We start from the raw sequence: 288,358 nt of genomic DNA on the forward strand, positions 1-288,358 counted from the left end.
GCCAGCGTTAGACACTAGTAAATATCAAGAGGTTTTTTGAAAACTGGTACTATACAAGCAAGCACAGGCTGACATGATGGTAAGGTTATAGATAGTGTACATAGGCCTTTCAAATGACTAGTGATGCTTTGCTTCTGATTAAGAGTAGGCAGGAACCTGTAGGTAAATTGCAGATTTACCAAAACTTCACAGGCCCCCATTTTGTCTATGCTTTATTGCCTGATCAGTTTCAGAGTTCTCGCTATGGTTACTGGGCTATCACAACAGTAGAACCTCAGAATTATGAACACCCGAGTGATGAACTGAACTGACCGGTTAACCACACACCTCATTTGGAGCCAGAAGTGCAATCAGGCAGCACCAGAGCCAAAAAAGGCAAATACAGTACAGTGTTGTGTTAAACTATTAAAAAAAAGGAAATTGTTTCTGTGCTCAGTTCATTTAAATTAAGATGGTTAAAAAGCAGCATTTTTCTTCCGCACAGTCAAGTTTCAAAGCTGCATTAAGCCAATGTGCAAAATCCTTAGTAGGACTTTCTGTCTGAAACAATTATCTTACAATACCGTTCCTAGCAACCTTTGTAACTGTAGAAATATATTTCTACAAGGGGGTTGGGGGTGAGTCATGATTTTTTAAAAATCAGATTACATTTGGAAGTTGTAGTTTACTTTCTTCCCATTTTATAAATTGGGAAAGGTAACTTTGGACTTGTTTGTTTCGTTTCCTCATTATTTAAAATCTGTTTCTACTGAACAGATTTTCTGAGAAGTTTCACACTTAAAACACTGACCTATGTCACAGCAGACAAGTCCAGGGCTCCATTAATAGCCTTACTATGAGAATACAAAACTGGTGAGTAAAGAGCCCGTGGTACATTTGCAACAACTATCACTATTCAATACAATGAACTGCCATGAGTCAAGAAAGATGAAATGTTTCCACTAACCTCTTCGCGCCTCCATCAGGGTTTGAAGTCAATCCTCCCAAGGGTAAGATTTTCAAAAGCACCTAACCTTAAGCTCCTGTATACATCTACCAAAATTTTCAAAAAAAGTTCTAATTTACTGTACTGAACATCTAAACCTTTCATGGTTAATGAAACACTTATTTTGCAGTGATCGCTTTTATGATACTAAAAAAGTTTAATACACAATTTTAGCCCCTGATGCTGCAAACACTTTTTGTGCTTAAATGTAAGGATGCACAACAGCCCCATTGAAGTCAATAAGAGCAAAGTTCTGCATCAGTGTTTGCAGGATCAGGGGCTTATAAGCAAAATATTTCTCGAAAGTTATCACTTTTGTAAGGTTCAGGTAAGATACCCTACCAGTAATGGCATTTTAAACTCCCCAGCCCCCACCCAGTATTTATAGTTTAGTTCATTATAAACTAAAGTTACAATCGCACAAATTTTCAGATTAATTTTAGAGCAGCTCAAATTTTTTTTTTTTTTTTTAAACAGAAGGATTCAAATCTATGTAAGTTGCCCCAATTTAAATTCTTCCACTCTGATATCCACCCTCAGTTTATTAGGTTAAATTTATGAAGTTATTACTCTGATTTACACTTATGGAAACTAGGAGAGCTAGATCATGTATATTTCCCTAGCATTGTCCAAACTACAAGGTATTTTAATCACACTTTCCTCCAAATTGGAAAATTCAATAAGAAATGTGGATAATCTAAGATTTGCAATACCAGTTCAGACCATCCATGTTAACCCTATGGTGCAACATTCCACACATGTTCAGAGGTTAAATAAAGATGGTTACTGATCAAAGGAAGATTTGTAAAATTCAAATACAATTGTGTAAGTAGAGATCCATTATCAAAATGTTCAACTGTACATACGATTATTTTAAGTTTAAATATTCGAGCTATTTATGTACAAACCTTTAACAAACACAGAACTGGTAAGTAAGGTCCCATGAGAAGAAAATCTAAGGGAAAAAGGAATTCAGGAGAGCTGGCAGTTCCTCAAGGAGACAATATTAAAAGGCACATCTGCGAACTATTCTCATGCAAAGGAAACAAAGGAAGAATAGTAAGAGGCCAACATGGCTCCACCAGGAGCTCTTTAATAACCTGAAAATCAAAAAGGAAACATAACAAAAAAATGGAAACATGGTTACCCTTAAGTCTGGGAAATTAGTTAAAAACAAACAAAAGGAACGGTTTGGAAAGAGAAACAATATCTGCCACTAGCATTAAGAAATAACAAATTTGATGCAGAATAGCACCTCTCTCTAGGGCTTACAATCCAGTTTCACAAAACACTGGATATTAATATGGTTGGGGATTTTTTATTTATATATATTTTTTAAAGCAAAGAAACACTTATCCTCTTCATTAAGTTCTACTTGATCTTCGCTTCCTCCTGGACAGCTGGAGACTTTAACCTTAAATTTTAGTTGAATAATGGTAGCACCCCTTCTACTGCAAGCTGCTTTACAGGCACTACTGGGCTTACACCCTGAGTCCTGGATCTGAACCCACAATCCTAGTAGTCAAAGGCAACAGAGTCATGACACTTGTGCATTTCTGCCTTTCATTTGATGTTACTATAATAAGAAACAGGCTACAGTTTGTTTCCCCTCTCACCACTACTACCCACACCCAAGCTACTTCCCTTTTCAAAAGGGGATGGGTTAAATGATTGTTTTGTAGACTTCGTAGAAGAAATTAAGGAGACACTTTAACACATCTTAGTAAGCAGCATGGTTTATATGATTAGTAGTAGTTTGTTATCCTAAACTTTCATTTTCAATAATCAGGATTAAAATAATATTTGGCACACAAGCACACTGTAAACAGCCACTTGACAGTTCTCATGGCACAGCCAATCACTGCTATGGTGTGGCAGTTCTTTATACCAGTTTACCAAACACGTGCAATTTTCATCCACAATATGCAATTAGATTTATAAAAATAGATAAAATGTCAAACTGAAGCATTGTAGGTATTCATAATCTATTTAATAGTGGGACACTGACATGAATACTACAGTTTTCTAGAGCACATTAGATTTTGAGTTAAGCAGTTGCAACTGGTGCAGGAATTTCTCAGTCAGTCTTCTATATTCTACAATCTACGATTTACTGTATCAGACTAATAAGCCATATCAAATGTGCAATATTCGGTCTATGCTAGCTGGTCTAATTTTTGTTAAGCGCTTTATTTTATCAACATATTAGCAAAATATCAGCCAAATAAGAATTTACTGTATGATTTACTTTAGACTAAGCTTTGCTGCACCTCAACACAACGTGAACTAATAATTATACACACAGTTTATGAATGATTGCTGCAGCTTAATGCTAAAAATCCTCATGCTGATACAATAAAATATTTTACAATGATCAGTTTTTAATGCTTTATTCATTGATTAAAAGAATATACATTTAACATAAACCATACAACATCAGTCATCAGTTCAAACATTCAGCTGGTTTCCTTACATTTTCTGTCAGGAGTTTTTTAATCTGATCACATTTATAAGATAAAATCTCACCACATCTGGCATATACACACACTGTGCCAGTGGATTCACTCTACTGATGTACATATAAAATCCGCATGGTATGTGCTCACTGGAGACAAAACAGCGCACACCTGTCAAAAGGTCATTTTAATATAAGATGGTAAAACCATTTGTAAAACACATATAAACTTTTTCCATAAATAGAATCATATCTGGACATCTGTTGCATAAATTGTGTTTTCCAAAGCTTACAATATAGCAGCCAGGTCTCAGCACTGCTGGGCACCCACGTTGGCCACTTACTTTAATTATTGCAGACTGTCCTTTAACATTAAATGCACAACATTCGTACCACTTAAAACTGGGGTCAGGTGGAAGTCTCACAGAGACCACGTCTGTACCGCGGTTGCCCTGAAACAGTTAAATCGGCTTTTAAAGCCTCTCAGATATAACAAGATTTTAAAACATACTTCATGGAATGTTCTTCATGCATCATAGCAGCTCATACCTGTGATAGAACAAGCTTTGTATTTATTTCCTTTCCTTCCTTTACATTCACTATTCACAGTGAAACAGGTGCATGTTTGTTTAAGAGTTCTGAGGTTGCTGACTGAGCCACAGCACAGCTGTGTACCACAGGTCGAAATTCGACCTTATATATTACAATCTAGCAGTATCTGGCAGACCAACAGTTGGCCTGCCCCTGCCAGCATGTGGGCACTTCTTCATTTTTAATCTATTCTTTGGCAGCTGACACAGGCGCTGACAGAGAAAGTCCAGTGACTTGGTTGCTAGGGATTTCACGACTAATGTTTGTTTGTAAGCATGTACATTTAAATTTATATCTTCATTGTTATGGTTTTACCCCATTGGAATGTGTAAACTTATATTTCCTTTTAAATCTGGGCCCAAAGCTAACTCATGTGGAGAAACTGATAGATCATGAGAATAAGAAGCTATGATGAATTTACGAAGGATAAGAAATCCTACAATTTATAGTCTAAGAGCTCGCAAATTCAGGTGAGTAACTGAAAAAAGCTACACAGTGCTACAGATTACTGCTTAATAACTGAGAATAAATTTAGAGAGTAGTAGTAATTCATGCTTCAGAAACTGCATGTGAAATTAAAGTGGAAGTTTATAGTGAACTGGCATTGGGTAGTATTCTCTTTCTTCCTTTTTTTAAAGCCTAATAAGTAGCATACTACCAGATTATATGACAATGATTGCATACAAATCCACTGGGCTATGGATATTAAAAAAACTGGCTCCTGAGCACTAAACTCCGACATAATAGTAAAATAATAGAAGATGCAGTTACTCAGTAAAAAAATATAGTTAGCCGGCAACCTCAGACAACCTTCGGCTGTATCTCTATAAGGTTTGGTAGACAAGTCCATTAACCGTGAAAGCCCTAAACGTTGCCACTTTCAGCTTCTAAACCAATACCCGACTACGTTCTTTGATCAAGAAGTAGAATACACATATATAATTCTATATATCTAATACTGATTAAACACAGCACAAAAGGGGTTAATTCACACTACTGAAAAACATAATAGGATCCTACTTGCATATGTAACCACAGGAATTGTAAATAAAAAAAGGAGCTAAATGCCTTCACTGAAGCTTTGCATCTCTCGATAAAAATGACGAGTTGGCTCAGTGAAGACACTGAGTAATTCTATGTCCATGACTGCATGCCAAGGTCGACCCAATCCAAGGGATACCTGCTCAATGAGGTTATGTACTGGATCCACATCCTGATCAGCCAGTTCACCTTGGTCGAAATCAATGCTTTCTTCTGTGACTTCAAGCACTTTCAAATCAGAGCCACGAAGACGAGCGATTGCAATGAGGTTATGGGCCCACACTGTGTAACCTGGGAGGGTGGGGGAGGAAAAAAACTGTCACTTCATTGCAGAACTGCTTTTTAAAAAAGTGGTTAAAACCTGAGACCCCTGACTAGCAGGCCTTTTCCCCAACTGATTTTGTCCCTTTTCCATTTGGCAACCTTTTTTCTGCATTTCTTAAAAGTTACAAGCCATCAGGTTCAAATTTATTCTTATCAAGTGAGGGAAAAAAAAGTAACACTGTAAGTAGAACCCCCTCCCCCGTGGCCAAACTTTGTTGGACCTGTCCCCTCCCCCTATAGAGAATCAATAAATCTATTATTCATACAAATTTTTATTTAGACTCTGGGACATACTAAATATTTTAGACCTACACTACTTGACAGTTTAGAGGTGTTATGTGCAAGGAAGAGTGCATGATTAATCATCTTGAGTGAAAGTATAGGTGTAAGAACTGCATTAAAACTGTGTTTGTAGTACAGAGGAACTCTGAAGAGGTTTGATTTTGATGTGTTACAGTTAGACCTATTTTCTATTACCAGATTCCATTTTTGCAGTGATTGTGACCTTTCCTCACAGATCATGGCACTTTTCATGAAAGCCAAGTCCCTTCAATGCTGAAAACTTTTTCACTCAACTACAAAATTATCTTAACTGAAATTAAATATGATAATTATAAAATGGTCTTTGCTACCTACTAGAAGTTCATATTGTATTTCCCCCGGAAAGTGAAGAAAAAGGCAAATTATATTCCCAATTACTAGTGAACTTGCTTTCCATAGTTGGCTGAGAAAACATGCTGGGTTCCTCCTAGCTCACTGATACTACTAAGCACCATCCAGGATTTTCCTCTTCTTTAGGGTGCCCTCCCCTTCGCTTCTCCAGTTTATTCCTTCCAGCATGAAGTAGTTATAAGCTTACTCTTCTTCCCACCTAACATACAAATTCTCTTGTCAAAGTCTGGACTTGGAAAGCCTAGTAGAACGGATGAGACTGTACAGTCTCATCCAAGCCACAGAAAGTTATCTGGTAAATACATGCAAGGTTTGACTCTCTCTGGAATGGTCTTCAACAATGTAGATAGTGGATTCTGTATAGCAGGAAACCTATGAGAAAACATCTCAGTGGGGAGAGGAGAAGGAGGCTGAATTAAATGAGGGAGTTTGATGAAGAAAGTGGAATGAGAATCTTTCACCTACTGCCCCTGAAGCTTCCCACAGAAGCACTGCTCAAAGCACTCTGCAGTCCAGGGCATCTGCAGATGCTGGCATGATCAGTGGTAATGCCTAATGAAAGAGCAAGGAACTCTAAAAGGCAACTTTGTAATGTTAATTCACTGATGCTTCCCCTGTCTAGTGCAGTGAGCTGGAAGTCTCAATGCACAAGAAAAATCAGGACGCTCAGAAGGCTGTAGGATACCAAACCCAATCAAGAACTCCACTTTTAGGTACTACTTTCCAGAAGAATCTTGAATGAGCTTAGCCAGTCCACTATAGAATTTAGAATTAATAGGTCCTTAGTGAGAGAAAGAACAAGAACATCCACAAGAACAAAGGGGGCAGCTTAACAAGGGCAATACAGATACATAACTACTGCTGCATGTGATGATTTGGAGGAATGTCATTCCCTGGATGAGCCTTCTCAATACTAAGATGGCTATCATGACCCCTTATAGCTTTTCATGTTAACTTCTGGAAGGAATGACTAGACTTCTGGTAAGATTTTAGGAGCCAGAAAGGACCCCAATCCAACCAAACATTTCACAAGGCGGGGGCTTGTAGAGATCCCTTACACCATGAAATCTTGAAGCACCTCTTCCCCAAAGTCTAAGGCTGCCTCAGGGAGAGCCTTTGCCCCACGGGGAAGGTTCTTCCCCCTTTCCATGCAAGCTGGGTGGGCTTGCTTTTCAGCCCCAGAGACTGCCTCAGTACTTCCTTACTCTTATTGCTTCAGGAAGATTCACTCTAAGGTAGGTAGCAGATGTTTCTCTGTGAAAGCAGAAAAAATTCTTGAGGCCCAGTGAGAAAGCACTTTTGCAAGAGGCACTAGTGAGGTAGATTTCTTTTAGCCTTATTTGATCAAGTGACAAACAGTAGCCAGACAGATGCAGATCAAGTAAATCCTAGTTACTGACTAGTCACCATCCTCTGAGCTGTCACAGCTAAGCCACAGAATAGTTCATTCTGGCTTGAAGGCCTTTACAAGCTAACAAATCCAGCATCGAAATCAGATAGAAGGGGATTAAATTGTTAGTGGGTGGCACTAAAACCCAGGGTTTGGTTTTTGTTTTAGAAAAGAACCAGTTGCTGTGTTGATCTTAAAGGGGTCTATTTTATCATTACATGTTCCTGAGACACTTTTTTTTTTTTTTTGTAATTGTTACATATAAGTACTTAGACAAATCGCAAGAGGAGAGGACAGGTATAAATAGATTTAATTAACTTCTTCTGAGAGTACAGGGAATGGATGCAAGAGAAGATTCTCTCCCCCCTTCCCCTTCTCTAGCTGCTACAACATGAAATGTAGTTAACAAGTCAGACTCACTTTAAAATAAATAAATAAATAAAAACACCCAAAGCACTTCTAAAGTTAACATTAAGACAATTTTTACTGCCAATCGGGACCTAACAGGATAGAACTTGTGATTTCTCAATTGTAAAATGTTTAGAAGCTGTCATGTTTATAAGAACAATGCTTCCTTAAAAAGCAGTAGAAATTATGGAGAACAGAACATCCAATATGAATATTTTAGCCTTTTCTGAAGAACCTAAAATTGATTCTTAAGATAAACAGCTGCATTTGGAACCTGTTACAGCAAAAATGTAGTCTTCACTTCCAAGTTCTTAAATATTTTAAACTGACATCGAACTTAGATGTTATTTTTATTCCAGCTGACAAAATAACTTCTAGGCAGTCTGGTAGCAAAGAAGAAAAAGATCATATTTTCCCAATTTAGGCAAGTTACAAGAAGCACAGCTGAGATCTTGAGATCTGATTTCACCTATTGGGCATCTGTCTTTTCCCCCACTTAATAGCCAATAAGAAATTACACCAAGTTACTACCTTTTAAACAGTCTAAAAAGATCTGACAATTATGTAATTTCCAATTCTCTGCTTAATGAAGATTATTAAAATTTTGCTTTTCTATTGCTTTACCTGAATGTTTGCTGGATAGACATGTGACAACACTATACATTTCGATGCTGGATTTGTTAGCTTGTAAATTTACACAGCTGTTTGTTTTTATTTTATATTAGATAGGTCTTGGAGGATGTCTGATTTTTTTCCCCCTGTACTGTAAACAAAGTTTTTGGGATAACAACTGCATCAAATCAATAACAATTTGGATAAATTTTAAAAGTTAGGTGGTTAAAGCAAGGCACCTAAAATCACATTCAGCCACTTACAGCACAGCTATAGTAGAGAGTTTACAGCGGCGCAGCTGCACTGCTGTGAGCTCTCTAATGTCGCCACTCTAAACCGATGGAAAAGAGCTCTCCCATTGGCTTAACTACTCAAGCCCTCGCAAGCAGCAGTAGCTAAACTGGCAGGAGAAGCTCTCCCACCGGCACTTATGTCGGTGTAACTTAAGTCGCTCCTGGGGGTGATTTATTCACACCCCTCAGCGACCTAAACTATGCTGACATAAGCTGTAGAGTAGACAGCCTCAGATGTGTTGGTTATGTAGAGTTAGAATTCACATTTGACTCTAGGAAACTTATAGTGATTATAAAGAAAAGCAAAGAATTTAATTTTCCCTATCTGATTTCCAATGGAAAATAATTAAAGTTTGTCAGCTGAAAACTCTTTCTTGCAAGTATCTGACTCCCCCCACTTTGGGGTAAACAACGGCGTTTGAACCCATGCCCTTTGGTGCTAAAAACATGACCCTCTGCCACTTGAGCTAAACACCCCCATCCTGCAAGCTGTCTGAAGGAGGAGTAGGGCTGCACTCCTATAGAGCAGATCACAGGATTGAGGCCTCAATCCCTTATCAACACCAGCAGACTCACACCTCCTGTGGCTGGTCCACGTAAGATATGAAGAACCACACTACTAGTGTTACATTAGTTACATCCGATGAAGTGAGCTGTGGCTCACGAAAGCTTAGGCTCAAATAAATTGGTTAGTCTCTAAGGTGCCACAAGTACTCCTTTTCTTTTTGCGAATACAGACTAACACGGCTGCTACTCTGAAAGCTGTCATTAGTATTTTGTTTCCCTATATTTTTTAAACGAATATTACCTACTTTTGTCTGCTGTAGGTCACTAGCTGAAGTCAGATAATACACAAGTTCCTCTCTCTTTGAGCCTAAGTTCAGAATGGATTAGAAGTTTACAGTAATAAAATAGCTAGTACGGACAATTTATGACTAGTGGATGGTGGCATTTGGCCAGGCACTCACCTAAAACTATTTCAGGGGAAGAGAAATGCAGTTTATGCTACTCTCCCTCCTGCAAGTAGATCAAACAGAGAATATATTCCAAACTTTGTCAGCCAACACTTCATCTTGTTAGCTGCTGCTAGATTCTCACTAGATTGGTAACACATCTCCTCTCACCCTCGCTTCATTGTGGGCCATACATATTTACAGCCAGGAAGATCACCTAACCCTCACTGCAAAATGAACTAATGCTAAGCAGCAAACATTTCCAATTCTCATATCCATAAGCATAGCTACTCTCTGGATAATTCATAGTTTAATATAATAAAGATCCTCCACACACTCAAAATAAGCTTTCCAGAGCATGGAATATTATATACTACCCTCCGCCCCCCCCCCCCTTTTTTTTTTTTGGAACATAACAAGAAAAATTCTTGCTCATCCTCATTTACACAAGTAACCTAGTAAACTTCAAGTGAGAACAGAGTTGCATAGGAAAATTTGTTAACAATCAGTAACTTACTAGTTATGTGATTTGTTATGAGGAATAACTATAACTATAGTATGTGGAATGACTTTACATTTTCAAGTTTGATGGTATGAGAATGTGTTTTTTTCAGTATCTGTATAAACAGCTTCTACTATTAACATCTCCTGCAAGATTTTTTAGGTCAGTAACTGATGTTATTAATACAAAGTGTATGATTGTGATTTTTAGAAAAAAGACTAAAACATAAAAAAAGTCAAAGTCACTTACTATGTTTGGGAATAGAATTACCTACCATGAACTGCTAGGAGAGAGAGCCTTGTGCACCTCCACGCTAACAAAACCAGTGGATCTTCATTACGGTTGTCACTAAGATCTGGGAAACCAGACATATCTATCACATCATTCATTAATATAAAATGAGTGAGAAACTTGTCATACTGCCTGGATATGAGGTCAACAACAGCCCCTGAAACACAAGTGATGTAGCTGTCAAAGTGAATCCTCTCTAGTGGGATACTGGGCTTAAGAATTCTTAGCATGTCATCACTCTTGATATCAAAAGCCATAATATAGACCCGAAGATTAGTGCTGTTGCGTGTCAGTGCCTTCCAATTCTCATCTTCTGGCATGTTTTCCAAGGACTTGTGCATTATGGAAATTTTGTGGACCAGAAGAGAGAGTCGATGCAAAGGCACATGGTTGCTATCAGCCAGGACTCTTGCCATTTCAGCTGTAAAATCACAGAAATCCAAGGCGAGTGAGCGCAGATTCACAAAGCGCTCCAATTCAACTGCAGTGATAAGAGTGGTATTACCAGGGATGTGGTTGTCCAGCAAACTCAGGTGTTCCATGGTGTTGGCAATGGGGTTTGATAAAGATGACAATGATGTGGGAGTAACTATTTGCAGCATAAACCCACAAGACAGCCACTTCAGTTGCCTGCTATTGCCCAATATTTCTTCAAATAGCTGTTGTATTCTGCAAGAAAAACATAAGCAACAATGACCCCATTAAAATAGGACTTAATGTGGTAATACAACTGCATAGCATTCTATATTTATTCAAGAAAGACTCTACTCTTTCAGTTAGGATGCGATTCTGTAGCTGTGCTACGTGAAGAACTCCTCGAATAGTCAGTGAAAGTTCTGTATGTATGGCACCTACAAAATCAGGCTCTTTAACTTCTACCAAACTCAAATGATGCTGTAATTGTGATTTATCTTAGGAAGGGAATATATGTAATGATTCCTCTTGGGGAAAATGTTGTCCTTTGAAGAGAAGTATCCCATATTTCTCAGCGCCAAACTCTTTTAAAACAAAAGTTTAAGGGAATCCATTCAGCCATTTTGGGGTTATACAAATGTGAGTAAATACAACTTTAAAAAGCCTCTGATGCTTCATGCTCTGATACCTCTAATGCAGTCCTTGCCCAACAGCAAGCTTAGTATGTACAAAATATAGCCCTAAAAGCCCGTCAATGCTTTTTGCCAGATTTGGAGAAATTTGGTTTTGAAATATTTGAAACTGGTGAGCCGACCACACTCATTACAGCTCTCTCAAGTGCAAACAATAGTGGGGTTCTTAAAATATTTTCATGTGTGCATATTGGATCATTCCTACAGTTACCAGCAATTATAAGAGTTTAAGTTGGATGAACATGATTTGGGCCTGACAATATTTGTGTGCCTTTTTTTTTTTTTTGGGGGGGGGGGGGGTGAAGTGACCCACACTCACCACACAGGAGGAGTATCCTGCATCTATCCTGACCACCTGTCCCATCCCTGTAACATTTTATGAACAGATCTTTAAGTTATATATTCATTTCACATACCATACCTGAGAGGAAGGAATTTGATTTGAATGTACAATTGTGAATCACACAGCTTCAGCACTGTAGCTAAATGCTCTGGATTGGTTCTAAAGAAATTCTTTGATCATGTTTCCCCACATCTGCTAAAACCCAGCTGAATTTCTCTCTTCCTCACCACTGATAAATGCTCTTCTGAGCACACAGTCACAGTACCTGTTCTAATATGTATACATGCACATGAAGGTGTACATGCATGCAATCTATAGCACTTGTCACTTAAGGAAAAATATAGTATTTGCAACACGGGAGCTGGGTCAGGTCAAATATGTTCCCGTTTAAAGGCATCAAGGAATGCAATGCAAAGATCTGTAACACAAAATTAAAAAAACATGCCAAGAATCAAGTGGTTCCGAGCTAAATTGCTACATAGTATACACTGGGTATACATACATATATACACACAGACACACACACAGGCAGTAAAGAACATTATGTAAAGGGCATCTAATCTCAGAAGAAAATTAAAAATGAAAAAAATTGCCTGCATGCATGTATATCTTTAATAATGTACTAAAATGTGCTAGAATGGTAAGCTCATCATATCTTGCAATACTGTATATAGTCACTCTTAATACACATCTGATATTTTAAATTCATTTTACAAGTTTTCCTTCTGCAATATTTATGAACAGTAAATCTGAAATGCGTGCATGTTCAACATGGTATGACTGCATATGCCGAAATGTTTTCTTCTACAGTTCTCTCAATTTGATGCCTAATAACTTAAGCTGTGCTTCTCTAATGATGATGTATGTTTAAGCTTAAAACACAGTTTAAAATACTATTTTGCTTTAGATTACTGTAAACTGTATTGGATTAACCACAATTGTAGCTTCTAATACTGTTCTGTACTAGAAGTAAGCTCATCCAATCAAAGCAGGGATGGTGAACATTTAGAACTCAAGTCTACAGCAGTTTTCAGTGATAATAGTACACAAATCCCTGAATTTTAAGCTTAGACTTTGGCCGCAGAACTAGCCATCCATATGTCCACCAAAAAACTATATAGCCACTTCATCTAAAATTTTTCTAGCTATCTAATGCTGAGCCAATCCTTCTAGTCCCACCCACCCCATTTTAACCCAAACTATGTCAAATATTTAAACAACTCAACTGAGGGTACTTTATGTTACGTAATAACTATATATTGGGCTAATAAAAATGAGGCCCAATAGGAAGCACAATGAAGTTATCATCCAACTACACTGCCATTCATTTTAACAATGCACTTCCAGTAAATCCTTTAACTGAATATGGTACCTCTACTCTTGGAGAACACACTAATTTAACCGTTCAAGCCATGTTCTACAAGTTTAACTACATAAGTACCAATTTCTAATAATTTCCTCATCTTATTTTCAGACTGTATGTTTTAATTTCAATTGTCTACACTTTTCTGATGAATAAGCCCTAGTTCTATCTTAATACATAGTCTCAGAACAATAGTAACCAAATGTTTTTGAAAGTTGTTCAATAATCTACACAAGATAGTGAGTTGGCGGTCTCAGTCCAGTTTTCTGTGGCTACCAGTCCATTGACAAGCCACCCACAATTAGCACTAAGTGGCATCCTTGTTGACAGTGTCAGAAGAGAAGTCAAAGACTGAATAGACACAGAGACTGAACTAGTATTTTCACCCCCTCAAAAGTGGTCCTGAGTCAGGACTGAGGCATACTGGTAGGACTACGCAGAAAGCAAGTGCACTACTGCTGTCCATACTATTTCTGTTCATTGGATAATGCAGTCTCAATCCAGCACCATTCATAAGCACTAAATGCACTTATTTAAAATGGCTCAATTGGTATTTTTAGAAAAATGAAGATTAATTAACAACTGTTAGATGACGAAGTAACACCTCAGGCATAAGAGTTTTAAATAGTTACATTTAATTCAATGGTGGAACATATTTTCTCTAACTGCACAATGTACTGCATTTACATGATGTACTGAACTTTCCCATAGCAAAGGTTAAATAAAATGAATTTGTAAAGAGAAAGTAGTATCAAGTTACATTTAAAACAGTAAACTGCAAATATAGAGCATAAAAAAACCTACGCACTATAGAACCATGTGGCATGCAACAAATCATCATAGTAGGAAGAGCACCAAGCATATTATTAAAAAACAACTACCACAACAACCAGAGTAAAAGTTTTTACTTGGATATCTATAAATTGTGGCTTGCTACCGCAATACAGTATGAATGTTGCATAATATCTCCCATTGATCTCAATTTCTGCGTTACATAAGAACAACAGGGTGACAAAGACACAGTAGGAAATGAAGGTCTGAATTTCCACCATGTTGTAAATTTAAATCAGGATCTAAGCACTACAGAGTTCGATATGCATGTACATACTAATCCATCTTTTGATATCTATGATAGTTCCAGAGCTACTTCAGCTACAGGCACATGGAATAGGAAAGAGTACCCATTCCTCTCCTAGAATATTGGGATAAGCAGATTCCCCTCCCCCCCCGGCAATGTAGATTAAAATTATGACACTCAGGGCTTGTCTACATTGGCAAGTTTTACAGTTATACCAGCTTAACCCACTGCGTGGACACTAGTTCCCGAATAAGAATGGCTTTTTCAGTTTATCTTACACACTTCCAAAAGGGCATAAGTAGGCATGGGAGGATTAGATTTTTGAGGATAGACATTGATTTTAGTATACACACAAGCCAATAAAAATATATTTCCATCAATCATAAAAATGTACAGATAGCCATAGAAAGAAAAAATGCTACTTGAGAACACAGGTTGATTTAAGCATATTTACTTTGTAGATTTTGACATGTTACGTTGAAATTTGTATTTTAACGGTTATAAAGTTTTAACTTTTTGAATCTCAACGTCTATGGTCATTAAACAATTATTGTCTGAACCCGCATAGATTAAGATAAAAAAGATTAAAAGTAAACACTGATGTTGTTATCTGGCAACATCGTAAAAAAATTATAAAAAATAAAAAATGAGTTCTGCCAAGCCTAGATATAAGCTATAAAAAAACCACCCCCACTCTGATTCTGCAATAAGAGTGTCCATATTTGGGGGGGGGGGTGGAGGCGGGGTGAAGGTTATACTGATATAATTAACAGTTTAAATTTACACCTTAGATTATACCAATATAGCTTTCCTATATGGACATGCCCTTAGGAATTATTCTGGAAATAAGTAGTTCTCATCTTAAACAGGCATGGAGTATTATGATAAATCCTTACTTGGAGTTCACTTATGACTTTATTCAAAGTCACTTGTTTCCTAATATTCGTTTTTCTTGTATATATTTGTTTAATTCGTCAGGTGACTTCAATTCCTAGTGTAGTTCTCCACTCAGTCTCAGAACAGCAATAGTACATACAGTTCCAATGAAACCCTGCTCCTCTCTCCCTGGCCCCAATACCACCTCATTCTGTTCATCCCTTGCAAGAGTGAAAGTATTGTGTCTTCACGCACTGTCTGCAGAGACCACCACCAGTCTGACAACTGAAGATGGTTTGTGTGACGTAGACGCGAGGAGCTTGACCAAGATCAGCTCTTCTCATATAGGTCACCCAATGACCATCAGATAACACAAAAATGGAAACCAGATGAAATCTCACTACCAAGCTGGAGCTTTTTCAACCTAATATCTTGCATTCTCATTATCAGTTCTTTGAGCCAGTATGATATTTTTGCTAGTGTGTACAGAAGAACTTACTGCTTAATCTTTTTGCCATCTGGGTCCACCTTGCTGAGGTATGTATTCGATATACTTCCATGTTGTTGCAGAATGCTTATATCCCCAAAAAGACTTAACTTCTGGAGGTTCCTACAAAAATAGGTTTTGTTAGTTTGCACATGAAGGTAAGGCAACAGTGGGGAAATGTTAAGGACAATTCTTGAACACAGGTAGCAAGGGCACACTTATGCACAGGAGGTTATCGTCCAGGCTGGAAAGAGTTGCACTGTCTATAAGTTTGGGACAACACACAACTTCCAAATAAACTAAAGCTTAGATGGAGCTTTTCAGGGGGAGCAGCTTAAAACGCCAAAATCAAGAGAAGAAGCAAGAAGTCTGATCAGTTTTGAGTCACCCTACTATAATAGTATGAATACATATCTCGTTGTCTAGCAGAATGTTACCAGGAATACGCCTTGTGACATCCAAGTGCATGTTATCCACTTTCATCCTTACAAGTTTATTTAAAATTCCATCAGTGACACTGTATACATACCTGCTTTTCATTATATGAAAGCTGCACTTCATGCTGAACACCTAGAACTCTAAGGCTATGTCTAAACTATAGCAGCACAGACACAATGCTGCAGCATTGTAGTATAGACATTTGCTACAGCAATGGAAGGGGGTCTTCTGTCACTGTAGTTAATCCATCCCTCTGAGGCAATAGCTAGGTCAAAGGAAGAATTCTGGGGCTTAACTACATCTCTTGGATATGAATTCCCCACCACCACCCACCCACCCAGACACAACGTAACTAGGTCCACGTGAGTTTTAGGCTTAGACCAGGCCAGAGATAGTCTCTAAAGTGCCACAAGTACGCCTAACAAATTTATTTGAGCATAAGCTCTCGTGAGCCACAGCTCACTTAGTTTTTGTAACATGCTTCATCCAGTGGCCCATCATTTACAATATGCTTTTTGAAAGAGACATCCAAGATTATGATGTCTAACTATACTTAGGGCTATCAATAAATCGTAAACTCAATTAACACAAAACAAATTAATTAAAAAAAAGTCACGATTACACAGTTTTAATCTTGCGGTTAAACAATAGAATATCAATGAAAATATATTATATGGTAGAACCTCAGGAGTTATGAATACCTCAGGAATGGAGGTTGTTCATAACTAAGGCTATGATTTAATCATAGGTATTTTTAGTAAAAGTCACGGACAGACCATAGGCAAGAAACAAAAAGTCACAGACCATGACCTATACCATAAACACCACTGATTCAATCTTACTGGAGGTGGGGGGGCGTGGGGGTGGAAAGGGAGCCCCGGGCTTCAGAGCAGTGGCCGATGCGGCTGGTGCCGGCGCCACTCCAGCAGCAGCTGGCTGAGGGGTCACCTAAGTAGCTGGTGTGGCTGTCCCCAGGGCCTCCTGAGCAGCTCACTCCAGGGTCAACTGCTTGGGCAGCTCTGGGGTCAGCCACACTGACCACTGCAGGAAGTCACGGAGGGTGCAGGAAGTCACTATTCATAACGCTGAAATGTTTGTAACTTTGAACAACACATCATGTTTGTTCTTTCAAAAGTTCACAACTGAACATTGACTTAATACAGCTTTGAAACTTTACTAGGCAGAAGAAAAATGCTGTTTTTAACTATCTTAATTTAAATGAAAGAAGCGCAGAAACAGTTTCCTTACTTTACTAAAAAAAGGGAAAGTTTAAAAAAGTTTGACAGTTTATGATTGACACAGTTCTGTACTGTATTTGCTTTTTTGGGGGAGAGGGGCAAGGGCGGGGGAGGTCTCTGCTGCTGCCTGATTGCATACTTCCAGTTCCAAATGAGGTATGTTCGTAACATTGAGGTTTTACTGTAAATATTTTTGGATTTTTTTTTTCATTTTCAAACATATTGACTTTAATTACAACACAGAATACAAAGTGTACAATGCTCACTTTATAACGTTTTTGATTAAAATATCTGCACTGTTGTAGCCTGTACTGCAAGATATTTACGTGCAAGCTATGTTAAACATTCATATGCCTCTTCATGCTTTGACCACCATACCAGAGGAAATGCTTCCATGCTGATGACTCTCTTTAAAAAAAATGCATTAATTAAATTTGTGACTGAACTCCTTGGGGGAGAATTGTATGCCTCCTGCTCCACGGTTTTGCCTGCATTCTGCCATATATTTAACGTTATAGCAGTTTCAGATGACGGCCCAACATATATTGTTAGATTTAAGAACACTTTCACTGAAGATTTGACAAAATGCAAAGAAGGTACCAATATGAGATTTCTCAAAATAGCTACAGAACTAAACCCAAGGCTGAAGAATCTGAAGCGCCTTCCAAAATCTGATAGTGATGAGGTGTAGAACATGATGTCAAAAGTCTTAAAAGAGCAACACGCCGATGTGGAAACTATAGAATCTGAAACACCAAAAAGAAAATCAAGCTTCTCTTGGTGGCATCTGACTCAGATGATGAAAATGAAGGTCCTTCAGTCCAAACTACTTTGGATCATTATCAAGCAGAACCCACCTGTTCTCACTTTCAGATGACACTGTAAATAAGAAGCAGGCAGAATTATCTGTAATATAAACTTGTTTGTCTTAGCGATTGGCTGAACAAGAAGTAGGACTAAGTGGACTTGTAGGCTCTAAAGTTTTACATTGTTTTGTTTCTGAGAGCAGTTATGTAAAATATAATTCTACATTTGTAAGTTGCACTTTCACGATAAAGAGACTGCAGTATAGTACTTGTCTGAGGTGAACTGAAAAATACTGTTTTATCTTTTTACAGTGTAAATATTTGTAATAAAAATATAAAGCACTGTACACTTCATATTCTGTGTAACTGAAATCAATGCATTTCAAAATATAGAAAAACATCCAAAAATATTTATAATAAATTCAAATTGGTATTCTATTTAAAAGTGTGATTAAAACTGCAAATAATCACGACTTTTTTTTAATCTTGCAATTAATTGTGATATTTAAATATATATAAACAGCCCTAATAAAAATATACATAAATATATAAATTCATTCATGATATACATGGGTGAGCACATTGGTCAGTATCACTTTCCCCTATACAGACAATTTCTCCCACTTATGTGCCCCCTGCCCTGCAACAACCAGTGAGGGAAAGACATTAAAAAACATGATAGTAAAACCACAAAAGCAGGTACAGGAGGCTCCAATGCAGGTGTGTCACCTGACATACTTTTAACAAGTATGTCATTTTTCAAAAGTTAACAGGATTCCTTTAAATATTTACATATTCTATAGGTATAATTTATTCCTAGGACTCTAAAACATGTTATTTTTGTTAGTGTAACATTCCATGAATCCTAGTGAAAATCTGGAGGATTGCAAGAGTTCAAACCAGCTGTTTATTTTTGTCACTATAATTTAATCTATAGTTTACAGAGAAGAATGTACAAACTTAACTCCTATTCCTGCTGTTTTATAGGTAACGTTGCTACTTCATCACAGCAATTCCTAGAGGCAGCACGATCAGTGCCAGTGTATACATGAAGAACCATGAGGCTTTTGTACTGTGCTGGTGAATCATCTCCCATATATATTCTGATATATGTATAAAAAATTAGAACAGTTGCGTTGCTCCAGTGTGTGCCGCGAGGAAGAAAGGGCTGACTGCAGAAAGTTGTAAATAATATGGCCATGAACAAGCCTAGACCAAAGCACATTCTCAGATTCTTTTTCAATCATTTAATACTGCTACTGGCACCACAAGAAATGTGATGAGGAGCAGCTTTTGCATGAACTCCCTTATGCATGCTTAAAAAAAAAAAAAGTCACCACGTCTCCAGGACTTAAAACTTTAAAGGTGCTACATCCAAAAATCTGTTCCCAAGTTTACTATGTGAATATTAGCAACACTCAAGCCCATGCTGCAGTGCCAGGGAACCTTCCCTGGACTCTTCACTGCCCTTTACTAGAAGATGACTAAATCTTCATAAGATATTTCACTTGCAGTGGAACCAAGGATATGTAGAGAGGATGTCTCACTTCCCTAATTTTTAGGTCCAATCTATCACCCTTTATAATTGCTGTGAACTAGCACTACTAGAAATCTCTTGTTTAGTTTGCGATCTGTCATCACTTCCTACTCTGATTTTTCTAACAGCTGTCTCCTAGTTGTATCTGCTGTCTATTTCCTCTCCTAGTGAATGAGGGACTTACTAGCAAGTCCTCAAATACTTCACAGCAAGCTACACCTAAATACTTCAACAACGTTCCTGTACATACGTTTGGAAGTTTTAATTAAAATATAAAATGAGCTTTGGAAGTTTTAATTAAAATATAAAAATGAGTATGATCAGTAGAGTAACCCAAGTTATTTGATATTCTATTTAAATATAATTTTATGCTAACTATTCGCATAAAACTATTATAACTATATATATATATATAACTATTCGCTAACCTGCACACTGATACAGATCAGGCAGGTCACTGAGGAGAGAAACAAACAGACGGACATCAACCTCTTCCTACTTTTTCCCAGAACGGCTCTGACAGGGTAAGACTACACTTGTGGATTTCAACACAGCAGAGTAAAAAAGCAAATATTTCTTCCTTCACCCCACTCCAAGAATCTTCCTGAAAAACAACCATCTTAATAAAAGCATAGATATTCTGATGACTCATGGGAAGTTTCCCCATACCTACTACTTACTTAGAATCTTTTGTTTTAAGAGATTATCTGTTCCTGTTGCTCATTCCCCCAACAGAAGTCAATCCTCTTTGACCCTCACAATTTGTTCTGATAGATATTGTTACAAAACAGGATTTTGACTTCTGGTCAAAAATAAGCAGCAGGAGAAGAACGGTTATCAAACACCAAGATCCTTTTTAATGCCCATGTACACAGTAATAAAGAATGAAGAAACTTTTTTTCTAAATACAGTACAAGTTTTGTATTAACAGACTGTCATTCATAACAAATTTGCAATAACTCTGGATCTGTATGCCTGTAATATCAAACACAAGATTTATAAAATGGCCCTCTGGAATGTAAGTGATTTCCAGCAGCAAGACTATCAGTATATTTTATGTAATTCGTTAGCAACTGTTAGTAATAGCAATTCATTAAATCCTTCCAGTCTGTGAGAATTAGCTAAGTTCTACGTAGAATTTTTTCCAAATTTTCACATAATCATCTGCTTTAACATCAGATTAGTTTACATATTCAGCTTTGTTTTGTACAGTGAATGGATAATTTAGCTAGTGGAAAAAGTGTACATCATCATCCAATACCCAACAGAGCATCAAAATTCTTCCCTATTTTTAGTTTTACAGACTAACATTTGTTGTGCCTCAGGTTCTTTGGTATACATCCTCAAAGAACCATATAGTCATCAAAAAGATTTTTTTGCACTTAAAGTTGTTTGAAAGTTATATTGAACAGTACAGTAATGCAAAGAGTAAGTCTGATTTATAAGACCACAATAAGGCATGACAGTTTACTTACCAAAGTTGAGGTAGTTAGCGCTGTATTTTACAAAAACACTTACCCCACGATGGTAAGAAATCAGAGCTGCAGATTCTCTGGTTTCATTGTTGGATCATATTAAAGAAGTTCTGTATTAAAATCATAAATGAGTTTGATTCCCCAGAGTTTAAATTCCAGGGTATTACTAATTAAGAGGTCTCTTGGTTTTTGGTACTGTTTCTCTCCCTCTATGTGTGAAACTTGCAAGCTGCTAATTGTGTTAGTACATTCTAAGACAGAGTTTATTCTCAAAGCAATTCACAGAGAGAGAGACTCAAAGCAATACTCTAACAACAGAAACAGCACCCAGAGACTCCCCACCCTTTTGTTGTATTAACAATTGTGATTAAAATAGAGATAGAGGATGCATGTGGATGGATGCTTGGTGTGGATAATAACTGAATGATCAGGGAGGTGCCAGCCTAAGAATCCAGTGTCCATCGGCTGAAGAAGGCGTCAAGTGGAAATAACCAGAGGACCCCCCCGGAGGGCAGACTGGAATCCACCCAACAGCCTCAAGAATGGGAGAACCAAAGAACAAGATAACATCTTGGAGCCGTCAGGAATGTGCTATCTGCTGATTGATTCAGCAACAGCATGATGAAGCAATTCCCATAGACTGGCATAGGAAGAAATTCCTATAAAAATAGACTCTAAAAAGTGAGAACTTTGGGGTCTGATTCTGCAAACCAACTTCCAGGAGCATCAGATGAGCATCTGACAAGGCCCTGCTCCCTCCTCATGTCCAGGCCACCTGGCCAGTGGCTTGGCATGAGCAACTCTAAGGCTGGTAACTATGATAACAACCTTGCAGAACCTCTGTGTGTGTGTGTGTGAATAAATATGAGATTGAATGGAATGTTATAACTAGAACTAACTGCTTTCTATGATTCTTTCTGTATTCACAATAAATGTGGTATTTTGCCTTTTTCCCTTTAATAAGATCCTGCTGGTTTTTATTTTATTGGTACAACATCATTGCCAGAAGGACATCCCAAGAGGCATGAAAGAACCATCTGATTCTCAATCTTCACTCATTCCCTTTGGTGCGTTTGATATGACTCACACAGAAACTAGAATCTCTGCAACTTATTAGATATATTTGTGGTATAGCAATGAGTAGAGCTGCTTTCCAAACAGTTGACTAGGGTTCAGCTACCCCACCAACGGAGAAATGTGGCTATTGCCTGAAGGCATACTGGGCTGAATAAACCCAATCTCGTCTGATCTCAGAAGCTAAAGAGTGCCGGGTCTGGCTAGTACTTGGATGGCAGACCAAATGGGCAGGACCAAGCATACATAGACCACCCTTGACTGGTGTCTGTCCAACTTGATCTTAAAAATCTCCAATGACAGGAATACCGTAGCCTCCTTTGGAAGCCTATTCCAGTCCTTCCATACTAAGGAAAAACTTTCCAATATAAATCTCCATGCCGCAGATAAAGCTGATTACCTTTTGCCCTACCTTCAGTAGACATAGAGAACAACTGATCAACATCCTCTTTATTACACCCCTTAACATACTTGACGGCCTTTATCAGTTTTCTTTTCTCAAGACTAAACACACTCCATTTTTTTTTAAACCTTTCCTCATGCATCAAGTTTTCTAAACTTTTTGTTGCTCTCTCTCCTCTTGACTCTCTCCTGCTTGTCCACATCTTTCTTAAAGTATGGCACCAAAAGCTGGACACAGTACTCAAGCTGAGGCCTTACTAGTGTCAAGTAACTGTTCCACTCTATCGTCCATGTTTTATATACAACACTCTTATCAATACACTCTAGAATTATATTAGCCTTTTTTGCAACTGCATCACTGTTGACTCACACTCAATTTGTGAGACACTATAATCCGCAGATGCATTTCAGCAGTACTATCAAATAGACAGTTATTCCCCATTTTGTAGCTGTGCACTTGATTTCTCTCCTTTCTAACTGCAATACTTTGCACTTGTCTTTAACAAATTCATCTTGCTGATTTCAGACCAATTCTCCAATTAGTCAGGGTTATTTTGAATTCTAATCCTGTCCTCCAAAGTGCTAGCAACTCCTCTCAGCTTGGTGTTATCTTCAAATTTTATAAACATACTCTCTCTTCCATTATCCAAATCATTAATATATTGACTTGTGCTGGACACAGGACAGACCTCTGAGAGACTCTACTAGATACATGCCTCCAATAGGACAGTGAGCCATTGATAAGTATTCTGAGTACAGTTTTTCAGCCAGTCCTCACCCATCTTATAGTAATTACATTTGGATCACATTTCCCTACCTTGCTTATGAGAATGTCACATGGTGTTGTGTCAAAAGACTTATTAAAAAAAATCAAGATACATCATATCTACAGGCTTTCCCCCATCCACTAGGCCAGTAACCCTGTCAAAGAATGACGTTAGACTGGTTTGGCATGATCATGGGTAAAAGCTAGTGATTTTCTATAGTAAAGTACGAGAAGCAGAATTCATTTCCTTAGCAACTTAGAACAAGAACTTGTTTGAGATTAGTGGTCTTCAGCAAATACAGTTACTCTTAGGTATTTGGGGTTCTCAATTTGAATTTTTAGCGTCCAAATCACTTAAGACAACTCTATGAAGCCGTCCAGATGATCTTTTACATACCATATTATTTCTGATTTATGTTCTAAATAGCTCTCAAGAACTATGCAGTTCAGGAATAGACAAACCCACATGTGCACACAATTTGAGAACTCAAGCATTTTAGCATGAAATTCAAACATGGTCATGGAGATGGAATAAAGGAGGAGTATGTATTATGCTTGGGGTATTTATGGTGGGAAGTATCTATGCATTAGTGAACCTATAGTATAACTGGCTCTACCAGAATAAGTACAATGTTTTTCTATCTCTAATTATCTACATTCATTTAAGACCCATGTAGCTTAAAATGTGCAATTTGGCTAACAGTAAAATTTGCAAGTCCATACACCATGAATTACAATAAGCTTTACTGCACCAGCTCTTATTTGTGACAGGAAATTTCAGATGGAATCTGTTCTAGTTGAATGAATGTTACCAAAGGAAAACTTGCCAATGCTGTGACATAGTTATGACCTGAATCTTAAGTTAGTCATTCACTATACCACTTTTACTGCATGTTTTTATATGTTGTGATCTGTCTGTGTATACTGTATTTTGCATAGTGCATGCCACTGCACACTTCAGAAGCTGAACTAAACTGCTGGAGTTAAATGTAAAAAGGATTCACAGGAGATTCTCCACAACAGGACACCTGATTCCGCCTTAGCAACAAGACAATGATTCTTTTGTCAAGGGACCTTGAAGTGCCAAGGCATTTCTCCACCACAGTTCATTTTAATTAAAAGGAGCTAAATAAAAGGGGGGGGGGATTTTAGCTATATCAACATGTAGCACAGAGAAGCAAACATTTTACTGAAGAAATGTCTAAAGCATCCACCAATTTGAAAAGGATGTATGTAAAAAGTACCTTGGCAAAGTAGTAGGGCAGATTAAGAATAGCAAAAGCTCCCTCCTAATATAAACGCACTTGTTGGGGAATAGGAGATAGCAGCAGAGAGGTAGTGAATTTCAGGAATGATACTATGTATCATTTACAGTATGTGAGAGAACTTTTCACTGGGCCACAGCACACTAGAAATCCACTCACATTTACATTGTTGCCAAGTTAGTATTATAAACAGTGTGTAAGACTAACATTTTGTTGACTAATTTTTAGTGATGCAGAAATAAAGACTGTCTGGCCTTTTTAAAAGAACTCCTGCACTATGGATTATAAATAGGAGCCTACCAAATTCACAGCCATGAAAAACGCATCATGGACTGTGAAATCTGGTCTTTTGTGTGCTTTTACCCTATACTATAGGGATTTTACCCTATACTATACAGGTAAGAGCAGCGTTTCTCAAATTGGGGGTCCTGACACAAAAGAGAGTTGCGGGTGGGGGGGGTGTCACACGGTTATTTTTTGGGGGGAGGGTTCACGGTATTGCCACACTTACTTTGGTTCTGCCCTCAGAGCTGGGTGACCAGAGAGCAGTGGCAGTTGGCCGGGCACCCAGCTATGAAGGCAGTGCCCCACCAGTGGCAGCACAGAAGTAAGGGTGGTAATACCATAACATGCCATCCTTACTTCTGCACTGCTGCTGGCAGTGGCTCTGCTTCAGACCTGTGCCCCTGGCCAGCAGCTGCTGCTCTTGAGCTGCTCAGCTCTGAAGGCAGCGCTGCGGCCAGCAGCAGTGCAGAAGGGTAGCAGTACCACAACCCTCCCTACAATAACCTTGCAACACCCCCCACCCCCCAAAGTCCTCTTTGGGTGAGGACCCCTACAATTACAACACTGTGAAATTTCAGATTTAAATAGCTGAAATCATTAAATTTATTATTTTTAAAATCCTATGACAGTGAAATTGACCAAAATGGACTGTGAATTTGGTAGAGCCCTAATTATAAATACCGACCTTACAAAAAACATCAAGTTCAGACAGAGTCTGCTGAACTCTCACACCTCACACAGTCTGATAGATCAACATTGATACAGAAGTTTTCACTTACTGGCAGATGTATTTTCAAGTCAACCAACAAGAAAGAACTAACGAATTGTAACAAAGCTTGACAACAGAGTTATAGCAGCAGACACAGATGATTGAGACAGACAGCCCTAAACTGTTGACAAGTGGAAGAATAGAGTAAAACATGTACTAAAATATAAACGTTAGGGTCCTCAGTTCAGAGCTGGAGCAGAACTGAGGTTTTCAGAAAGTAAGCTTTGTCAGTGAGATGGCTGAGTGTTATAACATAGGAAGTGTCTCTGAGCTAACTGCAGCAAAGTGGAGGAACGGAAAGAGATATTTGGCAGGTGAAAAGTATGTACTCATCTAAAACCAAGGAGCGATTATATTCATTATTCTCTAGCTACAACTCAGGAGAAAAAAGCACGAAAAAACCCAAACAAAAAAGATTTCTCCCCAAAGCCATAGAAGCATGATGGCCCTAATATGTTCCAATTTTGTACATCACTGTATTCACTTTTCGGGTAGTCTTCCACAAAACAGTAAATCAGCTTAAGATACCCAAGTTAAAAAAAAAAAAGCTGTAAATGTTAATTGTGTAATGGTGGGGAGGTAAAGTTTTTAATTTCTTCTTGATCCCGGGAACCCTTTCCAGCTATATCCTTGCCTAATATTGATGGGGAACCCTGAAGCATCTTAATGGGCCCTTGCTTTTCTGCCTTAGTTGTTTATATGGCTACCATTATCATAGCAAAGTAAGGAAGTACTATCACCACCATTTTACAGAGAGAACTGAGGCACAAGTAGACTCAGGCCTGGTCTACACTGAGGGAGGGAATCAATCTAAGTTACACAATTTCAGCTACATGAATAACATAGCTGAAGTCGACATACTTAGACCTACTCACCGCAGTCTCTTCACTGTGGTGAGTCAACTGCTACCGCTCCCCCCGTCGACTCCACCTGAGCCTCTCCTGGCGGTAGAGCACACAGGGGTCGATTTATCACGTCTAGACTAGATGCGATAATCAACCTCTGCTGGACTGATCGCTGCCCACCCATCCGGCAGGTAGTATAGACATACCCTAAGAGTCCAACATCGTTCAGGACGACTGTGGCAAAGCACAGATTTGAACCAAGGCCTCCCAAATTCCAAGCTAGCACCTTAACCGCTGAACCATCCTCCTCTTTATCATCTCCCAAGGTCAAAGGTCACTCATCTTTAATAGTTTCTCTGACTAAATACAAGATTCCTTCTAATAGAGACTAAACTGTTTCAGAAATTACTGAGTGTCAGGAACCCGAGCTATTATTATAGTTAATATATTTTTCAATACCAAGGTTACATCACAGCTCGGTGGTGGGAGGAACAGTGTAAATTTAAAAAAGTGTTAACGTGTACATTAGTGTTTTCACCACAATGTATCTGTTGGGTCTGTTCATGCATGAATAAAGTATGAAGACACATTTAAAGGATTTTGAAAGAATGGAGTCTAGATACGCACCAGAACTCAAGCTTACAGCTCTGATCCTCCCTACATTTGATTTTGATTTCTTTGTACAGCTCTAATTATCCTTGTATCTATCACAGGGCAGTGTAAATTGTCAGTTAATCTACTTCTATATCTTGTGTTATATTTATATTCCACAGCTGACATGATACAATGCAAAATATGTTTAAGTTACTTTATATATTGTAACCCTAGTGCTATTTGATAAAGAACTACAAAGACACTAATTTAATAAATTATTACTATATGTTTTACTTACTATTTATGAAATACTCCAAAGTTTGCACTAAGAAGTGATAGAAATTACATTTCACAGATACCAGATAAAGCTTTATTTGAGACAATTTCTTACACGCTTAATTCTTACATCTCATCAAAGCACAGTTCCTATGAACATGGAACGTGATGTGTGAATTAGCTATCAGTTTGCAGATGCTTCACAATTTATCTTCATGAAGCATCAGCACACACAGTCCATGACCTATTCCTCATTGTGGCCTCCATTATGCCCTTTATTTTAAAATATGCACAGGTAAATCTAATTGGCTTCCAGGATTTGCTTGAATACACTTTCCGTAAGCAGTTTTACTAAACAAACTCTTACCCCCAACCTTTCCTTCTCTGTTTAGAGCAAGATGTTTCTACTAACATATCCCAGGAAGGAGGCCGAGGCCGGGCGGATGGGCTGGAGAAAGGGGCCCACCCGGAGGGGTCCCCCCCCACCCCCAAGAAAGGCGCAGGGCCGGAGGCTATCCCCCCAGGAGAGGGGCCGGGCTGGGGACAAGGACCGGGCAGGAAGGGATCTCGCACAGGGGAGGGGGTCAGGAGGGCGGGCTAGGAGAAGGGGCCGGGCCGCAGGGGGACCCCCCCCCAGGGAAGGGGGCTGGGTCTAAGGGGGCTGGAAGGAGCTGGGCCTAAGAGGTCTCCCCCCACCCCGGGTGGCTTGCGCCCGGGAGCGGGCGGGGCCAGGCCGGGCCGGAGAGCCCCGCGGTACCTGTTATTGCGGACGCTGCTCAGCACGCACAGCACCAACTCCAGGTAGGTCCTCAGCAGGTCCAGCCAGCGGGGGCAGAGCGGCGTCTCCCCCTCGGCCGCGGCCGCCGCCCCCTCGCAGACCCCGCCGGCGCCGCCGCCGCCGCCGGGGTAGTTGTCGGCGGCGAACTGGACGCGCAGCTCCCGCACGAACCAGCCGCACTTGCGCATGAGGAAGTCGAGGCGCGGCCGCTCGGCGGGGGCGACGCGGAGGCTGAGGCGCAGCCGGGGCCACAGGGCCGGGTAGAAGAGGCACTCCCGCCAGTGCGAGCAGGCGGCCGAGGCCCGCAGCCGGTCCGGGCCCGCCAGGAACGAGAAGATGTGAACCACCAGCTCGCTGGGCAGGGAGCCGGCGCCCACCGCCTCCCCGCACACCGCCATGCCTGGCGCCGGCCCGAGCCCCACTGCTGCAGCCCCAGGCCGCGGCCTCGCCTCCGCCTCCTGCGACAAAAACAACAACATCAATGACTAGGCGGAGGGGGCGGGGGCCGGCCGAGACTCGGCTACTGCCGGGGCAAACCACCGCACCCGGCCGCGGGGGAGGAATGGATCCTACCAATTAACTCGTAGAGGGGGGTGGCACTTCGTCTAGACCCAGCTCTGCGGATTGCGGATGCTACCACTGACCTAGGAGGGGGGAGGAAAGAACCTCGCACCTCACTCATAGAGGGAAATGGAACTTACCTCTGGACTGAGCTGTGGGGGAGGATGGAAGATACCACCAAGCCTTCCTGTGGGGTGTGGGGCAGGCTAACTCCCTCCAGAATCAGGTCTTGAGGGAGAGAGATCATCAGATTTGCACAGTCCACTATGGGTCTGCATGCCAGCGAGAACAACCAGGGCTGATGGCATCACAGCAGGCATCGGATGGTGACATTCCCAGGTCTGGCTCACTCAATCCTGCAAATCTATGAATCTCTGGGGCGGCCCCCACAGGCAATGGCGGGTAGGGTTAAGGTGTGAACCCCTTTGCACATCGAAGGAGAGCATGGTGTTCATCCAGGAGACATGGTGGAAGAGCATGCAACGCTGCTTTTGAATATAGTAAGTGATTGAAGGAAGGCCAGATATCTGTGAGGTTATGGCATTTTGCACAAAATGTAACCACTTTATACCCAATATTTGGTGCTGACAGAGCATATAGAATGCATCTAACTGCTCCAAGTCAACTTGTAAGAGGGTCCAGGTTTCTGACCCATGTAGCAATACAGGTGGAATACAGGTTTGTTTGAACCTAAAGTTTGTCTCAGTGCAGACATTTTTGCTCCCATAAGCAAAACATGGACTTTGTGCAGGAAATGTCAAGACCAATTCATCGGAGGACATCCCGTTTACTGCAACCATTTGTACTCTGCTTGCAACCTAGTTAGGTGCTTGACTGCATGTGCACCAGGGGTTCTAATGGTCCAGCTCCAAAGTTGTGGACCTTAGTCTTCTGCATGAGATGTTCAACCCCATAGTGTGTGGGAAGCATCTTGGAAACCTTGAAAGACAGGGTTGAAATTCTCTTGCTTCACCACAAGCAGGGCAACACCATCGTCATAGTCTTGGTCAGTGAACACTTTGATCAAACTTGATTCTGACGTTTGGTGTGGCAAGTCCGAATGTCCAGTGAAAAGCTTGACAGAACAGTGCCGGGGCGTTGTGAAAATTGTGCACCAGATTTATCTGAACATCTGGGATGCCAACTCTTTTCAGTGTGAGCCAAAGTGCTGACCTGTCAGCCAAATAAAAAGCTACTTTGATGTTGCTATATGTCACAAGAAGTGGGCCAAAAGAAGTCTGGCTCAGTGCAGCTTAGCCAGAAGCTGCAGGGTAAAGACAGCATCCACTGTCAAGTGCCCAGCAGTGAAACCTGATTGCTGTGGATAATGTTGCCTTTTAAGAAGAGGCTGCATCCTACCAAGCAGAATGTTAGCAAAGATCTTTCCAGAGACTGATAGCAATGAGATCAGCCTGTAATTGCAACACTCAGTGCAAGATCCTTTACCTTTGTACAGGGACACTATGATGCCATTTTTCCATTCTGTTGGTAGCCTGCCTGATGCACACACTTTTAAGAACTGATGTGGGGTCAGTGCTCACTTGTTCCAGCTTGGGTGGAATGCCATCAAGTCTAGAAGAGGGAGAAAGGGGATTACAAAGTCATAGGGTGCAGGGAGGTGAGTGGGTAAAGAACCTGTCATCACACTCATATTGGAGGGACAGGAACTACAATAGAACTCATAAAGGGGAATGGAATCTGTCTTCTGCATGAGGAACCTTACCTCTGACATTTTCTAACTTTTAGGTGCTAGACTTTGCAGACTTACCATTATTTTAACATAGGTTTTTGTATGATTTACATATTTATATTAACCAATCACACTCAGTTTTGCGTGTATCAAGTACTACTAGCTCACTGATCCCAGAAACAGAACTCAAAATGTATCTCCTAACCATCTTCTTAATCCACACAATCATCAGTGGCCTGCCAGGAGGGGAGAGGGAACTCTCAGTACTCGGCTGTTTATCCTGAAATGTAGGTTGTGGAGGAGATGTGGCTGAGTCTCTTATTTTGTCTGGATTGTAGGGGGAACCACCAGAGGGACAGATCTTCCTGTAGAAGAAAGATGTCAGATATGGAACTTCCAATATGAATAATTAATGTCTCATTGGGTATTGGAGGTATTCCATGTATTCACAGGAAAGACTTGGAGCCCCATAAACTGCTCAGCAAGGCACCAGCTCTTCCTGCTGCTCACAATTCAGATTCTCCTACCAGATGAGTCCTCAGTTCCCTAGCCAGTGAAGTGGGAGGAGGGTGGACAACTCTGGAGCAGGATAAGAGTGGATTCTCTCTCTGCTTTTACCAGAAGGGAAACTGCTCCCATGCACTCCCGCTTACTTTAATATCTGCTCAACAACTCTAGGTTGCTAAGTTGATATCAAGCCACAGGTCTTTGTAAGATTACTAATTAATTGACCAAAATGTCAATCTTGGTATAATAGTATCTTGATGTAATAGTATCAAAGCAGAATGCTTTATGAACTTGTTGGCTTAGCTCCTTTAGCCTGCTGGGCTGATGTGAAGGCAAAGGTGTGTATGAGGTTACTGAGTGGGATGCTGGTTACAACTGTGTTGGCATAATGTCAAAGGATAGGCTGTGGTGTAGCCACTTAGCAACTCTAGTTTACTAAGATGATGTTAAGACTCAGGCTATTTAACTGAACACCTCCAGCTTGCTGGTCTGATGTAAAGGGGCAGGTCTCTGGGAAGTAAGGTCACTGGCTCAAAAGCTACTGCTTGATGGGCTGATATCAAGGCTAGGATATCTGTGATATCACTGGGTCAGCATCTCTAGCTTCCTCCATGTCTCTTGAGGCACATTCCTTGGTAAGATAACTGTCCCAATCCCTCTAGCTGTCTAGTATATCAAGGCAGAGGACCCTCTAAAGTTACTGATTCAGCATCTGTAACTTGCTGGTCTGATGTTAAAGCACAGCGTTCTGAGAGCTCTCAGTTCTTGACATCAACCAGGAGGGTCACTGCCTCACCTCCACTGATTGACTGGGCTGATTTTGGGGCAGAGGCTTCTAAGAGGGTTACTGATTTAGCAACTACAGATTGGTGGAATGATGACAGGTGAAAAGCTCTGTGAGGCTCTAGCTCAGTATATTCAGCTCACTTGCTTGATGTTAGTGGACATGCCTTTGTGAGGTTACTGATTCATTTCCTATAACTCACTGGTCTGGTGTCAAGATAGATTGTTTTTGCTGAGCCAGTGAATTCACACTTCTAGCATGTTGGTCTGATGTCAAGGCACAGGTCTCTGCAAGATCACTAACTCAGTATGTGAAGCTTGCTGATAAGGCTCAGCCTCTTTGAGATTAAGTATCAAAGGGGTAGCCATGTTAGTCTGGATCTGTAAAAGTGGCAAAGAGTCCTGTAGCACCTTATAGACTAACAGACGTATTGGAGCATAAGCTTTCGTGGGTGAATACCCACTTTGTTGGATGCATGTAGTCAAAATTTCCAGAGGCAGGTATAAATATGCAAGCAAGAATCAGGCTAGGGATAACGAGGTTAGTTCAATCAGGGAGGATGAGGCCCTCTTCTAGCAGTTGAGGTGTGAACATCAAGGGAGGAGAAACTGCTTTTGTAGTTGGCTAGCCATTCACAGTCTTTGTTTAATCCTGAGCTGATGGTGTCAAATTTGCAAAAGAACTGAAGCTCAGCAGTTTCTCTTTGAAGTCTGGTCCTGAAGTTTTTTTGCTGCAGGATGGCTACCTTTAAATCTGCTATTGTGTGTCCAGGGAGGTTGAAGTGTTCTCCTACAGGTTTTTGTATATTACCATTCCTAATATCTGATTTGTGTCCATTTATCCTTTTACATAGGGACTGTCCAGTTTGGCTGATGTACATAGCAGAGGGGCATTGCTGGCACATGATGGCGTATATTACATTGGTGGACGTGCAGGTGAATAACCGGTGATGGTGTGGCTGATCTGGTTAGGTCCTGTGATGGTGTCGCTGGTGTAGATATGTGGGCAGAGTTGGCATCGAAGTTTGTTGCATGGATTGGTTCCTGAGTTAGAGTTACTATGGTGTGGCGTGTAGTTGCTGGTGAGAATATGCTTCAGGTTGGCGGGTTGTCTCTGGGCGAGGACTGGCCTGCCTCCCAAGGCCTGTGAAAGTGAGGGATCGTTTTCCAGAATGGGTTGTAGATCACTGATGATGCGTTGGAGAGGTTTTAGCTGAGGACTGCATGTGATGGCCAATCTTTGAGACTGTTCGTTCTGCAGCTTTAGCATACTGAGCTAGTGTCAAGGCTGCAAGGGTCATTGTTTCATAAACTCTGTATTACTGGCCTAATGGCAATATGCAAATTTCAATGAGCTTTCATATTCAGTCGCTGGGCAAAAGCTAAGTTACGAGCCTTTGCAAGGTTATCTGCTTATCCACTCTAGCTTTGTAGGGCTGTATGAAGATGTGCATTTGTGAGTTCACTGGCTCAATAACCCTAACTTGGTGAGCTGCTGTGAAACCACAGATCTCTGAGATTGCTCACTGTGAGTACTGGCTCAGCACTATTGGTTAAGGCCGATCAAAATAGGAATGGGAGCACAACAATTTGTGGTTTCATGTGTATTAATATATGGTGAAATGACATTCCAACGTAAAAGATGATGTACTGTATGATGAGAGGAAAAATGGTCCAGTGGTTAGTGTACCAGCCTGGGCTTCAGGAGACGAAGTTTCAATTCTCTACCCTGTTGCAGTCTTCCTGTGACACCTTGGGCAGTTTCTCATCTATAAAACAGAGATAATCATACTTCCCTACCTCCCAGCGATGTGGTGAGGATTAATGTATTAAGGGCTGTGGTGCATATCAAGTAGGGTAGGAAAGGAATCAGTACCTGCTAAACACAAAAATGTATCCTACTGGAAAGGAGGGATAGTGGGAAGCAGCAGGCTTTCTTTGTCAAACAGAGGGGGAGTCCTCAACAGGGACAGATCTTCCTTTAGTAGAAAGGAGGCATACAGGAGACTTCCAGCTTGGACAGTTCTCCCATCAGGCACTGGTGCTAGTGGTATTACTATTCATTATTTGTATTACCTTAGTGCCTAGGAGCCCAAGTCATAAACCAGGCCTTTGTGCTACGCGCTGTACAAACACAGAAAAAGACAGCCCCTGCGCCGAGGATCTTGCAATCTAAGTATAAGAGATAGCACATGGATACAAACAGAATGGGGAGTACAAAGAAACAATGAGATAATACTGGTGACAGACAGCAGTCACTGGTACTGACCAGACTGCTTGGAGCAGTATAAACTTATGAAAAAGGCACCAGCACTGTTTTGGATGGCCTGAAGGGGAGCAAGTTGAGTAACAGGGAGAAGATTGCAAGCATAGAAGACAGACTGGGTGTGGGGTGGCAGAAGAGAAGAGACTAGGTTTTGGGTCCTTCAGTGTTTCTAGCACATGAGTTTATCATGAGTCTTGTGATATTGGGTGACTTTCTTAAAGCCTCTGCTTCTGGAGTCATGTGATTATATGAGAATCTAAGCTTTAATTTAAACAAAACAAACCACCCAACCCCATAGCGTCTGGCCCTGCTGGTTACAGAGAAAAACTGGAAGATGGGAGCTCTAAAGAAAATTTAAATAAAAGAACCCCTGTTGTATTATTTGTTAACAGTTCATGATTTGGGGGGCTGGGACTCATGACTGTTGTACACTGGAGCTGGTTGGGACACTGCCTGACAGGCTGGTGAAAGAGCGCTGGGCCAGGATTGGCAGCAGAGCTCCTGCAGAGCAGGCTGGGTCCAGGCAGCCCATTTACCAGGCCATGCGGAGCAGGAGGGATCTGGGCTGGGCTGCCTGAACCAGGCTAAGAAGGTGGCCGCAGAACCCGAGCTGGCCCCAGGTAGGGTTGCCAGGTGTCCGGTTTTCAACCAGAATGCCCAGTTGAAAAGGGTCTCCGGCAGGGCCGTTAAAAGTCTGGACGGTGGTGCAGCGGGGCTAAGGCAGACTCCCTGCCTGCCCTGGCTTTGCGTGGCTCCCAGAAGTGGCCAGCATATCTGAGTCCTAGGCGCAGAGGTGGCCACAGGGGCGCCACATGCTGCCCCCAAACTGAGTGCCGGCTCTGCAGCTTCCCGGCCAATGGGAGCTGTGGGGGCGGGACCTATGGCAGTGAGAAGAGCCCCCCCCCCACCCCTCTAACTCCAATGCCAGCCACTTCCAGGAGCTGCCTGAGGTAAGTGCTGCCTGGAGCCCAAACCCCCTGCCCCATCCCTGAGCCCTCTCCCAGAGTCCACACCCCCTCCCATACTCCAGCCCAGAGCCCCTGCCTGCACCCCCAGCAAGTCCTCACCCCCTTTTGCACCCCGATCCCCTGCTCCCCCCTCCCCGCCTGGTGAAAATGAATGAGCCACAGAGGGAGGGGGGAATGGAATGAGCGGGAGCAGGGCCTGGGTGTTCCGATTTCTGCAATCAGAAAATTGTCCACCCTAGAGTAGAGGGGCAGGGAGCCTGCAGCGGCGGGAGCAGGGTTAAGAGCCCCAGAGACACTGGCATGCTTGGTGCGGGTTCCGGGTCACGGGGGCGATGCGATTCCCCCTGTAGGAGTAGAGAGGCTGACGCAGCGCCAGAGCTACAGCGCTCTAGGGCCTCATCCGCAGACGAGGCTCCTTTTCCCCTGCCCGGCTGGAAACCGGAACCGGATGTGGTGTCCCGGCCCGGGCGGTGCCTGTAACCGCTCGAGCCGCCTGCGTCATGGAGTTGAGGCCTTCGCCAGCCTGGAAAATCGCCCAGACCATAGAGCTGCTGAACGCCTTGGCATTTCCGGCTTGAGCTTACGTCACATCCGTGCGGTTCTGAGATGCCGGTAAGAATTGTGGGGGGAGTCAGAAGGGGGTGGGGGTTCCGAATTGGGGTGCGCGCGGATCAGTCCCGTCCCCGGGGCTCTGCTGCTCCCCCGAACCTGGGGGCTCGAGCGGGGCGGTTCTGGCTCTCCCCTTTCTCGGGGGCTGGAGCCCTCCCCGGAGGGGCTGAAGCTGGGGAGCGGGGCTCAGAAGGGAACACACCCGGCAGGCAACCGCGCTGAGGGGGAGCCTGCCCCGAGGGGGGCGGGGTGGGAGCGCGTGTGTGCCACACACACCCCCCCTTCCCGCCCACACAACTGTGCCTGTGGGTCTTGGGGCCTCCCTCGGTTCCGTCCGGCCCGGTCCCCGGCCTGGCCTCGGGCTCTCCCGGCCCGTCGCGCCCCACTTGTCTGTCTTCACGGCCTTGGCTTATTTCGCCCGCCAGCTGCTCTGGGCAGCGCCCGCAGACACCGTGTGAGGCTGGCTGTGGTGCTGGCGTGTGTAACACTGATGCCAGGAAGGGTCATATTGAAATCTCAGACCGCTTTGGAAGGGCTGCAGAGCCGCACTAGGGACCCGGGCTTCTTCGCTCCTGTAACGTAACCAGTGCAACTTGGTTGGTCCCTGCATCCCTTAGGTAGTAGCTTATTTCACTGGGTGTGATGGCCACTGACCGATGAATGACCCAGCCAAGTCTGCAGTTTGAAAGGCAAAGGGGATCTTAGAACATGAGCAAAGTAACAGGAGTCCCCTTGAAGCTTTAATCCCTGTTTTTATTTTATGATTATTTACTTATTAAGTTCAGTCAGTGGGCTTGTCGCTGTACAGTTAGTACAAGACATGGCTTCTGCCTAGAGCATCCTATATCTGGACAGACAACCCATGGGGAGTCCTACAAGAGGGCTCTATAATAGTTTTTGTGCTGATCTGACCTGGAATGAGAACTTGTGTTTTTTCAGATTATTACATTTTTTAGGACTTGGAAGAAGCTGTGATATTGATGGAGCAGGAGAACTGGATATAATAATTTCTTGCTGATTCTTATCACTCCTATCTGAGGACTTTCCAGAAATGGGAACAAAAATATATCTAGCTTCCTTCCTAATTTGTAGAAAAAATAGCATGGTTAATTTATAGGTGCAGTGTGTATGAGACCTGAGGTGAAATTAAATCAAAAGAGATCTGTGAACATCAGGGACTTTTTGACATTCAGAAAACAGATGACTTTTTGGGAACAGGTTAGCAGAGCTTTCTTGATTATGGATCCTTGGCTATGGAATTTCATTCCACCGACAATCTGAATAAGCCCAGATGTTTGCAACAGCCCCTGAAGAATGGCTTGGCAATGCTTCTCTGTATATAAGCAACAGAAAGTACTGCTTTTTTTACTCTGTGTAGTCTTAAATTAGATAATAGAAGGGAGGCATAGAGACTAGTTTTTTAAAATTGAATTTGTCTTTAGACTGTTTTGTTAGCATTCTGATACCGTTGTGATAGTACTATAAACACCAAGATGAGTGTAAAACAGAACCTCAAGAAATTGGAGAGACCATCCGTATTGACAGGGATTTTGTACTCCTTAACAATACTCATATATTTTTTTTACTTTGATTCGTGAGTGATAGGTCTCAGCTGCTTACACTTCCATTCTTTTATTTGTTTTAGGTTAAATTGAATATCTGCCTAGCACAGCTTCTTGCAGGAAGACTGCACTGCTTAAAGGCTAGGAGACTATGAGAATAATCAGAGGGGACTGTTCACTCTGAATTCTAAACTTGTGCCTTGCCCAGAACAGCTGCAGGAATCGGAAACTTGAATCAATGTTATCGGATGAGTTAGAATCCAAACCAGAGGTAAGCAGCTCAGAACTGGGTTCAGTTCCTGACTTGGTTTCTGTTTCATGGTCCAACTCTTAAGTTCAGCAGAAGAGGCAGTTTGCCATGTAGACGGTAATTCCTCAAAACTACCTAAACATAGCAGATAATGATAGCACTCCCTATATTTAAGATTGCAGAATATTTTCTCTTATAATCAGACATTTTCAGTGGTTTATAATATTGTAAAGTATTGACTTTTTGGATTGTTTTTTTGTTTGAGCAAAGTCTCATCAGCCATTTTTGAATAAAATAACGGTGGCTGAGAAAATATATTTTCCCGTTTTTTTGTTGTTTTTTTTTGTTAATCCTTGTAACAACTTCTTTCCCTCCTGCCAGAGGGACGCTACTAGATTCTGGAAATTCGGGTTATTCCAGAAGTTTCCAAATCTTTGTTCAGACTGCTGGCTGGTCACATGGTGCTTGTGGCTCCCCTTTCATTCCAGCTTCAAAATTGCATTAAAAGAAACTAAAAAGGCATTACATACCTTCTTAATGTGACTTTTCCATGCGATCAATCTCTTTAATTGTCCCAGGGATATCAAGTGATTGTGAATGGGAAGGGAGGTGTCCCTGAGACTATTTCTCTGTTAAGATGTGACAACTTTATGAAAATGTTTGACTGTCCTTGGATTGTTTGTGGTGGAGTTGGGAGGGGGTCAAATTGATAATGTTTGGGAGGAAGGATTTAAAAAAAGCCATTGTGGTGTTTAAGATCATCTCTTTGAGAATGTTTGTAATAAGGGAGATTTGATACTCTTACCTGTGCCTGCTGCTTTTATCCTATTGGTTTTGCATACTGGTTTGGTGTCATTATGCTGGGGAAAACTAAAAGACTCCCTCTGTTAGAAGAGACTTTCTGCTGTTGCTTTTGGCCGCATCTAATAGCCTAACGTTACTACATGTGGATGGATGGTTTCAGCCAAAGCCACCTTGTAGGAGGAAATCTTTTTTTAAAGTATCTCTAGTAATAAGCCAGGCCACATTTCATTATATTAATATATATTTCATGGCATGCAATAGGGGCTATGGATATAATTTAATATTTCATATTTATATCTTAAAAAAACCACCCCAGTAACTTTGAATGACTAAGCTATCAAGATGTGCAACTCTGTTAACCACACCCTGTTGTTGAATCTTGTCTTAAACTAAAAAGTAAGATCTCAGGAGAGGGAATATCTGTTAATATGTGTTTATAGAGCACTTGGCAAAATGGTCCCCAATTTTGATTGAGGCCTCTGGATGTTACTTGTATTATAACTAATAAGAATTGATGATCTTTTAAATTGGGTTTTGGATTCTGGCCCAGTTCATCTTGCATATGGCCCTCTGAGTGCCACACCAATAAATTGGTTAGTCTCTAAGGTGCCACAAGTACTCCTTTTCTTTTTGCGAATACAGACTAACACGGCTGTTCCTCTGACACCAATTTAAATTATCTTCACAATATCTTAGAGAGTTAGGGAGGTGGGGGAGCTGGTAAAGATATAGATAAATTAGGGTCTGAAATTTCAGGGGTCCACTAATTTTGGGTGTAATATAATTCTCAATTTAAGATGCCTAGGACCTAATTTTGCAGAGGTTTAAAAGACTGGCAGCTCCCATTGACTTCATTTGGATTTGTGAGTGCTCAGCACTTCTGAAAATAAAGCTCAGAGTGTGTAATTTTGGGTACACAGAAAATGAGGCACGCACCCTGAAACTGTGACAGTACTCACTATTGTAACTGCACCGGTATTTTCCCCTGCCCCCACTCCAGGAGCAGCTAGACTGGTCTTCATCCATCACCTGTCTCTGGATAGGGACCCATGTCCCATTTCCTTCTGACCAAGGGTTTTAAGGCTACACAGCTCCCTGCCTTACACTGTAATATCCCCAATAAGCCAGTCTGCCTAAAGGCAAGAACCTTGCTTTGCTTTCTCTCTGAGGGCTATGAATATATGTATTGCCAGCAGTTACAAGTTACCACACAGCTCTTTCTAAGCAAGCAATTTTATTCTTAAGGTAAAAGCATTTAAAAGAAAATGTAATAAAAACAATAAGCAGATTTAAACACACTAACCATATCAGGAGTCATCCATCAGTCTCTTGGGGCTTAAATAGGCCAAAGTCATTCCAACCTTTCCGCGTGGGTTGGGGCCCCATTGGACAGAAGGTCGTGTCCATTTGCCGGATCCAAAAGAATTCCACAAGTCAGTTCAAGCTCATTCTTTTATATCAAAAACCCTTTCTTTGCTTCATAATGTCTGGAAAACCCACCCTGAACCAGTATATGCAAACTGCCTTGGGGGTGGAACTTCTCTTGAGTTGTTTAGTCTCAGTTACTCGCCTTAATCATCCCCCACTGTGTTTAGGTACTGTAGGAGCTATGGTAACCCATCCTCATGGAGCAGAACACCATCATATATAAACTATTTATAAGCTTTCAGCAGTATGGTGCCCAAAGATATTACATGGGGTTGCTATATCTGTCACAATTACCTCTGTTAATTAGTCTATATAGTGACGTACTCCCCATCTCATAGTAAGTCTGAGTTAGAGGTAGTGATGGAACCCAGCTCTATTGGTCCCAGATCAGTCCCCTTATCATGCAACCATTATTTCTCTGTCTGCAGCCCTCTGTCTCATTCATTAGTTGCAAAGTTGGAAGGTGTGTAATGAGGGGGAGAACTCCTACAGATAGCCAGCTTTAGTCACTGAGCTGTATGTGAACATATAATTAAAGGCTATATCACAATAAGGGTAAAGTTCTCTTAAGATTTCTTTTGGAATTTTATCTTTTTAATTTAAAAGGACATAGAAATTCCATCATATATTTATTTATTAGACAGCGGTAGAATGCTGGGTGTCTAATGGACAGAGCACGGAACTGAAGGATAAGACTCCTGAGTGGTATATTTTTAATGATTCTCATCCATATGTGGGTTTCAAAGTATTTTGTGAATGCAAGCAGGAGTAGCTCCATTTTACAGACCCCAAGCACATAGATTTGGCATATTCTTTCTGAGGCAGAATGTCTTAAGTCGATAAGATCTGAGTTCTCTTTGTAGATCTGCCAGAAATGACCTTGTGCAGCCTCTCTGTTCCCCAGGAATTTATCCTCATGTTTTCTTAGGTGTGAGGTTTTGATGCCTTGCTTGATAATAAGGGTTGAGTAGTGCTCAGAATTATTGTGAGTCATTGGAAAAGGTTGGCCTGGAATTAATGGTCTCTTGGCTCCTAGCCCACTATTTCTTCTGTAGGTCAAAGGGTGTTTTGATTTGCGGGTGGAATTTGACAATGGTGAGAGGATCAATTTTTTTCTGTCAATGTCCTGGAAGTAAAACTTTGCTTTCACTTTGGAATGACAGAGGTTTAGAGGGGCCCAGGAACATGCCCAGTGTAGTGTGGCAAGAGTTTGAACTTAGAGATTTTGTGATGAAGAGAGAATGAGTAAACAATGTACAAATTCTACAGCTCAGAACTTGGCCAAATCTGGGCAGACTTTCAGAGGGACACTTCTCTGACTTCAGGATTAATTTCTTGTCAAATTTTTGGTTCCTGCTCCAAACCCTTGATATGCTAGGGTTATCCCAAAAATATTTATTATATTGACAGAGCTCCCTACTGTTTTACTCCCTACATTCTTGAAAAGGGCTAATCCATTTTTGATTTAAAAATAATTGTTGTTAAATCAACTTGAGCCAGAGATTAAACATGGAAAATTTTGGATTGAAAGGTTAGAGTTTGACAGTGATAAGGGACAGAAAATGAGGGTTGTAATGGCAAGTAATATGCAGCTTTAATAATAGACATCACTACTACCTATAGTGAGCTAGGCTCTCTTATTGAATTTCTAAAGAAAAATCAAGATTATCAATCTCATGAAATAATTGGGGATGTCATGTATAAATGCTAAATTTTTCAATTATGGACTCAATCCAGTTCCCACTGAAGTAAGTGGGAAGACTTCCATGGACTTCCAAGAATGTTGGGTTGGGTTCTGTGTGTATTACAAGGTAGAGGAAGCCTAAGTCAATGTCTTTTGTTATCTCATTGGAACCTTGTGCTATAAACAGATTTGCTCACTGCTGAATCCTATTTTCAAGATCCTCTCTTTTTCAGCTGCTGGTTCAATTTGTTCAGAACACATCTATTCCACTGGGGCGGGGGCTGGTGGAATCAGAACCTAAAGGCATCACCTGTCTCTCCCTCCTTCCTGTGACTGAGACCTCAGAATGCAACAGACTGATGTTGCCAGGTAAAATCTATGGTACAGGTTTGTGTGGGAGTGCTATTTATATAGCTGTCTCCACTGTGCCACTGCAGCATGTTCTCCCTACTTCTTGCTGAGAAGGGATCCTGGTGGTGGAGGAGGGATAGGTTCAGAAGAGTTATTAGGACTTCTTCATTAATGGTGGAGCTTTGCTACTTAGAGATCTGTGATCTCATTCTCTTCACTAGATGATTCTCCAAGTCACACTAACTCCTCCAAAGATGTTCCTTCATCTGCTGTCTTGAGAAGCCTTCAGGTAAATGTAGGCCCTGACGGCGAGGAGACAAGGGCACAAACAGTACAGAAACCACCTGAGCTCCTGTCAAGTCCAGAGCCTTCCGGTTTATTGCAAGACCTCCAGCCCAGTGACAGCACTTCCTTTATTCTTCTCAATCTAACAAGAGCAGGTAATTCCCCTTCTTGTTGTCATCTGGCTGGATCTGTTTCAGACAGTAGAATGCGGGAGATACAAATGCATCTTTGTCCCAGCTGCTTATGAAGGGGAAATATGAAATTTTCTGGGTATTGGTGGATATTATTCAGGAGCATGTAACCATCAGCAGCTTTCCACAATACAGAGGTCAGTGGAGACTTAATGCAAATATTATGTCTGTACCATGGATATTAGATTCTGAGAAGCAAGAAAGTCCCCTCTCATTGACTATCTTTCTGTCTCATGGAGCTGCCATCTCTTCCAGGCCTGGGCTGTCCAGCAGAGCACCTGGTGTTTGTTCAGGATGAAGCAGAGGATTCTGGGAATGACTTTCTCTCCCATGACAGCACCGACAGTAGTACCCCATGGTTTCTACGAGTGCAGGAATTGGCCCATGACAGTTTGATTGCTGCCACTCGAGCACAGCTCGCAAAGAATGCCAAAGCAAGCAATAATGGTAGGTGATGTCTTGTTACTATCTTAAAGATTTAACCTTCTGTTAAAGGCAACTAGGTGTAGCTTTAGTTGTGTATCCTATCTGATTGCAGGATAGTTTCTAAATAGACAAAATCGTTATAGTGGCATTGTTAGCACCTCTATAGTTAAGGCTTTATTAAGGCTTTCTGTTAAAGCAAGGTTTCAGTATCTCTTAGGACTGAAAACATACAGATTTAATTTTCTAAGAAAATATGTTCAATAGTTTGAGTTCAAAGCAGTTCTTCAACTGTAATACCTACTCCAAAGTTATCTCCCCAAAATTTTCTGTGGGTGAAGACTGATGCAAGACAATCATTTAATTTCTTTGCAATGTCCTTACCTCCTTCATTCCCTGGTAATCCAGTAGACCCACCAATTCTCTTGCAGGCTTCCTGCTTCTGATCTGCTTAAAGAATCTTTTGTTGTTTCTTCTTGTATACAGTTTGTGGTCTTCAAATTACCTTTTAATCCTCATAATGTCCATTTTTCATATTGCCTGCTTTATTTTATGTGCCTTTCTAGTGGCTTAACTAGGTTTGGTATTCAGTTTTCTGAGGGATGCCTGTTTGATCTATTAATTATATTGTGGTCACTTAATGGCTTAACTACAATTATATCTTGAAATAATTAAGTCCTCTTCTGTGCTCTAGAATTAGCTGTTCCAAGAAGTCGTCATTTAAGGTGTTGAGAAATTGCTTATCCTGACTGAATCCAGAGGTGACATTTGACTATTTAATATTTGGATAGTTGAAGTAACCTAATATTACTATTTAGTTGATATTTGTGGCCTCTGATCTCTCAGCATTACACACTCCCTATCATTAATCTGATTTGGAGGCAGCTGATATGATATGGTACCTTGCTGGGAATAGTTTATAGGCTTGGGAAGACAGGTAGACATGTATGTGGTCCCTGCAATGGGCTGGGTAGAAATATCTAGTTTTTAGGACTAGGTAAATGCATGATAACCAGGAACACATCTGGTTTATAGGCCTGGATTATACTCAGGGTTATCCTGTCTCTTTCATACAGTAATCCATCTCCGCTGTGGACTTTGACAGTTCTTTCTGTTCTGTTCTAGGTGAAAGTGTTCATCTTTGCTCAGGAGATGGGCAGCCGAAAGATTCCAGCCCCATCCCTCACCTGTCCCGCGTAGAGAAGAAGCTGAAGTGCACAGTTGAGGGCTGTGATCGGACATTTGTGTGGCCAGCCCACTTCAAATATCATTTAAAAACTCACAGGTAAGTAGAGCAGAGATCTCTGCTATGGTGACCAAGCAAGACCTTACAGAAATTCCCAATCTTTATACAAAACATCATTTATTAATTCCCATTGTGTAAAATCTTTCTTCGAAGCTGAAGGGCAAAGGGAAACTCAAAATTGAGTAAAACCCAGATTTAGCTGCTGAATGGTCTCCCTAACAAGGGTTTATGGTCAACGCCCCTCTTGCGCACACTCAGCCTGGCTGGAAGGGTATCCAGTACAGAAAAATGTTTATTTTGAAAATTCCCTTTATCCTCCATGAAATCCACTGTGGCTTAGGGAAAGCTGACCTCTTTACAGAAAAGCTCCTAGTTCATAGAAAACATTATTAATGTAAACTTGAAAATTAAAAGGAAAAAGTGTTGCTGAATAGGCTGGAACTGGCCCAAGTGTTTCTAGAAAAATATTGACTCACTTGGGTTTTTTTGGTGGAAGGGAGCGCACAAAGAAAATGAGACTGGGCTGCGGTATGGTATTTAAATCCAAAGTCAGGAAAACAGGGTTCTTGAATTTTGAGCCTCCTCACCTTGGCACTGTCTCTTATATTCACACCTGTCCCAAAAAAGAAAAGACTCAAGAGTTCATACTAACTTAACAAAATAGAGAAATTGAAAGGAATGGTAACTGTTGAGCCGATCTCTAAATTTGGCTCTCCCCTCAGAAACTAGAACAGTGTGACTGTATGTGTTAGAGTCATCTCTGTGCCACATACATTGAAAAAAGTAAGCCGGATTTAGGCTCTTCCTGCTGGTCGTTAATGATATTTTAAAGTGGAGCTATCTAAAATATCCTGTGTGACGGACAATGTTAACTCAGCTTCCCCATCTCGTGTACATGTAGCACTCCTATCCCAATCCCAGCTATAGTAAGGGTGTTGCTACGTCGAACTCTGGCATATGAGGGAATGTTATCACATCTGTGCATTATGTTGCCTTGCACAAGGTCATCTGTCCCAAACAAAGTTGAGGTTGCAAAAAACTTGTGATATAAGCCAAAGAGGCTTGGACTTATTTTCTGTTTTCTTTTTCCAACAGATTTTACAACTTCTGACCATGTGGTAGAAGCTCCTTAATGAGTAATCTAGTTAAATACAGATTTAAGCCACTTACCTGGTTAGGTCACTTAATTTCCTTGTGCCTCCATTCATTTCAGTTGAAAAGTGAGTGAAAGGTAGAAACCTTATTTAAAAAACAGATGTTGCAGCAGAGTTGAATATTCCTGAGAAAATTGTTTCGTAACCCATTGCTGCAGTTCTTTTGTTGCCTCTCAGGAATGATCGTTCTTTCACCTGCCCAGCAGAAGGTTGTGGGAAAAGCTTCTATGTCCTGCAAAGGCTGAAGGTACACATGCGAACTCACAATGGTGAGAAACCATTTGTCTGCACTGAGGTGGGCTGTGGGAAGCAGTTCACAACAGCTGGGAATCTGAAGAACCACCTGCGGATTCATACTGGTGCGTTTAAATCCCAGATCTTCTTCATTAAGGAAACACTCCCCAAGAAATGGTCCAGCGAGACCAGTGTCCATATGTACCTTCGCTGGTATCCTCATCTTCCAACTTACGATCACTTATCAATGTGATTAACCACCTGTTTACTCGTGCAGTACCTTACATAATTCCTCTCTTCTTGGAGCTTACACCCTTCAGATGCTGTATACTTTTATCATGTTCCTCTTTTAGTTGTCACTTAGCCAAACTATATAAATTTCTGTTTTCCCTCCTAAATCAGTCCCAGAACCTTTTTAAATTCTCAGAAGACTGTGGTTCTCAGGTGGATGATAACTGAAAATTGGCATTTTAAGGGTTTTTGGAAAAGTCATTTTAAATTCTTATGAGTAAAGAGGCAAAGTAGGTTGAGATACTTGTCCAGAGTGAGTCCTGACCTAGCCCCATGTCCTTGCTGCTGTTGAATTTAGATATACAGTCCTAACTGGACTAGTGACTGATTCAAGTGGTGGCATATATTTGCTTTGGTATAAATTTAAATGAGACCTAAACATGAACTTGTTGATAGAATCTAGATTAACTTGAATTTCGCTCCCTCATTACCTGTGCTACTTGTAAAATAAAAGTTAAATATGTTGAGAAATGTCTACAGAGGCAATGTTTAGAGAGGAAAGGATCAAAAATCATAGCTGAAAGGTCTATTAGGAAGAAGCAATGATAATGCTTAGTACAGCATTCTGATAATGTAAAGTGCTCCACAAATGCTATGCTAATCAAGGTGTACTGCTGTATGCTTGGCCCTCGGCATCCAGCTGGACCTGAATTCTATGACAATTACATTTAAAATAAAAAATGAAGGTTTCTAATAAATATAAAAATGAATAATTCAATTGTACTGTAGCCCCTGTTTGTTGTAGTATACATTAAATTTATTTTTAAGTTTCCACACATTTTCAGTTCTTAATATGCTGCAGATTTTTACATTGACAGTCCAGATCTGCATCATAGAAATTGGGGGACTAGCTGAAGATCTTGGCAGCTAAGTAGTGGGTATTTGGGGCTTTATATTCCTAGAAAAGTATGGGGAGTCAGTGTGTAATTGAGATAAGCACATTATCTGGATGTGTCTGCTAAAACGTTCAATAGTTTAATAGTCCCCAACATTGACATTTAAACTGAAATCTTTAGGTTTCAGTGTTAATAATCGATTGAAATGTACGGGGCAGTCTGTGTGTCTGAGAATATTGTTTGAGACTGGAGACTCAGGAAGAGAACACTGCATCAGTTCTTACTCAGTTAATGTTTTAAAATTACTTTTACAATTGCAAAGGCTGAAAACAACTTTATTAAAATGAAAGCTCAGATTTTGAGTGTAGTTCCACAAACACTTCTGCAGCACAGAACATATGTGCTCCATTCTCATGTTTTGTTTTATATTGCACCAATGTGCTATGTGCTTTGTGGATGTCTATGAAGACAAGATCCTTGCTTTGAAGAGTTTACTGTCTAACTAGAGAACATACAATTGAAGGATGGGAGCTGGGATGTAATGGAAAGTGATATACCAGAATAGTGAAGTTTTGCATGTGTAGTGATAGTGTGTTTGGGGTTGTCTTTGGACTCAGTTTTCTACTTTGTTAATCTTTCTCTGCAGGGAGATCTAAGGTTGGTTAGCCCTGATGTTGTGTATACTGTGACTTCAGAACCCAGCAGAAAGTAGCATATCTAAACTAAAAAATGTCTCGGACCAGTTGTTCCCAAATCGTGGCTAGCAATAAGTGGCAAATATTTGCTTTGGTGTAAATTAAATGAGACTTAAGGAAGTTGGGGGAACTGTCCTCATGTACCAAACATGAAGACAGTTCCAAGTTGTGGTTGTGTTCAAACAAACCCACCATCTATTTCTATAGATAGAACTATATGCTGAGCCACTGATTGGGTGTCATCAGTACTAATTTTTCTTCCTAATATTTATATTGAGCAAGATTGTGGAAGTTACATAAATGGCTGATGAGAATCTTATGCACGCTCTCACTACCACAGTACAAGTCAGAGCATGTTACCTAAATCCCTTTCAGATATATCAAATACCCCAATAACTATTAAGCCAAGCAATAAATTGCATGGGAGAAGAGTTAGAAAGAAGAAGTCACATTAAATATATGAGCACTCTTTTCACTGATTTACAAAATTACTGGATGAAGGGTATGTGATAGATATAATATACATGAATTTTTCTATATCATCTGACACAATGTCTCATTAGTCTTGTGTGAAGTATTTCAAATTGCCTTGGCAGTGACTGATGCATAGCATAAAATTTGTCTGTAGGGCTGTGATTAAGGGGTAATAATAAGCAGCAGTGTACTGAGTTGTGAGCAGTTCTCTAATGGATGCTGCAGGCATCTGTTTGTCCTAATTTTATTTAACATCCTCGTTAGTGACCTTGAAGAGGGTTAAGAACAGGTTAATGAAATTCATAGATGATTCTAAATTGGAAGATGAGAACGCCGATGAGGTTGGAGAAATACAAAGGGATCTATAAAGATTAGACATATGAGAAGGAAATAGCAATGAGATTCCGCCTAGGAATATGAAAACAAATACATCCGGGGAATAATAAGCCCAAACACAGATATTCTGTGGGAGGCAGAAGACTAAGAAGCAGTATTGACTGAAAGAGATCTAAGGGATGATAGTAATCAGAAAATTCAGATATGGATTTGAAATATGGTATGGCAACAAATCAAGCCCATGTGATTTTTGAGCTGCATAGAGATGAGCATGACATCTCAGAGCAGCCAGGGTTGTAGTCAGTTTCTACATAGTTCTTATGGAACCACACCTGGAATATTGTGTTACTTTGTGGGCACCTAATACTGGAAAGATGTTTTAAGAAACAGATGGACAAGCTGAGCCCTGATTGGCTTCTTTTTGTGAGTCATGGGCTGGAAATGCTATGGAAGAGTCACATTCAGACTGGAGGAGAAGGAGTTTCAGCATAGACTCTTGACAGCCAATGAAGAAGTTGCATTAAACAAATTCATAAGGAGTCTGCCTTCTTGGTGAACTTTGGTAGCTGTAATGTAAGGCCAAGGGGGAGGAATGAATGTGGATGAGGGATGTTACAAGAGGTTGGAAGATAAAATGTTGTACAGGTGTTAATGCCTAAGAACTTGTGTTTCATGCAATACAGGAGAAAAGCCCTTCCTGTGTGAGGCACAAGGATGTGGTCGTTCATTTGCTGAATACTCCAGCCTTCGGAAACACCTGGTTGTCCACTCAGGTAGGATAGATGAGGCCTATATGCTAAATGTCTGTGTTGCAGTATTTTGGTCTAGTTTTCAGTAGAAAATCCCCTATTTTCTGTGGAACTGTTCTTTGTGGTGTTGTGGGTTTTTTTTAGTACTTCCTTCATGGACAACGTGTCCTGTACCTGGTATCTGCCCTGTCCTGGATCTTGTGATCTCCACCCTCTGCCAGTCTCTGTCATTATAGGATCATAGAACCGTAGGTCTGGAAGGGACCTTGAGAGGTCATATAGTTCACTCCTGTGTACTAAGGCAGGACCAAGTATACTTAGACCATCCCTGATAGGTGTTTGTCTAATCTGTTCTTAAAAACCTCCAATGACAGGATTCCACAACCTCCCTTAGAAACCTGTTCCAGTGCTTAACTACCCTTATGATTAGAAAGTATTTCTAATATCTAATTTAAATCTCCCTTGCAGCAGATTAAGCTGATTACCGTATATACTCGATCATAAGCCGGTTCGTTTATAAGCAGACTCCCCCACGATGGATAAGTAAAAAGGGAATATTTTTATGACCCATTCATAAGATGACCCTATAATTCAGGGGTTGGCAAACTTTGGCTCCCGGGCCATCAGGATGAGCTGCTGGCGGGCCGAGATGGTTTATTTACCTCGAGCCTCCGCAGGCACGGAGGTAAACCAAAGTAAACAGTGTCCCGGCGTGCCAGCTGCTTACCCTTAGGGGCCGGGACATCAACTGGTGGGGAAATTTTTTGGGGGGAGAAGCTGGGGGTCAGGGGCGTAACGCCTGGGACCCCCACACACTCCCCATCCCATCCCTTCCCACCTTATCTGGCGAGGGCCGGGCGGGGCGTCGCAGCTGCAGCCTGCTCCGGTGGGCCGGGGCCAGAGCTGCAGCTGCTTCGGAGGCTGGGGGGAGCGCAGCGAGGTCAGAAGCGGAGAGACTCTGGCCCTGCCTCTTCCCTTCTGGCTCTGCTGGCTGTGCTGCCTCTCCTTGCTCCCTCTGTTGCGGGGAGGGGCTGTGTCCCACCTCTCCCCTCTCTATACCCATTCATAAGATGACCCCCTTCTCTGATGCTTCCCTTTTTTACTAAAAAAATTTGGTTTATGAACGAGTATATACGGTACTTCTTGCCCTTTAAGTGGACATGGAGAACAGTTGATCGCAGTCTTCTTTATAACTGTCTTGCACGAATTTGAAGATTATCAGGTCCTCCGTTTTCTTTTCTCTAGATTAAACCTATCCATTTTTTTTTTTAACCTCTCATACGTAAGGTTTTCTAAGCCTTTTGTTGTTTTTGTTGCTCTCCTCTGGACTCTCTCCCATTTGTCTATATCTTTCTTAGAGTGTGGTGTCTAAAACTGAACAAAGTACTCCAGCTGAGGCCTTATCGGTAGGACAATAGCCTCCTATATCTCACATTCCTGTTAATATACTCCAGAATATTAGCCTCTTTTGCAGCTGCATCACATTGTTGGCTCATATGCAATTTGTGATCCACTATAACCCCCAGATCCTTTTCACCAGTACTATCACCTAGCCAATTATTCCCCATTTTGTAGTTGTGCATTTGATTTTTTTCCTTCCTGGTATTTTCTTTATGAAATGTTATCTTGTTGATTTCAGACATAAGAACATAAAAATGGCCATATTGGGTCAGACCAGTGATCAGTCTAATCCAGTATCCTGTCTTCTGACAGTGGCCAGTGCCTCTGTCCAGTTCTCCAGTTTGTCAGTGTTTTGGATTTTAACCCCCTCCTCCAAAGTGCTTGCAGCCACTCCCAGGTTGGTGTCATCTGCAGATATTATAAGCATACTCTGCACTCCATTATCCAAGTCATTAATGAAAATATTGAATAGTACCAGACCCAGGACAGACCTCATCAGGCCCCCACTAAATACGTCCTCCCAGTAAGACAGTGAACCATTGATAATTCCTCTTTGAGTACAGTGTTTCAACTAGTTTGCACCTACCTTATACTAATTTAATCTGGACCACATTTCCCTAGTATGCTTATGAGGGTGTTATGTGGGACTGCATCAAAAGACTTACTAAAATCGAGATTACTCCAGGGGAATTTCTGTGCCACTATGAAATGCAGACTTTTGCAGAAATTAATGTGCGCGCAGAATTTCCTTTCTCCTACAGAAATGGGCTGCAACGTTGCTGGCTGCCACTAGGGGCTGTTGGACCTGGCAGAGCCCAGCTTGCACATAGAAGATCCTGCTGGGGGGAGGGGAGGAAGTTAGAGGGTTCCTGGCAGCTGCAGTTCCCAGCATGCCCTGAAAGAAGGAGAGGCTGGCACATGGGGAAACTCCACACAAGCCTGGGACTGAGCAACAAGCTGTTTCTCCCTCTGGATCCCTGGGCTCTGGGGAGGGGGGCAGGTGTCTGGGCTGGGGGGGCATGGCTGGGCTCGGGGCGGGGAGAGTGTGCTTGTATCTGGGCCAGGTGGGCCGTGCGGCTGGGGGCGTGGGGGTTCCGGTGTATTGGCTGGGGGGTGGAGAGCTGTGGATGGGCTCGGGAAGGGGTTTAGGGATATCTGGCCCCCCCAGCTGGGCTCTGGGCTAGGAAGGAGGCAGAGAAACAAGAACTTAGTTGTCATAGGGGTTTCTTTAACTCTCTACTCCTGGGGGAATTTTTGTGTTTGCCTGTATTGTTACAGACATACTTGCTGACAAGTACTTTGAAATAAATTACCAAAATAATTGAAACTGGTGTGATCATGTAGTGTTATTTTGACAAATTTTGCAGAACTTTAAAATATTGTGTGGAGAATTTTTATTTTTTTTGGTGCAGAATGCCCCCAGGAGTAAAAGATTGACTACTTCTGCTTCCTCTCCATCTGCTGGGCCAGTAACCCTGTCAAAGAAGGAAATTAGATTGGTTTGGCATGATTTGTTCCTAACAAACCCACATTGACTGCTACTTATCACCCTATTATTCTCTAGGTATTTGCAAACTGACTGTTTAATAATTTGTTCCAGGATCTTTCCAGGTATTGAAGTTAGACTGACTGGTCTATAATTCTCTGGGTTCTCTTTGTTCCCCTTTTTTAAAGAAAGTACTATGTTTGCCCTTCTCCAGTCCTCTGGCACCTCATCTGTCCTCCATGAATTCTTGAAGATAATCACTAATGGTTCTGAGATTGCTTCAGCTAGTTCCTTAAGTACCCTAGGGTGAATTTCATCTAGCCCTGCTGACTTGAATACATCTGACTTTTTTATATAAATATTCTTTAACCTGTTCTTACCTTATTCTTTTACTTTGTGTTTTTTCCATCTTGTTAATATTAATTGTGTTAAGCATCTGGTCACAGTTAACCTTTTTTGATAAGACTGAAGCAAAATAGACATTAAACACCTCTGCCTTCTTGGTCTCCTCCCTTATTTGCTCTCCTTCCCCACTAAGTAGTGGACCTACACTTTCCTTCATCTTTCTCTCTCTTGTTCCTAATGTATTTATACAACCTCTTTTTATTGTCATTTATGTCCCTTGCTAGGCTAGGTGCAACCCTGTGCTTTAGCCTTTCTGATTTTGTCCCTGCATGCTTGTGCTATTCCGATACTTATTGTGATGCTGACAGCCCAGCAGATCAGAGCCGTAGGCCAATTCACTTCTGTGTGAATATCAAAGAAATGTTAAGTAGTCTAGTGTACATAGATTAACTCACTTATGTGTTAATAGATATTGTTTTAACCTGTCTATATTCTGTTGATTGCTATCGCATTACGTTATGTATATTCCTGTACTTAATTAACCCTAGATCAAAAGGTGAGTTAGTATTAGGATGAGAATTTACTTGATGTGTAAACTTCATGAAAACTAAGGAAGGACTGATGTGTGCTATTACATTACAATTTACATAGTTTATATCCTGGTAATTACTTTTACCAATCAAACACAATTGGAGCCTTGGAAATGTAAATGAAGAGGGCTGCTAACTTTAAAGCCTGGGTCATTATGTTCAACAATGGAAATTTGCAGACTCAGTGTGCATTTAGTCAACCAAGGAGAAGCCCATACTGTGAATGAAAGCACTTCCCAGATTGCTTTCCATGGAAAGGAGCTATAAGAATGGATCCAGGGAATATATCTATGAACTATTTGGACACCTCTCAGGGAAGCATTCCAGATGCAAGACAGAGATCCCCAAAATTGTTTTGGGTAACCCTGAGGGACTTCTAGAAAACTAGCGGATTACTACATCTCTGCTGTCATTTTGGACTTACAGACTTATTGACCTGTTAATGTATTTTACCTGCTTTCAACCTTTCAATAACGTTTCTTTTTCTTAGCTAATAAATCTTTAGTTAGTTTACTAGAGAAATTGGCTGCCAGCATTGTCTTTGGTTGGAGATTGAGAGTATCCATTGACCTAGGGTAAGTGACTGACCCTTTTGGTTGGGAGTTGTCACTGTGCCTCAGTGGGTCATAACTGAGAATACCAAATTCAGGACAAACTGCTGAGAAATAGGGCAGACACCCCCCCCCCCAAAACTGGTGGTTATTCTCCCATAAGATATACCAGACCAGCAACAGAAGTAAACTTCTGTTGCACCACACTGGCTAACAAGAAGTCAGAAAAGCAGTCTCCTTAGGTATTCCAGTCCTTGTATCCCCACCAAAAACACTAGACTTAATGATGAGTGGTTATTTAAAACCAGTTTCATCAACCAAAGGGTTTTTCTGATTCCAAAGGACCTGCCACATACCCAGGTCAATATATACTGCCATATACCCAGGTCTTACCTAATGATCATGCTGTTGCTAGTTTTTAGTATCTAAAGATTTATTTATAAAAAGAAAGAAAGGTGAGAGTTAAAATTGGTTAAAGGAATCAAATACATACAAAAAGCGCAAGGTTCTTGGATCAAACTTGTAGCAATGATGGAATAAACTGCTGGCTTGTTAAGTCTTTGGTTACTTCCAAAACATTGAAAGGTCCTTAGTCCTTTTGTTAGAATGCTCCCATAGTATAAGTTCATAATTCAGAGGTTTGAGCAGGAAAGAGGCAAAATGGAGATGCTTCCAGTGCCTTTTATAGCTTCTGCCATGTGGAGGGAAACCCATTTTTTTCAAACAAAGTCCTCCGCACAGATTGTGGGAAAAATACAAGTAACAAGATGGAGTTTGGAGTCACATGGGCAAGTCACATGTCCATGCATGCTTTGCTGAGTCATAGCAGATGTCTTTACCCATGTCAGGTGTGGATAGGTTTCTTTCATGGTTCATTGTGTTTGTTGATGAGCCATCAACTTGAATACTCCATTCACAGTGTGCTGGCCATGGATGCAAACTACCATGGGGCAGACACATTTGAAGTACAGGTACATAGTCAATATTCATAACTTTAGCTATAAAAATTATACATGTATACAAATAGTGTAATCATATTCAGCAAATCAAAACTTTTCCAAAGACATCTTACATGACATACTTTGTACAAGATTTGTTGCAATTATATAACAGTGGTAGGAACAATGATCTACATGGTCATATTTTAATCCTATAACATCACAGGAGTAACCTACGGTGATGTGATATTTGGCATAATGACTAGTATCACAAAGTCCAGTTGTCTGGATGGTAATATCGGCTGGAGCGCCTAAGGGGGCTATCCGTGACTCCATGGTAAGGCTAATGTAGTGATCCAGGAGTTCACGTTTGTTACTGGCTTAGTGAAATCTAATTATAGAACATACCACCACTTTGAGGTGTCTTCCCTGTTTTCTGACAGTCTGATCGGAGAGTGGCACTCACAGTTGTGAGCCATTCCAGGCAGCATGACACTCATCTTTAGCAATTTTTTCCTTTTTGATTTTCAGGCCATTAAAGAGCTTCTGATGCAGCCATGTTTCCATATTCTAATTCTTCACACCAGGATAGTCTGCTGTTGTGCCTTGAATATAGATACTCTCTTTGATAAACTGCCAGCTCTCCTGAACTTGTTTTTCTCTTAAATTTTCTTCCTATGGAACTTATCTACCAGTTCTCTGAATTTGTTAAAGCCTCCTTTTTGAAGTTCATTGTCCATATTCAGCTGCTCTCATTCGTTTCTTTCCTTAGAATCATTACATCTATCATTTTGTGATTACTTTCCCCCAAATTGCCTTCAGATTTGCAACTAATTCCTTCCTGTTAGACAGAATCAAAGTCTAAAATGACTGTCCCCCTTGTTATTTCCTCCCCATTTTGAAACAAAAAGTTGTTCCCAACATATTCCAAGAATTTATTGGACATTTTGTGTTTTGCTGTATTACTTTTCCAACAGATATCTGTTAAGGTTAAAATCCCCCATTATTACAGGTCTTATGTTTATATTACAGGTATTTCTGTTATTCTAGAATTGCCTCATTCATCTCTCCTTCCCAGTTTGGTGTTGTGTAGTAGACCCCTGTCTGCTTTTTTTTTTTTTTCCTTCTTCCCCATTTTATCTTTACCAAGAGATTTCAACTGGTCTGCCTCTCACCTCCTTCTGAACCTGAGAACAAGTGTATACATTCTTCATGTACAGTGCAACACTTCCTCCCCTTTTTCCCAGCCTGCCCTTCCTGAACAACTTATTCTTCTCTATACCAGTTTTCCAGTCATGATATTTATCCCACCAAGTCTCTGTGATGCCAGTTAGGCCACAAGTACACAAACTAGATTGATTTATCTCCTGCATCTCCTTTCTAGCTTATTCCATTTCTAAATTCAAAGGTACAAATATTTCACTGATTTATATAAAATATTTGTCATTGAGCCAGATAGCTACAACATAGTTAAAGTTTTAACTAGCTTTCTACTATAAGATAGATTTTAACCTTTGCTCCCCATAATCATCAGAATCACTCCATCTGAGCTCTCTCTCATGTGGTGGTTGGCAAGAGCAGGTTTGGGGGAGTGTGTGTTGGTTTTTAATCTCATGGTAATTGGACAAAGAGGGAGACAGGAGTTTGAAATAGTAGAGGTATTTTCACTTTTGTAAAAATGTCTCCATTCTCTTTTGAACATCAAACGTGGTCAGCAAACTCCAAATGTGGTTTGTTCTGGTGTCCTCAATGAGGCTGTGGGGTGCGGCAGGTAGGGGCTGTTTTTTTTATAGTTTCTTTGGGATTAAGTTTAACTCCACCCCTTTTCCTTGAACAGCATCTCCACTGGCCTTCCATTTGTGGGCCATGAACACCATTGTCCGGTGAAAACTCTAAACGCTGGCCTTTAAACAGCGAACCTACGTACTAACTAGAGGCTGGACACCAGACCCTGCCTTGTCCTCATGGCGTGGGCCAGAGACAGCAACATCTTTCAGACTGCACAAGACTCTGCCCTCATCCAGTACCCCTCTTTTGGTTAGAGTACATTCTAGGTACAAACTAGAGATCAAATGTTTCCACATCTCTCCTGAGCACATAGCCAGACACTGCAAATTACTTACACATCCTCACAAAACAGGGCTGAGAACCTGATAGTCCTCCTCAAGACTTGATTCTTTCAGCACTTTGCAACATTGATCTCTGAAGTGCTTCCCTTCTGATAGAATTACTTCTCTCTAGAAAACAGGAATTGATTTTAACCTGAATTTCAGTGCCAATGATGTTATCCTTTTGACTCCATATTCCCATTTATTGATTGGGTCTTTACTCCCAAATTCAGAAGTATCAACTTGGTCTGTTCTTTTTTTTTTTTTTTCCCCCCTCCAGGAGTGAAGCCCCATCAGTGCCATATCTGTGGGAAGACATTTTCCCAGAGTGGTAGCCGGAATGTGCATATGAGAAAGCACCACTCCAGAATTGGAGCTGCTGGAAGCAGAGAGCGAGAGCAACCGGGTAAGGAATGTGCAGGAGAGAAAGGCATCCTCCCTGGGATGGGCATGTGAGGGGGGTACTCCGACACATGAGTGAACAAGCGGGTATATGGGGGGGGGGGGAAGGAGGAGGAGGTGGTGGTGAGAGAGTGTGTTCTTACAGGAATAGGAGAGGACAGGCCAGTGGGGGCAGGCAGGTTGTCCCTCCCTAAGGAGTTTAGGGAAGGATGGAGAAGGGAGTTCTTGTCTGGATCGGAGGAAACACTTCTTGGGAAAGGTGAAGGGAAAGGAGTAGGTGAGAGAGGTTGAGGGGAAAAGATAGGAGGGCATCTCTGGGTGACAGCCAAGGGGCAGGTGGGCCCTTGCTTTGAAAAATCTTGAATCTGGTCCCTTTTGAAGGGAAGCTTATGCTCTTCATACATACCTCTCCTCTGTTTTAGGGTGCAGAACCTATTCTTCCTATATAAGTAATTCACCTAATATATCCACCTCTGCCTGTTTGTATTGCAGGTGTTCTAAGGGCTTAACATTTTAAAACTCTGGGAGTTCCCACCTGGTGGTGTGCTGGAAGCACAGACCCAAGAGTGGGAATTCATGGAAGTGGGTATCTTCGGAAAATAGACATTTTCGCTGGGTCTGTATGAGACAGAGAGGTCCCTTCCTCTGTGGGTGGTGAGCTGCAAAGGCAGAGTCTAGATAGTTCACAGCACGTTGTTTTTGTAACAGAGTCGCTGGTGGGCAGCAGTTTGCTGGAAGAAGCAGCTGTGCATAGTAAGAATCTGATCTCCATGAACTCTCAGCCTCGTCTTGGCGTGGAGTCTCTGCACCTGCCAGATACTGAGTCTATTATTGGAGTAGAGGAGGGTGAGACCAGCTGCTCTTTTTTCCGCCCCCTTATATGTGGTGACTGAAGTAGGGTCATTCCTCCAGTCTCACTATGATGCAGAGGGATAATTGAGTGTTGCTTTTACTGTGCACGTAGTGGATTGAGTAGATGGAGAATGAATTATAAAGCTGGAGATGGAAAAGAGATTAATTCTTTAGCCCGTGTCCTGGGAAGGCATTGCAATACTGTTCCTGCAGCTCGTTCTCCTAAAACCTAAGATGTTTTAAATGTTTCAAGCAACAGGCCTTTCATCCTTTACCTTGAGAGACTATGCTAATACATCTCACTATTAGGGCTGACTCTTAATAGCCTAAATAAATGTACTACTTAATGTAATTAAATTATACCTGCTATGTTCTCTTCATCCTCCTAACTTAGTCATTTTGTTGAAGGCCACAATCAAGTTTGTTTGGTGTGTCACATGAAGAGCTCAGGGTGATTTGATGCACTTAAATTAATCTCCAATTAAATAGGTCTGTTTGCAAATTGCAATCTAAACGTGTGGTGCCACTGTCTGTCAATGTGTTGTGATTCTCAGAGGTTCTTGCTGAAGCGACACCAGGAGCCCTTCAGTCAGCACCTGATGTCGTTTTGCCACAATCTCATCACCTGGTCACCATGTCAACAGGGAGACACTCCTATGGGGTGTCTGCTTTACTACAGTAAATGTACAGGTCAGTTGAGCAGGCCTTTATTCCTTCTTTAAAGTTTAAAAAAAAAAATCTAATGTTGCTGCTAAACTTCAGAATAAAAATGAAGAGTCTGTATTTTCACATTGTTGTTTCTAAGATATTTGTAGACCAAAAGAAAGACAACTTCCTGGCCTGAGAACACAGCACGTTTTGTTAAGATGATCAGAGATGGTTTTTAAGTCGCATATTTTGTTGTTTTTACTGTCACAGCATAACTTGAGTTCATGGTTACAATGCCAAGATGTGGGTAAATTCATAGTACGCTATATAATATTTAAAACTTAGCTGTTTATTTTAGCAATACCATTTTCTCCCTTCTCTCCCCTTCCCACCTCCCCCTTTGTAAGGAGTAGTTTAAACTAAAGGGAGGATCTGTGTTTGAAGTCTCTTTAAATGGCATCAACTGTTCTTATTTGAACTGAATCAAATTTAGTTGGTCGTTCTCAGTTCTTAAATTGTTTAAAAGTCCAATCCTGTTTGTCTTTAGGACAAGCAAAAACATACACAAAGGCAAGAGAATAAAAATAGCAAAAGAGGGTGTGTGTCTGACTTGCAGTTCATTTGCTGGAAGATCACAAGCACAGTACAGGACCCAACTGGAAATCCCAGGGCCTTGGCAAAATTTTACTAAGACAGGCTGCTCAGGAATCGCATTTAGCTTCCCAACCAGATCTCACCAAAATACTGCAACATTAAATCTATTCTGGTTGGTTAAACTGAACTATTACTATATAGAAGGCAAAAAGAGAAAGATATAAAATAGATGGGAGGAAATGTACATGCCAGACAGAGATAGCTGGAACCTTAGCTGTTGCTCAGGACATAGCCATGGGAATAATGATGTCGTCTGGGTGGAATATCTTTGATTCAGTCAAATGATCCTATGTTATTAAGTGTTCCCCAGAACTGCCTAAAAGGAGTAGCAATCTTGTCCAATCAAAACAAGCTTTAGATTTTTCACATAGACACTTCCATCCCTTTTAAGAATTTTTTTCTTTTGGTGGGAGGTCGCTGTAACAAGTCTGAAAACTGACTGTCAGACTCTTTTATCAATAATTTCATTCAGCAAGTTCACTTTGTGCCACTATTTTTACTCCAATCTGGGCTTCTTTTCAGTTGCAATTTTACTTAATAGGTTTATAGATTAAGTCCGATCCTCCTGCCATTCTTTCTTCTCCCTCTCTTCCTTCCAGACACTTTAAAATTTTAATTCAGAGTGGGGTTCAACATAAGTTTTCAGATGGCTGCCTAGGAAAATGAGTTTTCTGAAAACCGGGAGGCAGGTGACCTGGTCCTGGGAGCAGGGATGCTTGCTTTGGCTGCATGTTGTGGCAAGCTTTTTAGAACAGGTTGGGTGTTTGTGGGTAGCAGGACAGTTGTGGGTGATTTGGAAGAATGTAAACTAGTTCTATGTGCAGAATACTGATGATGCTATGTATGCAGATAAATGTTAATCTGAACTATGTGTGTGTTGACTTTACAGTTACAAAAGGAAGAAGAAACCAATGATCTAGTAAGAGAAGACACAGGATGTAAAGTTAAAGAACAGACTTCTGTGTGCAGATCTCTTAAAGGAGAGATGCAGGACCTGAATCCAGAGTACATGCTGTGCAGGCAGTTTACTTTTCATGACTTGCTGCAACAAAAACTAAACTGCAGCCCAGAATGGGATATGAGATGTAGAACATGAGAGTTCCTGGTTGCTGAAGCATATTCCTGAAGCTAAATTCAGGAGCCACTAATCATGTTGGACTGACAGGTGGGACTTTCTAAACCTGCCATCGGGAGGGATGCAGCACTTCCACCACTGCAACATCAAACCACTTTCACCTGAAGCTGAAGTTTGTTCACAAGCTCCAGCACTTACAAGGCATTATTAGTATTGCTTAAGCAACTAATAGGGGCTTTTCTTAGAGGAGAATATTTAGGGTGTTGTGGATTCTAAATCAGAGCATTGCAGTCCCATTCTTCCTTCTGAGTTTTGAAGGTTTATTTCCAGGCTGACCCTAACTAGAATCTGAGGCTCTTCCTTGAGGGGCAGGAGCTTCTCCACCACTCTTCCTTGCTTTATGAAAATATGTTCCCTAGAGTTCCACCTTGCCCCAGAGTCTGAGGCCAGACACAAGTTAGAGGATTACCTCAGAGCCAGCTCTGCTTCTTGCTTTGCCCCATATTTCTTCATTTCTAAAATGCTTATTAGTATGTTTAGTTTTTTTTATTTAAAAATCAGAGGTAGAAGATTAAGTGTTTTACTGTATTGTAAATAAACAGCCTGTTTCGCTCTTTGGCTTCTGATTTGGTTTGGCAGAAAGTGTTTTTATTTAAATTCTGTAAATGTAATAATTTGTATATCTTTCTCCCAAAGTGTGGCACAGACAGTATGTGCAAGGGTCACTGTTGAAAACGTGTCAGCCGTGCTAGATGGTAGCCGGGGTGAGTACAAAGGTAATGGTGCTCTAATCATGTTCCATCGATCCAATTAACTCTGGATCTTTCTGTTATAATGGTCTGTGGTGAAACTGTTAGCTGTGTGGACATTTAAATGATTGTTATTAGACTTCTGAGTTAGCACCCCATTGAGATAAAAGTCGAAGTTTACATCTTTAGGACAATATGCTACTTCCTGCCACCCCACAGGTACACACCTATAAGCCTGAGTATAAATGGGCTTTACACAGAAAATGATTTGGGGTGGGGAAGGAATTCTGTTCTCCCCATCCCATCCAACCTAGTGGCATGGCACACAGCGACAATACAGTCCCTTCACCACCACCACTTTCTTCTGGGCTGTAGTAACAGGAGAGGCCTCTGTGACCCTTCTATGGGACAGGATTTGGCCTATGTAGTGCCCTGGCCACCAGACTGCTCACACCCTGAAACCTCTCTGCACAGCGTACCCCTGCCTAATGGAACAACAGTGGCTCTTTTGTAGGTAGGGACCTTTGCTATAGTGAAGGGACAATATGTGATTCTCAGAGATACTGTTCCATTCTCTGTCTGCAGACTCAGCACTTGCATTGGTTCCACATTTAGAAGGTGCTTCAACCAGAAAGGCTAGAAAACTTAATTTTTTGTTTTAAATGAAAGCTAAGATTCTATTGAGGCTCAGCCAATGAGAAGGACTGCTACCCTGCAGCACTGGTGTGTCAACTCAAGTTGGGGCACTGGCTCAGCTGGTGGAAAGGAAAGTGCCAACTCCTACGCCTACCTTCTTTTTTTCCAAGTTGAAGGGTATGCAGAGAGAACAGAGAGTAAGGATAGGGTGGTACAAAGAAACAGACATCTTTTAATCTCAAAGCACTTTGACATAATGCACAATTTTCAGAAAATATTCTAATTGTCAATGAGACTTACCCCTAAAAACACAGACTATCTCACCCCCGCTGTTATCTGAAGGAAGATCTCTATTTGCTGTCAGGTATAGAAATACCCTTTATATCATTTAAGATGCAGCCAGGCAGTGCAGTGGACATACTCATATATAGTGCCTGGTCCCACTGAAATCCATGTAGAAAAAGCTCCCAGTAATGTTAATGGGGACAGGCTTGGTCCCCTAACAGCCACTGATATCAGTAGTAGAACTGGTCCCAAAACCATCCACAACAAAAAAGCAAACTAGGGAAATGTTGGCTTTGTGAAATTGAAATTGGAAAAAAAATGAAATTATTGTAAGGTGGGTGCAAAACTGGTTGAAAGACTGTACTCAGAGTAGTAATCAGTGGTTGACTGTGAAACTCTGGGGACACACCTGAGGGGAATTCTGTAGGGAGTCCATTCTGGGGCTGGTAAAATTCAGTGTTTTCATTAATAACTTGCATCACGAAGTGGAGAGTATGTTTATAAAAATTTGCAAATGACACAAGTTGGGGGGGTGTAATCGCTTTGGAGGACAGTTAGAATTCAAAACAACTGTGACAAATTGGAGAATTGGTCTGAAATCAACATAATATTCGATAAAGAAAAGTGAAGAGTACTACACTTAGGGGTGCATTTAATTTTTTCTTCCTACAAAAGAGGAAATAACTGCCAGGTGGTAATACTGCTGAGAAGGATCGGGGCAGGGGAGAGTAGAGGTGGATCACAAAGTAAATATGAGCTAACAGTATGATGCAGTTACAAAAAAAGATATCAGTCTGGGTTGCATTAACTGCAATGTCGTATGTAAGAAGGCGGAAGTAACTGTCCTGCTCTATTTGACAGTTCTGGGTGGCACACTTTAAGAAAGATGTGGACAGATTGGAAAGTCCTAAGAAGAGCAACAACAATGATAAAAGGTTTAGAAAATCTGACTTACAAGGAAAGGATAAAAAATTGGATGTATTTAGTTTTGAGAAAAGACGATTTGATACTAGTTTTAAAATATGGGGGGACCTGACAGTGTTTAAAATCTTAAGGGCTGTGATGAAGAGGATGGTGATCAATTGTTCTCCATGTTCTGGGAAAGTAGGACAAGAAGTAATCAGCAAGGGAAATTTGTTAAATATTGGGAAAAACTTTCTAATTATAAGGATAGTTAAAAGAAAAGGAGTACTTGTGGCACCTTAGAGACTAACCAATTTATTTGAGCATGAGCTTTCGTGAGCCACAGCTCACTTCATCAGATGTGTACCGTGGAAACTGTGCCTCTGGGAACAGATACGACGATTAAGCTCACAGCAGGCAGAGGCCCTGTGACAGACCTGGCTCTTAGCCCCTACTAAGTAGCGTGATGCACACACACCAACATCCTAGGTGGGAAAATATTTACCCTGATAAAAGAAATGTCCAGTAGTCGAAACTTATTGTTTCTCTCCCTTGCAAGTGTAAACTACTCTTGCAAAAGCTGGCGTCACCCCGACAGACCAGCCTCAATTTGGCATAAGAAAGGAGAAAGAGAATAAAGGAGTACAGAGGTATAAGTAGGGGACCTACAGCACCATGATTTTTGAGTGCTTTTCACTATCTATCTGCTGGTCAGATAAGTGACAGCCTCCCAAGGCTTCTGCAGCTAAGAGGGTCCCTACGCCTTGTCCCTTATTCGTCTTTCCGCGGAATTGAGTGACCGATCCTGGCTTGGCACCGCTGGAATCGAGAGATGCAAGGAGGGTAAGAAGCACCCACACCTGATCTCCTATCTTTAGTGTACACATATTTTGAAATAGAGCTCTATACTTTGTTTTCTTTCTTTGGGATTGTGGCTTCAGTTTTGTAACTTGTTTGTGTGTGTGTAACATCTCTACATTTAAATAAGTAGGCACTAGCAATTTTGTAACCACATGATTAGAATCTAGCTTAATAAATTTTGGTAACCATTTATGCATAAGCCTGACTTGTTTTCTCTGGTTTACTGTAAAGCAGCCATCACAATTAAAGAACCTCCACGGTACACATCTGATGAAGTGAGCTGTGGCTCACGAAAGCTCATGCTCAAATAAATTGGTTAGTCTCTAAGGTGCCACAAGTACTCCTTTTCTTTTTGCGAATACAGACTAACACGGCTGTTCCTCTGAAACCTGTCATTAAGGATAGTTAAGTGCTGGAATAGGCCCCCAACGTAGGTGGTGGAATCCCTGCCATTGGAGGTTTTTAAGAACAGGTTAGAAAACATCTGTCAGGGATGGTCTAGGTATACTTGGTCCTGTCTCAGCACAAGGAGTTGGATTAGAAGAGCTCTCAAGTTCCCTTCCAGCCCTATATTTCTAGGAACTTTGCTTAATTACAGCATATAGGCAGGACATGACTTCAGGGAGCTTTAAGGGGTTTTAAAAAACTGATTTTGAGCTAGGAGAGAACAACATTGGACAGGAGCCCAAACTTCAGATTTGGATAGCTTTTTAATTACATGGAGCTCAAAATGTGACGAATTTCCTCAAACCTTGCACTGACACCCTTCACAGTAAATCATGCCAAACCCATGATCTGAGCCAAAGTTACAAGGGGCTAAAATAGAGCTTTATAATGGAAAGTGGTTGCAACTTTTATGGCAAGACCGTGTCTCCATAACAATAGGAGAGGAGCAGAGCTGCTGCTCAGCTGGTGCAGAGGCAAGATGCTAGAGAAGAACTTCTTTTCAAATCTTCTCCCCAGGGGAATTCAAATCCATAAACCTATTATTCTGTACAAATATCTTACTTAAAATCCACTTCAACATACATATGCAACATGAAACATCAACAGAAATCAACATCAAAAACAAGGGACAGCTTCAGAGCAAAATTTTAAAATCTACTAAATTTTCCCTTTCCATTCAGAGTCTTTTGAGTACAAAGGAAGTGAACACAAGTGTACATGCCTTCAGGTCTACCTCTCTTTTTTCAGCAATAGTGCCCCAACCCATCACCCTCCTCTCTCCCTGCTTCACGCAGTCTCACTGTTGGTTCTAAACCTGAAAACCAGAATAAGGGACAGGGAAATGAGTCCACTGAGGAACACTTTTGAGGGATTTAGGAGGAGACCAGGGAGAGGGGCAAGAAGTGTTCTAGGCAAGAGTCAATCCTTCTTGCTCCTGTGTATAGTCTTCCTATGTCATCCAAACCACAGCAACTTTCTCTTAAGTCAGACACTTGAAAAGACAATAGAATCTGAGTTAGAAACTGACCAACTGCAAACCTTATTTGGAACCAGAAATACACAATTAGGCAGCATCAGAGATGGGAGGGGAAAGAAAAAAAAAAAAAAAGCAAATACAGTACAGTGCTGTGTTAAAAGCAAACTACTAAAAAAAAGGGAAAGCAGCATTTTTCTTCTGCATAGTAAAGTTTCAAAGCTGTATTAAGTCAATGTTCAGTTGTAAACTTCTGAAAGAACAACCATGTTTTGTTCAGTTACAAATATTTCAGAGTTATAAATAACCTCCATTTCCGAGGTGTTCATAACTCTGAGGTTCTACTGTTGAAACTCTAGAACACTGGTTCCCAAACTATGGATTGTGACCCCAAGTGGGATTGTGCCATCGGCAGATGGGACTGCAGTCATGTCATCAGTGGATGTGTTTACAGTGCTCCTGAGTGTGTGGAGGATGCCACTTTGCTCCACACAGCGTGACCTTGCATGGACAGTGTGTGTGAGATCATGCTTGCTCTACAAAATGGCATCCTCCATGCTGTCAGGTCACAGGAAGCAATAAGTCTGAAAATGGGGTCATGCAAGTGTAAAGTTTAGAACTGCTGCTTTCAAGCATCTTGGACTAAAGGAAATAATTGAAAGTAGGTCCACTGAGTCTTGTGCAGGGTTCTTATGTTGTCATTTTCTTTGTTCTCTGCTCTTCCTAAGATTCTTCTTCCTGTATCGTGCCAATGTCTGTGTCCCTCTGAGACTCCTGCGCTCTGTAGAAACAGTCAGAACCTTTTGTTAACTATTGGAAATGATCTGAGCTACTTTATGCATGAGAAGCAGAAGTCTGGTCATACGGGTCATAAGCACAAAGAGCAATAGGGGAGCCTTATTACTTGATACAGCATAACTGAATTATACTCTTCACCTGTGATGGCACAGATTAGAATTCTTTGGGAACAAGGAGGAAGAATGTTTCTGTCTAGCCAAAGACAGGAGAGTTGGTTCTATATCCTTACTGCTTTGATTACCTGTGAGTTTCAGTCTCTTCCTCCTTTGGTAGGTCAGTAGCATCTCTCCCTTTGTTCCTTACAAATTCCTCATTCAGCCCCACCTGACAAAGGGTGTCCCGGTAGTGTCTCTCTGCCTCTTGCCGGGCATCATGCTATGGAATTGAAACAGAAAAATGAACCAACCTGAACTGGGTCCTTCCCCATAATGGACACCCTAAAATAATTCTATCTAGAAGGTTTCGGTTCCTAGCAGCTACACAGGGGCTGTGATAATAGAGAAAGCTCTGTTCAGAGTCACAACTGTGAGCCACCTCCTTCCACACTCCTGTTCCTTGCCCCTCTCACACCCCCTGCGAACAGCATCCTCGTCCTAGTAGGCCAACAGCTATACCCCAATCCTGATTTAGCTACACCCTTCTTTCTCTGTGCTGGTTTCCAGTTTGAGGGAGAGATCGGGAAGCAGGTAATTTGAGGCACAGGGGAGTAAGGTGGGACTGGTGTGGGAATTAGATCCACTTTGGAGTCCCACCCAATCCACTTGTAAGCAGCCAGAAGTCCTCTCCCCCTCACTAATCCAACATCTTTCATTGACTCCAACTAAACTCTGCAAATTTGCCCATTCCAAGATGTCATCCATCCAGAAATTAGACAGCTCTTCTAAAGGCTAAACCATACTATCAGTGTGGATGGCCTCCTCTTTAGGTGAGTGAATGCCACACCAACCTTGGCTAATTCTTTTTAGCCTGACAAACAGGAGATTGACCTCAGTGGGGTTACTGTACAGAGATGCCTGTGTCTTTCTCTTCCCACACAGATCAAGTGCTCAGCTGAACAGTTTTATCATGAGCTGGGAAGACAGCTCTCTTAAGAGGCTTAGTTTAATGTGCAGCTGGCTTGTCCCTACATCTAATCAGACTATTCCACAGCTCAGAGCTGATGTGTAGAATTTGAAAGAGGAAACCCAGAAGGGAGTTTTTTTACATGGTACAGTGTTTGCAGCCACTGTAAAAGTTTGTGTTTTAAGCTGCTTATTTTTAATATAGTATGATATGTAGAGGATACTGTACAGTGATGAGAGGTACTGAATAAATAGTCCCTGCCCAACAAGCTTGCAGTTGATTGGAGGGACTACATTGTTTCTTTCTAGGACCTGTCTGCCACTTTCCAAACAAAAGTACAGAATAAACACCAAACTGAGTATGGTCTTCAAATGGTTAGTTGTAGATTTTTACATTGTAAACTATGTTATTCAGGGCAGGGACAAGGAGTTCATATAGTGCCTGGTAGAATGAAGCCCTAATCCTGATTACGGCCTTGGGGTGTTACTGCATTATAAATTAGTAAGTAGCTGCAAAGCTTCACAGAGCAGCTGAGCACAGTGGAGTGGTATTCTTCCTGAGGGAGGCAGGGAGTTTGCCAAACATTAAATGGGAAGCTGTTCTAGGTCTGTCCCTTTCTGAATTTAGTCCAGAGACTACATAGCTTTGCACCTTCTTATTCCTGACTGAATTCCACCCAGCTTCCTTACTCATCTCAAAAACTAGCTGACAAAATTTCTTGTGCTCCATACTGGTACTGGAGCTTTGAGTGGTTACCTTTGTGACCTGTTCGAAGAGATATGGTCGGTTCTTGACTCGTATCTGCATTTCTTCCAGTTCTTTTTTGTACTCCTTTGTTCTTTTGCGGTCATTCTGCCTGAAATGGAAAAGTTCCCTGACTAATTGTGGTGCCCTAAGACTGACTTCTTGGTTTCTGATCAAAAGTTGGAAATCCTCATCTCAAATATCCCCAGGACATGCTCTTAATTACTTTGCTTCTGTTTCACATACTGTGTGCATCAGAGAAAATGCACTTATGCTGCTGCAGGGTACACAGTATTAGGTAAGGTTCCACTTAAAGATGAAAAGTGAAACAGTTAATACAAACACAAATATTGAGGTTGCAGTGGTGGAGGCATTCACAGAAAATGTGATACTTGTGGCTTTTTCTATTATTTGGAAAGAGCTGTGTTGAAATGCAAAAAAAAATAAAATAAAAATGACAGTGAAATGAGCATGGCTGCCCGAGGAAGGTAGATTTTGGGTCATAGGTGGCCAGGTTCAATCCCCTTCCAAAGCAATTATCTTTTGTTGTTAAAAACAAGCTACTGCTGCAAAGAGCTATCTATCAATGTGGCCTGGGATACTGACCAGTTTTGTTTCATCTTCTCCTTGTGCGTCTCCTTCAGGCTTTTATGAGGATCCATTGCTTTTGCTCGACTACTCATAGATTTATGCATAGCCTGACATTTTTTTCTCTGTATCTCCATCCAATGAATTCCTTCATTTTCCCTGCTCTTTTTGTCTTCCTGGGAGTATCTACACAGAGAAAAGTGGGTAACGGGGCAACAGGTTCATTTCAAAGTGCAGGAATGTTGGCTGGGAATCTCACTTTGCTAATGCTGAAGTGTGACAACCTGTCTAAAAAGATAATTAATGTGTTACTGCCATGTAATGCCAAAAATACTTGGGAGGAGCATGGTAAGAGAGGGAACAAGCAAGGGAAAGGGATTAGCAAAGGGGAAATATATGGAGGAAGAAGATGAGAGAGGGAGAACAATAGGCACTTGGATACTAAAGTGATGGGACTATTTAAGAAATGAGAGAGAGACAGACATGCAGAAGGAAAAAAACATATCTTACTGAAGGCAGCACCTCTTGTCATTCAATTGGGGAGAAGCTGCTTCCAGAAAAACCAATGTAGGCATTGGTGGGAGTGGCAGGTGTGATGGGGAAGAGCTAAACTATTTCAAATGTCATCTTCTCTACTGTATTATTAGTGGGGCATGGTTCTGTAACCAAGTACTTTTTTTCCTACTCACCTCATCGCTGATTCCCTCTTTCTTGTTGCATCTGTAATGTGCACTGGAAGGGTGTTGCAAGAGAGCGAGGAGAGACCAGTCAGAGAACAACTTCTTTGCACTGGAGCCTTGGAAGGCTGCTGAAAATCCAGATAGAAATGAAATCTAGTTTAGTATAATTGTGAAATGTGCGGAAACTCCTTTGTTGTTCTTTAGGTGGCTACTGAAGAGACTCAAACATGTCTGCAGCAGTCTGTGAGGACTGACCTCCAATTCACGCCTACCAATGAGGTTGGTGGGAGTCCTTAACAAGGCACTGAAGAGAGAGATCGAAAAGATAATCTTGTCCATCTCTTCCCAGTGCAGCATTATCACTTTCCAGGGTTTTGTCAGTCTAATTTTAAAGACCATCTTTCACCACTTTCCTTGGAAGACTATTCCACAGCCTAATGCATGTCGTTGTCCACAAGCTTGTGCAGATATTCTGCATGAATTTTCCCTTTCTTCTTGATTACTTATAAAATATTTAAAAAAATAATGTAAGAATGCATAATGTTTACAAAGAGGTGAGTTTCTAATAAATGGCACAAATTGTTCAATATAGATAAGGAAATAAGGTTGTTGAAAATACATAAGGCAAATTATAATATTTAAAAAAACCACATTGTATGACTTCTTCCTAGCACAGTATAAAGAACGGAACAATGGAAAGGCTATTATTCTCATCATTCTGGAATACACTGTTGGGTTACCATGTCCCAGATACTCCTGGAGGCAGCCCACTGGATCAGTGTTTTGGTGCCCAACTGCTCATATTACACCATGAACCCAGTTTTCTCCCTCTGTCTGGCAGAAGCAGCTCACTGTACTCTGTCTTGTTTTGGGGAAGGTCTTGGACTTTGGTCTTGAACGGAGTCTGTTCCCCTCAGCTCTCCTCTAGCAGGCAGAAGACAGATTGATCTCAGTGGGGAACCTGTCTAGGATTAGGCAGAAGTGGCTGAGCCTTGGCTGCCTTTGCTTCACTCTTCAATGCCCTGTCTCTGGCTGACCAGGGATCTAGGAAGGGGCCATGTTAGACAAGAGCAGACAGGTCTCCCTGTCAGGTAGGTCAGCTTCAGTAAAAATATATATGATTACAAATCAGAAGACAGAGATCCCAGCAATCGGACACCTGGCGCGGTGTGAAGGGTGTAATGCTACAGAAACACATCATCCCCTCACCTTCATTTTCTGCTCATTAGCCTGTCTCTGCCTGCAGTGGAGATTGGAGGTTCTCAGTTTAAATGGTTGATTACGAGTTGGCTCTTTGACTTCTCGTATCCTTATTGCTTCTCTCTGAAACACCCAGTAAAGTCTTTCAAAATCAGGCACCGCTGGGTTAATTCTTGGTTTAAAGCTGAAGTTGTCTTGCAGGAAGCTGAGTTTTTCTTGTTTGGTTTTGGTGGCGATTCGGGCCTGTGGCTCTCTTTGTCTGTTGCTAGGATCAATAGGAGCCAAGGAGTTTTCCAACAAATCCTTGGCTCTCATCTGAATGCGGATTTTCCTGTAGAGTTCAGCTTCTGGGAAACAAAACCAAATCAATGAGAATAAAGACTGGCAGAGGGTGTTGGGAACTGCCAACACAGAAAAGGGAGAGGTTGGGAGCACAGTGAGACCTTGCTCCTACAAATACTTCATCATAATGGGAGAGGCTAACACAAGTAGAGTGTTCAGTATTTGTTTGCTTAGTGCATTTTTCTACCCAAAATGCAAGATTGGTCCTTTATGACTTTTTCCCAACCCCTCACAAGCACCATGGACTGATTTTTCTCCCTTGCTGTGTCATAAATTACTAAGCACACCATCCCTCCGGGGTGCAGTTACTGGACAGGTTGTTTCTCCACCACTACCATAAGGGTGCTGGGGAAGGTAGCTGCACCCTTCTGTCCTGCAGGAATGTGATGGTAAGGGGGCTCTGTGATGATCTGTTGTTTTCTTCTATTGACTAATGTCCCTGCGGCTGATCACATGATCCAGACATTGTAACTTGAGTATACTTTTACTAGGTGATTTTTTTTTTCTATACAGGATCCAGTAACCTTAGTCCATATTAGAAAAGATTCCGGGTAAAAATGCATACAGTGGGGAGCAGAGTTCTGCATCCCTGAAGTCCTCATTTCATGTCATTTCTGGGCCTAATTTTCCATGGGAGGTGGAGAGTGTATGTTGTAGGGATAATATGCAACTTTGACTTCTTTCACGTGTGCCATTTTCGTGGACACTATGTACACAAAATAATTTTTCCACTTTTAGACAGGATGGTGGATAGTGCTGATGGAACAATAAGGTTTTTATAGGGCTTGTGCAGAAATATACAAGGTTTATACAGTTTACAAGGTTATAATGACTTAAGCATGACATTCTATTGAAAATGTTCAATTTTTTCCACTGATTCTTATCTAACACATGAAACCTGCACTTGTGCACATCCAATTGGTCAGTTACCTAATTACAATGGTACAGGGTACCACATGGGCTGCTGGGATATCGACCATAACGGTACAGCATAAAATAGCAAAACAATGATCCACCCAATCAGGCAACACTCTCAGATCACACCAGCTGTCTAACCAACCAAGTGTCTTATATGGCTTCCCTATACATTCAGTCTAACAGTCCATTTAGAATAGTACATTACAAGATAGTATAGCTGCTGAAAAAATTATAACAAACACACTCAATGTAAAGGGATATGGATTACAGCAATTAGCAAATTAGACATTTGCAAAGAAATGCGATATGGCTTTAAAATGGCCAATGCAAATTTGGGTAATATATAGAAACACATCATGTCACAGAGCATGGAGGTGATGAGAGACTGTACATGGCTCTGGTGAGGTCTGCCTGCAACAGTGGTTTGAGTGCCTGGCACCATAGTACCAGAAAAATATTGACAAGGTTGAGGGACTGAGAAGAGCACTAAAAATGATTAGGGGATTGATTTCTCAAGAGCTAAGTATGTGCCATTTGCCTAAACAACAACCACAGTGTAACAAGTCTATAAATATCTGAAGGAAGGAAAATTTATTTAGGGGTCTTCAAGTAGGCTGAATATGAGGAAAAGTTCCCTGACAGAGCTGTACTTAGCAAGGACTTCTTGCTTGAAGGAACTGGTGGAAGCCTCAGTGCTTGGGACATTTAAAAGTGGACTATATAGAGCCCTGGAAACAAGACTGTGGGGAACAATCTTGTATAGACTTTCATAACTTAATAGATGTTCCCCATCTTGAACTTTTAAGATTGATCATGTCCTTTAATCTTCCACTGCCAACTCTGTCACAGACCATCATAGTCCATGTAGCTCAGAATCAACAGTCCGACCCCTGTTGTACTGGAAAATATTGTAAATCTATCTAATCCACCAGTGGCCAATACTAGATGTTTCAGAAGAAGGTGTAAATTTCCCTGAGCTAGTAACCCTCATGAAGGCCTGTACTTCCACATCAACTCAGCAAGCTAGAGGGGGTGAGCCAATGAGCTCAGGGGCACTTGTACCTTGGCATCAGAACAGCATGCTAAAGCTGCTGAGCCCATGAGTTCAAAGATGCCTTGACATCAGTCCGGACAAAAAGAGGCACTGAGTGACCATACAACATCATTCCCTTTAACAACAGACCAGAAATCTAGAGGTTTTAAGTTGGTGACTTCAGAGAGACTTCTAACTTGATATCAGCAAAGTAAGCTAAAGGGGCATGTCACTAACCTAACAAAGTCCTGTGCATTGACATCAGCCAAGCCAGTTAAAGGAGCTGAGCCAGTGCCATCACAGAGCTTGTCCCCTGATATAAGACGAACAAGCTAGAGGTGTCGTGTCAGAACTTCTATGGCTCCTGCTCTTGCTTCTTCATTGGCTGGTGAAATAAAGATTCATCTGGTAGAAGAATCAGGAGTGGGGAAGAAGGAGAAGCAGTGGCTTGGCTGAGCACCTTATATAGGACTCCAAGCCTTATTATCAATATATGTGGAGCAGCAGTGGCACCTGATAGGAGAGAAATGATTGGCCAAATTATAATCTCCCATCTGCCTTCTTGGAAGATCTGTCCCACTGCTGGTTCCCCCCTCCCATCCAGGGGAAAAAGTGAATTACCCCATCAGGTTCCTCTCCTGTTCTGGCATTCCATGGTGGGATGTATGAGAGGAGGGGGTGGTTGGGAGCACAAGGGATGTGCTCCTACAGCCTTTCCCATGCTGTGTATTCATGTGTATTTGTACACGCTCATGATTGGACAGCTATGAGCTTTCTTGGAGACATGGATCTTTTTCAAAGATCAACATTCCCATGCTCTTCTCTGGGCCACGTTCCATCACACAGGTTGATGCAATGTCATGTCACTACGTGACAACATCACTAGAATTGGTGACTCCCCCTCCTATTTTGATCTACTTTAACCATTACTCCCTCATTACAAAGACAAGATGAGTGAGGTAATATCTTGTATTGGACCAAGTTTTGTTGGTGAGAGAGACAAACATGTGAGCTACACAGAGCTCTTTGGTCTGGGAAAGGTATTCTGACTGTCACAGCTAAATACAAGGTTGAACAGATAGTTTACTTATGCAGTTCAACCTTGTATTTAGCTATGACACTGAGTACCTTTCCCAGAACTGAAAAAGAGCTCTGTGTAACTCAAAAGCTTGTCGCACCAACAGAAGTTGGTCCAATAAAAGACATTACCTCGCCCACCTTGTTTCTCTAATATCCTGGGACCAACACTGCTACACCAAAACTGCATTACCTCTTCATGTAATTCATGTAACTATGCAATACTACACGGTGGAGAAAATGCCTTCCCAATTCACATGCTGCAGATGCTGGGAAGTTCTCACTGCCTGCTTCAAGGTGTGAGAGTCCTGCCTCCCTGCTTTACTCTGATAAAATAAATGTTTGTACATGGTGGACGGACAGGCTAACAAGCAGCCCTCTTTCAATCCCTACACCTGGGACAACTACTTCTTTCTTATGGCTCTGAGCAATCTTCTCCTGGAGAGATGTCCCTATCAGGAAGAGCCTGACAGGACAAGAAGCAGAACATGTTATTTCCCAGCATGCATTGTCATGGCAGCCAGACAGCGAGAGACATGACTGGCAAAGTGAGGCAGACATGGAATCCCTCCTACAGGAAGACCACTAAGCACTTTACCTTTGAGTTTATCCCCAAGAACTGGGTTATAGATGGATTTAGGGACTGTCTTGCTGCCTTTTGGTTTGGAGTTCTCAACTGGAGCCAGTGCTGCCAAGACCTTCTGTCTGATGGCCTCCTTTTTCTTGTCCTCCTTCTCCAGGAAGCTGAAGGGTCGCTGAGTGGAAAGGAGCAACTCTTTTCTCTTCTGTGTTGCCACCTCCCTGCGAATCTCATTCTGCTCCATTATTTCCTGGTAGAGTGGCAAGTAGACATGGGCAGGCACTGGCTGTGCCCGGAATTGTTTCTGGCACTCTGCCTCCTCCTGACTTTGTCTTTTGTTCCTTTGTTTCTCCATCTCAAGGGATGCACGTGATTTCATCACCTGGGGCTTTTTATGAGCCTCACGCAAAGTCATCTTGAAGGGCTTGGGGATGGTGATAGTAGAGACCCAGGTAGATGCAGCAGTCTTTGGCCTCAGGTGGGACTGAGGAAGTGAGAGAGGATTTTGCTGATCCCAAGGACTGTCCAAGTTTAGGTCAGTTAAAGAACTGGACTGGCTTATGATACTAGATCTGTGGGTAGGACAAAGACATGATTATTAAAGAGGCAGTAACAAATAAAGTGATAAGAAGTCTCAAAGGGACGTGCAATAGAGAGCTACCTTCTGGCTGGGTAGAAGTGACACTTATGTACATTTGTAAAGTCCTTTGAGAACCTCTGATCAAAAGTGCTACATAAATGCAATATACTAGAGATCTGTATACTTTGTTGCTTATGTAGGCCAAGCTGCACACACAGCTGGGCCCCTCACCCCTTGATGCCTAGAACGTTCCCTGAAATTTTGGCATTGACCCAACACGGTATTCCAAAGTTATCATGTTACAGATAGACAAACAGAAATGCCACTGAGTGGAGGGTTAGGCCTCACTTACTTGGTCAATATCGGTATTCAGCTGGAGGCATTTTCAGGAAGATAATGAGCAGAAGGAAAATAACAGCTTTCCAATGTGTCCTACCTTGAAGCCTCATAGGGCTTGCCCTGCAGAGTCAATCGCCCGTTGTCTTGGAAGAAATCTTCCAGTTCCTCCTTGAAGGGTTTCTGGTCACTCTCCAATTTTACCTGGTAGAGCAAGCCCAGTTCTAACAGATACTGTCTGTTTTTCATCTTGAGTGCCTGCAATGTGTCATAATACCCCTTAGCTGAGCCTGAGGCAGCTGCCATCTCCTTGCCTGCCTGGAGAAAATCCAGCTGCTCATCTGTCCTGGGCTGAGTGATACCACCAACTCTCTCTGTTTCTGGCTCAGAATCTGAAGAATCTTGAGGTGGAAACACCTAGAGAGATCAGACTGGATGTTCAGTAAAGCCATTAATAACTGTCTGACACTAATGTCTTGAGCTCTGAGAGGCATCTCCCACACACAGCCTACTGCTTGTTCTGATGCCAACTCCAGCTTAGCCAGCTGCATTCCCATTGGTGCAGGAAGGCAGAAAATACAACATAAAAGAGCTGACCTAAACTCCACAAAAAACAGAATACCCAGTGCCTCTCTAGCTCTCCCTGTCATGCAAAGGTCTTGCTGGTGGGGCTGTTTCAGTTTACACACTATAATCTATGCAACTCAGTCCTGTATGTTCTCCTCCCCACCTTCAGTTGTGTCCAGCACTTTTTGGACATAGCTGTGAATCAGGCCTATGGTACCCAATCCTGTTCCAACTGCCATTAATAGAAAAAACCTCTCATTTATAGAGACGGGAGCAGGATTGAGCCTCTAACTCTCACTGGAGTCAATGGCAGCAGGAATCAATCCCAAACTATCTACAACAAAATTCATTAACAACTTTGCTTAATTACAATCTGTTTTTCCCCAAATAGTGCCAGGTTGGGAGTTTTAAGGAGATTTAACTATTTGGGAAACGTGGAGAGTTATGAACAAGCATTTCCGAGATAGTGGGTGACAAAGAAACAAACGTCAGGGTAATTTTTCAATGACCTGTAACACAAACACCCCTCTTCGACCTCTGGGGTAAATCTGGCAGTTGTCAGGCCATGTACATTTTCCATGCTATATTTGTAGGGAGGTTAAAATAGGTTTTATAATGGAAGCTGGCTGTAACCTTAGGGGGCAGAGGCTACATCCTCTCCATAAGGCCGACAAAGGGTCCCCCTGTAGCCTTCCAAAATCGGAGCCCAACTATCCCTCCTGACCCTCAGCGATTCATTTCAGGGAGCTGCTGATGTCCAAGGTATCTGGCTAGTAAAGAGGGATGGGGGCCAGGAGGGGACAAAGCACTGACCGGTGGTGCAGGCACGGGGCGACCTGGCTTCTTCAAGTCCCCGCTTCGCCGTGGCTTTCCTGGGTGACTCCGGGCAAATCACGTGGCCTCCCTTGACCTCAGTCCCCCGCGCAATCGGGGTAAGAGCCCCTCAGGGGCCAGGGCAGGGGAGGTGCTCCGTTGCCAGGGTAACGGGACCATGGCGCTGAGGTGACTGCGTCACACAGCCCGTCAATCCCGCACGCGCCCTGAAGCTGTTACTCGGAGAGGGCAAAGAACACGCCGGTTGTTCCCATGGTAACAGCCCCCTGGTGCTCGGCTCCCTCCCTTTTCTCACCTCTCGGGTTCGGGTCCGCGCCCCGGCTCCACCCCCAGGTGACCCCATTTTGGCTCCGCTTTGGGCTCCCAGTTGGCTCTGTAGCTCACGAAAGCTTATGGTCAAATAAATTGGTTAGTCTCTAAGGTGCCACACGTACTCCTTTTCTTTTTACTGTCATCTCTGGTCCTCACGGGCTGTACCTAGCCCCGCCCTCCGGCGGGCCCTACCAGCTCATTGGTCAGTGGATACCTGTAGGCTACTCCAATTAGCGGTGTGGCCAGGCCTCTAAACCCGCCCTCTCTGTCGTCGCTGCTTCAATAGCCAATGATCGCCTTTCCCACTGCTCATCGATTGGGAGGACATTCCCAGGAAGGAGTGGCTGGGCATGCACCTAGGCTGTTGACATACGCGTTGTCATGGCGCTTGTTTTGTCACTTCCGTTTTGGGCGGGTGTTATGGTGCTGGATCCGTCACTTCCGCAGTGATGGCGGTGTGGGTGTCCGCGGGTGGATGTGGTCTCTTGTCGCCGCTTAGAGGAGGGCTCCGGGCCGGGCGGGCCGCGGTCTTGGCGTGGAGGGTCCCGGTGCGGGCTGCAGGCACCGGGCCGGTGTATGATGTGGTGGTGTCGGGCGGGGGGATGGTCGGGAGCGCTATGGCCGCGGCGCTGGGTAAGGCCTTGTCGTGCTCACCTGGGCTGGGGGCGGGTCGGTCCATCCTCTTTGCTGTGGGGTTAGAGCGTGTCCCGATGAGTGGCCCTGTCGGGCCCTGGTTCTGAGTGGTCGTGAATGTGATCGGAAAAGCCTCCGAGTCCAGCAGTGGTTCCCCCTCCTCCGCCTGCGGGAGGGGCTTGGGGCAGAGGGAGGACCCTGGCTAGACTCCATCAAGACCTGGGGCTCGGCAGTGGTTTGTGGTGCCCGGGTTGAGACTCGTCCACACTCCGCTGGTAGCGTTGAAACGGTACAACGCTCCGCTCCACCTCTCAAAGCGGGTGTATGGCTATCTCTGGATACAGATGCTTATTGGGGTGTAACTTGTGTAAAGGGAGAAGGGAAGTAACCTATATGAGGAGTATAAGTGTATCTATTATAAGGATTGTGCTGATTTACTGATGGGGGCGGGGGGAATCACACCCATAACTCTATACTGTGTGTAGACCAGGCCTAAAATGGAGTTGCCCCTAATTTAGTTAGGGCAGTCATTACACTTCCTATGGAAAAAGCTTTCATTGAGAAGTGGCAATTTATTGTGGGTAAGAAAAGGAGAATCTCTGTTTGAAGCTATACAGTAGTAGCCTACACGTTTTTACTTAATTCTTTTTCATTAATTTAAAAAAAGTCCAATATTTTAAGCCAATTCATTCCCTTGCTCTTAATTTTTGCTCTTAAATAAGTGGGTACTTTCCAGCTGGTAGCTGGCTGTTTTCACTGGTCCTGTTTATCTTCCTTTTTTTTGTTAGGGGGTGGGAAGAGATAATTGTGCTATTGTTAATATTTGGAAGTAGGGCAAGTTGAAGTATACTGGTGAATCTGGCCCTTACTTTGAAATCTACTTATAGGTTCAAAGGGCTATGTGAGACTGGCCCTATGTGAAGGGGGGCAGGGAGAGCTTAGTCCCTATGTCCAAAATATCTCTTAAAGGCACCCTTTACATCCCTGCCTCTTCCGAGTGGTACTTCAGGGTGCAGTGGAGCTGTGGCAGCTGTGCTGCAGGGAGGCTTTCAAGTGCTGATCCCCAAAGCTCATATGCAGCCATGGAACTTTTAAAAAGCAGTAACAGTTGGGCAAAGTAACCTACCAGTAAGAACTATTCTTGATAAGTGTCCACTCTCCTTCATACTACTGAGTCATTACAGGCACTAGAACTGTTGCATGCAAATTCGCTTTAGAGGAAGAGTAGTGATTGGACAAGTTTATTTTTAATGTCAGTGACCCCATTTATGGATTTCCTGAGCCTAATTGTAGCCTATATAACCATAACAATTAAATACAGTAATAATTAATATCTTAGCTTAATTGCCACCTTATTTTTTCAAGTATAGCCTGTGCAAAAGATTTCAAATAATTTTAACTATGTGAAAAGTTTGAAGTGCGTGGGTTATTCCATCATTAAGATCTTTTGGGACAAAGAAAAGATGCTCACGGATGCTAAATTTCTTAAAGAATTTGGTTCTTAATTAATTTTAAATCAGAAACTAACAGATTTACTTGTAAACTTTCAGAAAATTTGTTCTGTACTCAACAAAGTAAGTGCTGTAAGTCTGGGGAGGATATGCTGTAGTTTTTCATACAAAACAGGTTGAATCCTTGCTTTAATTGCAAAACGAATCTTAAACCTTAACTATGGAGTTGTGAACAGTGCCTCCATAGTATTAAATCGGTACTTACCTAGTTAGAAATATGTGTTGTGTATGCTTTTCCCTGTAGGGAATTTTATGTGTGTCCCATTGCAAAATGCATGGGAGTTCTTGATATATAAATAAATGAATTTTTATTAAAAGTATCTTAATATGTTTTTATTAAAAGTATCTTAATAAATGTTTGCCTATTTCAGGACATGATGTCCACTTCCGTGAGAAGAAAATCCTATTACTGGAAGCTGGCCCTAGGAAAGTGTCTGACCATTTGCCTGAGAGTTACAGTAACAGGGTCAGTTCCATCTCCCCTGGTTCAGCCACCCTTCTGAGCAGTGAGTACAGTTCTTCTTGTTCTTTCTGTGTAACACTTTAATCTGAAACTGGAACTGGCTTTATTTTTGTGAGGCCCTTGAGAATTCTTCAGATTGGGACTGTTGTTCTTAAACTGACTTGGCTGATTCCTACTCTCCATTTCTTACTGCTGTGCATTCTGAATTGAGGTGTCTAAATCAGGCTTTTCTAGGTTAGGGGCATGACTTCTTGTTCTGGAATTCTTGTTCATTTTGTATAGATTTCTGTGAGATTTCAGTGCTAGTGAAAGATCTTCAAGTGACAGCCCTAGAGTATTCTTTCCACAGAACAGATACAGCTTGGTTTGTGTGAAGAAAGCTTCTTTCACTGTTCCTTAGTCTATGTACTGCACCCCTGCCTTGGAGGAATTGGTTCTGCAGCATAGTTCAGTCTCTTGGGCCCATTCAGTCTTTGACTTCTCTGCTGAGAAGCCAACAAGAGGGACAGTTAGTGTTGAGGGTGGTGGTGGTGGATTTTGAGGTGTGAAGGCTTCTCCACCCCTGGGTAACTGGTCTGAGGTTTGCAGCCACAAAAAACTAATTTCACAGCGTGGTTCTGAAATAGTCTTGTATCTGCTTTCTGGTACACAGCATGGAGTTGGCTCCTCCAAACCTTTTATTCCCTTTCTTCTTGCTTTTCACAGCATGAATATTTAGGTAGGTGGGAAGATTTTAGGCTGGTTCATGCACCCTAACCCTGCTAGCTTGAAGCCATACTTATTTGTAAACTAAGTAGGGTTAGGTGTGGTTAGGACGTGGATGTGTGAACTCCAAGAACAACCCAGGTACTCCAGAAAGTGGTGTTGGTAATTTGCTCTGAGTTGCTGCTGAACTAATTCTCCAGCCTGAAGCAGGGGCTCAGTGCTGCTGGAGTTACAATTATGAGAGACAACTGAGATTCTCACCATTTATCCTATGGCATCTGGGCCAAGAGCAGGGATATCTCTGGGTCCTGTCCAAATTCCAACTCTGGTAATTCTGTTCTCACTCTTGCCCTCTTTTCTACTACCTCTGACATTTTCATAGAATCATAGAATATCAGGGTTGGAAGGGACCTCAGAGGTCATCTAGTCCAACCCCCTGCTCAAAGCAGGACCAATCCCCAATTTTTGCCCTGATCCCTAAATGGCCGCCTCAAGGATTGAACTCACAACCTTGGGTTTAGCAGGCCAGTGCTCAATCCACTGAGCTATCCCTCCCCCCACAATGGTGCCTTTCATCACAAAGGATCCCAAATAAGTCTGGTCAAAAAATTGTAAGTATTTTCTGTAAACATTTTTGAATGAAACAAAAACTTCTTTTTGCAGTTTTTTATGGACTTTTTTTTTTCCAATTAAAAAAAAACCCAATCAACCAAGCAAAAAACTTTGGTTCCTCCCTTTCTTCCACTAGGAAAGGGAGGGACTAAAAATAACAAAACCCAAAAACGTATAGTATTAAAATGAGGCAATGTTTTTCAGTTTGTTTTGATCAAAAATTTTGAACTGTTGGACAATTTTCCAGAAAGCCATTTTTCTTAACCCCTCCCCCCACCACACACACGTTGACAGAGAAAAATTCAACTAGCTCTAATCCCAAAACATTTAACAAACAGAAATCACTTCACCCATCCCTGAAACAGCCATCTTTGAAGTAGAAGGATGGACCTATTCAGCATTTGCAGAGCAACAGTACACAATGGATTAGGTTTAGAACTGAGAAGAATATGGTATCCAATTGAAACAAAAATCCCTCCTTCTGAGTACAGCACCGTTCACTTTTTGACTTCACAATAGTTGGTTGAGGAATTTCTGACTCTTGCTGTCCTTCAGTTATGGGGTCTGTAGGAGATAATTTCTGCAAATCTTCCGTTATTTGTCATTTCTCTTACCTAGGCTTGGCAAGATGGTCAGTTGACTGGTTAAATATTGTCTGTTAACCTCCTATTATTTGACCAGGGTCAAATATTCCAGCAAGAGTGTCCTGATGAAGGTGGTGGCCTACCTTCTTGACTACATCATGGTCCTAGTCTTTCATTTTTTAGAACTTAGTTTCATTATGTTTCACATTTTTCTGAGTTAAAATAACTCAGTTAAGTAACTTGATTGTTGTAATTAGGTATAATCTATCTAAGGCTAAGCCTATTGGAAACTTTTTGTTACTGTTTTAATAAATTAGTGGTTTTTTTTAAAATATTTGACCATTTTTGACTTTGATCAATTGACCAGTCAAATATTGTCAATTATTTTTGGACTGGTCAAGTGCCCAACCCTATTCATATCTTTACACAAAATATTTCACCATTGCCTCCTTAGTTATCAGATTGCATATTACAACTTTTGGGAACATGTGAGATGCAGTGGTATCCGTACCATTGATCTTCCTCCCATCTCTGATTCAGAGAATCATCCCATCAGCTCGTAATCATTTAATTTCTAGTTCACTTTGTATTTGTTTATAGAGACAGTTACGATGTCAATGCTCCTGTGCTTAATTTCATAGTATCTGTAATTTCACAGTATCTGTAATTTCACTTTCTGTAGCAGTACCCTCTCTTATGTCCTATTTGAACAGGGAATTTTTGAATGAAGTGAAAGTTCTCTTCCCCAGCCACTCCTGAATCTTTACCCTGAATGGTTTGTGTCCACTCTCACTTGGGGGATTCTCCTTGATGTTCCACTGTCCTTGTTACAACATCATTCTCTGCATTGAATGTAGAACTTCTCAGCCCTCTGATTCTATTCTCTAGAATGGCTTCTGAATTTTATTTCCTCCTCTGTATAGATGAACCATCCCCTTTCCTCTCCAGATCATTTATACATTAAACAAGTCGTGCATTGAAACGAGTTAGGTTCAACATACGGGCTGATGAAGGTGGGATAACTCAGTTTGGGCAGGTGTGAAGTGGCACCGAGAGTATGGACAAAATGACCTTCTCCAGCTCTCATGTAATGCTTATATTATCAATCATTTGCTGAACACTGTTAACATGCTCAGCACTATGACATAAAAAGGGTGACTGCACCAAGGAGCTTAAGATCTGAAGTACAACGTGCAGATGAGCACTACCCTAGATGACCAGAGTTTGGGAAATCCAGTTTGAGTGGTGTGAAAGGTTATTTTTTTCTGCTTCCTTTTGATGGTGGCCATTTCACAGAATCACCATGTTCTGTGGAAGTATTTGGCTGAGGGGAGGCTGGCTGATGCTTGGGGTGGGGTGGGGGGAGGAAAGCATGGAGGAAGCGGCAGAAAGGAGAGTTTGAAAATGGTACAGAGGGGTAGATTAGGAGAGAGGCTTTGGAGAAGCACGGGCAACTGGAGGAAATGGGGGCTGAGATGTAAACAATGGGAGAGTCATGCAGAGTTTTGAAACCATGTGTGGAAGGCAAGAGAAAAGCAAGCAGGTGTTCATATGATCAGGGTTGCGTGGGAAAACTAGATTACATCAGGAGTTGCAGATACCAAAGTGAGAGATGACCAAGGCCTGGACAAGGATTTTAGGAAAAGAAAATGATATTTTAAAGTAGTTGTGAAGGAAAAACTGACAGGACTTGGTGCTGGCTTGGGTGGGTGGCAGGAGGAAGAGTCTAATGCAGGGGTGGGCAAACTTTGTGGCCCTCGGGCCAAAATCTGGGAATAGAAATTGTATAGCGGGCCATGAATGCTCACAAAATTGGGGTTGGGGTGCGGGAGGGGGTGTGGGCTCTGGTTGGGTGTGCGGGCTCCGGGGTGGGGCCAGAAATGAGGCATTCAGGGTGTGGGAGGAGGCTCTGGGGCGGGGTAGTGCAGTGTGGAGGTGTGGTGAGGGCTCTGGCTGGGGGGATGGGGATGAGGAGTTTGGGGTGCATGAGGGTGCTCCGTGCTGGGATCGAGGGGTTCAGAGTGCGGGAAGGGGATCAGGGCTGGGGCAGAGGGGTGGGGAGAGGCTCAGGCGTACTGGCTTTGGGCGGCACTTACCTCAAGCGGCTCCTGGAAGCAGCGGCATGTCCCTTCTCAGGCTCCTCACAGAGGCGCGGCTCTGTGCGTTGCTCCATCCGCAGGTACTGCCCCTGCAGCTCCTATTGGCTGCGGTTCCCGGCCAATGGGAGCTGCAGTAGTGGTGCTTGGGGTGGGAGCAGTGTGCAGAGTGGAGCCCCCTGGCTGCCCCTACACATAGGAGCCGGAAGGGGGCCATGTTGCTGCTTCCGGGAGCTATGTGAAGTGGCCCCCAACCCTGCGCTTTGGCTGGAGTGCCAGAGCGGGGCAAGCCCCAGACTCCACTCCCCAGTGGGAGCTCGAGGGCTGGCTTAAAACAGCTGGCAGGACGGATCCAGCTCACGGGCCATAATTTGCCCACCCCTTGTCTAATGTGACGCTGAAGTTGCAAGCCTCATTAACAGGAAGGATGGTATAGTCTTCAGGGATAGAGAAGGGGAACTCACAGGCTGCTGAGAGAATCTGATGTGTGGCTACAGGCCGATCTGAACCCTTCATCCTAATGATGAAAAAAGTGTTTTAATCAACTGTCCTTGAGCCTTTCCCTCCCTCCTGTGCCCCCAACTCAGAGCCTAAGTATATGTAGTGAGAGTTGACTGTTTGCTACATTGAATTCCTGAAGTCAGGTCTTCACTGACCCCAGACAGGTGGCTCTTTCCTCCTGTCTTGCATCAGTATCAAGTGTGGTGTGAGAGCCTTATAAGAACCTAGACAGACCCAGCTCTGTATGCAGGTGGAGAAAGCAGAGCCTATGGATAGGCTGGAAGAGTGTGACTCAGTAGGGGATCGAGGGGAGGGAGAGAGGAAAGTGAATCTGAGTCTCAGTTTGGTCTCATTGTGACTGGTTTCTCTTCATGTTGTGGGTCCTTCTCTCTCTTTTAGGTTTTGGTGCCTGGGATCATGTTTGCAGCCTGCGATTCAAACCCTTCCAGCGGATGCAGGTGCCTGACTCACTGCCATGAATGCAGTCTGTCTGTTTCTGCTAATGTAACTAGAATTCTCAGAAATATTTACCTCTAATGGCCCAAGATTTGTTTCCTCTTTGGAGAGGAACAGGATACACTGACTAAGCTTCTTGTATTCTTGGTGTGTCAGTCTTCCTAGAATCAGAGGGGTAGCCATGTTAGTCTGTATTCACAAAAACAACAAGGAGTCTGGTGGCATCTTAAAGACTAACAGATTTATTTGGGCATAAGCTTTTGTGGGTAAAAAAAAAAATTTCTTCAGATGCATGGAGTGAAAATTACAGATACAGGCATAAATATAGTGGCACATGAAGAGAAGGGAGTTACCTTACAAGTGGAGAACCAGTGCTGACAAGGCCAGTTCAGGCAGGGTGGATGTGGTCCACTCCCAATAACTGAGGAGGAGGTGTCAATACCAAGAGAGGGAAAATTGCTTTGTAATGAGCCAGTTGCTCCCAGTCCCTATTCAAGCCCAAATTAATGCCTGATATCAGACATCAGGAATGGTAACATACAAAAGCCAGTAGGAGAACACTTCAGTCTCCCTGGACATTCAGTAACAGATTTAACATTAGACATCCTTCAACAAAAACTTCAAACACAGACTTCAAAGAGAAACTGCAGAGCTACAGTTCAATTGCAAACTTAACACCATTAATTTGGGCTTGAATAGGGAGTGGGAGTCTTCCTAGGACAGGGGTTCTCAAACTGGGGGTTGGGACCCCTCAGGGGGTCCCAAGGTTATTACATGGGGGGTCGTGAGCTGCCAGCCTCCACCCCAAACCCTGCTTTTCCTACAGCATTTATTATGGTGTTAAAAAAGTGTTTTTAATTTATAAGGGGGGTTGCACTTGGAAGCTTGCTATGTGAAAGGGGTCCCCAGTATAAAAGTTTGAGAATCACTGTCCTAGGAGACTTTCTCACCTTTCTGTGTCCTCCCTCAAACTCCTGATATTAGCAGCTGGAGGGATGATTCCTGGTGGAAGCTCTAGAGATTGCCTATCACCTTTCCCTGTTAAAGGAGAGTTGTGGGCAGTTCCTGATGGAGCTGCACAATGCATGCTGAGTCTATGCTGTGTGATAATATTTTCTGTCTCTCTCTTTCCCCTAATAGGTATGGGATGCCTGTTCAGAAGCCATGATAATCTTTGATAAAAACAACTTAGAAGACATGGGTTATGTAGTGGAGAACAATGTCATTATGTCTGCTCTAACCAAACAGTTAGATGCAGTGTCAGGTAGGCGATAATTGCTTTCATTTTTTATTCACAGTGTGGGAGCTCTCAGTGAGTTGCATTCAGCAGGGAGCTCTGGAACAGGGGAAGAGAGAGGGAGGAAATCCATTCAGCAGATAACTCAGAGGTTTATGGAGAAGTCAGTCCCTCTGGGTTAGGAAGAGGTACTTGTTCTTGGTGGAACTTTATCTAAGCCTTCTATCTTGTGTCCTTTTCTAGACTTCACGCATGCACTCACTGTGGTATCTTATGTTTTGTTGTGAAGCGTCTTTAACTTTCAGCTCATCTATTTGGGAGGTGATCAGACTCTGCAGTGATGGGGGTAATACAAGTGCCTAGATTGCTTCATTGTGCCCTAAGGGTAGGTGTCAGTGGGGTCAGCTCTGAGAGTCATTGTGTTGCCTAGCTGTGTCTTGCCTTTTGCTCTCTTTTTGTAACTTTCCTTTTCTCATGTCTGTATCATGCTGTGACCCTGCTGTGTTGTGTTCCATCAGATCAGGTGGAGGTTCTCTACAGGAGCAGAGCAGTTGGGTATACCTGGCCCCTTTCCTGTCATCTCTCTGACACAAGCCCTTGGGTCAAAATTGACTTAGCTGATGGACGCAGACTAGAGACCAAACTGCTGGTAACTAAACTTCTGTTTTCTGTGTATCGGACACCGTCTCTTGCCAAGTTCTTTCCACTGGATTTAGTTCTGATTTTGTGTGTGGTGCTGCTCCATCAGTGGGGACGGTTTGAGTGAGGGGAGCTGCTGACTGTGTCAGAGATACTAAGGGGTAATGTCAGTAGCCTTCTTTGTGGCTAGCTGAAGAGGACTGTGCTAAATTAGAGTAGGGCTGAAGAGGCTGCCTCTTTGTTGCAGTATTCTCATTTATTTAAAAGAAACCACATATCCAAGTGCAAATGGGAGGCCTTTGCTACTTTGTTGAGTTAGCTACTCACTGCAGATAACAAGGGCTGGAATGCTGATTTTTTTTCTAAAGCCGTTGATGAGGTTTCCTTGTTTCTCATCCCCTTACAGATTGGTGCAGATGGTCAGAACTCCATGGTCCGGAAAGCGGCTGGAATTCAGAACATCCACTATCAATATGATCAGTCAGCTGTGGTTGCTACTCTGCTCTTGTCTGAGGTGAGATCCTGCAAGTTCCTTAGCTGCAGTGTCTGCGCAGGTTAAGTAGGTGATGCAAGATCAGCAGTTCTCATCAGTCCTCATGTTTCTTCATGTTATAGGCCACAGACAACAATGTCGCATGGCAGAGATTCCTCCCTTCAGGGCCAATTGCTCTTCTCCCGGTAAGAGACAGTGACTTTTGACTCACCCATCTTTAACTTTTTGGTCCGTTTATTTCTAATCACCTTTCTTTTACCTTTCCGTGCCTAGTTACATTGCCTCTGTCTTGCCTCTAGACTTTTCCTTCTTTCTATGACTCTTGATCTCTCTGTCTGTAGTTTTCCCCCCCTCTAATTCTTATTTATTTTTATGGGTTTGGAGCCCCTTGCACATATTGGTTCTGGGATTGGTGGAGTGAAGGCCCTGGTCCGAATTAGCATGTGGGTGGGGCGTGGGCCCTTCCCTGGATTGGAATGTTGGGGAGCCTTGCACAGATTATTTTTCTGTCTCTTGATACTGACTCTTATGGTTCTTTTGGATCAGCTCTCTGACACTGCCAGCTCTTTGGTTTGGTCCACATCTCATGAACATGCATCACAGCTTCTTAGTATGGATGAGGAAAGCTTTGTGGACACCATCAACTCTGCCTTTGTGAGTATCATCATTTCATGAGGATGCAGAGCTAACTTTCTTGCTGTGATAAAATAGATTTCTGTAAATTAAAGAAAGGTGGCCATTTTGGTCCCTGTTTATTCCATCCTATTATACAAAAAGTACTCAGTGAAATTAAGATGGCAACTTTAAAATGAGTAAAGGGTAATATTTATTAATGGAACATATTAATAAGGTTCAAAAAACATTAGATGCCTGTCTAAATAAGAATAGCTTCTGCAGTGACCGTAGCTAGAGTAAAATAAGGACTGTCAATCCTCCTCCTTCGGTGTAATTACCAGGATTTTAGGGTGGGAAGAAATGTCCCTCTGATGGGATACCACTGCAGGTAAGTGCATTATGGAAGACTTACGTCTTCCTGTGATGAATCTGGAATTGACCACTGTTGTTCTGACATGTATGGACCTAACATAATTAATGTATTATGGAAGTTGCAGTAAGTTGACTTGGAAGAAAAGCATGCTAGTGTGTAGGCCTGATCTGGTCCTCATTTTAAAAGCTGAACAGGTTGAGCCTGGTTAGTTCTTGAATTGGAAGCTCTGAAGAGAAAGATAGATATGTTCCTTTTGTCGTGGACAGCAGCTCCTCTTCAGTCTCCTACAGAATCTCACCCTGTAATTCTAGACACACTTCCTTCCCCACCATTTTTTCCACATATATTTATATAAAAATAACAATTTGTATGCAAAACCTGTGAGTGCATTTTTACAATGCAGTTGTGCTTTGAGATGGCACTCCCTTTGACTATCCTAACTCATGCAGTCCCAAGGCTCCGACAACTCTTAGTCAGGGCAGGAATTCCTGGGACGCCCACAAGCTTACTACTTCAGTTTATTTTCCACAAAGTCTAACTTGCTCTTTAATAAAGAATTCTTCATTTTAGTCTTGTGTGCATTCATTGTATGCTCTGACTTGTGACTCTTCTGTCATTCAGATCTGGTTAATTTGCATTAAGGTAGCTTTTGGCTTTGAATCTTTTTTTATTTGTTGATTATTAGTACATATCTTGCTCAAATAGAAAAGTATAGGCTCTCTCTTTTGCCTGCTATAATCAATACTTGTGAACTTGTATGGATACTAACCAGGCTGTATAACTAGTAGATAAAGTGTCTGATCTAAATGTAATCAAAGTCTCACTAAAACATTTAAAAAAAAAAACCTGAGATGGGACATCTTCACATGGGAGCTCTATTAAAACACCTCTCAGAGAGAGGGTCACCCTTGGTGTCTGAAGTTAGATTAGCAGTGGAGATAGTAATGGAGAGTGAATTACTTTTCAAAATGATAGGAGGGGCAGGCTCTTCTTGGTCTAAGATGGCCTTCTAGGCTGTAATGAGGATGATCTTGTTTGCTGAATGGTTAGAACTGTGTATTTGGAGGCTTTTGTTCATTTATGCATCAGTCTGGTATTTATTAGGCCATGTTGCTTTTTGGTGTTAGTAAAGGCAGAATGTGCCCTTTGGGGTAGGGAATCATGTCATCCCTTGTGCTTGTTCAGTGCCTAGTATGCTGTGGACACTACACAAAACAAAGTGTTTTGTAATTTTGTTGGGACACCCAGAAGCCTTGGGATTTGGGGCACCATATAAATCCGTCTTTATTGTTATTCAGTGGAGCAACCTACACCACTCGGACTTTATTGATACTGCTGGATCCGTGTTCCGATCTGCTATTTCTCTCCTGATGCCATCAGGCACTGCAGCCCGCCAGCTGCCCCCAAGCATTGCCAAAGTGGAGCCAAAGAGCCGAGCTGTGTTTCCTCTTGGAATGGGGCATGCTACAGAATATGTCCGGCACCGGATGGCGCTTATTGGGTAAATTGCTCATTGGGGCTGCAGGTGTCATGGTTTGTTTTTTTTTATGGGAAAGCAGGCCATTTCTGGTTCCATAAAAGGTGCGTTTTGGGAATGAAGCGAAGCATCTCTGGCACAGCAGGGTGTGAATTATTCAGGGAGGATGATAGTTGTGGTGCCAGACATGTTCCTCTCCCAGTTAACAGGTGGAGAAAGTGGATTACATCTCGAGCCATGGAGTGGAGAGGTTCTTCAAGGAAAAAGGCAGGCAGAGTATGTGGAGCGGTATTAGGTGTCAGATACTTGTTAGATGAGGTGTGTATATATAGAGGGCTATAAGGAGGGGCTTATTAGACAGAGGAGATGAAGTGTGTGCTATACCAGCAGTTCTCAACCAGAGGTCCTGGGCCCCCGGGGAGCTGCGAGCAGGTTTCAGGGGGTTCGTCAAAAAAAACCAGAGAGCAGGGCCAGCACTAGACTCACTGGAGCCCAGGGCAGAAAGCTCAATCCCGAGCCCCACTGCCCGGCGCTGAAGCCTGAACAACTTAGCTTTCCAGGGCCCCTTGGGGTGTGGGGCCCTGGGCAATCGCCCTGCTTGCTACCCCCTGATGCCAGCCCTGGCTTTTAATCTACTGAAAAACAGCAGTTGTAGCACAGGTGGGCCATGAAATTTTCATAGCATGTTGGGGGGGGGGGGGGGGCTCTGAAAGAAAAAGGTTGAGAATCTCTGCTCTACGCTGAGGGGGAAGGTACTTAGTGGGTGAGGGAAACATGGACTGTCTCTGCTCTCCTCCAGTTAGGATCTGAGATGCTCTCTGCTCTGCCCTTAGGGATGCAGCACACAGAGTCCATCCACTAGCAGGACAAGGTGTAAATATGGGCTTTGGAGATATTGCATGCTTGACACATCACCTCAGCACAGCAGCCTTCAATGGGACGGATCTGGGTAAGGATACATAATCTATGGCAATAATTTGAATATCCCCTTCTCCAAGTCTCCCAGCATATCTGAACTTTATTTTAGATAGTGAGCTCTTCAGGGCAAGGATTGACCCAGTTTGTTTCCTGTCCACCTCTGGGCACACTGGTGTCTCATAACATGAATCCGTATATTCATAAACTGGGAGAAGCTGGGGTGTTCAAACTTAATCTGTGGACCAGCCAGAGTGATGCTCCTGGGTGCATTTCCCTTCCCAAAACCCATCCTGTGTTGCCTAGTTTACAGAATGTTCCATTCTGCTGGCCACTGGTGTAAGGAGATGTGGGAATAAGGGCTGCTGAAGGGAACAAGAAGAAACTCTTGGATCTTGCTATTTGCTGACAGAACAGCACCTTTTTAAGATGAATCTAGAGGGTGCAGAGATCATTGGGGTGTGTTGGTGTGTTTTGGGTCCCTGTGGAGGTCATTATGTCAGTGGCATGAGCAGTTAGGATTGCAATTTAATTCTCCCCTTCCTTTTCCAGGCTCCATAAAGCACCTCTTACAGTTTGAGACAGACCGTCAGAGGCATAACCTCTCTTTAATGGCTGCCATCGACTTGTTAAAGAGACTCTACTCCACAAGCGTCGCTCCCTTTGTGCTGCTGAGGACATGGGGATTACAAACAACAAATGCCTTGTCTCCAGTCAAAGTAAGAGGCACTGTTAGGACGCTACAAATTAACTTGTGGTGATACAATGAGCCGAGTCAGTAGCAGATTCAGCAGGAATGACATGCTGTGTTCAAATGGCATGTGAATGAGGCAAACCAAAGATGTATTTGGCTTGAGTGATTTTTTTTTTTTTTACTTCCTTTCCTTAAACGAGAGATGATATCCATGGGGTAGAGTGAAGGAGGATGTAGCAGCGTTCTCTGCTTTGTTTCTAAATATTTGTCTCTGACTGGTTCACGAGTGACATGTTTTTTTTTCCCTTTCCCTCTCTAGGAGCAGATTATGTCCTTTGCCAGTAAGTAATTTCTCCATCTAGCTAGAGCTGCAGTTCACTGGTGACTGCTGGGAACCTGAGATCTTTAACCCTCTGAGGACTGTATCATGTCTGGTTTGGAAACATGTATTTAAATAGTGTCTTTGAAGAATAACACAAATAGGAATGAAATTTTTTTTCTTACAACATATGCTCATCTTTGCTGAAGTTGTTTGTTCTGCTCTCCAAGGACCAAGTCCTGTCCTGTGGCACCAGTAGTTTCAGCCACTGAATCATCTTTGCTGTGTGCTTTCATATAGCAGTGGCCCTTTTAGCCTAAGGCTGAAGAGGCAGTAAATGTACTGTTTTCCCTATACCTTGCTGCACTGTAGTGCTGATGTGATCCTCTCCCTCTGGGTTGTCAGGCTCCAGCTGCTGGAGCAAGATCTGGTGCCAGAGGTGAGTGTGGTTTGCAGTAAGGAAGCCAATTCAGGGTAAGACTGACTCTGTAAGCCCAAGCTTGCTTCCTCTTCCGCAGGCAACCCCCTTTTGGGAGGGCTGAGGGGTGTCTAATGGAGGGCCCTTGAGGGCTGTGCGTGCCATCCTGTTTCTTTGGTACTGAGGAGTAACAGTGTAAAGGAAAGGAGGAAAACTTCATCACCAGGGTTTGAATCCAAGAACATTTTGTTAAAAATAGCTTTTTAATTACTAAAATAGGCATTTGAGTGGCCTTGTCTTAATGTTCCAAACACCAGGCTCCTGCATTAGACAATTAATTGGATTACAGCATTAAGTAACAGGAGCACTGGATTTATATTTTATAGCAGTGCTATCATGTACATTTAACTAATATCAGGAATTAACATTACAAAGGGGACTTAAATGTGAGTTTGTGACTGAAAGCAAACTCTCAGGCGATGCCTGCACTGCGAGTGAGGGGTGTGACTCTCCTGCTCACATATGCATACTCACACTAGCTGTCATTGAGCTAGTGGGAGTATAAATAGCAATGTGGCAGCGACAACATAGGTAGCAACAACGGAGGCCCAGCTGAGCCATGCCAAGAACATACTCACGGGTTTTAGGCGGGTCTTTACTAGGTCTGTCTCAGCCATGACTCCCCTGCCGCTACCACAGCTACACTGCTACTGATACACCTTGCTAGCTCAACGAGTATGTCTACACGAGCAGGGGAATCACACCCCTAGCTCTTAGTATAGACATAGCCCTAAGGTCTACAGTCACTTCTGTTAGAGTCAATGTCCTTTACCCAGGCACTTTCTCCTCTCCAGCAATGATGCAGATCAGGACCCTTCTCTTACAAGGCTACTTTGTGCTCATTAGTAAGTCTCATTGCACTAGGGTAGGTATGGGGACTTGAAGCAGGTGAAGTCCAACTCACCTCTGGGATAATTCAGATGAAAATTTAGGATCTATCCTGCAGCGTTTTGTGCAAGGACTGCACAATTGGGCCCTTGATTAGCAGCAGCAGTAATGCTTCAGTTAACAAATTGTACAACTGAAAGATCAAGGCCCTGAGCATTCCAGACTTAATGCAACTTTGGTACAGAGAAAGCAAATTCTCCCAACGGAGTCTGTAGTGCCTGAGCTTGATACTAAGAACACAGAAAGAAAACTTACTCTGAACTGTACTCGTGCTGTTCTCTAGTCTACCCCACTCCCCAAACACAATCAGTCCTTTCCCTAAGTTCTCCCAAGGGCTTGAACATATGGAGATGATGGTAGGTCTTCTGTTGTCCTTGTCTCACTCTCTCCCGTTGCCTTCCAGCTCTAGATGCAGCTGGCCTCATTCCTGCTCCTAAGGTCCGGTCTAAAACCAGCAGCAGGCTACGTGGCACAGCAAGGGCTCAGATTAGTGGGTGACTAAAAGCGCTAGTTCTTGGATGTCATGTAGCCAGGCTATTGATCACTTCATCCAATCTTGTAGTCAGTGAAAATTCCAACACAGAAAAAAAATTTGCTGAAAGCAAGATTTATAGGTAGTAGTAGATGCATGCACTCTCCTAGTAATGTGTGCATGGACTGTACTGCTATTACCTCTGGCAAATAATACAGAACAGTCATTTCTGCATGAGGATGTGGTAAAGGTTTCTTACATTCCGTGTATACCACAGGCCAGTTCTGAGGTATTTTACACTAGAGGGACTGGCCTGTTTTACTGGGAGGTTGCAGGGGAATTTCTCAGGTCATTATGGGAGCTTTGCCTCACCTCAGGTGGAAGAGACGGGGCAGGCAGTTTAGCATGAGAGGGAAAAGACTGCCACTGCCAGGCTGTGCTGAAGAAGCAAGCTGGCACTGAGCCTCTGCAGGGATGGGTGATGGGCCATCTTGTGAGAGCCCTTTTTGCTTCCAAATGTAAACCTCTCTTTTGTTTCCACATAGGCATTTGGGGTAGGAGAGATTACAATTGCCACTTTTGAAACACTATTAAACAACTGAGTATTGTCATGCCAGAGTGCCGGGGATGGGAGGAAATACTGAGAAGCTACAACCCCTTCCTTGAGTACTCGGTTTCTACAGACCAACTGTATAAAATATTAAACACATTTCTCAACTCCAGTGCAGGGACTTGCCATGAGTCTTGTACTAAGAGTATGGTTGTAAGGGCCAGCCACATTCTCTCCCCCTTCTCCCCCCCAAGTAGCTTAGGCTTATGTTATCAGCCCAACCCTGCAAAATTATTATTATAGTTCCTGCTCTTATTGACTTAAAGTGCAGTGGGTTAAAACACAAACCTGAAGGATGGAAATGATCTGTCTGATTCTAATTTGAACAGGAACCAAGTTACCTCTACTCCCATTTTCCTCTCCCTTTCACCTCAAGTAAGTGAAAAACCATCTCTTCTTGTCTCACCATAGCTCCTTAACCAGCATCCTCTGAACAGAGAGCTGATTTTTGGTTCCATGCCAGTTCTATCTTACTCAAGACTGGTCAGAGGGGAGAACAGGGAGGGAGAGGCACAGGCTTCTAGACCAAGACAGCCAACCTAGCCACCTCTTGCTTTCTGCTTCATACCTGCCCAAGAAGCACTGGCCTTGGAACTAGCCAATCCTGAAAGGTTAAAAGCCCTCAGTATTAAGCAGTTTAAGGGCTAACACATTGGGGATTTCACTCTGCATTGAATGCATGTGTTATGTTTGAATATTTATATTTTTTAAAAATTCTCTGGGCCAAACTTCAGTTCAACATGTAAAAATGATCAAGCATCATCAGCTAAAGGTCTGTGGTTTGCCAGGGCATGACAAGCACTCTAAACTGCTGGTACAATGGGGCATCTATGAATCCATTCACTGAAGCTGTGTCTGGGCTGCTTATAAGCACAATCTGCTTCAAGGCTGCCTAGTTGGAATTTAGGCTCTTTGGCTTTCAGGAAGATTTTGTATCAATTACGGCAATGAAGTTATTTAGAAACTATACTATGGCTGCTCTCGTTGCAGTTGGGAACTGCTTAGTCCTTGGGGAATTGATTCCATAGCTTCAACCCATGTTTTGCTGTAGGACTGACTCCTGCTGAGCTATGCAGTTGGAAATTTGAACTTGCCCTCTCTTCCTTCTGGAAAGGCCAATGTTCTGTAGGGGGTGCTGGCTTAGTAGGAGAGCCCCAGAGACTGCAGCAGGTGAAAGGTGGCACCCAAGGCCCAGCTTGTCTCTATGTTGTTCACTTTCTTTGTTAACTATGAAGAAACAAAAGAAATCAGTCATTTGCAGCATTTCTCCCAGACCTATACAGCTGCCACCATAGACCAAGAGCAAGCTGATGGGTAGATGCACAGAATGGCAACAACCTCAAAGAGCTTCACTCGCTACTCTGCAAAGGAAAACACAATGGATATTGCCTGGAAGCAGCAACCTGAACTGCTAGTGTCCAGGAACATCTGTTATGGAATCAGATGGACTTTAAAAGAACAAATACTAACGGTCTCTCTCCTTTGAGTCCAGTTGCAACAACTTGGCATGGGGATGGGGGACTGCTTGGTCAGCATAGATTCCCGCTTTCCTTTAGGTGTTTTACTCATCTGTAGCCCACTGTACAATCTGGACCAGTATATTTTCAGTTGTTTAACTTTGTCTCCCTCTGCACTTTCCAATACTACTCCTCACTGTCCTGCCGCCTTCTTGCTAGCCTCCACTGGTCCCTGGCCTCACAATCGTACTGAAGACAAGAATTTAAGAAACAAGTGATGTGGGGGAAAAGGGTGAATATACTAGGAAGCAAAGTGAACAGTCTCAGCCTGCTCTCCACTGTAGGAAATCCTCCCCAACCCCAGACTGCCTCCCTACAGACCTGCCTAAAATCCTCCCATAGCAATAAATTGCTAAGTGTTCTCCACCTGGGATCTGGCCAGTTAGTTGAGGAGGAAGAGCTAAGTAGAGATTGGCACTGTGAAGAAGAATAAAGCCCACAGAACCTCCTTCCACAGCCAGACAGAACTTGGGCCACAGAGAAAAAATGGGATAAACACAGGAGTTCTTGTTTTCTTAATTCCTGTTTCATGATTGGTAAGAATAATAATGCCCCGAGCTGACCTTTCTGAAGGAGCTGGATTAACTTTCATAGTGCTTAGGTTCAAGAGGTTCTACACATGGAAACTGCACAACATGAGGAGGGCTGGGATCAGATGTCCTGGATGGATGGAGGAACCAAGTGCTTCATGGGGGAGGGAAGATGGTGGGGAAGAGATGGGGTGGGAGTTAGCAGCTGGTGAGAATATAAACCTGCTGCTGCCAAATTTCTCTTCCTCTTCTGCTGCTGCTGCCGCCGCCATGTCCAACATTATCTCACCTGAGGCTTTAATTTCCTTCCATATCAAATCCAATCTTGTTTCAGTGAAGACTCTGCTTCCATCTCATCTCCTGTTGCTCTTTCCACATCCACTCAGTGTGCACATCTACTTCCCTTCGCACCCTCTGAATCGTTTCCCCACAAATATCTCTGTGCCTTCTCCCATGCTACTCCCTCTTCTTGGAACAGCCTCCTTGATCCTGTTCCCCATGCATCCTCTCCTCCTCCTCTTTCACATCCCTCTGCAGCCACTTTCTTACATTTCTTCCACCTGAACCCTCCCTCCTATACCAACCTAATAAAAACATGTCCACTATGAAACAAGCAGCCTCATCCCCTTATTAGAGGTAAATTTTGTTCTTAACTCACTTATTGTCATCTCTCTCTCTCCAGCAAGACCTGTCATATCATCTGTACTGGAAAGTTTTGGGGGGCAGCAATTATTCTTTGCACAGTGCCACCCACACCTACAGCCCTATATACAAATGTCAGATAATAGCATCCAGCGTGTGGCTGAGAACTGGAAGGTAGGAAATTGGGAAGAGCTTGAATGCACGTGGCCAGAAGGAGAGAGGGAAGTAGCTGTTCAAAAAGAAGAAAGTCAGCTGGGCCTGCGTGTCCAGTTTAGGTAGTGGAAGGAAGGTCGGGAGGGGCTCTGCCAATGGGCATTTATTCTGGGAGTTTGTAGAGTGCTGGGAAACTGCAAGGTGTATTGTGCTACTTACAAGGGAAGAGCAGCTGCCAGCAAGTGCCTCAGTGCAAATGACAAAGGACATGTACAAAGCAAGCACAGCCACAGGAACTTAAGGGTCCAGAGCAGAGTAAAAGCCAAGAGCCTTTGGCTCATATGCACAAATACATTCCCTTCCCTATGTGACTAGCAGCACCCAAGTTAAGTTAAAGTAGGAGAATTTCTCAAGTCTAATTTTATTTTCACCACTGATACTGTCGAGTCCTCAGAGCTTCCATGTTGGGGTTGCACATACTGCAGAGGAAAGCTTTTGTTCATAACTATTTATACTGAATACATTTTTTTAAATCAGGAAATTAGTTCTGTTAGGTTTTGAAAACTTCTTGTATTATTAAACAAAATTTAAATTTTGGGTAAAATTTGAGTTGAGAAGATCACCAGGAAATGACAAATGTCTGGAAGTTTCTGTTACTTAATTTTAGGTCACCATAACCAACAGGCCAGTGGCTATATTCAATCCCTTGCCAAAGCAGTGATTCTGTGAAATGCAGCCTGTCTCATCCCACCACTGTGTAGGTAGAGGGAAGAGGTGAGATTCCATGAGCCAGAGTGTTAATGCATCATCTTCTCTCAAGATACAGGAAAGCTCCTGCTAGGTCCTTGCAATGCTTCTCTCACCTGTAAGAGTGTGTTATCCCCAAATCCAAAGCCTTCTTTTAGTAATGCAGTGATGTAACTGAGATCCATACACAGGAAAGGGCTGGCGGAGGTGTACCTGTCCAAGTTATCACACACTGGGGGGGGAAGAGAGAGAGAAAGAGGGCTCAGAAGGGTATTCATTAGTAGAACACTTGACTGAACAGCACATCTAATCAGAGCCCATGGCACAGGTGCTGAGCACAAACCCTTCTCTTCCATGTACAGGGAATCTGAGTCTGCCCAGCTGTGCCAGGGATTAGCACATTAGTATTTTATGTTCAAGGTACTTCTCTTGTTTTCTTTGGACACCATTATGAACACCTCTTAACTCAGCAAGAGCATTCACACAGCTCTAGTGAAAGCTGAGTCAGCTTTTGATGAACATTAAAGCTAGAAGTGAGCTCTTAGGTTACCTACTCTTTCATCAAAGGACACACCAACCCAGATCATTCCTTGTCTAGTCCTCTCACCTGGAATCCCCCCCCAGTGACTTAGATTCCACCATCTCTCTTAACACCTCATTTCTTAAGTGAATTTTTCCCTTGTGATTTTAGGTTGTTACTAAGTGCTAGCCCAAATGGAGGCCTCGAGATTGAGCCTTCCACCCTTTCCTTTTGGCTAATTCCTCACAGGTCCAATAGCTGGGAGACAGTTACACTGCATCTGTAATGGGCGCAGTCGCTTCTCTTAGCTGTAAGGATATTACAGACCACCAGCCAGGCACACAGGTTATATACGAACCTAGCCAAGCAGACAACCACTGCTAACTCCAAGTCCAAATCTAAGGAACAGCCTTTTTTCAGCCTAGGTACAGAATGCCACACCCCAGTGATCAGCTAGGATGTAACAGGCCAATACGTTGGCTGCATGTACACAAACAAAGTCTTAATACACTCTTTATACCCAAGGGGACTCCCTACTTTTATCAACCCTTCCTCTTGTGATTTGCTATATAATAAATATTTGACCAAATATGAAATTCCACATTATACACTATACTATAGAACATGTTTATCTACATATTAACAGTAACAAACCTATTAATCTTACTATTTGACAGAGATTTTCCTTGTTTACTCGGATTGCGTTTGGCAGGTCACAATGACATCTTCTTTGACTTGTACCCAAATCAGGGACATTCAGGGGCATTCCAAAAACTGAACAACAGGATATTTAGTAAGCCAGAAAGAAACCCCTTCCCAAAAGGGTTATTCAAAGGTCTTATTGATCACAACAAACTAGGCCAACAATTATATTGCTTATGTACTGCTGGCCAATATATGTTCCATTAAATATACTTACCCTACAATCTTACATGCAGTAAGTTCACCACATCTCTTTCACTTCCTTACACACTGGCCTCTTTATACACGTCTCATTTCCACCTTAAAAGCACCTTGGGGTGTTTATAAATCACCATAAAATTCATAAAAATTCTCTTCGGACTGAAACTTGGTCACAAGGTCACAGCCCATGACTTTCCTTTTTTAAAAAAACAAATCCATAATAAATGCTAAGGTTGTTTTTGATACAAGTTGTGAAGGTTTTCCACCTGTACCACTCAGAAACGACATATTCACAACTGAAGACTTGCCATCCCTCCCTCCATATTGTGGACTTGGATATTTTCAGGTTAAAAGGTCACACGGTGGACAGAAAGACTACTTACCACACAGTTGTAGTTCTTCAAGCTGGGAGTTCCTGTATAGATGTATATGCTCTGGGTCTGCATGCAAGTTTGGAACCTTCTAACCAGCAGCTATAGTTTCCTCAACACCACGTATAAGCCCCAGGATATAAAAGGGGCCATATGTGGCCCCTACTACCACTTAATTCCTTCTACTAAATCAAGATTCTATGGCAAAGACTAAGACGACTGGGAAGTGTGAATCCCATACAGGCCATCATCTCACAGAGATGCTGTTCCGGGTAAGTAACAGTTCTTCCTCCTCTCAAGCAAGAATTGACTATGTGGTCCACCACTATGGAGAATTGAGATGTAGTCGCAGCCCACTACAGAGGTGAGCAAGAGAAGCACAAATGTGATTTGGGGAGGATTATGGATAATTAATGGATTAAAGTGGCAATCAGAGCCCATTTTAGTTAAAAATTCTGTGTGTGGGCACAGAAACACCTTACTCTTATGGAACAACATACATGGGGGTGATCAGCCAGCAGGTCTTGGATCTCGCTCTTTGGGCTAATGTCGCTATCAGAAACACCATATTCAATGATGGATAGAGCAATGAACAACATGACAACTCAAACTGCACTGCCATTAGCTTTGTAAACACCAAGTTCAAGTCTCAAGATGGTGATTCATGAACAGATGGAAACACATGAATCAGGCCCTTCAAATATTTTTTCATAATAGGATGTGAAAACTGGAGGATCCACGCATAGGAGGGTGAAAAGCAGAAGTGGCTTCCAGGTGAACTTTAACAGAATTCAAAGAGAGTCCAGGTTGTTCGAGAAATAATGAGTTCAAAAGCGATGGGATGTGGGACTAACAAGGGTCATCATTCTGCTAAGCTCAGACATGAAGTCCAGAAGTCCCTCTTGATTTTAATACAGTAGATCCACTTCCTGCCACAATGATCCTTATGAATGCAACACACACCCTGAACTGTAAGGCCAGTATACTTTCCGTCTTCAAATTCCTCTTCAAGACTTGCTTCTACTGCAACTATTACAAGAAATGAGTAAACTGATAATGGATACATGACAGGGCAGCGAGGGACAGATGGAGGGAGCAATTGGGCATAGCTGATTTGTATTTATTTTTTAAATCAATCCCATGTCCTGTACTGTGTATAATTATTGCACATATTGCCATGGTCTCCTTTTCCCATACCTCTCACGTTTCACAATATTTACCTTCTTTAGCTTTCCTTTCAAAATCTCTCACTTCTAGAGCTCCTCCTTTTTCATAATCTGAAAAGTAAGAGATGAGAAAGCACCATCAGAGGTCTTAAAAAAAATCTCAAACAAAAGCTTAAATTCTGGAGCATAACTGAGGCAAAGGGTAGGTTCTGCAGTTCTGCAGCATAGAAGACACAGAGCTGCAGAGGGTAGAACACAAGAAAGTGAAAGTCGTTATCTACAGAGTCTGCATGCAGCATAGTTGTAGACGTGTCAGTCTCAGGATATTAGAGAGACAAGGTGGGTGAACCAATATCTTTTATTGGACCAGCTTCTATTGGAGACTGAGAGAACCTTTGAGCCGCACAGAGCTGCTCTTCAGGTTTGGGAAAGGTCCTCCAAGACAAACTGTGTTGGGGGGACTCAACTCCATGTTTGTTCCCTGGGTGTGCTTCTTCCTATCCTCCATCAAAGCCACACAGGTGGCCCATCTTCCCACAGCCTCTTCTTCCCACTCCTCATGCCAGGTAACCTCAATGCCTCAGTTTCCCTCTCCTAGATAATGAACATGCACATCATCACACAAGAGCTCTCTATCACAAGCTGATTTACCTATCAGGTCAGTGTCAACAGCTCGATCGTAATAATAGGAGAAGGCATAGAAGGAGCTTCTGCGAATCTCATCTGGCTTGTGCAATTTCCCTTGTACGACCTTCACCACTTCTGAATAGCAAGGCTCAAATCCTGTTTCCCCTGCCAGGGCAAACACACAAAAATGAACCCACAGAGTCAGATCAGGAGGTAGAGGAACCAGTGACAATTTGATGGGAAAGCAAAAGAGAAAGCAGAGTCCAAAGGAGAAATAAGAAAGGGTGAGAGGGAAGGGGAGAGAGAGAGAGAGAGAAGTTTAGACATACAAACCCAAGAGAAAGTTCTCTTCCATAATATCTCAGCAACTTTTAGTACATTATACTTAGAATTTCAGAAAGCCTTTGACAAGGTCCCTCACCAAAGGCTCTTAAGTAAAGTAAGCTGTCATGGGATAAGAGGGAAGGTCCTCTCATGGATCAGGAAATGGTTAAAAGATAGGAAACAGTAGGAATAAATCATCAGTTTTCAGAAGAGAGAGAGAGAAATAGTGGTGTCCCCCAGGGGTCTGTACAGCGACCAATACTATTCAATATATTCATAAAAGATTTGGGAAAAGGGATAAACAGTGAAGTGGCAAAATTTGCAGACAATTCAAAATTACTCAAGATAGTTAAGTCCAAAGCAGACTGCGAAGAGTTACAAAGGGGTCTCACAAAACTGGGCGACTGGACAACAATATGGCAGATGAAATTCAATGTTGATAAATGCAAAGTAATGCACTGGAAAACATAATCCCCAACTATACATACAAAATGATGGGGTCTAAGTTAAATGTTACCACTCAAGAGAGAGAGTGTGGAGTCATTGTGGATACTTATCATAGAATATCAGGGCTGGAACGGACCTCAGGAGGTCGTCTAGTCCAACCCCCTGCTCAAAGCAGGACCAATCCCCAATTTTTTTGGCCCCAGATCCCTAAATGGCCCCCTAAAGGATTGAACTCACAACCCTAGCAGGCCAATGCTCAAACCACTGAGCTGCCCCTCCCCCCCCCCCCCCCCAAAAAAAAAAAAAAAACATCCGTTCAGTGTGTAGTGGCATTAGGAAAGGGTTAGATAACAAGACAGAAAATATGTAGAGGCATTATGATAAATCCATGATCGCCCACATCTTGAATACTGCATGCAGATCTGGTTGCCCCATCTCAAAAAAGATATACTGGAATTGGAAAAGGTACAGAGAAGGGAAGCAAAAATTATTAGGGGCATGGAACAGCTTCCATATGAGGAGAGATTAAAAAGACTGGGACTGTTCATCTTAGAAAAGAGATGACTAAGAGGGGGATATGATAGAGGTCTACAAAATCTTGACTTCTGTGGAGACAATGAATAGGAAAGTGTTATTTATTCCTTCACATAACACAGGACCTAGGAGTCACCCAATGAAATTAATAGGCAGCAAGTTTAAAACAAACCAAAGGAAGTATTTCTTCACACAATGCTCGGTCAACCTGTGGAACTCTTTGCCAGGGGATGTTGTGAAGGCCAAAACTATAACAGGGTTTAAAAAAAGAACTAGATAAGTTCATGGAGGATAGGCCCATCAATGGCTATTAGCCAGGATGGGAAGGGATGCAACACCATGCTCTGAGTGATCTTAGCTCTGTTTGCCAGAAGCTGAGAGTGGATGACAGGGGATGGATGGATCACTTGATGATTACCTGTTCTATTCATTCTCTCAGAAGCACTTGGCACTGGCCACTATTGGAAGATAGGATACTGGGCTATATGGACCATTGGTCTGACCCAGTATGGCCATTCTTATGCGCGTTCTCTACTCCAGCATCATACTTGGACTCAGCCAAGACCCAGGCCCAACTGTGTCACCTGGTACTATTTACCTCACATGTGTTTTTGCAGAACTGTGTATGAATCCTTCAGAGACTAGGCTGCACAGTGCACACACAGGGCTCCCACAGTGCAGGCAGAGCTCTCATTGTGATCCACTATAATCCCCAGATCCTTTTTCTGCAGGACCACTGCCTAACCAGTTATTCCCCATTTTGTAATTGTGCATTTGATTTTTCCTTCCTACATTTGTACTTTGCACTTGTCTTTATTGAATTTCATCTTGTTGATTTCAGACCAATTCTCCAATTCATCAAGGTCCTTTTGAATTCCAATCCTGTCCTCCAAAGTGCTTGCAACTCCTCCCAGTTTGGTGTCATCCTCAAATTTTATAAGCACACTCTCCACTCTATTATCCAAGTCATTAATGAAAATACTGAATAGTATCCAACCCAGAACAGAACCATGCGGGACCCCATTAGATATATCCTCCCAGTTCGATGATCCATCAATAATGATTCTGAGTACAGATTTTCAAGCAGTCATGCACCCACTTTATAGTACTTTCATCTAGACCACATTTCCCTAGTTTGCTTATGATCATCTCAGGTGTGATGGTGTAAAAAGCTTTACTAAAATAAATCACATCTACTGTGTCCCCCTTATGCATTGGGCCAGTTACCCTGTCAAAGAAGAATATTAGATCGATTTAGCACAATTGGTTCTTGACAAATCCATGTTGGCTATTACTTATCCCCTTATTATCCTCTAGGTGCTTATAAATTGATTATTTAAATTTTTTTTTGTATCTTTCCAGGTATTGATGTTAGGGTGATAGGTCTATAATTTCCCAGGTCCTTTTTTTACCCTTTTCAAGGATAGGTACAATGTTTGCCCTTCTTCAGCCTTCTGAGACCTCACCCATCCCATGAGCTCTCAGAATTAATCACTAATTTTACCTCAGTGGGACCAGTAGATCCAAAACTGCCTACCAGAGATCTACAGCATTTTGCAGTGAGAAATGGCAACTTCTATAGGGCCAGCTGCCCTGAGCCTGATCACTTCAGATTTTTCCTGCGCTATATCAAGGGATTTCCATGTCAAGGGACTTGTGACTGGCTCTGTGACCATATCCCTGAGCACTGACTGACATTCTCACAAACAACAGGGTCACACAAAGTGTGTTGACCAAAAACACCCTCTTCCTAGGGTCTGAGGCTTATCCCACAAAAGGAAGGTACTCAAATCACCTTCTGCCAGAAACAAAACCTCCTTAATATACCTTCTCTGTTGCCACCATATTGATATCTCACTCCCCCAAAGTGCCACTCTGCCTCCAGTCGCTTCGGTAAACAAGAACTTCGGAACATCTGTCCATCCACTGCTGCAAGGAAGCCAGAGGAAAGTCAGAAAGGGCTGAGACCTCCTAATGCTCCCCCTCCCCCCAATCACTACTCCAGAGGAAGGAGAGAAAAGCCCAAGATGCCTGACAGTTTGTCCATGGGGAAATTAAGATTTGGTTAAAAAGTTAAATGCTGCACAAACTGATTCTGAATTGGGGAATAGTCTGAACTCTGGAATACGCTCCCTCCTTGGTCATGCAAGCTGCAGCACAGCTGGGCCTCTCACCTGTTAGTGGGAAATAAATATTATTCTCCGTTTCTGGGCAGATCACTGCCTGGGAAATGGAGAAAAGGGTAAGATACAGGATGGGAAGCATGGGAAAGGGGCAGCTGGCACAAAATTAACTTCACCCACCTCTTTAAGTATCTAACATGGTTATTTCAACTGACTATACCTTGCATTTCCAGGGCTCCAAGCGTTGCTAGTCTGGCGGCTTTCAGTCCAAAGCCCAAATAGCTGCAAAAAACCCAAAACAAAACATTGCAGTTTTCCCTGGCTCATCTGACATGCCTCACACACAGCCAGCCTTTGATCTATGGCATGCACAAACTAGATTCTCTTTCTGTGCCTCCTATCCCACATTCCCCTCTACATCTTAGATGGTCTCCCTCTGCCAGGAGAAGAATTCCAAGTGCCAACGGACTAATGCAAAAACAAGGTGTTACAAAGCACACATATGGTGTGCAAATCTAAAACTAGGCAGGAAGTGGGTAGAAGAAGAATAGGAAGTTTTTGGGCAACTCAAAAAATCTGGTGTGAATTTCTGAGATTTAAAATAAAAAGCATCAGAGAGAAGAAGGGGACTTGCTGAACCAGAAGAACGAAGTAAAAAGGAGCATTAACGCGTGTACATCTCTACAAACAAATGCAATGAAAATGGGAAATAAGCAAGACGACCTAAGTCATACACAATGATGGAGATGATGATCTAACAGAAATTGGGCAACTTTAATCTATGATGCCCACAAAATATAATGTGATAACCAAGAGGGCAGTGGAGAAATACTTTGGGTAAAGATACAAGGAATGTAAAACAATAGGAAAAATGACCACAGGCATTTTGTCATACAGGCCAGAGAGAAAAAGACAGACTCCAGGACCAATTCTTGGGACACTTGACACCACAGAATACCACAGAACTCATTACATCAGCTAAGACGACTAACGAAGTTTCTAATTGTGATAATGGCCTCTTGTGCACTAGGACTGGACTGAAATCACTAACTCGTCACACTTGGCTGAGTTTTAAACAAACTGTAAATTACACAGGAAAACTGAATGGGCGTCACTGTTGACCTCTTAATAAACACCCCTGCTCAATAGCAGCAGTGGGCAAAAAAAGCAAATAAACTGCTTGGATACACTAAGTATAGGTTAGAAAATAATTCTTAAAATAATTTAATGTTGTTATATCATTCAGTGGTATGTCCTGACCTGGGCTTAGTTCGATTCACCCTATCTCAGAAAGGAAATAGCAATTTCAGAAGTTGGTGACAAAAGTGCTAGAGGCCTGGGCACACTTTTATGCAGAGGAGAGATCGAGAAGACTGAGCTGTTTAATTTTGAGAAGAGCGGAACAAGAGAGGGACATGATACTGTGTAGCGAGGGGGCATGGACCCCAGCCATGACTGTAAGGGGCTGGGGGGAAGGAAGCACTATATACCTCCGGGTGGGCAGAGCCGGACCAGCCCCGCCTTCCCAGCCAGAAGCAGAAGAGCGGGACATGATGCTTAAAAGGTGGGCCCTGCAGCTCAGTTGGAGGGGAGCTGGCAAAGGAGATAGATGCATCCTGCCCACTGCTGAGCCCTACGCTTGAGGACGACCCCTGAAACGCCAAGGACCCAGAAGGACTGCTAGGTCGGCCAACTGATGGGAGGACAGAGGAGCTATTTGGACTGCCGCTGGCTGTGTAACCCCGGTAAGACAGAGGACCCCGTGAGACTGCAATGGGGTCATAGGAAGTAGCCCAGGGACACCAGACAATAGTCCGGTTGTATGGCCAGAATACTGGTCAGCGTGTTTAAGTGGGATCCCCGCTGACCCAGTGGCACACCCCTCCACCGCTGTCAGGGCCCAGGGCTGGGACCTGGTAGAGAAAGGTGGGCCCCGTCTCCCACCCCTTGTGGCTGCCCCACCCCTGGGGTGGCCGCTTACCCACCTTAGGCCAAGAGGCTTGTGTTTATCTGCCTGAGCTAGGAGGCCAGGCGAAAAACTGCCTATTGCTCTGCCCTACACCTTGGGTCAGACCCCGTTTAAAACGGCTTGTTGCTCTGCCCTGCTTAAGGGCCAGAGCCTTATAGACTGCTTACTGCTTGGCCCTGCCCAGAAGCTCAGACTACTGGGTTCAGAGCCCTGAAAGCGCTAGTTCCCCCTTAAGCTTTGTTGGGCAGCCAAGTGGTAGCGAGGGGGCCTGGCCCCCTCGCCGAGACTGATGGGGAGGGACCACCATGGACCCTTACATACTGATACACAAAATGGAGAACCTAAAGATGGTAGGTGAGGTGCCTCTATTTACCCTCATAACAGAGCAAGAGGATAAAACTGATCAAAGGACATTACTTTTATACAATGAGCTTCTCCGTGACTAATAAGCCAAGCCTTTCTGGAATTGGTGGCTTGGGATACGAGAGGTCCTGTATCCCATTTCCAGTCCTTTGACCAGGTTGTGTCTTGATAGCTGAATTACACTTTCCAAAATGGTTTTCAAGCAGATAACCTAGTCAGAAGATCAGGGCTCAACAACTCACTATGGGACAACATGGTACATCCTAGGCAGATCTCAGGCTGTGAAAGGACTGATTTTCCAGTGGAAGTGGCAGCTTCTTGCGCCTCACCTGTGTGTGTAGAGCTTGTAAGTGCTATTGAACATTTCAAATGAGGTGACAAAATCCACAGGGGTTTGCTCCAAGGTTTCCTAAAAATTAAGTAACAGTATATCTTTCAGTCCCTATTACTCAATCAAAAACCCAAAAAATACCCAAACCTAGTGATAATATTATTGCTAATTTTCACATAGGCAGCAAGATAATTTACTGTACTCATCCAATGTGGCTACATGGAGCTATCCATCCTCCATGACAAATAACTCATAATTTTGGTATTGGGGTAGCACCCATCATGCTTCACCTATCCAACCCTCAAAATTAGTATAGCCCATGCAGCCTTACTTCTGCCCCTTGTGAGGATGCATTATTATTTGTAAGAGTCATTAATTATATTACACAAAAAATCTAAATTAAAAGAACATTATCAAGGTTGCAAAGTCAAGCACTTAAAAACAGAATGAGGAATGGGTTCTGTTGAAAAAATAATATGTGATCATAAAATTAAAGATGCACAAGGGGTCTAAATTCTGGCATTTTTTTAGCACTTGACTTTGCAACCTTAATAATCTTCTTTCAGTGTTGTTTTTATATGTGTAATTTCTTTGCTCTTAAAAAAGCCAACAGGGGAAAATAAAGCCATAAATTGCATCATGTACCATCATACTGACATCCCCATAAGTCATCAGCAGGCTTGGAACCTGCAGATTCACCACACAGACCTCTGCCATTTCAGCTAGTAGTGTAAATAATGGTAAGAGTAAGTTGTTGTCCTCTGTCCCGAGAGGAGGATGAGACACATACTTTGCCAGTGAGTTTCACAGGTATTTGCTGACAGTACAGAAATGGTGAAGCTCAGGGATTTTGGGTTCCATTGCAGGCTTTGAAGGAGACTGAGCACAGACTTTTCTGCACATTCTCCCCACGTGTGATCCCGCCTCCCACAACCTGTTCCTGTCCCAGTGCTTTCTCTTCACTGCTTGAGCAAAAGGGCAGACTATTAGGAAAGATACACTAACACCACTCTGATGAAGTGAGCTGTAGCTCACGAAAGCTTATGCTCAAATAAATTGGTTAGTCTCTAAGGTGCCACAAGTACTCCTTTTCTCTTAACACCACTCAGAATTTCTTCTAACATGCAAGAAACATCCCTGGGAACCTTTTCCTTTTGTAACACATAAAGTCTAACCCGTCATAGCAAGGCCTTCCCAGCCTGGGCCTAGACAACACAAGCTGCTTTTCTTTGGTTTATATCCATTTTTCTTTTCTCCTTAAACAGGATATTTTGTTTACAAGCACCAGTCATTTGAATTTCATTGTCAATATTAAAGGGAACAAAAGCAGACTGACCTTCGCAGATGGCATGCAGATGCCTGTGCTGATTGTTTCATATTCTCTGTGTATATATAAAGTCTGCTGCAGTTTCCACGGTATGCATCTGATGAAGTGAGCTGTAGCTCACGAAAGCTCATGCTCAAATAAATTGGTTAGTCTCTAAGGTGCCACAAGTACTCCTTTTCTTTTTGCGAATACAGACTAACACGGCTGTTCCTCTGAAACCTGTGCTGAAAAAGTGAGTCCTCAGAGCACGTGGGTGCCTGGGCACCATTACCCATGGTTATGGCAACTCTAGCACACATGCTTGTGTCTACTCCTCACCTCAGACCGTGGCAGGAATGTGATTTGGGTTGAGGCTCCTCCCAGGTCCAGTGTTCCAACTGTCTGCTGGTTCTGGCTGTACAGCTGCCCTGCAGACAATATCATGATCAGAATAGCTGCTCTTAACTCAGAGACTGCCCATAAATCCTTAAGCCATCCTGTTATCAATGCATCACAGACCCGTACCGGGGCTGATTTGGTCCGAAGGATCCATAACCAGATGAAGATTAGCTTCACATAATGTTGGAACATGCTGGGGTGGTGTCAGGCAGAAACAAGGGGACTGAAAGGATGACCCCCTTCCCACAACTCATTACCACAGGGCTGGCAGACACACGGCAGGGACTGAGGGCAGAGATGAGAGATCTTCCCTCCTGATTTCAGCTTCAGTTCCATGGAGAAGAAGGGGGGGAAATCCCTACACATCCAAAAATTGTATGTGGATAAAATCCTCTCCCGCATCTCTATCGGACTCTAGGAGAGCATAAATCCCCCAATCTGTAGCCGATTCTTGGCGAGGTACAGAAGGGGAAGAGTAAATACTTCCAGCTCTAACAAATTCTGAGAACTGATCCGGCCATTACCATTTTCCCTCAGCCAGGACAGAGGCTCTTTCTTCTAGTTTCTCCTGTTTTCTTCCCCCTCTCTGCTGCCATGGTGGAGAGGAAAGGGAAAGTAAGCCAGGCAAGGGGGGCGGGCACAGACAGGGTAGCCAACTCCAAATTCCTTCCAGTTCAAGCCTAACAGTGAGTCAAGCAGTTAATTACCTGTCAGAAAGTTCACAGTGATCCAGGCTAAAACTCCTGCAAGGAAAAAAAGAGGAACTGAAATTGCTTCTACCTCCTGCCCCCTCACGCACCCTCATACAATCTGTGAGTTTGTATTACATTATATGTGCTTTTCAGACAAACAAATAAGACAAGTTCCCTGCCCCAAACATCTCGCAATCTAACTTACACCTATAACAAAATGACATGTCATGTAAGATCAAAAGGAGGAGTGGGGAGAGGGCTTTTTGGCATCTGTGCATCTAGAGCAGAGACAAGAATTGGGCTCTGTATCACAACGATACACAAACGGTCACTGAGATAAAATAACACGTAAATTTACCTTCGGTGTTAGCTGACTTTTGAGCATTTAAATTCCTAACCTTAAAACTGCATACACATTCTTTGTATTTTAATTTTGTCGTATTTACAATTAGATCTGAAAAAACATGGATCTGCTTAGTGAGACCCAGTAAAATATGAATAACTCCTCCTCTCCTGGTCTAGCCACTGAGCTTCGTTTTGGCATTGGGCGTACATCAGCTGTGGGATTCCAGCTGAAACAGATGCTGTTTGAGGAGGGAACTTAGAAAATAAAAACCTATGAAGGCCATAGTAGGCTCTACTAGGCCCCACTAGTCCTCCTCCCTGCGCATGCAATACTGTTCCCTACAGCGCACTCTCAAGGGCTACATCCCATTACCCCTAATAATACACTATGAATAGCACTAATAATTTATGTCCTTCCTTCAAATACTTACAGACTGATCATGCTCATTGTCTCTTACATCAGCATTGACTCTTTCAATCTTTCCTCATAAATAGGTCCTTTATTTTTTCTGCTATTTTCAGAACTCCCCAAATTATTACTATATTAGAGGTAATTAGTACTGGGCAAAATTTTTCAACTTTTTTTTTGGGGGGGGGAATGCAGATTTGGGTTGACCGAAAGAGTTCTCAAATTCATGTTGAATTTGCTGCATTGTTTTGGTCAAAATAAAAACCTTTTTAAAAAAATCTGAAAAAAAAGATCAAAATGTTTCAACATTTTTTAAACAAAACCTTTTGATTGTCCAATTTTAATTTTTTGGTTTTGAAATTTCCTTCAATTTTATTTGAAAAGGCTCAAAATGGAAATTAAACATTTCAAATAATTTCCTCTCTCCCCCTCCCCCCCCCGACTTTTTGATACACTTACATTTTGAAAATGTTCATTTTCAGGTTGATCCCAAACAATTTTTTTAAACTTTTTGGAATTGCCAGCAAACCAAAAAATCAGTTATTCACACAGCTCAAGTAGTAATGAAGAGCTCAGTACTGAATGTAACCTTTCAGATGGGTCTCATCAGCGCTACTTAAAGAGAGATTTTTCACCTCCCTATTCTGTGATGTGAGACTTCTGTGAACCTACTCCAGTTTTATAATGGCCTTTATTGCAGCTATATCATGTTGCAGACTCATGTATAATTTGCTACCCACTCTAGTCTATAGTCTGTTTCAGCCATTCCTGGTTCTCTGGGTTTTGCTGCAACTCTGTGTTTCGGACTGTTTCTATGCTACTCTATTAGCTGCATTTCTTCAAGATGAATTTAATTATATTATTCGCCAAGCTTTCTAATATCGCTCAGGTTAATTAGTGCTATTTCTATATCCTCATTAGTGGTTTGCAGTGCTTCCAAAATTAGTGTCATCTGCAAATTTCACTAACGAGTCTTTACCCCATCTTCTAGATCATTCATGAAGATATTTAATAACACATGGTGTCAAGTATCAGGGGATAGCCACGTTAGTCTGTATCCACAAAAACAAGGAGTCTGGTGGCACCTTAAAGACTAATAGATTTATTTGGGCATGAGCTTTTGTGGGTAAAAAACCACTTCTTCAGATTTTAAACTCTTTGGTGCAGGGACCAACTCGATTTCTGTTCGTCCAATGCCATACAGAAACGTTTCCTCTGGTAGGATTCTCTACATTCTGGATCATATAGTGTCATCTACATAACTCTGGAACCCAACTTCCCAAGACCCACCTTCAGAAGATCCATCCATGATGCTAACACTGTTATTTGGAACCAGAAAGGGTGACTCCTCAAAGACCTCTCTCACCTGAGGAAAGGAGAGATGGTTAGATTCTCTGGGCCTGGGGCCTTGCTCTCCACTGGGGGTGCTGGACAAAGCTTCCCCTTTCTCCCCAGACCAGTAGGAAGTAAAGCATGAATGTGTGGTGTTAGGCAAAGCTTTCTCCTCCTCCTCCTCAGGGCACTAGGAAGGAAAGAAGGATGTGTACTAGGCCCCTCTCCATCCACCTTTTATGCCTCTATCAAGACAGGGGGGTGTAGGGCCACAGCAGGAGGGTTTTAAGGTCAGAGTTCTCATACACTCTTATGGAATTACAGCTGTTTTTCGCAGTTGGGACTAAGTAATGGTAGAGAGCATGGAGAAGTGAGCTACGAAAGGTACCGTAAGGAGGACCATACTATTTGTACAGAGATCTCTCACGTTACCTCTGAGAGCAGAGCCTGGGCTTTGGGCTCTGGCAGCAGCCTCAGTCCAGCTGTAGCTTTCAGGACCACTGGGGTCTCCTTCCAACGACTATGTGGCACAGCTTCTTTGGCCATTTTCAACAATCCTTTCACAGTTTCTGCACCCTAAAAATAAACAGAAGCTGTTTCTTTCACACTATTCCCTTCGACAGGCAATCAGAAAAACAATAGACTGTAAAAACACTTAAACAATAAAAACACTTTAGAGCCCCCTCCTTCACCCTAGAACACTAGGCAAAGTACGTATCCCGCAACAGAGGGCCAGCAGGGCACATAGATACCACATAAAGGGCCAGCAGGGCACATAGGTACCACAGTGATAGGCACTTAGGAAAGAGCGAGATCAGGAGGCACATGCATCCTTAAGCGTGGGAAGAAGAGATGTGTACAGAGCTTTTTTTTTTTTTTTAATGACAGAAAATGCAGTTTCTTTGCTCATGAAATTCTAGGCTTTATATTGGGGGGGAGGGGAGTCTGATATCTGACAAACCTGGAAGTCATGCTGTATAAAACAGCTAGTTTCTCTGGTACCATTACTGACTGAAGAGGCAAGGGGGAGGGAGCAAAGAGAGTCTCTGTAGATTTCAATACAGTGACATTGTCATGTTCTAGGTGGCAATCCAGACCAGTGAGAGATTGTGTCACTGTGCCCTGTAGCCCTGGGGGAGGGGATTCCGGGGGATGCTGCTGATCCAGGGGCTGGTGGCGGCCTGGGGTCCCCCCGCCACCGCTGCTCCATGCTGTGGGCACAGCCTGGGGCGCCGCTGCTGCTCCCAGACCAGCTGCCTGGAGCTGCTGGAGTAGCGGCTGGTGCAGCTGGCCCTGGTGCCGCTCCAGCTGCTCAGGCGGACATAGGGTCAGCCACACCAGCTGTTGCAGAAGTCATGGAGGTCCTTGATCTCTGTGAAAGATTTGCAGCCTTACTGATGACATCAAGAAGGCCGACACATTTAATGCCCATTTTGCTTCAACCTTGACTGAAAAGAAAAAAAAAAAAAAAAAGGGAAAAAGAAAAAGATACATTTTGACCAGATACTTAACACAATTAATATTAACAAGAAGATGGAAGGAACAGAAGCCAAAATAGGGAAAGTACGGATTAAAGAATATTTAGATAAATTAGATACATTCAAATCAGCAGAGCCTGATCAAATTCACCTCGGGTACTTAAGGAACTAGCGGAATGAATCTTGGAACCACTAGTGATTATCTTTGAGAACTCATGGAGGATGGGTAAAGTCCCAGAGGACTGGAGAAGGGCAAACATAGTATCTATCTTTAAAAGGGGGGGGAAGAAGATCCAAAGAATTATAGAAGTCAGCCTAACTTTGATAGCTGGAAAGATACTGGAACAAATTACTAAACAATCAATTTGAAGCACCTGAAGCATAATGGGGTTATAAGTAACTGTCAACAACAAATCATGCTAATTTCCTTCTTTGGCAGGGTTACTGGCCTAGAAGATAGGAGGGAAGCTGCAGATGTGATATATCTTGGATTTTAGTAAGGCTTTTGACACAGTCCCATGTGACATTCTCATAAACAAACTAGGGAAACAAGGTCTAGATGAAATATTACAAGGAGGGAGCTCAACTGGTTGAAAGACGAAATTCAAACACTAGTTATCAATGGTTCACTAACAAACTGCGGGAATGTATCTAGTGGGGTCCAGCAGGAGTCTGTCTTTAGTCTGGTACCATTCAATATTTTCATTAATGACTTGGATAATGGAGTGGACAATATGCTTATAAAATCTGTGGATGACACCAAGCTAGGATGGGTTGCAAGCACTTTCCAGGACAGGATAGGAATTCAAAATGACCTTGACAAATAAGAGATTTCAGACCCATGCAACATGATGAAATTCAATAAAGGTAAGTGCACGGTACTACACTTAAGAAGGAGAAATCAAGTGTACAACTACAAAATGGGGAATAAATGGCCAGGCAGTAGTACTGCTGAAGAGGATCTGGGCGTTATAGTGGATCACAAATTGAGTATGAGTCAACATTGTGATCCAGTTGCAGAAAAACAAAAAGCTAATATCGTTCTGGGGTGCATTAGCAGGAATATTATATGTCAGACACAGGAGGTAATTTTCCCACTCTACTTGGCACTGGTGAGGCCTCAGCTGGAGTTCTGTGTCCAGTTCTGGGTGGCATACTTTAAGAAAGATGTGGACAAATTGGAGAGTCCAGAGGAAATCTACAAAAATGATAAAAGATTTAGCGAACCTGACCTATAGGGAAAGGTTAAAAAAACTGGATATGTTTAGTCTTGAGAAAAGATGACTGAGGGGGGACCTGATAACAGTCTTCAATATGTTAGGGGCTGCTATAAAGAGGATAGTGATCAATTATTCTCCATGTCCACTGAAGGTAGCACAAGAAGTAATCTGTTTAACCAGCAGCAAGGGAGATTTAGGTTAGCTATTAGGAAACATTTTCTAACTAAAAGGATAGTTAAGCACTGGAACAGGCTTCCAAGGGAGGTTGTGGAATCCCTGTTGTAGTAGGAATTGAGCCTGAGACATAAGCCCTTGTATCAGAGGCCTGGTATGAGGCAGGACCTGCTTACAGAATTTGGCAAGAACAGGGCTGATATTGCAGAAAAACACATTCTTAAGAAGTGCTAGTCACTGAATGCATCCGATGAAGTGAGCTGTAGCTCACGAAAGCTTATGCTCAAATAAATTTGTTAGTCTCTAAGATGCCACAAGTACTCCTTTTCTTTTTGCGAATACAGACTAACACGGCTGCTACTCTGAAACTAGTCACAGAGTGTTCATGCAAACACATCCCAATATCAAGTGGTACCAGAACATCCGATATCAAGGATAATACAAAAACATTCCCCAAGGATAACAGGAACACACTGACCCCTCCTAAAAGAAAAGGTCAAGATAAGGAAACTTAGGTACAGACAGAGGAAATTATTTTACCAAGGCCACACAATGAATCTGTGGAATAGAACTCTGATCTCTTGACTGCCAAGTCCTGTGGTTTAGCCTCAAGACCACCTGGGAAACTGCTGTCTCATTGTTACGGGAAACTTTAACATATACGTTTCTTAACTTCATTTTAATTTTGAAACTTTAATGTTTCATTAATCTAGGGCGGTGGTTCACAAACCTTTTTAGTGGAGCTCAACTTTGACCACCTCCCCACACCTAGTGTTCACCTTGCCTTTGCTTTTCTTGTCCACTTTCACTCTTTCTCTCCCCTGCTGTTTCTGGGTCTGTTCTCTAATCTATGAATTCTTTCCTTCTTTCTTCTACACTCCCTGCTCTCCATTCACCAGAAGACTACACTGCTCTTCAAGGTGGAAATGAAGTGTTACCAGTGGCTCAGGCCACCTGTATTTTTACAGATAAGTTGGATGACTAAAATGGGAGCAGAGAAGAGAAAAGGGTCAATAGGGCTGCTGCCTGTGTATTAGGAACTGCTTCTGCATGGCTGGCTTTTTTAAGGGCTGCAGAAGTAGGGCCTGAACCCAATGGGATCTGACTCTCAGGCTTAGGTCAGGTCATCTATGATCTCCTCCTCCTGCCCATGAGGTCTGCATGGCAGTGGCTGCTGTGTGCCCACTCCTGCCAGCCAACACCACCACCTTGCTGCACTCTGTGCTACGGAGTGAGTATGCCGAAGGGTTGCCGCACCTCTCAGGCTTTAAAATTAGGCCTGAGCAGACCTCTAACTGAGGCACTAAGGAGATGAGCAACTATTTGTTCTTGTCACAGACCTGGTCAGGCTCCCTGGCTGGTGGCTCACCAGACTGCTGTGGGGGGAATCCAGTCATTGGACCCCAGGTGTTTTAAGCCTCTGGAGTCTAAACAGCACTCAGACACTTAGGCAGACTCTTGGGGTGCAAACTCCTCCATCTAGCACCCTGTCCTGAGAGCGGAGACCCCTGTGGTAGAGATCTGCTCAGGTGTGTTTTTAAAGCCTGACCCAAACCCAACTACACCACAGCTGACCAGAACCAAGTCTGAGAGTGTCAAGTTGTTTTCAGACTCAACCCAATCATGACATTTTGCCCTAAACCTACGTCAGCACCACAGCTGCCTTGCCTTTGGGGGTTGACTTGATGAAGGCTTCCCACTCCCCATGCCCTGTACTCATGATCCATCTCCAGCTGCCTCCTGCCTGTGGGGTGAGCATGGTAGTGACTGCATGCCCCACTCATGCCAGCTGCCCGCCCTGCCGCGCTATGTGTGCCGTGGAATAAGAGCACTGTGACTCTTTAGCACACTTACTCCATGGTGCACACAGAATACAGCAATGTGGCAGCAACTGGCAGGAGCAGAGCAAGCAGCTGCCACCAATCCCAAGGGCAGGAGGAAGTGATCAGAGATCACAAAACCTGAGCCTGGCCGTTTTCAGACCTAACCCGACCCTGACACTTATAGTTGGATCCTGTTGGATTCGGGTTGGGCTGAGAAGCTCAACTATGCAGTCAAACTGCCTCGCCTCTTGAATCAACGCTGACTCCGATGTCCCTGTAGCTTAAATACACCGTCTCTCAGGTTTCCAACCAAAGGTGTGAGCCTTCTGGTTTCTCTCTTCCAGGGGCCACATGACAGGTGTAACACATAATACACACAGACACTGTGTACAGAATTCTAATACCATTGCTCTGTACTTAACAGAGAAGGCACAGCCAGATCCCCCAAATTATCACATTTCTCCCCCATGTCACAAATCTAGTTGGGCTCATCAGAATGCTGTGAGGGGATATACTGACCCCCCCCCCGCGATGTGCTTTCCTGGGTCTCAGTAGACTGCAATACTGTTTCTTCCCTCGGCCTCTCTGGCACATTTCCTGGGCATCAACTCTGTCTGTTACCCCTTCATGGAAAGGAGCCCCGCAGCCCACTTGCCGTAAGCTCCTCAGGATCAGTGCTGACTCCAAAGATAACCCAGTACCTTTAAAACACATTCTGTCCCAGAACTCCATCCAAAAGGTGTGAGCCTTATGGTTTACATTTTCCAGATGTCACATGGTAGATGTTGCATCTAACAAATCCAGACTTTGCACAGGACTTGAACAGAACATTGCTCTTTACTTAAAGCATGAGAAACATGAGAAAGCATGAGAGAGTACAGCATATATATGCTAACAACAAACATCTCTGAATGCAAAGCCTCTCCCTCTAGCTCATCATTTCCCTAGTAGTCCTTGGGGAAACGTCTGTGTTCAAGTAGCCATGGTTTCCCCCGCCTCATCAGGCTACTGCAGCAGCTTCTCTCAGCTTGAACTGATGAAAATGGCTCAAGACCCAAAAGAGATCCGCTCTTGCCCTTTTATAACATTCCAATCCCTCTATCAGGTGACTTGTGGATCTGCCTCCTCAGCTGACTTTATTATCAGGTCATCTCTCCCCTGACAAACCAGTTCTTCTGGTTGGAAGCCAGTCCACTGTCTAGGGTTTTTGTATTTCAATAGAGGATTGTCCCAATTTATTGCTAGTCATGCATCACTACACCTTGGATTTCAGTTTGTCATGTCAGTAACACGAGAACAGAGAAGGTAAAGAATCCCACATCCAAAACAGAGCTTGCAGTCTGACACAAATAAAGAGCCCCCAATATCAAACAAACAAAATTCATAAGTGGTACATACAGATTCCCCAATTGTCACAGTACCTGAAGCAATTACTTAGCTAAAGTGTAATAGAACATTGTACTGTCCATTTCTGAAAATGAAATTTGTATCGCTTAGAGCTTCAGTATTGATTCTCCCCCACCAAAACTTATTAGAAAACTATTTCTCACTGAAGTCTCGCTGCATACAAAGGTTTACATTTATAGATCATTTGTCTGAATTTTCCATGCACAAAAAAAGCAACTCTTTTACAGTTGGAAAGAGTTTTTTTCTTTCTTTCTTTGTCCATTATATAACTCAAGCAGGATTTGTTTCCCCTCAAAATTCCCAAGGAAAAAAAATTCACCTTTGCACTGAGAAGTTTCACCCAAAAGGAAAAATTGAGACAGTTACTAGTAAATGAAAATGGAGCATTTACTTAACTATCATGTTTAGAGTAGTTACAGAGAAAAAAAAGAGTGAATATGGATACTGGTAGTACAAAAATCATGTTTTAAATTACTATGGAATAGGAACTCTGCTACTAAAGCATAAAAGTTCCACCCCTAATAATAGTAGTTATTCTTTGCTCTAAATCAGAGGATCTGAAAGAACTTTAGAAATAGTTAAACAAACCTCACATTTTCCATGTGAAGTAGGCAAATGTAATTATTGCCATTTGAGAGGGGTGAAAACTAAGGCACAGCGGTGAAGTGACTTTGGTCAAAGAGACATTCAGTGACAGATGTGTGAATAGGTCACTTAAATCTGGACTCCCAGTTCCCTGTGCTAACCATTAGATACAGTCAATCATATTAAGTAAATTACAGGTGGCATTAAGATGAGAAGACCTATTTACAGGGAACATGGGAGATTCCGGAAGACTCTTACCTTTTCAGGCTGATCAACATAAGCAGAAAGACCTGGCTTCACTGACTCAAAGATCTCCCCTTCCAGCTCTGGAGGCTGCTCTGCACAAATGAAACAAAGCAGCACATGAGAAAGCCTATACCACCAGCTCTGCTGCTCTGTAGCTTCAAAGTTAGGACCAGATTATTTCACATGAGATCATCCATGATGACCATCCCCTATATCTCCCTGCAGATAACAACCATCACTTTCCAATACAAACACTGATCCTCCTTTGCCAGGGAAAGATTTAACAAAATGTGCCCATTGTGCATCAAATTCATTAACCACCTGTTAAAAACAGATCAAGCTACAATACAAGGAATCATATCAAGTTTCCTAAGGACAATGCATGAAAACGCCATCCAAGCCTCAGTGAGACTTATTCCCCTTACACAACTGCCCAGATTAAAGTGTTCGGAAACCGAGAATTTTTTTTCTATGCCCAGAAGGTCAACAGCCTTTGTTAGATTAACGGGGAAGAGAGTTGCACTGTGAAGCCCCACCACACACTGAGAACAACCACCACCCAGAGTTTGGATCTAGGGGCTGACAGCAGAACTGCCCCAGCTGTCCCAAACTCTGGGATGATGCATGAGAAGAAAAGCATCTCTAAGGCAGCCAGGGCCTAAGACAATATGATCAGGGTGTGGAATCCTGCAGGCTGGATCTCTGAGAAATGGTCTTATTTGTTGGAATTCTGCCATTCAGCCTTACCTGGGTTTTTTTGCACAAAGGTGTAAATGTGAATTCGGGTCCCGGTGCTTCCTGCGTCAAACATGATGCCATAAAAGGTGTTGGTAGTGGCATTTACAAGGCACACACGAGGTGGAAAGAGACCCTGAAACCACATCTCTGGGCTTGGATGGGAAACAATGCAGTAGATAGAGGAAAGGGCCAGCATGAGAAAGATGGCGAGACAGGTAGCTGCCATCCTGCAAGAAAACCTTGGGGCAGCTGGAGTATGGATCAGCGTTCACAGAGTTGCAGGACCTCCTGGAGAGTGAAACAGGAAGAGAGGTTATCAACAGCTTTCTCCTTCATACTTCTGTTTAAAGGAATCTGCCCAGCACAGAAGCTACCCACCCTTAAAAGAGAAAGGTGTCTATCCTGACTGCCCCTACCCAAAGAACAGGTGCCCCCAGCTATCCTCACCCTAGATACAGGGGCTCTCCCTCTAAGTGCTGCAACTGCACCTAACTAATTTTTCCTTTCTGTTGCTGCAGACATCACCATGGAGCATTGAAAAACCGAGTCCCAGGGTACCTAATCTTGACTTTGTACACAGAATCTTCTCTCTCACCTGGACTTCCGGATCAGATTTACAGTCCTGGGACTTTCCTGACAGCTCAAGCCTCAGCTGAATTCACACCTTATATAAGTGGCGCTCAGGGCTGGATCTCTCCGTCCTGACATCCACATATGGGATGCTGGCCTGGCACAGAACACAAATGTCATTCAGTACCACAAACAAAGAGAATTTCATCTCAGGCTGATGGCAGCTGCTTGGAGAGATCAGTGTATGGGGAGGGTATACGGCATGGACTGCCAGTGGCACAGTGGTCACCAAGAGGGATCTGTGCTGCAGGAGGGGAGACTAAATGGTGACGCGCACCTAGCCCCAGTTTCTCAGCCCCCCCTAAGTGTTCAAATTTCTCTGATGGCTTTTTGCCTATAAGTTGGTTGTTTATCCTTCCCTCTTGGTACAGAATTCTCGGCTTAAAACCAGCCAAACTAGGACAAACTATTTTTACGCTTTGACCAGGTATCTCCCTCTCCTTCACAGAATGAAAACTGTTCACATGGCCTATAATATGCCAACATTATTCACCGTCTCCCAAGTGCATGACCTAGTATTAGGTATCAAGATTCAGCTGCTTTCCCCTCCCATTACCCCTCCACTCTGTGATTAAAGCCTCCCTGCACACTTGTCTTGACAGGAGATGTTAACAAAGGAGACACAGGTACAGAAACTGCACAGTCACTAATCAAGTGCTTAGTTAAAGCAAACAGAGGAGAATATAGTTGTCTTTATTATTTGTATTCAGCAACACCAAGAGAACCCTGTCAGGGCCGCACTGCGAACACATATAACAAAAGTACTCTAGCACAGTGTTTCTCAAATATGGCCACTGTGGCCACATGCGGACGCCAGGCGCTTTTCTTGCAGCCACAGCCTCCTGGGCTGTGATGGGGGTGGGGAGCAGTGGTCCCTCTTGCAGGACCACTAGTGGGGGTTGGGCCCTGCCCCCCTTCGGAGACACAAATGCTGGAGGTACAGGCAGTTGGTGAATTCCCCACTTTCCCGGGGGTGGGGGGTGGCGGCGAGGAGGGAGGAAGCTTCGGCCATGGGGCTTCAGGCTTCATTCACATGGTAGCAGGCTCTGGTTCCAGGCTCTGGTCCCAGGCTCACCATCCATGCCATCGTCCCTGGGTCCTGTGGTCCTCCTGCCCACCTCCCCAACCAGGGCTTAATTTCTCCCAGGATGCTGTGAAAAGTGATATTAACAAACATACAAATATCACTTTTCACAGCAGCAGACTGACTACCTTGCAAGTTTTTTTTAAAAAGCAACCAAAAAAGCAAAGCAAACAACAACAAAAAGACAAGAACATGCAAAGCACCTTATCTGGTTTTCTATTCTGTTTAGGTCCAGTAAAGAATAGAGACCACTGTACATTATTTTTATTACCAAGTCTGAAAAAAACCCTACATAAATAAATTATAATGATTTGGACATGTATATGTGCATATTTATTTGTTTTTCCTAAAGTTAAGTAATATTTTAGGAAAAATTGTCAGCGTGGCCACCAGCAAGAGTTGGTGGCTGCACTCTGAGACCACCAAAAAATTGTTGTGAGAACCCCTGCCTAGCACATAAAACACACCAACACAACTCAGCCACCTCAAGATCCTCCCTCACACCCTCCTCCTGGACCTGTCTGTCCACCCCACACCTCACTTGTGTGCATATCCATCTACTCTGCTTGAGAATCTTGCCTGCTCCTCATCCCCATACACACACAAACTCACTCTCCTGCTGGTAATAGCTCATCCAAAGTGACCACTCTCCCTACAATGTGCATGATAATCAAGGTGGGCCATTTCCAGCACAAATCCAGGTTTTCTCACCCCCCCACCCCATGAGTTTGTGTGTGTGTGGGGGTGGGGGGGTGAGAAAACCTGGATTTGTGCTGGAAATGGCCCACCTTGATTATCATGCACATTGTAGGGAGAGTGGTCACTTTGGATGAGCTATTACCAGCAGGAGAGTGAGTTTGTGTGTGTGTTTTTTGGAGGAGGGTGAGAGAACCTGGATTTGTGCAGGAAATGGCCCACCTTGATTATCATGCACATTGTGTAGAGAGCTGTCACTTTGGATGGGCTATTACCAGCAGGAGAGTGAGTTTGTGTGTGGGGGGGTGGAGGGTGAGAAAACCTGGATTTGTGCTGGAAATGGCCCAACTTGATGATCACTTTAGATAAGCTATTACCAGCAGGACAGTGGGGTGGGAGGAGGTATTGTTTTATGATCTCTGTGTGTATATAAAGTCTGCTGCAGTTTCCACGGTATGCATCCGATGAAGTGAGCTGTAGCTCACGAAAGCTCATGCTCAAATAAATTGGTTAGTCTCTAAGGTGCCACAAGTACTCCTTTTCTTTTTAGTATGAAAATAATCCACTAATTTCCCTCATTAACACTATTTGGCTATTGTCAGTTTTTTCAGTAGATGAGGCTTTCCCTTCCACCTGCTCCTTTCTAAACCTCTTCCTTGAACATCTCCTCACTCATCTGCTCTCTCCTTATCTTCCCAGCTTTCCATGCCTCCCCATGCTCTCTTCCCCCATCCCCCAGATTAAATCTGTCAACTCTCCTTCCCTCGCTTCTCACCGAAGTGCTGCCAGGCCAGAGCCACTTTGAGCCTCTCTGCTAAGAGGTGTGGAGTGCTCCCAGCCCAGTGGTACTTCAGTGGAAGGGAGCTGGACAGCCTTAAAAAGGATAAGGAGAGAGTAAGAGGAGAGAGGTGGTGGAAGAGATGGGGAAAGCAAGACAGAAAGTGGGAATGGAGAAGGGTGGTAGCAGATGGGAAAGGGCTAAGGGGAGGTTGAAGGAGCAGAGAGAGAAGTCTGGGGCAGAGCTGTAAATCTCTTCTCCTGGAGAAACCGATGGAGAGATTAGGTACTAAGAAACAGGAATGTATTTTCCAGTTTTTTTTAAAAGTCAAATAACTTTTAACCTGCATGGACTTTTATTGGTGTAACCTCTCCCGCAGCTCATTCTATGAATAGTTTATTCAAATATTCCATAGGAACATGGACATAGGGCCATTTGATAATCTTGCAGACATTTCAGGGTGTGTGTCTGCTTCTATGCTAATGACTTGCCCAAGGGATGGCTATTTCCTCAACACAAGGCATACCTAACTTTGTCCCATTGCTTCATTAGAATTTTGGCTTGTGGTCGGCGCTCTCCAGATGTTTAGTTCAGCTTATGGTCTAAGCAAATGGTCTCCTCTATGTTGACAAAAGCCCTAATCTTGGGATTAATTATTATTTGTATTGCAACTTGGTTGGGCCCCATTGCACTGTGCATTGTACAGACAGAGTAAAAGACAGTCTCAGCTCCAAAGAGTTTACAATCTTTGTTTAAGACAAGGTACAACAAGTGGGGAGAAATGAACAACTGAGAGGGGCGAGAAAGACGACAGGATAAACAGGAATACTAGTATGTTTTGCACAGTCTGAATGTTCAATTTAGTAGGTATAATAAGCAGAACAGCAGAATTAATCTCATCTTGCTACCTGCCTACCCCTTATCAGATGGCAGTAATAATTATTTGTAGTATAAAATGCAAAGTATGTAAGCCACACACCTGAGGCAAGACTTAGGCAACTGCTCCTCCACTCCAAAGATTCCTGACAGGCAGCTTACAATAACTGGGAAGCTGTGACAGCGAAGACTGAGCCTGTACTCACCTCTTCTTCACCTTCAGCTAACATGACTGGACTATTTATCACGCAAGCTAGTTGACCTGGGAGGCACATGAAATTTCACGCTCGTTGTTCTTTATGACTTTGGGTTTATCATTGATCTAGTGCTGACAAGCATGCATGCATAGGTCTTTAGTTGAGCCAGATAAGTACAAGGGGCAGGTTCCAGACAACTAAATGTTCAACTGAGATCAATAAATTAGTAAAACATTTAACAAATTGACAAAGTTCATTTCAACAGCATTAGCTCTGCCAAAACTGAGCTGTCATTATTTAAGCTGGAAACACTCACAACCAGCCACAAACCCCTGCAGTAAAATCAACACAGGGCAGATTTATATATTAAAATGAGAGAAAATTTAAAGTACAACCAAGGTGAAAGCACTGAGGCAAAATGAATTCAGCTGTTCTGGATCTTCAGCATTTAAGTATATAATCCTCATACAGTGGAGGGAGGAACAAGGTTGTCCCAGAGTCAAGATGGAACAGGAAGTCCCAGGGCAACAGAACTTGCAAAGCAGAACCTTATTTCAGCTCTGCCAGATGGAAACCTCAGCAGTGTCTGTTGGGGGTGAGGGGAGAGATGGTATTGTCTGTGGGGCCATAGGGGAACTTGGGCCCTCCCTGCTCGAGTGGGTTAAAACCCAGGGCCCTGTGATTGGCAGGTTGGATACACAGTCTGGGGAAGGACACCAGCAAGCCTGCTCCATAGGTCACCTCCTACCACAGCCTCTGCCCCTCAAAAGCCACCACAAGGTGTACTTGTGGACTCTCAAGGGGTGTTCTGCCTCTCAGCGATGCAGAGGCTCTTCTCCTTCAATCATGGCTTGTCATTCCTGGTCTCCACAGGGGCCTCTGGTGACTCAGTAAGGGGGGTTGCTTCCAGCAATGTGGAGCTCCTGAGGCTTCTCTGCAGGGGCCAACAGCTTAGGACTGCCTCCTTCTGCCTAGACTGAACTGGGATGCTCCCTTTTGATCTTTGCCTCCATTGTGAGCCTGCCCAGCAGGTGAGGCTGGGTGGAGCCCTCTGGGCCCAGAACTGCTCTTTAACTCTTGATTCCGCAATGTGGGGCTTATACACCCCATCACAGTGTCCCAGGGCAAGAAAATCTCATTCATATCTCCATGTATCCCATGCAGAAGAGCATGTGGGATCCCAGCAGTGGTGAGCTGGAGCCGGTTTGCACCGATTCACTAGAACCAGTTGTTAAACTTAGAAGCCCTTTTAGAACCAGTTGTTCAACTTAGAAGCCCTTTTAGAACCAGTTGTTCTGCAAGGGACAACTGGTTCTAAAAGGGCTTCTAAATTTAACCGGCCAAAAGTGGCGCTGACTCCATGGGTGCTCCAGGGCTGAAGCACCCAAGGGGAAAATTTGGTGGGTGCAGAGCACGCACCGGCAGCTCCCTGCCCCAGCCCCAGCTCACCTCCACTCCCTCCCCTGAATGTGCCACCCCGCTCTGCTTCTCTGCCCCCCCACCCCAGGCTTCCCGCGAATCAGCTGTTCACGCGGGAAGCCAGGGCAGGCTGAGAAGCAGGCGGCGGCTTCGCACTCAGGCCCAGGGAGGCAGAGGTGAGCTGGGGTGGGAGTGGGGGGTGCAAGGAGGGCCGTCTGCACCACAGCAGGTAACCCAGGGGAGGAGCGCAGGGGAACTGATTCATGGGAAGCTGGGGGGGGGGGGCGGAGAAGTAGAGCAGGGCGGTGCGGTCAGGGGAGGAGGCGGAGCGGAGTGGAAGTGAGCTGGGTCCGGTGGTGGGGTGGGGAGTTAAGAACTATTCCTTTCACTTCATTTTTACTGTCAGAACAAATGACAAAAATGCCACTAACTTATTTTTCTCAGTATTCTACTGGCTGGCATCTTCAGCAACTTGAATACAGTATTCTGTAGTTTTCGTTTCAGATGTAGAATCAATAGCATTAAGAAGAAACATTTTTCCCTGTATGGTTGTTTGTTACTTTTATTAGATCGTTTTCATGTTTGATCAATCACCTTGCATAATATCTGTTTATTCTTTTAGCCCTTCCTTTAAATTTCCTCTCCCCCTGCACTTGTAACATCTAATAGCAGACCTGTCTGTTCCAGAATATTCAATAAGAAGTGCTTCAATCCCTTCTTTAAATTGTTCATATTATGCTACGCTCTTTAAATTTTTCATTTTGTGCTACATTAAAAGGTGATGGTAATATACAAGAAGGCTTGAAACTTTGACTTTCAGTTGTTTTTATGGCACAATCACCAATTGATGTTTGCCATTTTTAGGCTGTCAAAGAAAAACCGACTGCTTCTCAAAGAAGTTGATATTAAAATGCTGCTGGAATGCGTAGAACAGGGACAAATTGCTGCTACAATACTATTAATAAATTTTAGCTACATTTCAGTGATGATGGCACAAAAAGTATCTCACTTGCAGGCTCAGCAACCTCAATATTCTACTCTCCTGCTGACTTCTACAGACAAAGTTTCATTCAATGATGTATTTAGTCTTGAAGAAACCGATTTTCTCATGAGCAAGAATTCTTTGTATATTGCTATTTACAACTTTTTAATAACATTTACTTTTTATCTTATAAAGAATTTAATCATTTCACTAAAATCAATAACTTGCTTTCTACCACTTCAACTTTAGGCATGTTGAGCAAGATAAATTCATATACTGATATTTGGTAATGAACAGACACTTGTCATCTGTCTGCAATATTGACCAGAAGTTTCCATGTTTACTACAGTTAGAATGACAAACATCTAGTGAATTCAACACTGTAATCTAAAGACTGAAAAAACAGATGAGCTAGCCAGCTCTATATAGAAATATTATCAGATGCTCTACTTTTGTTTGGCAGAATCTAGAAAGTTCTAGATTCTGGCAAACTAAGCCCTCCTCAGACAGTTTAGAGCTCCACTTACTCCTAGTTTTAATACCCAATAGCAGTTTTTTCTGTCTTTATTATTTGTATTACCATAGTGTCTAGGAGCCCTAACCTTAGATCAGGACCCCACTGTGCTAGGCACTGTACAAACACAGCACAAAAAGATAGATGTCAAGTGTTTTATAGGCATGATGGCAAAGGAGGTTTTAAGAACGGATTTGAAGGAGAACAATTAAATGTATTTGCAGAGGTTTACGAGGAGTTTCTCCCAAGCATGGGGCAACGTGGAAGAAAATATGTAGGTGCTTGTTTGAATATTTAACAGGTGGGTGATGGAGACTGGCATCATGGGAGTTGACCTTTTGATACAGAACAAGATATGACAGGTAGGGTAGGGATAGGCCATGAAAGGCCTTGAAATTAAGACAAGTAACTTTTGCTTAATGTGATAGAGAAGGAGGGAACGGAGAGGGGTAGCATGGTCAAAGTGACGTGCTAAAAGAACCATCTTAGCAGCAACATTCTGAATGGATATGAATGGAGTAAGAATGCATTTGTCAAGGCCAGAGAAAAGGATGGTGCATAAGGCACCTAACTTGCGATATTGCAGAAATTGCGGATGCTGCAATATTAGGCTTCTACCGCAATTTTGACAGTGGGAGCCCCTGCTGTCAGCCTCAGGTCCCGGCTCTCAGCCCTGGGCGGCCGACAGCGGGAGCCACTGCTCTGAGCTGCTGGCTAACAGCAGAAAATCGTGGAAAAGTAATAATAAACATTACCACAAATAATAAGGTACATTATTTTAGCCACGTTGAGCTTGAGCTAACAGACATCCACGAGAGGAGATCAGAGAGACAGGCTAATATTTTAATTTGAACAGAGGGATACAAATCTGGACTAGAGAGGCAGATCTGTGAGCCTCCTGCATAGAGATGGTAGTTGAATCTGTGTTTGCAGATGAGATTACCCAGAGATAAGGTGCAGAGGGAGAAGAGAAGGGACCAAGGGCAGCCCCGGGGAACTGTCACAGAAAGGTGAAGGGTGGATGAGGAGGATGCTCTGAAGGATTGATTAGAGAGGCAGGAGAACCAGGAGAGGACAGAGTCCCAGAAGCCAAGAGAGGACAAGGTTTCAAGAAGAGCAGCATGGTCAACTGTATCAAAGGTGGCTGACAAGTCAATGAGGATGGAGTACTGGTTCTGAGATTTTAATAAGAAGAGATTAGAGATTTTGGTGAGAACAGTTTCAGTTGAGTGACAAAGGAAGCCACACTGGAGAGGATCTAGGATAGAACTAGAGAAGAGGAACTCCAGCAGCAACTGTAAACAGGGCATCACATGAGCTCAGAGATAAAAGGGAGATTGAGCGGTAGTTGAACAGGCAAGTGTGATCATGCGTAGATTTTTTTTTTTGTTTTTAGAAGATGGAAGACACTAAAGCATGTTAACCTCTGCATCTGTGACCAGGGAGAAGGAAGAAAGTGTTTGGAGGAGGAGGGAAGTAAGGGAAGGCAAGCAAAAGGATGGGGGAAGGTCACATCATACTTTGTTGATTTTTTCCTGGAATAAATCAGCAAGATCCTGTGCAGAGAGAAGTGGAAGGTTTGCGGAGAGAGTCAAAGGGCTAAAAGGCAGCTCAGGATTGAAGGCGTAAAATTCAGTTAAGCTAGAGAAGTAGAGTTGTTAACTGGGAAGATGGTAGAACTGAAATAAGACAGAAGGATTCTAATGGAAGAAGTCAGTCTGGTCATGGGATTTCTACCAGAGATGCTCTGCAGCGTGAGAGCTGGAACAGAGGAAACAGACTTAGGGGGTAAGCCAGGGCTGGGGGTTGGCAGGGCAGACCTTGCAATGGGACAGAGGGGTAGAGAGTAGATGACAGCAACATGAAGAAGGAGAGGAGAGTCAGATGCGGTGTCATTCAAAGGAAGAGAAAGAGTGAGAAGAGGGAAGATATAGGGATTGGAAATAGCAATCAGAAAGAAGCCCAACATATTCTGATCCTGAGAAATCAGTGTAAGAAAAGGAGAGGCATCATTAAGGTGCGGCAGAAGCAGTGTCAAAGGGATCCAGGTCTCTGTGAGGGTCAGGAGCTGGACACTGTAAGATATGAAAAGGTTATGGATGCTAAGATCATTTTAGAAGTGGAGTGGGCATTCCACCCATTCCTCTTTCCCTAGGCTGTTCTATAACTCGTTGTTTCCTAATAGACCTAAGAAGAATATTTACAGTCTCATCATTTCTCTTTTAACTTTTTTGAATAGTCAGCTTTCATTCACAGATTGAAGTTAGAGCAAAACATTTCCAGTGTCAAAAAGCTTTCAAACATGTGTTGTGTTCCTGTAAATATTTCAGAGCAATAACGAAATTGGAAAAAAAAAAAAAAACACCTTTTTTTTTTAAAAAAAAAAAACAACCTTGCTGATGCCAGAGGCAAATATGGGCACAGAGAGTATGGGGATTGGTGGGGAAGGGCAAGGAGCAGCAAGGGGACTGGTAGCTGTGTGGAGGGCTGAGGTGGATGAAGGTATGAAGACAGGGTTGTTTGTTTTTTGGGGGGGGGATATAGGGGTCGGTGTAGGCAAGAACAAGGAATTTATGGTGATGGGGGGAGCAGCAGATCTTTGTGGGCAGGGCAAGAATCTGTGGGAATGAGGGGATCTATGTGTTGGGAGCAAGAATAAGTGTATGGGGAGCACGAGGTTTCCATAGTAGGGCAGGGATGAAGGATGAATATGGGGAGCAGAAGTTTTAAATGAAGGAAGCAGATGGGTCTCCATCGGGTAGACAGGGGGTATGAGAGGAGTGGGTATGGGGAGAAACAAAGTGAGCGGTGGAGGTCAAGGATGGAGAGGGGAGGGGAGGGAGGGAGCAGATCTGAGGGACGGAGGCAATGGGTATAGGGGGAGCAGAGGATCTCCGGATGGCGCCGGGTGTGGGTACAGTGGAAGGGTGAGGGGGGAGCCGGGCTGGGTCGCGGAGGGAGCCGGGGTCTCTGTGTGGGAGCCAGGCTGGCTCGGGGTCCGCGCAGGGCTGCACAGGGGGCTCCAGTCCATGGGACGGGGGCGGTGTCAAGCCCCCCGCGCGCTCCCGAGGTCTGCACTCACCGCCTCGCCGGTGCGCTCGGGACCCCACATTTCGCCGGTGCCGCGTCAGCATCACGGTCGCATACTTATCTCGTCACTAGTCCCCGCCTTCTAGTCTCCATAGCAACAGGTCGCCGCGAGCGCTTGTCACAAAGATTCCAAAGAGACAGATCCGTGCTGCGAACCGCCGGCCGCAAGTCCCCGCCGGGGCCACGATGCGAAAGGGGAAAGGCGCGAAGCGCGGGAGGTAACTGGCTAGCGAGGGAAGTGGAGAGATGAGGGGGCAGGTAACCAGGGTAACGGGGGAAGTGAGAGAGCAGAGAGGGGAGGGGTGGGGGAATAGGGAGATAATGAGGCAGGTAGCCAGGCAATGGGGATGGGGAGGGCAGAGGGAGGAGAGTGCAGGGAGAGTCCTTGGCCATGGGGTCCCAGCAGGATGGGAGTTCCAGGGGCCTCGTACCCACGTGCCTCAGCTTTTCCTCACAGGGCGAAGAAGGGGGCCAAGGCTGAGTCGAAGGTAGATAAGGAGTCTGAGGCTGAGCGGGCCAAGGCCAATGCGGCGCTATGGGAAGCTCGGCTACAGGTGACTGAGATCTCCCGGGCCGAGTATCGGAAGGCTGCACGTGTGCTGGCCAGGAACAATGAGGAGCTGGCATGGCAGCAGCACCGTCTGGAGAAGGACACAGTTGAGGTGATCAGCTTTCTCAAGAAACAGGATGTGGAGAAAGAAGAGCAGGTATGTGCAGAGAACCAAGAAACCTGTCCACCACTCCCTGCACCCCTTTGAGCATCCACACCAAAGGTGGCAGTGTGTAGCAGCCTTCAGGCCCATGGATGTCTTGACAGCAGGTTCAGAGGGAGATGCAGACTCTCCACAGTGTCATCAGCAAATGTGAGGTGACCATAGGACCTGCTGCTCATGGTGCACATGCAGCTCCTAATGCAGCACAGAACCTTTTGAAGCAGCTGATGGAACAAATCAAAAATAGCTCACAGGTAGTATCATCTTCTATATACCATAGATATTCTGCACATGCTCCAGGCAGCTCTGACAGTCATTGTGGGAAAGGTGCAACAATCTGCCAGTCCCACTATGCTTTTGGCGGATGCTGTAATCAGACAGGATGAGCTGAGCACATCCAAAACTGGGTGTTTGGTGTGGATGATGTGCATCTTTGCAGTTTTCAATGGATCATTTTCACTGGAGCAAGCTGCAATTTTCTAGTTTGGAAATATAGACAAGTTTCCTAGTGAAAGTGTAACTGGATCCAGAGTTGCCCAAATATTAAAACAGTTGTACAGTGTTAATGAGTTATCTTCTCTGCATTAGACCACCTTTGGCAGGACCAGCAATAATCAGCCCCTTCTGACACCTGCAGACCATTTTTTAAATATGTGAAGTCAAAGCTAGATGCACAGGAGTGTTTTTACATCTGTGTAACATTGTTCTGAGTTTCTCCAATATCAGCCACAATGATCCCCTGTTGACACTTATAACTGTTCCTTCAGTAAGAGAGAGTGGGCAGGTCTAAGAGCCTCAACTCCAAACCTACAGTACAAGAAGCGGGGGACCGATTCTGGACTCCCATTGTGGCGCCATATGCTGCTGTAGTGGCATAATGGGGACTGCAGTGGCCTATGAGGAATTCTGCCAACACAGAATCAGTGTAGGGTCAGTGTACACAGCCCTACACTGCCTCCCCATAGTCCCCACTTAAATCTTATAAATGAGAGGCATTTTATGTGTTTCTGTAGCTTTCTTGATGTGATCCCATAAAGAAGCTTGAGGCGGGGTAAACAAATGGGGGAGAGTTTTCCCCCAATGATGGTTTCTCTATTTTCATCTTGTGCAGATTGCAAAACTGAAGCAACAGCTGGCAGATTTGAAGCAGCAGGCCCAAGAAGAGAATGAGAAAGTGGTGAGTGAACTTTTCTCTTTTCCCTCAGAACGAGGCCTTCACAGCAGACTGAGCAGTCGTTTTGGTTCTAGTAAGATGAGCAAGCTAGAAAGAGTTGATATGCAGTAAAGGTTTTGAGGTAAACCTCTGGCATGAGAAAAAAACCTGCAAAAGAAAAGTGGGGTGGGGACTATACAAGGCCTTTCTAGCTGTGAGTGTGGTTTGCTATCTCAGATACCAGTAATAATACCTATAGATAAGGTGTGGGCAGAGATACAACAGAAACATGTCCAATTTGCAGACTACAGAAGTCTGCTATTCCCCACCCTTAAGCAATAAATTGCATGAGGTAGGCTCTTCAAGGACCTCTTAGAATCATAGAATCATAGAATATCAGGGTTGGAAGGGACCCCAGAAGGTCATCTAGTCCAACCCCCTGCTCGAAGCAGGACCAATTCCCAGTTAAATCATCCCAGCCAGGGCTTTGTCAAGCCTGACCTTAAAAACCTCTAAGGAAGGAGATTCTACCACCTCCCTAGGTAACGCATTCCAGTGTTTCACCACCCTCATAGTGAAAAAGTTTTTCCTAATATCCAATCTAAACCTCCCCCACTGCAACTTGAGACCATTACTCCTCGTTCTGTCATCTGCTACCATTGAGAACAGTCTAGAGCCATCCTCTTTGGAACCCCCTTTCAGGTAGTTGAAAGCAGCTATCAAATCCCCCCTCATTCTTCTCTTCTGCAGGCTAAACAATCCCAGCTCCCTCAGCCTCTCCTCCTCTTGCCCATCCATCCCTAAAAATAACAAGGCACAGAACAGCCTGGGTATTGACATATTATTAAAAGATAGTTCTAAACATAACATTTCTTTCTAGGCCTCCTCTTTTGCTGGTAATTTGATTCTGCCCAACTTGTTGCTTTTCCTTCTAGTGATAAGTCTCATTAATTTAGTGACTTTTTAAAATTCTGCACATCAAGGTTCTTAATTTTTCTTGGCTGTACATTTCCTGCAGTGATATTGTTGAATGGTTGTGACTTGTTCCCTTCTTGATTAGAATTTCTGATTTGCAGGCAGAACATTATTCTGCGCAGTTGAAAGATCTGGAGGAGAAATTCAGCAAAAAAGCAAGAGAAATTGGCTTAATTCAGTTGGAACTGAAAACAGTAAAAGAATTTCGCAAGAAGAAAGCACATATGGAGAAGGAACTGGAAGATGTAAGTTTGTCATAAGTGTTAATTTTGGATGTTTTAGTGGCCTGAAAGCAATACTAACACAATCTAATTTAAAACTGATAATTTGACATGGTAACCTGTACTTGTACTAACTACATGCTCCACAGGACTTTGTCTGTAATGACTTATAGGAGAAGTGATACTGCCACCTTTATGGCAGGGTGAGTGACTCATATGGAAAGAATATCAGATGCACCTGGCTGATTTATTAGACTGTTTACTGCAACCAGGGCTTACTGTGAGTGTAGAAAGCACTATATTGGTCAGACTTACATGTTCCTGAACTAGAATATAGTTTGCGGGGGACCATATAAAGTCAGCACTATTTGACCTAAAAAGAATCTGCATGTTTTTTGAACTTGGCTGGTTAGTACAGGAATAATTTCCAACTTCAGCGAGGTGGTGGCTTCTTCAATTGCTGCTGCCCCAGCACAAAAAATGGACAGATTGCTTCTAAAAGGTCTATTCTAGGCTCAATACTGAGGACAAATGCAACAAATGGTCAATCTGCAAATGTCTTGAGAAAAATATAAGGCCAAATCCAAGACCTATAATAAAGCATCTAGTACTTGTAGTGATTTTTATCCATAGATCTCAAAGCAGTTTACAGAAGTGAGTTTGGATTGCAAACATTTGACTCATACCCTTCTGCACGAGGCCAGGATTGCAGGGCTTGGGATCCAGTCAATTTATATACCAGAAGGGGCTTACACCTCCTTTAAGAATATGTACAGAAGACCTAGTATTTGGGCTATACGTACCATAGGGTTTATAAATGATATAACATGATTTCTCAATACCCAGTTCAATAGGCAGGTGGAATGCAGTGATTGTCTTATCTCTTGACACAAGTAAGTCACTTAGATTGTAAATTATTTAGGGCAGAGACTATCATTTGCTATGTGTCTATATAGGGCCTTGCACAATGGAGCCCTGATCCATGATTGGAACCTCTTTGGTGCCACAATACAAATAATAAATAAATTTTTAGAAGTAAGGTATGAAATACACCTTTCTGCAGAATTTTCTCGAAGAAATTGGGGCACAGGATTTTGGATAGCACAGATGACTGAATGAGTAGAAAGAATGTAACTAGCTGTGTGAGACTGGGGAGAGTTTTACAAGGGCCTGTACCGTGTTCTATATATTTATTAACAAACTAGTGGAAAGTATGCTAATGAAGCTTGACAATGATTTAAAAATAGGACAGCTGGTAAACTATGAAAGAGAAGGAAAGTGTAACGTGACTAAAGAGAAGTAGAGAAGAGGCAGAGATTATGCAAGGAGCTGATAAGGTCCTGAGAAGTACAAGACAAAAACTGGGAGATGCCTCTCCAGAGAGTTTCATCTACATGTTTATCTACAAGGCTGAAATACAGCACCATTGTTAAAAGGATATTTTTAAATCATAGATAAAAGAGAATATGAGAATCTCAAACAGGGAACATCAGGAGACTCTTGGAAGGCTGGAGAACAGGTTCATTGAAGAAAAGGTACAGTGCCTTACAAAGGATTTAGGAATCCCATATTAGAACAATGTGACTTTCCCTATTGACCAAGGTTTGAGTTGCTTTGGCTGTTATTTGATGAACATTTTACAATCATCAGTGCTTGTAAAAAAATACAATAAGATGATGTGGCAATTGGGTACAGCTTTCCAGGAAAAGTCACAAGGGCATCAGGATCCCTGAGGGGCCATATCACTACTTAGTCCCCACTCCCACAGGGAGGTGGTTTCAGTGTCCCCAAGGGCTCCATATCACTGCTCACTCCCTCTCTTCCTCTAGGATACAGGGTTGTATCAGTGGCCAGTTTAATCCCATGTATGTGATTTTAGAAAAATGCTTTGTGTCTGATTTTGTCTTTAGTACCACATAGTCTCAGTCTGTATTTAAGTAGCTTTTTCTCCCCTTCAGCAACTACTAGAAAGAGAGGCTGAGAAGAAGATAGTAATGCTGGCAGAGAGAGCCCACCATGAGGCCATTGTGTAAGCCATTTGCGTTATCTATTCCCCAGTTACAATGAGGAGTCAGAAAGCCACTGTAACTCTTGGTCTTACAGATAACTGCCAGGCAGCCAACACTACTGTATACAGCAGGGACTCTTTGTGGGAAAATGTGTAAGGGCCTTTGGCTGCATCTATATTACTTTCACAATTTAAATGCAGGCCCCATCACCATCCGGTCATCTCTACCATAAAACTCATTTCGGCTCCAGTCCAGATACTGTCTCTGTGACACTTCCATGATCCCCCCTCTTCTGGACCACCTCTGGTGCTGGAAGCAAAGCTGTCTCAGTTGCAGCCCTATAAACAAATTCTTTCTCTGAAATTAGAGTACTGATTTTAATATAGGAAGACCCAAAAGGCTGTGATGTCACCTCTTGTGTTTTGTTTCGCCTTCTCCAGGCAGTTAGACAGCACTGGGAGAGCAGTGTTTAAGGAGAATGTTCGTCTTCAGGAGGCTCTTGCTTATCACCTGAAGGAGGCACAGGAGCTAAAAAAAATCAAGAAGCAGCTAGAAGAGGACAAAGCTTTTCTTCTGCAGGAAAAGGTTCCTGCTCTGATTTCTATTCTATTTCATTCTTCCCTAGGAAGGGGCCCTTGAAATCCAAATTCTGGATACAGATGCAAGATCTTTGGGACTAGCGCCTTTCCAGTCAGACCCATCCTCAGTCTGCTGGATTTTGGAGCTATCTTAAGAGACATGAGGCTCTTATTCTGTCCTTTTAATTGTGAAGGAGAAAATAGAAAACGTTTCCTATGGTGCCCCTCTAAGAAGAGTTCAGTGTGTACAATGGGGAGTGTGCAGATCAGACACTCTTCAACTTGCTTCTCTTGCAGGCAGAGCCCTGACCCAGATTACTACTTGCTTTCCAGCATGGAAGTGCCGGAGTATCTATCAGTCTGATGTAACCCATGTGCTGTTATTGTTGAAAGAGTTCTGAGGTTCAGGGTGACCAAGATAAGAGTCTAAATAATTTTCTCTTGTCCTTTAGGAAACCAATGAGAATTTGGTTCAGGAAAAGGTCCAGCAAGTCACTCTGCAGAAAGCACAGATAAAAGCACTTCAGCACAAGGTAGAGAGACTGGAGGTGGCACTAGGTCACATGACCCAAGAATTTGAAACAGAAATTCAGAAGACACGGCATCAGGCTTTAGTTCAAAACCAGGCAGGCATGGTAGAGATCAACAAGCTGCAGCAGCTGCTGGAGATGAAGGACCGGGAGATGAATCGAGTGAAGAAACTGGCCAAGAACATCCTGGATGAGAGGAGTGAGGTGGAAAGTTTCTTCCTAGAAGCTCTGGAACAGGTGAAGCGTGAGATTGTGTCCAGCAGGAAGTGCTACAAGCAGGTGGCCCAAGCTGCCTATCAGAAGAAAATGATGGAGGCATTTGCAGGGAAGGAAGAGTACCCCAAAATCAGAACGTTTAACAGCAACGCTCACAGCACAAATAGTGTGTACAAGGACCTGCAGGAGGCAGAGAAATGGTACATGTAATTAAACAGCAGATATTTAGTGTCCATCTCCCTGGCTCATAGAAATGAAACCTAAATCTTAAAAATCCCTGTGTAGTAACAATACCCAGATTAGTAATCTCTGTGGAGGCTGCTGTGATGGGAGGGGAGGAAAGAAGTTCAGCATTGGAGGGGAGGCTGCAGACCCAACTGTTCAGAGTAGGGAACTTCAGGACTGACTGCTGCTGCAGACCTGGCAGAAAACAATAGAAGGGACAACGTTAACACTGAATCCTAAAAATGACAATTAAATGCCAACACTGTTATTTATTTAATTGCTGATCATTTTAATGTGCTTTTCTTGCAACCTCTGTCTCCCTTGCCTCCCTGTGAACCAAAAGCCTCAGTTGCACACCTCCCTTGATATCTTCTCAAATGCAGTTCTTCATTGTCAATACAAAAATCTGTGGCACAATGAAAACTGAAAAAGGGGCAACTGTATAAAATAAATAAAATAAATGTCAAAATCAATAACACAGGAGCTACTGTACTGATTGTTTTATACCTTTTTAAATTTAATTCAATAAAAGCCTCTGATTTTGAAATTTATCTGAAGATGCCACAAAATTTCCAGAATGTCCATCAGACTGCAGCAGAATCTAGGTAATTTGCCATAGAATTTAGGTACAATTTTGTGCAGACTACATGTGGCCTTTCTTAGAGATAAAAGCTCTGTATTTTATTCTTGATTAAAACCTGTGGAATTTAAAGAGGTGGGGAAGATTGATCAAGGTGTATAGTCCATCTCCTGCCAATGCAGGGTTCTTTTTTGCTTACATATCATTGACCAGCTGAGTGAAACGTAGGAAATTCAGAGCTATGATTGAAAATCCTTTCGGTGTTTTCTCTGTTCAGAAAAAGGGAGATTTTATGCTGGATGGTAAGAGTTTTGTTTGGTCTTATTCTTCTAATACATTGATCTGCTCTCTGATGTTTTGCAGGACAAATATCCAGCAAGGGAAGGTTGATATTGGCCAGTTGACATGGGAGCAGAAGGAATGTGTTCTGAGGTTACTCTTTGCAAGAATGAATGGCCTGGAGCGACGGTAATGCTCTGTTTCTATGGTAGTAAATGTTCACAGAGGTCTTCCTGTTGTGGAATCCAGGGTGATTGCTTGGATTCCCCCATTCTAGAGCTAATGCTGAACCTGTTCTGAGCAGTAATTGTGCAGGCTGAGGGAAAGATATTCCAGCTCAATTTGGAGAACGGAATTTTAGCTAATTTTAGTCTGATTCTAGGTTGAGCTACTAGGTCTTCATGTGTAGTTCTGGATACCTCTGAAGAGGAAGAAAAGTTAGCTGTAGTAGTGAAGGGGACAGAAAGTGGTGCTAGAATCTAGACCGGGGATCAGCAACCTTTGGCATGAGGCCCATCAGGGAAATCCGCTGGCAGGCCGGGACGGTTTATTTACCTGCAGCATCCGCAGGTTCGGCCGATCGCAGATCCCACTGGCTGCGGTTTGCCGTTTCAGGCCAATGGGGGCTGTGGGAAGCGGCGGCCAGCACATCCCTTGGCCTACGCCACTTCCCGCAGCTCCCATTGGCGTGGAACGGTGAACTGTGGCCAGTGGGAGCTGCAATCAGCCGAACCTGTGGATGCTGCAAGTAAACAAACCATCCTGGCCTGCCAGCGGATTTCCCTGATGGGCTGCATGCCAAAAGTTGCCGATCTCTGTTCTAGACCAATGAAATGGGATTAATTTTATTCACAGTTCTTAACTGATTCCTGCTTATCTTTAGCAAGTGAACATAAAGAGATAATTTGTCCAGTTAATGACAGAAGTGTCCCATACACAGAATGAAATCTGTCTTTATCTTTGCCACAGACAAAGCAATTTGACCAATCATAAAAAAGTTAAAACTGAGTTGAAATTTTCACAAACTGGCCATTAAAATTGTACTCACAATATAGCTCATGTTGCTATGTGCATGCAGAATTTGTGAACATAGTTTTAGAAGCCTCTTTGAAAACTTGATTCACAAACTGGAAACTGAAAGGTTAAGCAACGTAAACTATGCTTGCATGTATTAAAAAATATACAGGAGATCTCAAATACTAATCTAAAATGCTATATGTGCAATGAGGGAGTGTAAAGGTTGAGGTGGGAATAGTAACTCTTACACTTTGAGTGTGTTTGTTGAAATTCTCAGCCTTAGTGTTACATTCATGGAAGTTTTGACAATTTTGTTTTGTTTTTACAGTAGAGATTAAAAACATATAACTATATAAAATATATAAAAATATTCCTGTGTGTGCATGGTAACTAAAAAGTGACACTGATCAATCCCATTTCATTGTCCAAACTGAGAGGGAAACTCATGACAAAAAAAGCCCCAACAAACAGCATTAGTAGGAATACAGTTGGATGCTATATTAGAAATGTGTTCACTTTTAATAATCTTACATATAGCAGAGTTTTGTAGGGTCATGTCCAATTAATGTATTTCATGTAGGGAAAACACTATGTTCTACTCACTTTTCATGCTTTGCCCACAAACTGGAATTGGAAGACCAAAATCTGACATTTAAACTTCATTTTCTGTTGTTTTCGACTAAGATAAGCTTAATATTAGATATATCATCTGCTAGGGGAATCTGTTTGTTCCCTGTGAATCAGAAGGGGAATGGACTTGATGAGCTAATCACTGAGTCATGGTCACTTAAGTTAGAAATTGAATTAATGTCCAGAGTGGCTAAATAGGCGGGGGGATAATCTAGGCTCTATAAATAAAGAGTTGAACAGCCATCCCCTGTATGCCTGTAGTTAGAACTGAGCGGCAGAGCAGAAACTTGCTGTAACCCCTGAACTCTGCATTTCTGTGTCTCTCTCAATCACTCCTTACTGTAGCAGGAGGACTTCAGCAGCAAAACTCAAGTTCCATTGTCTAGATTAAATTAAAGCACACCTAGCACCAGACTAGCACTTCCTGCTGCTATTCATCTTCGCTGAGGTAGTGAGGAAGAGAGATAGGTATGGCATAGAGAGAAGCCTCTTAGTACACGTTACACTTAATCCATATTTCTCCTGCCTTTGTTTCCTTCTCACAGGAAACGCAAACACGTTTTGGTCCCTTCAGCTCCAGCTGCTGTTACTCCTACTTCTGAAGAAAGAAACAAAGCTAGGTAAGATAGTACATTTTTATAGCACTCTGCCTAGGTACTTCTGCAGCCTCCATTAACACAATACCCAAGCACCTCCGACATATTTAAAAACAGAAATATAGTCATCTTTCCCTTCCATCTGTCCCAGCATGAAAGAGAAATACTTTGCTTAGTATGAAGGTTCTTGTTTGCTTGTTTATGCTGGTGTGTGTGCACGTGAAGACATGTTTGAGGGAAATTTAAATTGAAAAGATTAATTTTGCTTTTAGTTCTGAATGTGTAGTCTATAGTCATTCCTATCTCTTCTGTTTGTGAGTTCCAGCATCTAGGTCCAGCAGCTCCATTATGTCTCCTGCACTCAGAAGCTTCCCCTAGTCAACAGCTTCATTATTCTTGGACAACATAGTTGTTGTAAGAGGTCATGTTTGCACAGGGAGAGGCAATTACTCAGTTAGCACCGAGAGCTTTGAATATCAGTAGAAAGGCCTTGAGCTAGATTCTCCTTTCAGGAGAGAGCTATTGAAGAGAGTGGAATCCCAAGATTAAGTGTTCAGTGACCTGTGCTGCTAAACAGATGGATTTCTGTGATCGGTACCAGTTAATGCTTTTTCAAAGTGTGTGAACTTGTTCCTACATATATAATGAATAGCAGCTAGCAAGGCTGGAGGTTACAGATGCCTAGTCTGTGTGTGATGGGATGGGTTTCAATCTTCTGCCTGGTTTGAATGACACTTTAGTCCCATTGTGCCTGCTATCTTGGTAAAAGCACCTCATGGCAGGTGTCTTATTTAAATATAGACACCCTATCTCTCTAATATTCTGTCTTCCTCTCTCTTCCTCAGTTCAGCTATCACTGCCTGGATAGCAGAGATAGGAATCAGTCCTATTTACGTCTGGAGCCTGGTTGTTCATAGGTGCAGACTCTGATACAACCACACACCTAGCTGAATTGTTATTCTCCAAGGCATGGGGTATATAACATCATATGGCATAAGCTCTGAGGAGTGTGGGTGTATGGTGCATTGTCACTAACTGCTGCAAGTGTGCCACATGTTGTGGAGGTAGCACACACTGTCCCCTGGAACTTACACTCTAATATTGGCATACACAAGATAACCAGATAAAATTCACAAATAGGAGCACTGACTTATTTCCTTTAGGGCAAGACCCCTAGCACTTTGCAAGGAGACCGCGTGGCTCTTTGGCATAAAGAGGGGCATGAGTCCCAAGTGTGAGGACTGGCATGGGAGAGGGCACAAAGAAGAAAGTAGGAATCAGCAAATGAGCCAGTTAAGAAGGTGACTTGGCAGGAGTATAGGCAGCAACACTTCTCCTTCCCCAGCCAGTTGTTTCATCAACCTGCTGAATGTTGTCATTTAACCATGATTGTACACTCCTCTGGGGCAGAGACTATCTCTTTACTACTTTTGTGAAACCCCCAGCACATTGGGGCCCCAAGCAGGGGGGCCTTTAAGCACAACTGTAATTCAAATAATAAAAAGAATAGGGATGAAAGCAGGAGTACAGGTGGAGGATTGGAGGAGAATCTTACACAGGATGTGGAAGGTAAAAAAAAAAATAGCAAAAAGAGATCAGTGCATTTATTGTTTATATTGCAATAGCACCTAGATGCCTCATTCAGAAATGAGGCCCTTTGTGCCTGGCACTGTACAAACAGATAGAAAAACAATGAGTAGCTTGAGTTTAAAATGGAGGTTAAGAAAAGACAGGGCAATAGCAATAAGATAAGGCAAATACATGAGTCAATGCTAGGCTCAATTTGATCTGACAAAATTAATTTTGTTTTTTTTTAAAACTTCTATTTTTCCTCTGTGATTTTGTTTAAAACCTTCACCTATTTCCTTTTTAATTTAAAAAGTGTCTACCCTTAAAAACATTTAAACAGATTCCCTTGAATGCAAGTGAGGATTTTAGAGATGGCATTTGGTGTAGAGCAGCAGGTTGGAAAAAGTGAGATATGCGGTTGCCCTACAGTAGAATCTCAAGCGTTGCAGACACCTCACAAATGGAGGTTGTTCGTAACTCTGAAATGTTCTTAACTCTGAACAAGATGTTATGGGATGGTTCCTCAGGGTGGACTGCTTGGAGTGGGGGCGCACAGCAGTGCCTGCAAATCGCAGTCTTCACCTCCTACCTGTAAGTGGCTGCCTGGCGAGTGGGGACAGAGAGCTGGTTCTAGCCCCCTGGCTGCAAGGGTGATGAGTGTGGCACCCTGGAGCACTTCTACATCAGTAGGCACGCAGTGCTGGCTGTGGCCCTTTAAAACTGAGCTGCTCCTCTAAAGCGCAGCAAGCAGGCAGGAGCTCAGGCTCCAGCAGCTCGCTCTCCAGGCCAGGTTCCAGCAACAGCTTGGTTTGCTGCTCTCTGGGCTTGGACTGAGCTTGCAAGCTTAGAGGGAGTAGGAAAGGACAGCACCCTTGGCTCACAGGAAAGCAGGGAGCTGCTCCTGTTCTGCCTACTCAGGGGCTCATAGTTGTGCCTGTGAACCTCAGCATCTTCACCTCCTACCTGTAAGTGGCTGCCCCCCTTGTGGCAAGTAAGTGGTGGGGACAGGTATGCCCGAGGTGCTTACCTTTAAGATGCAATACAGGAAAAGTACAGTATTTGCTGGGTTTTGGGGGTTTTTTTTTTTGGTTTGTTTCTGCTGCTGCCTGATTGCTTAATTCCAGTTCTACACGGCAGCTGGCTGACAGGTCAGTTTGTAACTCTGGTGTTCATATCATATCTTTGAGGTTCTACTGTATTCAACGTAAGAGGTAACCTGGATGTTAACAAAGATGTTCTTGGCATGGGAAAGGATGGATTTTGAGTTTGTAAAGGAAGGAGCTGACAGGATTTGGTAAGAGCCTGAATGGGGTGGGAGAAGAGAGGAGCCTGATTGATAAGGGAAGAAAATGGAGAATTGAAGGAAAAGGCTTACATCTTATTAGAGGTCACTGTTTAACCCCTTCCCTCCTCACCATGTATGGGTGAACAGCAGCATGTTATTGCTGATTCATCTGCAATGCTTTACCTCTGCAGCACTGAAAACATTGCTCCTAGCCTGACCTTCATCACGCAGCAGGTCCCAGTATCAGAGCCCTCTCCTCATGAAGCAATCCTTCCAGATATTGAGATGGTAACATCACAGACAGCAGAGTAAGGTGGCTGTAGACTCTGACTGAACAAGATGTAAGGTAATGATGGTTACTGTCTCATCTGCACCTTTTCTTCTGGGACTCTTGTGTAAGTGGAATGATGTGACAGCTGTGAAATCTTTAATATCCCCATTTTATTGTGGTGTTGGTTTGGCTTTCATTTGAAACCAGCCTGTAAATTAATTTTATATACACGTTTAAGGTTTTGTCTTCTAAAATAAAAAAATCTTTTATTCTTCCCCTAGCTCAACTTATGTAGGTGGGTAGGGTTTCCCCAGCTGCCCACTGGAATCTGGGCTAGAGGCTGGATGGCACAAAAGGTGTGTCACTGCATTCTGATGAAGATCTCTTTCTGCTCTGGAGGAAATGTTCTGTATGAGGATAAAGAGCATTTGGAATGAAGTGATATGTACGTGGAACCAGCAACAGTCTTCCTTGCAGCAGTGAGCTCTGTGTAGAAGGAGGTGGGGACTTGGATCCAAGCAGATTTAGTAACAGGATCAATGGCGCAGCTGACCCCAAGAGGCAAATCAACATTATATCCAGACAAGGTCTTATTAAAAAAAAAAAAACCAAAACCAAACCCCCCAAAAGGTCATTAATTGAAGAAATGCATTAGCAATTTTTATTCATAATCAAATTGCAGAAATATGAGCATTTCCCTCTAGGATATAACAGAACCTGAGAGAAAATACACAAATATTAATGGCACCACAGCAGTTGTATTGAAGTCTGGCAGCTGTCAGTTACAAAAGGCATCTTTACCAGAAGGCAGGATACATAGTGTTCACATTCAGTTTGTTCAATTAGACCAATGAATCATGATTAGAATCAGTTTAATAGCATGATTTTCCTCAGGTGCACGAAGCAACTTTCTGCAAGTCCCTGCCACTTACAGCAGATTCCAAGTGAAGCCAAAATAAAGTCCCCTTAATCCTACCCCATCCCAAGACCTTTCCTTAACTACTCCATGGCTGCATGAGTCACCAACTCAAACCCAATCCTCCCCACCCACCCAGAGGATAGAACCCCAGACCTCCAGTTGCAAAGACCTTTATTACATAGGCTAACAGAACCTCCTTACCTGTCACTAGTATTAGGGCCTGCAGTCACTAAAAGATGCACACACGCACACGTGCAGGTGTGACAGTGAATCAAGCAGTGGGCAACAGCAGCATAGACATATGACAATCAGGAAGAGAAACCAAAAGACTGAGATTGGTTGCTTTCTGAGGAAGGTAATGCCTTCTTTCTGCCAATTCCATCCTGTCTCAGAGAGCTTGAACACCACCAGCCAGGAGTGGACATAACATGTGCTTCTGCTTCCATGGTCACAGGGAACGTAGGCACACAGTTGCTATCATAATAAGCATCACCCTGCAAGTGGTTTCAGTTAACAGTCAGAGCTGAGAACTAACAGGAGTTGTCAGGATACATACATGATGGGGATCAAAGTTTCCAACCAGAGCAAGGTAGGGTAGGATTCACTCTACACTCAGGAATCTCCTTGATCCTCAGTCAAGCATCCCAGTAGACCTCCCTGTAAAACTCTTAAAGCAGCCAGTTCCCAAGTGTCAGACCCGTCAAAACTGTTCAGTGGGTATGGGGTTAAACTCTCCAGAACTTCAGAGACACACTCAAACTTACTACCTGCCCGTAATGGAAAAGCCACTTCTCTGCAACAGGGAGAGTTCCTCAGAGTGAGGTGGAATCAGAATCTTGGACCAGAGAGGGAAGTGGAGAAAGCTGCAGCACCGAGTCAGTGGGACTAAAGACAGATATAGTGGAAAATGGAGCCTGTGCAAGTTCAGTTTGAAGGGTTCGTTGCGGGGAGGGGGGAGAAAGAGAACTTGTGCCCAGGCTTGTCATCTGACCTGTCGCTAAAGGAGAGTTTTTCCTCTGGGGAGAAACTGAGCTCAATTAGCTGAAAATTGCTGAGAGCATCAGAAAACTTAGATTGTGCGTTACATGAGGAGCCTCCCTGATTTGTTTGGAAATAGAGGTCTTAAGGAGAGCTGAGCTTTCTATTCCCAGGGAAATAGGGAATAGAAGCAGTCAGGACACAGCTGGAAGAAGTCTGCAGCACAGAAGGTGAAGGGCACCATGGATGGTACCCCTGTAAAAGCTAGTTAGTTTCCCATGGTTGGCATAACTACAGCAGGCTTGGTAACTGTGGCATCTTCCTCTTTCCACTGAGAGATGATGGTCCTCAGCTGTGTATAGAACTGCACCCCCTGAAGGAAGTGAGAGAAACAAGGGTTGTACATTTGGCCTTGGGACTCCTGCAGGCTTCCCACTATACCCTCAGAGTACAAAGATTTCCACCACGGGAGCTGCCAATAGCTTCTCGGCCCTTCCCACCATCCTGAGGTCTCTGCCCCAGCAATAAAGCACGTTGCTCAATTCTCCCTCCATTCACAAGTCTCCACCTTGTTAATGCAACCTGGTGGTCTCTTCCCTCACCTCCACCTGGCTTCCTGCACTAGGTTCACAGAGCAGCAAAAACACAATGTGTTTCCTAGTTTGATGAGTTACCTGTTTGCCATAGAAATTGGTGTCTCCTCTGAAAGAAGCACGAGAGCCAGTGAAGGAGAACATGGGCAGAGGCACTGGTATTGGAACATTTACACCCACCTAAATCAGAGTAAAGACACCACATTAATAGAAGAAACAAGTACCAGACTATAGCCACAACAGAACAGCCTCATATTTCTCTTCCCTGGAAAGATACTAGATCCAGTTTCCTTAAATATGAGATAATAGTATGTTACACCTTAAGACAGAAATCAGAAGCCAGGGCTAGATGGGTGTCTCATTTACATGGCAAGCACTGATGGGAATAATTCTACTCTATACATTATCCTATGGATACAAACCTGCCCCACGTCCACCAAGTGGGAGTATTTCCTAGCGGTGGCACCATTGGTGGTGAAGATTGCAGTTCCATTTCCATAGGGATTCCTGTTCACTATCTCAATTGCTTCATCAAGAGTGTCTGCTTCCAGAACCACGAGAACTGGCCCAAAGATTTCCTCCTTATAGCAGGTCATGCTTGGCTGCCAAGGCAGAAACAGCAGAAAACAAAACTTATGTTAGGGAAATGCCACAGCCCCCCCCAAAGCAGAGACCCCCCCCCACAAATCAAACCCTCAGAGCATTCCCATCATCACTCACCATCCTTCAATTCACTGGACATCATCCTGCATAGAATCACAGAATTGTAGGACTGGAAGGGACCTCAAGAGGTCATTTAGTTCAGTCCCCTGCACTCATGGCAGGACTAAGTATTACCTAGGCCATCCCTCCCCCTTGAAACAACCTTTTATGTACTTGAAAAGGTATGTCCACTCTCTCAGGCTTCACTTCTCCAAACTAAACAAAACCAATTTTTTTCAATTTTCCCTCATAGGTCGTGTTTTCTAGACCTTTAATAATTTTTGTTGCTCTTCTCTAGACTTTCTCCAATTTATCCACATCTTTCCTGAAATGTGGCAACTAGAACTGAACACAATACTCCAGTTGAGACCTAATCAGCACAGAGTAGCGTGGAAGAATTACTTTTCATGTCTTACTTACAACATTCCTGCTAATACATCCCAGAATTATGGTCAAATTTTTTTAAAACTGTTCACTCATTTAACTTGTGATCCACTATGACCCGCCCTAATCCCTTTCTGCAGTACTCCTTCCAAAGATTCCTAGGGCAGTCATTTTCCATTTTGCATGTTCCTTCCTAAGTGAAGTATTTTGCATTTGTCCTTGTTGAATTTGCATGCCCCACTGTCCCTCATGTCCTAGTGGCTACCAACCCCAATGCCATGCCCTGCCATCTGTCACGCCCAACTATCACATCCATTGCCTGCTCTCAGTCAAGTGACAAACCTACTCTTTGGACTGAGGGCTGATCAAGGGGTCTAGATTCAATTAGGACTGGTTTGCTTCTGTTTCTGTAACTCCTGGCTTTCCATCCTCCCAGCCTGGGTGACCAGATCACTATAACTTGACACACATCTTGCCTGCTAGTCAACCCCATTGCACCCTACCCGCCATCCCTCTCCCTTGCACTCTCACATTGTCTACAACTCTCCCACTGTCATTCCAAACCACCAATTTCTTATGTAGGAGCTGGAGGTTTGGCAATTAATTGTCTGCATCACCCCATTCACACTCTTCTACCTTCCTACCTCCCAGTTTCCCAGCTTCATCTGCATACATCTCTCAGTCCAGTCACAGACCACTTATCACTCTCCCATCCAGATTTCAGGATATACTGAGGTTGGAACCTTAACCATTCTACCCTGCCCAATTAACACATGCAACATCCATAAGTGCTTAAATGCACACACTGAACCAGCAGTCTGCCATCTAGCCTATCAAGGCTGATAAGCCCACTGGGTCATTGCCAGCTGTGTTGGGAAGACCACAAGTGCCACCCTTTCCACTGAACCTATGATATACTTTATTCCTCTGCATCCAGTGACCAGCTCATTGACTAGCTCACCTGGACTTTAGCAAGGATGGTTGGTCCAACAAAGTTGCCTCTCTCATAACCCTTCACTTTGATGTCTCGTCCATCCAGAAGGAGGGCAGCTCCTTCCTTCACTCCACACTCAATCAGGTGGCAGACTCGCTCCTTAGCCTGGGGGGTGATCAAGGGCCCCAGATCTGCTCCTGGTTGGTCTCCTTTGAAGTACAGAAGCAGGGGAAGGTTTGAATTGTGATGGTTTCATCTTCAAAGAGAACAACCAACAACTACCTTCCCAGCAAAGATACAAGAATTCTAAAATTAAGTAGCCGAGGAACACAAAACTCAAACACACAGAACCAAGAGGCCCTGAACTCCAAACCCATAGGGGAGCCCCAAACCAACAGAAAAGCCCCAGGCTTCCAAAACAGAGAGAGAGAAGTCCCCACGCCCAAAACACACAGAGCTGACAGTTGCTGTGCTGAGTTCTGTAATTCTGAAGCTCTTGAAAATTTTGCAAAAGCCTTCTTGAACCATAGAAGGGAAAAGGTAACAAAAGGTCATCTTGTCCTGTATATGCTACATATGACAGCTGCTAAAAACAAGCATAAAATGGAGTCAAAGAGGAACTGAGTTTGGTTAGTCTGCAGTACTGCCAATCTCAAGAGATTAAAAACCATGAGTTGGATCCTGAAATATCATGAAATTGGCCTCAGAAACCATGAGATTTAAAACATATCATGAAGACTTTTTGTTTTTAGTCTGTCTTTTGACTTTTTAAACTCCCCTGTACTCCATGTATTTGAGATAATTTGATGGGTTTTTTTAAAAATCAATCTTTAATGCACATATGCCTTTAACTGGCTGCTCAAATGGAGACTCAGTGTATGCTGGAGGGCCACAAACATATTTAAGAACTAGAATAGAGAAGATGCAAGTCTTAGTTTTAGTTAAGCTAGTCCTAAATAGCAAGAGACTCATTTCAATATAACTGTAATGCTTCTGTTAATGATGTCTCATTAATAGGATGGTCGTCTTAAAAGTATCTCTTCAAAAATAGGAGATAGGTGGAGGGAAGGCATCTATGCTGGCAGGAAAGAGGGGGAGTACTTATGTTAAGGTATTTTACAGGCATAATATAACTCAATAGAGAGCTTTATAGTGTGATAAAGTTAAAAATAAAATATGATGGAAAAACCTAATTCACACATAGTTAGAAATACATTGTACAAGGCCTATAAATGGAGCTGGAAAATGAACATCCAAGAAATGCAAAGTAATCTATGTATCAAGATTTTCAATTATTTTTCAATAAAGATGTATGTGAATGGCAAAGATCTTTACACCAACTACCTTTGTTTGTTTCTTTGTTGTTTACATCAACTACAAAATCCAACAGCAGATTGACTTGTCCCCCCAGAAAGAGAGATGCTTCCACCTGAAGGGCTTTACTAAATGCAAATTGAAAGAAAGGGGAACGTTCCTAGAATAAAAGTCTGTTAATGTAATAAGCGGGGTTGCTACGTTAAAGGCAGGGCTGAGTCCTTTTACACAAAACCCCAAACCCACAGTTATAAACTGCCTGATGTTGTGAAAGTAAAACTAGAGTTCTAGTAACACAGTCAAGCCCTCCTTCACAACAGATCCCCCCAGCACTCCAACCATGTGGTGCTGAATCCAGACCTCTGTCACACACCCACAGAGCCTCCAAGCAGGCAGTCTTCCAGGCCCCACCTCCATGCACCAAACCCATGTAGCCAAGACCTCACAGTCACGCACTGCAATGTACCAGATACACAAACACACACAAGCCAGGTGCTTAATCTGAAGCTACCAAACAGATTTGTACCTGCATTAACTCGCAGGTTCTTGGCTCTCTCCACCAGTTCTGGAAGCCATTTCTTTGCCTCTCCCACTAATACGGCTGTAGACAGGGCCATGCAGCGTTGGCCAGCTGCTCCAAAAGCAGCTCCAACAAGCTGATTCAAGGTGTTCTCCTTATTGGCATCAGGCATCACCACACCATGGTTCTTGGCTCCCTAAAATACAAGACATGTATACAATCTCAAACTGCTAAATACACCTGGCCCACCTTCTTCCAGCTCCGCAGTGACAACTTCATATTATAGCTGATACTGAGCTGCTATCATCCTGGTAGAAAGGGAAGCTTAATCTCTCTCAGCACATCCAACTGCCTAAATTCAAGTCAGTCCCAGACGCTGAATGGAAAAGGTCTTAAGTATGTATACAAGGGAATAGCAGCCTGTAGGCTGAAATCTCTGCTACATTGAGGTGCATTACCATGTTGGATTGGACTCTCTTGCCGTTCCGGGATCCTCTTTCATAGATGTACTCTCCAGCCTGATTGGAGCCCACGAAGCTGATTGCCTTGATATCCGGATGGTCACAAATAAAATTCACAGCTTCAAAAAGGAAATAGCTCATTATATGCTGGGACTCTAACACTCCTCTCCAGAGTGTTCAAGGCCGGAAGGGACCGTTTTAATCAAATGGTCCCTTCCGGCCTTCTACCCCTATCCCCACAATGTCCATCCCTCTACTACCCACAGCCCAAGCACCCACATTCCTGCCCCTCTGTGTACCACCATTCCAGGGATTCCACTGCTGCCCATTCCCTCTCCCTCTGCTCACTCTCCAGTACTTGAACCCCTATCCCTGTTCACCTACCTGGCTCCCCAATCCTCATCACTCTGTTCCCACAGCACTCACATCCCAGCTCCTCCACCCACCTTGGCCTCTGCCCTTCTGGCACTTGAATCCCAGCCACCTTCTCCCACTCCAGTCCCTTCCTCACACTGGAGTTCACAGAACTCCTTATCCTTTATATCTTGATGTTCTTCCAGCTCCAGAACTGTGTTAAGGAAAAGTTAGCACATGTGACTCCATTTTGGTTTGGGGCCCACCATTGTTTAAATGCCAGCACATCATACACCAGGAGGAGTGATCCTTAGATACTGAATCCCTGTGAAAATCCTCCTCCTTGTCTCCAGCCTGCCTTGACTCCCAGTATCTGGTTTTTGTTAGTCTCTAACTCCCTGTCTCTTGGCCTTGATGTGAGGCCTCCCATCCTGATAATAAAAGTTACTGATGCATGGCTTTAGGACCATGCTGTGTAATTAACACACTGGTATAGCACGAGGAATGCACCAAGCAGGGATAGGTGGTAGATAAGACAAGGGTTTGTTTATTGGCTAAGGTTTCCGATGCACGAGGGCAACATGCTTTGCTAAAAAGTATATAACCTTTGTATAATCTGTATTCAGGGTCCCCTCCTGGCTAGCAGGGAGGCACCACGCTCGAGCGTAATAAACGTTGTGTCTTTTGGGAACTCTGCAGTTGTGGACTTTGTTTCTGTGCCTCAGCCTAGATTTGAACTGTGCGTGTCCCACCAGGTGTAATTCGCAGCACTGGTGTGCGTGTCCCACCAGGTGTAATTCGCAACAACTGCCAGAACCCTTCTTACTTTTTAACCAGCCAAAATCTGTCAAACTGGGTGCTTAAAGTTAGGCTCCTAAATCCATATTTAGGCGCCGAGGGTGGTATTTTCAGATGTGCCTAAGTGACTTAGGAGTACAAATACACTAAGTCAATGGTACTTGTGTTCCTAAGTCACTTGGACACTTTGAAAAGACCATCCTAGGAATCGAAATGTACATCCAGATTTAAATGTTGTCCACCCTCTCTCTTTAAAGGTTTCTCTATCGTCCTGCACCAGCCTTGCACTTCCCTGGATCCCCCTTGTCCCACCTTCCCCAAACACCATGCTGGTCCATAACAGTGGAAACCCCAACATCTCTATGCCTCCCCTCAAAGCACACGTGCCCCAACACACCCTCACACTCTGTAGCCATATCAGCAGACTAGTCTGAGTTTACCTTCATGTTGCCCATGGATGATGTTCAGAGTCCCATCAGGGGCACCAGTGTCTTGTAATAGCTTAGCAAGGAACATAAGTGCTCCTGGCACACGCTCTGATGGCTTCATCAAGAAGGTGTTTCCACAAACCATGGCCATGGGGAACATCCAGAGAGGAATCATGGCTGGGAAATTGAATGGTGCAATCCCTGCACACACTCCCAGAGGCAGGCGAAAGGTGTAAGTGTCCATGTCCTTAGTGATGGAGGGCAGGGTCTCTCCCAGCATGAGAGATGTCACGCTACAGGCGTGCTCAACCACCTCTGCAGCAGAAAGGGTGATATGCCGAAGAGTGAGCTCCTACCACTCAGCCTCAAAACTGCCTTCTCTACAATGCCACAATGCAATTCTCTCTTCCTGCATCTTTCCCCAAACCTGCAGCTCCCATGCACCATGAACACTCCCTGCATCGCCAAGCACAGTAAATGGATTCTTTCCTCAGTGCATTCAATGTTCACATGACAGGAGCCCTGAGTGAGGTTAACAAAACACTCCCAGTGCAAGAAGCACAGGGGTACCAATCCCAGCAGAGACTTTATCTCAGCCATTTCTGCACACGGAACAGACCCACCCATCAAAAGCCATTTGGAGTCAGTATAACATGCAGGGAGAGAAAGTGGGCTGCAACTTTAAAATGGGGCAAGGAAAATGGACCTTTTCCACCTGCAGTTTCTAAGGTATAGACAAGGCCATCCCTCTACCCTCATGTGAAGGCTCTGAAGGGGGCTACTTTCTTGTGTTCTAGAGCTCCTGTTGCTCATTGGACTTTTATCCTGCCCATAGCTTCTGAAACCCCCGTATAGTGGGAGGAGCCAGCAGCTTACGGAGGCCTCGGAATACGTCTCCCTCAGCATCAGCCAAGGTCTTTCCTTGCTCCAAAGTGATGAGTTTGGCAACTTCTTTCTGGAAATTTAAAAAAAAAAAAAAAAAGTGTGGAAAAAAAGGGCCAACCAGCACAAGTGGGAGGTGGTGGCAGAATAGGCTGTTCCACAGATAGCCAAATACCACAATGAATGGACCAACACTACCCAATTTGCTACTTCTTAGTATGAGTCACTGTACGTGTGAAGCCAACAACCTACAGAAAGGGAATGTTTTAATTAGGACAACTGGAATTGTAGGGCCGGTCTGAATCCTATGGCATCACAGCCAAGCAATCTGGGGACATAGAACAGGAGACTGCAAAGCCCTAGAGAGAACAACTCTTGCAGCTATTTCTCCCTTTTGCTTTCACGGACTCCATTAAACCTCAGGACAACTTGGAACAGCACTTGGTGTAAGATAAAATGCAAACAACAATCTGCCCGTACCTCTATCCACAGGCAACACTGCCCCCTTTGCCCCCATGGGTCTGAAAAGCACCACACCATCCCTCCTGTGGCACGAGGAATACCACCCCCATTCAGCTCACAAACCCAGGCAGCACGGCCCCGCCATGAGCCCAGGAAACAGTACTCAAGCCTGCCCAACCTGGGCTACTGGCATGCACTCAGCGACAACCATTGAGGACAGCAATAAGGGTCTCACCAGGTTGTCCTTGATGAGCTGCTGGTAACGCAGCAAGATTTGCTGGCGGCTCAGAACAGATGTCTCTGACCAGTTCCGAAAAGCTTTTTTGCATGAAGTCACAGCTGCCTCCATCTCGCTCTGTGTGGCCTTTGGGACACGACCAACCACCTCGTTTGTGGCCTGATGGAACAACCAATTACATCAAAACTCATCCTCTTCATGCCATCTTCCTCAGCCATTCAATGCCCCTTTCACATCCCTGATCTGATATCCTTCTAAAATGAAACCATACTTACATGATTCCCCTGATGTCAGGGAAAAACTCCTCCCCTCACACACTTGGAGGGCACAGCTTCAACTAGAGTTGAGTGCTCAGCACCTCTGAAAAACAAGCTGTAGGTGTCTCAAGTTGGACACCCAGAAAACTAACAGTTAGTGACCACCTCTGAACCTTTTGGTTTAAGGGACTTGCCTAACAGCGACTGTAGCAGAGTCAGGGATGAAACCCATTTTCTCTGGGTTCAGTATCAGTCAGTGCTTTAACTACAAGATTCTTTTTGCTTCCTGTATCTCTCAGCCTCTTCACCACACATCTGCTGTGCATAAGACGGGATCCTATGGACAGCAGTCTCTTTCTATATAACAGTCTTTTTCTATGCCTCGTCTGCTGTTCCTCTTGTGCCCTAAAGGAGGCACAGGTCCTTTGGAAAAATCAGTAAGTGATTATGAAGTTAAGTACTATATCATAATTAATATGGAAAACCATATTTCTAGCATTTCCTATCTTTTGAGAGCTTGTTTTAGCAACCTTAACATTCTTTTAATTTAGATTTTTTTAAAATCTGCCTTGACATAGCCGAGATCATCAGTTACATCATTCAGAGAGACATCTGCAAAATAAAGATAAGTAACTGTTCAGAGCAAGAGGAGAAATAAAACAAGAAAGCGAGTAGCCTTGCAAAGGGTGAATCTCCTCACTAGATATAATGAGTTTAGCTGGCTGAGCCAACTTTGCTGAATGAGTCTCATTGTTCTGATCACTATCAAGAACAATATGTAAAAATAATAACTATAAATGTCAAAATGGGGCTCCACACAGAAAAGTCCAAGAACCCACTGTCTAGACACCTGCTGCAAGAGTCAGGCAGGATCCCCCTCCATGCAATCTCAATTGCATCTGTTCCCCAGAGACAGACAGACAGAAATTAATTTAACAAAATCTATGAGTTCTGAGACCAGACTCATAAAGCAGTTGCATCCAACGTGGTACTTTATGCCAAATTCACTGGAATTTCACAGCTTAAAGATGGCAGCTCCATCAAAAGAGGGGAAAAGAACCTCAGATTCCAGCCAGGATTCTCTCCTCCCCCTTGGAGGGGAGGTGGGGTCTACACCAGTCTCTGCCAGGAGTTTACATTCAGGCTTACATCAAATCACATAAGTCCAGTCCTACACTTCTATGATTCTATGACAGAAACCATTTACTAACTTGATGTACTAGTCACAGAGCTCCTCCAGTGTTCAAAGAGCGGAAACAGAGGCCTAAGTCTCCTCTCGGAGACCTACTATATAGGGGAGAGAAGGCAGCATTCATCATTTCTACTGGGTCTGGCATTAACCTTGAGAAGGCAGTTGACCCCTAAGAAGGCAGTTGCAAGGAAGTCACACTCCCTGCATCTCCCCAAGTGACTTCAGTGAGGAGCAACCCCTTCCTGACCACAGCGAGGGCCCACACAGCAGCAGAGGTATTTCACTTACTGGGTTATGGATATTGATCCATTCGGTAGTTTTGGATTCAACAAACTTCCCATCAATGAAGAGTTTGGTGGCTGGCTGCAGAAGACAAAGCACAAGTTAGTGGGTAGTGTTTCTGCCTCCCTTTTGTGCCGAGACACCTTACAGAAGCGGCTACTAGCACCACCTATTTTTAATGTTGCCTGACATTTCCCATTTAAAAGACCCTGTGTTCAGTTGCTTATAACTTTGGCAGACTTCAACCGTTTAAGCTGGAATCTTCTATACTAGGCGTCTTTCTCAAGGGTGAATTTTTTGGGAAAATTTCAAATACTGGCAAATTTTTCTTTAAAAAACTCTAGCACCTGAAAACTTTGGAGCAAAGACTTGAAATTTGGCAGGGAGATCGCCTTTGTGTTACGGACATAAGAATGGCCACACTGGGTCAGACCAAAGGTCCACCTAGCCCAGTATCCTGTCTTCCAACAGTGGCCAATGCCAGGTGCCCCAGAGGGAACAAACAGGAAAAATAATCACCAAGCGATCCATCCCCTGTCGCCCATTCCCAGCTTCTGGCAAAACAGAGGCTAGGGACACCATCCCTGTCCATCCTGGACAATAGCCATTGATGGACCTATCCTCCATGAACTTATCAAGCTCTTTTTTGAACCCTGTTATAGACTTAGCCTTCACAACATCCTCTGGCAAGGAGTTCCACAGGTTGACTGTGCGTTGTGTGAAAAAATACTTCCTTTTGTTTGTTATAAACCTGCTGCCTATTAATTTCATTTGGTGACTCCTAGTTCTTGTGTTATGAGGAGTAAATAACACTTTCTTATTTACTTTCTCCACAGCAGTCATGATTTTATACATGTCTTTTGCTGTCCCCATGCAAATCCACCCCATTTTGGGGGGAAAAAAATCCCAATTTGCACATGCTCAGTAGGGACTTCAGTTGTAACAGCTAGAATCTCCAAAGATTCCCTCCTCATTGAACATGCTCCATCCCCTCACTGCTCTTATGAGTGACCAGGTTGCACATGTGACATCCCCACAAAGCGTGTTCCCTCCAGTGCAGGGGTATATCTGGATTTTCTCTGCAATAACTAGGGCTGTCAATTAATCACAGTTAATACATGCAATTAATGCAAAACAAACGAACCAGATTAAAAAAATAGTCGCAATTAATCGTAGTTTTAATTGCACTGTTAAACAATAATAAAATACAAATTTAAATTCATTTAACGTATTTTTGGATGTTATTCTACATTTTCAAATATACTGATTTCAATTACAACATAGAATACAAAGTGCACAGTGCTCACTTTATATTATTATTTTTGATTACTAATGTTTGCCCTGTAAAAAGATAAAAGAGCCTGCAATGGAACCCAAGCCTTTTGAGTCTCACCGTTCCTCAGTGGTCAGCAAATATCTGTGAAACTCATTAGCAAAGTGTGTCTCTCATCCCCCTCTAGTGCTGGGCCACTAGAGGATGACAACTTACTATTGCCATCAGTTACTCCATTAAGTGAAGTGACTGAGGTCTGTGTAGTGGATCTAAAGGTTCCAACCCAGCTAATGACCCATGAGGGTGTCAATATGATGCCACATGATGGAATTTCTGTTTTTTGTTTTTTTTTTCCCAATTTGCTTTTTTAAGAGCTAGGAAATTAAACACAAAAAACTACATTAAAAGAAGATTATTTAAGTTACAAAGTCAAGAAATCAAAAGTTGGGAAATGCCAGAATTAAGGCTGCCTGTGCAACTTGAATTCAGCCCTTTGTGTGTCTTCATTATGGTACAGCCTTCAGGTACATCACCATCATTTTTTTACCCCACAGGACCCTTACCTTGTTCAGTGGACAGGATGGACCTATTCTGGTGATGAATCAGGGTTGGGTATTAAAGGGCACTCTTGTCTGTAGGGCCCCTGCCTTATTTGTTGCAGAAGTTGGAAAATTTATACTGAATGAGGCAGGGGACTGCAGGAAGAGTAGGACTGTCTCATGGTTAAGACGGCTGAATGCTGCCCATCCCTGTCTCTGCCACAGAGTTCTTCTGTGAGTCATTTAAACCAAACTTTTTACATGTAGTCACTAGTTGTACGTTCCTCAGATTCTGGGTGCCTGACTTAAGACCTTAGCATCTGATCTGCAGAAGTGCCAAGCACTGAGCTGAAAATGACGTCAAGGGGAGTTATGCTTTGAACATATAATGTTCTATATAATGCTAACTACTCTGAAAAAATCAGCTTTTAGTCTCTCTTTGCCTTAGTTTCTTCATCTGTAAAATGGGGATGATAATACTACCACCACCACCACCTCACTTCACAGGGGTGTTGTGAAGATAGACTCACTAATGTTTGTGCAACATTGAGATACTCTGGTGAGAGCACCATAGAAAAGCCCATTTTGAGGAAAGTAATAATTCTATCTTCAGAGCAGGGTTTGAATAATGTGCAGTAAATAAACCTGAATAATGACAAGAAAACAAAATATTGAATAGCAGCTCATTAAGTGAGCATCATTCTTTTATGCACTGAATGAGGCGGGGACCTGTGGAAAAAATATATATGCTCATGTAATTAAAGACCATCAGAATCAATATGCACAAGTGGGACGAATCATCTTAATCCTGGTGTGATGGTCTGTATCTTATTTTTCACCCCTTGCATACTATTATAATAATCTTTGTACAAGCATGCCTTGAGAGATATCATTTGAAAACTCATAGTTTGATGATCATTATTTTCCTGGTAAAATGTGCGGCAATACTGTATGTAAAGTTATAAGATTTCACTGTCTGGTGTCACTAAAACACATTCCAAGTCTGAGGAGTGGCCAAACTAGTTCCTCAGAGACAAAGGACAAGCTGATGCCTCAGCCAGGGTAAACAAGGTGAAATGGGCCATTACCCATTAAGTGGTTATTCACTAGCAGGAAAAGGGACATAGGTGAAAAATCTACATTTTAGCAAAGAAACAGCATGGGGTTCCCATCCATGTAGACTTTCTGTCTCCTAGATCTCAGCAGGAAATGCTTCTTGGCGGGGGTGAGGGAAGCTATTAAAAGGAGGGACAGACAATCATTCCTCCCTTTCTTTCTGTTTATGGCATTCACGACACCTAAAGAACAAAGGAAACAACACTGGACTGGGAGAGGGATCCTGACTGAAAGTTCAGCCAACAGAACTGCTGAATCATGCGGCGAGACTTTGCCTTGAATTTACACTAGTTCAGGAGTTTTCAAACTTCCATGCACCGCAACCCCCTTCTGACAACAAAAATTACTATACGACCCCGGGAGGGGGGGACCGAAGTCTCAACCTGCCTGAGCCCTGATGCCCCGAGCAGGGAAGCCAAAGCCCGAGGGCTTCAGCTCCAGATGGGGGGCCTGTAACCTGAGCCCCACCACCCAGGGCTGAAGCCATCTGGATTGGGCTTTGGCCCCACGCCCCAACAAGTCTAACGCCAGCCATGGAGAACTGCTACCCTAGTTGGCAAAATTAGGCGTTAGTTGCCTTTTACTTTTATTTTTCTTCTAAACAGTTCTGACTTTTATGCCTCATACTTGTGTGTGCTTAAAATCTCTCTCTTGTTTTACCACTTTATCTAAGCTAATGTGTTTGAATTGAAGTATTTGGGAAACTCCATTTGGGACAGCAAGCGTGCATATCATTTTTATTAGTTAAATGACAAACTCTATATAAGCTCGTATTGTCCAGGAAAGGGCTGGGCAGTACAAGACATACATTTGGAGTACTGTGTCCAGTTTTGGGCCCCACACTACAAGAATGATGTGGATAAATTGGAGAGAGTCCAGCGAAGGGCAACAAAAATTATTAGAGGTCTAGAACACATGACTTATGAGGAGAGGCTGAGGGAGCTGGGATTGTTTAGCCTGCAGAAGAGAAGAATGAGGGGGGATTTGATAGCTGCTTTCAACTACCTGAAAGGGGGTTCCAAAGAGGATGGCTCTAGACTGTTCTCAATGGTAGCAGATGACAGAACGAGGAGTAATGGTCTCAAGTTGCAGTGGGGGAGGTTTAGATTGGATATTAGGAAAAACTTTTTCACTAAGAGGGTGGTGAAACACTGGAATGCGTTACCTAGGGAGGTGGTAGAATCTCCTTCCTTAGAGGTTTTTAAGGTCAGGCTTGACAAAGCCCTGGCTGGGATGATTTAACTGGGAATTGGTCCTGCTTCGAGCAGGGGGTTGGACTAGATGACCTTCAGGGGTCCCTTCCAACCCTGATATTCTATGATTCTATGATTTCTGGGGGGAAATCTGGGAATGGGAGTGTGTTGGGGTCACTCTGCATTAAAGCTGGTGTCATTCTGGCAGGCAGCCCTCTCACAATATAGCTTGGAGTCAGAGCCGTCCCTAGCTATTCTGGGCCCCTATGCAGCCCCCCTGCAGGGCTGGGGCACACCACCCCACAGCACTCACTGGTGGCTCAGCTGGGGCCGGGTTGCTGGACTTCCCGCTGCTGGTGAGTGCAGGCCCAGCCCTGCTGTAGTCCTCAGGGAAGTGGGGGTGGGGCTGGCGCAGAGGAGAGCAGGGGTTTTGGGGAAGGGATGGAGTGGGGGCAGGGCTGGGGCAGAGGAGGGGTGGGAAGAAGCAGGGCTGGGGTGGAGTAGGGGCAAGGGCAGCACACAGCTGCACAGGGCACCAGGAAATTTGGTGCCCCAAATTTCCTAGTGCCCTATGCAGCTGCGTACTTTGCGTATGGGTAGGGATGGCCCTGCTTGGAGTGACTTATGTGCTGGAGGCTGTATGAGAGCAGACCAGGAGTGGTGGCAACAGCATTGAAAAAGCACCCAAGGTTAGAGGGCAGGGGGACAACTACTCATTAGTCTGGATTTTACCCTGGATATGTCACTCCTGGCATTTGCTAACTTTTGATTGCTTGATTTTACAATCTTAATAATGTTCTTTTAATGTAGTTTTCCTGTGTGTAATAAATATCTAAGTTAGTTTAATAAGAAGGCAGCTCTCTCTCTCTCTCTCTCTCTGACTAGAAAGGCTCCTTAGGACTCTCCTCCCTCCCTTCACTAAGAACCCCAAAGCATAAATGTGTTAGGGGAAAACAGCTAGAAGTCAAATAGAGGAGAAGTGATAGAAGTGACCAGAACTTAAATTCAGCTGGAGCTGCCCAGAACAGAGCTCTGGTAAATATTTTCAAACCTGTGGGAGCCTTGGCACCCCCTCCCTGTGGGGCTGAAGCCCCGGAGACCTCTCCCTGCCCCACAACTGAAGCCCAGAGCCCCAAATGCTGGGGGGAGGGGGGGAAAGGAGGGGGCTCTCGGAAAGTCTATGAGAATTTAAGCCCTGGAAGTGACCTTTAAGGAGAGATGTGAAGAAAGTGTTTCATTGCATGAGGAAAAGAGCCCAACAATCCACCTGCCCCAGTAGCCATTATAGACTTCTCAGAGCGTTAGCCAGCCTTATCTAGAGTTCTGACTTGAAACTATTTCATGCCCTGCGAGCTAGGCTGATCTATCTAAAGTCAATTCAGCAAATAAATTTTCTTCCAGTGTAAATCCACCCTCGTGGCAATGCAACCACAAAAACTTGCCTTTGTTTCATAACACTAGATTAGATAGGCACCCTGGATTATGCAAGTGAAAGTACCGGGGTGCAGCTCTTGCCATGCAAACGTGTGGAGGGTTAACAAAATAGCTGCCATCTGCATCTCCTCCTACCCTTCCCTGCATCCAGGACCCCTTGAGCCCCCAATTCTTTCCCTTTGGTAAAGCTTGTCATCAAGAAGAAAAATGAACTCACCACTGAAGAAGAGAAGAAGGATGAAGAATACCAGATGGGATTCACTTTTGCAGGGATCTACATGAAAGAAAGGCAGAGACACAGAGACCAATGCTGTTAAAACACACAGGAGGCAAATCCTGGGGTCTCTGCAGAGGTTAGACTCATCCAGTCCCTGCCTGGCTTGTGGCAGTGGAGGGATTCTAGTATCTGAGCCCCAAGGTCCATTAGTCAACTGTATCCTAATGGAGCAAAGCAATGCAGGGGACAGTCACCAATAGTTGTAAGTTATTATGCCATGGAAGGGGTCTCCATCATTCTCTGTATGTAGGCTACAGCACTGAACAAGTGCTAATGGAATCAATGGCAAGGAACCTGATAAAGCACAAACTGTTCAGTGGTTCAAGTTAGCCCTGCTAGGTCGACGTATTTGAAAGTGCTGCACAATCGCCCTCATTCATACTCGTGCAATTCTAAACCGTTTCAACGGCGCAGCTTCCTAGGTACCGTCCCGCCGCTCGCCTTGGGGCAGCGGGACGCGGAACAATCAGAGCCGCTTCCGTCAGTCCCTGTCCACAGCGGCACAAAAGCCGCGAGGCCGACCCAGTGCAGAGTAGCAGCCGTGCCAGTCTGTATCCGCAAAAAAAAAAAAAAAACCCACAAAAAACCAGGAGCACTTGTGGCACCTTAGAGGCTACCACATTTACTAGAGCCAAGGCTTTCGTGGGCTACAGCTTAGGCTCTAACAAGTGCTCCTGGCTTCTTTTTATCCCAGCCCAGGCTCCCCTGCCGCGCGGGGCGGGTGCAAGGCTTACTCGTCCTCCAGCAGGAGCGGCGACCCCGGGATTCTCACTCAGTCGAGCTGCGCCGGCAGCCAGGCTGACCCCGAGAGCCCGTCGGGAACACGCGTGCGGCGGCCACACGGCCCCCTAGCCCGGGGGACTGTCCGGCACAGGCGAGGCCGGAGACCAGCCCCCCGCCGTAGAACTCAGCCCCCGGCCCGCCCGTCGGAGCCACGACAGGACCTCCCCACCCGGGCACGGGAAAGGGGCTGCCCGGCCTCACCCTGCATAGGAGCCGCTGCCCAGCCCGGGCCCCGCGACCTGCCAGCGCCGCCATCCTACCCCCTGGGAGACCCTGAACACTCGGGAGACCGCTAGCGCCCCACAGAGCAGGGCCCGCCCCCGCACTGCCATTGGCCGCTTAGACAACGCCCTCGCCTTCACACGGCACGGTACCGCTCGTCCGGGCCAATAGGGATCCGACTCGTTTGGCCCCGCCCCCACAGGAACGGCCCACCGTCCCGGGGCGAGGATTGGTTACGAGAACCGAAATGCCCTGGGTGAAAATTCGGGTCAAGACACGCCTCCTAGGGAGAGGAAAGCTGCTGGCGACGCGTGTCTGGGCGGCTTTAGAGGGAGTCACGTGTAGGGGTTCCCGCGGGCGGCAGTTGCCTGTCACGTGACTTGGGCAAGATGGCGGCTCCCACGGAAGGTAAGAACTCGAAGCATCGGGGCCGGAGTCGGCTCCGCCTAACGCATCCCACCAGCCCTACGCGCAGAGCTCACCGCGGCGTCTCCCGGGCACCGGCTCAGCCCGCCCGGTTCCTGAGCCGCATCTTGAGCTTTATCTCTCGCTGCAGCCTCTCCTCGCTGGCGGTTCGGAACCGTGGGTGTCCCGGGGACCTGCCCTGCCGGGCGCCCCCATCTCGCCGCGGGGCAGCCCCGGGCAATGGAGCCTGACACGGGAACTGGCAGCCCTGCCCTCGGGGCAGTTTCCGGCTAGGTGCCCGTAGCGTCCTGCGCGGGGCGCCACGGTCGAGCCTTGCCAGGGCACCCTCACGCCATGGCCCGGGGGCAGTAGGGCCGGGGCGTCGCCGAGGCTACGTGTGACTTTCCCGGCTACGAGGCGGGAGCGGTGTGCGCCGTGTCTGACTGACTGTCTCCTTCCAGGGACCGACCTGGAAGCCTCCCTGCTGAGCTTTGAGAAGCTGGATCGAGCATCCCCAGACTTGTGGCCGGAGCAGCGTAAGACGTGCCTGATTCTCCCCCAGGGCTTGGTGATGTGGGTGGATCCCTCAAGAGGGAGCAGGAGAAAGCCTCTAGTGTCCCAGTGAGAAGAGGAAAGGCCCCTGGACTGTCAGCGTACTGCAGTCCGCCACCTGGGAGGCAGCCTGTGTGCGTCACGGAGTTATGGTCTGGTTGTGCAGGGAGTGGCACTCACTAGGCTTCATCTGGCCATGTAAATGTAATGCCGGTTTAATGGAGATGGTATCCAGCTTGAGCCCCAGTAGATCCAGGATGTCCTCCTGGTAGCTTTCTAATGGGGATACTTCTCAGGTTTCGTTCTCTTCACCAATGAATTTAAACTACAATGATCTGCATTCCGTGGTGAGGTGGCTGATATCTACCTAGTGAGGGCTGATAGGAACACTTCTCAGGATCTCTGTGTAAACTACTGGTCAATAAACTCCATCTGCTTGCTCTTGACACTCCCATGGCAAATCAGCAGGGAAAAATCTTATTTTCTCCGGAGGAGTATTCTGAATTTTTGTAACTACTGTTGTACTTGCTGCAGTTTTTTGCATGAATTAAAGTGACTAACATTTCACATTTAATGTAGTGAGATGGCATTTCTTATGGCAGGCTGTGTCTGGGGATTTTACCTAACTACACTGCAGCTGGGAAGTGTAATTCCTAGTTTGATTGGCACATGTACAGTATCTCTGTTCCATGTAGTGTACAAACATATATCAGCATGGGCATGGCAACTCAGGCTAGCTGTCACACCATCTGCTTAGGACCTCAGACAGGATTGTATTCAGGCAAGTTGCCTGTGACCTCTGTGGCCACACTAATTTTTAGCATGCTAGTGCAAGTGTTTATGCCTACCCAAGGTGGTAATTATGCTTCACAGCTGCAGGGTAGATGTATTCTTAGATGATTAGCTGTGGCTTCTTTGGAAACAGGAAAGCAATGACATTTGGGTCATGAATAATTATCTTTCTTTCTCCTATCCAGTACCAGGTGTTGCTGAATTTGCTGCTTCCTTCAAAAGTGTAAGTGATCTCCTCTAATTGAGACCTGTTTACATTTCCACCCCCCCCACACACACACACTTTCCCCAACCTTGCTATCTTTTGGAAATTCCTGTTTTCCTCATGCAGTACCCTATACAGACTTTGTTCATGAGGTTTCTTAAATCTAGTTTGCTAATGTCACTGTGTTTCTATTAAGACCTCTCCAAGATCAGTGGTTTTCAAACTGTGGGTCACAGCCCTGTACTGGGTCATGGAATGTAAAGCACAGGGTCCCGGCGACTCTGGTCAGCACTGCTGACCGGGCTGTTAAAAGTCCCGTTGGCAGTGCTGCCCAGCTAAGGCAGGCTACTCCCTACCAGTTCTGACACTGCGCTACAACCTATAAGTGGTCAGCAGCAGGTTCGGCTCCTAGGTGGCGGGGGAGGGGAGAGTGCACAGGGCTCCGCATGCTGCCCCTGCCCCAAGCACTGTCTCTGAACTCCCATTGGCCAATTCCTGGCCAATGCGGGGTACTGTGCCTGCAGGTGAGAGCTGCACGGAGCTGCTTGTGCGCCTCCGCCTAGGAGCTGGATCTGCTGCTGGCAGCTTCCTGGGCACAGTGTGGTCCACGGTGCCAGGACAGGCAGCAAGCCTGCCTTCGCACCCCTGCTGTGTCGCTGACTGGGAGCTGCCCGAGGTAAGCCCGTGCCCCAGCCCTATGCGCCCCTCCCCCCCCAACCCGGAGCCCCTTCCTGCACCCCAAACCCCTTATCCCCAGCTCCGTTGGATCGTGGGCATCAACAATTTTCTTCAACTGGGTCGGCAGAAAAAAAGGTTGAAAACCACTGTCCTAGATAACCCTCTCCTGTGTGCACATGTTACTTGTCACAATCTGTATTTTCTTGCTAGGGTAACTTTTTTCCTCTTTGGGAGTTTTAGAATTTACAATAAATGTATCTTCTGCCTCATACTGTATATGAAACTTGGAAGTGAAGGCTTTAGACTTACACTTGGTGATTATCAGAAGTATTACAGTCTGTATTGCCCTTTGGGAGACAAGGGGACATTGCTTCAGCAGCAGTGGAAAAAAATACTGGAAAAACAGGACTCAGATACAGAAACACAGCATCTGACGAGGATAGCTCTTTACAGAGTGGCTGGAGTTTAAGCATTAGTCCACTTAATACTATTGTCTGGGTGTCATTATTGCTTCAGATGCTGGAGATGGTAGCTGTACACATCTTACAGCAATGCACAAAAATACTTGATTGAGCATGCATTTTCTTTGTCTTCTGACAGCCTATCACCAATTCCCCTCCCAAATGGATGGCTGAACTAGAAAATGATGATATTGATATGTTAAAGGGTAAGTATGAGGTATCGGATAGCAAGCAATGTAAAGTCTAGGTAAGTGGAAACGTGAGACCTCAAAGGGAAAGAACCTAAGGTAGTGCCTATTGTGCTGCTTATGCAGTTTAAAAGGGGTGTTAGAAATTTCTGTTTTTTCTTAGCAATATCAAGGAATGTCACCTTTATTTTTCTTTTCTGGTTGTCTTTGACCTAAATCTATGTTGATAGCCCTCTCAGCTCTTAATTGTTAAATCCTTCAGAGTTTTCTTCCCAGATGTTTTAATTAAAGTGAGAATAATTTGTTTCTCTTGTCAGGTTTTATTTTCTTGTTATCTGTGATTGTGTAACTGGAAGGCTATGAACTATTGTGATGATGATATTAATTTTTAATGTAAAACACCCACAGGACAAAATACATTCTTACCCCACTTTAAAAAAAATAAATAAAAAGCACAAGCCAATATCTCTTTCTGTGCCGGTTATTCACAGAGTGACAAGAAATCTTGATTTCTGGAGAAGTTCAACTGTGTTTCTCCCCACCCACCCCCCTCCCGGCTAGAAATCCTACTAATGCTAACAGGCTAATGAAAGTGGGGCTGTTGAAGGGCTTCAGCTCAAATGAATTTTTCTCAGACACAGTGGCTGAGTTTCTTTATTTGGGAGCTATTTGTGGATGGACAGATCTAGAAAACATCATCGGCTTCTGAAGTGTTCAGCAGAGCTCCCTGTGAGCGTATCTACTGTAGAAATAGCTCTTTGAACACAGCTCTACTGCACTGTTTCCAATTTTAGACCTTGGAGATCTCTTCTTCAGGGTGAAGAAACATTTGACCGTACTCCGACACAAACTACAGTGCAAAAGGAGCTGTTTTTGAAAATGGCTCAATTCAGCTGTGCTCAACTTGGGTTCTGTTGCACAGCTTCTAACAGAATTAGGCTAAAGAGCAGTCACAAACTGTTTGATCATAGTTCCTTGGATACTTCTAACACAATTTGTCCTTGTAGGTGTTGCTACTTCTACTCAAAATGTGAGTTTTGTAAAGGTACCTACTATGTAGGATTCTTGCTCCTGCGTGTTGGCTCTTTAATACCAGGCTGGCAGAACTTTCTTAGCTCTTTGGGGTTTCTTTTACATTTGAGGGCAAGAGTAGCTGAGTGCAGAATGAGCTAGGTATCTTCCTAGTCACCATCTGCCAGCCTCTGCAGAGAGAATGCTGCATTCTGATTCTGCTAAAATGATCAACAGCAATTTAATTGATGTGACCATTCAAATGATCAACTTAAATTTCAAAGTTAAATGCCCTCAATGACTGTTCACACCTGTCAGAACTACTGTTTCAGACAATCGGCAGGAGGGTGTATCTTCACTAGGGAAAAAAGGAGTTGTTAATGTGCCTTCAGCATATCAGAATGGCCATGCTGGGTCAGACCAATAGTCCATCTAGTCCAGTATCCTGTCTTCTGGCAGTTGCCTCTGCCAGGTGCTTCAGAGAGAATAAACAGAACACGCAATTTTCAAGTGATCCATCCCCTGTCCTCCACTCCCAGCTTCTGGTAGTCAGAGGCTAGGGACACCCAGACTATGGCATTGCATCCCTGACCATCTTGGCTAATAACCACTGATGGACGTATTCTACATGAACTTACATAATTCTTTTTTGAATCCCGTTATAGTTTGGGCCTTCAGTATATCCCCTGGCAAAGAGTTCTACATGTTGACTGTGCATTGTGTGAAGAAGTACCTCTTTTTGTTTGTTTTAAACCTGCTGCCTATTAATTTCACGTGGTGACTTCTGGTTCTTGTTATGTGAACAAGGAAATAGCACTTCCTTATTTACTTTCTCCACACCATTCATGATTTTATAGACCTCTATCATATCTCACTTTAGTCATCTCTCTTCTAAGCTGAAAAGTCCCAGCCTTTTTAATCTCTCCTCAAATAGAAGCTGTTCCATATTCGTAATCATTTTTTGTTGTCCTTCTCTCTATCTTTTCCAATTCTAATGTATCTTTTTTGAGATGGGGCAACCAGAACTGCAGGTCCAATTCAAGGTATGGGGGTACTGTGGATTTATATAGAGGCATTATATTTTCTGTCTTATTATCTATCCCTCTCCTAATGGTTCCTAATATTGTTAGCTTTTTTGACTGCTACTGTACATTGAGTGGATGTTTTCAGAGAACTATCCATACCTTTTTCCTAGTGAAGACACACCCACCAAATATATTAGCCTTGAGTCATGTTTTCAATGTTGTCTTCACAACCATAGTACTAGAAATCTCTCTTAAATGAAATCCTAAATTCTGGAACAATCATTTGATGACTGTTATATGATGGATATCACAAAGCAAATAATGGTTATGAATAAGTTAATTGAAAGTTTTCACGCTAATAAATTTAAAATACAGCCTGTATCTTAAAGTTTACAATGTACAAGTCAGTCACTAATTTGTTTTATTTTTTCAAACCTCTGACCTAATGTTTCGTTTTTGTTTTGTTTTTCTGAAGGAATTGGAGATGTCAGAGGGGTAATTTTTAATCCGTAAACTAACAAACTGACTTGTGAGAGCTCAATTAATTTGATCTAAAAGTAGATGATTTGCAGAAAATAATTGTATCAATATGTAACAGATCTAATCTCGCCTTTAAGTACAATGCTGGCTGTGCTATGGAACAGCTATGATTTTACTACTGTCTCCAAAAGTACAAAATCTACAGGCCTTTGATTCCTACTGAAAACGTGGGTTGTTGAGTTAAACGTTTTTGTTAATTTGTGTCGTTTTCCTTCTTGAGCTTCAAACTTGTTTACTCCCAAAATAAACTACATGATGGCAAAATAATAGCAAAGCAAAAAGGTGAATAATTCTTCCCTGTATGGCTCTGGTTCAGTCACATCTGAGATACTGTGTTCAGCTCCGTATGCCAGAGAGGTATTAACGCTGTAGGGGGCTCAGAGAAGATCAACAGAATAGTCAGGGACTCAGTGAAGTTAATTTGACCAAAGAGTGAAAGTATTCATAATTAATAAGTGGTGGTACAGTTGAGGTGTGTGTCTAAGATGAGAAGAGAGCAGAATGTCTACAAATATTTTCCTGGTGTTTACATCCTCCTTGGAGAACTTAAAGTGTAGTGTAACAAGGAGTAGTGGGATAAAATGAGGGGAAAAATCCAAGAAATATGAGAATTTTGACAGTGAGACACATCAGGTTATAGAAACACCACCTCAGCGGAAGTGTTGCCTCAGTGCATGGGATAGTCAAATTTAGAGTATACAAAGTGCACTTTAAAGTAAACGGTAGGGAAGAAGTGTGCACTAGAAGAAGGGTTGGTTACAGGAGTAAATCTCTTCCCTCTGTCTATAGTTTAGTAATCCATTCAGATTTAGCCACCCACGCTGGGAATTCCAAATAAGTAATCTATGGGCCTGCACTCTTTCACTGTTACCCAGATGTGAGGAGGACTACTGAACATGTGCTTTCTCTTCCCCTTGGAGACAGCATATCAACAATATGACCTGAATGCTCTTTGCTAAATAGCTAATATGGCTTAGTTGCCACTAGAGGGCAACAGACAATGTTAAAAATCACATTTATTCTGTTTTTTAGAGCTGGGGAGCCTTACCACAGCAAACCTAATGGAGAAGGTTCGAGGCCTGCAGAACCTGGCTTATCAGCTAGGGCTGGATGAATGTAAGTATTATACACGTTCACTAATGGCTTCATTGTGAATTTCCTCATTTCAAGCATTTAACTTGCTCTATCCAGATCTGCAGTTCTCTATACCTAGAAAAGTGTATATATTTTTAGGAGTTGCAAACGTATTGAAAAGCAGCAGCAGTGCATTAAGAAACCCTTCTCTGGTAAGAGGAGTACTTGTCTGTTATAGGCACATGTGAGTTAATGTTGCAGGAATCTCCAGTTTAAAATTTCTCAGCCTTTGTGGATTTCAGCTTCCATCCTGATGTTGCATTAAAGCTTATTCCTGTGGTAAATGTATTACCGTGTTGTGTGCCTGCACACTCTTCCACAGCTGCCTCTGCTGCAAAATAACGAGAAGGGAGACTGCTTGTCCGCCCTTATACTTTACACCTGCAGGGGCAGCCAGTCATAGAGGAGATACAGTAGAACCTCAGAGTTACAAAAACCTCGGGAATGGAGGTTGTTCGTAACTGAAATGTTTGTAACTCTGAACAAAATGTTATGATTGTGACGGGTTCAGTCACAGAGACCCCCTTGGGACTGTCACCTGATGTGCTGAGTTTACCTCAGAGCCTGTTTTCCCTGCCAGCTTTGGACTCCAGAACCCTGCCTTGTTGAGCCAGACACACTAGCCTGCTGCAACACAGAACCAGGTCTGGTCCATGCCCCCCAAAGCTGCAGACTTTAACCAAAAACTGCTCACCAGGTCACCTATCTCCAGCACCAAGACACAGAGTTCCCAATGGGATCCAAACCCCAAATAAATCTGTTTTACTCTGTATAAAGCTTATACAGAGTAAACTCATAAATTGTCTGCCCTCTATAACACTGATAGAGAGAGATGCACAGCTGATTGCTCCCCCAGGTATTAATCACTTAGTCTGGGTTCATTAATAAACAAAAGTGATTTTATTAAGTATAAAAAAGTAGGATTTAAGTGGTTTTATGTAATAATTGACAGAACAAAGTAAATCACCAAGCAAAATAAAGCAAAAACACGCAAGTCTAAGCCTAATACATTAAGAAACTGTTTACAGGTAAAATCTCACCCTCATAGATGTTCCAATAAGCTTCTTTCACAGACTAGACTCCTTCCTAGTGTGGGCCCAATCCTTTCCCCCGGTACAGTACTTGTTAGTTCCAGCAAACGTCTTAGGTGTAAAGCAGGGACTTTCTCATGACTGGCAGCCCCCTTTGTTCTGTTCCACCACCTTTTATAGCTTTGGCACAAGGTGGGAATCTTTTTCCTTTGGGTCCCCACCCCTCCTTCTAAATGGAAAAGTACCAGATTTAAGATGGATTCCAGTATCCGGTGACATGATCACATGTCCTGTGAGACCCCTTTGTGGGCCAGCCTCCATACTTCCTTGGCTGGCCCACTTGTACACAGAAAGGTTTGTAAGTAAACAGAGCCATTTACAGCCAATTGTCCTAGTCAGTGGGAGCCATCAAGATTCTAAACCACCATTAATGGCCCACACTTTGAGGTCCTATTGTAATTATGCAGAGTTATACTTCATATTTCTAGCTTCAGATACAAGAATGATACATGCATACAAATAGGAGGAATATATTCAGTAGGTTATAACCTTTGCTATGATACCTTACAAGAGACCTTTTGCATAAAGTATATTCCAGTTACATCATATTCATACTCATAAGTACTCTCTTCCCATGCATGATTTTTTTTTTTTTTTAAACACTTGGGCAAATTCCATTGGCTGAAAGAACTGGGGAAGGTGAGAGAAATGTTCCTGTCTTCAAAAAATCATGATTTTTTACATATGTAAGAACTTCCAGATTAAGAACCACAAACATTCAACTAGAATCTCCTATTGGGATCAACTGTATCCCCATGTGATCACAGCTGTAGTTTAACTTCATTGGACAATTTTTGGGAGCAAGGGGTGGCAGCACAATTCACTTCACAGGTACGTCTTCTGGATGTACGACCAGGGCCTTCTCCTTTACCAGCATTGATGTTAGGTATTATTTGTGCTACAGACTTGCAATTTATTGAAAAATGATTTGAGGCATAATTGAAAATTGTTGCAAACTGCGCACAGTATGGATAACATCAAAGTTTCTAGACTAACAGTTTCCAACATGACTGAAATGTGAATTTTCTGCATTGTGGGTGTTCTTTTGGTTTTTGTTTTTTTTTAAATCACCAGAGTTCTAGGTATAAAGCCAGGGCTCAAACTATGGTGTACCGTGCATGTGTTAACTTAAAGTGAAGCTTTTAACAAAGGGCACAATACTCTCCTTGAATTATTTTCCATTAAATCCTTAAACTGGATTGAACAAATGGTGGTGATTAAAGTTTGTTAAATACAGCCACCCCATGAATTTGAAATACTTGCAAAAGCTGTTTATCTGGGGAGAAAGTGTTCTGTGTGTCTGAATGACTCTGAGTACCATGGAGCCTTTTCTGCCTCTAGCTCAGAGATGGGCCACTGAAAACCTTTAGTGGGCTGTATGTTTTTTAGGAGCTACATATTGTTAGGCCAATGCCCCTATGTGGGTTGTAGGTAGTGTGGATCAAACCTAGACGATCTGGAGCTTAATTTATCAGCTTCCACTACCTCCGTTCAAAGACCCATATATCTTAGCCAAGGCTGCAACAGAGTCCTCAATCCCTATTCGGCCTAATCACCACAAGAGGGGGACAGAGTGCCACACCGTGTAGGCATAGTTTACAATTGCATTAGTCAGATTTTTTTTTATTATAATACAGCATGTTCACATACAATTAACTGTTTAAAAAACAAAGTGTTTATAAAAGCCCCTTACAGCGCAGCCTTTAAATGGGGGTGGAGGGAAACAGTTTAAACATAATCTTTCACAAACCTTTTTTTAGTATGCAGAAGACTAGGGGATTAATAAAATGAAAACATCAACAATAAAAACATCTTAATGTGTTTTCTCTGCCATTCAGTCTTTGCCTCTGCTCTGCTCCCCTGTGGCAGAGCTCAGGAGTAGGAGCAAGAACCCATGAGCCAGGTTGCAACGCCACTGAGGTTTGGCTTGGCTGCCCTTCTGTCATGCCAGTTGGGAAGTAGTTACTGCCCGTCTATTAGCAGAGATGCACCCTGAACTGCCCATGGCCAGGGGCCAATCAGTTTGGCTGTGGGAGCTGGGAGCCAATGGGAAGGCAGTAATCAAAACTGGGTGGCATAGGGTGAAATCCCTTCCTTGAATGAGGTGGGTAGGCTGATGAGTGGCAGTGTGACCTGGCACATGGGCTCCGACTCCCATTCCCCCTTGACACAGGCTCCAGCTCTTTCCCATGCCACCCAGCTCTGGTAACTTCCTGCCCATTGGTTGAGGTATGCCTTGCCCCTGCTCACTGCTTGGCTAGAACCTAATTGGCTCTCAGCTCCCAAAAAATCAGCCGATGTGGAGGCAGTAACTGGAATTGGGTGCTGTGGGGGAGGAGCCACAGCTTGTGTTGATGGGGAAATGGAGTGAAGTGGAACTGTATGAGGCAGCAGCAGCTTTACTCAGAGACTACACCCCTCAGCCAGCCGGATCATTCTTTATTTTTTTCTGGAACTGAGAGTCCCATCTGAGGGCAAGCTAAATAAAATGATCTGAAGGGTTGGATAGGGCTGGAGGGCTGGATGGAGCTCAGAGGCTGAAGGTTGCCTACCTCTGTTCTAAGTGCTAATGTAATACAAATAATTAAAAGAAATTAGTACTGTGCTCTGAACAGTTTGGAAGAGGTGAGTTACATCTCTTTGCTCAACTGGCTTATAAAATCCAAGGATGGGACTGATCTTTAAAAAAACAAACAAACCCAACATAACTTGTACTTTATCTAGGGGTGGTCTAGGATTGAAGGGTCTTCTTCCCTCATGTACACTTTCATTCTTCCATCCTAGGGCTTATGTTTTATAGTACAGTCAACAATACTGCTAAAGACCTTTACAGATCCAAAATATTCTGTGGTAGTAAGTTGAGAAGCTTCATGTAGTATTTACCTTCCTTCCTATTTTTTTTCAAATGATCTTTGAGGTCCAACCCAGTGCTTCTATGAATTACCTGGCAGGGCCGGTAATAAACATTACTAAATGGTGTGGCAGGAATCACCAGTTAATGCTGTTGCACAAAGTCTTAAAAAGTTTTTTCTTAGTTTGCCAGCAAAGTTTCAGTCTCAGAAGGAATGCTCTGGTGGTGGTTTCTGATTCAGATTGTTTGGGAAAACTGTGACAAGCAGCATGTGAGTTTCTATTTGTTAATGTAACTAGAGTCAGTTTTCAATGCAGGTTTGTTCCCTGGGAGCCAGGCACTGGGTTTTGAGTGGAGATTCATGAAAGGAGGGGTTTGCCTGGATCCCATTTGACCATCTCTCTTCCATGACTGATACGTGTGTGTGTGTGTGTAAATAAAACAAGTTGCACTAAGAATGTACTTGGGTTCCAAGTTGCTGATTTCTCCCCATATTAGGAATCCAAACAATACCTTCTCCTACTGCTGAAGTGTAGCCATTCTTGACTTTCTACACGCCTAATTAACTTGTGGAACTCACTACCATATGCTATTATTGAAGACAAGACTTGCCAAGACTCAAAAGATTGTTGGTATGGTTAATGGGGAAATTCTGTAGGTGTTCCTAGGGTCTTTAAAAAACTGCACAAGCAACTGCTGCCTCATTAGGAGCAAAATTCTTCCTTATAACTTTGTTAATGTATCTTACATGTTTCTCTGAAGCCTCTTGTTGGAGACGTGATAACTGGCCTAGTTGGATCATTGATCAAACTGGACACAAGTGGTCTTAGGAAATGCCACTACTATCTAATACCCCTAGTCCATTACTACACAACAAGGAAGGACAAAGTGAAGAGTCCTATATCTGTAAAGTACAAGGACATTTGGGGAAGCAGAATGTTACCTAACCTGCAGTGACGCTGGGACATCACCGTTAACACTTGCAAAAAGGGTCTTAGGTTCTCAAATCTTTAGGGGTTGGACACATTTCCAGGTGTGTGTAAAATGGGGATGCTGTGACTTCCAGGGTTTCACTTGGGGGTGCTGTCAGTTAGAGGGATGATAGGGTAGGGGATGGACAGAGGGGACTCTTACCTGCCTGCACTGAATCTCGTATTCCCTCCAAAGAGTCTATTCCTCTAGTTGTCCCTTTTAGTGAAAACTACTTGCTGCCAGCCCCCACTCCTTTTCCTCTCTGCAGGAAGCTGCCAAGGAGGGTAGTACATTTCTCTGGACAAAGCTGTAGTCTTGGAGTCTGTCCTGAAAAGCATCCTGTCTCCTGAAAAAAGCTACTTCCTTGCGGAAATGGGACTACTTAATTGCTGTACTGGGAGCTACAGGAGAGGATTTATTCTTGTAGAGGGGAAGAAGCTAGTGTTATGGGGCAGGATCACGTGTTAGGGAGCAGGGAGAGTGGTAAGAGCCCAGCATTAGTACATTTGCTGTCAATACCTCAGAGCTAGTTTATTGAAGAGAAGGACGCCCATTCTTAATGTGTCAAGCATTAAAGATTGAGCCAGCAACTATTGATTTTGTCTTTACTGAAAGGTGGCCCCTCCATAGCAGTCATAGAATCATAGAATATAAGGGTTGGAAGGGACCCCAGAAGGTCATCTAGTCCAACCCCCTGATCGAAGCAGGACCAATTCCCAGTTAAATCATCCCAGCCAGGGCTTTGTCAAGCCTGACCTTAAAAACCTCTAAGGAAGGAGATTCTACCACCTCCCTAGGTAACGCATTCCAGTGTTTCACCACCCTCTTAGTGAAAAAGTTTTTCCTAATATCCAATCTAAACCTCCCCCACTGCAGCTTGAGACCATTACTCCTCGTTCTGTCATCTGCTACCATTGAGAACAGTCTAGAGCCATCCTCTTTGGAACCCCCTTTCAGGTAGTTGAAAGCAGCTATCAAATCCCCCCTCATTCTTCTCTTCTGCAGGCTAAACAATCCCAGCTCCCTCAGCCTCTCCTCATAAGTCATGTGTTCCAGACCCCTAATCATTTTTGTTGCCCTTCGCTGGACCCTCTCCAATTTATCCACATCCTTCTTGAAGTGTGGGGCCCAAAACTGGACACAGTACTCCAGATGAGGCCTCACCAATGTCGAATAGAGGGGGACGATCACGTCCCTCGATCTGCTCGCTATGCCCCTACTTATACATCCCAAAATGCCATTGGCCTTCTTGGCAACAAGGGCACACTGCTGACTCATATCCAGCTTCTTGTCCACTGTCACCCCTAGGTCCTTTTCCGCAGAACTGCTGCCTAGCCATTCGGTCCCTAGTCTGTAGCTGTGCATTGGGTTCTTCCGTCCTAAGTGCAGGACCCTGCACTTATCCTTATTAAACCTCATCAGATTTCTTTTGGCCCAATCCTCCAATTTGTCTAGGTCCTTCTGTATCCTATCCTTCCCCTCCAGCGTATCTACCACTCCTCCCAGTTTAGTATCATCCGCAAATTTGCTGAGAGTGCAATCCACACCATCCTCCAGATCATTTATGAAGATATTGAACAAAACCGGCCCCAGGACCGACCCTTGGGGCACTCCACTTGATACCGGCTGCCAACTAGACATGGAGCCATTGATAACTACCCGTTGAGCCCGACAATCTAGCCAGCTTTCTACCCACCTTGTAGTGCATTCATCCAGCCCGTACTTCCTTAACTTGCTGACAAGAATACTGTGGGAGACCGTGTCAAAAGCTTTGCTAAAGTCAAGAAACAATACATCCACTGCTTTCCCTTCATCCACAGAACCAGTAATCTCATCATAGAAGGCGATTAGATTAGTCAGGCATGACCTTCCCTTGGTGAATCCATGCTGGCTGTTCCTGATCACTTTCCTCTCATGCAAGTGCTTCAGGATTGATTCTTTGAGGACCTGCTCCATGATTTTTCCAGGGACTGAAGTGAGGCTGACTGGCCTGTAGTTCCCAGGATCCTCCTTCTTCCCTTTTTTAAAGATTGGCACTACATTAGCCTTTTTCCAGTCATCCGGGACTTCCCCGGTTCGCCACGAGTTTTCAAAGATAATGGCCAATGGCTCTGCAATCACAGCCGCCAGTTCCTTCAGCACTCTCGGATGCAACTCGTCCGGCCCCATGGACTTGTGCACGTCCAGCTTTTCTAAATAGTCCCTAACCACCTCTATCTCCACAGAGGGCTGTCCATCTCTTCCCCATTTTGTGATGCCCAGCGTAGCAGTCTGGGAGCTGACCTTGTTAGTGAAAACAGAGGCAAAAAAAGCATTGAGTACATTAGCTTTTTCCACATCCTCTGTCACTAGTTTGCCTCCCTCATTCAGTAAGGGGCCCACACATTCCTTGGCTTTCTTCTTGTTGCCAACATACCTGAAGAAACCCTTCTTGTTACTCTTGACATCTCTGGCTAGCTGCAGCTCCAGGTGCGATTTGGCCCTCCTGATAACATTCCTACATGCCCGAGCAATATTTTTATACTCTTCCCTGGTCATATGTCCAACCTTCCACTTCTTGTAAGCTTCTTTTTTATGTTTAAGATCCGCTAAGATTTCACCATTAAGCCAAGCTGGTCGCCTGCCATATTTACTATTCTTTCGACTCATTGGGATGGTTTGTCCCTGTAACCTCAACAGGGATTCCTTGAAATACAGCCAGCTCTCCTGGACTCCTTTCCCCTTCAAGTTAGTCCCCCAGGGGATCCTGGCCATCCGTTCCCTGAGGGAGTCGAAGTCTGCTTTCCTGAAGTCCAGGGTCCGTATCGTGCTGCTTACCTTTCTTCCCTGTGTCAGGATCCTGAACTCAACCAACTCATGGTCACTGCCTCCCAGATTCCCATCCACTTTTGCTTCCCCCACTAATTCTACCCGGTTTGTGAGCAGCAGGTCAAGAAAAGCGCCCCCCCTAGTTGGCTCCTCTAGCACTTGCGCCAGGAAATTTGTCCCCTACGCTTTCCAAAAACTTCCTGGATTGTCTATGCACCGCTGTATTGCTCTCCCAGCAGATATCAGGAAAATTAAAGTCACCCATGAGAATCAGGGCATGCGATCCAGTAGCTTCCGTGAGCTGCCGGAAGAAAGCCTCATCTACCTCATCCCCCTGGTCCGGTGGTCTATAGCAGACTCCCACCACTACATCACTCTTGTTGCACACACTTCTAAACTTAATCCAGAGACACTCAGGTTTTTCTGCAGTTTCGTACCGGAGCTCTGAGCAGTCATACTGCTCCCTTACATACAGTGCTACTCCCCCACCTTTTCTGCCCTGCCTGTCCTTCCTGAACAGTTTATAACCATCCATGACAGTACTCCAGTCATGTGAGTTATCCCACCAAGTCTCTGTTATTCCGATCACGTCATAGTTCTTTGACATCACCAGGACCTCCAGTTCTCCCTGCTTGTTTCCAAGGCTTTGTGCATTTGTATATAAGCACTTGAGATAACCTGTTGATCGCCCCTCATTCCCAGTATGAGGCAGGAGCCCTCCCCTCACAGACATTCCTGCCTGTGCTTCCTCCCGGCATCCCGCTTTCCCACTTACCTCAGGGCTTTGGTCTCCTTCCCCCGGTGAACCTAGTTTAAAGCCCTCCTCACTAGGTTAGCCAGCCTGCTCGCGAAGATGCTCTTCCCTCTCTTCGTTAAGTGGAGCCCGTCTCTGCCTAGCACTCCTTCTTGGAACACCATCCCATGGTCGAAGAATCCAAAGCCTTCTCTCCGACACCACCTGCGTAGCCATTCGTTGACTTCCACGATTCGACGCTCCCTACCTAGGCCTTTTCCTTCCACGGGGAGGATGGACGAGAACACCACTTGCGCCTCCAACTCCTTTATCCTTCTTCCTAGAGCCACATAGTCCGCAGTGATCCGCTCAAGGTCATTCTTGGCAGTATCATTGGTGCCCACGTGGAGAAGCAGGAAGGGGTAGCGATCCGAGGGCTTGATGAGTCTCGGCAGTCTCTCCGTCCTAACACTGTGTTGGGACATTGGGATAAATACTCAACCAGAAGGAAGAGTGTCCCCCACTAGAGTCATTCCTATCACTGTGTGCTGCAGAGTGCCCTCTAGCACTGCATTAGGGTCTACAGATTCAGAGTGTCACTTTGAGTCATCATAGTCTATGCCGCGCGCAGACTTCCATGGAGGTCTTTCTGTTTACTTTGGGTATTCATGGAGATCCACTGGCCATGGTGTCTGTGTTGTCTCCCATCCGTGTGCAGACCCAGTTAAAATAAGGAGAGAACAGAGTGAATTGGAAGATTCATAGTAATTCATCCATTTGCTTAGAAAATTAGTTGTGTAGTCTTGCATCTGCCTTTGCCTGCCTGAAGCCCATAAAGTACTGTGCTGTAACTTGCATCGTGCCAAGAACAGCAAAAATTTAAAAATACAAAGTACTTAGCCCTGTGGCTCCAGAACATAACAGAGCAGACCCCTCCCCAACCGCTGCTGGAATGAGAGTTGGTACATCCACCCCTGTTGGCAGGAGTACTGGGTTCAGCCTATCACTGTTTCGATCATAAAATATCCCCTACAGCTATTAGCTATTAGCTAGCTATTTGCCTGGTAGCTATATTAGCTACCAGGCAAACCTGGGCAAGTTTAGCTAGAAAATTTAAATTCCATCTCTTCTCACATATTTATGCTGTACTTTGGAGCAACCCCTTGTTGAAAAGTGACAATAAACTGTTAATGGGGAGAGAAGGGATGGATAAGGGGAAATTTGGGTGTCTCAGTTGATCTCAAAGGATTAGTCTCTGCCATTCCAAGCACTTCAACAACAATACAACCTACCTGGTTCAGCTGCATGGCGCTACCTGCACTTTAAGCATTTATTGAAGGACGTTTTGGGCCTATTGTACTGGGAGCCCCAGAGAATCCATATTCTAGTGGAGAGTGTTCCATAGTTTCACCCGACCAGCTACAGCCTGTTACGACTTCCTGGCCCAAAAGACGCTCCCTAATTTAGATTGCCTCCACCAGGCCTGGAACAAAGATTTGTGTACGTCCTTGAGCCCTAGCTTGTGGGGAAGTGCCCTGCAAAAAAAAAACCCAACTCTACAATTGATCTACAATGAAGGCTGATTCAGCAGAAGATTATATTTCGTTCACCCCGGCCCCTGCATAAGTTATAATGCACAGGCCTTTGCCAAAACAGACAGCTTCTGGAGGTCCAAGTCTTCCAGAGCCACACTGGCTCACATGTTTTGGGGCTGTCTCAGGGTACTGTCCTTTTGGTTAAGAGTAGACAAGAGGATTCATATGAATGGATACCTCTTAAAAATTACTTTCCAGTACTGTTTTTGGGATGTATCCTATCATCTTGGGAACACTTCAGTGCATGGAGAGCTTGGTTCTCTAGAGCAGGGCTTGTAGCCAAATGATTTGTATTGCTTAGATGGAAGAGCAGATGGCCTCTGGGGATGGAAGCTTAGCACAGCAAGTTGGCTGACCTGGCAGCTAAAGAGCAGGTAACGTCCCCAAGAAGAGGGACCTCAAAGAAATTTGAAAAGATTTGGTCGGGCCTCTGATGGAAACTGAGATGTCCCTCTCCTTGACCCACCCTTCCCTTTTCCCCCTTCCTTCCCATTCCTCTTTTAAGACCATGTGTTTTGGGTGGAATTAGAGGTAATTGTGAATCTGTAGTGAATTCACTACAGATTAGAGTTGAGAAGTGCAATATGCTGGAGGCATTGACTCGTGCCGTCACTCTCACCCCCTCTGCCTGCCCAAAGGAGACCCTGGTGGCCTCAACATCTCTGGACCAATGTGATTATGCATATCTTCACCCTCCTATTTAGACTGTACTAACTATGCCATAAACTTTGTCGGGGGAGAGGGTTCATGGAGAAACTTAGTATCTACAGAATAGAAAGAGTACTGCCGGAACATGCTGTTTATTCATAGTCACTGTTGCATAATGGGTTGATCTACAGCAGTGCAGTGGGAGGCTAGGGTGAAGAAAGTGTCATCTCTGAGTTTCTACGTAGTATCATTACTCTCAACAAGAGTCTTCTCCTTTGCATCTCCTGTTTTCTGCCTCCCTACATCTGTCTGCCTCGCGGCGTCACTCTTCATCTCATTTCGGCCTTGCCTGAAACCTCTTTCTCCCTTACTCTGTTTATTATTTAACACTGAACTTACAGTACTTTTTGTGCAGAAAAGATTGTATTGCATGTGATAATGATTGAAGCTGGTGTGGTATTATTAGACAACAGAATTACCCTCTTTGGACATTTGATTTCTGTAATATGCAGTTAGTTTGACAGGGATTTAATTAGCAAAGATAAGAGGATAAACTCTTTCTGCCTAAAAGTGGATCCGATCTTGAATGGCTCACCTGTGGTTTAAAAAATGGCTCATCTGAAATCACATGCAGTAATCCAGGAATTATTATCCTGTCAATTAAAGGGATTCTGCTCTTGTCACATTTTCTTTTACAGATACGAACTTTAATGTGTTCAGTTGGTCGCCTGGGGAGAGTGTTGGGTTAATAAAGCTTGCTTTCACTTTGGTGTGTGCAATCATTCTAAACATCACCTTTGGATGGTTGAAAAGAGGTGAAAGGAACCATAGGTCATCTATCGTTTGCTTATATGGCTGCCATCACCATAATGACTGAGAACCATGGTATCTGTTTGAAACAAGAAACCTTGGCCTTCATTCCAATTCTCAATCTCTCTCTCTCTCCATTCCCCTCCCACAGTACTGTAGATCTGCTGTCTTATTTTAATGCACAGTGGTACGGTGAGAGGGGCTCTTGGACAAGGAAATCACCTTTTCATTTACTGCTCGTCACAGTTAAGATGGTTTACAGACAGGATTGCTTCTTGGATAGTTCCCACTGGAAGAGTGAGACGACAGAGTGCCAGCTTGAAATTGGCATTCACACATGATCTGTGAATTGGCTAATTTTGACATGTAGTTAGTTAAAAAATTATTACAGCCAGAGGAGTCATGACCTCAACTTTTCATCATCTCCATTGGATTGTGTGCCAGTTTGGAAGTGAAGACGGTATGGGAAGTTTTAATTGTACCTGTGTGATTTATCCTCAGTCAGCTCTTTAATTTCTTCTGGCTGTCTGAGGTTTCCGACATGCTGTAAATTTCTCCAACTTTTTCATTATCTGCAATTTCTTTATGACTCATGAATCGGAGTGGAGAGAGAGTGTGGATTTACAGCAGAGATAAACATGTCCATAAAGTCTGTATCTGTGTCAGTAATTGTACTGCTGTCAGTGACTGTCCTGTTTTACAGGCCTCTCTTGGGAAAGAAACACACTTTGCTACCAGTGGCAGAGAAGTGTTCGCTTTGATTTGCATTAACTTGCCAGGAGATTAGGTTGCAATGGTGGGGATGGAAATTGAGCCTGGACCGTGGTTGCTATTTTTTTTTTTTTTAATTTTTTTTTGGTTTGGTGGATTTTTGGGGGGGTTTGGTTTTTTGTTCTTTTTTTTTTTTTTTTTTTTTTTTTTGAGCAAGTGGTTGAGTTGCCCAGGAAGTGCTGAAAACAGAGAAAACACACACTGTTCCTGAATGCAAAAATGGGGGAGAGGATGGATACAGTTTGCTAATGTTATCAAATATGATACTGCACATATGCATAAATTGTTCATTCTTACCACAAAGGAAATACAGTATCCGGGTAACCACTGTATCCTCCAAAACTACTGTACATAATGTTGCATGGATGTTTTGGGGGTATTCTTCCTCTGCCTCATGAAGAGTGGAATAAATGTTTCTCAAAGCATCAAGAAAACTCTGGCCAACCCCTCCCCTACCCCACTCTTTTGGGGGAAATGTTGTTGTGAGTCTCAATGGAGAGTATTAATACTGCATCCTAAACCAGCCATTGATGGCTCTTTGCTGACTGTGGGAGGAGATGTGCACGCTCTTGATGTTTGGAAAAAGGAAACAATCTTTAAAACACTTGTAAATGTGTCAAACATTCAAACTTCTGTCATTTCTCTTCCCTGCTATTTTCTATTTGATGCCTGTTGTGGCCACTTGTATACACAGAACCTCCTTTTGTTAGTTTTTGTAGTTTGGGGATAGTTTTCTGGCCATGGTACGTTAAGATTTCTTTTTTCTCTCAACAAAATGAAAACTGTCTCTCTTTCTGACATTGGTGTATTCTTGAGAGTTCAAAGTAACTTCAAAAATGCGGTAGTAAATGCAGCCAGCAGCCAGATCCCGGCCACTTGATTTATTTATTGTATTACCACAACACATTCAGATTCTGCAGAAAGCAAGCTTTCATTTTTTAAAAATAAGGACTTATGGTTATGTAAATAACCTCTAAATGTGCACTGATGTAGGACTGTCTTAGATAGTCTGAAACAACAGCTCAGACTGGAGAGATGTTAAATTCTTCTGTTCATTTTAAATGATTGTTGATTCTGAAGCCTAATGCTGACACTACAGAAGGCAGCTTTTCAAATAAATCAGACACCTTTGCCCATCTGATTCCAGTACCTGAGTGTGCCAATTGTGTGCACAAATCAGATGATGGCGTGCACAGTTGCCTAATAGGTGGCAGAGATAGCAGTGGTTTTAAAAGTACCTTGCATAATTTTTATCATTAAATGATGCTTAGTTAGTAACTTTACTAACTGAAAGCTTAGTTATAAGGGGCATACTCTACTCATGATCTTTGTGCAAACATCCTACATTTCCCCAGTTTTTGTAGCTGCTGTCCAAGACAGCTGATTTTTCAGACCAGTTCAGGAATCTATAAAGGCCACAGTTAAAAGGTGCCTTAGCCAATAACAACTGTCTTGTCTTGCCCAAGCACTCTATTTTGGACTAGGTGGCAGTAAAAGTATGGCAGAAACCTTGCATTACAATTGCCCCAGCCTTAAAGTCAGTTGAGAAAAAGAGCATGTCCTACAATCCCTGCTGGAGCTTGGTGGTGGAGGTGGGAGTGTCTAGATCAGAGGTCTCCAAACTCTGGGGCACACCCTCCTAGGGGGCATAGAGGAACTTTCGGGGCAGGGCCCAGGCCAGCCCTGATAGGGCAGGGAGGGAGCACGACCCAGTTGCACTCCGCTCTGAGCGCTGCTCCAGCCCAGCCCTGGCTCCTGGGCCCACCCTCAGCCTCTGATTGTGGTCTGGCTGTTGCTCTGCACCCAGCCCTACCCCCAGTGTTGGCCACAGCTCTGTTCCTGGCCCTGCTCCTGGCCCCAGACCTGCCCCCAGCTTCAGCCCCAGCCTTGGCCCCCTTATTCTTATCTCTGCACCCCCACTCTGAGCCATGCCCCTGATGCAGGCCCTGGTTTGGGGACCACTGGTCTAGAGGAAAGACTGATGTCACCTATTGTATTGTGGCTCAGCCTCCTGAGCTATAGCACTGGGATTAAGCTGGAGAAGGGTTAATCCGTTTGCAGCTTCAGTTCTTGTGAACAACAGTCAGGAATAAATGCTCTGAAGATGAGGATGATCCTGAATACAATAAGGTTCTTAAAGACGTTGGTCCCGAAAGCTGGTCTTGGTTCAAATGGAAAATCAGGCCACCATGGTCTTTGTAGACAAGCTGAGGTCCTCAGATGTGTCTCTGTGGCAGGAGGCCCTGCAAGTGTGGGCGTGGGCTGTGTCCCACAAGATGGTCCTAGTAACTTACCATATATATGTCATGGGAAGGAGAACATGATCTCAGGTACCATGTTCTGACGTTGTATCCTCAAAGGGCCCTCCTGTCACTCGGCCTACTCCACTCACATATTAGCGTCAGAAAAAGGAAGGGGGTGTGGGAAAAAGCTCAGCCAGCTGTTAACTGGTGCCTTTGTTACTGAATGACTGTCAAAAATTGGAAGACTGCTCTGACAGGGGCTCTTGGGCCCTTGTGTCTGGTCCATGCTCCCAGTGTCCCTAGTTTCCTCCAGCTTCTCTCCCCTGCCTCTGGCATTTAACCAAGACTTTACCTGTGTTGATCACAGCAGGATTACCTGTATAGTGATTTCCCTAAATTACATTTTCCTTCAGGTCTTGGTTCTTGCCAGGAGGGAGGAGAGTTTCTTCTCTCACAATAAGAAAAGGAGTACTTGTGGCCCCTTAGAGATGCATGCATCCGATGAAGTGAGCTGTAGCTCACGAAAGCTTATGCTCAGATAAATTTGTTAGTCTCTAAGGTGCCACAAGTACTCCCTTTTTTTTTTTTTTTTTTTTTTTTGCAGATACAGACTAACACGGCTGCTACTCTGAAACCTTTCCCTCACAATATGGCTAGCTGGACCTGCTTGCAGGAGGGCAGTGTGCCTACTGGATAGGGCATTAGACTGGGACTCAGGAGACATGAGGTTCAATTCCTGGCTTTGCTGCTGGTTTGCTGAATAACTTTGGGCAAGTCACTTCCACTCCCTGTGACTCTATTCCCCATCTGTAAAATGAGGATAATGATATTGACCTCCTTTGTATAGTGCTTTGAGATCAATGAAAAGCACTGTACAAGAACTAGATATCATCAGTAAATATTCTATCCTGTGTACTGGTCATTGGTGTCTCCTCTCTGCTCCTGATGCCTGTTGCCGTGAAGGAGTAATTTTAAGTCTGGTCTGGGGTACCTCTGCAATTAGAAGACACAGTGGAATGGGGATTTAGTGATGGAATGGGTCTGATTGTCGATTTGTGAGAAATTGAAGAAGCCATTAAATGCTTTTACCAAGGATTGGAGATAAGGCTTCTTCACAGACCACATGGCCTAAGAGAGTAAATTTATGCTTATGGGGTGGAATGGGCTTTGGTAGGAAACAAATATTCATTTTCCCATTTTACAGAGATTTAAATAGCTGTTCAGTGGCACGTTTGACCACTTATTTAACTCGGAGATGGTGGCATTGCTCTGTATGCTCTGACAATCCTGGCTTCAGTCCAGCCTCCCTCTCTGCTTTCTTTGAGTCAGCAGTGCTGTGCTCCCCTGGTGTGGGGACTGAGCCGACCTTGGGGGCAGGTACCGGAGCGTTATCTTGCCACTTTTTCTACAATGGATCTTGTGATGCACGCCCAATGCTGTATGGAAAGACTTAGTGGTTTGCCTCTAGCAGAACCTGCCTCTGTTTACTGGTGGTGGTTCCACTTGTTCTGAGCATGAGGTCTTGCAGGAGCAATAACACACATGTTGCCTCACCTTGCATCCACAGTAAGCACAGCCCTGAAGGCCCTGTTTCCATAATGTGGCTGGAGAAAGTCTCTGTGACAGTATCTCTAACTGGCTCATTAACTCCTGAGCGTTAGAACAAGATAAAAATGCCCTAAAGCCTCTTATCTGATGACTGGTGTAACCTGCTGAAAGCTCGAATGCCATTAGTTTAAGTTTGCAATGCAAGTGCCTCTCTTGAGAGTAACGAGCGCTGATTAAACCTGAAGTGTCCCCCGAGGGCTCTACAGCTGTCATGAGGGTGGTGGCTGCCCCCTCCCCGAAAGGGAAATCGGGGCCAGAAGTCCCACTGGGGCAGGCACTCTGTGAACCACCACGTGCCTGCCCCAGCTGTTCCATTTTGCCTAATGAATTGTTTTACAAGGAGAGGCTGGGTATTGTCATCACAAGCTGTCTTCCCTGGGGACAGAAGCCAGCCTGATAATGACTAATGTTAGTGATAGTAATTGAAGTGTGATGGCTCCCCAGGGACTGGCATAGTGCTTATAGCTGTCAGGCACTTGTGGCTGGTGCAGTCCCATGAATGCCTTAGAAACGTTTTTTAATTGCTTGACTTCCATAACTACAGTTTCTGTGTTTTCCCCACATGGAAATAAAGATTTTTGCAAACGAGTAACAGGTCCCTGTGAGACTTTTGGCATTCTGCTCTGATACGGTTGTGGTGGGGCCTGTGCCGTGTATTTCTGCCCCTGTCTAGCGCTTGTATGCATCCTTGCTTCCTATCTATATGTGCTCTGTCTGTCTATCTAAGTTTATCAGTTTTTACCTGTATGTATGTTTAGAGCCCTGCATCTGTGGACTGTGTTTGTGGATCAGATGCGGATATAAATTTTGTATACTCGCAGGGCTCTATGTATGTTTCCTTTCCTGCCCTGGCCTTGTGTTTACATAATCCCCTGTGCCTGTGGATTGTACTTGACGTTACTGAAATATTTCAACTGGATTCCTAAACATCAGGGGATCCCTGAGCCCTGTAGTGCAGAGTCAGCTGGTCAGTGGTGCCGTTGCATTTTGTTGGCTGTTTAAACCTGTATGTAGTGTTAAATGAACAGCCTTTGTGTCTCAGCTAGACTGGTGTTGGGAAACGATAACTTCCCGTGGACTTGGACCAGTGTTTTATCTAGTCCAGTTTCTTGCCTCTGACAGTGGATAGTACCAAATGTCTTAGTAATTCAAAGAAGCCCATGGTGCACAATTGTGGAATAACTTGCCCCTAGGGGAAGTTTATTTCCAACCCTGTCTGTTATTGTTTGTCTTATGCCAGTAAGCATCACGGTTTATATAACCTTGTGTTTTTTCATTCTATCTGAGGTAGTGTGGATGATGTTGTTGTTATCTGTGAATAAGCCTTCTTTGAATCCAACTAAGCGCTTTGTCTCAGTATCATGTGGCTGTGAGTTCTGCAGATATCATGTTTTATATAATTAACACAAGTGTTTTATTTCCTTTTATCGAGTTTAAGTTTCAGTTCACTGACTGTCCCCATGGTCTTGTATTATGAGAGAGGGTAGGGAGCATCCAGTCGGACTTATCTGCACCATTCGTTATTTTACATACCTTTCTTCATCTCCTCTCTAAACTAAAGACTCCCTAGTCGTCTTGGGGCAGTTCTACACTTAAGAAGTTGCAGTGGTACGGTGACACCAGTGCTGCTGCACCACTGCAGACGTTAGTGAAGATGCTACTATGCCGATGGGAGAGCTTCTCCTCAGTGTAGTTAGCTACCACCTCTCGCAGAGGTAGATTTTATGTCATTGGGAGGAGCTCTCCTGTCGACATAGCACAGTCTACGCTGGGGGTTAGGTCGGTATAACTACATCACTCGGGTGTGGATTTTTCATAGTTATACTGATGTAAGTTTGTAGTGTAGACCTGGCCTTAGTCTCTCTTTGGTATGAAAGTCTCTCTAGGCCTCCAATCCTTTTTGTTACCTATTGCTAAACCTCCTTCTGTTTCTTTTACACTCTTTTTGAGATGGGCTGACTAGATCTGAACACGAAATTCTGGGGGAGGATGTACTCTGTAGTGCAGGGGTCGGCAACCTTTCAGAAGCCGTGTGCCGAGTCTTCATTTATTCACTCTAATTTAAGGTTTCACGTGCCAGTAATGCATTTTAACGTTTTTAGAAGGTTTCTTTCTGTAAGTCTATAATATATAACTAAACTATTGTTGTATGTAAAGTAAATAAGGTTTTTAAAATGTTTAAGAAGCTTCATTTAAAATTAAAGTAAGAAAAAAAATGCAGAGCCCCCCAGACCAGTGGCCAGGACCCGGGGTGTGTGAGTGTCACTGAAAATCAGCTTGTGTGCCGCCTTCGGCACACATGCCATAGGTTGCCTACCCCTGGCCTAGTGGTATAGTGTTTTCAGTACCTTCTGTCCCAATCTTTATATATGCTCACACTTTTGTTTGTTTGGGTTTTTTGTCCTCCGCTGCGTGTTGAAGAGAGGTTTTCATTGAGGTGCTCACAATGACCCCTCCTTCCCCTCCACCCCCAACACGCCCTGCGTGGTTACAGTTACATGAGAAGCCAGCAGTGTGTGTGAGTAGTTCAGATTATTTCGTCCGGTGCACGGTCGCTTGATGCAGAGTCAAAGTTCATACACTTTGTCAGCTTTATGCAAGGGCCCATGGTTATCTTGAAACACATTTTTGTACCAGGTTCATTCACTGATTGCCACTGCCTTATTCCATTTTTGCTCGTTCTATTTCTTGTTACAGTTTGAAGCGCCATTAGTGTCTGCAGAATTGAAGCTATCATTAAAAAGAAGTCTAGTCATTGTTGTGAAGAACCGGCCACGTGTGAACTGAGTGTAACTGCTGTAATGTTAAATTCCTGAGACTACAGATAGACAGCTCCAGTGCCTTTGCTACTCAGTTCCTAGGTTTGCTGAGCCTCTGCAGCGTGAAATGATGAATATCTAGTGAGTTTCAGCGCTGCTGTTCAGAGCCCTGTGGGTAGAAGTGATACTGCAGAGAATCCATTTAATCTTGCAGCTACTTGAGAAAGCTACGAGCAGCTGTAGAGAGATACTAGCATTCTTCACAGAAGAGAAGGACCAAAAAAGGAGGCTGGGAGAGGGATAGTGAAAGGGAGTCCCTCCTACCCCACCCCTTTGCAGCAGCCGGAAGGCATTGGAATGGGGATAAAACACAAAGTACCTTCTCTATTCTGCTTGTTAGGGGGGACTGGAGCTTCAAAATTGTCAGACATCCACTAATCAAGCCATATCTTAGGGGTCCTGGTAAAAATCCTAGCTGATTTGAAGGAGGAGGGATGAGAACTGGATTGTTCAGCAGAGCATTGGCTCCTGAACCTCACTAGTGACCTTACTTTCATCAGTCATATCTGCTTCTGGCTAGCAGATTTAGCTCTCCAGCTAATAGTTGTTGGAACTTTTTCAAGCCCTGGCATACCATGAGAATGAGATGTGAGTATTACTACTGGGGTGCCTTGTAGAATTTGAACTCCTTGAGACCTTTCAAGTGCTTAGGCAATTCCAGTGTTCCTTTGTCTATTTTGTATGTAGATGGACAGAGCAGGATAGTGGGGTTCCTAATTTTAAAGAGTGAACTGGGCAGATTTTCGAGTAGAGCTGCTTGCAAGAGATGAAGTGAGAATTGCGTATACTAAGGATACATCCAATCAGCTCTTTCAGAGAGTATCACAAATCGAGATGAGCATTTAGACATAGGTGAAGCGTGTGGTTGGGTGGGGTAGATTTGCCGCAGGAATTATGTTCTAGGTTTTATAAGTTTGCTGTGAGGTAATGTTCATTGCCATGTTTTCTCTGTAATGCAGAGGTATTACTCTGCCTCATCACAGCTTTTATGTTTTGGTTTCTCTGTCCTGGAACGTTTAACAAAGAGAAGCCTGACATGAGTAGAACCGGAAAAGAGCTTCAGCTGGAAATGGCTGATTCCAACAGACCCTCTTCCTCTTCATGTAAATCGAACCATTAATACTTTCTCTCTTTCCTCTGGCTTTTGTTCTCTTTTGCTGTTCACTTTTTTTCTTGAAGAATTTGGGCCTTTCACCAGGGCTGACCAAGGTGGAAAGGGAAACCAGCCTGGAGCCATGTTCAGGGAGGGGAAAAGAATGAAAATAATTTCCAGTGTTCAGGCCTGACTCATCCTTATAATCTCTTTTTCATTGTTCTTATAGCCCACCTTGAAGTCAATGGAAATATTCCTGTTGACTTCAAGGAGAGTTGGAATAGTCCCATACTGATACCCTGAATCAACGACAGGCTCTTTCTTTATGGTTTTAAATCCTATTGAATATTCTTCTATGTTGAGTATGGGAATTCCTTTGGCCTCCACCTCTCCAGGGGAAAATCACACCCTGAAGACGCTTGATTTTTTTACGAGCAAGCTTGTGCCTGATGGAAGAGCTTTTAAAAGGCATTCTGGGAAATGTAGTCTTAAATTGAAAGCCAAAATGATCCATAGGAAATAGACATTAGGACTTTATGAGAGGGTACTCTGGGAATTGTGTCCCACTAAAGGGGAAGGGTTTTCCGGGGTTCACTGAGTCATGGCCTGACTGCTGAAAGGAGTGCTTAGCACCATAGCCAGAAGATTGCATGCGCTGCATTTTCTCATCATATTCATTGTAAGGTGTCCCCCTTCCTTCAGTGAAACACTGTCTGTTATACATCTATTTTGGTAATAAAACCTTACTTTGTTTCCATATAAAATGATGTTTTGAAGGCTGTCTCTTCATGAATTATTTAATCTCCAAGAGATTGACACTCCCTGGACATCCAGCAACCTCAAGCCTTAATAACAAGGGTGACAAATTAGCATGCAGGAAACTAGTCTCAAATAACTTGCAGTGTTTTAACATATGGCTCTAACACATGGAAAGACAGACTTACAGCTGACATGTTGTCTACCTGTTCCATCATTGCGTTTGCTTTTTTTTTTTTTCCCCCAGTGTCCCAGAACAGTGGGTGAGTTGACATACTGTTTTTTTGCAGAAATTTTCAACCATGATGTGAAGAGGATACAGTTGCATTTACTCCTTTTCATGGGTGTAAAACTGACTGCTTAGTTATTTGAATTTTGTTTTCGTTCAGTGAATTTCCTCTTATTCATCCTACATCTTTGGGATCCTATACCTACTCAATAGTAACATGAAAGAAGGAAAAAATACCTGCTCGACACCTGACATAATCCTTCCGTTGGGTAAACAGAGATTTTGGTTTACAGATTAATCTTGAGAAAGTGTGAATGGATTGTTACATCTCAGTCTAGAGGGTCGTGGTGATTTTAAGAGATCCAATATTGATTAAACAAATTCTCTGCTTTGTATTTTACTGACAGACCACACAGCTTTCGGAAACAAAAAGCCCAAAAAAACACATTCAAACAAATAATTATCGTAGGCAAATTCATTGTTCTATGCAGTCATTGTTTTGCATTTACAGGAACAACTACACATGTAGCACTTTGTACATGGGTGATTACTGCACATCTAGCACTTCATCAAACATTTATTTTAAGCTACACAATGGTAGTAATTATTTTGGTGCCATTACAATCTATCAGTGAAAGCTTGACTTGTCAGATCATTCGTGACCTGCAACAAATACAGTATATCGTCTCAACCCTTCTGTGTGTCTGTGGGCAAAGTTAGTGAATGTGCCCAATAGCAGATTATTAAACCTCTATGGCTCTATAAGTGATTTGACAAACACTGAGTTTAATAAACCCCACATTGAACTGTGAGTTATTAAAATGTGCTTGCATCTATATCACCTTAGGTTTTGATCTCAGATCTCCTCATCTAAGCAGGATCAAACTTGGTCAGTAATTGGATGGGAATCCTCTAAGGAAAACTCAGGTGTTGCAGGAAGAAATATTGGTGATTCAGTAGATAGTGCTTTTCTCTCAGTACTGAACTATTACCCCATCATGGCTCTAGGGGGCTCTATAATGTTGGAAATGTTGTGTTTTGGATGAGATGTATGACAAAGGTCATGATGACTTGTGGTCATTAATCCCATACATTTTTTGTAAGGGTAGGATGTTAACCTCAGTTGTCATGGGCAAAATACCAGCATAGGTAATTACAGTCTAATTTTCCCCAGCAACATCAATTAAAACAAAAGCTAAAAGGGATCTTATCGCTACCATGTTGTGTAGTGCTGCTGTATGTTTAAATAGCTTCCACATTCTCCCACAGAGGTAACTATTTAAGTAGCAGGGGAAATGATTCCTGTGTACGTACTGTACAAAACTCTGAGTAAAAGGCACTAGAAAAAGTATAGTTAAGGAGTGCTGAATGTGTATACTACAAGAGAGACATGAAATAATTATTCTATCACTTATTGAAACCATACAGTACATTAGTGTACAGCGACACACAAAGTATACAGCAGAGTAATAGACATTCCCCATTAAGTTGTGTAAAACTGTGCATTTCAGAAAGGAAAGAATGATACCTATAGTAGATTGTGCCCTGTACTTATAAACCTGGCCTTGTGGATTGTACAGAAAGTTTACTCTGTATTCTGCATCAAGGTCTGTTGATTATGTGATACTACAGTGGGAGAGACTAGAAATTCTGTAGCAGATTCATGTAAATTAAAATGGCAATTTTAAATTACTTCAGTACAAAAATGAATAAAGCAATAAAGACAGTAGTGGAATGTCCAGGCTTGACAAAGCCCTGGCTGGGATGATTTAACTGGGAATTGGTCCTGCTTCGAGCAGGGGGTTGGACTAGATGACCTTCTGGGGTCCCTTCCAACCCTTATATTCTATGATTCTATGATTCTATGTTTTTTGTTGTGTTACTAAATTCCATTCTCTTATGTCTGTGTTTTCAGTACACTGTCATATAAGATCAATGTATAATTCTCTCATAGCCCTGGTCTACACTAGGACTTTAGATCGAATTTAGCAGCGTTAAATCGATTTAAACCTGCACCCGTCCACACAATGAAGCCCTTTATTTCGACTTAAAGGGCTCTTAAAATCGATTTCCTTACTCCACCCCTGACAAGTGGATTAGCGCTTAAATCGACGTTGCCGGCTCGAATTTGGGGTACTGTGGACACAATTCGATGGTATTGGCCTCCGGGAGCTATCCCAGAGTGCTCCATTCTGACCGCTCTGGACAGCGCTCGCAACTCAGATGCACTGGCCAGGTAGACAGGAAAAGAACCGCGAACTTTTGAATCTCATTTCCTGTTTGGCCAGCGTGGCAAGCTGCAGGTGACCATGCAGAGCTCATCAGCAGAGGTGACCATGATGGAGTCCCAGAATCGCAAAAGAGCTCCAGCATGGACTGAACGGGAGGTACGGGATCTGATCGCTGTTTGGGGAGAGGAATCCGTGCTATCAGAACTCCGTTCCAGTTTTCGAAATGCCAAAACCTTTCTGAAAATCTCCCAGGGCATGAAGGACAGAGGCCATAACAGGGACCCGAAGCAGTGCCGCGTGAAACTGAAGGAGCTGAGGCAAGCCTACCAGAAAACCAGAGAGGCGAACGGCCGCTCTGGGTCAGAGCCCCAAACATGCCGCTTCTATGATGAGCTGCATGCCATTTTAGGGGGTTCAGCCACCACTACCCCAGCCGTGTTGTTTGACTCCTTCAATGGAGATGGAGGCAATACAGAAGTAGGTTTTGGGGACGAAGAAGATGATGATGAGGAGGTTGTAGATAGCTCACAGCAAGCAAGCGGAGAAACCGGTTTTCCCGACAGCCAGGAACTGTTTCTCACCCTAGACCTGGAGCCAGTACCCCCCGAACCCACCCAAGGCTGCCTCCTGGACTCAGCAGGCGGAGAAGGGACCTCTGGTGAGTGTACCTTTTAAAATGCTATACATGGTTTAAAAGCAAGCATGTGAAAGGATTACTTTGCCCTGGCATTTGCGGTTCTGCCTTTGCAAAAGGTTTCTGGGGAGGGCAGCCTTATTTCGTCCTTCATGGTAGGACACTTTACCACTCCAGGCCAGCAACACGTACTGGGGAATCACTGTAGAACAAAGCATTGCAGTGTATGTTTGCTGGCATTCAACCAAAATCCGTTCACGCGGTGGGAGGAGGCAAAATGCGACCTTGTAACGAAAGCACATGTGCTATGTATGTAATGTTAACTTTCAAGGTTTACCCTGAAAGAGTGTAGCCACTGTTTTATAAAATGTGTCTTTTTAAATACCGCTGTCCCTTTTTTTTTCTCCACCAGCTGCATGTGTTTCAATGATCACAGGATCTTCTCCTTCCCAGAGGCTAGTGAAGCTTAGAAAGAAAAAAAAACGCACTCGCGATGAAATGTTCTCCGAGCTCATGCTGTCCTCCCACACTGACAGAGCACAGACGAATGCGTGGAGGCAAATAATGTCAGAGTGCAGGAAAGCACAAAATGACCGGGAGGAGAGGTGGAGGGCTGAAGAGAGTAAGTGGCGGGCTGAAGAGAGTAAGTGGCGGGCTGAAGACAGGGCTGAAGCTCAAAGGTGGCGGCAGCGTGATGAGAGGAGGCAGGATTCAATGCTGAGGCTGCTGCAGGACCAAACCAGTATGCTCCAGTGTATGGTTGAGCTGCAGCAAAGGCAGCTGGAGCACAGACTGCCACTGCAGCCCCTCTGTAACCAACCGCCCTCCTCCCCAAGTTCCATAGCCTCCACACCCAGACGCCCAAGAACACGGTGGGGAGGCCTCCGGCCAACCAGCCACTCCCCCACAGAGGATTGCCCAAAAAAAAGAAGGCTGTCATTCAATAAATTTTAAAGTTGTAAACTTTTAAAGTGCTGTGCTTAAAGTGCTGTGTGGCATTTTCCTTCCCTCCTCCACCACCCCTCCTGGGATACCTTGGTAGTCATCCCCCTATTTGTGTGATGAATGAATAACGAATGCATGACTGTGAAGCAGCAATGACTTTATTGGCTCTGCAAGCAATGATTAAAGGGAGGAGGGGAGGGTGGTTAGCTTACAGGGAAGTAGAGTGAACCAAGGGGCGGGGGGGTTCATCAAGGAGAAACAAACAGAACTTTTACACCGTAGCCTGGCCAGTCATGAAACTGTTTTTCAAAGCTTCTCTGATGCGTACCGCGCCCTCCTGTGCTCTTCTAACCGCCCTGGTGTCTGGCTGCGCGTAACCAGCAGCCAGGCGATTTGCCTCAACCTCCCACCCCGCCATAAACGTCTCCCCCTTACTCTCACAGATATTGTGGAGCACACAGCAAGCAGTAATAACAGTGGGAATATTGGTTTCGCTGAGGTCTAAGCGAGTCAATAAACTGCGCCAGCGCGCCTTTAAACGTCCAAATGCACATTCTACCACCATTCTGCACTTGCTCAGCCTGTAGTTGAACAGCTCCTGACCACTGTCCAGGCTGCCTGTGTACGGCTTCATGAGCCATGGCATTAAGGGGTAGGCTGGGTCCCCAAGGATACATATAGGCATTTCAACATCCCCAACAGTTATTTTCTGGTCTGGGAATAAAGTCCCTTCCTGCAGCTTTTGAAACAGACCAGAGTTCCTGAAGATGCGAGCATCATGCACCTTTCCCGGCCATCCCACGTTGATGTTGGTGAAACGTCCCTTGTGATCCACCAGAGCTTGCAGCACTATTGAAAAGTACCCCTTGCGGTTTATGTACTCGGCGGCTTGGTGCTCCGGTGCCAAGATAGGGATATGGGTTCCATCTATAGCCCCACCACAGTTAGGGAATCCCATTGCAGCAAAGCCATCCACTATGACCTGCACATTTCCCAGGGTCACTACCCTTGATATCAGCAGATCTTTGATTGCGTGGGCTACTTGCATCACAGCAGCCCCCACAGTAGATTTGCCCACTCCAAATTGATTCCCAACTGACCGGTAGCTGTCTGGCGTTGCAAGCTTCCACAGGGCTATCGCCACTCGCTTCTCAACTGTGAGGGCTGCTCTCATCTTGGTATTCATGCGCTTCAGGACAGGGGAAAGCAAGTCACAAAGTTCCATGAAAGTGCCCTTACGCATGCGAAAGTTTCGTAGCCACTGGGAATCGTCCCAGACCTGCAACACTATGCGGTCCCACCAGTCTGTGCTTGTTTCCCGAGCCCAGAATCGGCGTTCCACAGCATGAACCTGCCCCATTAGCACCATGATGCATGCATTGTCAGGGCCCATGCTTTCAGAGAAATCTGTGTCCATGTCCTGATCACTCACGGGACCGCGCTGACGTCGCCTCCTCGCCCGGTATCGCGTTGCCATGTTCTGGTGCTGCATATACTGCTGAATAATGCGTGTGGTGGTTAATGTGCTCCTAATTGCCAAAGTGAGCTGAGCGGGCTCCATGCTTGCCGTGGTATGGCGTCCGCACAGAAAAAAGGCGCGGAACGATTGTCTGCCGTTGCTCTGACGGAGGGAGGGGCGACTGACGACACGGCTTACAGGGTTGGCTTCAGGGAGCTAAAATCAACAAAGGGGGTGCCTGTACATCAAGGAGTATTTCAGGCAGGACTGCACGGAGGGTTCCAATAAGAAATGGTGCACCTAAGTTATCGTTGTTATTGGAACAAGGAGGTTAGCCTGGCCTCTGATTGATACATGGCTAGATTTACCTCGCTGCACCTTCTCTGTGAGTGACTGCAGTGTGACCTAGAGGAATGAGTCCCCTAGACAGGGGAGGAGGCAAATGAGTACAAAACAAATCTGGTCTATTTCTTGTTTTGACCCACTCCATCTATCTTTTACATCTTTGGCTGGCAGCAGACGGTGCAGAAGGACTGCATGCCATCCACATCTCATGGCTGCTTGGCAGAAGATGGTACAGTACGCCTGCTAGCCATCCCCATCTCTTGCCTGCCTGGCAGAAGATGGTGCAATACGACTGCTAGCAATCCTCATCTCTTGCCTGCCTGGCAGAAGATGGTACAGTACGACTGCTAGCAGTCCGTATCGCCTGCCTGCTCACCATAAGACGGTTCAATAGGACTGACTGCAGGACTAAAGAGAATGACCTGGTCAAGTCACTCCAAATTTAGTCCCTGCGCCCATGTCTGCCCAGGCGCTCCCAGCCGACGCGGCCAGGAGCACCTCGGACACGATGAGGACGACTACCAATCGTATTGCACCGTCTGCTGCCAGAAGGCAAGGGGTTGCTGCTACTGTGCAGCAAAGCCGTACCGCGTCTGCCAGCACCCAGGAGACATAGGGTGACGGTTACCTGAGCGGGCTCCATGCTTGCTGTGGTATGGCGTCTGCACAGGTAACTCAGGAAAAAAGGCGCGAAATGATTGTCTGCCCTTGCTTTCACGGAGGGAGGGAGGGAACGGGGGCCTGACGACACGTACCCAGAACCACCCGCGACAATGTTTTAGCCCCATCAGAGCGCTCCATTGTGACTGCTCTGGACAGCACTCTCAGATGCCCGATTGTTTGCCATTGCTCTGACGCTGGGAGGGGCGCTTACAGGGTTGGCTTCAGGGAGCTAAAATCAACAAAGGGGGTGGCTTTACATCAAGGAGTATTTCAGGCAGGACTTCACAGAGGGTTCCAATAAGAAATGGTGCACCTAAGTTATTGTCCTTATTGGAGCAAGAAGGTTAGCCTGGCCTCTGATTGATACATGGCTAGATTTACCTCGCTGCATCTTGACTGCAGTGTGATCTAGAAGAATGAGTCCCCTAGACAGGGGAGGGGGGGGAAGCAAATGAGTACAAAACAAATCTGGTCTATTTCTTGTTTTGACCCACTCCATCTATCTTTTACATCTTTGGCTGGCAGCAGACGGACTGCATGCCATCCACATCTCATGACTGCTCGGCAGAAGATGGTACAGCACGACTGCTAGCAGTCCGTATCGCCTGCCCGCTCACCATAAGACGGTTCAATAGGACTGACTGCAGGACTAAAGAGAATGACCTGGTCAAGTCACTCCAAATTTAGTCCCTGTGCCCATGTCTGCCCAGGCGCTCCTGATCGACCTCACAGAGGCGACCAGGAGCACCTCAGACATGACGATGACGGCTACCAGTCGTACTGTACCGTCTGCTGCCACAAGGCAAGGGGTTGCTGCTACTGTGTAGCAATGCCGTACCGCGTCTGCCAGCACCCAGGAGACATAGGGTGACGGTTACCTGAGCGGGCTCCATGCTTGCCATGGTATGGCGTCTGCACAGGTAACTCAGGAAAAAAGGCGCGAAATGATTGTCTGCCCTTGCTTTCACGGGGGGAGGGAGGGAACTGGAGGCTGACGATATGTACCCAGAACCACCCGCGACAATGTTTTAGCCCCATCAGGCATTGGGATCTCAACCCAGAATTCCAATGGGCAGCGGAGACTGCGGGAACTGTGGGATAGCTACCCACAGTGCAACGCTCCGGAAGTCGACGCTTGCCTCGGTACTGTGGAAGCGCTCCGCCGAGTTAATGCACTTAATGCACTTAGAGCATTTACTGTGGGGACACACACACTCGAATTTATAAAACCGATTTCTAAAAAACCGACTTCTATAAATTCGACCTTATTCCGTAGTGTAGACATACCCATAGAAGCTGTCAGGGAGGAAGCTGAAGATTTTGGCAGCTAGGTGGCGACACTTGGGGCTTTTGACAGATGGACAGGCAAAGGAGGCAGTTTGGGATTGTGGGTTGAGCACTTCAGCTTTATGGATGAGCAATGTTATAGTTGACCATGTTGACACTAAAACCTAAATGAAACAATTTAAAGAATAAATAATTTATTGATATAAATGGAGCAATCCACAACTCTGAGAGCAATTGTTTCTGACTGACTGGAGGCTCGAGAAGACAACACAGCATTGGTTACACTCTGTTCATGTCTCCCAGGGTATCATCACAACCATAAGGACTAGAAGACAGCTTTTCTTAAAAGGAAAAGCTTAAATTCTTGAGCACGATTCAGCAGCAAGGGGTGGATTCTGTTGCAGATGCCGGTGCAGATTCTACAGAGTTGTGAAATGCATGTGGCCCTGCTTAGATATTCTCTGTATAAGCAGGAGTTTGTGTGTCGACAATAAGAAAACTATGCTAAATTAAGCCTTGATTCAGCAAAGCACTTTAAACATGTGTTTAAGTGCTTTGCTGAATCAAGTCCTGTAACTTGCTCAGGGCTGGTTTCTTGTCTTGTAAAGGGTATGTAAATATTGTAGCCTGAAATCAATATTGTGAATTCACTGCTGAAGGAAGTCATTGCGATGTACCATGGCAAGATTTAGGAAAGGGTCAGATAACTTTATACCAATTGATGACATTTGTAGGTCTGAAAGCTGTGATGGGTTGAGGGCACTGTTTGTCCGAAGTCACAATCTAATTAGTTTTTTTGGGCTTGTTCTATCATATCACAGCTGTGCACCAATTTCCAGTGGTGCCTAGATGGGATCTCCTTACTGAAACACACAACGGAGAAATTGTATTTAGATCTGTTTTTTCTTATTTTTTTCTTATCCTTTTTCTAGGAACTGCTTTCACAGTGGAAAGATACTTTGTATAGTTCCCCAACCCCCCCCCCCTCCGCCCCCCACAAATTTTTAAAAGTTTTAGTTTAATTGAAATGTAAATTAATGAATGCACACTACTAAGAATTAAGCTGCTGGTTCATTTCTGAGACAGTTGACAGCACTTGGTTCCTGCCAACACATCTGACACATGCATCATTAGTTTACTCATACACACCCTTTCACGGTGTACTTTTGTAATGATGGGGAAAATCAAATCTAAAGCTCCAGGGTATGAGCCAGTTGCGACAAGGGTCAGGAAGAAATTTATCCCATGTACAGCATTGTGCATTTAGTCAGGTGCACTTTGTGTGACTTTTTTTTTTTCTTACTCTGAGGCATCAGTTATTGATCCTTGCTAGATGGACCAGGTAGCTGATCCGGTATGTCAAAGTCCGTACTTTTGACAGCTGCTTTTGTTTTCCTATAGTCTGCACTGTGGGTCTGGTCTAAACAGAGTTGCACTGGTTTAACTAAAGTTGTGCTTTTAAACTATTTTCGTAAATAGCACAAACTCTCGCATGGAAACTCTTTGAGATTTAAATCTGGTTTATAGTTTGTCATGCATCTGTAAACTTAACCAGTTTTAAACTGATAAGTGTCCACAGAGGGGTTTGCACTAGTTTAAGTAGATCAGTTTTTTATCTGATTTTTAGATAAATCAGTGTAACTTCTGTGTATAGACAAGACCTTAGTGCAGCATCCTCAGTCTCCATTATTTAAGCAGTGAGTATATTAGTTATGGTTACTTTCTTGGTCAGTTAAAGATTAGATCAGAGCATTAAAGCTGCAGGACAAAAACAGTGATTTGTCTAATAACAGTGACTCAGAACTGGCTATTAGAAGGACACTCTCAAGTTATTTAAGCAAACTCTTATCTGTTTCCAAATAACATCTTAGTTTATTAGTGACTCTATCAATTTAAAATCTAGACAGTAATTTTAAAAATGAAATAAAAGAACTCTTGGGCACTACACTTGCCTCTGGACATCTTGCCAGTTTTTGTGGTTGAGCAGCCCCATTTTCCTTTTTTCTAGAAAACGTTTTTCTCTTTCCAATTGCTTTGTTAAAAACTCACAAAAACAAGGGAAATGGTAAAACTGACTACACACAAATGGGGAGTGGGGGAACAGAGAAGAATATTTTCCCCTAATCTCTCTTAATCATAGGTTTCGGAGTAGCAGCCAAGTTAGTCTGTATCCACAAAAAGAGCAGGAGTACTTGTGGCACCTTAGAGACTAACAAATTTATTTGAGCATAAGCTTTCGTGGGCTACAGCCCACTTCATCGGATGGAAAGAATGGAACGTATAGTAAGAAAATAAATATATATATGTGTGTGTGTGTGTGTGTGTGTGTGTGTATATATGTGTGTGTGTGTGTATATACATACATACATACAGAGAACATGAAAAGGTGGAATAAGAGGCTAATTAATTAAGATGAGCTATTATCAGCAGGAGAAAAAAACTTTTGTCGTGATCACTACAGCTCATCTTAATTAATTAGCTCAGCTTAATTAATTAGCCTTTTATTCCACCTTTTCATCTTCTCTGTATGTATGTGTATATATATCTTCTTACTATATGTTCCATTCTATGCATCCGATGAAGTGGGCTGAAGCCCACGAAAGCTTATGCTCAAATAAATTTGTTAGTCTCTAACGTGCCACAAGTACTCCTGTTCTCTTAATCATAGTGATCTCAGATATTACAAGTAGTCAGTGTTTTAAAAAAAAAAAATCAAATGTGTCTTTTAAGATGTCACTTGAAAATGGAAAGAGTTTAAAATTTTTTATTTAGTTTTCACTGTTTGTGGCCCTGATTCTTCAGAGATCTATGTGTCAGCTTCACTTTACACATGTGAATAGTACCACTGACTCAGTTGGGACTACTCATGTGCATAAATGTAAGCACATGTATAGATCTTTGCAGGATCAGGGCCTATGTTTGCATTTGCCCACTTTGAAGTAGAAGAGTAGAGGTATTTGTTGTTGTTTTTAGTCAGTTTCACTTTCTGATTATTCTGAAGTAGCATAGAGTTGCAAAGTACAGTGGGGTGTTTCCTTTCAAATTCCAGTGGCAACAGTTAAATAATGAAAACAATTCTGTTTGGTCTTAATTTTTTCAAAAGCTGAATTTTACAAAATCAATATTTTGGGCTGAATGGGACCTGATGGTCCCTTCAATGTTATTCTAAACCTCTTATTTTAAAATTTCTTTTAAAGTATTTTTGTTTTCCCTTACTCTGATATGATTTCACTGAGGTTCTTAACTTTACTCAGTTTAAGAACCACTTTTCAACCAATCCACATTCAGTGTACTTGGGATTATAGTTTTAATAGTTGTAATGGTTAATAATGCCTGCTTTGTGACAATCTAATGAATTCTGGTGCAGCAGGTTCTGTGGCCCTAGATCCATTGACCATACTAAGGGTCACTGCAGTGCATTTCCCAGGATGAAGCAGCATGCTTCCCGGTAGCTAGTCTGCCTGCTGCTTTCCTGTTAGAATTCAGCGTGCCAAGCCCACAGCACCCCTGTCTCTCCTGAATGGAATTCAAAAAGACACTTACATTTCCATAAATAAATTAGGAATTCAGTGGCTTCTTCCGGCTAATCAGGGCAGGCTGATAAACCTTGCTAGCTGTTTAATAAATGAATTGTGACTGATTACCTATTAATATGGACGCCTCAGGAATTCACCCTAGGGGAAGCAGAGCAGTGAAATAGAGAGGGGTATGGCCCCCTGGGAAATCAGGGCTTCATGTTTGCAGCTTAAATATCTCTGTGAAGTATCAATAAGGAGGTAATTGAATTTTGAACACAAACATGAGCGCCGGATGGATGAAGGAGAGGGGGGCTCTGATCATCTCTTCTATGCCCCTTCATACTCCCCTCCCCTTTCCCTTAGAGACCACTCTAGTGAAGATAGATGCTAAATCCATTAAATAAAGATTAGACTCTGTCGTGGTAGAAAATGGCAGCTTAGCTAGATCCCTGGGCAAATTGGGACCTTTAGCAATACAGAAAATTAAAATATACATTTTTAACAAGTATGCTATCGACACTTTAATAATGAGCGCATGGCTTGTGGGGTTTGCTTACCTTTCAGAGCTGCTTTTGTTTGGCTAGATCACTTCCTCTTGTTTTCAATACCAGCCTGTTTTGTTTCTCTGAAGCAGAGAAGACTGTAGCTTTTTTCACATTCTGTCCTAGTGTTTTCTAGGATTCTGTGGTTTGCTTGTAATTAGAATTTCATGAGGGGGAGCTTTCAGAGTAGCAGCCGTGTTAGTCTGTATCCGCAAAAAGAAAAGGAGTACTTGTGGCACCTTAGAGACTAACAAATTTATTTTCAGTGAATGCATCCGATGAAGTAAGCCGTAGCTCACGAAAGCTTATGCTCAAATAAATTTGTTAGTCTCTAAGGTGCCACAAGTACTCCTTTTCTTTATGAGGGAGAGCAGTACTCTAGTATTTGAAAAGAGAACTACTCCCTTCAGTTCCAGGATGTCCAATCATAGGTACTTGAAGGGTAGTTGGAGACTGTGGAGAAGACAAGAGAAGGAATTAGAGACTGAAATAAATGTAGATGTTGTTTTACATGGACCTTATTTCTTAAACATAGGGCTTTTGGTTTCTTGTTTCCTTTGGTATAGGCCAAGTGAATTTTTAGTATGGGGAAGGGGGGGGAAATTTAACATTAGGACTTATATCATAAAATGTTAATGGTTTTTTTTGTGATGCAATGCGTATATGAAATAAAGCTGAATTGGACCTTAAGTGGGTTAAGTGCCCTCCTTCCTGTATATACATACTCTACAAGATAGACTCAGAATTATGCACCAGGCCTTATTCACATGTGAGTGTGTCACATTCTCCATTGCAGCAAGGTCCTCAGATGTTCATAATAGGTCTTCAGCTTCCATGCATCTAAAGGGCAGAACCACAACTGGAAGGAAGAGACTATCCTATAAAAAGCTTGTCAGTCTAGTTTTGCCTTTTTAGGTGAATGAGATGCTCCTGCATCAGAGCCAGACAAAACAACAAAAATTTTTCTATTTCAAATGACCCTTTTCAAATCTGACCATCTTTTGACCTGCACGGCGTCAGAGAACTGAGGCCTAACGATTATTCCCAGTGGGAAAGTTCTTGCTCCTCTGGATGTCTTATCCCAGAAGAATTTTTAATTTGTTCTCTTTCTCTTCCTGTGTCTGCAGCTGTGCTTACACCTTTCTGGAAGCCTTTCCATGGAGTGCAGGCTGTGAAGAGAAGGCAAAGTGTAAGGCAAAGACTTGTTCCTTGTGCTAGTCCCCTGTAATTCAGTGATTAGGCAGGGTGCTTTGCATATTCAGTCGTCCAGCACCTTCTCAGCCCCACTTCTGTGCCTGCAACCCCATCTCTAACTCCAGCAACCCAGTATGCGTAAACTTTGGTACCAGCTCCATCGCTTGGCGAGTACCCAGTTTCTTCCTCTTCCTCCTGAGGGCAGAACAGAAGTTGACCACCGACAGGGCAGTTGGAAAAAAACCCATGAGTGCTTGGACCTGCTTCAAAGACCATGGATGCAGCAAAGAGTCTAGAAGTCACTGTATCCAATCCCTTGGCCCCTAGGGGTCAGAGAGCAGCTGAGGGGCACTGGAGACATGAAGCAAGTGAGATTCAATTCCCTTTCCATCTGCTTCCTTCCCTTCCGAACTGACAATTGGACACCCCAGTCCTGGATCCCAGTGATTTACTCAGTTGTCTCCTGGCCTGGGGATTCCCCAGATGGGGTCAACAGTGATTTCTTCATTCAGCAAGACTTTTTGAGGTGGCAAATTATTCCCTCTGAGCTGGCTCAGGCTTAAGCATTGCCCTTAGATAGCACCCAGCTGGTTATATCCCTATTGGACTTCTCTTCATGGGCTAGAGTTTGTCTTGCTGAGGACACTACCCCCCTGAGCAGATGGATTAGGATGCTTACAGAGCAGCAGTTACCCCAGGAAGTGGGCAGTATCTCCCTCTTAGACTCCCAACCATAACTCTTACCCAAAAGGAATGTCACTGAGGTTATTTCTTTAAAGAAATTGCCAGAAAAGAAAGTTTTCTGTACCTCTTCCTCCTCAATTGCACTCCTGCTACACTACTGAGAAGGGAAAGAACAAGAAAAGCAAGGAAAAAACCCAACCTCAAAATGGTGCAGAAATCTGAATCAAACTCTGCCTCATGGAAGGAAGGCCAAGATGAAGCAAACTTTTGTGTGTCTTTCTAGTCTCCAGGAATTCCAGCTGTAACAGATGGAAATCTTGAAGATAGCTTAGGCTTCCATCTTGACAGGGTATTTCCTGACTTCTGTCAACCTAAGGAGGCTCATTTGTGTGTTCCCATTTGGCCACTTCAAATTTCTCCAATTCTAGTATGGATCTCATAATTTCCTCTACTCATTCACAGAATCAGAGAACTGTAGGGCTGGCGGGGACCTCAAGAGGTCATCTAATTAAGCCCCCTGCACTGAGTTAGGACCAAATGTACCTAGAACATCCCTGACAGCTGTTTCTCTAACCTGTTCTTAAAAACCTCCAATAACAGGTATTCCACTACCTCCCTTGGAAGCCTATTCCAGTGCTTAACTATGCTTCTGGTTAGAAAGTTTTTCCTAACATCTAACCTAAATCTCTCCTGCAGCAGATTAAGGCCATTACTACTTGTTTTATGTCAGTGGACATGGAGACCATGTGATCACCGTCCTCTTTGTAACACCCCTTAACTTATTTGAAAACTGTTATCTGGTCCCTCACCAAGTTTTCTTTTCTCAGGACTAAACATACCCAGTTTTATTAATGTTTCCTCATAGGTCTGTTTTTTTTAAACATTTTATCATTTTTGTTGCTCTCCTCTGGACTATCTTCAATTTGTCCACATCTGTTCTAAAGTATGGCTCCCAGATTTGGACACAATACTCTACTTCAGTGGTTTTTAAACTTTTTTTTTCTGGTGACCCAGTTGAAGAAAATTGTTGATGCCCACGACCCAACGGAGCTGGGGATGAGGGTTTTGGAGTGTAAGAGGGGGCTCAGGGCTGGGGCAGAGGGTTGGGGTGCGGGGATGGGGGCTGTGGGGTTGGGACCAGGAATGAGGGGTTCAGGGTGTCAGAGTGGCCTCTGGGCTGGGGCAGGGGGTTGGGCTGCTAGAGGGGGTCAGGGCGCTGAGGTGGGGCTGGGGATGAGGGGTTTGGGCAGGAAGGGGCTCTGGGTTTGTGCGGGGCTCAAGGCTGGGGCAGGGGATTGGGGCATGGGCTTACCTCGGGTGGCTCCCGGTCAGCGGCGCAGCAGTGGTGCTAAGTGAGGCTCCCTGCCTGTCCTGGCACCGCGGACCATGCTGCACCCCAGAAGCGGTCAGCAGCAGGTCTGGCTCTCACCCCCAGGCCCCACACCCTTCAGCTCCCATTGGCTGATTCCGTGGCCATCCCTCCTAGGAGCCAGACCTGCTGCTGGCCGCTTCCAGGGCACAGCGTGGTGTCAGAACAGGTCATTAAAGAGCTCCTAATGCAGCCATATTGGCCTCTTACTCCGGGCCGTCCCTAGCTATTTTGGTGCCCTATGCAGCCCCAGGCCTCCACGGGCGGGAGCAGGCGTGGCTGGCCCCAGGCCTCCGTGGGGGGGCTGTGTGGGACCCCACTCCAGGCCTCCGCGGGATGTGGAGGGGGCTGGCCACTTCCTGCGGGAAGTAGAGTGACCCGGCCTCAGCCTGCTCCGCTCCCCTGGCTCCCAGCTGTGCCGCCGGCGACTGAGATGGGGCAGTTTCCCCTTCCCTCCAAGCCTGGGAGCCAGGGGAGCAAATCAGGCTGGGGCCGGGTCACTCCACTTCCCACAGGAGGTCCCACTCCACGGAGGTCTGGGGCCCCACATACCTACCTGTGGGCTTTTGTCACTTGCCCCCTTTGAGCCAGGTTAAAGCCCTCTGCACTACGTGGGTAAGTCAGTATCCAAAAATGCTCTTCCCCTTCTTGGTCAGGTGAACCCCTTCTCTTCCCAACCATCATCCTTCCTGGAACAGCATCCAATGATCAAGGAAGCCAAAGCCCTCCCATTGCTATCATCTGTGCAGCCATGCATTCATCTTCAGGAAGTGTCCCTCTGCCTGGGCCTTTACTCAAAACCAGGAGGATGGTTGAGAACACTACCTTCACCCCCAACTCCTTCACCCTTGCTCCCAGAGCCCTGTAGTCACTGCTGGTCTGCTCAGGGTTATACCTGGCAGTATCATTAGTGCCCATGTGGATGAGCAGCATAGAGTAGTGCATAAGCAGAGAGAAATGGATGAGCCTCGACAACTTTTCCATGACTTCTCAGATGCGGACTTCGGGCAGGCAGCGTACCTCACGTGACATCAGATCAGCAAATGGATGCCTATGTCCCCCTCAGAAGGGAGTCCCTGGCCACCCCCACCCTACATTGTCTTTTCTTGGGTGCAGTGGCTGTGACCCTCCCAGCCTTGGGAGCAGGTGGGTCCTGTTCCTCAGCCATTGGGGTCTGTTCCTCCCTTCCTGTTGCCAGTACAGCATATTGGTTGTTAACCTTGATGGACGGGGGATTTGCGTGGGGGGTAGAGCACTTTCTGCTGCCCAGAGTGGCCAGCAGCAAGTCTCCTCCCTGCAGAGCAGCCAATTCTGCTTCTTCCTCTGGTGCTGCTATATTCTTCTCTCGTTGGCTGCACCCTCCATGCCAGACTTCTTTATATGCATCCTGTCAATGGAGTCCTCATGCTCTCAGATACTACTTAGATGAACCAGCTCCTCCTGAAACTCCTACCTGCTTTCTGATTAGATTCCACCAACAGACACCTCTCACAAGGGGTGATTCGCCGACTTTTGTCAGCTGGTGCGTGCAGGCTGAATTCCCAGCAAGTAAAGGCCAGGACCTCGGTAGAAGCCTCCAAGGTTAGGATGCCCCTTTGGCCAGGGCCCCCAGAGGTGCAGTCAGAGGAAGAGCTACTAGTGGTGGTTTCTTCCCATTGTGGGTTCTACCTGCCTTTTGGTCTTGTGTTGGATTCAAGAGTATTTACCAAGTTTCTTGAAGACCTTGGGTAGGAAGAGGTCCCCATTTACCTTTTCCTCGTCTAGACTAGTGCTAATTGGAAATGTATCAAGGGAGATGTCCAGTGTTGTCATGTGTTGATAAATTGGGATGAGAGCCAACTACAGCAAGCTCAGTATAGTCTCCTTTTAGAAACTGTGACACGATCCATCACAGAGTATTTTTCTCCCAGGAGAGCCAATCCAGGCTTCAAGAAGTAGCTCTGTCAGCCACCATCCTTCCCTCCTCATTGTTGCAAGCCCTAATGGGTGTTTTCAGTGAGATGCTGTGATGGTCCTTGCCTAGTTATTGGTTGGTAGAGTAGCATCACCTAGTGGTTGGGGCTTAGGCCCATGACTTGTAGTTGGGTTTTTGTTACAGGAGCTCAGGCCCTCCCGCTCCACCAGGCTCTGACCCAGGGCCCTTTGAGGGCTATCAGTGCTCTGACAGCAAGGGGCTGCTTAAGGCTGCCCTCCATGGGCCATTTCCTGTCACCCCCTGTGATTGTCCCAAAGTTGCCATCTTAGTCTAGAGGGCATGAAGGATGTCCACTGACCATAAGGCACCTTCTGGCGGCTGTGTGTAGCTCTCCTCCTCTCTCTGGTGGCAACTGCCTCCTTCTGCAGTTTGTCCATAGGCCATGTCAGTCCTAAGGCTTTCCCTTGCGGGGGGCAGTCCAAACAAAATAAAGGGGAATTAACAAAACTCAGTCCATACGAAAGGAAGAGGGGAATGCTTCCCTCTCAGGCTCTCTGTAGCAGGCTTACCCTTCCCTCAGGGAGGAAGCTTTAGGCAGAGCTTGGGGAGAGATTCTGCCTTTCCCTCAGCACTTCTCTGCTGGAGCTATGGGTAGCAGGTCTGCACTCTTCCCTGGTCTGCCACCAAATGAGCTGCTCCCCTGCTGTTTTTATTCCTCCTCCAGTTGGAGCATTTCCTACAGTTGTGGCGAGGTGGGGCTGGCTGAGCCCAGAGCAGTTCCTTAACCCCTGGTTGCCCAGTGTAGGGGTTTGTATACCCCATTACAGATGGTCTCTCATCAACATCCTTCAGTGGTCAAAGCATCATGAGACCCCTCCAGACCTTCCTCCTATTACTCCCATTATCCACTGGGTCTCACTCCTCAACAGTAGAAATTCTGCTGATAGTTGTCCAGTCATTTTGGTGGACAAGACCTTGCAGATTTACCAGTGACCATCCAATAGTGGGACCTACTCAGCTAGTCATGACTTCTGAGTTTGACACCAGGCTATAGGAGCTTATTCAGAGGACAGGACTTAAAGAAAACTCAGCAACAATTGGCTAGTATTAGGAGCAATCCACTGCACCCTTCAAGCTGTATTACCTTTTCTCTCTTACAGAGGGATTCTGTGCATGACTGGCAATACCTGAACCATGGCCTATGTTAGCAAGCGGAGACAGTCCAAATCATCTTCCCTGCAGAAGGAAGCACTCTTTTGATACCTTGGGCAGAAAGGAATATTTAATTTCTATGCACCTGGCACATAAGAAGAAAATTAACTCTGTAGCAGATTGGCTGAGCTAGTTTCTGATTGATAAGGATAAGATTTTGTCACAGGTCACAGATTCCATGACTTTCAGAGAACTCTGACATTTTCTTCAGCTTCTGCCCAGGGCGGCATGAGCCCCATGGCTCTGGAGCCACCGGGGGCGCTGGAGGTTCCAGAGCTATCATTCCTACTCCCTCAGCCCCACCTGTTATTTTTAGTAAAACTCAGAGACAGGCCACAGGTTTCCATGAATTTTTGTTTATTGCCCGTGATCTGTCTCTGAGTTTTACTAAAAATAACTGTGACAAAATCTTAATCTTACTGGTAGACCAGGCAGAGCAGGCTGTATATCCAGGGGTCTCTCTTCATTTGACCAAGTCCCTAAGGATGTCATCGCTGGTTTTATTTTATAGACTCAACAAAATGTGCTCAGGTTCTTCTCCAGCAGGTGAGATGTGGAGACAGTAGACATAGATGCTCTCTCCCAGATGTGACCCAATATCCTCTTGCATGTTTTTTTCTCCAAAATTTCTAATTTCCAGGCTATTTTGGAAGATCAAGAGGACAGATAATCCTAATCACCCTTTATTAGCCAAGGTTGTCAAATATCTTCTGTATAGCAACCAATATCCCTTCCCTCTGAGAGAGTCATTTCTCCCACAGACTGATCTACCTGCTGGATCCAAGGAAACCAAAATTAGCAGCTTGGCTTTTGAGACATGTTTGAAAAAGGGGTACTCTATCAGTGTGATCAAACCTTTGCTGGTCTCTAGTCTGCCAGCATGGCATATTCCCGAGTATGCCCAAGGTTTCCCCCATTGATGTAAGTTGAAAGGAGTTTCTCTGTCTCTTGCATCCATTGACTATCCTAGAGTTCCCACATGATGGTGTAAATATGGGTTTGTCAACGTGTATTCTTAAATTTTAAGTACATAAGAATGGCCATATTGGGTCAGACCAAAGGTCCATCCAGCCCAGTATCCTTTCTTCTGAAGTACCTGCAGCATCCAGAATCCTTCAGTCAGCAGGCAGGAAGAGGATTTCCAGACATCAAAAGATGCTTATAGTTGCAACATTTAGAAGCCTGTCAAATGTACATAGGGCTCAAGCATGGGATCTCAAGCTGGATCTGAATGCTCTCGCAGAACCTCTCTTTGGGCATTGAAGAGAAGAATCTCTCTCTTAGAGAAAACAATTTGATGACTACTAGTGATCATGTCATCAAGAAGGATTTCTGTCCTGGGAACCCAGTCAGTGCAATCCAGTTGCTGCACCTCTTGTGCTAATTAAGTGGTCCTCAGGATAAATCCTGTCTCATGCCTACGATCAACTCACTTTCAATGAGAGCACTTTCTCCTCCCTCTGCCAAAATCCACACGTCCTTTAGATTGGAAATGATATTTTTTGGATGTTTATAGAGTCCTCAACATATATATCCAGCACACAAAGTTCTTCTGCAAATCCTTAGACCTGACTTGTTCTATACTAACCATCATATAGAGGCAAGACAGTCTCTAAGGGTTCCATTTCCAGGAGGATTCAATGGACAATCTTAGAAGCATACTGAGAAGGTCACTCCATCAGTCTGGTAGAGCTCACTGTTTGAGTGATGACAACATCATGAAGGGAAAGGTACATTTACTTGTGAGGAAATGCATAAAGCAGCAACATGGTCTTTTGTGTACAAATGAGAATGCCATGCTTCAGTGAATGGGGCTTTCAGATCTGACCCACCTGGGGATATATAGTTATAGCTCACGGAAAACGTTAGAATGCTGTTTTGTTGTTTCCAGCAAGAAACTACCTTTTCATTGGCTCTGTTGTAAAAAATGTTTGTCTCTGACTCCTGTGGTATTACCTTATCTGACTTGTTCTGTGATTATCACTCTTAGCTATAGAAGTCATCTATAACTGGTAGACTCTTCAGGATGATGGTCTTTCCCTCTTCTTGTGTCTGGTTCTGCCCACTAGCTGCGTGCTGCAGGCAGTAGATCATTGCGATGATCTGTGGACCTTCCTACTCAAAGAAGAATTTTTTTAGATAAGATGGATATATTTTCCCATTTTGATGGCCTTGCCAGTAAACCTGTGTACACAGAACTACATGCTGACTCCAGTGTGAAAGTGCTTCAAGGATGGACCATAGCCAGCTCTGGGTTTCACACCAAGACATCAGTGCTCTTCCTGTCAGATTTAATTGAAGGTACTTCTCCAGGGTGCTGGATTCCTTGCACATGCACCATATGCTATTAATCAGAGAAGTAAAGTTTGTGATTACTAACATGGATTCAAAGCTAGCAGATAATGCAGGAGAGTCGCACCAAATTTTATTGTAGCTGAGTAAGAGCCAACACCCTCCCCCTTACTCCTCATCAAGGATTAAATTGACTCTGCTTGTTTGCTTTTCTGGCCATAGTGGTAGTGCTGGGGAGTAGGTGCTTAGTAAGTAGTTAAACACATACCTTTGGTCTCCACATTAGAGCACAATATGGAGAAGAGATCTGTTGCTGTTGGGAGGTAATAAGAAGCGCAGCTCCCACTAACCATAACTGAAATTGTCCATTTTATCCAGCAGATGGCATTGAAAATGCACCCCCACTACTTTCTTCTTACAGCTAAGCAGTTCCTTAACTCCTTCAGGCCACGTTTTTCCTGTTTCTTTTGTGCATGGTTGCAGATCACTTCTTAATGCAGACAGGGATTTTAGAGAGTCCCCGCCTAGTGTGGAACATAAAAGCTGGCACCTGTATGGATTAATGAGCAAGGAATTTAACACTGGCTACTGTATCTGACTGGCAAAATCTTTGTGGATTTCATTACATTTCTTTAAATGCCATAAATCCTAGATATACCTAGCACTTGGACAGCCCTGTTAGCAAGCCTCTGTTTCCTGACATTACATTGTCTGTCTATTTGCCTGTCTAAGGTATTTCTAAGTTGCTGATCATCTTGGTATTTATGTGCCTTGTGGGCAAATAAGCAGTGATCTAGATGCTGAGCTTTCACTAAGTTTGGCACTGAAGGAGAGCATCATTTAAACTTTCTTCCTTGCAAGTGGTCACACAGTGGTGACCAGCTCAGACTTGCTGTTATACTCCCAGAAATTACTGCAACTTTCTCCAGGCAGTAGTAGCTGGTGCATTTGCAGATCCAGTGCATGTGGGTCATATGTGGAAGGGGAGGTGTTAGGTTGTTTAGGATGAATGCCACTTCCTCTAATTAAAGCATAAGGACGGTGATCTAATTCAAATGATAACCAGTCATGGCAACAAAGCTATGAAAAGAAAGGATTCTTATACTTTCCCATTCAGGGAATCCCCAGTTCTGCTGCATTTTCCTGTCCTCTCTATGAAGTCTCCTCTAATTACCTGGAAGTACATTGCTGAATATACAGGGGTAATATAAAAAATGAGCTAATGAAATCATTGAACATAAATAAAAGCTGAAGTATCTTATTGTTCCTGAGCAGCCTGATTCAGGTGAGCCATGGAAAGTGTCCTTAAACTTCTTTCTAAACCCTCACTCCTGCCATGTAGCCTGCAAGAAATAAGTTAAATTTAAATGTATTCTGTATCCCTCCACTAGCTCCCTCTTCTCCTATTGCAACAAACATAAACTACTTGTCTTCATTTTGAGGCCTTTCACGTCCTATTGCCCACTCTCCCTGTCATCTCTCTTCACTATCAAGAGGTTGACTCCTGCCTCCAGTTGACGATTGATGCCAGCCTTCATCGCCCATCTGCTAAATTTTCAAATAGGCACCTTTATGCTTTCTCCTATGCTGCCTCTTGTGTTGGGACTCGCTCCCTGTGAACATAGAATCATAGAATCATAGAATATAAGGGTTGGAAGGGACCCCAGAAGGTCATCTAGTCCAACCCCCTGATCGAAGCAGGACCAATTCCCAGTTAAATCATCCCAGCCAGGGCTTTGTCAAGCCTGACCTTAAAAACCTCTAAGGAAGGAGATTCTACCACCTCCCTAGGTAACGCATTCCAGTGTTTCACCACCCTCTTAGTGAAAAAGTTTTTCCTAATATCCAATCTAAACCTCCCCCACTGCAGCTTGAGACCATTACTCCTCGTTCTGTCATCTGCTACCATTGAGAACAGTCTAGAGCCATCCTCTTTGGAACCCCCTTTCAGGTAGTTGAAAGCAGCTATCAAATCCCCCCTCATTCTTCTCTTCTGCAGACTAAACAATCCCAGCTCCCTCAGCCTCTCCTCATAAGTCATGTGTTCCAGACCCCTAATCATTTTTGTTGCCCTTCGCTGGACTCTCTCCAATTTATCCACATCCTTCTTGAAGTGTGGGGCCCAAAACTGGACACAGTACTCCAGATGAGGCCTCACCAATGTCGAATAGAGGGGAACGATCACGTCCCTCAATCTGCTCGCTATGCCCCTACTTATACATCCCAAAATGCCATTGGCCTTCTTGGCAACAAGGGCACACTGCTGACTCATATCCAGCTTCTCGTCCACTGTCACCCCTAGGTCCTTTTCCGCAGAACTGCTGCCTAGCCATTCGGTCCCTAGTCTGTAGCTGTGCATTGGGTTCTTCCATCCTAAGTGCAGGACCCTGCACTTATCCTTATTGAACCTCATCAGATTTCTTTTGGCCCAATCCTCCAATTTGTCTAGGTCCTTCTGTATCCTATCCTTCCCCTCCAGCGTATCTACCACTCCTCCCAGTTTAGTATCATCCGCAAATTTGCTGAGAGTGCAATCCACACCATCCTCCAGATCATTTATGAAGATATTGAACAAAACTGGCCCCAGGACCGACCCTTGGGGCACTCCACTTGATACCGGCTGCCAACTAGACATGGAGCCATTGATAACTACCCGTTGAGCCCGACAATCTAGCCAGCTTTCTACCCACCTTGTAGTGCATTCTTCCAGCCCATACTTCCTTAACTTGCTGACAAGAATACTGTGGGTGACCGTGTCAAAAGCTTTGCTAAAGTCAAGAAACAATACATCCACTGCTTTCCCTTCATCCACAGAACCAGTAACCTCATCATAAAAGGCGATTAGATTAGTCAGGCATGACCTTCCCTTGGTGAATCCATGCTGGCTGTTCCTGATCACTTTCCTCTCATGCAAGTGCTTCAGGATTGATTCTTTGAGGACCTGCTCCATGATTTTTCCAGGGACTGAGGTGAGGCTGACTGGCCTGTAGTTCCCAGGATCCTCCTTCCCTTTTTTAAAGATTGGCACTACATTAGCCTTTTTCCAGTCATCCGGGACTTCCCCCGTTCGCCACGAGTTTTCAAAGATCCCCAAACGTACCTCGTTATCCTCCTTCAAAACTCTCCTTTGTTTGATGCCTACAAAAAACTCGACAGTCGTTAGGCCGCTGGTGTGCTGATACTACTTCCTACTGTGCTGACCAGCATTGTCTCATTGTTACCTTGTACTCCCTTGTCAGTCTGTCTGCATCCATCTGTTGTAAGATCTTTAGGTTAGGGACTGTCTTTTTGTTCTGTGTTCGTACAGTGCTTAGTGTAGTTTGGGCCTGGTCCAACAGGAAGAGGCCTAGACTCTATGGTACTGCAGGTATTGTGTCGGTAGGTGTGCCAGGTAGCTAGCGCACAATATTTAGTTTAAGGCTTTTCTTTAGTAGTAAGATCATAAGTATTTTTCTTGTTTTTCTATTTGGATTTTGTCCAGCCATTAGTCTACCTCTGCCATGGCAGATGGGACAAGAAATCAGGATTTGGGACTCCTTCTCCTGACAAATGATCTCTGTTGAGTGGTCTTCATGGAGGATGCCTTGGGGACTCAGGTACCTTTGACTGGCCTTCCTGCAATAGCTGAGGGTGCCAGAAGGCTCTTCAGACTCTTTGCCTAAGACCTTGGACTGACTGGGAAAAGATCCCAGTCATTTGTGCTGGAACACTTTCGAGTCTGAACCCAATATTAGCTATTTCATAGTGCTTTTCTTCTGTCAGTCTCAAACATCTTTACAGAGCTTCTGCTGTATATATGCTCAATGGGGAAACTCAGGCATGGAGAAGGGAAGTTACTTACGTAAGGTTACATGGCAGGTCATTGGTGCCCAGTCTACTAGAACACACTGTCTCCATAGCCACAGAAGTTGTCGCATCCATCAAAATAAGTCTTCAGATTCTTTCCCTCTAATAGAGCAGTCAGATTCTCCAAAAGTTTGTGGTGCTGTTTGTATTTTTCTACTCTCAAGAACTGGGTGTGGTGGTGGATAGCTTAGGGCTTGTCCGCACGGTGCACTATGGAGTATGATTTCTGAAGAGCACTAATGTGTTGTGCACTAATTGGTCCATGTAGACCCTCATGGTGTGCACTAGAGTTCCCTAGTGTGCTTTACCATAGTACTATTTCAAATAGCAATATGTTAAAGCATACTAGGGACCTTTTAGTGTGTGCCAGCATGGTCTACACAGACCATTTAGTGTGCCTTAGAAATCACACCTCCATACTGTGCACTGCTGCACCATGTAGACAAGCCCTTAGTTCAGACAGAGTATCAAGCAACGTCTGAATATGCCCTGCTCTCAGATGGGTCCTTTCAGAGAACTCCTGACACAAGCAAACAACCCAGGTGGAAAGCTGACTGATGAAGGAAGTTAGGTTTCCTGCTCTTCAAAGGAATATAGGCCAAAACAGCCAGGAGCAGCAATACCCAAAGGGTAGCAACATTTTGGCTAAGGTTGAATTGGATGCTCCCATCTGAAGCCCTAATTTCGGTTTTGGTTTTGAGATCATTATATACTTTTGGGACTGAAATATTACATGGTAGATGATAGCACAGTGGGGATTTATTTTTTTAGTTCATATACATCCAGGCTATGATCAAATGCTGCCGTTTTTTCCTACCAGCATATTGAAAAGTGGAACCTTTCTTTCTGTCCCAGCAATTAAAACACCTGTTCGTATCTTCAGTTTCCCATCCTGGTTATTACACTTTTTCCGAAACCTTTCTGATACCCATGTTGCCGCCTCCTGTCAATCACAACAGTTTAGGTGACATTCCGCACCCATCAATACGACCATGTAACTTTCCTCTTTTGAATACCTTAACTGGCTCTTTGCTCATCTTTCTCAGTGTAAATGTCTCATCCTTGCCTTTGAATCCCATAAAACTCTGTCTCCATGGAAGGTGCTCACGACTCAGTGATGGGTATGGTATTAAAACCTGAACAGAATAGAATCTAAAGAGATCTTGTCTCTTTATCATGCCTCCTTTTACTTCACTATTATTGCTAATCTTGACCCCATCATAGCATGTCAGGCCCTTATGCTCTCCTCATTCATATCCTTTCTAAAGACTCACTGCTTCTGCAAATCCCACAAACACCCGCATTGAGTGTCCTTCTAATGCCAGCATGATAGATAAAGAGAGGAGGAAAAAGGAATCTAAGGCCTGGTCTACACCTATAACTTAGGTTTACCTAGCTGCATTGCTCAGGGGTGTGGATTTTTCTGAGTGACGTACTCTCTAGCTGACCTAAGCCCCAGTGTAGATACCACTAGTCGACTGAAGAATTCTTCCTTCAGCCTCTCGGGGAGGTGGATTAACTACAGTGACGGAAAACCCCATCTTGTCACTGTAACAAATGTCTGCGTTCCAGTGCTACAGCAGCACAACATAGCATCTGTACTGTAGTCGTACCCTAAGTTAGTTCTCTCTTCTGGGCCTCCTGTTGTTTGTTTTATGGATTATTAGGTCTTTGGGGCAGGAACTCTCTTTAATGTTTTGTGTCTCGTACAGCTCCGAGAACACTGTTGGGCCCCTTGCCAGCAAGTAGTAAATAATATAATCTGCTGTCATTATTTAGAGTTATGTATAAAAATGTTTTTTACAAAATTGTTCTGATCTTTATAATGCATTGATAATCAAACAAAGCTGTTAGTTAAACTTCAAATTGACATGGACTTTCTTCCTCAAGGAAGACTCATTTTGATAAGTTTGGCAACATCAGATTTTGAAATAACTGGGATGATATGAGCTGAGTCGGAGAGAAGGTGTCTAGAAAGGGGTGCCACAAGGATCTGTGTAAGGGGTAATCTTATTAAAAAACTTTTATAGCTGGATTGATAGCAACATCTCTATTAACGTTGCCTAATGTTATGCTTGTGGGGTTTTTGCCATTTTGTTTTTTGTTTGGTTTTTTTTGGAGTAAGAAGTTGAAATTTGGCATGAAGAGTGTCCTCAAATCAGACTCCTCTTGAAAAATGTGTCTAGATTTGGCGGCAGTTTGCACAAATGCTGATTTTTTGTGGCTACCAGAGTTTTCACAGTTGGTAAATGCTCTGGCATTGTTCCAGTTCACGCTACACGGCTTGGCTTTTCATATACCCCTAAACCATGGTGAGCCTGCTGGAGTGTTTCAGAATACCCACATCACTCTGTAGCTCCCTGCAGGACACAGGGAGAATGATGACTCTTCCTCCACTCTACATAAATACCCTCTGCCCTGAAGTAGGCACCAGGCTGGGAGACAGGAGACCGTGATCTGAGTCCCACTCTTCCTCAGATTGGCCTTAATTCTGAGCACTTAGCAACCATTTTTATTGGCCTCACAAGCGTTCAACAGAAGGAAAGCAAGTATGATTCTCCCCATTTTACAGATAGGATAACTCAGTTTGCTCAAGGTCGCTTCTGGCAGAGTCTTTAGCATTATAACAGGTTTCGGAGTAGCAGCCATGTTAGTCTGTATTCGCAAAAAGAAAAGGAGTACTTGTGGAACCTTAGAGACTAACCAATTTATTTGAGCATGAGCTTTCGTGAGCTACAGCTCACTTCATCGGATGAGCTGGATAATAACATCCATAGTTACATTAGAATAAAGTATTTTTAGGGGGGATATAAAACCTCATGCTGTAGGGTGTAAACCAACTATTCCCGAGGGCCGAGAGCATCTTTCTGTGTGGGCAGGTTTTTTCATAATTGTTCACTATGGAGTTTCTTTCATCTTTCTCTGAAGCTTCTGATACTAGCTACTGACAGAGACAGGATACCAGACTAGCTGGATCACTGATCTGATCCGGTCTATCAGTTCCTATGTTCCATCATGTTCTTGCTATTGCAAGCATGGCAGATTCTCATTTAATTTGAAATCACATTTGTGTAACGTAGAGTATCACACTTTTCTAGGGATTGCCTTAGATTCTGTTGATAGGATTTTGTACACAAAATTTTACTTTGTGATATAGGCTGTAAATTTAGCTCAGGTTTTTGAGTAACGTCTCCAGGGAGCACACTATTATTAAACCTTTTCCAGGGTGTCCCCAGTGGCAGCTCCATAGAGCAGGTGGCTTGTATGGCACAAGCACATAGGGAGTCAGGAGCCCGTGTCTTATCAGAGCATATAATCTAAAAATCGTTCAGCCTGTTTTTCTCTCCTGGGGAGAGGACAACTACACTAGACTCTTATGCTAAAAACTAATTATTAACCTGCAGTAAACGTCATTCAACACAAATCCCAGCAGAAAAGGGCTGGGTGAAGGATGTTTCCGGATTGCAGGCCAAGCTGTCATTTCACTTTTCAACAGATAGTCTCTGTGTTGCCTCTGATATTTCTATGCTTAGCTTCTGGTTTACCTGAATAAGAGTGTTCTTAAAGCACAAAAGAAATGTGTACAATTTCATCCCACCCATCCAGAGCAGTGGGGATATGGTCTGCTCTTGTAATTGGTGTGGGCCACACGCTTTCTCCCCTGCCTCTAATTGTTGCTGTTTGTCCCTCTGCCAGAGGTTGTCTGCATACTCAGGCTGACATCATTGCATCGGTTACACACATCATGTTTTTAAGCTTTCCTTTTATGGAAGAGGTGATTTTGATGTCATCATATGTGTCTGGGAGCCAGGGCCCTAGGCATATATATGTTATGGGTGTGCCTTAATTTGGCTTACTCATGAGTATACCTGAACCCATTTAGGGAGAACCACGCCTAAGGATCCTAGCAAAGCCTGCATGTTTATATTTTGAATATCTGCACAATGTGCTGTGAGTGGTGTCTCATTTTGGCATCTCAGGTAGGTGGGTGTTGGCTCATGGGCAGAGTTTGGTAGAGCACAGAACTCCTCACACACATACATATAATTCAAGTCCTGATTTTTGACTCCTCCTAATCTACCTCTTCCTCTCTGTTCATTTGTATCCTTGACTGTATCTCCAACATGGTTCAGATATTATGGGAGCCATGTGAATTCCTTAAATATATGTGTCTATTCCCTGATGTCTAGCACCAACTTGGATTCAGTTTGGCAAAATTGTTTATCTTTCCTCCTCAAACCCCTTCGGAATTGTAACATTTCCTCAGTCCAGGGAGGTTAATGGTACATGAGCAGAAAGGATCCTGGAGGACAGGGAGAGTGAGGCTGGCAACTGAGAGACCGTGAGAAGGTGGGGTGGGAAGAAGGTGGAGCTAACAGCCAATCAGCAAAGAGGAAAGAAATCCATAGTTCATAGTAAAGAAGAAAGAGTCTTCCAACATCCGTGATGTCCAGCTAGTTGTAAAGCTGCTGTTCCTCTTCCTCCAGCTGAGATGGTGGGCTGCTGCTCAGGTCCTTGTGCTTCTGCCCTGCTACAGTTCCATAGTTCCTGACTCTTGCTAGGAGGAAGTCCCTGGCCCTAGCCCTGGGATACTGGATATGAATCAGATGCTGTTACTTTTACATGTAGAATACTGCTTGGAAAACACTAATTAGGGCACAGTTCAAATTGCAGTCGCCCAGTTAGGATTTTTTGTACTGTATCAGTGTTTTACGGATTGGGAAAGGGACCTTCTGTTTATTTCCAGTTTAAAGCAAATAGTACAGTTCACTGATAAGAATCCACTCTTCTTTTCCCGAACAGGTCTTTAATCTTTGCTAATTCATTATGGCGTCTGGGATTACGTTTATCTCCTCCACTGAAAATTGTTGTTCCAACAAGGGTTCTTGAGGATTAGACTGTATGTTAAGGAAAAATCTAACATCTGGATTTTTTTTAATGGATTAAGAGGTCATTATGTTTATATATATTTATTTTAAAATAATACTTTGCATGTATATACGGTCTGCCTTCTGAGGACCTCATAACATTTTACAGACATTACACCTGTAACGTAAGAAATATTATACAACTGTTAAATTTCAAGTTACAGTTCTGGAAAGTAGGTGAACACACAACTTTGGGCAAATAAGTTTAGAATATTGGCGCATTCCCTTCCTTCACCCAGGCCCCTCTTCTCACTGTCCTTGTCAACGGAATTTAAGTTAAACAATTCAAACCCATCTCACGACTCATCTTTCGTTAGTAAATATAAATGTCAAGCTATTACATATCCTATTCAAAGGGAGTTGTCTCAGCTATTCAGAGGGCAAGGATGTTGTATAGTTCCTGACCCATAACCATAAAGAGTTTTTTCCTTTAATGCATTTCCCTGCACTCTGATTGTGGGTGTCCTGACTTGCATAACCATACAGTTTGTATCCCTATATTCTGGCTGTCTGACAGCCATTATTAGCCAGTGGGAGTCTAGAGATTTACATAATCACTACACAATATTTTTCAGTTACTGTACTGTGACTATGTAATTCTCTCTACCCTGACAACTCTAATCCCTTTGCTGTCACTGGCTTCTGTGCTCAGAATTATCCAAGGCCTGGCTAGCCTCAGGTTGGACTTTAAAGAGCTGTTACTTTGAGAGAGCCCTTCCTCACCATGAGCCTGTAGAGACCTACTACCCCAAGCAAGCTAGGGGCCGTTTCCAACATTACACGTCAGCTAGGGTAGAACCCCTCTACCCAGTCTCCCATGTGCACACACCAGCTTCCTCCAGGGGACGCTTGCTTACCTCAAGAACCAAAAAGGACCCTTTTCCCATGCAACTACGCTCTCCCTCAGCTCACTACTAGTGGGGACCCACTCAACCATCCCACAGCCAGAGGCCTCAGTACAATCTGTTTGCTCTCACTACTGTCACCAAAGGTTGTTAGGTAGGGAAGCCACCACCTAGAGGAGCTTCTATGAGGTGCTGGGGCGGGGGAAGCATGGTAGGTCAATTGTTACTGGGCCCAGCGGTTGAGGGTGGATGCATTGGTGGATTTGGGGTGTGTGTGGAAAGATTGATAGGTTTTGTGGGGGATCTGTGGAACAGATGGATATTTTGCACAGGAGGGGTGGGAGTGAAGAGAATACTTTCCTCAGGGAATGTTTTGTCACAGACTGAGGTGGAAAAATGTTGAGAGATCTCCTTGTTAAAATGTTGGAAGCACATCACTGCCCTAGAGGTCAGGGGTGAGGCACATCTGTTGGAGAAAGCCTGTTCATCCTGTATCTAGTCTGAAGATAACTCAGGGAGCTTAGGCCCACTGAGATCAGTCTGGCACTTCTTACAAGCACTTAGAGGAAAAAAATCCTCACCTTTCATGCTGAAATGGGTTTAATATCAGACGTATGTATTGAGTTTCTGTTTCTTCGTCTTTAAAAACGATTTGAACATCATTGTTCTGTATTTAATTAGCTTCATGATTCAGATCCTTTACTCAAGTCTTGATTTTTTTTTTCTTTTTTTTTTGGCATGTGACATTTTTGTGTGTATTTGACCTTGGCTTTACTCCAGAATAAATGTTTTAAGCTGTTGGTTATGTATTTTGTGTCTTCAGTCAGAGGCTAGGGGCAGACATAACCGGCACTGAGAGAAGTGAACTGTATAAACCACAATTAGAATTGTAGAGCACAAGTGTTTGAAGATCTTATACAGTTGCCAAGCTATTTGTTTCTCAAATGAGTGGGGCTTGGGGAGTGTATTTTGGAGAATAAACAGAGCAGGAGGGCTTCCTTTTGGTTGAATTTTTTTTTTTTTTTTAATCCTAGTTTAAATTCTTCCGGACTAGATACATTTGATACCTGTATGGAACCACAATAATGAACAATTTAAAGTCATCTTCTAGTTTGGCTGGCCACTGAATTTACATCCTGTTTCAATGAGGAATTACTATTTAAGAATAACTGTCTTTAGCAGAGAAGCTTTCCTTTGAATGCAGAGCTGGATTTTACAGTTTAAAAACTGAATGTCGGGCTTTGGAACAAGACCACCTGTAATGATATTAAAACAGTATCATCATTAGTGTCAGGATTAAGGGTAAGTGCTACTGTGGATGTCTGAGGATTTCTGTAGGGAGACAGACATCTTAAATCTGTGCTAGTCATATACAAAGTGTTACTGGAATGAAAAAGTAGTGGTGTGAATAACACCAGCTCACAACAAAAGGCACTTGATGATGTATCTAGAGCCTCAGTGTTCACTGTACTTTGCAATTTAATGCACAGGATTTATATTTTTTCAGTTCTGTATTTCTGTATGCTCCACTGTGTCAGATCTGTATTCCTGGGACGTAAGGTTCCATTAAAAAATAAATAATAATCGTAGGCCCCTGCTCTCCCCCTCGCCCCCCCATACACTCATTTTCTATAATATGGTAATGATATCACCGTAGCAGTAATTACGGGTCATCTTCATTTCTTTCATCTCTGCTGGTTCTGATGGCTTCATTCCTTTGACGAAGAAGATTTGGCTCTGGGTGCTGTGATTATTTTGTTAAGCATTATTCGAATAGACAGGAGTGAGAGAAATTAATCAATCCAAATGCAATTAGCATCATGTTTAACCCAGTGATGGACGTCTCAAGGTGAAACAGCCAGGGGAGTTTCAGACATTATTATTCAATCCAGTGGCTCTTATCTAAATTATAATCAAGAGAGGTTTTTATTGGCTTCACGAAGAGGAGATGTAACTCTTTCCCTGCTCTGAGGGTCAAGGGGATCAGGCCTTCACCCTCATAGGATGCTGACTGCTGCCAGCTCCTGAAGTGGGAGGTGCTGTAGGAGTTTCATCTTATTGTTTAGGTCACTTGAAACAAAATAGCTATACGGTCCTCATGTTTCTGACCTGGAACTAGATCTTAGTGGCTCTCTAGGCCTGGGCTGGGACGTCACTGCCCCTCACTGCACGTTTATACCTGGTCTGGCATTGGCATCCCAGGGATGTTGTGAAGCTTGATAAATTGTTTGTAGAGTGCTCTAAGATCCAAGAATAAAAGGTGGTATAGGAGTAGAAAATATTGCTCCATCCAGATGCTCCTTCTGGCAGCTGCTCAATCCTCGGTTACCTTCCCTCAAACAATTAATGATTTGGTAGATACTCAGTGTCCAGAGATGATTTCTTAAGCACAAGTTAAACAAAAGCATATTTCAGGTAGTCTTGTCCTCTGTGAAGGAGATGGGGATGGCATCTGCTAACCACTGTTCTTCAGAGATAACTCCTCGAGTTATTTTCTGGTCTGGGTCTGCTGCATGGGTCCATACACATCAGGACACTGAGGTTTTTATCTGGCAGCCATATCAGAGAGAGACTGGGTCAGCAGAGCAGTTAGGGTTCTTTTTGTGAAGTGTTAAGGATGAGATGGAGCAGGCCAAATTTCTAACATCTACCAGGTTTGATGGGACTGGTGGAATCTGGTCATTCTGCTTATAAGTATGCTTGGTAGGAGAGGAGCTAAGACCACCTGGGAGGTCAAAGGGTACAGGACTCTCCTCTTGCATTGTCAGAGTTTTTGAAGCAGGCTGACTGACCTCTCTTGCCCTGCTAACAGTGTCCCATAGACCTTGGCTGATACAAGCCATTCTGTTGTATCTTTTTAGGGTTAGTGTAGTAATTTAAATCTTCACATAGTTTGCTATTTTAGTTTGTGTTTTTGTAAATAGGTTGCATCTGAGTTTTCTGTCTGTCTCTCCTGGGGCTGATTATCGTACAAATGCCTCTGTTCTCCTAAGTACTGCCCCTGTAGTGTTCCCCAGATGCACTAATAATGGAGCCCATCCAAAAGATTAAGCTTTGCCATTGACTTTCACAAGCTAAGACAAGTAAGAATCTTACCCATTGCTCATGAGTGAGCTCTTCCAGGGCCCCCCGTGTGTTTGTGTCTTCCTGCCCTAATGCTGTCTGCTCAGTCAAAGAGAAGTCATCCCTATTACAACAGGTTTCAGAGGAACAGCCGTGTTAGTCTGTATTCGCAAAAAGAAAAGGAGTACTTGTGGCACCTTAGAGACTAACCAATTTATTTGAGCATGAGCTTTCGTGAGCCACAGCTGATGAAGTGAGCTGTGGCTCACGAAAGCTCATGCTCAAATAAATTGGTTAGTCTCTAAGGTGCCACAAGTACTCCTTTTCTTTTTCCTATTACAACAGACGTTCTTGGCAAATAAGATAAAAATCACCTCCTACTGCTCGAATCTGTCTCTCTCCAAGGTAGGCTTCTCCCAGCCTTGGACAGTTCCCCTGGCCATTCTTTGTATATATAGTCAAGGGAAAGTACTTTGGTTTTTCATCCCTGTAGTGATATAATAGTTCTACAGTCAAGCACCATGTCTTTTATTAGTTTCCTGGTGTTGGCTGGTAATCTGATCAAAACACAATAATTTAACTGGAAAACTGGCTACAAGAGGGGCACCTGGAAAAAAAAAATAAGACCTTAGGAAATGGGGAATGTTTTAAAAGCAATCAACAGAATACTGTGGGGGAAGATGATATGAAATGAATTAGATCAGGGCAACATGTATGAGAAACCAACCAGCAATGGGATGAGGAAGGAGGGATAATAAATATTTAAATATGTGGCGGAATTAGAATATATGATAGTGTGATGTGATCTGAAGAAAAACTATTATAGAAATAATTCAGAAATATTTAAAAAAAACTTTATTTGGACTTTTTAAAATCTGTAAGGTCAGGTTCTTTAATTACCAGAAGTCCAACTGTACAGGACTCAGAGGAAGAGGAAAACTACAACAGATACATTTTAAAAACCTTTAAAATTTTTCTAAAATAGCCTTTCTTTACCCTCCCCCACCCCCCAAAAAAAGTGTGTGTATGTGTGTGGGGGGATATTCAAAGTCTGATATCTCAGGATCTTTCAGGTCTAAAACCAATTTCTGTGTTCCTCATTGGGAAGGTGAGAAAATGAGTTTCCAACCCTGAAAAGTAGCAAAATATTTGAATTTAGGACTGTTACTGGTCCAGGGCTGAGCCTGTCCTATATTTTAGTCCAGTGTAATTTTGAGAAATGAATTTGGGGAAGAAAGGAAGAAATGTTTCTTTGTCAGGTTGATTGCATTTTTTAATGTCTGCAGTTTGAAGCTGCTCATAGGCTTGGAATGCTAGAATAAGTCCCAGAAGAGATGGATTAGTGAGCAGAGGGCAGGTGTAATGGCCAAAGGTTCGTGATAAATGCAATTTGTCACATTATTCTGTTGCATAGATATCCCCAAATGCCTTGTTTATGTGTAATTGTGTGTGTGTATATTTGTGTATGGGTATAATAGAATGTGTGTGGGGGTGTATATATATGTATATCACTTTGGGATCCTTCTGGGTGACAGTTGCTTATATAAGTGTAAGTCACTGTTTTCATTACTGGTTTTAGTGCAGTAATCCTCCATTATTTCCTGGCTATCCAGACCTTATGACACAGTTTGTATTGTGTTGTCATATGCATGAGAAGGCTGTTTATGAGATGTTGGGGACCAATGAGAATGGATCCATCTCCAGCAGAGTGTTCTTTCCTAATTAAATTGTCACTAGAAGGAACATCCGGAGCAGCAGTTTTCATTTTGGATTGGAGGCAAAACATTATGAGTTTTTGTCATTTGATTAAAAAGTTACTTAACCTTTAAATTGCTACAGATGTAAAGATGGCTCTGAGTTTCCAATGTAATCGCCTCAAAGTTAAAATCAGGAAAATCTTTGTGTAATGAAACCCATATGTCATAGTGAAAGGATGCAAAGTGCTGGCAGAGTGGGCTGCTCTAGCAGGAGATTCTGCACCCAATCTTGTTAGCCAGGGCTGCTTTTGGTAATCCCTCATCTCCTCACTTGTAAGAAATCAATCTGTATCACTGAATCTTTTCAGCCAGCAGCCACAAAATTTACTGCAGGAGGCAGTTTGGGGACAGTTGTAGTAGAACAGGAGCACAAGGCAACAAGGCTAAATGCAGGATTGAGGGATTGAAGTTCTAAAGAAGAGATTATATTAAATCTAACTCCACCCTCTGAGCAAGTGGAAATCACAGCTTCCCTTTTCCGCCCTGACCTCTCCTGTCCAATACATGCTCTGAGATCCACCTCTTCCAAGGCAGAAAATTTAATTCCCGGGTCAAGGGTCCCCATTATTTACAGCAGTCTGATGCCAGTGCTTTATGCAGTCCGAGGAAATGGAGTCTGTTTAAGCACTCAACTTTTATTGTAACTCAGGCTGATAACATCTTAAAAAGGTGTTTTTCTGTGGTCTTCAATACCACCCCCCCCCCCCACCATCTAACTGAAGAGATTAATTTGTAACCAGGCTATTGCGATCGTATCCATTGTTGATTTTCTATTGTAGTGATAGATGCACAGCATAGGAAGGGTTGTAAATTGTGACTTGACATGGAGATTCATGTTTCTATTTTATGCTGCACAGACTCTGTGGTGTCTGTTTGCTGGTACAATGAAACCTGCGCTAAAACCCCACCTCCATTAGACAAGTGACTTGTTTAAGCAACCATTTTAAAATATCCCAAAGGCTTCCAGTACATATTTTGTCCAGCCTTTTAATTAAAAGATCCACCACCTCTGTCTACTAGGCAACTGGCTTCTACTGTTCCATTGGGCAGTCGCTTAAGATAGGTTTTACGGTCTTTCTCTTTGACTGCAATCACTTTTAGAACATAGGGGTGGTTTCTTCATTCTCCAGCTTCTACAGCAACCCAAACAACTCCAGGATGCCCACCTGGAAATGCTAGTCCCATCATAAAGAATTTGTTTAACAGGAGCTGGGTGGACGGAGCACTTTTAATATTGGAGACTTTTTTATGGAACACTCGTGTTCAGGAAAGACTCCAAAGCAGATTAAAAAAAGGGACCGAGGAAGGAATAGGCAAGACATTTGAACTCAGAACCCTGTAATCTGGATCTGTCCTGTGTTTACCAGCAATACACTGACCTGTGATTCTTGGGAAGATCAGAGAGTCAGGCAGAGCAGGGAAAACAAGATTGTAAATATTTGTGGAAATTTTCCCTTACCGTTTAGCTGGGATTTGTTTGCATTATGGAGATGTATTTCATGGCAATCTCTATACGTATACAAACATGTGGGGCCTTTCTCTTAGTTTTGTGTCATACCTTTAAAAATAGAGCCCTGCCACAGCCCGAGTGCGGAGAAGAGAAATACAGAATAGCAGAAGGCTGCCTCCTGCTCCTAATGGGATTTTGTAGCAGCATGTGCGAGTTTGTTTCAGAAGTCAGAAATGAACAGATGTTGGTATAAATTACCTCTGTGTCTGATGTCTTGCAAATTAAAAGCGCGGTTGGCATCACTAAACAATTTCACCAGGTTGGGCGGGGGGGAGAGCGGGCGATGATTATTGTAGCAGGTCGGTAAGAATCTTAAGCTACAGCAGAGTAGGATAGCAAGGATAAAGGAATGAAGAATAAAATGAGAGGTCTGTGAATTAATCAGAAATGTTCACATCTCCAATGACAAGTGAACAGGAGGGCACGTGCTCTGGAGCAACCCCCAACCCACAATAATTTCACTCAGAGTACAGAAGGAGTCTATGCTCACTGCTTGATTTATAGGGTGCAACCCTCTTTGGTGGAACGGAATTGTCATACATGCGTATATCTCCTATATGGGTCTGATTTTTAGGAAATCTTGCCACTCTATCAGCTGAGAATGCTGTACTTCGATTTTGTGCTTTCTCCACAATAGCATTTTATAACGCTGCACTGTTGGATAGTGTCAAGCATGGCAGTGTCAGGGAGCTGCTTGCATTGAGGAGTATGTTTCAAACTGAAACCTCTAGAAAACTCACATTTTTATTAATCACATGCTTGGATTGTTTATAACAATATAGTTCCGAACCAAAAAAACCAAACTACCCTCTGCCCTTCTCCAGCTCCTTCCATCCGGGAGCCTCAGAGCACTTTATTGGTATTCATGTCCTGGGAGGCAGACAGATATTTTTATTATTACACTCATTTTGCAGGTGGGAAAATTGAGGAGCAAAAGGAGTAAATGGTTTCCTGGGCTCGCAAAATGAATCAAGGGAAGGGCTAGGAATAGATCCCAGATTTCCTGAATCCCGGTCCAGTTCTTCAGACAAAGGACTGTTCTTCAGTATAATGGGAGGACCCTGTGTATTCTGCGATTCCTCAGTCATGGAACCTGCCATAGAGTTCATCCTTTTTCTTGGAATTGTGGTCCAGAATCCATGTTTACATTTTAAAAAAGAAATTTCTAGCCATCATGATTGAAAACATGAACCAGTGTCACCGATGCAGTAATGTCTGCCTGAGTCTGCAGGCAGCCTGAAACAAAAGCTCTGATAGCTGAGATTTGTCCCGTTCATGTCAATGGGGTGTTGAATCTGAAACCTAACCATGCCAATTTAACTGCCAGCATTAGCTATTTCACTGTTGACTGTTTTGGCAGAAACATCCAGCTACTGGATACAGCTTCTTCAGGTAGGGAAGTAGAGATCGGTTGTTTAGGGAATTGAGGATGGCATCTGAGGTCTTTCAATGGTAGTTCATGAGTTCTAATCAGCCAGGTGAGTAGTGACCAAATGTCTTTGCCTGATAATGGGTGTTTAGTAGCTTATGTGAAATGAGTCAGGTTTTAGTTCAGTTCCTGCTGGACAAGTGGTAATGTTACAAAATCCACCCTCACCTCAGGCGTTATTTGTCATTTTTGCTGTTCCTCTCAGTAGAAAAGTCAAGAACTATGAATGGACCATATAAAAACTAAAATCCCATCTCCTCCCTTGATGGCGCTGTCCAGGTTTGGCATAGGAAACTTGCACTGCTCCTGTACCTGTTCTGTGAATAAAGGACTCCATGTTCCCTGAGCTGTTAGTCAGGAACCTTTCACTAGCACAAAGCTTACTAAAGCCTTATTTAAAAGAGCTGAGAAGGTGAGGAAACCCCTCTCTCCAGGGTTCGATCACTAATCATGCTGTCTATATTTTGTATTGTGATTGTGGGACAAAGATTGTATTAGGGTGACTCTGCCAGAGCCTGTGGGCTCACAAGTCAGAAATGTTTCATGCAGGAAAGTGGCTGTATAAACTCTGCTGTAATACAGCAACCAGAGATTGATGATGCCAAGAGTGAGAGAGAGACATATAAACCTTGCCTTGCTGTATTTAATATCTAGGAACTGACAATGCAAAGAGAGAAGACCAAAGCTCTATAAACTCTACTTTATTACACCATACATAGATGAACTGCATTGAGGGAATATAAACCCCATTATATTGCAGCATCCAAGGAGTAATACTGCCAAGGGAGAGAGAAAATGCTGTCTAATTTCTGTTTAAGATCATAAGCATCTAGGGACCAGTAATCCTGAAATGGAGAGACAGAGCTCCATGATCTCTGATGGATTTTAGCATCCAGGAACAATTGCCCTGAGACAGAGCGTTGGAGCTCTGGATTACACCATTCAAAGATTGATAGTGCAAAGATAGAGAGAGATCTTGCATGACCATGAGGCTATCCACAATAGGAATAGAAAGTGTAGATTGTATATAATGAGACAGGCCATGGGAATTATTGCTGAGCTTTGAAGTTTCCAGTGTGTGGCCTACGTTTCCAGGCTGTCAGGAATTCAAGGTGTAGTTCAGATTTATCTTTTCATTTAAAAAAAATTCTTAGCTATGCGTTAGCACCAGAGCACAGATCTAAATGAATTTCTGTCCTCTAATTAAATATTATAAATGATCCTGCTCTAACTGTTTGTTTTACATTAATCTTTTTCTCTGTTGTGATTTCAGCTAGAGAAATGACTCGAGGGAAGTTCCTGAACATCCTGGAGAAACCCAAGAAGTAGCTGCTGCTACTGGAACTCAGGAAAAAATATCCCTTTCTGGATCATCTCACCCCTCACTGCAGATCCAGCTGAACACTATGATTTCCTAAAGAGAAGGATAAAGCTCTTCGCTCTAGAACTACAGAAGCAAACCTCTCTACTGCTTCCACAGCTCTTCTCCTTACTGACAAGCAGCATTCCAGACACTGTTCACAATGATTGCAAGTAGTTCCATCAGCACTGAGACTTCATCCAACCTTTCCGGCACCCGATTGCCAGGAAAACTCAACCCTAGCATGCTGTGGCAAAGTTATGCAGCAATCTTTTTTTAACCATTCAAAGCAGTACATCCCCAGTGGTCTCATTCAGTTGCTTTCAGTGCCGGCATCTGTTAAACCAGGGTATTTGTGATGCTGGCCAGTACCTCTGGGTGATGCATTGGCTCTTCCATGTGTCTCTCTTGCCTTAGGAACAGTGATTCCATGTGTGTAATTTCCATGCTGAACGCACAGTTGCAGTGCTGGTTATAAGTAGGGTTCTGGATGAAGACTGACAGTTCTAGGGTGGGTTAGTTCTGGATCTGCACAATCATACCCTGATTACAAGGCAGCTGGAACTTGTTTTGTGTACTAAATTCACATTACTCACACCCTTCAGGGAAGGATGTCCTGCAATCAAGCGAAGTCCTTCAATCCTGTCTATACTATTCTGCTCTTCATTCCACAAATACTTGCATCAGGTGCTATGTGTACAGGGAGCTCCATCTCAATGCTAAACATTTGTATGTTCTCTTGTTTAACCTAGACCGATGGTCCATAGAGAGTGAATGAGAAAAGGTGGCTATTACTGTATCATGAAAGAAAATATCCCTGTGGGAACTTCTGCCAGGACACAAACAGATCTACCTGTCCACTTTGCAAATCCAGCTCCGTGAAAGTCCGGCTGAGGTACTGGAGAAAGATTCAGGGTTGAAGGGCAATAATGTTTTCAATTATAGAGAGCTTCAAGGTGGAGCGACTGTCTTGTTCACACCCCCGTGGGGATAATCTTTATAAACAGCACCTGCATGCTTATACTTGAAAATAGAATTCTGATGTTTTCCCACATTATTAGAAAACAGCAGCCCCAGAACTTGCTTCACCTGCAAACGTGGAATGTGCACCCCACTCTTTAAGGGGTGAATTGTACTGTAAGCTAGTATCCTCCTGTACAGATTGGGTCTCATTCATCTGGTACTGGAGTACCTTTTAGTGCCTTGAGGCCCATCTGGTACTGGAGTACCTTTTAGCGCCTTTCCTCTTTCAACATGCTGCTGTGTATCAGTCTTGTGATTTTCAGATTTTATTTTTCTCTATAAGGTTGACACAGCTCTTATTTCACTCTGTTTCCTTTTGCCCGTTAAAATTACGTATTCCAGCGTTAACAAACTGGTCGTTCCTCAGAGCTAAAAAATAGCATTAAAGTGTTGGTCCAAGAGCAGTTTTCTCTCTTTGTTTAAACAGTTTCATACACATATTAGCATGTGTGCCCTTTAAATTTAGTCATTCCCCAATCTGCAGTTGGCTGTGAGGTGTGAATTGAATTGGGGCTGTACTTGTACATCATCATTTTAATGGACTGTCCTTGAAGTATTCAATTCTTCTGTCTTCGGGTGGACTCTGTTTTTAGGCCCTGTTGTGCATTTGTGAGGAGCAGATCTCTGCTCGGAGCAGACTTCTGAATTTTTACTAAAATTTTTAAAGCCTCTCCATCTTTAGTCTGTGGGTGCCTCCATTTTGTCAACCAGAACTAGGCTAAATTGGGAAAGCTCCTCTTCACTAAGCATGCACAATTAAGACCTTGTTCTGCAAAGACTTACTCAAGTGCTTAACTTTGGACATGTGAGCAGTCTGATTGAACTCAATGGGACTGTACTTGTACGCTTGTCTTTGGAAAATTGAGGCTTAACAAAGCAGCTGCATCTCTTGAAAGGAAGGGCAATAGGATAGTAGGATATGCAGAGAAGCTGAGAGTGGGGAGTCAGAGACAGGGAAGGGACTTGCTTAGTTGCTGGTCAGAATGGACATAGATGTAGCTTTGAAAGTATTAATTTAAATTATTTGTTTGTTGGGAAATATTAACATGTGTATGTCTAGTTTGGATGTGTTCTGTATATATAGAATGTGTGGCCCAAAAGTGACTGTTCTGAATTTTTGTCCTTTGTTGCATGTTATGGAGGTCTACCACTCCAACGCATGAGGTGTTTGGGAAGCTGAGAAGTATAGAGGGAGACCCTGGAAATCTGCCACGAATCTGCATGCCTATTTTATGATCTGGCTGGTAAAATATCTCAAACTTCAAGTAGTTGGTACCATAACATGTAAAAAATCCTTTCTTTTACCCTCACCTTGTGCAGCAGTGCTTATTCTCTAGCTATGGGGCAGCATGTTATATATGCTTTATATTCAAGATATTTATTGGTTGTGTATTTGTCATGTATAGAGATGAGTCAGTGATGGGTTTTTTTAATTGGTAGTATTTTCATGTATTTTTGTGTGTTAGCCAGAAGATTGTAATCTGTCTGTTGTTGCTCTGTTTTCTTATAATAAACAAGTGCAAAGCTTACGGAATGGTGTAAGTTTTCTTGAAACGGCCCTGTGAAATGTGGAAGCTGTGACCAATCACCTTGGAAATGTTCCTTAGCAACAGGTTCTCCACCATTAAAGTTTAATAGTAAGGCACTTTTCTGCATCCCAATATATCAGTTTGTGACCAGCAGGCGTTACCTCCTCATTGGTAAATAAGTGGCAACAGCCAAAAAGAACTACGAATTTTTAGCAGCCTTCACAAGCTCCATTTCTTTCTGCTGAGATGTTCTTCCAGTTATGGGACAGTTACAGAGCAGCAGCAAATGTTTGCAACTGTGTGTGTGTGTGAGTGTGAGATTTTTATTTTATAATGAAAAAAATAAAAAACAGTGAAGAAAAGGAAGAATAAAGGAAGAATTAGGAACGAAGGAAAAACCAAAACTTGATTGCATTTCATTACATTATCCCAGGGTCGTCATTACTTGATAGAGCATTGTCATGTGCCTTACCTTCCCCAGTACATTCAAATGTTAGTCTAAAATCCACAGAAATAAAGCTAATAAGTCTTCACAAATGTACTGTGCCTTTTAAATGCCAATGTTTTATTCATCCCATTCTATTCGTCCTCTAGCCCTAGAATCATTCAACTTTCAACACGGAAGCATCAGGTGCTGTGCTATTTGTGCAGCTGAAAGAAATACTTGTTCCTGAGAATCCATGGGCGCCTATGAATTAGCTAAAAGAATAGAAAGAGCCAGAGTTAATGGGAGAGAGGAATTAAATTATACCCAGAGCATGTGCCACTTCAAAGCGTATAATTTTGGAACAGTCCCACAACATACATGTATATAGCTCCTAGATTCCACCTCTCATTGCCAGTATTTTCCTATATTACTACTTCATTCATGAGGGTCAGGGACTGTATGTTTATACCTGATTAATTAGATTAAGAAATTTCCTAATCTGCATCAATGTTTTAACCACCTCTTCTCAAAATGGGAGTATAATTTTAATATAGGTATCTGCTCCAAGAAGGAGTTCGGTAGCTGTCATATGTTAGGCCTGTGTCATAAATATATTAGTTTGGTCAAAATGTCTCAATATTGGATCATTCATTGGTTCTCTTCTGTCTGGAAAGGACAGCATTTCAGCAAGAAGTTCAGTGGACATCCTCAGCAAACGGTACAGTGCCCAACACAGTTGGTCCCTCAAAAACTCCACAGTCATAATCTTCTCGAGATGGGGCTGTTCACAAATTGCCACAAATCAAGGGGGGAAGTCTTCAATTTTGATCTAGAAGCAAGAGGCCCTCACTTCAGTGAACAATGCATTCCTTCACTCGTGGGAGGAGCTCCTCATAAACATTTGCAAAGCTACCCCATTATCCTACTTAAGACTCTCCTTTGGAATGGTGCCTACAAAAACTTAAGTTAGGCAGCTGGTATTCAGATAACACTGCCTGTCATGCTGACCAGCATTGTCTTACTGTTCCCTTGTGCGTCTCCTGTCTCTGTCTGTATCCACTTTGTCTTTAGTCTTCTACTTCAGCTGTAAACTCTTGGGGCAATATTTGAAAAGTGCCTAGCACAATGGAGTCCTGATCCATGACTGGGACTCCTAGGTGCTACAACAATACACATAACTAGTATAATACATTGGATTCAGGCATTCCTATCTTTCCCCGACCGCCTCTCATTTTGAGTATCATTTCTAAAATTAGACAGGACAAGGTTCAGGCAATGATAGTTTTGACTTGGATTAATCAGTTTTTATTCTCAGGTTTCCTAGCTCTATACCATATCTGCTATCACAGGTTCATGATTAATCTGTCCATTTGGGATTCTGGCAGTATGAATACTGGACTGTTAATAATCTCTCTGAATTTAAGTATTCCCTAGAGTGTTAAGACAGTTTCTTGGAGAGAAGGGAGCATTCAACAACAAGAACGTATACAAGGAAACAGAGAAGATTCTTGCTTGTATTTTTCTAGTTCTGTTACAATCTATGGTTTATTCAGAATGGGGCTATTTGGGGCTATTTCAGACAGTCTGGGTTATCCTTGAGTTCTGTTAAGATCTGATTGGCTGCCATCTCTGCTTACTATCGTCTAGATTTTTGAAGGGATTTATCCATATCTTTCCATCCATTTTAGATCCACCACCTTCTAGGGACTTGAAATTCGTACTTATGAAGCCAATGGAATCACTGTTGAGATTCTGGGAGAATACTCTTCATGCTATTGATTCTTGAAGATTTCATTCCTCTCCTATGTTGGCTTCCACGTTCAATACTCTTCCAAAATCTTTAATAAAATGCTTCACAAACCACATACTTTTTGAGGATTGTTACTGCTATTTAATCTCTCAAGAATTGGGATCCATGTTGATCATACTCAAAGGAGAAAGAGAGGTTACTTACCAGTAACTCTACTTCATGTAGATTCACATTTAACTACCTCTATCCTCTTCTTTTGAGCCTTTGCTAAGGATTCTGAAAAAGTAAAAAGGAAGTGATGGGGGCTTGGAATCACTCTCATGTACATCCTTGGGACTAAATATTAAGTGCCATAAGGGGTCAGTCATGTAGCTCCAATGGCTATTGCTTCCTAGAGAGTTCTGACTGGATGCTGAAGGATATGTATTCCAAGAATGACTGTCTACTTGAGTAACCTTCTTCTCTACTATTGGCCAGTGGAGATCAGTTACTCCTTGTTGTCCTGTTGGCAGAGAACTAGTGTGGAGTTCATTGTGCCCTTTGCAGAGTAGGCATGACCAAAGTTACCCACTTCCTGGAGTAACTGAAACAGTAACAGTATAAATCTCAGACCAAACTTGCTCCTTGAATCTGGATGTTCTTAGAGTTTCCTTCCACAATCTCCTCTGAACCCAAAGATACACATCCATACCCCTTATATCATGGTTGAGCTAATTGGATTTACTTGCCAGCATGATAGAACAGTAAGTATCCTGAATCTGAAATAGGATGTTAATGCTCGTACCTAGGGTAATTCAGCAGAAGAGTCCAGCTTTCCTCTAGAGGGTTAGAGTCTGCCACCCTATTACAAAGTCCTACTGCCCATTGGCAGATAGACCCAAAACAAATCAAGGCCAAAGGTTTGTAGTAGAAACCTCTTTCTCAAGCATTTCCTAGATATTTGAGAAGCATTGTCATCTATCTATACAACACTTACTGACCTCTTCCTAAGCATGTGTGTAGGCTAAATTGTTGAAATGAGAAAATGCTTATAAATAGTTTGCTCCTTATAAGTAGTTAATGAGGAGCTTGGGCTTTCCTTTGCTGTTCTAGAAATGTGTGTCCTTCTGATGTCCCTACAAAGCTGGTTTAATAGCCACCGATCAGTTTTACTTCTTTCCCTTGGAACTGGAGCCATGAACCTTCACAATAATTTGTAGTGCACTCACAGAGCGAATGTACTACTATGGAATCCTAGTCTTGAATATTTGTGGGCAGCCGAAAACTGCCGTTTTGTGAATTTTATCCTTTTTTTTAAAAAAAAACAAAAAAACAACAGACTCTGAAGAAATGTAAAATACAAAAAGCTGGGTCTCATCCTGCAAAGCCCTTTTTCACCTGAGGAGTCTCACTAATGCTTGAGGTTGTAGGGAGGACTTTGAATAATCTGTGATTTTTAGGAAATGTCACACAGCAAACTTTCCATACTAGCCCCTCTTTTACATTTTCTAGGCTATCTCTGCAATGAAGAGGGTTAAAGATTAGAGGTGAAATCCTGGCCTCATTGACTTTAATTGCAAAACTTCCATTGAATTCAGAAGGGCCAGAATTTCACCCTACCTTTTTAAAAATGAAAGCTGAGATTAGCCTTGATATTTTCTCAAAAAAAAAACAAGGTGAGGGAAGGCATATGGCTGAGGAATTCATGGTCCCTAATGGCCCGGTCTGGGGCTTCGGGATCCTTTGAGATGAAAGGCACTCTAGAGATATAAGATTATTCTTACCTGTAGGTCACTGGGTGGGAACCCAGGCATGCACATGCCTCAGTAACTTTTGTATTTCTTATAAATAAGGCTACGTTTATGTCACGGAGGTTATGAAAGTCATGGATCTGTGACTTCCAGAGACCTCCATGACATTCTCTGCTTCAGCCCCAGGGTCTGTGGGACTGCAGCTGGCAGCCAGCGGGGCCCTGGCAGGGTTCCAGACACAAGTGACAGACTCTTGAGGGGGCCCGCCTTAGGGTTCCAGCGACAGATGCCAGCCTCGTGCGGGAGAGGGGAAAGGGGATGCCTCAGTCAAGCGGCTGCGGTGTCCCATTTTCTCTTTGGGAAATATGATCATCTGCAGCTTCCAGCTGCCGTGGGCAGAGGGGGAACCCCACAGCTCCCAGCCACCAGGATGGCAGGGGAAACCCTGGAGCCACAGCAGCAAAATTCTCAGGTCACAACTTCTGCGAATTTTTGTTTATTGCCCCTAACCTGTCCGTGACTTTTACTAAAAAATAACCATGACAAGATCTTAGCCTTACTTATAAATAAGTTTAATGCTAAAATGGACACAAATGAGGAAATTCAAAACCTAAGATTCCCATCGCAATATGAACCCCAACCACAGCTTTCAATATATTTTTTAAAAACCCTTTTCATAGTATAACCCCACACTCTATATTCTTTGCCATACGTGCAATATGGCCAAGCTAACGTATGTATTTGCCACGGGAATTCTCAGCAGGAAAGCTCTTTGCTTCATTATCCACCGAAACTACTGATTTCTAGACTTGACTTTGTTCATCACAGCCCTTTGTGCAGAACAGCTGATCCCAGGCAGCTGAGTCTCACACAGAATTGGTGTTTCCTTGTTAGGTGTGTGTTGCTGACCTCTGATTTTCATGTTGACTCCTAGAACACAGATCACTAACCAGTGAACCCTCGTATAGTCTCTGCCTGTCCCTATTACAGACAGCTTGGCGAGGGAAAAGAAGAGAGAGTCTGAAACACCTTATTAATCACCGATCAAGGAAGTGGGCAATATGAATGACCTCAGACCCAATTTATTGACAAGATATCTGCAAAGAGGAAGTACTTGACTTGATTGTGGAGAGTGAATCAGGATCACTGTGGTAATTATGCAGTTGTGTTAATGTGAGTTAATGCAATCTTAGGATTCTCCAAACTCCCACCGCCTAATGCACATATAGCACTATCTAATTGTCCAGGTGCATTATTGGGGTCTTACACCTTATTCTGAAGCATCAGGTATATGCTACTTCTGAGGGCAGGGTTATTCTTACTATTAATATTGATTTATATTGTAATGGACCCCAAGGTGTGGTAGGTGCTATGCAAACACTTAGAAGGTGGCATAGGAGGCAGCAAATAGAGCTAAAAACAGGTGAGTTTGTAAGGGGAATTTGGGGAGGGGATGTGTGCTGATTTTGTATGTGTGTGTGTATGTGTGTTTTCCTTCTTGACAGGAGTTTAGGAGGGAAGGCTATGACATCTGCAGCAGTGGTGGTGACTCGAGGAATGGAAGAGACAATGAAGATGACTGGATAGGCAAGCTGTGGGATGTACATTATCCTGGAGAGGGTATCTGACAGGTGCTTTGTTTGTGTGAAGTGCCACCTAATACATCTGATGGAAGAGAAGATCCAAGGTTTGGAGTTGCAACTAGAAACTGGCAGAATTTCGAAGGGTATTGTAGTCGAGGATGGAGGGAAGGCAAGAGGAGACTGAAGCGAAACCTCAAGGCTTGCAGATGCAATCTGGACCAGAAAGCTGTGAGGGTAGACTGCTGGATGAAGAAAGTGGCTGAGGAAAACATGACTACAAGGAGGCGGCAGAGGAAAAGACCGGCTAGTGATGGCAAAATAGAGCTGAGGAACACGTTTGTTGAGTTGGAAAAGGAAGGAGAGAGGGGCAGGCTATACCAGAGGATGGGAGAGGACGGAAGAAGAGAGGAGTGGCTAACCCTACAAGAAGAGAGCCGGAGTTCAGAGCCCCAGGAGGATGAGAGATGTCTCGCAGAAGATTGCAAGTGAGAACAGAAGACAAGAAGACTTGTAGCCAGGAAGAATAGAAGGGGGAAGGCCAGATAATCACACCAACATCAGTAAGAGGCAGGTCTGTGGGACTGGGAACTCCCTACTAAAAACAGCAGACAGACCTGTCACCACTGCTGAACTGGAGAACAGAAGGATGTGCTGTCTGCTGAGAATTAAGATATGGGATGTGAGGCTGAAGAGGATCCTAATAGGAGCAGGAAATAATCCACTGATAGTCCTTCATGTGGAAACAAATGACATAGCTAGATTCTCACTCGGACGCACAAGGAAGTCTATGACAGGCTGGGGAAGACTCTTTTAAAAATGGAGAGTCAGGTGATCTTCATTGGGATTCTCCCTCTCCCTAGAAGAGGAGAGCAATGGCAAGACAAGATTATGATGATCAACAGATGGCTCAGGTAATGGTGCTATAAGGCGGACTTTGGGATGTTCAACCACTGGGAGGTATTCCCAGACAGAGGATTGTTCTCATGGGATGGACTCCACCTGAGTAAGGAGGGAAACAGACTTCTGAAATGGAGCACAACTGATTAAAAGAGCTTTAAATTAGGAATTCGGGGGATACGGTTTGGAGATGCACCTATAATCTCCATGTCTGAGTCTGATATTGAGTGGGAGGAAAATCAAGTAAAAGATGATACAGCAATGAAGAAAGGAACAACAGAGGGTAGAATGGACAAGAGGAAAGACCGTGTTGGTGCTGATGACGTTAACAGTCAGGTACATGATACAGGCAGTAAAATGACTTTACCTAATTGGGTAAGGAATGTGGGTGAAGCCGAGCAGAAACAAATCAGATGTTTGTACGTCAATGCCAGGAGCCTGGGTAACAAAATGGAAGCACTAGAACAAGTAGTGCAAGAAGTGAAACCAAATATAGGGCTAATTGAAACATGGTGGAATAGTAGTCATGACTGGAGTATAGGTACTGAAGGGTATGTGCTGTTCAGAAAAGACAGAAATAAAGGTAAAGATGGTGGAGTAGCATTGTATATTAATGACAAGGTAGACTGTAAAGAAATTAGAAGTGATGGAATGTATAAAGCAGAATCTGTTTGGTCAAAATCACTTTGGGAAAGAAAGGTATCAGAGGCCCCATTGGGATAGTGTTTGGGGTCTGCTACAGACCATAGGGTCTGATTTGGATATGATTAAAGACCTCTTTAATATTTTTAATTAAATAAATACTATTGCTAATTGTGTGATTATGGGAGACTTTAATTTCCCAGATATAGATTGGAGGACAAGTACTACTTGTCAAGGTAGGGCCCAGATAAGCGATGGGGTGTCCACCCAACATAACGCAGAGCAGGTTAAATTAGGTCAGTTAACCTTATATGTTACACCTAGAGGAGACCAGGAATCAATAAAGCCTCATGAAAGATAAGTTAAGCTGAGAAAAGAGCAGGTTGGGCCTGTATAAAGGGATGAAGCGGAGAACAGAAGGGGCCTGCAGGGGAAGTAGTCTGCAGTCACTCCCTGGGAGAAGAGAGGGTTGTTTGGAGCTACAGAGTTTGGCAAGGAGTCAAAAGGGGAGGTAGTCTACACTTACTCCCTGGAAGGAGGGAGTTTGGGCTGGTAAACCCAGTGGTGAGGGGCCTGAAGATAGAGAAGGAAAGTAGGGAGGAGTCCAGGGTAATAGTGACAGGGTCTAGGAGCAAGCAGACTGTAGTTCCTGGATATAGGGTCTGGGCGGGAACCCAGAGTAGTAGTTGGGCCTGGGTTCCCCTGCCAGCCACTGGGAAAATGGCATAGGACCTCATCTTGGACTAAAAGGCTGTCTGGAACAACATGCCAACAGCAGATCCAGTGGGACTTTGATACCCTAGAAGGGGAGGGCTGTACAGTGACCTGGCCAGAGGACTGAGTCATGAAGAGGGAGTACTGTGAGTCTTGCAGAGCAAAGATGGGGGGAGGGGAGGGAGGGCATGGTGTGAGCAATTACTAGAAGGGGAGAATCAGACCTGAAGGAGCTAATTCCCATATGTGGCCACAAGGTGGGGCCCCAGCGGACAGTGAAGGTCATTACAGGTAGCCAACAGATTTCTTCACCAAATAATCATCGAACCACCAAGAGGTGATGCCATTTTAGATTTAGTATTGGTAAGTAGTGGGGACTTCATAGAAGAACTCGTTGTAGAGGACAACCTTGATTTGATGATGAGTTAATTCAGTTTAAATTAAATGGACGGATGAACAAAAATAGTCTACAACTAGAGTCCTTGATTTCAAAAGGGAAACTTAAAAAAAATTAAGGGAAATAATTAGGGAAGTGGAATGGACTGAATCAAGGATCTTATTGTGGAGGAGACTTGTAATAAGTTTCTTCAACTTTGACTTAAAGTATCTGAAGCTTGCACCTCAAGAATATAAGAACATAAGAACAGCAAACTGCGTCAGACCAAAGGTCCATCTAGTCCAGTATCCTGTCTTCCGACAGTGGCTAATGCCAGGTGCCTCAGAGGGAATGAACAGAACAAGTAATCATGAAGTGATCCATCCCCTGTTGCCCATTCCCAGCTTCTGGCAAGAGGAAAAGATTTGTAGGGAAGGATTGCAGAGCAAACTGAATGAGCAAGCATCTCAAACAGGTTAGTAAGAGAAAGCAGAAAGCCTACCAGGAATGGAAGAAGGGATGGAAGCAAAGAAAGCTACCTCTTGGAGGTCAAAAAGTATAGGGAAAAAGTGAGAACTGACAAAAGTCAAACAGAATTGGACCTAGCAAAGAAAATTAAAATAGTAGAAGGTTCTTTAGCCATATAAGGAGAAAGAAAACAAAGAAAAAAGTGGAGCCATTTAACACTGAGGATCAGGTGGAGATTAAAGATAATCTAGGTGTGGCCCAATACCTAAATGAATGCTTTGCTTCAGTTTTTATTAAGGGTAATGAGGAGTATGGGGGCAGTGGCAGGGTGGCTAATATGAACAAGGAAATGGAAGTAAAAATTACCACATCTGAGGTGAAAGCCAAACTCAAACAACTTAATGGGACCAAACTGGGGGGCCTGATAACCTCCATCCAAGAATATTAAAGGAACTGGCACGTGAAATTGTAATATCAATAGCAAAGATTTTAATGAATTCTTAAACTATGCAATTATACCCTTTGACTGGAAGATTGCAAATACAGTACCTATATTTAAGCAGGGTGCGGGGAGAGATCTGGGAACCTACGGGCCTGTTAGTTTGACCTCAATTTTATGCAAGGTCTTAGAACAAATTTTGAAAGAGAGAGTAATTAAAGCTATGGAGGTAAATAGTAATTGGGATAAAATACAAGATGGTTTCACAAAAGGTCAGTTGTGCCAAACTAAGCTCCCTTTGAGAAGATAACTGATTTTTTTAGACAAAGGAAATGCAGTGGATCTAATCTACCTGGAGTTCAGTAAAGCATCGGATAGATTTCCACATGGGAAATTATTAATTAAATTGGAGAAGATGGGAATTAATATGAGGATCAAACGGTGGGTAAGGAAGTGGTTAAAGGGGAAATTACAACAGGTCATGCTGAAAGGTGAACTGTCAGGCTGGAGGGAGGTTGCTAGTGGAGTTCCTCAAATAAGGTTCGTCCCAAGACCAATCCTTTAACATTTTCATTCATGACCTTGACACAAAAAGTGCGTGTGCGCTAATAAAATTTGCAGATGACACAAAGTTGGGAGGTATTGCCAATTCAGAGGAGGACCGGAATATCATACAAGATTGGATGGCCTTGAAAGCTGGAGTAGTAGAAATGGGATGAAATTTAATAGTACAAAGTGAAACATCATGCACTTAAGGACTAACAACAAGAATTTTTGCTATAAGCTGTGGATGTATCAGTTGGAAGTGGCAGAGGAGGAGAAAGACCTAGGTATATTGGTTGATCACAGGATGACTATGAGCTGCCAATGTGATGTGACCATGAAAAAGGCTAATGCAATCTGAGGCTGCATCAGGCAAGGTATTGCCAGTAGAGACAGGGAAGTGCTATTGCCATTATACAAGGCACTGGTGAGACTTCATCTAGAATACTGTGTGCAACCTTGGTCTCCTATGTTTCAGAAAGATTCATTCAAACTGGAACAAGTACAGAAAAGGGATATTAGAATGACAAGAGAAATGGAGAACCTGCCTTACTAGAGGAGACTTAAGGAGCTTCACTTGTTTATCCTAACAAAGGCTAAAGGGGGGATATGATTGCTCTCTATAACTACATCAGAGGGTTAAACACCATGGAGGGAGAGAAGTTAAGTTAAAGGCCAATGTTGGCACAAGAACAAATCGATAGAAACTGGTCATCAACAAGTTTAGGCTTGAAATGTGAGGCAAAGGTTTCTAACCATTAGAGAAGTAAAGCTCTGGAGCAGCCTTTCAAGAGGAGTAATGGGGGCAAAAAACCCAATTTGTTTTAAGATTGAGCTTGATAAGTTTATAGAGAGGGTGGTATGAAGAGATTGCCTACAATAACATATGTCCCATCCACGACTGCTATTAGCAAATATCTCCAACAGCTAGAGATGGGACACTAGATGGGGAGAACTCTTGAGTTACTACAGAGAATTCTTTCCCAGGTGTCTGGTTGGTGGGTCTTGCCCACATGTTTAGGGTCTAACTGATAGCCATGTTTTGGGTAGGGAAGGAATTTCCCCGCAGATCAGATTGGTAGAGAGCCTGGGAGTTTTTCACCTTCCCCTGCAGCATGGGGCAAGGGTCACTTTCTTGCTTGACCTAGAGTAATAGTGGATTCTCTGTCATTTGAAGTCTTTAAACCATGATTTGAGGACTTCAGTAACTCAGCCAGAGGTTATGGATCTATTACAGGAGAGGGTGGGTGAGGTTCTGTGGCCTGCAATGTGCAGGAGGTCAGACTAGACGATCAGGATGGTCCATTCTGGCATTAAAATCTATGAATGAGTCCCTGCTCCAAAGAGCTCACAGTCTAAACGAAGTGAGGAGCAGTGCGATACAAGATACCAGTGAAGTGAACAGGGTCAGGATGGATATTTGGTTTGTTAGGTCCATGGTGTTTCTATTTGTTTTCCCCTCTCTGTATAAACTATCTCCAGCTGCCCCTCTAACTAGCCATTACGAATTTTTATTTATTTACAATTATATATAAACTAATCGCAATTACCATTCTAGCGAATCATCTCCTGCCCATTTCCTATAGCCAGCATTGGTTAATTTACCACCGCTTGTCCCCCTGTCTCCCTACTCCCCAAATTCTCTCCTCCTACTGAGAACCATAAAATGGGTAGATTAAACCAGTGATCTGACTTGGCTTGATTTTCCAGAAGTGCTGAGTACCCTACAGGTCACACTGATGTCCATGGAAGCTGCAGATGCTGGGCAACTTTAATAGAGCTGATTGAAATATTTTTGACAAGACAGTTTCTGTTGAAAAATACCATTTTGTGCAAAATTGAAATATTTTGTGGAGCCATGTCAGTTTTGATGACAGTTTCGTCAGGAAGGTGTCTCAGGTCAAAACCAGAGAGAGAGAGGGAGGCTCTGTTCTGCTTGATTTGGAGCAGGGACCTGAATCTATGTCTCTCACACCTCTCCCCCTTGTGACAGAGTCTCGTTTTTGTTCGGCACTGGACAGAAAACAAATTTTGAAATGTATAACAAAAAGATTTTTTGTTTTCTGGCTAGCCTTAACCTTTAAAAACCAGGCCATAAGACCCTATGTAAATTCACTGGAAATGAAAGGGTCTCATTTAGGAATTACCTTTCTACATGCTTCTTCTGCGTTTGAGTATTGACGGCAGACCATGGTTCTCTGTCTCACTGGAGAAATGCAACTGCTTGGCTCTATTGGCAGACCCTGTTTCAACCACTGTCCTGCATTTCCTCTTAGGTGCAGTATGATCAGACAGAGGGAAACCCCCAAAGGGGAATCTTTGTGGTCATTTAAGCCGAAATCTCTGCAGCTGCCCCATATTGTCAGAATTTACTGTTGCCCCCTCCTCACCTCCAAAACCAAGGTAACATGCAAAACAGTCTCTGCTTTGGAATGAGCTAAAAGCAACTGCTTGTTTTCAGATCCTTGTGCTCTGAGGAGATTATTACACAAATATATGAGGGAGCAGACAGCAGGGGAGAGGGGCAAGAAGGGAGAAGGCAAGCTGACGATTGGGATAGGGAAAGACGGAAGGTGGATTGATGGCTGAGCAGTGGAGAAGGAGGAGGAGGGAAGGATGGAGGCGGGCTGGGGACAGTCTTTTTCACCAGCAACACTTAGTTGATGCCAGCCATTCTGGCCTCTTCCCTTCGGTCCCTCTTCTGCAGTAGACTGGCCCCAGATGCTGGGCTGCTTTCTGACTGCTCATCCACTTCCCTTTTCTAGTGTAACTGCCTGAGAGGCAGCTCCTGTTGCTATTTGTGGCACAAGGAGTGCTGGCTGTCGCTTGTTAGGAGAATTCCCCCAAGTCAGACCTGGGGTAAGAGCCGTGTGAAGCGGAAGACAATTAGGGGCTTATTAGTGTCCTGGGGAGACGTGTAACTTGTGTTGCTGGGACTTACCAAAACAGCGAGAGTCTTACCGGCAAGCTCCAGCCGAGAAAAGACTGAGGGATTGTCTCACCTAATTATGGGGAATGGGCCTCTTTGTGTTTGTGATTCGGTACGGTTGTCCGATTGCTTATCTCCGGCTGCTGGCTCAGGCCTAGCTGGAAGTGTGCTAATTAGAAGAGAAATGGACGTAGTGATCCTGTCAGCTCTTGTTACCGGTGTGGACAAAGCAGAATATTATTCTGAGGCAGTGTTTTGTGAGTGTCCCTCTTCCAGATCTCATTAGGGGAAAGGCTGGTGGATGGGGAGGGGATCCTACCACATGGGCTGGCTAATGGAGCACAGTCACTGTTACTGTGCTAATTAACGGGCTCAAGCAAATGCTTCTCCAACCAGCAGTCCCAGTAGCTGCACCTGGTGCATCCAAAATCCCAACCGCCTCTCTGGATGAGCAAAGAAAGCAGTGTGTGTGTGACAGAAAGGGGTCTAACTTAGGACAAACCTATCCTACTGCCAGAGGGGCAGGAGAACGGTTAAAACAGTCAGCTTAGAGATTGTACTGGCAGAGTACTGCAGAGCTAGCTGGCTGCACTCCAGTGACCCCACAGTAAATGACGCATGTCTGCTTACACCCAACACACCCTACAGAGGTGTGAAATGGACAGGTGGGTGGAGAGAATCTGGGGAATAAACACCAAGGATGTAAAGCTGGGATCAAGAAATCCTAACCCCCAGCAGGTGAACAGCTGTCAGTATCCTCATGGAGCAAGGACTGTGAAACGTGGGAAAACTTACAGCAGGTAACATGGAGGTGACTGGGACAATCCCAGACAGAGAGGGCATCAGCCTATTCGAGGTCTGAGACGAGGAGGGAGACAAAAGTACATTTGAGGAGGCTCCTCTTGCCCAAGGGAAATAGTTCTGTCTGTGAGACTTCTAGGTGAAGGAAGCTGAGACCAATAATAACCCATAAATTCACTTAGCCCTGGTCTACACTAGGACTTTAGGTCGAATTTAGCAGCGTTAAATCGATGTAAACCTGCACCTGTCCACACAATGAAGCCCTTTATTTCGACTTAAAGGGCTCTTAAAATCGATTTCCTTACTCCACCCCTGACAAGTGGATTAGCGCTTAAATCGACCTTGCCGGCTCGAATTTGGGGTACTGTGGACACAATTCGATGGTATTGGTCTCCGGGAGCTATCCCAGAGTGCTCCATTGTGACCGCTCTGGACAGCACTCTCAACTCAGATGCACTGGCCAGGTAGACAGGAAAAGAACCGCGAACTTTTGAATCTCATTTCTTGTTTGGCCAGCGTGGCAAGCTGCAGGTGACCATGATGGAGTCCCAGAATCGCAAAAGAGCTCCAGCATAGACCGAACGGGAGGTACGGGATCTGATCGCTGTTTGGGGAGAGGAATCCGTGCTATCAGAACTCCGTTCCAGTTTTCGAAATGCCAAAACCTTTGTCAAAATCTCCCAGGGCATGAAGGACAGAGGCCATAACAGGGACCCGAAGCAGTGCCGCGTGAAACTGAAGGAGCTGAGGCAAGCCTACCAGAAAACCAGAGAGGCGAACAGCCGCTCCAGGTCAGAGCCCCAAATATGCCGCTTCTATGATGAGCTGCATGCCATTTTAGGGGGTTCAGCCACCACTACCCCAGCCGTGTTGTTTGACTCCTTCAATGGAGATGGAGGCAATACGGAAGCAGGTTTTGGGGACGAAGAAGATGATGATGATGATGAGGTTGTAGATAGCTCACAGCAAGCAAGCGGAGAAACCGGTTTTCCCGACAGCCAGGAACTGTTTCTCACCCTGGACCTGGAGCCAGTACCCCCCGAACCCACCCAAGGCTGCCTCCTGGACCCAGCAGGCGGAGAAGGGACCTCTGGTGAGTGTACCTTTTAAAATACTATACATGGTTTAAAAGCAAGCATGTGAAAGGATTACTTTGCCCTGGCATTCGCGGTTCTCCTAGATGTACTCCTAAAGCCTTTGCAAAAGGTTTCTGGGGAGGGCAGCCTTATTGTGTCCTTCATGGTAGGACACTTTACCACTCCAGGCCAGTAACACGTACTCGGGAATCATTGTAGAACAAAGCATTGCAGTGTATGTTTGCTGGCATTCAAACAACATCCGTTCTTTATCTCTCTGTGTTATCCTCAGGAGAGTGAGATATAATTCATGGTCACCTGGTTGAAATAGAGTGCTTTTCTTCAGGGGACACTCAGAGGAGCCCATTCCTGCTGGGCTGTTTGCCTGTGGCTAAACAGAAATGTTCCCCGCTGTTAGCCACAGGGAGGGGGGAAGGTTGAGGGGGTAGCCACGTGGTGGGGGGAGGCAAAATGCGACCTTGTAACGAAAGCACATGTGCTATGTATGTAATGTTAACAGCAAGGATTACCCTGAAAGGGTGTAGCCACTGTTTTATAAAATGTGTCTTTTTAAATACCGCTGTCCCTTTTTTTTTTCCCACCAGCTGCATGTGTTTCAATGATCACAGGATCTTCTCCTTCCCAGAGGCTAGTGAAGCTTAGAAAGAAAAAAAAAACGCACTCGCGATGAAATGTTCTCCGAGCTCATGCTGTCCTCCCACACTGACAGAGCACAGACGAATGCGTGGAGGCAAATAATGTCAGAGTGCAGGAAAGCACAAAATGACCGGGAGGAGAGGTGGCGGGCTGAAGAGAGGGCTGAAGCTCAAATGTGGCGGCAGCGTGATGAGAGGAGGCAGGATTCAATGCTGAGGCTGCTGGAGGACCAAACCAGTATGCTCCAGTGTATGGTTGAGCTGCAGCAAAGGCAGCTGGAGCACAGACTGCCACTGCAGCCCCTCTGTAACCAACCGCCCTCCTCCCCAAGTTCCATAGCCTCTACACCCAGACGCCCAAGAACGCGGTGGGGGGGCCTCCGGCCAACCAGCCACTCCACCACAGAGGATTGCCCAAAAAAAAGAAGGCTGTCATTCAATAAATTTTAAAGTTGTAAACTTTTAAAGTGCTGTGCTTAAAGTGCTGTGTGGCATTTTCCTTCCCTCCTCCACCACCCCTCCTGGGCTACCTTGGTAGTCATAGAATCATAGAATATAAGGGTTGGAAGGGACCCCAGAAGGTCATCTAGTCCAACCCCCTGCTCGAAGCAGGACCAATTCCCAGTTAAATCATCCCAGCCAGGGCTTTGTCAAGCCTGACCTTAAAAACCTCTAAGGAAGGAGATTCTACCACCTCCCTAGGTAACGCATTCCAGTGTTTCACCACCCTCTTAGTGAAAAAGTTTTTCCTAATATCCAATCTAAACCTCCCCCACTGCAGCTTGAGACCATTACTCCTCGTTCTGTCATCTGATACCATTGAGAACAGTCTAGAGCCATCCTCTTTGGAACCCCCTTTCAGGTAGTTGAAAGCAGCTATCAAATCCCCCCTCATTCTTCTCTTCTGCAGGCTAAACAATCCCAGCTCCCTCAGCCTCTCCTCATAACTCATGTGTTCCAGACCCCTAATCATTTTTGTTGCCCTTCGCTGGACTCTCTCCAATTTATCCACATCCTTCTTGAAGTGTGGGGCCCAAAACTGGACACAGTACTCCAGAAGAGGCCTCACCAATGTCGAATAGAGGGGAACGATCACGTCCCTCGATCTGCTCGCTATGCCCCTACTTATACATCCCAAAATGCCATTGGCCTTCTTGGCAACAAGGGCACACTGCTGACTCATATCCAGCTTCTCGTCCACTGTCACCCCTAGGTCCTTTTCCACAGAGCTGCTGCCTAGCCATTCGGTCCCTAGTCTGTAGCTGTGCATTGGGTTCTTCCGTCCTAAGTGCAGGACCCTGCACTTATCCTTATTGAACCTCATCAGATTTCTTTTGGCCCAATCCTCCAATTTGTCTAGGTCCTTCTGTATCCTATCCTTCCCCTCCAGCGTATCTACCACTCCTCCCAGTTTAGTATCATCCGCAAATTTGCTGAGAGTGCAATCCACACCATCCTCCAGATCATTTATGAAGATATTGAACAAAACCGGCCCCAGGACCGACCCTTGGGGCACTCCACTTGATACCGGCTGCCAACTAGACATGGAGCCATTGATAACTACCCGTTGAGCCCGACAATCTAGCCAGCTTTCTACCCACCTTATAGTGCATTCATCCAGCCCATACTTCCTTAACTTGCTGACAAGAATACTGTGGGAGACCGTGTCAAAAGCTTTGCTAAAGTCAAGAAACAATACATCCACTGCTTTCCCTTCATCCACAGAACCAGTAATCTCATCATAGAAGGAGATTAGATTAGTCAGGCATGACCTTCCCTTGGTGAATCCATGCTGGCTGTTCCTGATCACTTTCCTCTCATACAAGTGCTTCAGGATTGATTCTTTGAGGACCTGCTCCATGATTTTTCCAGGGACTGAAGTGAGGCTGACTGGCCTGTAGTTCCCAGGATCCTCCTTCTTCCCTTTTTTAAAGATTGGCACTACATTAGCCTTTTTCCAGTCATCCGGGACTTCCCCGGTTCGCCACGAGTTTTCAAAGATAATGGCCAATGGCTCTGCAATCACAGCCGCCAGTTCCTTCAGCACTCTCGGATGCAACTCGTCCGGCCCCATGGACTTGTGCACGTCCAGCTTTTCTAAATAGTCCCTAACCACCTCTATCTCCACAGAGGGCTGTCCATCTCTTCCCCATTTTGTGATGCCCAGCGTAGCAGTCTGGGAGCTAACCTTGTTAGTGAAAACAGAGGCAAAAAAAGCATTGAGTACATTAGCTTTTTCCACATCCTCTGTCACTAGTTTGCCTCCCTCATTCAGTAAGGGGCCCACACATTCCTTGGCTTTCTTCTTGTTGCCAACATACCTGAAGAAACCCTTCTTGTTACTCTTGACATCTCTGGCTAGCTGCAGCTCCAGGTGCGATTTGGCCCTCCTGATAACATTCCTACATGCCCGAGCAATATTTTTATACTCTTCCCTGGTCATATGTCCAACCTTCCACTTCTTGTAAGCTTCTTTTTTATGTTCAAGATCCGCTAAGATTTCACCATTAAGCCAAGCTGGTCGCCTGCCATATTTACTATTCTTTCGACTCATCGGGATGGTTTGTCCCTGTAACCTCAACAGGGATTCCTTGAAATACAGCCAGCTCTCCTGGACTCCCCCTATTTGTGTGATGAATGAATAAAGAATGCATGACTGTGAAGCAACAATGACTTTATTGCCTCTGCAAGCGGTGATTGAAGGGAGGAGGAGCGGGTGGTTAGCTTACAGGGAAGTAGAGTGAACCAAGGGGCGGGGGGTTTCATCAAGGAGAAACAAACAGAACTTTCACACCGTAGCCTGGCCAGTCATGAAACTGGTTTTCAAAGCTTCTCTGATGCGTACCGCGCCCTCCTGTGCTCTTCTAACCGCCCTGGTGTCTGGCTGCGCGTAACCAGCAGCCAGGCGATTTGCCTCAACCTCCCACCCCGCCATAAACGTCTCCCCCTTACTCTCACAGATATTGTGGAGCACACAGCAAGCAGTAATAACAGTGGGAATATTGGTTTCGCTGAGGTCTAAGCGAGTCAGTAAACTGCGCCAGCGCGCCTTTAAACATCCAAATGCACATTCTACCACCATTCTGCACTTGCTCAGCCTGTAGTTGAATAGCTCCTGACTACTGTCCAGGCTGCCTGTGTACGGCTTCATGAGCCATGGCATTAAGGGGTAGGCTGGGTCCCCAAGGATACATATAGGCATTTCAACATCCCCAACAGTTATTTTCTGGTCTGGGAATAAAGTCCCTTCCTGCAGCTTTTGAAACAGACCAGAGTTCCTGAAGATGCGAGCGTCATGTACCTTTCCCGGCCATCCCACGTTGATGTTGGTGAAACGTCCCTTGTGATCCACCAGAGCTTGCAGCCTTGCGGTTTATGTACTCGGTGGCTTGGTGCTCTGGTGCCAAGATAGGGATATGGGTTCCGTCTATGGCCCCACCACAGTTAGGGAATCCCATTGCAGCAAAGCCATCCACTATGACCTGCACATTTCCCAGGGTCACTACCCTTGATATCAGCAGATCTTTGATTGCGTGGGCTACTTGCATCACCGCAGCCCCCACAGTAGATTTGCCCACTCCAAATTGATTCCCAACTGACCGGTAGCTGTCTGGCGTTGCAAGCTTCCACAGGGCTATCGCCACTCGCTTCTCAACTGTGAGGGCTGCTCTCATCTTGGTATTCATGCGCCTCAGGGCAGGGGAAAGCAAGTCACAAAGTTCCATGAAAGTGCCCTTACGCATGCGAAAGTTTCGCAGCCACTGGGAATCGTCCCAGACCTGCAACACTATGCGGTCCCACCAGTCTGTGCTTGTTTCCCGAGCCCAGAATCGGCGTTCCACAGCATGAACCTGTCCCATTAGCACCATGATGCATGCATTGTCAGGGCCCATGCTTTCAGAGAAATCTGTGTCCATGTCCTGATCACTCACGTGACCGCGCTGACGTCGCCTCCTCGCCCGGTATCGCTTTGCCAGGTTTCGGTGCTGCATATACTGCTGGATAATGCGTGTGGTGTTTAATGTGCTCCTAATTGCCAAAGTGAGCTGAGTGGCCTCCATGCTTGCCTTGGTATGGCGTCCGCACAGAAAAAAGGCGCGGAACGATTGTCTGCCGTTGCTCTGATGGAGGGAGGGGCGACTGACGACACGGCTTACAGGGTTGGCTTCAGGGAGCTAAAATCAACAAAGGGGGTGTCTTTACATCAAGGAGTATTTCAGGCAGGACTTCACGGAGGGTTCCAATAAGAAATGGTGCTCCTAAGTTATTGTTCTTATTGGAACAAGGAGATTAGCCTGGCCTCTGATTGATGCATGGCTAGATTTACTTCTCTGCACCTTCTCTGTGAGTGACTGCAGTGTGACCTAGAGGAATGAGTCCCCTAGACAGGGGAGTGGGGGAAGCAAATGCGTACAAAACAAATCTTGTCTATTTCTTGTTTTGATCCACTCCATCTGTCTTTTACATCTTTGGCTGGCAGCAGACGGTGCAGAAGGACTGCATGCCATCCACATCTCATGGCTGCTCGGCAGAAGATGGTACAGTACGACTGCTAGCAATCCTCATCTCTTGCCTGCCTGGCAGAAGATGGTACAGTACGACTGCTAGCAATCCGTATCGCCTGCCTGCTCACCATAAGACAGTTCAATAGGACTGACTGCAGGACTAAAGAGAATGACCTGGTCAAGTCACTCCAAATTTAGTCCCTGAGCCCATGTCTGCCCAGGCGCTCCCAGCCGACGTGGCCAGGAGCACCTCGGACACGACGAGGACGACTACCAGTCATACTGCACCGTCTGCTGCCAGAAGGCAATGGGTTGCTGCTACTGTGTAGCAAAGCCGTACCGCATCTGCCAGCACCCAGGAGACATAGGGTGACGGTTACCTGAGCGGGCTCCATGCTTGCCGTGGTATGGCGTCTGCACAGGTAACTCAGGAAAAAAGGCGTGAAACGATTGTCTGCCCTTGCTTTCACGGAGGGAGGGAGGGAACGGGGGCCTGACGATATGTACCCAGAACCACCCGCGACAATGTTTTAGCCCCATCAGGCATTGGGATCTCAACCCAGAATTCCAATGGGCAGCGGAGACTGCAGGAACTGTGGGATAGCTATCCACAGTGCAACGCTCCGGAAGTTGACTCTAGCCTCGGTACTGTGGAAGCACTCCGCCGAGTTAATGCACTTAATGCACTTAGAGCATTTTCTGTGGGGGGACACACACTCGAATATATAAAACCGATTTCTAAAAAAACCGACTTCTATAAATTCGACCTTATTCCGTAGTGTAGACATACCCTCAGTCAAGACAGATAAAGAGGGTGGCTCAGGAGGAGCCATAGGAAGCATTGAAAGGTATGTTCAGATACCGTGTATCATTTGCTTAAAAGCACTAGTTACAGTTAAAAATTGAGAGAGAATGGAGAGGTAGAAGATAGAAAACAGAATGCTGATGCGCTGAGCTTGTGGGATTCCATAGAGTAGATATATGTCTAACTGGCATAGAGATGGAGATGGTACTAGAGACAGAGACTGCAGCTATGTGGGTAAACGTGCAACCAGAAAGACCTGTGTAGCCATTGAGACCTGCCCAAGAGAATGGAGGAGTCAGTTGTGTCTCAGGTGAATGAGGAGGGCATTGCATCAGCAACAGAAAAGGACAGTGGGTGTTGAGAGGGAAAGTGGTGGTGAGAATTTTAATTTACTGTTGGTATAATTTTTATCAATGCAGTTCTTAACTTTATAAAGCAACATGAGTAAGCACTACAAGAAATTGCTGGTTGATGTTGATTCCCCACCTACCCATTCTTTTGAAACAATCAAACCTGTATGTGGATGTGATAGTTTTTTAAACTAGGGATCTATCCAACTGCCAAATTAAATCAGTGTCCTCAGCATGAGGGGATGATATGTCTTGTCTGTCTATCCTAGAATTTTCAAAGTTGCTTTCTCTGTTTCAGCTGTGTTTTGAACCTGTTTCAACCATTTTTGTTCTGATGGAGGCTCCAGGGCCTTTCACTTTCTGGTTAGAATGTATCCGGCTCAGGGAAGTAATTTTCCCCCTCTATTTGTTATTGTTGCAGAGGATGGTGGGAATATTGCTCCATTGTACCAAGCAGTCACACCTCCCTAGCATGCCTGCAAAGTCATGTGGTCTATAGTCTGCCATTTCTCTAGGGTTATATTCCATCTGAATGAATGTTTTTGTTCTCCACTAGGTTGGAGGAAGAGCCAGTATGTATTCCATAGCCTACCAAAAATCTTCTGTTCTCTTCAGTAAGCTCAGACTGTAGTTCTCCCTCTCCACTATGTCCACTTATTATTTTTAGGAACATCCAAAAGTGTACTAGATACTTCCCAATATAAGTAAAAAGACATGACCCTGTCCTGAGGATCATACAAAATTTCAGATGTGATATAGGGAGGAGTTGGGTGAAGGAGAACAGGGGTAATATTGGTAAGATAAAACCATTATTCAAGAAGATTAGTGTGCGATATAATGGGGTAGTGAAAGCTCTGATTTATCTTTTTTGTAAAGGAAGAAATAAATTAAGGGATGTCTTAGTTGGCTATTTCCTGTAGGCTTGTGGCAGAGTTGGATCTTAAAGAGAGACTTGAAGAGGAGAGGGCAGTCACCTTGCAGTCATGCTCAGGAAAAGTATTCCATGCTTAGGGGACGGCATGAGAGAAAGACTGTTACGGGAGAAAAGTGAACAAATGGATTATTAACGATGCAGTCATGAAGTGCATGCAGTCACAAGAGTGGAGGGCTTGGAGGGACACTTATACTTCATTGCAATTCCTTAATACCCATACATACTACTTAGAGCTCTCTATAACCTCCAAGCCATGCCATTACTGGGTACAGAGGAAAGCATTGTCTTCTCCTTCAAGAGCTGGCCATATAGCTCTTCACTCTCAAGAGAAACATCTCCCTGTGTGGGAGCTTGGAAATGTCTAGCAAACAATAGACTTTGGGGCCACTTGTTCTCCCATCCCTTCCTCCTTTGTGCTGGGGAATCATCCCAACTGCCTTTCAGTTCCTTTAAACCCTCTATAATGGTGGTAAACTCCAAGCTCAGATCAGGGTCCTCAACTTATCTCTGGTCAGTTTTATCCCGTCTGCCCATTTGAGTTCTATTTTTGAGTATGGTTTGTTTGTCAGCTTTTTAAACTATTACAGTGCCTGCTCTTTTCCTTTCTTTGTGCCTTGTGGTGGAGTCTCTCCTGGAAAAGGTGAGGCCTTGGCTCTAAGGGGCCCCAGTCTCAGTCTTGCTTCACCCCCAATGGCAGCTTGAAGCCTGTGCCAGCATTCTTGGCATGCTGCCTTAGGCCTTCTTATCACCACTTGGTCAGATCACAGCAAGGGTCCTTCTCCTGGAGCAGCATCTACTCTGTCCATGCCCTGTCCCTGGGTCATTTGGACTTGTAAAGATCTTGTCTACATCTTCATCCTTATGAAGCCTTGATTTCCTTCCCTTGTTTACATCAGTCTTGGGAGCCAGAGTCTAGGAACTGATCTCCAGATAGGGATAGATGGATGTCTTCTCCACAGATATCTATCTTTTAAGGAGCAGAAATCTAACCATCTCGTTGAGGTGTCAGAACTGGAGGAGGAAGGGTTTGAGGCACCTGAGCAGGAAATACCTTTCTTGACTTACCCAGATGAATCTGTAGCTCTCAGACCACATCCCATCTTGAAGAAGGCAATCTTCTCAGAAGCATTTTGAATACCTTTACTCCACCTAACTTAAGGCTATCTACTATAGCTGTCTAGTGTAGCTATGGCCAATGAAAACACCTTGCCATGGTGGAACCTCTAGATTCGTGCCTAGAGGTAGAGGCCGGACAGTTGTTGTTGACACATAAAACTTATTCCTCAGTCCTTCTATGGATGAGAATTCCCAATCATCAGGCAGTGCTGGAAAAGCATGTCTTCCTCTCTGGGATGAGCTACTGTCCCTGTGTAACCGTGCCTTAGTGGGCTACAACTGAGAGTGCCAAATTCAGGATGAACTGCTGAGAAACAGGGCAGATACACCCCAAAACTGGTGGCTAATCCCCCATAGGATATACCAAACCAGCATCAAAAGTAAACTTCTGTTTCACCACACTGGCTAACAAGAAGTCATAAAGGCAGTTTCCTCAGGCATTCCAGCTCTTGTATTACCACTAAAAATACTAGATTTAAAGGTAAATGGTTCTTTACAACCAGTCTTATCAAATAATAGGCTCTTCTGATCCAAAAGGACAAGCCGCACACCCAGATCAATATATAACTCAGATCTTACCCAAAAATCACGCTCATGCCAATCTGTTAGTATCTAAAATCTAAATTCATAAAAGAAAGAAAGGTGAGAGTTAAAATTGGTTAAAGAAATCAAATACATACAGTAATTGCAAAGTTCTTGGTTCAGGCTTATAGCAGTGATGGAATAAACTGCTGGCTTAAGTCAAGTCTCTGACTGCTTCCAAATCATTGGAAGGACCTCAGTCCATTGGTTAGAATGCTCCCATTAGTATAGTCCAGAGGTTTGGGCAGGAAAGAGGCTGGAGCAGGATAGAGGCAAAATGGAGGTGTTTCCAGGGCCTTTTATATCTTCTGCCATGTGGAGGGAAAACCATTGTTTTAAACAAAAACCTCAGCACAGCTAGTGGAAAATTACAGGTGACAAGATAGTGTTTGGAGTCACATGGGCAAGTCACATGCCCATGCATGAAGGTTTGGACACAGTAGAAGCTATTACCTATACCTCAAACATCACGTTTGCTGGACAGTCCATTCAGTGTAGATGGGCATCTCCCATGGTCCACTGTCAGTCAGGTGTTTCTTGATGGGCCACTTAATTTGAATAGTCCCTCCAAAATGTGCTGGCTAACTACCTTGTGGGCGTTACCCCAGGAGAAAACATTTGAAATCCAGATATAGAGCCAATATTTATAACATCAAATACAAAAATGATACATGCATAGAGATAGCATAATCATAACCAGCAAATCATAACCTTTTCATAGACAATATTGCATGCCACATTTTGTAGAAGATTTGTTGCAAATATATAACAGTGGTTGCAACTATATGGTCATATTTTAATCAGATAATGTCACACCCTGTTAGATCAGCTTTCAGATGAACTGAGAAAGGAGGGGAAGTGCATCATGTCTGAGCTTCAGATGGTGGCCGAGCCCAATTTCTAAGCTGTGGTTGAGGCTTCTGATACAGCTGCCAGGTCTGTGATGATCCTCCTAGCTGATGAACTCCAGTTTGCCATGGGAGGCTCTGACCATAGAGAACTGACCATAGACCCTGGTCAGGTCCCAGGTGAGGGTCCCAATTTGTTAATGAAAGGACATAGGATACCTTGAAGAAGGTAAAAGTCTCTTGGGCAACACTCAGGTCTCTGGGTCTCTGCATGCCTTTAGTTAGAAGTACATCCACTTCCTTTGGGATCCAAAGCTCTTCCCAACTTCCAGGGGACCAGGAGTCAACCCAAAGCCACTCTTCTTTCAGACAGAAGTCCAAACATTGCTGCCAACTGTCTGTCCATGCTTTACTGGGAGTTCATCTGCTGCACCAAGCTCCAAGCGGCTAATTTGATGGGACACTCAAGAACTTCCATCTAGTATCTTGTCTCAGAGCCATGGTGAGATTCTCTACCCAGATTGAAGTCTCTCAGACTTGGTTGTTCAGGATGCTAGATCAAGTGGCCTGCTGAGGACTAAAAGACACTACTGGAAAGAAAGAAACCTTCAACCAGGGAAACTTGCCTAATGAACATGCAACACTATATAGGGCTGTCTGCATCCCTTTACACAGCATTGCTTCCTACGTTTGACCCCTAGATCAGATGAGTCATATAGCCAAGCTAATATGAAGTCACTTTTAACTAACACTGCTCAAGCCCACATCCAGCATGGTCAGTACTGCTTGTTAACTTCCCAAGAGAGAGGATCCTTATGGGCAATTCTTGAAGGAGGAAAAAAATGGTTATTTTGACTTTCTGAGATGATTGCCAGTACAGATCAGCACTACCCACTTGGCTTCCCAGCTTCTTCAGAGTCTTAGGTTAAGGATTCCTAAATCAATGGCAGGAACTAAAGTCTGTTGGGATCGCTGTTGGGACTCACTTTCATGCCCAGAAAAACCAGATATGGAGTGAGTAGCTCTAGCACACAACACTTGCTAGAAGTTTCCAGGGGTGCACATCTCCCAAGAGTGTTGAGCCATGTAGGCAACCCTCCCAAAGAAACATGGTTACTACATATAACTGTTTTTCTCAGTCTCTCTCAAATTCCTCATATGATGAGGTGTGAGAGTACTTGTTGTCATGTCATAAAATGTCACCGTGCTCTATAAATAATAAGTTGCAAAACTTCATATTTCCAAATACAGAAAAGAAAAGGGTGATCAGATATCTTGCATCTTGCTTTCAAACCCTTTCTTGCAAAGAAAGATTCTCCCTGGCAAAGAGAACCCCTATAGAGACCAGCAAACCTTGTGTGGGGTGCCTAGTACGAAAGGGTATGATGGTTTCATACATTTCTCATTTAGATTTTTTTTATATTAATCTATTAGTTACTAGTGGAGCAGCTTAGGTAAGGGGTGGCTGTTTGGTTTTAAGGCAGGAGAGCTTTTGGAAGGAGATCCCTTTTACATTATTATTATTATGATGTATTTGCATTACAGGCTCCATTGTGCTAGCACATAGTAAGAGACAGTCCCTGTCCTCAAGAGCTTATAATCACAGAATCATAGAGGGGCTGAAAGGGACTTCAAGAAATCATCTACTCCATCACCCTGTGCTGAGGCAGGATTAAGTATACCTAGACCATTCCTGACATATGTTTGCCCTTACCTGTTCTTAAAAACCTCCAGTGATCTAAATAGACAAGGCAGAAAAAGGGAGAAGGGAAAACCGAGTCACAGGGAGGTGAAGTGACTTGTCAAAGTTTACCCAGCTGGCCAGTGGCAGAGCAGGAATAGAACCCAGGTCTCTGAGTCCCATTTCAGAGCCCTTACCACCGTGCTGACTCATTCTCAGCTTGAATATCTGTGGCTTTTTATACAAATATAAGCATCTAGAGACTGATGGGTATATGAAATTTAAATAAAAATAAATCACAATGTAATACCTGACGTTTTAATCTTTTTTTTTAAATGCCCGTAAGAACTATTTAGAGAATTACATTTTTAAAATTCACCTTAATGCATTGTTAAAGGCTGGGAGTTTAAACACAAAAATCAGCAAACTAAAAATGAAGGTTTCCCAAATCCGCATTGCACAAAGTATAGCCATGCTATTAAGAACTAGGTATTATTATTTATTATTAAGGTGCTTCTAACAACAGTCATTTCAACTACTTCTCTCAAAGTGTGGGAAGCTTTTGGCCTAATACTCCCTGCTTTGTACCTTGTACCGTCATTTACACCTGTACAAAGTGGGCATAAAGTACAGCACTACCTTTCTGACTTGGTAGCACTTCACACTCACTCTGCACAGGCGCGAGTGATGGCACAAGGCAGGGGGAATTAGTCTCCTTAACATTTTGAAATGTTTTAACTATAGTGTGTTTAAATTCTTGACCCCACTGGTGCAATGATGATAGCGGGCCAGAGCCTGTGAACCCTCACAGAAAATATTATTGCATTAACAATCTCAACACCCCAAAGAGTTAAGTACTATGCAGCCCTGGTGTAAGTGAGTGTTTCTCCCATTCACTGCAGTAGGAGTTCCAGCTGCTTTTGCAAGGGCTGAATTTGATCCAGTTAAATATTTACTTACCACAATTTATGTTTATTAGCTCAATGTAGGTATAAGTATTAGTATTATTAATTATCAAGAGACTTAGGGTGGCACAGGACCAAGGCAAGAGAATGAGACACAGGTGGAAATAAGGGAAGCGGACTGAAGAAACTGATGATGAAACAATGCAATTTGGAAGAAAGCAAGGAATGGACAAGAAGGTGGGGAAAATGTGCAGGAGTGAATGAGAGGACAAGAGATGCTGGTTTTCAAAGAAAAAGAAAGGGGTAGAGTGAGGTGGACATAAAAGGAAAAAATAGGGATAAAAAATGGAAAAAGGGACTAAACAAGAAAAGATTTGCACAAATTTTAAGCACAAAATTTAATTTGCTTTTATTATATTTTGCTTCCCAGGCAGACCTCATTAAGATGAGATTAGCCTTGCTATATTTCAAGCCCACCAAATCAGTTCATACTCAGTGAGGGTTATCTACAGTGTGGTTTTGGGGGCGGGGGTAGGAAAGTCTCCCCATTCTTTCAATACGTTGCAGGTAGCAGTGGTGGGAGCCCTAGAATAGACAGGGCTCCAGGCAGCGTCCAGTGCTCCAGTCACTGTCTCATCTAATTTGCTCAGAGCAGGGCTGCATGCCAAGGTGATGAAAACACTACCAGCAGCCAGCACCTTGTCTATACTGTTGCTGTCGTCAGTGAAGCTGAAATAGCATTAGCACTAGTGGAAATTTTTAGATGGATAAAAACATTGTGTCATCAAGGCCAGTGAAAGTTCCACAGCTCTGGAGCTTGCTTCCCTCTGTCAGCCCCCAAACTTGTTGACCTTTAGAGCACCTTGCATGGCCTATCTACTCACATAGGGCCTGATTTTTCAGAACGTGCTCAGCATTTCTAGCTCCCACTGACTTCAATTTGGGTGCCCAGCTCTTCTGAAAATGAGGCCCGTGTATCACAGCACTAGGCTATTATTAATATTAAACAAAGTGAAGAATAAAACACTCTATCAAATCAGAATCAAATCAACAAATCCACTTAGTGTTAATATTGGATTTGAGTTAAATCATCAAATTAGTAGCAAAAATGATCAGTTCTTATATAAATTCTAAGGAGCCTAAGAAAGTGGCTGTCTGTTTGGTGACAACACAGAGAATTTGACCAAGGTCAATCAAATCTATAATTTGAATTATTAAGTATTTTAAAACTGAAACCAAATGATCAGGGGTAGCAGGTTTGTATAATTTTTGGTGGTCCCCACCTGCCTTGTAAGCCAATATTTTTTTAAAAAAATAATGTAAAAATGGACTGGAAACAGTAAGCGTTCAACAGTTTCCCTATATTGCACAATGTGAGTGGGTGTGGGGGGGATGAGGGCTCTGGGGTGGGGGTGAGGGGTTTGGGAGGGGGCTCAGGGCTAGGGCAGAGGGTAGGGGTATGGGGGGTAAGGGCTCTGGGGTAGGGGTGAGGGATTTGGGGTGTGGGAGGGTGCTCAGGGCTAGGGCAGAGAGTAGGGGTGTGGGGGGTAAGGGCTCTGGGGTGGGGATGAGGGGTTTGGGGTGTGGGAGGGTGCTCAGGGCTAGGGCAGAGGGTTGGGGTGCAGGGGTGAGGGCTGTGGGCTGGGGCTGGCGATGGAGGAGTTCACAGTGCAGGAGGGGGCTCAGGGCTGAGGTAGAGGGTTAGGGTACAGGGGGGTGAGGGCTCGAGGGTGGGGCAGGGCTGGGGATAAGGAGTTTGGGGTGCAGGCAGGCTCCCCCGGGGCTGGGGCCAGAGAGGAGGACTCCACATTCCCCCCCAGCCTTCTCCCCCTTGGCAGGACACTCACCCAACACCATAACTGCACATGCTCCTGGGGCTGGGCCCCTCTCAGGTCCAGGAAGCCCCCTTGGCTCCCTGTGGTGGGTGCTGCGGTGGGAGGGCTGCCATCACATGTGCGCCTCCTCCCGCCGCAGCCTGCCGCCGGCACCACTCCCTTTTGTAGCCGGCAGTGGCCAGCGAGGGAGCACAGCGCAGAGCTGCAGGGGGCAGCCACCTGCTGCCCAGGGTGCAGGCAGGGAGGGACGCTCCGAGGGAGGCGCATGGGGGCGGCAGGCGGAGCCAGGGGAGGCGCATGAGGCAGCAGGTGGAGCCAGGAGAGAGACCCGGCCCCAAACATTGGTGGAGCCTGGCCCCCAAACCCTGACTTTGCTGGAGTATGGGCACATGGGCCCATATAACTCGCCGCCCCTGCAAATTATTATTGAATGTCTGAACCTCAACCTAAGAACCAATTATAAAGCTCCCTTCAATCAGTCCCAGTTCTTATGTGGTAGCTAACCCTTTCCTCCCCTCACCACAGAGTTGTTATAATACAGACCATAACAGAATAGTCCCAGTAAGCAGAAGTTTAACAATTTTATTTACCCAGAATTACAAATGACAATCTCAAGTCTCTACGGATTTTTACATGCAGAACACATTTTAATGAATACCTTTATGAGACAATCTTTAGGGCTGTTTAAACCTGGGGAACTTTTCTTTTTAGCACTTTCCCTGGGTGGGCTTTATGGGCATTCATGCACACAGCAATGCTTTCACTTCCACACCCTAAAAATAAAGAAAATATAAAGGCTGGGATGTCTCCTGGCTAATCAAAACAAAAAAAAAAAACATTAGAAACACGAAAAATAGAATGCTTAAGGATTGGAGGGGAGGGGAGGGTGAAGTCTTCAGCTCTTGCAGGCTTCTCAACTCTGACAGTGGAAGCTGGAACTTCAGTTAAGGAGCCAAGCAGTGACATTCTGCTGGTACAGCATTTCTCCCTAGGGGCCATTCTTTGGGTGCTGGGAGAGAGAGGCTGGTCAAAGGCTAGAACAGCCTGTTTGTTGATGTCATGACTTCCTCTTTCCAAGGTGATCAATCTTGTTGACTCTGGAATGTCAGTTTTTCTTCAGATGGCTTAATGACCCAAAAGGCAAGGCTTCTTGGCCTTAGATTTGATCCTTCTGGTTTGACTTTTCCGTGCTCTGTCTTGCATCACCTCCTCCAAGGCCTTTGGACAATCAGGTGTCAACAAGGCAATTACCTTCCTATTAATTTAATTGCCTTCCTGTTCTGGAACTGAGCTATAGTTCAGACAGCTTATCTTCTGAAATCTAAATCTTGATAGAATAAAGTTACTTTAAAGTTCATCAAGATGAAACCCATTTACAATTTTATATAAGGTCTGTTTACCTCTATAAGCATTTCTCCTAATGAATGGGACTACTCTCACACACGAAGTTAGCATGTGTCAATGTTTGCAGGACTGGGGCCTTGGACCATATTCTGGTTGGCTGCAAGTTGTAGAAATCTGACCCACGAGGTCTCACACATCCCAAGCTTAAAATAAGGGTGGTTTTGTTGCAAGGTGTTTGGGAGAGATGTCAGTCATCTAAGCAGCAATTGGAAAACATCTTTTCCACCAATTAAAACACTGGTTTAAGCCTGAGAAGCCACTTCCATCCACTTCCTTTCAGGTGCCTGGGGAAAGCCATAGAGAACTCATTTATGACATAACAATACGTTTAGTGTTGGCCTGAAAGTTTTTGCACCCTTTTAGTCAACATTTTCCATCTTTGTCTTAGGATATTTTTCTGGTCTGAAATTATTATAAAGACCTAGTAAGTCCTGTTATATAACATTTAATTTCTCACTGGATTTAGGGTGCTGGTTTGTTTTTTAGGATATGGGAAACCAGATGTCTGTGTATGTATTACATATTGTTTAAGGAAAGAGAAGGGGAGTCACCAGTACCAGAAAGTGGCCATTTTGGATAAAGGAGCAAAACTGCATGGCCCAAGAGCCCCCACATTAGAAAGTTAAAGGAGGCTGGTGATGAAAACACACCATCACAACAGCTTCTGGGATTCCTTTGGGTCTTATAGCTGTGCAATTGGCCTGCATGTTATATGCTGCTGGATGAGAACATGTATGGCAGCTCTTGGAGATCCTCACTTGGGTCCTGATCCAAAGCCACTGAAGTCAATGGAAGATTTTTCACTGACCTCAGTGGTCTTTGGTTCCAGCCACTGTAGAGGTGGTGACAGCCCTCTTCCTCTGACACACACATACACACAACTGGTAGTAATGACCTTGATTTTAAAACCACATCAACTTCCTGACTCCACACTTGTGCTGAAATACACATGCCCTGTTTGTCTGAAAAGCTGACCTCTGCATCTGTAATCAGTGGAAATAGCTTATTTTTGGTGGCTACTGCCTTGGCAGCTAGATGTATCCAAATTCACATTGAAAACTTGCTGATAGTTAATCTGCAAATTAGGGCAACCAATTAAGATCACATTTTAATATCCTAATTTACATATTTGGCAATTTGAGTGAGATATAGAAGACACATTCTAGTGTGTACAGGTTTTGTTGGCATGAGTTTGTGTTGGCTACACTACTCATGAGTGGTGAAGCATCCCACATTCATACCTATAAAACCTTTATCCTGCACCAGACCAGCATGGATTCTGTGCATGCAGCAACTTTTGCAGAAAAGCTATCTTGGAAATGTTTGAGAGCGTTGTTTGGTGCTTTGTTTCATATCCCTCCAATAAAGCCAGGGTCCTTAATTACTGTCTCTCCAGACATACAAGAGAGAGCCTGATACTGGAGCCAAAGATGCAAGGATAATCCGTATCTAAATGCAAGAAGCACTAGGAACCTCCACCTGTTATTCCCCCTCACAACAAGGATGAGGCAAGAGAAAGAAGAAATCTAAGCACTTCAAAAGGCTCAGGCCTAAGAAACCAAACATCGCAACAAACATCCCCCTCAGACAGGTCCCCTTTTCCTGCTGCTTCATCCCAGATCAGGAGAAGAGCTGTCCTTAGTGGTGAGTAGAATAGATAGAAGAGTGTTTCCTTCTGAGCTACATATTTGAAACTATGGTTCACTGTGTCATTGCAGCACTCAGCTTGCATGCACTGGGAAGGAGGTGAAGCCTGTAGCAAGGCACTCTTCAAAGTATTAAAAAATGCAGCCATTGAGGGCGGGATAAAAGATACAAAGAGCAGCCCAACACGAGATAGGGCCTGAACTGACAGGGCTGCAAAGGTTACAAATCCCCAAACGATAAAACAGCTTGCCTCACGATTCCCAAACTGACCAGGGCAGTCCCAGCCCATGCCAAAGATCCCATCATTCCCTAAGGAACTCATTGACCTCGAGAGAAGTAGCCGTTATGCAGAACTAGGAGGCTGGCTCAATAGCCCTACAGGCCTCTTTAGCTTCTACATGGTTCTCCAGAATGACAGTAGTATGGTTGACAGTAGAAAGTGGAACTGAAAATCAGCAACATTCTTACTCAGGTGCCACTAGCCACAAATTGTTCTGTGGTCACATCTATGGAATCCATCAGTCATTTAGCTATAGCAACAGCTGCAAACATAGTCACAGGGTGGAATCTAAGGCTATACATATGATTCAGGGAGGCAGCCAGGTAAAACAACTCCTCAGATCTGCCCAATTCAACAGAGACCAATGTGAGGCGGATGTAGAGTGGAATTAAAAAAGCTTAAAAAAAAATGTCTCCTCAATCTGTACTCCTCCTGCAATTGTCTGAGATGTGTCTTATGCCAATACCAATGGAATAAACTATCCCAAAGACGAAAGTCATGGGGAAGGTAACCTGGAGGAAGAAAACCATGTCAGCAGTCCAACATCTGAGGGCAATTCTCTTCCAGGCAAAATCCATGACTGCCTGGAAAAACAAGCCTTATGTGATTGACTGATTCTCCCAACTTCAGCCTGGAGTAACAGACTACATCAGGCAGATCAGTAGGCATGAACACCATCTGCACCCTTGGAACTATTGAGGCAATCACAAGGAAGATGTATATGATGGCCCCTTGAAAGCTAGGAGCCCTCTGGAAAGAACCCATCTATGAAAAGTCCAGATTGTCTCCTGGATGTGGCAGGGCTGTTCTCCAAGGACAAAAGGCTTGCCAGATGTACCCCATCTTCTTTGTGATTCCCAAGAGTCAGGGAATCCAAAGGCTGTTAGATCTGAAATTGCTGAAATATGAAGCAAATCAAATTCAAGAGGGGAAAGCCTGGCTTCAATATCAGCCGTGATTCAGACCAAAGGTCCTCTAGCCCAGTATCCTGTCTACCAACAGCATCCAATGCCAGGTGCCCCAGAGGGAATGAACAGAACATATAATCATGAAGTGATCCATCCCCTGTCGCCCATTCCCAGGTTCTGGCAATCAGAGGATAGGAACACCATCCCTGCCCATCCTGGCTAATAGCTATTGACGGACCTATCCTCCATGGACTTATCTGGTTTTTTATTATTTTTTTAACCCTGTTATAGTCTTGGCCTTCACAACATCCTCTGGGAAAGGATTCTACCAGGGGAATTCATGACATCTATAAATCTAAGCAAGATCTATTTATACACCCCTTTGCATTATTCATATAGGAGGTACCTACCCTTCTGCTACAACAGAACGTGCTGGTAAAACCAACACAATATCATTCAGGCTCTTCTCTTTTCCCTAAGCGTCTTCATTAAAGTGTTAGTGACTCTTGTGGCACATCTCAGAAGCAGAGGCTGACATGTCTTTTCCAATTTAGACAGCATCCTCATCAAGGCCGAGACCCAGGAAGGAATTGGAGATGGCTACACAGTTCATAAAATTCCTGATCTCCCTCAGATTTCTAGTCAATTACCAATAATTTCTCAGACCAGGATGAAGTCATGTCAGTGGAAATGTCTAATTATGCTGCCACTGTACTGATGCCTAACAAGGGCCACCTTTCCTAGTGAGTGCTCCCTGTACCGTGGTATGTCATAGCTCAGTTGTGACATGACAATCCTGGCAGTGGTGTTTGGCCACCTACTCAAGGACAGTATGGGGTGCCAGGTACACAGAATAGATCGAATGGGATTCATGGTTGTGTGAAGCCCTCCAATATTAGATCTAATCCATTGAGATAGACGAGGCAATTGTAGATTTATTCATCTTCCCTTCATATAGAGAGAGCCCTTAACTGGGTTGAGTGGGAGTTCTGTTTTTGGAGATAAGGGTTTCAGTCAGATGGTTTTAATCATATGAAATGGTGCAGATATTTTCTGTTAAAGAACTTGGGGAGGGCCAGTCCTCTTGAGGCATTCCCTCCTGGGGGAGGCTCAGCGCCACCCAACAAGGCACTCAGATGCTATGGTGATGGGGCCCATATAGCATTCAGCTAGTAGGATGCCCTGTGTATCACCAACCCATTTGTGCAGAGCATTCAAGCTTGTCCCAGTGTTCAAGGCACCCAGTGCAAAGTGGCTTTGAAAAGCCTTCTATTCTGACACACATTTTAAACATCTTCCCTGGTTACCACTCTCTCTCTCCCAGATATTTAGGCTGTTAAGGATGCTGATCTCTATTGTTTCCCGTGTAGATTTTCATTAACCCCTTTTCCCTCATCCTTCAGATGGTTCACATGAAAAATGAAGCACTCGGGGTTCCAGGTGACTCCCAAATTTGAGGGTCTCTTTGTAACTAATCTCCCTTCTATAATTTCTCAGTGTACGATGGAGGCATGTCTGTGGGTAAGCCTTATGGTGACTGGAACAGGCTGGCAATCTTTGCCTGGAACATCCTCCACCCTGTTAGCTGGTATTGATCCTAATGTGAACGTGTTAAATGGGTTTTGATGACTCACTGAAGCAGCTGGCTTGTTACCCAGACTTGCAGGTTGAGCCTACAATAATGAGCATTGCTGTGTGGCCTCCAACTTATTCCTGCTATGTAGTAAGAGGGAGGCCTAAGAGGACACTGGAGTGGGACTCAGGAGATCAACATCCACACTGGCTCTGCCACAGATTTCCTATGTGACCTTGGGCAAGTCACTTAATCTATCCTGTGCCTCGGTGCCCCATCTGTAAAATGGAGTAGTACTTCCCTGCCTCACAGGGTGGTTGTGTAGATACATTCATTAATGTGTGTGAAGCTCCAATACTTTTGGTCATTGGAGCCATGACAGTATTTAAAAGATAAAGAGGAGAGGTACAAGAGACTTACACTTGCTATTGCTCAGTGAGGAGTGCTACATCTAGTACTTAAACTTTTATGTAGCCTTTTCTCACACTTGCTACGAAAGGCATGTAGTAGTCAAGGTGAGAAATGAGCAAGGCTTTCATCACCCAGTGTTTTAGTAATAGATCTAGAGAGAAAATGACAGGCTATATCCTTTTGGGCTATTCCAAACAATTACCCTCCTTGGTGCTAAGTGATAAGGAAAATATTCCAATACCATAATAAAAATTACTGGGATATTCTCTCACATATAGTTTTCAGCTATGGAAATTGAGGAAGGCCCTGAGAAGGGTAGCAACATTTATTAGAGGCATGGGGATGGTTTGGCTTTCTTACAGAAAGAGACACTACAAAGTCTCGGCGTATCTAGGATGAAAAGGAGAAAAGTCAAATGAAAGAAGGGTGTAAGACAATGACTGTTGTACAGAAAGCCAATCAGGTTCCAGTTTGCTCCAGTACAAAAAATTAAAACAAGAGGGCATACAAAATTAAAAAGCAACACATTTAAAATGTCCCGTAATTTCTATCCAATAAGGAGCTATTAAGAAGCAACTGATCAGATAAAAGGTCTGTGAGTTTTTGCTGGATTATTGCCTGAACAGACTCTGTGATACAAATAAATGACTCTGTATAATGAATAAAAATGTAGTAGGGTGGTATCCTTTTAAAATAAGCATTTTTGCAAATGTTTTCCATACCGTTTCCTCTAGTTCCTCAGTAGGACAATATCAGAGGCAGATTAAGGTTTCCTGGTGTCCTGAGCCAGAGTAAGTGGGGGGCCCCTCCCCACCCCTTCCGCCTGCGGTCCTGCCCCCATGCTGCCCCTTCTGCCTGCACCCTTGCCCACAGCCCCACCCCTTTCTGCCCTTTCTGCCCCCTTCCTTAGGGCCAACTCCTGTTTCACCCAAGGTCTCCCCCATTCTGCCCCCCCTCACTGCAGCCCCACAACTCCTTTTGCTCCTTTCTGCCCCCAAGTGGCCCCAAGATCAGAGAACCCCTGTCCCCATGCAATGGCCCTGGTGCTGCAGTGGGGAGTGAGAGCTCCTCCAGTCCCAGGGCTACAGCAGGGGTCCAGGCCCTGGGGTTTCCCCCGCCACCACTCATGCTTCTGCGGGGGACCAAGGTTGGGGTGCTGGGGGACTTCTGCCCCACCTGCAAGGCGCTTCTGTGGGAGAGCAGGGTTGGGCATGGGGGCTTCCCCTGTTGCCCTGCAGCTTCTGCCAAGGACGGGTGTAGGGCACTGGGGCTTCCCCTGTCTGGGGATTCCTGCCGGTGACTGGGTTGGGTGTTGCCCAGGGTGGCTTCCCCTTCCCGGGAGCTTCTGCCAGGAACAAGGTCTGGGGCCATGGGGTGGGGGGACGGGTGGCTTCCCCCGTCCCACCCGCCCGGCGGCTAGGGTTCCGGGCTTCCACCGCCTGGCAGTGGATTTTTTCCGGAGCCCCCCCCAGTTGGCTGGGGCCTCTGGGCCCAGGCCCCATTGGCCCAGTGACTAATCCACCACTAGATAGTACTGAACAATTACCTGCCTTGTGGGAATTTTATGCCTTCTCTTGTAGCACCCAACATTGTCCACAGTTGAAGCTAAAATATCAGTCTTTGGAGCCTGTTCCAGAAGGATATTGGATTATATGGCCCATAGATCTAATTTAGTATGGGTTTGGGATATTGGACAAGATGCACTAATGGCCATTTCTTGTTTGGCAGTTCTTATGCTCTTCTGTTGCTCTGTAATTGTTTGTACTTTCCTTTTAACCCGTAGGAAGCTAGCTAATTCTGTGGCAATTGGTGCCCAGGAACTGGCTAATTTCTTAGGTCTCGGAGATGGTCACGGGGGTGGTATAAAGTGGAAGTGAGAGCTTCTAGACATTGGAGCCCAGTCAGGTCATTGTGAAGGGAATCCTGACCAGCTTACATGCTACTGAGAGGTCCTTCCTCATGCCCATCCACCCTCATGTTATGAACTACCCTGTAAAGTGTGTTTATAATCTAATAGTACCATAGACCATCAGCATTCTCGGAGCCTTGTACACAGGAGCCGGGGTCTCAGGAACTCACCCCCCACACAGGTGAGTAATGCTTCTGTCCCCCAAGGCACTGTTTCCCTCTGTCACTAGTGTGGTATACTCAGCATTCTCCCTCTGACTTCCAACCTATCCCTGACTGAATCCAAAAATTCCTCTCCTTCAGCTTTGGGATCACCCATTTTGCCAGCTGGGACCATCTGGCCTGAACCTCAGCTCTGTTCTGTTTCTGTGACCAAAACGCCATGGGCATTGTATTTGTAGGCTTTTGAAACGCTGCTTATTGCTGTAGTATCTAACAAGTGCTGGTTCAGCCCCTCTGTGTGTCAGTACTATCTCAGGAGCTCGGCCCTCCTTTCCCTACCCCTGCATTAAGCTGCTGTTTCTCCACATGTTGTTCTCCTATCCCCCCTCCCTGCGATCCAGGTAAATTCTAACAGTCTTTCTGTGCTGGGCATAGAGGGTGCCTGGGAGGTGGGGGAGGTTGCACATCACCTGACCCCCTTCAGCCAATTCACTGAGACAAGACGTCAAGTTAATGAGCCCTCAGGCCTGTAATTAGCTGTCAATTACCACAAATTAATCAACTCCTCGCCTAATTAAGCATTATCGGCAGGTGGGCAAAAAACGGGCCATTGTGTGGGAGCCATGAGAAAACCATGGCTGGCAAACTTGGTTAGTATCAGCGGTGCATTCCCTGCCTCGCTGCACTACAGACACCAGGACAGCCAGGCACTTCTTAAAGGCACACAGTCCTCTTTTTTCATAACAGCTTCTACCCTGTGCTCTGGACAAGGTATGAGACAGTTGTCGGGAGATGGTGCATCATCAGCTCCATATTTCTCTTTGGGCTTTCCTGAAGACTTGTGTTTATGCCAAGTTTGAACAGAGGAGGTGTCCGCAAGAAGCATACAGAGAGAGGGGTCCTCCAGGGGTATGACAACCAGAATCTGTCTCTGCAGAGGAATCTCCATTTGGCTACACACATGGGCCAGTGTGCCGTACCCCACACAGTGAAATGCCTGCAAGCTGCATGGAAACTTAAAAAAAAACCCACCATAATAGAGGTTCAAACTATATGTTTACTCCAAATTTTAAAAAAAACCCAGTAAGAGGGCCAACATAAAATGCCACTATGGCTAAACAATGGAGTAAAAGAGGCGGTTAGAGACAAAAAGACTTCCTTTAAAAATTGAAAGTTAAACCCTAGTGAGGAAACTAGAAAGGAGCATAAACTCTGGCAAGTCAAGTGGAAAAATATAATTAGGCAGGCCAAAAAAGAATTTGAAGCACAACTAGCAAAAGACACAAAAAGTAACAGCAATTTTTTTTTAAGTACGTCAGAAGCAGGAAGCCTGCAAAACTATCAGTGGAGCCACTGGACGATGGAGATGCTAAAGAAGCACTCAAAGAAGATAAGCTGTTGTGGAGAAGGTAAATGAATTCTTTGCATCGGTCTTCACTGCGGAGGATGTGAGGGAGATTTCCACACCCGACCCATTCTTCTCAGGTGACAAATCTGAGGAACTGTCCCAGATTGAGGTGTCAATAGAGGAGGTTTTGGAACTAAATTAACCAGTAATAAGTCACCAGAACCAGATGGTATTGATCCGAGAGTTCTAAAGAAACTCAAATGTGAAATTGCAGAACCACTAACTGAGATATGTAACCTATTGCTTAACTCAGCCTTTGTACCAGATAACTGGAGATAGCTAATGTGATGCCCATTTTTAAAAAAGGCTCAATAGGCGATTCTGGCAATTACAGGCTGGTGAGCCTAAATTCAGTACCAGGCAAGTTAGTTGAAACTATAGCACAGAACAGAATTATCAGACACATAGAAGAATATGATATGTTGAGGAAGAGTCAACACTGCCTTTGTAAGGAAAAATTGTGCCTCACCAATCTATTACAATTTTTTGAGGTGGTCAACAAGCATGTGGACCGGGGTGATCCAGTGGATATCATGTTCTTGGACTTTCAGAAAGCCTTTGACAAGGTCCCTCTCCAAAGGCTCTTAAGCAAAGTAAGTAGTCATGGAATAATAGGGAAGGTCCTCTTATGGATCAGTAACTGGTTAAAAGGCAGGAAACAAGGGGTAGAAATAAATGGTCACTTTTCACAATGGAGATAGGTAAATAGCAGGTATCCCCAAAGATCTGTACTGGTCCTGTTCAACATAATCATAAATGATCTTGAAAAAGCAGTGAAGAGTAAGGTGGAACAGTTTGCAGGTGATACAAAATTACTCAAGATCATTAAGTCCAGAGCAGACCTCGAAGAATTACAAAGGGGTCTCACAAAACTGGGTGACTGGGCAGGCAAATGGCAGATGAAATTCAATGTTGTTAAATGCAAAGTAATGCACATTGGAAAACATAATCCCAACTATAATACAAAACAATGTGGTCTAACTTAACTGTTACCACTCAGAAGAGAGAGCTTGGAGTCATCATGTTTAGTTCTCTGAAAACATCTGCTCAATGTGCACCAGCAGTCAAAAAAGTGAACAGAATGTTAGGAAGCATTAGGAAATGGATAGGTAATAAGACAGCAAATATCATACTGCTACTATATAAATCCATAGTGTACACATACCTTAAATCCTGTGTGCAGTTTAGGTCTCTCTATCTCAAAAAAGATACATTAGAATTGGAAAAAATACAGAGAAGGGTAACAAAAATTACTAGGGGTATGGAACAGCTTCCATATGAGGAGAGATTAAAAAGACTGGGACTGTTCAGCTTGGAAGAGAGATGACTGAGCGGGGACATGGTAGAGATCTATAAAATCATGACTGGAGAAAGTGAACAAGGAAGGGTTATTTACCCCTTCACATCACACAAGAACCAGGGGTCACCAAACAAAATTACTAGTCAGCAGATTTAAAACAAACATAAGGAAGTACTTCTTCACACAACACACAGTAAACCTGTGGAACTCTTAGTCACAGGATGTGAAGGCCAAAAGTATAAATGGGTTAAAAAAAGAACTAGATAAGTTCCTGGAAGACAAGTTCATCAATGGCTATTAGCCAAGATGATCAGGGACACAACCCCACGCTCTTGGTGTCCCTGAACTTTGATGGCTAGAAGCTGGGACTGGACGACAGGGGATGGATCAGCCAATAAATTGCCTTGTTCTGTTCGTTCCTTTTGAAGCATCTAGCAGTGGCCACTGTCAGAAGACAGGATACTGGGCTAGATGGACCATTGTTCTGACCCACTATAGCTGTTCTTATGTTCTTATTGCTCCTCTCTCATGTTTACAGTCCTGGAGGACTTAGAAGAAGAGATTTTAGACAAAATCAGAAAGTGGTTTTTCATTATAGGGGAAAATTTAAGAGTATGATATATTATAATGTGGTGGGGGGCACAGACTGTTGAGAAAGGAGAATGCTGTTTGTTTATACACTGGAGAGTGAAGCCCATCCATAATGAAATTGTTTTGAGCATGGATTTCTCAATTCTCTGTTTCCAGTCGTAGCTGGATGGGCAGAGACATCCCCATTGACATCAGGAGAGACAAAGGGATGTACTCCAGAGATGTACTGTACACTTTTTTGTGAATATTGCTGCTCTTGGGGTCAGGGCACAGGACCGTTGCCTTAGTTTGGTTGCTTTCCTTCATTTCCCTGAAATGATTTAGCCTCTCTTATTCATCCGTGCTTGTGAACCTGTCCTGTTGCAATATCAAAGGGACTCCATCTCCTGCAGCCACCTTATCTCCTGACCCCTGCTATGTTCTTACTACTTTTTTCATTCTTACAGGGCACCAGAACTACTACAGACATCTTCTGTGCCTAATCCTGCGGGGGCAGCTCCTACACTCCAGCAGGCTTTTCAGGCAGCCGCACTAGTGTAGTGGACTGACACAAGTGTAAAACCTGCTGGGGGCACAGAAGTAGCCCAGATCCCAGCCTGTCAGCAGGATGAAGTTGGAGGTAAGAGTTCTGTCAGAGTGGGGCACTAGGGAGAGGGACCTGCATGGGGCAAGAGAAGGGAAGAAGCCCTATCACAGAGCTGGCTAATTGTAGGCCACAGGCCAATTCCAGCTCGTGACCTTGTTTAATGTGCCCCCCGCCCCAGTGAAAGGAGTGGTGAGTGGTGGTCTTTATTTTCCCTCCAAACACATGCATTTGCTCTCCATGTGCTTTAATGCTGAGTGCAGGTGCACAGAAAACATGTAGAACCAGGACACAGTGACACATGGGGAGAACAGGGAACTCAAAGGGGATGGACTCAGGAAAAGGAGAGGAGGAACAAGATGAAGGAGAGAAAAGAAAAAACTCCCAGTATGGTAGAAGATATTACAGAAACAACCCAACTGAAACTTAGTAGAGATGTGGTGTGTGAGTATATAAAGGAGGGTTCAAATAAAAGAATACAAATAAAGCAATATATATATATGTATTATTTTTAGCTAAGATAGTAGGGGTATTTGGGGGGGAGGGGACAATCCCTTGTGATTTCTTCTTTCTCCCTCCAGCTGCTACTTTCTGTCTTCATCTCTTTCTCTCTGTCCAGGTAATTAAGTAGTGAATGTATGGCACACTTTTTGCCTCTTAGGCCAGACCTGCCTGATCATGTATAATGTGTTCAACACAGACTTATATTGAAAACACAGGTTCAGTCTATATGAACCATTGATAATAAACTGAAACGCATCTCACCAGTTTTCATTTAAAATAAACAAAAAGTCCTACAGATTTCTGGTTGTGTGGGTGGAGAAAAGCTCCCTGCAGGCACTGGGACGGGGCCAGCTTCCCTGCCGACTTTCAGATGTCACCAGTCTGCACAGCATAATTGTTCTGTTCTGTACCAAATCACAGCTGAAAAGTTTCTGTTTTCCCTTCCGAGGGTTGGTTCTACGCAGTGTGCATTAAATTCCAAAGTTTACACGCCATGCACCAGCTTCTTTTTAAAAACACTGTGGTGCATTTCTGAGAACCAGACAAGAATGGCTGAAGTGCAATGCACTTTAGACCAAATATATTGTACAACATTAAAATGAAAGGTTTTGATTATGTCTAAAACATCAATTTTTATGTAGCCAGATTATCACCCAGCGCGCTGGATTTACACTGCATTAGCGATCATCAAGATTAGAGCAGAATCCCCAGATAACAGACTAGAACACAGGATGTCAATTTATGACATAATAGCAATAGTAATAATAACAATAATCATATTTAGTGAAGAAGCTTGTGGTGCTGGGACAAGCCAGAGCACTCTGTTCTGAAAAGAGAAACTGCCTGGATAGGAGAGGCTTGAGTAGGGAAAGTAGCTCCCTTACCTCAGAAGGGGATTGCAAGGTGGTGTTGTATATGCCCCATGGAAAGGAAGGAGAACCAAATCTGAACCCAGCATAGACGTGCACCAACTTTTCAAGCCATAAAAAACAAGTTGTCCCCATTGGCTCCGAGCAGCATGTGTATAGTTCCCAAAAGCACTTTGTGTCCCCAAAGGAAAAGGTTGATGTTAAACTTGGCCTTTCTGTGCCTGTGGACGTTTTACTGCCATGCACCACGATCTCGGACAGGAGTAACCTGGAGGGAGCCCCAATTTTCGTCCCACATGTTTTGTGTCTTTGGGTGGCAGGAGAGGAACAGATGAGGGGATATTCTGCTGCCACCTCCAGGGAAAGGAGCTGGCTCCTGGCAGCAGTCCCAGCCACTCAGAAGATTAAAGGCCCCACCGCTCCACTCCTTGCACAGTGGCACAAGCAGCAGCCTGGTCTCTGAGGCCACTCTGCCTGTCTGCCGCGCTCTCGCTGCAGTGCGTCTTGGTTCTACCTGGTGCCCCTGCAGCAGTGGCTTTCAGGCAGCCCCCTCCTGCACCAAATGCTCCCTCCCATCTCAAGCTTGGCCCTTATCGGGGGAGGCAGTGTGTGTGTTTGGAGGTAAGGGGTGGGGATAACATTTACCACACAGAGTGTCTGTCAGTGGCTCCCTGACTGCTGCTGTTATCTGCTATGCATGTCACCAGAGTAGCATGCCACACCCGCCTCACATAGGAACTGAGGGACAGGCTGGAAATGACAAAATAGGCTCTAAAATTAAATTAAAAACTTCACAAGTTTTAGAAGTCGGCCTCTGACTGGGGTTTACTCCCAAGGCCCTAACAAAACGTAGGAGTTTAGTCACCCTTTAAAAATTAAGTCATCCAAGTGCTGCAGCTAGCCCTAAAAGACCTCAACCCAAGAAGAAAACAAGTGAGCGTGTTTTCCTAGACCTAGCAGGCTGTTTTTCCAGTCTTCCTTCCTCCCTGCCACACTGAATGGGTTGATGACCACAGGAGCTATCGATAGCTCCTATCCCCATAGTACAGCATCTAAACTTGGATATACATTAGAAGCCCTTCCTTAATGCAGGAGGTTCTGTGATGGAAAATGCACAATCCCGCATCTGTCTTTTTTACTAAAACATATATAAAAAAAATTCGATTGTAAACTAGAAATGTCCCTACTTCCCTCAACACATTCCCCCACCCGCAGCCCCACTGGGTACCACCTGTCACAAGAGCAGGTTGGTCACACTCCTTCCCCCCACTTCCTATGGTGCCATTCACTGAGGTCTCTGTATATAGACAATCAAGTGTAGATTTCACTGTAAGGTTTAAGGAAACATCCTGTAAAGCAATAACCCAACCCCCTACCCCCACCTCCACTTATGCACGAGCCACTCAATGAGCCAATGAGACTGACCAGGGTTTTCTTTCAGTGGGGAGGGGAACAGGAACTCTCCCAGGTCCCCCACATTTTCTCCTATGTACAATTCCATACCCTCAGGCTCTGCATCCTGGGGATTCTTCCTCTGGCTTGAGGACTGGACTCAGCTACCTTTGGAGTCCATCACCGCTACCCCAAGAATCAGCCAGAAGGAGGCGCTGCTGAGTGACTGAGTTCCCTGGACAGCAGTGACCCACACTGGAGCTGGCATGCAGATTTCTTCTTTACTTTACTGTTTATTTATTGAGATGGTCTGGCTGCAGATTGAGGTCCTTGGCTCATTCTTATAGCTGGAACACTAATGGTTTAAATCAAGGTTGAGTAAGCATTTCTATTATAAACTCCCTTTTTAGTTACGCATAACTCTTTGACTTTTGGGGGTGAAATTCTTCAGCAGAGGGGAGGCAGATTCTCTGTTCTGCTCCAGTGCCAAGCCTAGCATAGATCAGAGGACACTGGTGGCTGTTCTAACCTGTGCCAGCTAGCAAAGAATCACCCCCCTGCTTGGAGATGGTCAGACCACGGTATAGGCTGGCCATGTCATTCCTGGCCCAACAGCCCTGTGCATCTGCTGAGGCGATGGTTTCCTCTCCCTTTGTGCCACCTAAATTGACACAAAGGGAGCAGAGTGGGGCAATGAGCTTGCATTCATAGCTTCGTTTAAAAAAAATGTCAGCTATTTTATTTATTTATTGACTGGGCAGAAATTTTAAAACAAGGTTGAATGATTTTTAATAATGATTTCCTAACGTCCTGAAGGCAAAGAGTCTGCGCTGCACGTTCATGTCTGTGGGATTGTGGGTGATGCTGAGAAACATGAGCCATGCCTCAGTCAGCATGAAGATCTGCATGTGCCCTGGCTCTTTATGTACAATACTCTAAAGTTTAGGCAGACTCTGTGTCATTTTTGAGCTATCTCACTACATTGTCTAGGCAAATAATGAAGGTTACATTAGGGCGATTCCATGCAGCGTAAAGCCCCCAAATGTCAGGAAAGGTCAGGGAAGTTTTTAACATGAACTCCGCCCCATTGTGCATGTTCATTATGATGCGATTGGTAATTACATAGATTCATAGATACTATGGTCAGAAGGGACCATTATGATCATCTAGTCTGACCTCCTGCACAATGCAGGCCACAGAATTTCACCCACCCACTCCTGCGAAAAACATGATCATATACAGGATGCTGAGTTCGGGGGTGCTGCAATCCATGCCTCATTCTAGCCTAAATACTTTTACAATGATAACTATGTAAATTAATTGAGATCAATGTACTCATTGGGGCTCAAATTGTGGGCAGTTATCCACTGGCCTACATGGGGGGTGGTATGGAGTTGCTCCCCTTTATGTTGAGCCAAGATGAGGGAGCATTCCTCAAGAGAGACCATCCCTCTCTTCGCAGTCAGATGTTGTAGGGAGAGGGGGAGGACTGTACAGGTTACAACATCCTAGAAGCCTGGCCAACACTGTGGGCTGGGGCAGAGCGTGTATGTGTATTCAGGGGAGACTCCACCTCCTCCCTGTCCTCTTTGGGGGATATGCACCCACACAGCTGCATTGATGGAGCAATCTTGTGCGCTCCTCCAAGTGAGTGACCCTTGCATGAGGCCAGTCACAGTCAGGTCTTCTGAATTAACACTGAGGTAACTGAGAGGAGAATTTGCCCTTCAGTGCACAGGCAGAGCATGTATAGCAAGAATGACTTTGTGATGATGAAATACGTATTTGTACTTCATTGTGACATGGACACCGTAAGATTTATGATGCCCTTAACAGCTCATTGACTGGCTTTTCAGTGCCTGAGTTCGGTAAATGACGTGACATGTAACTTACATGTCGTCATTCAGTAACAGTCACTCTTTTTTCAAATGAAATGTCTGGAATTTATCATCATTTTGCCAGCCTTGAAATGGGAGCAGCAGGTGCTGTGATAAATGAAAGAAGAGGGTTGTCTTGTTTTACTGGCGTTTCTGTCCGAGCCTCTGTCCCATCCGACGAAAGGCTCTAGGGTAACTTCCTATGTTGTTCAGATTCCCTGAAAGCAGCAGATATTCACACCATCTCATAAACTAACAAGGCACGAGGGGTATGGGGGTGTGTATGGTGAGGTGGGGGATCTATTTTTTTCCTATATCACCAATAGTGGAAGAACATCACTCACACAGCTGTTTCCATGTGGCTATCAATAGATCTTGGAGTTAATATCCAAACCTAAAGGATCATGAGACATCACAGCAACAAGAAACCACTGAGTTTGCTACCACGTTACCATCAGGGGTGAAGAAGATATTAACAGCAATTGTCCAGGGCCTGGTAAGGGAACATTGGGTAGCCTTACTGATTTGACTCCGTGTATTCTTTAAAGACACCTAGCCAAATTTGTCCCCAGTGTAACTCCATTGAAATCAACCCAATTAGAGCAGGGATTTAACATGGTGCACCCTATTCCTTACAGAAGAGACAAGGTAAACACATTGCTTTATGAAAGCATTTGAAAAGGTTCCCAGTAAAAGCTTATTGACTAAGCTAAAGAGGCCATAACATAGGAGGTAAGAGGCAAGATCTGAAATTAGGGTGGGTGAATTGTAATTTCCCAAGCTGGAAAAAGGTTTCTTGAAGGAAGAGTCCCCAGTAGCTCACCTGATCGATCTGTCTAGATACCCCCATCACTGCAGTATTTGAGCCCCTTCGCGAGAAGGTTTTTTTCTGTTTATTGCATCTGTCAACAATGTGGCTCAAAATATCAAAGTTTACTGATGATACCAAATAGGGAGAGCAAGAAGAGGAACGGTGCCCAGGAGTTTGGAGAGGTTTACATCTTGGTGCTTGGAGCCATCAGGGGTGCTGGAACAATTTGTATCGTGGGGGTGCTGAGAGCCATTGAACCAAACTGTAAACCCTGTATATGACGGAAACCACTTCAAGCCAGAAGGTGCTGCTGCACCCCTAGCTCCAGTACCTATGGGAGCCAGTGAATGGAAAATGCATTTTAATGTGGATAAAGCCTGGTGACAATGATCCAAAATAGGCAGCATATGTGAAATGAAAAATCTCATACTGTGCTGCCCAGATGAGTGGTAGGGAGCTCCTTTTACCACCCGCCCAGAGTATGGCCACAGCAGAAAAGACTGGACTCTGGGGGAGAGTGCAGATCCCAAGGAGTGATCCTATGGGTAGACACCATCTCAGTCAAATAGCAGTGACCACATGGAACAAGTTGCCACATAAGGCGATTGAAGCAAATATGTAAATTAGTTCAGTAGACAGCCAGACATTTTATTTGTGGGGGTGGGGTGTGGGGAGGAAGGGACAACAATATATATAGGGAAAGACCCAGAGGCGTAGATGAGAGAAACCTAAAGGGACAGTCAGTCTTGTTGGGACACAGCTTCTTGTGTCCTGTATTCCCTCTTGTGATGTCTGAACCTTAAGACCCCCCCCACCCCCCCGCAAAAGAAAGAGGGTACCAAGGTGTCATGCCCCCTCTTTGTTTTTAATTACTTCCCAATTTAATCTTGATTTGCATGTCCATCTCTTAGATCTGGGCCAGGGACTCTACAAAGCCCTCGTCAGCAACTCCTCCAATAATAAACAGGAAAAGGCTTAAGGAGCAAATCACTTGCATGTTAATGAGACTGTTTGCTGGAGTCAAGAGAGAAAACAGCAAACAAACAAATGGACTGAATTCCAGCGGCAGCTGTTTGCTCCTTAATCTCGGCTCGTCAGAGCTGCCCTTTGGTGGGACACAATCTACACAAACGATTGTGCTAAATCTTCTAATCTACGTCCTCATTATTACATCCCTTCTTACGCATGTAAATCAGGGACAAACTCATTTTAATATGTAGATAGATTATTGAAGGGAAGGGGAGGGGATAGGAGGGGAAAGGGGAGCTGCTAATGGTGTCTGTGTGCATGTGTGCTAGGGGGGCAGTAATGAAGAGACTGGGAAGGGGGCCTGTCTGTGGACAGACACCAAAGGAAACGAGGAGGGTCTGTTGTTGGACTACAAAGGAGAATATAAGGGAGCAAAGCCTTAGAGGGTGGAGGGCATTGATAGTGGGGACTTTTAAGATAGAGAACAGTCAGCAGTGTGAGGATACAATTCTACTCAGTGAGACTTCATTGGCCTTACAAGCTGTACAAGTGCTGCCGGAATGGAAGTAGAGCCAGACCCCTCAGGTCTCTGTCAGAGGCAAGGACAGGTCCACCCACACTAGGGCTCCACACTAACCCTTCTCCTGATTGTTTGGGGTACAGCATCTGGGCCAAAGTCTTCTGCCAGCCAAGAGTGCCGCAGAAAAGCAAAGGGGGAGAGTGCATGATGTGCAGGCGTTAATGGAGGATAACGTATGAACATGCAGAATTAGGGAGCTGTTCATGTGACATCCCTGCTTATTGCCCAGCTCTAACCACCTGAAGCAATCCCATTTGGAGCCTGAGGCATGGATGTTAATGACCGAATTTAAATTGTGTTAAGTTTCTACATATACCTGGTGATAGGCATCTTACACACTTATCTATTCATTCATATTTATTAACGGCTCCCGTCTTGTTAGACAATTAAAAACCAACTTATTTTCACACTACAAAGCCAAATAAGGGGAATACGGAGGAATACAGCAATGTAACTAGTCCAGTCAGAGAACAGAGGCTCAACTTGCTTTTCCAAAGTATATAAGTATAATTATAGTAATCAACTATCATCACCATTTTGAGTAACATTTAAATAGGGGCTTAAACAGGAGCATTACCATGGCCCATAAGAAAAATCCAGACCTCCCATATCTTCCCAGCCCAGACATCATCTCCCAGCTTGGCTCTTCCCCCAGCCTGCAATCCACCCCCTACCCAATTAACCCTCTCCTTGTGCAAGAATATCCTGGGAGAACAGCTGAGTCTTGCAGCATCCACCTTCTCTAGCCCAGCCAGCTAGCTCTCCTCCATATCCCAATCTCCATTAGACACTAGGTAAGCATCCCCACCCTCTGGGTCATAAGACATGGAAATATAGAGAAAAGAGGATGCCATCAACATACTGAACACACTGCAACCCATATTTCCTCACTAGTCCCTCAAATATACGTATTTGCTGAACAAGACGAGTGCTGAGATGGAGCCTTGTGGAACCCCACATGAGAATGCCCGTGAGACAAACGAGTAATTGCCCCATACCATTCTTTGGGAATTATCTCAAAGAAAGAAGCAGAGACATTCAAGAGTAACCCCATCCACCATGCTATGGTCTGCAGATGCATCACCACCATCTTGTGATTAATGCTACAGAATGCAACTGATAGATCTAAAAGACTAAGTCTAGATACCTGCTTTTCCTTCATGACCAGGAGATCATCAGCGAGCACTATCCTTACCATTTCCTTACAATACGCAAGTCTAAACCAAACTGACTGTCATCCAAAAAACCTGAAGAATCAAGCTGTTGAGGGAGTTGATTTGCCATCATCTTCCTGGGAGGTTGGAGATGTAGCAATAGTTGGAAAGAGCTCCCATGTCAAGCATGGATTACTGAGCAAGGATCTGGCAATTAATTGTGTGCGATTACAATTAATAATACAGTGGCCTACACATTGATACCTGAAGGAAAGATGAGGGAGAGAAATATTAGGAATAACTCCTGGTAGGAAACCATCCCACCCTCTGAATGCAGAACTGCTGGCAGACTCCAAAAAGACAGACATTCCATGTACTCTAATGAGCTAGGCCTGACTGAGTCACCCCATGCACCCGATGAAGTGAGCTGTAGCTCATGAAGGCTTATGCTCAAATAAATTTGTTAGTCTCTACGGTGCCACAAGTCCTCCTTTTCTTTTGTGGAATAAAGCTATTAGCTAACGGCCGGGCTTCATGTCTGTGTGGTACAGGTGCCACTTCTGTGAGCTCAGATCTGATGGAAATGAGCACAAGATAAATGCTTGCCTAGACAGATGACAGCGCTTTGTAGGCTCTTTCTGCTATCTGACAGGGTGTTTGTCACAGTTATATGTCTAACTAAATGTCTAATTTTAGTGTTTGACTAGCAAGTACCTGAAAATGGTATTTGGCCAAATATAAGCAGGTGGAATACTAATCAACTATCCTATCTTGCATATTGAACATAAGAACATAAGAATGGCCATACTGGGTCAGACCAAAGGTCCATCCAGCCCAGCATCCTGTCCACCGACAGTGGCCAATGCCAGGTGCCCCATAGGGAGTGAACCTAACAGGTAATGATTTAGTGATCTCTCTCCTGCCATTCATCTCCACCCTCTGACAAACAGAAGCTAGAGACACCATTCCTTACCCATCCTGGCTAATAGCCATTAATGGACTTAACCTCCATGAATTTGTCCAGTTCTCTTTTAAACCCTGTTATAGTCCTAGCCTTCACAACCTCCTCAGGCAAGGAGTTCCACAGGTTGACTGTACCCTGAGTGAAGAAGAACTTCCTTTTATTTGTTTTAAACCTGCTACCCAGTAATTTCATTTGGTGGCCCCTAGTTCTTATATTATGGGAACAAGTAAATAACTTTTCCTTATTCACTTTCTCCACACCACTCATGATTTTATATACCTCTATCATATCCTCCCTTAGTCTCCTCTTTTCCAAGCCTCTTTAATCTCTCCTCATATGGGACCTGTTCCAAACCCCTAATAATTTTAATTGCCCTTTTCTGAACCTTTTCTAATGCCGGTATATCTTTTTTGAGATGAGGGGACCATATCTGTACACAGAATTCAAGATGTGGGCGTACCGTGGATTTATATAAGGGCAATAAGATATTCTCCATTTTATTCTCTATCCCTTTTTTAATGATTCCTAACATCCTGTTTGCTTTTTTGACTGCCGCTGCACATTTGCGTGGACCTCTTTAGAGAACTATCCACGATGATGCCCAGCTCTTTCTCCTGATTAGTTGTAGCTAATTAGCCCCCATCATATTGTATGTATAATTGGGGTTATTTTTTCCAATGTGCATTACTTTACATTTATCCACATTAAATTTCATTTGCCATTTTGTTGCCCAATCACTTAGTTTTGTGAGATCTTTTTGAAGTTCTTCACAGTCTGCTTTGGTCTTAACTATCTTGAGCAGTTTAGTATCATCTGCAAACTTTGCCACCTCACTGTTTACCCCTTTCTCCAGATCATTTATGGATAAGTTGAATAGGATTGGTCCTAGCACTGACCCTTGGGGAACACCACTAGTTACCCCTCTCCATTCTGAAAATTTACCATTTATTCCTACCCTTTGTTCCCTGTCTTTTAACCAGTTCTCAATCCATGAAAGGATCTTCCCTCTTATCGCATGACAACTTAATTTACTTAAGAGCCTTTGGTGAGGGACCTTCTCAAAGGCTTTCTGGAAATCTAAGTACACTATGTCCACTGGATCCCCTTGTCCACATGTTTGTTGACCCCCTCAAAGAACTCTAATAGATTAGTAAGACATGATCTCCCTTAACAGAAACCATGTTGACTTTTGCGCAACCATTTATGTTTTTCTATGTGTCTGACAATTTTATGCTTTACTACTCTTTCAACTAATTTGCCCAGTACAGACGTTAGACTTACCGGTCTGTAATTGCCAGGATCACCTCTAGAGCCCTTCTTAAATATTGGCGTTACATTAACTATCTTCCAGTCATTGGGTACAGTAGCTGATTTAAAGGACAGGTTACAAACTATAGTTAATAGTTCTGCAATTTCACATTTGAATTCCTTCAGAACTCTTGGGTGAATGCCATCTGGTCCCGGTGACTTGTTACTGTTAAGTTTCTCAATTAATTCCAAAACGTCCTCCTTATCACCTACAAAAGACAGCTCGGGTTTGGGAATCTCCCTAACATCCTCAGCCGTGAAGACTGAGGCAAATAATTCATTTAGTTTCTCCGTGGTGACTTTATCGTCTTTAAGTGTTCCTTTTGTACTCGATTGTCCAGGGGTCCCACTGGTTGTTTAGCAGGCTTCCTCCTTCTGATGTACTTAAAAAACATTTTGTTATTACCATTTGAGTTTTTGGCTAGCTTTGAGTTTTTGAACTGGACTTTTTATTATAATAGAGTGCTACTAATAAGCACAATCCCATTGACATATAATGGAGACTGCAATTTATAAAGGAAGAACTTGAAATCAGTTACCATTTAAATGGCAATAATTAGACCCGTAAGGCAGGAGCATAAACAAAATGTTGCAAACCTTAAAGCTTCTTGTTGTTTTATTTAAACATTTCTTTATTCAATTCTCTCTCTTTCTAGCTCCTTTCAAGACTCATAGATTTTAAGGCCAGAAGGGACCATTATGAGCATCTAGTCTGACCGCCTGCACATTGCAGGCCACAGAACCTCACCCACCCCCTCCTGCGATAGACCCCTAACCTCTAGCTGAGTTACTGAAGTCCTCAAATCTTGATTTAAAGACTTCAAGTTACAGCGAAGCCACCATTTACACTAGTTTAAACCAGCAAGTGACCATGCTGCAGAGGAAGGTGACCCTCTTCCCCCCCTCACCGCTCCCCCCGCAGGGTCTCTGCAAATCTGACCTGGGGAAAAATCCTTCCCAGTCCCAAATATGGTGATCAGTTGAACCCTGAGCACGTGGACAAGACCCACCAGCCAGACACCTGGGAAAGAATTCTCTGCACTAACTCAGCGTCCTCCCCAGCTAGTTCTCCATCTCCAGCCATTGGGGATTTTTGCTACTAGCAGTCGCAGATGGGTCACGTGCTCATCATACATCCACTCCATAAACGTATCAAGCTCAGTCTTGAAGCAGTTATGTTTTTTGCCCCCAATACTTCCCTTGGGAGGCTGTTCCAAAACTTCACTCCTTTGATGTTTAGAAACCTTCGTCTAATTTCAAGCCTAAACTTATTGTTGGCCAGTTTAAATCCATTTGTTCTTGTGTCAATGTAGTGAGGCAGAGTGGCCTCCCGCTGGACTAGAGAATGAGATACCACTACCATCTCTCTGGAGGGTGGAGCAAACCTGCCCCACCCCCCCGCACTGGAAGTACTGGGGTGGAACAGGAAGTTCAAAAGGAGGACCCTATAGCTCAATTGGGACTGGAACAGGGAAAGAGATGGAGGTCTCTTCTAGGGAGCAGAGCCGTCTGTGGGATTCTGGACCAGCAGTCGAGCAGACCAGTGCCCTACTGATCGAAGAGGCAGAGGGCTCCAAGGAGTTGCCAGAAAGGACGCTGCCCAACTGTGATGTGGCAAGATGGAGCTCAGTGCCAACGGAGCAACGCAGGCAGAGTTGGGTAGGAAGTAGCTCAGGGGAACCAGACTTTGGTCCAACTGTGCTGCTGGTGAGCATGTGTTTATTTCCGCGCTGACCCAGTGGCGGGACCACCTGCCACTAACAGGGCCGTGGGCTGGGGCCCACTGGAGTAGGTTGGGCCCAGGTTCCCCTACCCCCCTGCCGCCATCCCCACATCTGGGGTTGGTTGCACACTTTCCCTAGATCAGAAGGCCAGTAACTGTTGATTGCTGTCTGCTCCAGCCAGGAGCCTTAGGGCTAAAGACTGCTTGTTGCTCTGCCCCACCCAGATGGCCAGAGCCCCACACTGTTGATTGCTGTCTGCCCCAGCCAGAAGGCTGCAGGCTGTATAGAGCTTGTTGCTCTACCCTGGCAAGCGGGGCCAGTGAACCTATTGTTGCCTGCAGTAGTGAAGCGGAGTGGCCTCCCTCCTCACTCGAGAGCAAGGGATCACTGCAGTCAGCACTGGCCCTCTCCCTCCCTGGCATTTATTCCTCTGATATATTTATAGAGAGCAATCATATCTCCCTTCAGCCTTTGTCTGGTTAGGCTAAACAAGCCAAGCTCCTTGAGTCTCCGCTCATAGGGTAGATTTTCCATTCTTCTGGTCATCCTGGTAGCCCTTTTCTTCACCCTGTTCCAGTGTGAATTCATCTTTCTTAAACATGGGAGACCAGAATTGCCCGCAATATTCCAGATGAAATCTCACCAGTGCCTTGTACAATGGTACTAACACTTCCCCGTCTCTACTGGAAATACCTTGCCTGATGCATCCTAGGCTTGCATAAGCCTTTTTCACAGCTGCATCACACTGGTGGGTCATAGTTTTCCTGTGATCAACCAATATATGCAGGTCTTTCTCCTTCTCCTTCACTTCTAACTTATACATCCCCAGCTTATAGCAAAAATTCTTGTTAGTCCCTAAGTATATGATTTTACACTGTTAAATTTCATCCCATTTTTCTTACTCCAGCTTTCAAAGTCCCTCCAGATCTTCTTGTATGATATTTCAGTCCTCCTCCGTATTGGCAATACCTCTCAACTTTGTGTCATCGACAAATTTTGTTAGTGCAAGTCCACCTGTTGTGCCAAAATCATGAATTAAAATGTTAAATGAGATTGGCCCCAAGACCAATCCCTGAGGACCCGCACTAACCTTCCTCCAGCCTGACAGTTCAACTTTCAGCATGACTCATTGTGATCTCCCCTTTAACCAGTTCCTTGTCCACATTTCCATTCTCATATAATTCCTTATCTTCTCCAATTTAACTAATAATTTCTCATGTGGAACTGTACCAAATGCCTTACTGAAATCCAGGTAGAATAGAACTCCTGCATTTCCTTTGTCTAGAAAATTAGTTATCTTCTCAAAGAAGGAGATCAGGTTGGTCTGTCATGATCTACCTTTTATAAAACCATGTATTTTTTATCTCAATTACCATTCACCTCCATGTCCTTAACTATTTTCTCTTTCAAAAGACCTTTCATACATTCTCTGTCCAATGCTTCCCCTGTTTCATGTGCCCCTGGTGTCTCCCAGGAGTACAGAATCTTTCAGCCAGCTCAAACTTCTATTCAGAGGAAGGATCCTGGTGTGCGAGGCCTTGTGGCCAGTTAGACCTTTGTCCTATTGTCAATGCTCTTGGGTAGGCTCACAGTGTATGGGATTTGCAGCTGCTTGTACTCTAATGTGTGTGTGTATGTGGGGGAAGGGGGGTATGTGTGCCAAAGTGTGGTGTCATCTGGCTAAGGTGAGGTAGCCACCATATTCTTTCCTGCAGACCTTGGCCATAGGGATTAAGCCCCCACAATGCTTTCCAGGAGGTGCCATACTCTGACTGTTCCTATGAAGCTCCAAAAAGACTCAACAAAAGTTGTTTGGCAAATACTTGAATTTAGGGCAAATTGGAGTTAAATTGTGATCCAATACTAGTCTTGATAGAGTTTGAAAGTCCAGATCATAGAATCTATAGTGTTGCAAGGGACGGTGAGGGATTCCTATTTGCCAAAGTAAAATGAAGGACTAGGGAGAAAGCAGGTCCACTTATAAGTGAAAGGAATTACATTAACGAGGGTTTAAAAGTGGCAGCAATACCAAACTGATTTTTACAATCTGTTTTCAGCAAGAAACATGTCGAGAAAAGAAGCTTGGGTCGTTATTAAGGAAGGAAGAACCTATACAAATAACTGTTGCTGAAGAGCAAGTGTGGGAATGCTTTGGCAATGTGAAGATGTTCAAAGCGGCTGGTTCAGCTGACATATATTCTAGGGTGCTAAGGGAATTAACTATTGAACTCACTGACCCATTGTCAATTGCTTTGGAAAAATCATGGGCACTGGGGGCAGTGTGGAGCAATCTTAACCACCGAGGAACTCTGAGAGGTATAATACCTCATGTAGGCACATTGCTTCGCAGAGCAATCCAACAGTTATTTGTGGGAGTGGGGAGGCTCTGCTGCACTGCCTCTTAGAAAGAGGTCCATGCGTGTGCCCTTCCAGCCACGGAGGAGATAGAGCCTTAATCCCACCTCCACTTTGCCTCTTTTGGAGAGACTCCAGAGGGCGCCAGCAGATAGCACTCACTCTAATCAGAAAAGTGCAGGAACAGCAACTGTGCTGGCCCCTGCGTGGGCAGTGAAAGGGAGAGAACTCTACCACTTGCACACCATCCAATAGCCAGGCACAGCCAGTCCCTTAGTGTGGTACTCAGGGCTGTAAGTAGGAGGAATAGGATGAAACTAAGAAAGGGAAAATTCAGGTTAAATACCAGGAAATGTCCCTGCCAGTGAGCTGTACCATGTGCGGAACCTTCTCCCAAGGGACAGGGTAGGAGCCACATCACTTGGGACTTTTCAAAGTAGACTGAACAAAATACCAAAACGCACACACTAGCGAACAACCCTGCATTGGCTGTGGGAGTTGGGCTGGTTGAGCTAAAGGCCTGTCTACGTTAGGAAATGGAACCCTGTCTGACAACAATTTGTCAAGAGTGAGTCTCCCTGAACCCACTTCAGTTTCGTTCATAATTTCTGCATTGTGTTCTCTAGACACAGGTAGCCCACACCATCACAAAGTTATCACAGTGCCTGCAAGAGATCAGGAGTTGGTTGAAAAGCAGCCATTTCAAACTAAACCCAGGCAAAACCGATACTTGTTGGGAAGAGTAAGTGCTTCAACAAACTAGCCAGGATATTGATTTCCTTTCTTATTGAAAGTGCCTATTACTTTGTTGGTCAAGTAGTGCAATGCCTCGTAATCTTGTTTCATTCATTGATCAGACTGGATGTTCAGGCATGACGGTGCTGAGAAATGCTTCAGATGCTCCCAGCTTGCTAGGAGACCTCACCCCTTTCTCCCAGACTATGACCTGGCCTCAGCAATCCATGCATTTCTCAGCTCCAGACTGGATTACTCTAATTTGCTGTATCTGGGGTTAAACGTAGAGGCCTTTCAGAGGCTGCATCCAGCATCCCCCTGCTGACTCCCACTTGGCTTCCTTTGCTAAGTGAAAGCTTTAGTCCTGGTCTTCAAAGGCATCAATGGGTCAGGCCCAACTATATTAGTGACCACAGCTCCATCCGTGGCCCACCAAGACAGCCATACCCCTCTGGAACAATGCAGTTGACAACACCCAGGATGAAACCATGTGAGAGCTGAAGATAAACCAGAGATAAACATCCAGAGGGTTTGGCTATTGAAAGAATTTCCAGAGGAGGTCAGACTAATCCAAAGCCTGGGCACTTCTAGAACACACTGCAAGACTTTTCTGATGAAGCTTCTCTATCGTAGCTGAAAGGGGATTCATATTACAAAATATAACTTAAAAATAAAAAGGTGCAGGAACCTCCTATTTGGGAGTCTCCAGGGAACTTGGAATGGGATACAGGAAAAGAGAAAAAGTTGATTTGGACTATCTGAGACCTGGAAAACAGAAAAGAGTCGTTAGCTGCCTCCTGGATGTCTGGACAGGAGAGCAAAGCATATGCAGAAGGGTACAAGAGGACATCCCAGTAACTGTTATCCTAGGGGGGAACTAGTTACAAAGTGAAGGAAGATTTCAATAGAATCAAGAATTAGATAGCTGAGAAAGAACTGAAGGTGAGAGTAATGTGGATGATCTTCACTGAGAATCGAGGATGGAAGGAGACATCAGAACTGAATAGTTTCTGTGATGACAGTCTGTTTGGAGTGGTGGTCTCCACACAGGAGAAGGTCAAACCTCCTAGGTTCAAAACATCCAATCTAGTTTTATACATCCCACACAATAGGGTGTCCCTCTCATGCCACTTTCCTTGGAGAAACTTTCACAGCCTGGTTTAGCTCATCATCAGGAACTGTTGCCTGCAATTTACCCCAAATCCTACTGTTCTTTATTTCATTCAGTTAATCCTATTTAGACTTCCGAGACCATCCTAAATCATTATCCGTCAGATAGTTGAAGACTTACCATTTCCTCCCTGCTTATTTATCACTTAAGCAAACCAGGAAGATTTAGCACTTACTGTTTGCTCACAAATTCATCTCTCCAGCCAGCTGATCATTTTCGTTGTGCTTCTCTAAATTCCTTCCAATTTTTCAGTATTTTGTTGATAGTGAGGCACCCAGAACTGGACACAAGGTTCCATGTGCAGTCATACCACAGCCAGGCAGAGAGACACAATTAACTAGCTGCTTCGGGAGGTCATATCTCTGTGTCTGTAGCTCAGAATTGCATGATAGCCACATCACATTGCAAACTTATGTCCATTTTGCTGTTCATTATTACTCCTACATTACTTTCAGCCATTTTGGTTTTCTAGCTGTCTTGCCTCCAATAGATTTATCTGTTGTTGGATTATTTTTCCCCAGATGCCGTTTCCCAAGTTGACTCTCACTCTGTTTTTTGCTCAAGTCTCTAATGTCTCTAGGCCTCTGAGTTCCATTTCTGTCTTTACTGATGTTCACAACTCCTCTCAACTTAGTATCATCTGTAAATATTGTTAAAGTGCTGCTTAATCTCCCTTCTACACCATTGATGAAGATATTAAACAAGATCTGTCCAAATACAAATGTATTGAGCATTCCACTAGACACCTTCCACAACTTGATACATTCACACTCATAACCCATTACTTACAGTCCTTCAGCTAATTTTCAATTATTTCTATTGATTTTTTTTAAATTACAGTAATTTTCTCAATAGCAATATTTTGATAATATTTTAAAAATAGAAACAGAACCAACACAATGAAACATACAAATGAACAAAGTCAAGGACTGTGTGTCATTCATTGCACAGGGAGGTACCTCTGCCAGTTATACTTTCCATGACCATGTCCTCTCCAAGCCAATCTGAATTAATTTGGCAGTAAAATTTTGTGAGATGCTTTTCTAAAACCAAATTGCTCAACTGTGTTCCCTTCACCCACCAATCAAGCTTTCTTCCATTATTGTTTTATGGATAGAAGTTAGACTTTTGGGCTAGCAGTTGTCAATATCATTCTTGCCCCCTTTTTAGGAAAATAGATGTATCTATTATAGGTCTCTGTATGGCTGTCTCTGTCATATCTAAGTGCAGCACAAAAAAATCAAGGCCATGGAGCCCAGAAGAACAGGATTCATCCCTCTCCCGCCCCATCCTCTGGCAGATAGTGTGAATTTGTGTGTGTCTATTTCAATGCTGCTTCTGTTGTCAAATAACTCCATCTTCTTTCTTAATTTCTGATGAAGGTGCATGCTTGGTGATTTGAGAAGTGAAAAATCCCACTCCTCTCCTGTCCAAGCTAATTTAAAGGCACCTAACAGAGTGTACCTGTTATGAAGCCAGGAGGTTGGTAC

General features: G+C 43.9%; 8 protein-coding genes across 18 annotated transcripts; 4 read left to right on the forward strand and 4 right to left on the reverse strand.

The window, feature by feature from the left end:
- Nucleotides 1-2,953: 2,953 nt before the first annotated feature.
- FBXO33 (F-box protein 33) lies at nt 2,954-28,820 on the reverse strand. 2 transcript variants are annotated; one of them, XM_048855964.2, is made up of 4 exons: nt 28,298-28,767; nt 15,783-15,893; nt 10,501-11,186; nt 2,954-5,363 (listed from the first exon to the last, which is right to left on the reverse strand). In XM_048855964.2, the coding sequence occupies exons 1-4, from the start codon at nt 28,714-28,716 to the stop codon at nt 5,092-5,094; spliced, it is 1,488 nt and encodes a 495-aa protein (XP_048711921.2). In that variant the 5' UTR covers nt 28,717-28,767; the 3' UTR covers nt 2,954-5,091. The 2 variants fall into 2 exon arrangements, with proteins under 2 accessions (XP_048711921.2, XP_048711922.2); XM_048855965.2 differs by lacking the exon at nt 15,783-15,893 and having other exon boundaries at nt 28,298-28,820.
- ZNF410 (zinc finger protein 410) lies at nt 28,771-60,371 on the forward strand. 3 transcript variants are annotated; one of them, XM_048855969.2, is made up of 12 exons: nt 28,771-29,379; nt 37,348-37,535; nt 41,664-41,799; nt 42,003-42,221; nt 42,513-42,704; nt 43,806-43,965; nt 45,258-45,439; nt 48,630-48,719; nt 56,395-56,520; nt 57,225-57,362; nt 57,923-58,058; nt 59,560-60,371. In XM_048855969.2, the coding sequence occupies exons 2-11, from the start codon at nt 37,503-37,505 to the stop codon at nt 58,048-58,050; spliced, it is 1,404 nt and encodes a 467-aa protein (XP_048711926.1). In that variant the 5' UTR covers nt 28,771-29,379; nt 37,348-37,502; the 3' UTR covers nt 58,051-58,058; nt 59,560-60,371. The 3 variants fall into 3 exon arrangements, with proteins under 3 accessions (XP_048711926.1, XP_048711924.1, XP_048711928.1); XM_048855967.2 differs by lacking the exon at nt 28,771-29,379 and adding an exon at nt 35,017-35,705; XM_048855971.2 differs by lacking the exon at nt 28,771-29,379 and adding an exon at nt 35,970-36,319.
- Nucleotides 60,372-63,870: 3,499 nt separating this feature from the next.
- FAM161B (FAM161 centrosomal protein B) lies at nt 63,871-76,413 on the reverse strand. Its single transcript, XM_048855958.2, is given in 10 exon segments — nt 63,871-65,328; nt 65,331-65,380; nt 65,639-65,772; nt 67,216-67,315; nt 67,810-67,977; nt 68,481-68,599; nt 69,681-70,018; nt 73,640-74,193; nt 74,638-74,954; nt 76,234-76,413. Coding segments are annotated over 10 exon segments (1,929 nt in total). The 5' UTR covers nt 76,282-76,413; the 3' UTR covers nt 63,871-65,227.
- A 286-nt stretch (nt 76,414-76,699) lies between these two features.
- Nucleotides 76,700-90,764, forward strand: COQ6 (coenzyme Q6, monooxygenase). 2 transcript variants are annotated; one of them, XM_048855966.2, is made up of 12 exons: nt 76,700-76,883; nt 78,766-78,900; nt 83,755-83,813; nt 84,952-85,075; nt 85,567-85,697; nt 86,094-86,201; nt 86,303-86,365; nt 86,727-86,834; nt 88,467-88,669; nt 89,479-89,594; nt 90,113-90,279; nt 90,574-90,764. In XM_048855966.2, exons 1-12 carry the CDS (start codon nt 76,700-76,702, stop codon nt 90,601-90,603), a joined length of 1,428 nt encoding a protein of 475 aa, XP_048711923.1. In that variant the 3' UTR covers nt 90,604-90,764. The 2 variants fall into 2 exon arrangements, with proteins under 2 accessions (XP_048711923.1, XP_074985873.1); XM_075129772.1 differs by lacking the exons at nt 76,700-76,883; nt 83,755-83,813 and having other exon boundaries at nt 78,768-78,900.
- Nucleotides 90,765-91,235: 471 nt separating this feature from the next.
- On the reverse strand, nt 91,236-128,803 carry ENTPD5 (ectonucleoside triphosphate diphosphohydrolase 5 (inactive)). Of its 5 annotated transcripts, none has more exons than XM_048855973.2 (15): nt 128,701-128,798; nt 119,038-119,169; nt 118,452-118,730; nt 117,717-117,796; nt 111,204-111,347; nt 110,730-110,805; nt 108,701-108,736; nt 107,934-108,022; nt 106,287-106,366; nt 103,846-103,907; nt 103,330-103,431; nt 100,222-100,362; nt 99,625-99,681; nt 96,727-96,842; nt 91,236-94,248 (listed from the first exon to the last, which is right to left on the reverse strand). In XM_048855973.2, the coding sequence occupies exons 3-15, from the start codon at nt 118,666-118,668 to the stop codon at nt 94,162-94,164; spliced, it is 1,287 nt and encodes a 428-aa protein (XP_048711930.1). In that variant the 5' UTR covers nt 118,669-118,730; nt 119,038-119,169; nt 128,701-128,798; the 3' UTR covers nt 91,236-94,161. The 5 variants fall into 5 exon arrangements, with proteins under 5 accessions (XP_048711930.1, XP_048711933.1, XP_048711929.1 ...); XM_048855976.2 differs by lacking the exon at nt 128,701-128,798 and adding an exon at nt 122,610-122,735 and having other exon boundaries at nt 103,330-103,428; XM_048855972.2 differs by lacking the exon at nt 128,701-128,798 and adding an exon at nt 122,610-122,734.
- BBOF1 (basal body orientation factor 1) lies at nt 128,794-147,405 on the forward strand. The gene is made up of 12 exons (XM_075129770.1): nt 128,794-128,926; nt 129,166-129,415; nt 130,533-130,598; nt 131,651-131,794; nt 133,225-133,305; nt 133,729-133,799; nt 134,220-134,364; nt 134,810-135,303; nt 136,272-136,376; nt 138,380-138,454; nt 141,476-141,630; nt 141,837-147,405. The coding sequence occupies exons 1-11, from the start codon at nt 128,895-128,897 to the stop codon at nt 141,594-141,596; spliced, it is 1,584 nt and encodes a 527-aa protein (XP_074985871.1). The 5' UTR covers nt 128,794-128,894; the 3' UTR covers nt 141,597-141,630; nt 141,837-147,405.
- Nucleotides 142,194-160,213, reverse strand: ALDH6A1 (aldehyde dehydrogenase 6 family member A1). The gene is made up of 12 exons (XM_048855962.2): nt 160,070-160,213; nt 159,026-159,082; nt 153,260-153,334; nt 151,520-151,681; nt 150,817-150,895; nt 149,953-150,255; nt 148,358-148,479; nt 147,906-148,095; nt 146,093-146,274; nt 144,468-144,647; nt 144,127-144,225; nt 142,194-143,825 (listed from the first exon to the last, which is right to left on the reverse strand). The coding sequence occupies exons 1-12, from the start codon at nt 160,121-160,123 to the stop codon at nt 143,721-143,723; spliced, it is 1,608 nt and encodes a 535-aa protein (XP_048711919.2). The 5' UTR covers nt 160,124-160,213; the 3' UTR covers nt 142,194-143,720.
- Nucleotides 160,214-160,304: 91 nt separating this feature from the next.
- On the forward strand, nt 160,305-229,688 carry LIN52 (lin-52 DREAM MuvB core complex component). 3 transcript variants are annotated; one of them, XR_007357430.2, is made up of 8 exons: nt 160,305-160,498; nt 160,957-161,031; nt 162,025-162,062; nt 163,323-163,389; nt 166,980-167,063; nt 200,860-200,921; nt 227,050-228,031; nt 229,302-229,688. XR_007357430.2 is itself a non-coding variant. In XM_048855981.2 (7 exons), the coding sequence occupies exons 1-7, from the start codon at nt 160,480-160,482 to the stop codon at nt 227,059-227,061; spliced, it is 357 nt and encodes a 118-aa protein (XP_048711938.1). In that variant the 5' UTR covers nt 160,305-160,479; the 3' UTR covers nt 227,062-229,688. The 3 variants fall into 3 exon arrangements, 2 of the variants coding, with proteins under 2 accessions (XP_048711938.1, XP_048711939.1); XM_048855981.2 differs by having other exon boundaries at nt 227,050-229,688; XM_048855982.2 differs by lacking the exon at nt 200,860-200,921 and having other exon boundaries at nt 160,314-160,498; nt 227,050-229,688.
- Nucleotides 229,689-288,358: the final 58,670 nt, after the last annotated feature.

This window comes from Caretta caretta, chromosome 6 (assembly GCF_965140235.1).
Source record: "Caretta caretta isolate rCarCar2 chromosome 6, rCarCar1.hap1, whole genome shotgun sequence".
Lineage (NCBI taxonomy): Eukaryota > Metazoa > Chordata > Testudines > Cheloniidae > Caretta > Caretta caretta.

Bases quoted from the DNA above. Each gene is read 5' to 3' on its own strand.
- FBXO33 (XM_048855964.2), bottom strand. From the start codon at position 28,716: ATGGCGGTGTGCGGGGAGGCGGTGGGCGCCGGCTCCCTGCCCAGCGAG. The intron at 11,187-15,782 runs GTAAGTTCTTCT...TTTTTCTTGCAG, and splicing joins GATGGCAAAAAGATTAAGCA to AATACAACAGCTATTTGAAG. The intron at 5,364-10,500 runs GTAGGTAATTCT...CCACCCTCCCAG, and splicing joins CTCTCTCCTAGCAGTTCATG to GTTACACAGTGTGGGCCCAT.
- ENTPD5 (XM_048855974.2), bottom strand. From the start codon at position 118,668: ATGGCAGCTACCTGTCTCGCCATCTTTCTCATGCTGGCCCTTTCCTCT. The intron at 106,367-107,933 runs GTGAGGAGTAGA...CTTAATTTTTAG, and splicing joins CATTCCTGCCACGGTCTGAG to GAAACCTTGGAGCAAACCCC. The intron at 103,432-103,845 runs GTATAGTCAGTT...GCTTCCTTGCAG, and splicing joins TGGAGCCCTGGAAATGCAAG to CAGTGGATGGACAGATGTTC.
- COQ6 (XM_048855966.2), top strand. From the start codon at position 76,700: ATGGCGGTGTGGGTGTCCGCGGGTGGATGTGGTCTCTTGTCGCCGCTT. The intron at 86,202-86,302 runs GTGAGATCCTGC...TTCATGTTATAG, and splicing joins CTACTCTGCTCTTGTCTGAG to GCCACAGACAACAATGTCGC. The intron at 86,835-88,466 runs GTGAGTATCATC...ATTGTTATTCAG, and splicing joins ACACCATCAACTCTGCCTTT to TGGAGCAACCTACACCACTC.
- BBOF1 (XM_075129770.1), top strand. From the start codon at position 128,895: ATGCGAAAGGGGAAAGGCGCGAAGCGCGGGAG. The intron at 128,927-129,165 runs GTAACTGGCTAG...TTTTCCTCACAG, and splicing joins AAAGGCGCGAAGCGCGGGAG to GGCGAAGAAGGGGGCCAAGG. The intron at 131,795-133,224 runs GTAAGTTTGTCA...TTTAAATCATAG, and splicing joins TGGAGAAGGAACTGGAAGAT to ATAAAAGAGAATATGAGAAT.
- ZNF410 (XM_048855969.2), top strand. From the start codon at position 37,503: ATGTTATCGGATGAGTTAGAATCCAAACCAGAG. The intron at 42,222-42,512 runs GTAATTCCCCTT...CATCTCTTCCAG, and splicing joins TCTCAATCTAACAAGAGCAG to GCCTGGGCTGTCCAGCAGAG. The intron at 48,720-56,394 runs GTAGGATAGATG...TCCCCCCTCCAG, and splicing joins ACACCTGGTTGTCCACTCAG to GAGTGAAGCCCCATCAGTGC.
- ALDH6A1 (XM_048855962.2), bottom strand. From the start codon at position 160,123: ATGGCGGCGCTGGCAGGTCGCGGGGCCCGGGCTGGGCAGCGGCTCCTA. The intron at 159,083-160,069 runs GTGAGGCCGGGC...TCTTTCATGTAG, and splicing joins GGCAGCGGCTCCTATGCAGG to ATCCCTGCAAAAGTGAATCC. The intron at 151,682-153,259 runs GTAAGTGAAATA...TTGTTCCATCAG, and splicing joins GGATCAATATCCATAACCCA to GCCACAAACGAGGTGGTTGG.
- LIN52 (XM_048855981.2), top strand. The intron at 161,032-162,024 runs GTAAGACGTGCC...TCTCCTATCCAG, and splicing joins AGACTTGTGGCCGGAGCAGC to TACCAGGTGTTGCTGAATTT. The intron at 167,064-200,859 runs GTAAGTATTATA...CTGTGTCTGCAG, and splicing joins TCAGCTAGGGCTGGATGAAT to CTGTGCTTACACCTTTCTGG.